The sequence below is a fragment of the Cervus elaphus genome, chromosome 18, assembly GCF_910594005.1.
Source record: "Cervus elaphus chromosome 18, mCerEla1.1, whole genome shotgun sequence".
Classification (NCBI taxonomy): Eukaryota; Metazoa; Chordata; class Mammalia; order Artiodactyla; family Cervidae; genus Cervus; species Cervus elaphus.
In genome coordinates, this window is record NC_057832.1 from 58,812,468 (window position 1) to 59,100,825 (window position 288,358).

The following is a 288,358-nucleotide window of genomic DNA, read 5'->3' on the forward strand; positions in this document are numbered from 1 at the left end:
GTCTTTCCTTAATGTTTCTGCTCCTTTTTATGTCAATGTTTTATTGATTTGAACAGAAAAGTAAGCTTTTAAGAACATGGGGCAAGTCATTATTCTAATATTTGATGTTTTTAAGTCACTTAAGATGAAAAGGAAGTGGAAACAGTGTATTAACATGAAAATCTGATATCATTTTTTTCCTTGGCTTGAGTAATCCTGAACAGTTTTACTTCTTGAGTCAGTGTGATACTGTTGTATGAACATGATATTTAGGGTCAGAAATTAGGGTCTGATTCCAGAAGTTACTAATTATTAATCTGGTCTTGTCCAGGCTACTAAGTTTCTTAATTAATAAGTGTAATGATATCTACCTCCTAGAATTTTGTGAAGATAAATCAGTTAATTAGAGGAAATAATAAGTATGAAATCCATAAAACATAATAGGAATTCAAGAATGGTAAGTCTCCACCCAAGTCTGTCCTTTCCTAAGAGACAAAGTTTTAATGAGGACACCACTTAATTTTAACATGAATATAATCACTTCTTTGTTAATCATTTCCTCCTAGATGAAAACCTGACACAGAGCTCATTTTTCTCCTCTCCATCTGCTTGCTAATTTATAAAGTGAGGTGGTTGTATTGGATTTCACCTCCAATGTCCTTCCAGAATCTTCTTTCTAGCTTTTCTTTAGCAAAATCCAGTTTATCCCAGCCATCAAATTCTCCTCTTTGCTGAAAGAGAGTGAGTTAAATGCTGTGTGTGACTAGAAACAAAAATGTCTCACAATTTCTCCTCTATAAAAGCGTATGTTTCCATTTTTGTTAACTATAGAGCACTATGGTAATAGTAGTGTTCGCTGTTCAGTCGTGTCTGACTCTTTGAGACCCCATGGACTGTGGCCTGCCAGGCTTCTCTGTCCATGGAATTCTCCAGGCAGGAATACTGGAATAGGTTGCTATTTTCTTCTCCAGGGGATCTTCCTGACCCAGGGATCGAATCTGGGTTTCCTGCAGAGCAGGCAGATTCTTAACCATCTGAGCACCAGAGAAGCCTCTGGTGAGCTCTATACAATCCCACAATTCATTACTTATATACTATTATTGTTTTTGCCACTCTCTCTGTTCTGCTTCCTTCCTCTCCCACAATCTGATAAGAGAAGCAAATAGTTCATTAATAAGATAAATATATAATGAGTTCCATCAGAAAAAAACAAAAAACAATATAGTGATCATAGCTTATGTTCTAGATCATAGTTTATGTTCCATTGCACCTCCATTCAGCCCTACGTGACTCAGTCATTGGCTTTCCCTTTTGACTGGAGCTGTACCATTGATGGCTCATGCCAAGCATGTGGTCAGAAATTCTGGGTGCTGTTCCTACCACCAATACAGATTTGGGAACTTCCTGTGAACTCCTGACTGATGGGAAGAACTCAGTACCTAGGCGTGGGCTAGACTGAATAAGAGAAGAATCTGGCTCCCCCCGTGGTCACCTGAAGTGGCTGAATGACTCAACTAAGAATCATGGAGAGGTTGTCAGCCTATGGGGCAGACTTTTGCCAGTGGGAGAGAAGATGGAGCCGGGGCACAAAGTGTTCTTGTCTTCCTTGCCTTATCCCTGGTTCTGGAATGTAGTCCCTTTATCAATCTCTGGAGATGACTCATGAAATTTGAGCAATCAGACACATTTGGTAACTGGTATATTCACCTTGGTAATATACTCTTTGTATTTGCTCTCTGTCATTGATTGAGTTCTCTGAGAAGCAGACTCTGGGACAAAGTCTGGTGAGCTGTATTTGGGACTACTCTTCGATCATTGGAAAAGGCCCTGATGCAGGGTAAGATTGAAGGCAGGAGGAGAAAGGGACAACAGATGATGAGATGGTTGGATGGCATCACCAACTTGATGGACGTGAGTTTGAGCAATCTCTGGGAGTTGGTGATGGACAGGGAAGCCTGGTGTGCTGCAGTCCATGAAGTCACAAAGAGTTGGACATGACCAAGAAACTGAACTGAGCTGACTTCAATCAGTGCCTATAGAAGGGAAGAAAGAAGCAGTTTGAGGAGAGGAAGAAGTTGAGTTGTGGTATAGGCTCAAGAAAGACATCAGCCACACCTACAGATGGCTCTGAAGCTTTGATGGCCCTCCAGAATTATCCCAAATAGACACACAGGAACTGGGCACTTTTACTCCTATATCAAGTAATCATTGGATATGGGCTGTCCTGGGAAAACAGTGTGACCTTGTGAGAGGCAAATACTGAAGAGGGTGGACAGTTGAGTAATAAGAACATAGCTTGGTCTCTGATTTAGTTTTCAGTCTGATATAGTTGACACAGTAATGTCTGATTTTTCCAGCCCCATAATGATGTCAAGAGGCTGAAAGAATATACAGGCCAATCTGGAAGATATTGCAAGTTTGGGTCCAGACCACCAAAATAAAGCAAGCCACACAAATTTTTTAGTTTTACAGTTCTTATAAGGGTTTCTCTGGTGGTAAGATGGTAAAGAATCTGCCTGCAATGCTGGAGACCCAGGTTCAATCCCTGGGTCAGGAGATCCCCTGGAGAAGGGAATGGCAACCTACTCCAATATTCTTACCTGGAAAATTCCATGGACAAATGAGCCTGGTACACTGCACTCTTGGCAGGGATCACAGAGTCAGACATGACTGAGCATGCATGTAAAGTTATATTTATAGTATGCTGTAGTCTATTGTGTACAGAATAGCATTATGTCTAAAACAACAATGTATATATGTTAGCTTAAAAATAGTTTATTGTCAAAAATGCTAACCATCATCTGTCCTTCAGTGAGTCATCTTATTCCAATAGTAACAATGATCACTGATCACCAAAACAAATATAATGAAGATTTTAAAAGGTTGAAATATTGCAAGAATTACCAAAATGCAACATAAAGACATGAAGTGAAAAAATGCTGATGGAAAAACTGCACTGATAGACTTGCTTGATGTAGGGTTGCCACAAACCTTTAATTTGTAAGAAATGTCATACCTGCTAAGAACAATAAAACAAAGCACAATAAAGCAAGGTATGCCTGTGATGCATGTCAAGCACTTTCTACTTACCACAAGATCCCCTAGTAGCAAAGTCTTGTTCTTCCCCATCATATTCTTTAGAAAATGTACAGAGCGATGCAGCAGTGATGCCATCCTTTGAAGTTCATTGCCAGGGCCTTATGGTACCCTTACAAATGCAGTGATCCTAGAACACTAGGAATTTAAAAGTTCAAATGTCTCTCTTGCCTTCCCCCCCTCCCCCACCACCACCAGGTTTCCTGATTCTTCACCACTGGAAAGTGAGGTTCTTCTGCTGTAAAGTTTTTAGATCTTTCAATAAAAGCAACAGGGCTGTAGCATTGCCCAACCCTAGGTGCCATTGTTAATTGAACTCTAAATGGGGCCTCCTGGGGTTATGCTGTGTCATACCCTAATTGATAGGTACCAGAGTGCAAGAAAGGAACCTTCTCTGTAGTAAGAAGCCAAGAATGGAAGGGAAGACATTGGGAGTGGGGCAATGAAAGGGAGAACTGAGATGTGAGGTCAAAGGAAAAATATTTCTCCTACTTCTTGTTTCCAATAGGTTTAGCCTTGGTTAAATATATTGTCTAGGTTTCCCCAAGAAATATAAGAGTAACACACTGCACACCATAGAATAGCTAACATCAGAGCAGTTTCACTCCTGCCCGTGACCTATTGCTATTCTACTTTCCCTTCCATCTTCTTCCTTCTGAAACATCGGTGGCTTCCCTCAGTGGGATTTATACAAGTTTCTCTTTTGACCTATGTATGAGAAAGTGATGTTCATAATTATTAGAATAAAAGTCTTATTCCCTTAAGCCCTACAATTAAAAAGACCTTTTTATGAGGAATGCAAATCAAAACCACAATGAGGTACCATTACACACCAGTCAGGATGGCTGCTATCCAAAAGTCTACAAGCAATAAATGCTGGAGAGGGTGTGGAGAAAAGGGAACCCTCTTACACTGTTGGTGGGAATGCAAACTAGTACAGCCACTATGGAAAACAGTGTGGAGATTCCTTAAAAAACTGGAAATAGAACTGCCATATGACCCAGCAATCCCACTTCTGGGCATACACACTGAGGAAACCAGATCTGAAAGAGACACGTGCACCCCAATGTTCATCGCAGCACTGTTTATAATAGCCAGGACATGGAGGCAACCTAGATGCCCATCAGCAGATGAATGGATAAGGAAGCTGTGGTACGTATACACCATGGAATATTACTCAGCCGTCAAAAAGAATTCATTTGAACCAGTCCTAATGAGATGGATGAAACTGGAGCCCATTATACAGAGTGAAGTAAGCCAGAAAGATAAAGAACATTACAGCATACTAACACATATATATGGAATTTAGAAAGATGGTAACGATAACCCTATATGCAAAACAGAAAAAGAGACACAGAAATACAGAACAGACTTTTGAACTCTGTGGGAGAAGGTGAGGGTGGGATGTTTCAAAAGAACAGCATGTATACTATCTATGGTGAAACAGATCACCAGCCCAGGTGGGATGCATGAGACAAGTGCTCGGGCCTGGTACACTGGGAAGACCCAGAGGAATCGGGTGGAGAGGGAGGTGGGAGGGGGGATCGGGATGGGGAATAAGTGTAAATCTATGGCTGATTCATATCAATGTATGACAAAACCCACTGAAATGTTGTGAAGTAACTAGCCTCCAACTAATAAAAAAATTTAAAAAAAAAGACCTTCATTCTGGCTAAGAATGGAAAATTAGAACATGACCCACTCTTACTTAATTAGCCCCCACTTTTTCTGCCAAGATTTAATTCTCCAAGTCTTTTGAAATGTAACATGTTAGAGATGAAATAACACAGAATCCTCAAGCACTCTCAGGGGAGGGATGAGTAAAAGTCTATTTTAAAAAGGCAAAAAGTAATGGGAAAATAATTAAAGGAAACATCTCTGACATGTTAAAACTAAAACAAACCATATGCCGTGGCACTAAATTATTTCCTGTAGCCCTCGATGAGGGCCGAGTAGGGCGATCTTCCTTTCCCTTTAGAAGACTATGCTTTGGCTAGCTCTTCTAGGCACCACATGGCCTGATTCCCTCTGACCTCAGGGCTCTGGGTGGCTGTCCTGTCCCTCAGTATCTGCCACTGAGCCTGCCACAGAGTCAGCAGCAATAACTGCAATGTTGGGCAATGACCTACTTTCTAGTTTTGTGAACCAGTAAAACTAATTTAGTGCTCTCTTTTTAAAAGCACAGACTTCATTGATTTTTTTCAACAGATCAAGGCAGCCACCCTAGACCAAAGCAACACTGAACAGTCCCTAAGCAATTATCCTGTGATGAACTGAATTGCATAGACAAATAAACATGTGCATCTACAGTGTATTCTTTATTGGATCTGTGCATTCAGTCTGAAATGAAATATTTGTAGGTTAATCAACAGAGTGCCATTTCTAATCCATCAATTGAAAGGAAATGGTTAGTTGCAAGGAACCAAGTCTAGGGATTGTCAATGCTGGTCCAATAGGTGGTCACAAATTTGAGGTAATTTGAAGAACACCCAAATGTTAATTCTGCACAAAATAAAGAATCATAATATGTCATGGACGGAAGGGCCATAGAAATCATCTAGTTCATTGATCTTTAACTGCTGGGTAGGCTGTGGAGTTGCAGATGGGGAGGTTGATTGGGATCACTGGGAAATTTTCAAAGTATACACTCAGATTGTATAGAATCTTCCAAGTCAGCCTGAGTATACATTAGAGTCTAAGAGGATAGTGAGGTGGTCTCAAAATATTTTAGAATTCTGATAAATGACTCCCTATCTCCCTAGAGAACCCACTGCTTTACAAAAACAAACAAACAAAAAAATAACTGAGTCCCAGAGAGGTGTGCTTTAGCAAAAACCACAAAGTAATGAAACATAGAACTTGGACTACTGAGATGTTCTGGTTCCAAATTCAAACACTATAAATTTATTTCATTCTTCTTAGAACATGATCAAATCTCTTATGAAATTTAGAGATAACAGTCCCTGATCCTTTGTATCCCTTCACTTCAGTGCCTAGCTGAACTCCTTACAAGTAATGTGAATTGATTGTTAATTTGAAAACAGATTATGAAGTTTCTTCAAATGTTAAGGTTTTTAAAAATGTTTATTATTTATTTGACTGTGTTGGATCCTAGTTGTGGTGTGCAGGCTTAGTTGCCCCATAGCATGTGGGATCTTACTTCCCTGACCAGGGATACAACCCAAGTCCTCTGCATTGGAAGGTGGATTTTTAGTCGCTGGACCACCAGGGTAGTCCCTCAAATGTTAAGATTTTATACACACAAATCATCAGTGGCTTGCCTCAGTGGGTTTTGTACTAGTATGTCTTTTTACCTAAAATGAAAGTTACATACGTACAAGTGGGTTTCTTAAAAACAGCATATAGTTGGGTCTTCTTTTAAATGCAACCTGACATCCTTTACCTTATAGTTGAAGTGATTAGAATATTTACATTTTATGCAATAATCAATATTGTTGGGTCACCTATTTTGCACTACCTAGTTTGTTTCTTTTTCCCCTCTTTCTGTCTTTTTGAGGGAACAAGGAGATTAGTGGAGTAATTGATGTGTAATTCTGTTTTTCTACATTATTATTTTTATTAATTGTGTCTCTGTCGACATTGTTGCTATTGCTTTTTAGTGGTTACTCTAGGGCTTATGGGCTTCCCTGGTAGCTCAGTCGGTTAAGAATCTGCCTGTAGTGCAGGAGACCTGGGTTTGATTCCTGGATTGGGAAGATTCCCTGGAGAAGGAAATGGCAACCCACTCCAGTATTCTTGCCTGGAAAATCCTATGGACAGAGAAGCCTGGCAGGTTACAGCCCATGGATCACAAGAGTCAGATATGACTTAGCAACTAAACCACCACATGGGGGTCATATATGTTGACCCATAGCTAAGGCTAACATTAGACATTATTTTTATTTCGCTTTAGACAGTCAAACATTGCAAGCCAGAAGAAAATGGGGTGACATCTTTGAATCATTGAAAAAATAAACTATCCCTCTAGAGTTCTATACCTAGAAAATTTCTTTCAGAAAATGAAGTGAAATAAAGACTTCTCATATTTAAAGCTGGAAAACCATGGTAGTGCAGATACTGACCCAGCTGTGAAATTCAGTGACAATGGGTGCAGGCACAGTACTATTATACGTGCAGTGATTATAAAGAACTTAGATTTTACACATGGTGCAGTGCCCATGGGGTACATATCTGAGGCCAGTGATAAAGACACAGACCTGGCTGCAATTAAAAATGGAAAGATATGCTTTCCTAAAAGCTTATATGAGACTTTGGGGAGAAATTAAGACTATGTTGGGCTTCCCAGGTGGCTCAATGGTAAAGAATCCATCTGTAATGCAGGAGACACAGGAGATGTGGGTTCAATCCCTGGGTCAGGAAGATCCTCTGGAGGAGAAAATGGCAACCCACTCCAGTATTCTTTCCTGGGATAGCTCATAGACAGAGGAGCCTGGCAGACTATAGTCCATGGTGTTGCAAAAGAGTTGGACATGACTTCATGACTAAACAACTGCAATAAGATTGTGATGGTACTCTTTTAACAGAATACAGTATCAGAAATGTTGAGAGATACTTTATCCAAATATTCCCCCATTTGGTAATGATTTAGATTATTTTATGACTGCATCTGGGAGTCCCACAAAATATTAAAGGTGTCTTTGCTGGGGGTTGAAATCCTGTGTTAGCTGAGGGGAAAGAGCAAGCTAAAACATTAATTTGTTATTAACTTTTGTCATGGATGTGACCAGTATCTAATTCTCTCTCTAGTATTTGAGTATTTTCCTTATTGTGTCCCACCTCCCTAGGGCAGAAGTCAGAAACTCTTTCTTAGCCTTTCTTGAAGCTGGTGTAAAAATAGATATATTACATGGGATTTTTATTTGGAAAAACGTCAACATGATGAAGAAGGGAAACCACTAGGAAACCGTTGTCTGGAAAGGATAATCATAGAGACAACTTGTTTGCAGAGAAGCAGTGATGTAAGTTCTAGCTAGAACTGAGTGCCAAGCAGCAGTGTGGTAAGTTGTGCTGAGTAACAATAGGAGCAAGGACTCAGCGGATTAACCTCAATGTATGGTTTGGGCATTGTTCTTGGTTCCATGGCTTCTAAGGCCCATTCTTTGAACACCTAGAGAATTTGCAAGCTGCCTAATATCCTTTAATACATTCTTTTACTGTGTAAACCAGTATGATAGGGTTCTGCTCTTTTCACTCAAGAATGCTAGCTGGTACATTTCCTATTGTTAACCTGATTTTCACTGTCATAATCCTAAATGTACCTCCCCCCAAATTTTAGCACTCTGTCATTCCCCAAAGTGCTAAATTTTCAGAATTCTGACTTTCTGTTTTCATGCAGTCAGTTGTTGGATAAAATGTTTTTCATAGTGTTTCTGACACAACTTCAAAGAGCCTTGTAAATCCCACAAGACCTCAACTTGACAAAAATTGAATATTTTTTGAGTAGCACCAGAGGAATGTTGAATAAAGGTATATTTGTAAGAGTCAGATAGTTCTGTTTTCTTTCCTTAATGGGAAGAGAACATTTGGGAGGAATTACATAATCCTTTTATACACTCAGGATGCCCGGTCAAAACCCACATGGTTCAACATGAAGACTGCCAAAGGTATCTGGAAGAACACTGAAGTTTTGGTCATCTAGGCAACCACTCTTATTTCCACAGTGTACACTTCACAAAAGCAGGAGAATCATTTATAAAGAAATCAACTCAAAGTCTTTGCCGCATGAACAAAAAGGAATTCTGACTAACCAAGAAACTATGTTGAAAGAAATTAGCTATTTAAGTGTGTGATACCACTTAAATTTCTCCTCTGTTTTGAGAAATAGAACAAGCTGTCTTGAAATGCACGTTTTCCCTAAAATGTTTAAACTCAGCTTGTAATTGATCATAAATTAATATATGTAGTCAGTATAATTGGAATTTACATAATTTCATCTTTATGGAAAATGTTACTGGAGTATTGTTGATTTACAACATAGTGTTAGTTTCAGGTGTACAACAAAGTGATTCAATTATACATATACATATATTCATTCTTTTTCAGAGTCTTTTCCCGTATAGATTATTACAGAATATTGAGCAGTGTTCCATGTGCTGTACAGTAGATCCTTGTTGGTTATCTATTTTATATCAATATATAGTAGTGTGGTTTTATTAATCCCAAGATCCTAATTTATCCCCCCCTTCATTTCCCCTTTGATAACCATGAGTTTATTTTCAAAACTGGAGTCTGTTTATGTTTTGTAAATAAGCTTGTATGAATCAAAACGTCAAAATGTGTGATTTCATCTTTTAATAGACTTGATCTCCTAATGCCTCCAGGATAGTATTTCAGTGTCCTTTTCCCATCCAGGGCCCCCCTTGTTCCATTCACCTTTATAGCATTCCTGCATCTTATGTCCTTCACTACATTCATCCTACTAGGAGAGGAGCAGATATGTGTGTGCATACATAACGTGATTGATAATGCTTAACTACTAACTCTGACAAGTGTTTGCTTTTCAACTTTGAGCCTAAGGATGGATTGATATGAGAGTCTGCCTCTAGCTTTCATGTTACGTGTACATTTATATCCCTTGTGAAGCTATCAACACCAGTCACAGCCAGCATATAAGGCAGTAACATAGATTGGCATTGGCTATTTTTATCTCAGAGCTGGGCGTACATTTACAAGTATTTCTCAGCAGAGAAGAGCTGAAAGTCAGTCTCTGAGGCCTTTTTGCTAAGTGATACTATGCAAGAAATATCAGAGATTTTAAAAATAAAAATACAAAAGTGAGTCTGAGAATTCATTATAATGCATATATGACATGTCATTCTTACAAAAAGCCAGAATGCTCATCATGGTGATGTTATCTGCCTCCTATAAGAACAGGGGCATCCTCCTCCTCCTCCATAAGCATCCTAGTAGCTTCCACCAACTAGGTCAGTGGAACACTCAGTGGTCAAATGGCTCACCAAAGAGCTCAAGAACACAGCCACTTCATCCATCTTGACTCCAGATTTGGAATAACTGTTATTTACCTTTGTTACATTATATAATAATTTATAAACAATTTCATCTCCAACATTTTCGGGAGGACAGCAGGAGAAGAACTGTTCCTACCTGGTAGGCGGGTCTCAGAGTTAAAAGGGGTATCCAGGTGACACATCGAGGAATGCTAGAGAAGGGACTCAAATGGATGATCAGTCTAGCACTCTTTCTACCACACCCCGCCCCCTGTCATGCATCTCCTCTGGAGGGGACACACACACACAGACACACTATAAGATATTGATGAATACTGACTGAACTAGCCCTTGTACAAAGAATACATTTATAAGGAGCTGCAGAAGCATCATGATGGGTTAGAAAGCCAACAAAACTCTTTCACTAGGTAGGGAAGGATCGATACCTACTGTGTCCTCGGCACTGAACTGGGCTGGGATACAAAAATGCATAGGGTTGGCAGGGTCCTATCCAGGGTCCTCCTGGAGGCAACCTAACCATTAAGAGAATAAGAACATTTGAGCGTTTTAGCAGCTAAGGTTTAGGCTCATGGTTGCTTATGACTGGAACTGTTTCCCCCATTACATTCTGCCTTATGCCATAATTTTCTTTTGAAAAGTCTCTTCTGTAGCTGGCTATAAATCCTAGAGGGCAAAGATCACACATTTTTATAACCACCATGTCACATTTCAAGGGAGGAGTAGGGAGGACAACGTGTGAAAAATTCCAGACATAACTCTGTAAAGGGAGTTGATAGCCATCTGCTGCATTGTTGGTTTTGCCCTCCCTAAATCACTCCACCAGGTCCCACTAGAGTCATGTTTTCTTTATAGAAAACGATTTACCCACAAAAAAATGTTGGGGAGGTAGTACCTGTAAAATGTGTTTGGGTCTATCAAAATTGCGCGAAAAACATATTTGAAATACTCATCCTGTGTAGGCACAAACACAGTATCTGGCAACGACTACCTGAAGATACCTGTGTCCTAGGCGCTGAGCTGGGCTGGGCTGTGCCACGCATGGTATAAACACCTGCTTGTGCAGTGTAGCTTTTATTTCTCTGAAAGCAGGTGAGAGCAAACAGCCCCCAGATGTCCAGAGTGAGGAAGGAAGAGCTGACCTTATGCCTCTTTTTCTCCTTCCTATTTCAGCATCTGCCATATCCATGCCCTATAGAGAAGCAGAAATGAATAGGAGTATTGTACACTTTAGTATTTAAATTCAGCAAACCTTCATGCACACCTACTCTGTGCCAGCAACCATAACACTGGTTGTGTTTTATAAAGATTTTAATAAAAAGTATGTAATCTATAAGAGAGATATGAGACCTACACAGAAAGGTATAGTTTCTAAAGTCAAAGTTGCTCAGTCGTGTCTGACTCTTTGTGACCCCATGGACTATAGAGTCCATGGAATTCTCCAGGCCAGAATACTGAAGTGGTTAGCCCTTCCCTTCTCCAGGGAATCTTCCCAACCCGGGGATCGAACCCAAGTCTCCCGCATTGCCAGTGGATTCTTTACCAGCTGAGCCACCAGGAAAGCCCAAGAATACCGGAGTGGGTAGCCTATCCTGTCTCCAGTAGATCTTCCTGACCCAGGAATCAGACCAGGGTCTCCTGCATTGCAGGCGGATTCTTTACCAGCTGAGGTACCAGGGAAACCCTATCGTTTCTAAGTTACTAACAAAGTGGCATAGAGGCACGTAGGAAATGGATAAAAAAGAATGTTAGAGGCAAGTGACTTAGCACACACACATACAGAGTGGAATGGTGACCCAGAGGGGACAATGCTACCATTTCCTTGGATTAGTAGGAAAGATTTGGATGGAGAGTCAATTTTTAAGTTGAGCCTTGAAGGAAGGGAGGGAAAATACAAATTATTAACTCAAATAATTAAGAGATAATTTATTTGTTCAACCAATACAGATTTATCCTACATTTTAGTACTTTGGTAGTTGTTGGAGATACAGAAGAAAATAAAACAAGTCCTTATCCTGATGAAATTTAAGTTCTAGTGGGAGAAAGAGGCAGTCAGTCAATAAAATACCTTATTTCCCAGCCGCCCCTCACATGTTCTCTATGCTGCATCTTTCCTCAACTACCAGCTGCTCTATATTTGAGCCATTTTCATTCATATCTCTCAGATGTTTTTTCTTTACTTACAAAAATTTTCTCCAATTTCCAGCCTGATTCGTAATTCCCCTCCCATCCTTCAAGGCTCAGGTTAAAAACTGACTCTCCATTCAAGCCTTTCCTACTAATCCAAGGATATGGTAACATTGTCCCCTCTGGATCATCATTCCACTCTATATGTGTGTGTGCTAAATCACGTCAATTATGTCCGACTGTTTGCAACCCTATGGACTGTAGCCCGCCAGGCTCCTCTGTCCATTGGACTCTCCAGGTAAGAATACTGGAGTGGGTTGCCATGCCCTCCTCCATGGGATTTTCCCAATCCCTCTAGGGATTGAACCCACATCTCTTTCATCTCTTGCAGTGGGAGTTGGGTTCTTTACCACTAGTGCCTCTTGGGAACCCCATAACACTCTATACATGGGCTTAGATTTCTGCAGGTGTAAAAGTGAAGTGCAGTTAAATGTTTATATGACTTTTCTCCCATTAGACAAGGAATTTTTCAAAAAAGAGACCATGGCTGATTCCTTCCTAGGAGAAGAACCACACTGGGAGCTATAACAGTATTATCAACCACCATTATAACCATAACACAAGTTAATCATGCCAACCATGTGCTAGGCACTCTAAGTGAGTTAGTTGCAAGCAATCCTTTGTCTTATGTATTTTATTATTGTCTCCATTTTATAAATGAAAAAATTGAGACTGATAGAGTTTACATGATTTACACAAAGAAATCTAGTAAGGAATACATATCTGATGAATAAATAAATAAATAGATTTTTATTTTATTTTAACAAAGAACTCTCTACACACAGACTCATCCTTAAAAATTAGATATCCATAAGGCTTAAGCATCTGTTCCAACTGTTTTGAAAATTGAGAAATATTGATCATTATCATCATCATAAATCATCAGCAAAATCTGGTTACATATCAAGTTTCATGGTCCTGAATGATGCACTGTATATGATTTTAAAACTAAAGAGTAAGTGATCTGCATGAAGGAACTCTGTTGCATACAGTTCCCAGAGGAACATTTGAAAGCCTCAGCCTTTATTTTCTCTTGTCTCCAATTTTAAAGACAGCTGTTAGAAGGAAATGAGGCAAGGGATTTAGGGGCAGTCATGAGACTTAAAAATAGAAAATGGCATTTTTTTTTCCTTCATACAGTGTCTCCTTTCCTTCCACAGTACAATATACCACATCTATGACCATACAGCTGATAGCCATCAGCTCTTGGAAAATCATTATGGACACAGTAGCTCATTTTCATAGTTAAGACAGAAAAGTTGGACCAAAAGAATTCACCCTTGGATGACTTAACCTATTTGTGTGCATTGCAAAATCTCAGGATTCACCAGATTCTTATGTATTCTTTTGCTTATTGAGCTTGAATGAGGAATGACAAAAATCTGAACATGTTAATTCCTATTGTCTGCAGCACTATGGTACTAAATTTACCTGTAAAATCTTTGAATTTCTTATAGTAAAGGTATCACCAAAAGGTAAAACACTGCATTTCTATTTAACACAGCCTTCCTGGTATTCATTTCTTTCAATAAAATTATCTTTCTTGATATAGAAATAGGAAATAAAGCAGATTTTGACCATTCTATCTAAGGTCATTTTCATCAGCCTACTGCCTTAGCCTTCATGATGCCAATAGCATTCATTTTGAAAAGTTCCTTTTGGTCATTCTGAATAAATGAGCCATTAGAAATCCAATCAGTGATGATGAGCTTGGGTATTATAAACAGTCATGCTTTGAATCTTGATATTTTGAAAAACATCCATATTACCAGACTAGAAAAATGTTACTTATTAGCAATATTAAGGTTGTTTTAATTTAAAGTCCATATAATTTTGCCTGTCACCTAAACACATAGAGATAGGTACTCAGCCATTTCTCTGCATAGAAGGGGTCTGGCCAGGAACTCACTACCTGTAGTCAACCTTAAAATAGTAAGAAAGTCTTTAGAGAAGAAAAGATTAATAGAAGAGGTGTATAGCAAGCCCCTTCCTTGAGTAAATTAAAACCCTGAAGAATCTGATTTCTTGTTTCAGAAAGAGCTAAGAACTGTAAGTCAGGGACCATGACTATTAGAACTGTGCAGCCTTCTGAAATGTTTGTAAAATCTCTATGTTGGTTATATTTGTTATACTCTGTTTTTTTTTAATTTATTTTAATTGGAGGATAATTACCATATTGTGATGGCTTTTGCCATACCTTGATATGAATCAGCCATAGGTATACATGTGTCCACTCCATCCTGAACTCCCCTCCTACCTCCCTCTCCACCCTGGCCCTCCAGGTGTCACAGACCACTGGTTTTGGGTGCCCTGCTTCATACATCGATCTCTCACTGGTTATCTATTTTACATATGGTAATATATATGTTTCAATGTTATTCTCTCAAATCATCCCACCCTCTCCTTCTCTCACTGAGTCCAAAAGTATGTTCTTTACATCTGTGTCTCCTCTGCTAACCTGTACATTGGATCATTGGTACTATTTTTCTAGATTCCATACTTATTTGTTAATATATGGCATTTGTCTCTTTCTGACTTACTTCACTCTGTATAATAGACTATAGGTTCATCTACCTCATTAGAACTGACTCAAGTACATTCCTTTTTATGAGTTGAGTAATACTCCATTGTGTATATGTACCACAGCTTCCTTATGCATTCATCTACCAATGGACACATAGGTTGCTTCCATGTCCTAGCTATTGTAAATAGCGCTATAATGAACATTGGGGTACTTGCGTCTTTTTAAATTCTGGTTTCCTTGGGGTATATGCCCTGTAGTGGTATTGGTGGGTTGTATAGTAGTTTTCTTCCTAGTTTTTAAAGGAATCTCCATTCTGTTTTCCATAGTGGTTATATCAGTTTGCATTCCTAGCAACAGTGTAAGAGGGTGCCCTTTCCTCCACACCCTCTCCAGCATTTATTGTTCATAGACTATTTAATGATGGCCATTCTGACCAATGTGGGATGATACCTCATCATGGTTTTGATTTGCATTTCTCTAATAATGAGTGATGCTGAGCATCTTTTCTTGTGTATATTAGCCATCTGTATGTCTTCTTTGGAGAAATGTCTGTTTAGGTCTTCTGATCACTTTTTAATTGGGTTGTTTGTTTATTATGAGTTATATTAAAACCCTTAAAACTAGATGAGAAACATAAAGAAAAGTGGTGGGTTATAGAAGAACCTTAAAGAGGAAGCAAGAGAAGGTAGCTACCATGATAGTGCATGTGTGTGTGTGCTCAGCTGTGTCTGACTGTTTGCAACCCCATGGACTGTAGCTCACCAGACTCCTCTGTCCGTGGGATTCTCCAGGCGAGAATACTGGAGTAGGCTGCCATGCCCTCCTCCAGGAGATCTTCCAGATGCAGGGATTGAAACCATGTCTCTTGCTTCTCCTGCATTGAGAGGCAGATTCTTTACCATTGGACCACCCAAGGTGGTGGCTATGATGGTGAGCAGGGAACATAAACCAAATTCCATAAGGCAGGCTATTAAGAAGGGTAGAATGAAAACTCTTAAGGAGGGACTGATACTGCTTCCACAGACAGAATATCTTCTTCTTCAGGGAAACTTCAATTCTGCTCTTAAGGCAACTGGTTGGATCAGATAACCTCCTTTATTTAATGTCAACTGATTGTACATGTTAATCACATCTACAAAAACCCACAAGGGTTTTGAAACCATTGTATAAAAGAAGCATGGCCAGCTTAGACCAAAGGAGACGGAGATAGGATAAGGTAAAAGTGGGCTGTTGGATTTCCAAAATTCTATACTTAGAAAGTAAGCTGATAGAGCTCCTTAGTTGCAAGCATGTGCTACCCTTGAAGAAAAAGCAGTGCCTCTAAGGATAGAGGCAAGATTGCAGAGGCCAAGGGCTCAGAGGCAGAGGCAAGAGCTGTGGGCAGAGGTGTCTGGAGCTGCAGTGGGCCCAGAGCTGCCTTGAGCCACAGAAACTGAATGGAATTTGCTCTGCTGGGTTCCAAGTTTGTTTGGGATGGTTTTTCTTTTATTCCTTCCCTTTTCTCTGTTTTGGAATGTGACTATCTATTCTATGTGTCCCACTACTGTTTTTTAGAAACTGAAAACTTATGTTCTAGTCTCTTAGGCCTACAGATGGAGAAGAGTTTTGTCTCATATCAGTAATACCAGAGTCTCACCTGTGCCTGATTGGGTTGATTTAGATCATAAGATTTGGAACTTCATAAACTGATGATAATTGGATGAAATTTTAAAGTTAGACTTGATGTTGTAACTGGTTGAGACATTTGGGGGTATTGGGATGGAGTGAATGTATTTCACACACATGGAGTGAATTTGGGGGGGGGTGGCCAGAGAGTGGACTATAGTGCATTGAATAGTGGTTCCCTGAAAACATATGCTCGCATCCTAATACCTGGAACCTGTGAGTGCTACTTTGTTTGGAAAAAGTGTCTTTTTAGATATAATTAAGGATTTTGAGATTAAATCATCCTGGATTATCCTCAATTCAGTGCAAATATCCTTATAAAACACACATAGGAGAGACACACAGAAAAGAGGAGCAAGACATGTGAAGATGGAGACAGAGTGGTACAGTCACAAGGCCAGTGATGCCCATTGCCACTGGAATCATGGAAAGCCAAGAAATGGAATTTCCCCTAGAGCCTCCGGAGGGATGAGAGCCCTGCTAATGCTTTGATTTTAGAATTCTACAACTGTGAAAGAGTACATTTTCTGTCGTCTTAAGCCTCCAAGTCTGTGTTAATTTGCTACAGCATTCTTAGGAAATGAATACAGTCACCAGTTTAGTTCAGATCAGTTGCTCAGTGCTAGCTGACTTTGCGACCCCATGGACTGCAGCACGCTAGGCTTCCCTGTCCATCACCAACTCCTGGAGCTTACTCAAACTCATGTCCATTGAGTTGGTGATGCCATCCAACCATCTCATCCTCTGTTGTCCCCTTTTGCTCCCACCTTCAATCAATCCCAGCATCAGGGTCTTTTCAAATGAGTCAGTTCTTCGTATCAGGTGGCCAAAGCATTGGAGTTTCAGCTTCAGCATCAGTCCTTCCAATGAATATTCAGGACTGATTTCCTTTAGGATGGACTGGTTGGATCTCCTTGCAGTCCAAGGGACTCTCAAGAGTCTTCTCCACAACCACAGTTCAAAAGCATCAATTCTTTGGCACTCAGCTTTCTTTATAGTCCAGCTGTCACATACACACATGACTATTGGACAAACCAAAGAGTTGACTAGACGGACTTTTGTTGGCAAAGTAATATCTCTACTTTTTAATATGCTTTCTAGATTGGTCATAACTTTCCTTCCAAGGAGTAAGCGTCTTTTAATTTCATGGCTGCAATCACCATCTGCAGTGATTTTGGAGCCCCCAAAAATAAAGTCAGTCACTGTTTCCATTGTTTCCCCATCTATTTGCCATGAAGTGATGGGACCGGATACCATGATCTTAGTTTTCTGAATGTTGAGTTTTAAGCCAACTTTTTCACTCTTCTCTTTCACTTTCACCAAGAGGCTCTTTAGTTCTTTGCTTTCTGCCATAACGGTGGTGTCATCTGCGTATCTGAGGTTATTGATATTTCTCCCGGCAATCTTGATTCTAGTTTGTGCTTCTTCAGTCCAGCATTTCTCATGATGTACTCTAGTGAAGTCACTCAGTCGTGTCCGACTCTTTGCAACCCCATGGACTGTAGCCCACCAGACTTCTCCATCCATGGGATTCTCCAGGCAAGAATACTGGAGTGGGTTGCCAGTTCCTTCTCCAGGGGATCTTCCTGACCCAGGGATCAAACCCAGGTCTCCCGCATTGCAGGCAGACGCTTTAACCTCTGAGCCACCAGGGAAGCCCTGCATGTAAGTTAAATAAGCAGGCTGACAATATACAGCCTTGACATACTCCTTTTCCTATTTGGAACCAGTCTGTTGTTCCATGTCCAGTTCTAACTGTTGCTTCTTGACCTCCATACAGATTTCTCAGGAGGCAGGTTAGGTGGTCTGGTATTCCCATCTCTTTAAGAATTTTCCACAGTGTGTTATGGTCCACACAGTCAAAGGCTTTGGCATAGTCAATAGAGCAGAAGTAGATGTTTTTCTGGAATTCTCTTGCTTTATTGATGATTCAATGGATGTTGGCAATTTGATCTCTGGTTCAAATTGTCACCAAGTAGTACAAAATGTACATGGGTTTCCCTGATGCAGTTTTTCAATAGTGGGCCAGAGTATGCACAAAAGAGTGATGTCCTCTTTTGAAAAGTCACCTTGGATCTCAAAAACATCATGCTAAGTAACAGAATCCAGGCTCACTCATGACATACTATGTAATTCCATTCATATCCCATTATAATTTACCCTACAGAAAGCTGACAAAACTGTAATGCCAGAAGATTGATCAGTGGTTTTCAGGGACTTAGAGGATTCTCCAATGGGGTACGGGGAGGTATTCAGGATGATGGATGTAATCAATATCTTGATTACTCTGGTAGTTACACAACTGTATAAGTTTCTCAACATTTAAACTATATACCGTAACAGCATATATTTTACTGTATGTAATAATCTTGACTTCTGGTGCTGTAGGTTTATATAGCTCTGCTTTAATATGTTTGGAGCAAGTATTTTGAAATGATGTGAATACCAGTCTCACACTGATATGTATCCACAGCTGCAGCTCACTTGGTTTTCCTTGAATTTTTATCTGTATTCTGATATCCATTCATTCTCAAAGAACAGTTATTTTTCCACCATTGAAGATATTCAAAACAAGCCACTACATGTTCTGCCTTAGTTCCTAAATATTTTAAAAAGTATTTTGCTTATTGAAGTAAGTATATAGTATCTAAAAGTGCTACTTTGTTTAGTTTTAATTTAATGAATATTTAGTTTCTAATATGGAAGACATATGCTAAGTGCAGGGCTGGAACTAACAGTGGTTACAGAGATAATTAAGAAACAATTCATCTATAGTTAGAAGTATAAAATAGGAAGCAAATAGCTTTAATACAAAACAGATTCAAACCAAAAGCTTTGGGGTCTTAGAAGAGGAAGAAGTTATACCCAAATGGGAGGATCTCTTTTAAGTAGATGAGATGGAATTGAAACTAGAAAACGGATGATTGTAGATTTCAACAAAAAGAGGAATCCCAGGTGGCAGAAACTGTATGGGCAAAGGGGCATGCTATGGATTAAATGTGTCCCTACCCCTGCCCTTAATTCCTATATCAAGGCCAACTGCTCAGTGTGATGATATTTGAAGAAGGGGCACTTGGAAAATAGTTAGGTCATGAGGCTAGAACCCTCATGAATGGGACTATTGCCCTTATAAGAGAAGGATACTAGAGATTTCCCTCTCTGCTCCCCACTGTATGAGACTACAAGAGGATCACTACCTTCCAACCAGGAAGTTGTCTTACCAGACACCTGGGTCTACCTGTCCCTTGGACTTAGACTCCCAGCCTTCAAAACTATGAGAAATAAATGTTTGTTTCATAAGCCACCAGTCTGATAATTTTCTGTAGCAGCCTAAACTGAGTAAGACAACACAGAAATAGGAACAAACTCAGGAAACAGTCAGTAGTCTCTTCGACTAGTAGAATACATGCAGAGGAGTGGGAGAAAACCTAGAAAGGGAATTTAAGACAGTTTTCTGTATGTCTTCAATGCCAAGTTGGGAGATTTGTACTTAATTCAGGGGTCAGTGGGGAGTTATTAATGCAGTGCTTGAGAATTTTGAGAATCTTGTGAAAATTACAGATGCATTGCTCCAGAAAAGTACACAGGTGTACAAAGTGTATGCTGTACACTATTTCAGGAGTTTCACAAACACCTAGCACTCCTCCAGGGCCTTCCTTGCCTGGGAACCCTGCATTAAAGATGTTTTGAGAAAGAGCCTGACTCAAGGGAATTATCATTTCATGTTTTTTAGTTAATTCCTCCATATATGATTAGAATGGAGAATTACATTGATACAATTTATGAACTAAAAGTTGGTTTTCTTAAAGTGTGGTCTATGTTAGAATCATCTGCAGGGCTTATCAAACATCCATATTCCTAAATCTTACCCAGATGTACTCAGAGTCTCTAATGGTAAGACCAGGTGAGATGCCTTTTTTAGTTGGAGTGTAGTTGATTTACGATATTGTGTTAATTTCTGGTGTACAGCAAAGTGAATCAGTTATACATATATATTATCCACTATTTTTTTTAAGATTCTTTTCCCATATGGGTCATTACAGAGTATTGAGTAGAGTTCCATACAATAAGTCTTTATTAGTTATCCATTTTATATATGGTAGCATGTATGTGTCAATCCAATCTCCACATTTATCCCTCCCCCACTGTTTTAAACCAGCACCAAGCTGATGCTGACATGACTGAAGCACCTTAGCAGCAGCAAGCTGATGCTGGTGCCCACTTCACTTAGAGGTCAGCTTCACGAGTAATGAAGGGGGTACAGTCATTTTACAGTGTCAGTGGTGCTGGGGGGATTGGCTTGGGGTCCCCTGAAGATACCAAAATACACAGATGCTCAAGTCACTTATGTAAAATGATGCAATACAGTTGGCCCCCCGTATCCCTCCATATCCATATCCTTGGATGCAGAGAGCTAGAGAGCCATCTGTATTATGGTGGACATTTGCTTTTGTCTTCCCAATAAAGCATGAAAGAGACAGAAATAATTCAAAGGGAAAAATATAAAGGATTTTTTTTTTCAACTCCACCAATTCTCAAGACACCCTCTGCAGTCAGTACCCATTTAAACTAAGCACAGGAACATCTTCAGCTGCAGTGTGATCGGGAGCATATATCCTGGGGAAAACTGGCTCCTTCACATTAGCCAGAACATGTCAGAGGAACATGAGCATCACACAGTCATAGTGTTGGAGGCTACTGATGGGTCCCAGCAGATGAAGATAAACAGTCGTCATCCTTAACCTTAAAATCACCTGCCACAGCAGCCAAGGTAGTTTCTGAAATGTGTCTTGATCTGAAGAGATCCAAGGTTTCACTACTTATCAATCAATCTTTCCGGGAAGGATTTTGCAAAATGGCAGTAATTGGCAAGGTTCTAGAATCACTAGGATATTTTGCTTACCAGAACTCTACTTCTCTGGTGTTGTTTTCTTTTTCTTTCTTTCTTTTTTCTTTTTTTGTAAAACAATCACCAGGACTGTATTCTAAAAAAAATGTTGTTGATCCCAAGCTTGTTTTATGATTTAGACATTCCACACATTCACTCCTAGTTAGGGATACAACATTTTATGATTTAGTATTAAACTACCAAATCCATGTATTTCAGTGATTTTTTAAAAATTAAAGGAACAAAAGGAAGAGTATGTAATAGGCTGATTGAGGAGTTAGTTGCTAAATGAAGCTATTAATTTCATTTTCCTGACATCACAAAAGTATTCATGGAATTTTTTACACAGCAAGCACACATACTATCTGTACTTGTGCTCCGTTCATCCAAGAACAAAGACTCACGGTATTTGCATAAACAGCCATTTTTATTCTTTCTTAGGTATTGGTAGTATGAATTTATTGTTTTTGACTTCCCAGCACTCCTTTTCCTCTTCTTCTGGGTATAGCAAGCTCTCTTCTTTTGAACAGCTCTTCCTTCCCTGCTCTAGCATGAGGTTTGACTGGAAGCTGTCAATCACAGAACTCCACTCTCATGGAGGACCACCTGATTGTCCTGGAAATGGGCACAGTCAGAGTTCTTCCCAAAGATTTTTTGAGCTAGAGCTGGGGTAGTTAGGAAAATAGTAATAGGGAGGTGAAAAGGAGTTCTCTCCTCTCTGATGATGAAGCTATGAGTGCATGCAACCAGAGAGGCTGATGGCCATGTATTCAGGCACACTGAGAGAGCTTGGTCAGAAGGAAACAACAAGGAAGCCGTCATTTAGGAGCACAGGTTGTTTCAAGCAATTCCTGTGACTCTAAGAGCCATCCTAATATGCTTCAGTCCTGCTACCTAATGTTGGTGGCCACTGGCCACATGTGGCTCTTGATCACTGGAAACATGGTTAGTCCAAATTGAGTTGTTCTATATGTCTCAAATAACAGTGGATTTGAAGACTTGGTGTGAGGAAAAAATGCATATAAAGTATTTCATTAATGATTTTTATAATGAACATGTTAATTAAAATATATTGAATGTATATTTAAATTAGATTTTTAATTAATTTCATGTATTCCTTATTTTTTATTGTGGCTTCTGGAAAATTTTATATTACATGTGAGTCTCAAATTATGTTTCTATTGAAACAGCAACTCCTCTCTAGTGTAATCTGTATTTTTGATTTGTTTAGCTCCTTGAGGAGAGGTGTGTACCATTGGCAGCCTGTGGAGCCTTAACTGATGCTGAAATCAGTAACTAGAACACAGGCAGTGAGAGAAAGATCTAAAATGTGGAACTGGCTACATTCAGGTGCAGAGCGGGCTGGGAGGTTTTCTGCATCATGAGGCAGGAAACTCAGTAGCAAAGCTGTTAGTTAACCATTACAGGTTGTTTAGATGATGTGACAATTCTCACTAAGCTCAAATGTCACAGAAAAAAAAATTGAGATCTTGGGGGTATTGGCTACTTGCAAGCTTCAATAAGGTGCTACAAGAGGGGGAATATGTGGTCAATGCAGAGATTTCTGAAGTGGAGCAGGAATAGCAGCCTGGCACGGCTGTGTAAAGAGGCCATTCTGCCACTGAGCATGCTCTGGATTTCAAAAAATACCCACTGCACTGAAATCCAGCCATGGTGTAACCAACATGAAGAAGCCAGATCCCGTAAATGTTCACAAAACATTGTAACCCACATAAAGTGATGGCCCTTTCCCTGGTTTACAAAGGAGATTGTGAGCACCTGTGGCAGAGGGCCTTGTCCCATCCCTGCAGCCTACCACACTGAGACAGAGACCAAAGTTAGATGCACTAAGATGAGGCCCAGGAGGATGGGCAGTGCCTACTGAAGAGTCACCAGGAGATGGAAGCTGTGGAGGAGGAGTGGATCCAGATTCAAGTATCTTGACTGGTAAGATTACTGGCTTTAGTTCCTATCAGACAGTGTTCCTAATAGGCAGTCCTAGGGTTTTAAGGAGGGTCTTTTGTCACCACTGCCATTCCCAAACAAGAAAGAAAGCATACAAATAAGGAATCTAGGACTGACCACTGCCTGGGCAATTCTTTTTTCATGCTCCATCTCACCAACAACAGGAAATGCACAGCTAAGAAATTGTAGCAAAGATACTGACCTGTCCACCAAGATATTTTTTCCCTTCTTCAGGTACCCACCTTGATTCCCTTATAGGGGTTTTGTGGTTCTTTGTCTAATTATCTGTAATGACATATGGAAATGCCATGGTATCATATGGAAATAACACTGCCTGCATTCTGTCCTCCTGCTTATAAAAAGCCTTCTAGTATTAAAAAGCAAAGACATCCCTTTGCCTACAAAGGTCCATATAGTCAAAGCTATGGTTTTCCTGGTAGTCATGTATGGATGTGAAAGTTGGACCATAAAGAAGGCTGAGCACTGAAGAAGTGATGCTTTCAAATTGTGGTGCTGGAGGACTCTTGAGAGTCCCTTGGACTGCAAGGAGATCAAACCAGTCCATCCTAAAGAAATCAACCCTGACTATCATTAAGGACTGATGCTGAAGCTCTAATACTTTGGCCACCTGATGTGACAAGTCAACTCATTTGAAAAGACCCTGATGCTGGGAAAGATTGAAGGCAAAAGGAGAAGGGGGATGCAGAGGATGAGATGGTTAGATAGCATCACTGATCACTGGACATGAACATGAGCAAACTCCAGTGAAAGACAGGGAAGCTTGACATGCTGCAGTCCATGGGGTTGCAAAGAATTGGACACAATTTAGTGACTAAACAACTGCAACAACATGTACATCTCCATGCCCTTTCCCACTTCTAGCTGACAAACGTGCAGAAAAATGTCAGGAAAACTTTGGGAACCATGTGTTGAAGAAGGCAAAACTGCAGCTCTCTTGGACTATTATGTAAACAAGGTATAAACTTCTATCTTGCTGAGCTTTTACATGAACTATTTGTTGTCACAGCCTAACCAAATACATCTCCCAGTAAAAAGATCCTCCCAAATGTCCATGATGACCAAAGCCACATAGAACACTAAGCAAATCAAGTCTCTCTAGTACATAGCAGACAGAGCAGCCAAAGCAACTTCTCAGTAGATAATCCATTGCCATGAACTCTCCCAACAGAAGTAACCTGCTTCCTTAAACAACAGGGCAGCCATTGTGTGCTACTTCCCTGCCCTCTGCTCCTATACAATGGTCTTTCTGAATGAAAGATTTTGTTAGTCAATATTTCTTCTGTTTGTAGGTTGTATGGGTTAGGGGTTGTTAAATTTCTCATTTGGAACATGGTAGCAGGGATTACAAGGAGTCATATGAAGACTTGTTTGAGAAAAATGGACGTTAAACAGGCATCATGGACTCAGAGACGGCTGCAATAACTGGAAAGAAGTAGAAGTTGTGTTCTACTGGAATGTGTGTGGAATTAAGGTATAATCATTGCAACAAGTTACAAGAGAGAATGTTGAGAACTATTTATAATTGTAAAGGAGAGTATTTGTATATTAGACACTGTGCTGCAAGAGTTCAAGCTTAGTAGAAGCATTTGGGTCAAGACCTACATAAAAATTTCTGGGCATCATCAAGAAGCTAGACTTAAAAACCATGAAAGGAGTAATCAAAATTGAAGATAAATATTTTAATCAAACATCCTTTTTAAAGACTTGAGATTAACAAAACGGTTATTCATATAGCTGTTTTACAAAATGTCACAGCACTTGATGAGTTCAGTTCAGTTCAGTCACTCAGTCGTGTCCGACTCTTCGCGACCCCATGAATTGCAGCACACCAGGCCTCCCTGTCCATCACCAACTCCCAGAGTTTACTCAAACTCATACCCATTGAGTTGGTGATGCCATCTAGCCATCTCATCCTCTGTCGTCCCCTCCTCCTTCTGCCCCCAATCCCTCCAAGCATCAGGGTCTTTTCCAAGGAGTCAACTCTTCGCAGGAGGTGGCCAAAGTACTGGAGTTTCAGCTTCAGCATCAGCCCTTCCAATGGACACCCAGGACTGATCTCCTTTAGGATGGACTGGTTGGATCTCCTTGCAGTCCAAGAGACTCTCAAGAGTCTTCTCCACAACCACAGTTCAAAAGCATCAATTTTTCGGTGCTCAGCTTTCTTCACAGTCCAACTCTCACATCCATACATGACCACTGCAAAAACCATAGCCTTGACCAGATGGACCTTTGTTGACAAAGTAATGTCTCTGCTTTTTAATATGCTATCTAAGTTGGTCATAACTTTCCTTCCAAGGAGGAAGCGTCTTTTAATTTCATGGCTGTAGTCACCATCTGCAGTGATTTTGGAGCCCAAAAAAATAAAGTTTGACACTGTTTCCATTGTCTCCCCATCTATTTCCCATGAGGGGATGGGACCAGATGCCATGATCTTAGTTTTCTGAATGTTAAGCTTTAAGCCAACTTTTTCACTCTCCTCTTTCACTTTCACCAAGAGGCTTTTTAATTCCTCTTCACTCTCTGCCATAAGGGTGGTGTCATCTGCATATCTGAGGTTATTGGTACTTCTCCCAGCAATCTTGATTCCAGCTTGTGCTTCATCCAGCCCAGTGTTTCTCATGATGTACTCTGCATAGAAGTTAAATAAGCAGGGTGACAATATACAGCTTTGATGTACTCCTTTTCCTATTTGGAACCAGTCCATTGTTCCATGTCCAGTTCTAACTGTTGCTTCCTGACCTGCATACACATTTCTCAAGAGGCAGGTCAGGTGGTCTGGTATTCCCATCTCTCGCAGAAGCGCGCCAGCTGCTATGGACCACGCAAAAGCGTGGTCGTGAGGAGCTACCCCTCGCCCAAGGCCAGGGGTAGCGACCGAGAGCGTCAGGCTGCGACAGCGCAGGAGTGGCGGCCAAGAGGAGCTACCACATGCCCGAGGGCAGGGGCGGTGGTCGAGAGGAGCAACCCCACTTCCAAGGAGGGGCTGCTGCTGGGCACAGGAGGGCCGAGAGGAGCTACACCACGTTCAAGGTCAGGAGGGGCGGCCGTGAGAAGACACCCCTCGTCCAAGGTAAGGAGCAGCGGCTGCACTTTGCTGGAGCAGCCGTGAAGAGATACCCCACGTCCAAGGTAAGAGAAACCCAGGTAAGACGGTGGGTGTTGCCAGAGGGCATCAGAGGGCAGACACACTAAAACCATAATCACAGAAAACTAGCCAATCTGATCACAGGACCACAGTCGTGTCTAACTCAATGAAACTAAGCCATGCCGTGTGGGGCCACCCAAGACGGTCAGGTCATGGTGGAGATGTCTGACAGAATGTGGTCCACTGGAGGAGGGAATGACAAACCACCCCAGTATTCTTGAGAACCCCATGAACAGTATGAGAAGGCAAAATGATAGGATACTGAAAGAGGAACTCCCCAGGTCCGTAGGTGCCCAATATGCTAATGGAGATCAATGGAGAAATAACTCCAGAAAGAATGAAGGGATGGAGCCAAGGCAAAAACAATATCCAGTTGTGGATGTGACTGGTGATAGAAGCAAGGTCCAATGCTGTAAAGAGCAATATTGCATAGGAACCTGGAATGTTAGGTCCATGAATCAAGGCAAATTGGAAGTGGTCAAACAGGAGATGGCAAGAGTGAATGTCAACATTCTAGGAATCAGCAAACTAAAATGGACTGGAATGGGTGAATTTAACTCAGATGACCATTATATCTACTACTGTGGGCAGGAATCCCTTAGAAGAAATGGAGTAGCCATCCTGGTCAACAAAAGAGTGCGAAATGCAGTACTTGGATGCAATCTCAAAGATGACAGAATGATCTCTGTTTGTTTCCAAGACAAACCATTCAATATCACAGTAATCCAAGCCTATGCCCCAACCAGTAATGCTGAAGAAGCTGAAGTTGAACGGTTCTATGAAGACCTACAAGCCCTTTTAGAACTAACACCCAAAAAAGATGTACTTGATGAGTTAGTACCAAGTAAAATGAAAGGAGCTGCAGTGCTCCTCTCAAATAAGCATCTTCAAGTTATCAATATATTTGGTGAATAAGAGTGAGGAAAATGACATTTTCGTTAAATTATTGAGGGATCATTAGAGGCATCAACCTCTATTTGTATGATAACACTGTCTTTTGCTTGGGTATTATATTGAATTTTTTTGAAAAGAAAAATGCATGTTGTTTTCATTTAAAAAATTGTTTTAGCAGAATTATCATCACAGAGAGTAAAACAAAACATCCACCTGGTGAAAAATTATTGGACCAAAGACTTACAAATTATATTTTGAACTTAAGTTTCAACAAAAATGAGTCTTTCCTACTCTTGACATAAAGCCAGCACCTACCCCTGATTGGTATTTCAGGATCAAAGGCAGTCTCTGAAAATCTAATTCTACTTTTCTCAAGTTCTTAAGGTCTTGAATACAATTATCGAGACTACTAAACCAAGAAAATCCTCTTTTTGAGAGTAGCAGACTAAATTAAAAGGATATACTTTTGTGGTCAGCCATCTCCAAGACTCTTTACTGAATGAATGTTAAGTTAGCAATAGAACAAAGAAGCAAATGAGGAGCTGTAAAATCAGTGTCAGACACTCCAATTGTTTTCCCATTGTCCATTTCCCACCATCTCCCCCTGAACTTGAATGACCCAGATTCTCTTACAGAATGTAATTTCTGTTTGGTCGTCCTGGATGCGATATGGTAGAGAAGAAGGTAAACTGATTAATCATTCTGATTCTACCCCATACCTACTTTGAGCAGCTTAAGTAAACCTCCCTGAACCCATTTATCCCTTTCTAATATAGAGACAACAATTTTTGCCCTGAATTCCTCATAAAGTTGTTGGGAATAACATGAAATTTACTTATAAACTATAGGTTATTTTACAAATGTGAAATATATTTATTATATAAAGAAACTTTTAGAGATATTTTACTACTGGACATAATAACCAAAAGGCACATAAAAATAGGAAGCAGTATCACATGAAATAAAAGACATGAACCCTATTTCTGGCAGTTTGACAGATTAGATATCCTGCACAGGCATCCCAACTCAAATAACTAAAATTCTTCATAAACTATAAATAAGAAACATCCTTTAAATGCATCTCTGAACTGAGACAAAAAGAAAAATGTCGAAGACAGAAATGAATTGAAAGTGGCAATGATAGAGGGAAGCAGGAACATAAATGCAAAAATTCTTAAAAGATTATCATATCAAATCTAGCAATATATATAGAGAGGTAGATAGATATGACATATATATTGTATATTTTGATATATATATATCCCCTGGAGGAGGAAATTGCAACCCACTCCAACAGTCTTGCCTGAAAATTCCATGGACAGAGGGGTCTGGCAGGCTACAGTCCAAAGGGTGGCAAAGAGTCAGACATGACTGAGCAACTGAGAGAGAGAGAAAGAGAGATGTATATCACAGATAATATATAATGGTTAATTGCTATTTATTCTATGAATATAAAGTAAGTTTAACATTCAAAAATCTTCCAGTTCTAGTCAATATGGAGGAAGTGCACTGCAGCTTATCTCTCCTACTGATTACAAGTAAAAACTGGAAAATATGCAAAAAGAAACTATTTAGGACTTAGAATATTAAATAGCAGTTGGGGTATTAAGAAGAAAAGTCAAAACTTGAAAAATGACAAGTGTAGTAGTAGTGAGTTTCTGAGATTTTTTTTTTTTTACACACATATCCATTTTCTGGGTTTTTTTCCTCCCTCCTTTAGCTTTTGTCTTTGGTCCAAGGGTGGATTGAATTAGAAAACTACAAAATTGGCACAATCAGCAAAAAATTCAGGGAGAAGCTCATCTTTTTGGCCATAGAGGGAGAACAAAAAACTGCTGCAAGTTATAAAGTGAGGAAAGAGTCCACTCTCTCTGTCTCTCCTTCACCTCCCCCCCAGCCCTGTATATAATCATATAGAAATTTAAACTGTCATAGATTGAAAGTCTTACAGTTATTGATTTTGAGGCCCACATCTCAGTGAGAATGATTGCATTGGAAAAAAAGTGGAAAATGCAGTTTCTGTTCACTTCAGCTTCTCTTTCTGGTTTTATTGTATGAAGAATTAACTTTTAGAACATTCATATAGAAATTTATTTATACAGAAACTGTTTAGATTGGCTGATGCTGTAGAAGTGGGACCTTACTGTGCTCTGATAAGGGCAGATCTGTGTAGACTTGAGCTTTGGGAGCACGATTTAGTCTCTGAAATAAAAATGACATTAGTAGAACTGATGGGAAGAAAAGTTTGAAACAACTGAATACAGCAAAATAGAAGGTGGGGGTATAGAGTAAAATTCCAAATATTTTGCTCACATCAGCCCTCCTTCAAATTCTTCCTTAGTCAAGGACATAGCAGAAAACAGAGTTTACTTCCAGATAGTTCAAATGAAGAGACTTTAAGGAAAGTGCTCCTTAGAGAAGTGTGAGCAAGATGACAGGAACAAATATGACTGAGTGAAAATATATATGGTTGTGTATTTACAGTGGGTCAGTTGGTAAAGAATCTGCCTGTAATGCAGGAGACCTGGATTCGATCCTTGGGTTGGAAAGATCCCCTGGAAAAGGGAATGGCAACTCACTTCAGTATTCTTGCCTGGAAAATTTCATGGACAGAGGATCCTGGAGGCTACAATCCACAGTGTTGCAAGAGTCGGACACAACTGAGCAACTAACACTTCCACTGTGATTGAGTAAAGCACCCAGAGCTGCACCCCCCACCCCATGCACCCAGAAAATAGGGAGGAAAGAGTGTTGCCTGAGACCCATGAGACCTGGGACCATGGTGAGGGGCTGCCTGCCACGGGGAGCTGCAGTCACGGGAGCTCCTGCCACAGTCTCAGGGTCAAAGCAGGAAGGATTAAGGAATGAAACACCCCATTCACTTCTCCCCCCATCCCTCTTATGCTGGTGCTGCCCACTGGCTGAACCCAATCTGAAAGCAGAGAGCAAGAAGAAGGCAGAGATTGGAGTGGAGTAGGGGTGGCAAACAGAAAAATGCAGGGATGCACCTGATCACATCACCCTGGCTCTTTTATGACCTATAAATTGCCTCTTTCGTTGGGGTTGTCTTTTGTGCATTACTCATCTCTCCTTCAATCCTATAGAATTTAGAGTTGGGATGTAAGGGCTTGGGAACATCTGCCTCCAGTTCTAGGACAGAGATAAAGGGAACAAGATGAGATAAAGGGAACAAGAGATAAAGGGAACAAGATAAAGGGAACAAGAAACACATGTTTCTGCTATATATCAGTCTTTTCTTGTCCTGAAATATCAGTAAAGGAGAAAACAGGAAGAAATTTTAGCTTGATTCTCCCCATCTCTGCTTCTGCATTGCATATATACCCCAGAGGAAGCACATTAGCCCTCTCCTTCATCCTCATTCTCTGTCTCTCTTTCTGTCACAAAAACACCAGAGGTCAGCATGTGTCCTTTAAAGAAGTGACGGTAACTATAGCCATGAAATTAAAAGACGCTTGCTCCTTGGAAGAAAATCTATGACAAATCTAGACAGCATATTAAAGAGGAAAGACATCTCTTTGCTGAAAAAAGTCCATATAGTCAAGGCTATCGTTTTTTCAGTAGTCTTGTACAGATGTGAGAGTTGGACCATAAAGAAGGTTGAGCACTGAAGAATTGATGCTTTCAAATTGTGCTGAAGAAGACTTGAGAGTCCTGTGGACTGCAAGGAGATCAAACCAGATCAATCCTAAAGGCAATCAACCCTGAATACTCATTGGAAGGACGGATGCTGAAGCTGAAGCTCCTATACTTTGGTCACCTGATATGAAGAGCCAACTCATTGGAAAAGACCCTGATGCTGAGAAAGATTGAGGGCAGGAGAAGTGGGTGACCAAGGATGAGATGGTTGGATGACATCACCAACTCAATGGATATGAATTTGAGCACATTGTGGGAGACAGTGAAGGACAGGGGAGCCTAGCATGCTGCTGTCCATGATGTCTTGAAGAGTCAGGTACAACTTTGTGACTGAAAGACAACTAACAAGTGAAATGCATACCACAGGTTTACATACAAAGTACTTTTTAATGATACCAAAAAACCGTAAGAAGAGAATTTCATTTTCTTTTTTCTTTTCTACCTGGTAATGAATGATTGTAAAGATGATATAAATATTTGCAGACTATGGGATCAATTATTTGGAATAGCTACAAGCCTTTCACCTTAGTATTCTGGCAAGTGTTAGAATTCAGCATCTAGACTCAGTTTTCCTTTTTATTTCCAGTAAAACAGATCCACACCTTTAGGCAGAAGACATTGGGGAGAAGGACACATCATTGTTTCTGCAAACATTTCTTGAGAAGTTAGCATGTGCCAGGCCTGTGCTATGTAGTATTTTATTTGCAGGCTTAGAACTGTGCACACAGCTAGGAAGTTGCAGAGTGCAGTTACCAACTCAAACACTCTGTGTTCCTTGATTTCTCTACCATTCTATATCCATCAGAAAGTAGTAATCAAAACAAGCTGGCCATTTTTTAAATAAAGCAGGACTTTTAAAGAGAGACCAGAAATTGAAATTTGTGTGTAGGGCTCTGATTTTTCTTATGGCTGATGTTTTTGGAGGGAAAAATCACAATATATCAATTTGGACAGTAAAACTGTTCTGCACAACTTTCTGCTTGTTGATTTCAATGGAAAGATTTATAGCACTTTTTTTTTTGCACTATCTATATTTGAGTCTGTATCTCAATCCTCCCAGATAAGATTGCAATTCCAAATTGTACAAACACAGTTCCATAGTTGTCAGAAGCTTTTCTGAGCCTTCACAGTTTGATGCCACAAATTGCCAGACAGCCTGCTTCTAGAGTTTAAATAGATCACCTCCCTTTGAACTCTTATCACATTCAGTGAGGCTATAGCTATATAGCACAAAAATAATCTTGACGGGACTAAAATACTATCAGCCTCCATCATCTATCCTACATTCTGCTAATAATCTAGGTAGACTATATGGATTTCAATATATGGATTGATAGCCTAAGGTAAGTAATATATCTGGATACTTTAAAGCTGGGGTCAACAAACTATGGCCCATGGGCCAGTTCTGGCCCACCACTTGCTTTTATAAATATAATTTTTTTAGAACACAGTCACACCCACTCATTTATATCTTGTCCATGGCTGCTTTCACATTATAACAGCAGAGTTAAATATAATAAGCCCCCTTCATATGAACCTTTAAGTTACAAACTTTCAAAGATGCAAATGTGCATCCACGTGTCCGGTCACGTAAGTTAGTTCATGTGTCTGGCCTACAGTGTCACGTGTGAGCATCGTCTACACGTGGTCAAGATTTTGTGGACTTGACAATACTATGTAGCATCTTTAAAGTGCAGTATTCTGGAAGCAAGCATAAAAGCAGCAGTGATGTAGCTGCCAAGCAGTGATGTAGTGTACTGCTAAGAAGCCCCAAGTGATAACAATGGAAACAAAAGTGAAAATAATTGAGAGAGTGGAGTGGGGTCAAAAGATGGAATCAGGGGCCCAGAGAAAGGATGAAAAGAGACAAGAGGAAAAAGAAGTAACTGAAGAATCAAAAAGATTCACAATGCAGGAAATGGCCAGAGATTTTCTTTATTTGAAGAGGCTCTGTTGTGTTTGAGGAATAGGACCCAAACGTAGAAAGGTACATGAAGTTTGCAGCAGCCAGAATGCATTGCATTCAGAATGCAATCCAATGCTACCATGTCACCCATGATGAGAAAAAAAGAGCTGCTACCCAGATATCACTGGATCATTTTTTCTGGAGGGCAAATAGAATTGAATCCAGCAAGAAACCAGAACCTGTGCCATCCTAAGGTGTGAATAAAATTGCAACTTGCCCCTCGTCTCCTATTGCTGACAATCCTTCAATTCTACCTCCTCCAGTCATTAACTCTTCTTGCCTGTTCACTTGATGCCAGCCCCTGTACGCCAACTGTTGTGCTGTACTACTGTACTTTTCAAGGTACTGTACTATAAGACAAAAAATATTTTATTTGTTTGTGTTTGTTTTTTATGTATTATTTGTGTGAAAAGTATTGTAAACCCGTTACAGTATATAGCAGATTGTGTTATTCAGATATCTTGGCTAACTTTATTAGACTTTATTAAGCTTTATTAGACTTATGAACAAATTGGACTTATGAACATGCTCTCAGAACAGAACTGTATATAGGGGACTCACTATAGTTAAGACAGAGACTGCAGAGGCAACACCCAAAATATTCACCATTTTATTTTTTAAAAAACGGTTTCCCAGTGCTGCTTTACCTGAAAGTTCTCCATTTTCTTGGGTTTGGTTTGATTTTGCTCTTTCTCAATAATAGGATCAGGAAGTAAAAAAGTTCCCTCATTATTCCCTTTATTTTCTTTGGTGCATTTAACCACTCTGAGCTAGTTATTACATCTCAACAAACCAGAATCAGTAATGTTAGCCGTAAACCTGCCCACTTTATAAAGTGTATGTAAAGGGTCATGTAGTAATAATAGGATATGTGCAATTCCTGTTAAGCAGAGTGTGAGGTGGTTCAAAAGGAGCTGGAATAATTTTCCATCTCATGAATTTCAGCCATGCTTTGGGTGAGGTGGGCCACGATGAGTCATAGGCAAGGTTTTGGAATCACACCTGGGTTCAAGCCCTGGCTTTACCAGTTAGGAGCTGTGTCTCTCCCCTGCCTATGTCAGTTTCCTCCTCTGTTACATGTAGTGTCCATATCACTGGGCTGTTAAGAGAATTAAATTGGATTGAAATGACTATGCTTCATGTAGTGGTGGTGCATACTGCCATTGGTGACTTAAGAAAGGAATTAAAAAGACAAAGTCAGGAATGAATGAAGAAAAAAAAAAAAGAATTAAAGCCACCAAAAGAATGAGGGCATTTCTCTGTATTTTTTGCCTTAACACTCCAATTTCTAGAGTTAAGAAATAGTTCTCTCTTTAGAGACAAGAGCAAATGCTTCGAATGTAAGATGTCTTCATAAATCAAATTATCCAGAAACTTAAGGGTTTGCTTGTTAAGTTGAACAAACAGAATTTGTGAAACCTACAGATGTTGTGCTCACTCTCGGGGCTCATTTCAAACCACACAAATCTTGAATGAGATGCGAATTCCTCCTCAGTGCATGTGTACACATAAGCAATAGCTGATTTTATAAGCTTGAGAAGCATATTTGCTTTCAGCAAGAAATAAGCTCTTACTTGGAAAACTGGCCTAAAATCCTATTACTGCAGTGGATTCATTTTCATTTATTTCCCAACAGGTAATGGAATTTACTTGGAGTATTGAGAGATAGTGCTTCACTGAGGCTGGGTATTGTCTCATTTACATGCAAATATTTTTATCTTCATCTTAGATAGTAATATAATCGTGCTCTATAAGGCTTGCTCTGCACCCAGAATTTAATTAATGATGTGTCTGCACAGTCAAAATAGAAAGTTGAAATGAGAAAAGTTTGGCATCACATAACTTCAAAGTCCTTGTCTAGTTTTGTAATTTCACTCATTTATTCATTCATTGATTTGACAATGTGTTAGACACTCGTATGTATAAATACATAAATGGAAACTCATAACCTTGCCTCCAAGGAAGTTATAATCTAATAGGGATACAGAGGCAAACAGAAAGAAACTTTCTAGTTGTAATAAACTAAGGACTAAGTACACTGGAAACATATGAATCCAAAGGGAAAAAAGATACCTTGCACAAAGGCAGTGTCTGACTGAGCCTTGAAAAATGGGCAGACAAATGCATAGGGCATGCCAGGCAAGAAACAGCGTGTCCCAAGTGTTAGTGGAAATGTAAAGTGACTCATTACTCTCAGAAGGTAAAGTGTTAAGCGGAGAGAGGGGCTGAAGGTATGAGACAGGTATGAGTGGAGGTTGGATGGGGTCCTAATCATAATATCAGATATGCAGATGACACCACCCTTATGGCAGAAAGTGAAGAAGAACTAAAAAGCCTCTTGATGAAAGTGAAAGAGGAGAGTGAAAAAGTTGGCTTAAAGCTCAACATTCAGAAAACTAAGATTATGGCATCTGGTCCCATCACTTCATGGCAGATAGATGGGGAAACAGTGGCTGACTTTATTTTTCTGGGCTCCAAAATCACTGCAGATGGTGACTGTAGCCATGAAATTAAAAGACGCTTACTCCTTGGAAGGAAAGTTATGACCAACCTAGATAGCATATTAAAAAGCAGAGACATGACTTTGTCAACAAAGGTCCGTCTAGTCAAGGCTATGGTTTTTCCAGTGGTCATGTATGGATGTTGAGAGTTGAACTATAAAGAAAGCTGAGTACTGAAGAATTGATGCTTTTGAACTATGGTGTTGAGAAGACTCTTGAGAGTCCCTTGGACTGCAAGGAGATCCAACCAGTCCATCCTAAAGGAGATCAGTCCTGGGTGTTCATTGGAAGGACAGATGTTGAAGCTGAAACTTCAATACTTTGGCCACCTGATGCAAAGAGCTGACTCATTTGAAAAGACCCTGTTGCTGGGAAAGATTAAGGGCAGGAGGAGAAGGGGACGACAGAGGATGAGATGGTTGGATGGCATCACCGACTCGATGGACATGGGTTTGGGTGAACTCCGGGAGTTGGTAATGGACAGGGAGGCCTGGTGTGTTGCAGTTCATGGGGTCGCATAGAGTCAGACACGACTGAGCAACTGAACTGAATCATGGAAGACATTGTCAAGCAAAACACTCCAGATTGTTCCTGAAGGAAATCAGAAGCCACAGGGGAATTTTGAGCTATAGAGACAGGGATCAGATTTGCACACCAGAAATGTCACTTCAGCAGCTGTGTGATAGTGAAGTAAGGCCATAAAGGGGGCAATCAGAAAGTGAAAATGTTAGCCTCTCAGTCATGTCCTACTCCTTGTGACCCTATGGATTGTAGCCCACCAGGCTCCTCTGTCTGTGGAATTATCCAGGCAAGAATAGTGGAGTGGTTTGCCATTTCCTTCTCCAGGGGATCTTCCCAACCTGGGAACAAACCAAGCTCTCCTGCATTGTAGATAGATTCTTTACCAGCTGAGCCACTAGGGAAGCCCTGGGGCAATCAGAAAGTGACCTAAAATGACAAGTGGGCAAGTGATGCCAAGGTCATGAACTATATAGAAATCCATGGTAATAGAGATGGGAATCTAAAATGAAAATTATTTAGCAGACAGGATCTTTAGAAGGCAGGCTTCCTAGGTGGTGCTAGTGGTAAAGAATCCACCTGCCAATGTAGGAACCTTAAAAAGTATGAGTTCAATCCCTGGGTCAGGAAATCCCTTGGAGAAGGAAATGGCAACCCATTCCCACTCCAGTGTTGTTGCCTGGAAAATCCCATGGACAGAGGAGCCTGGTGGGCTACAGTCCATGAAGTCACAAAGAGTTGGACAGGATAGAGCGCGCGCACACACATACTCCACACACATCTTCAGAATATAAGTATTGATAAGATGTGAACTTTAAAGGAGGAATAGTCATCTAAGATGATACCCTAATCTCTGGCTCATGTAGCTAACAAAGTTTTATTTATAAGATAAATTCAGCAGAGGCAACATGGAGACAGGTTTGGGGTCACTGCGGAAGATGATCAATTCTGTTTGGGATACCATCACTGCAGCATTTCTAAGCAGAGATGCCTGATAGGCAAATAGAAATGAAATTTGGGGATTAAAAAGTCTGGACCAATGCTACAAATATGGGAGTCATGGACATTTAGGTGATATTTGATGTGTGTAAACTTAATTGAGTTAAGGGATCCCAGCTAGCCTATAAAACATTACTTCTGGATGTGTCTGTGAGGGTGTCTTTGGAAGAGAGTAGCATTTGAATCTGTTCTCTGAGTGAAGTAGGTCTAAAAGATTACTCTCACCAAAATAAATAAGCATCATCCCATCATGAGGGCCTGAGGAGGGAGGGGAAAAAAGGGTGAATTCCTTATCTCTGATTGAGCAGAGGCATCCATTTCCTCCTCCTCTTAAACACTGGCACTCGTGCTTCTGGGGTTTTGGGCTAATACCAAGACTTACTTCATTGCCAGAACCCACCCCCAAAACCAATTCTCAGGTCTTCAGTTGCTGTTGGTGTTCAGTCTCTAAGTTATGTCCTACTCTTTGTGACCCCAGGGACTGCAGCACACCAGGCTTCCCTGTCCTTCACTCCCAGTTTGTTCAAATTCATGCCCATTGAGTTGGTGATGCCATCCAACCATCTCATCCTCTGTCTCCTCCTTCTCATCTTGCCCTCAATTTTTCCCAGCATCAAGGTCCTTTCCAGTGAATTGGCTCTTCACGTGAGGTGGCCAAAGAATTGGAGTTTCAGCTTCAGCATCAGTTCTTCCAGTGAATATTCAGCATTGATTTCCTTTAGGATTTACTGGGTTGATCTCCTTGCTATTCAAGGGACTCTCAAGAGTCTTCTCCAGCACCACAGTTCAAAAGCATCAATTTTTTGGCACTCAACCTTCTTTATGGTCCAACTTTCACATCCGTACATGGCTACTGGAAAACCATAGCTCTGACTATATGGACCTTTGTCTCTGCTTTTTTAATATGCTTTCTAGGTTTATCATAGCTTTTCTTCCAAGGAGAAAGCATCTTTTAATTTCATGGCTGCAGTCACCACCCATGGTGATTTTGGAGCTCAAGAAAATAAAATCTGTCACTGCTTCCACTTTTTTTCCTTCTATTTGCCATGTAGTGATGGGATGAGATGCCATGATCTTAGTTTTTTGAATGTTGAGTTTTAAGCCAGTTTTTTCACTCTCCTGTTTCACTTCATCAAGAGGCTCTTTAGTTCCTCTTCACTTTCTTCCATTAGAATGGTATCATCTGCATATCTAAGGTTGTTGGTATTTCTCCTGGCAATCTTGATTCCAGCTTGTGCTTCATCCAGCCTGGCATTTCCCATAATGTGCTCTGCATATAAGTTAAATAAACAGGATGACAACATACAGCCTTGTCATACTCCTTTCCCAATTTCGAGCCAGTCCATTGCTCTGTGTCTAACTGTTGCTTCTTAATCTGCATACAGGTTTCAAAGGAGGCAGGTAAGGTGGTCCGGTACTCCTATTTCTTTAAGAATTTTCCACAGTCTGTTGTGATCCACATAGTCAGGCTTTAGCGTAGTCAAGGAAGCAGAAGTAGATGTTTTTCTGGAACTCTATTGCTTTCTATGAGCCAAAAAATGTTGGCAATTTGATCTCTGGTTCCTCTGCCTTTTCTAAACCCAACTTGTACATTTGAAAATTCTCAGTTCATGTACTATTGAAGTCTAGCTTGAAGGATTTTGAGCATATCTTGCTAGCATGTGAAATGAGCACCATTGTATGGTAGTTTAAACATTCTTTGGCATTGCCCTTTTTTGGGATTGGAATGAAAATTAACATTTTCCAGTCCTGTGGCCCCTACTGAGTTATTCAGATTTGCTGACATGAACATGCAGTTTTCCAAATTTGAGTGCAGCACTTTAATAGCAACATCTTTTAGTATTTTAAATAGTTCAGGTCTTCAGACTCAGACTGAATTACACACAGACATCTTTCTTGTTCTCCAGCTTGCATATGGCATACCGTGGGACTTTTCTTGATCTCCATACTCATATGAGGCAATTTCTAGAATAAATCTCCTCAAGTTATCTATATGTATATATCCTGTTGGTTTGTTTCTCCAAGAACCCTGACTAAAACAGACATTGTGGGTATGGATGAAAACACACAAGAAAATGTAGTCTCAGAATAGAAGAGGAACTGTAATGGAACCCCCAAATGCTTCAGGGAAAAAAATAAGGAGACTGAAAATGACCCAAAGGAGAGCATCTTGGAGACCATGGTTGACTTTCCAGATAATGATTTTAATGGGAGGTAAGCCAGAATGGGGGAGGTTGGTTGCAGAATGTGGGAAGTGTTTGCAGGATGCTGTGGGGAGAGCAGGATGCTTGACTGTAGAGAGATCATCTAAAGGGACAATGAATGAGCCAGAGGGCTGTCTGGGATGGGAGAGGAATGGCCAATTAAAAGGGCAAGGTCAAGGGCTTAGAAACATAGATGTTTATTAAGTAAAGAAGTATACATTTTATTTAACTTATTTTAAAAAAAGATGAGTCCAATTTTAAAATGAACAGTTTCATGGAAAAAATGATGGTTGATTATACCTGATGTTAAATAAGCATATTGAGTATAGTCTTACTTTTAACTGGAAGTTTTTCCTCATTTAAGTAGGCTTTTAAAGTTACTTTTGGTGTGATGAGAATGAGTGTCGGTTTGCTAAACACAAGGAGCATCTGAATGGTAGAGTCTCTCTGAGTTGGGATGGAAACAGATGTGTTCTTTCTGGAAGTCATAAACACTGTTTATGTAACATAAGATCCATCATAACCTTGTCAGTGCATGAAGAACTTGCTTTTGAGTAATGAGTTGCTCTTTAATGAAGCATGTTGTTAAGCATGTTTGGGGGATGCTCAGCCAACACTGAAGACAAGGTTTTTAATGAGCAGCTCTACAAACCTCAGAACTAAGAGAAAAGATGCTCATGGAACCAGATTTCTCTGCGCCACTGCTACTGCTGCTCCAACCAGCTCAGCACTGGCCTCATTCCTGGGGCAGAGGTGCTGCTGGTTCAGAGGCAAGCCAGAGCGGCAAGGTCAGGTCCTTCCCTGGGGAGTTTCAAGACCTTGAGGCAAGTTTGAGCCAGCCCTAAATGGGCTGTGATGGGTACTAGAAGACAAGAGAAATAATAGAGAGAGGAAAAAAACTAGGATTCCTAGAGATGGGGAAAAGGGCAGGGTCTGTAGCTGAAAGACAGGGGACGATGAGAAATTACACAGTGCCCAGTTCACCATTCAGCAGTCACCAGACACCTACTGAGTGAGGAATTTTGCCTTGGACAAAATAATGCCTAAGACAGTTTCTAGCATAGAAGATACAAACAATTTACCCTAGAAAAATATATCTAAAATTGTAGGTATCAATCCATTTATTGATCAATATATGAAATATAATTTTATGACCAACCCAATAAAAACAGATATTTCCTAATAAAGGACTATATGTATTTTAAAATATTCTTCATTTGCCTAATAGTTCTGTCAACATTTGTCTACATTGTGCTATGTGGGCCTTCTTAGTCACTCAGTCATGTCTGACTGTCTGTAACCCCGTGGACTGTAGCTTGCTAGGCTACTCTGTCAATGTGATTTCCCAGGCAAGAATACTAGAGTGGGTTGCCATTTCCTCCTCCAGGGGATCTTCCCAACCCAGGGATCAAACCTGTGTCTTCTGAATGGGCAGGCATATTCTTTAGTACTGAGCCCCCAGGGAAGCCTTGTCTATATTACCTGATGACTTCTATTAGTAATTTCAGTAGCAATTTACCATAAATAATAAAATCTACTTTTATTTTAAATCACAGTGAATAAACATTTTCTATAAAAATTCCTTTATATTTATAGGAAATTCAAAAAAGATTAAAAAGTATTCCCCAAATTGCCACTCATTTGATACTATACTTCATGACAGGTTAAAAATATTTTTAATTGCCATAGCAAAAAAGTAAAATATCAACCAAAGTGAAAATTCTACTGTTTCTTTTCAAGCCTGATTGAATTCAGGTTTTTTTAAACTGAATTCAAAAATATGGCAAGAATATGAAAAATCCTTATATATTAAAGCTGGGTCCTAAGCCATACAAGAATCAAATTTATACTCCAGTTCTGTGTTTTTAGAGGGCAGATGGCATATATCACTTCAGGGCTAGAAATGCTGAAGCCGCTAAAGTGGCAACTGAGGTTTCCAATCTTAGAATGTGAATTGTTCACATCTATTTTTTCTGAAAGCTTGATCATAAAAACAGGAAAAAAATATAAAAGGTCTTTGCTATCTACTTCTGAATGTTCTGTGCTTCTGCAATAAATCATATCAGTAAATCATTTTTTCTTATTCATACCCTGACAATTTGAGCATGTGGAAAAAGTTACTGTAATTAATGAGAAAACTCAGAAAGTCACAATCATTTTAAGGGTAAAGATGTAGGTTACATATGCTTCTGTCTTCTCACTGATTTATCAGACTGAGAAGACAAAATGAAAAGTATTCAATTAGAGCTGTATGCAGCATTTTAATTCTCATCAAAGGTCATTCAGCCAATTTATAATTTATGATGTCAGCACATCTTATTTGCTAGATTACTTACCTAGACGTATTTCCAGTATGTTCAACAGCTGTCCTGTCCTTTCCTGTTTAACTCAGAGTGTGTTGAATGGATAACTGCACTTGCTTCATTTTTTCTTAACATGGATGTTTGCTCTTTTTCCAAACACACCTGTATGCATCTTTCCCTCTATAGCATTTGACCTAACAGGGTATTCCAGGTCTAACAGTAGAGCATCTCCCTTATTGAAGAACAGGAATCAAAAACAAGGGGTTCATCCAAAGTATATTAATTTGAGCTGATACACCGATTAAAGTAGTCTATCTGATTGAATGTGACTAACTATAAGTTTCCTTTGGTCTTAGAAGGACAAAGAGCTGAATAAAGAAAGGGAAAGTGCGGAAAACAGCAAGCAGAAGCAAGAGATAAAAATGAACAAATAAATGAAGACAAAAGGAAGGTCATGCTCACAGAATAGCAGTGCCAAAAATATTGAAAGTAAATCTATATGATGCATACCTGCAGCCTGCAGGGAGGGCTTTCCCTGTGGCTCAGTGCTAATGAATCTGCCTGCAATGCAGGAGACTTGAGAGACATGGGTTCAATCCCTGGAAGATCCCCTGGAGAAGGAAATGGCAACCCACTCCAGTATTCTTGCCTGGGAAAGCCCATGGACAGAGGGGTCTGGTAGGCTACAGTCCATAAGGTTGCAAAGAGTCAAGAGACGACTGAGCACATGAGCACATACATGCAGGTATCATTATGTAAGCAAAACATTTTCAATGAATTATTGCTCCTGTCATTCACCATATTTTGTGCTATTTAAATAATGACTAGTGAAGAATAACATGGTTGTCTTAGTCTAAGAGAAGATAGCTTCCATATGAGGAAAATAGCCCTTTTACAGACAGAAATGCCTAAATCTGATTGTGATAGGAAGATGTCAGCTCAACTTCAACCAACCCTCCTCCTGGGTCAGTGGTCCAAAATAGTCCCATAGTTTTTAAATCTTGTAAGTATTTCAAGTTGGTTCTTGTAAGATCTTTTTGTTTATTGTACCTAATGCAAGTCTGCATCATCACATTATTACCAGTTAAAAATAATAATAACAATAAGTTGGTTTCTAAGGACACCAATAATTGACAAGACATCTAAACCACTTTTGCAAAGAGATCACATTTAAACAGAACAAAGAAATTGGAGGAGTGCAAGGCCAATGCGCTGATTTTGTTTTTTCCCATTATTGACATTGACAGATTACATTTTTGTAGCATTGACAAACCTAGACAGCATATTAAAAAACAGACCTATAACTTTGCAAACAAAAGTTTGTATAGTCAAAGCTATGGCTTTTCCAGTAGTCATGTATGGATGTGAGAGTTGGACCATAAAGAAGGCTGTGTTTGGAAGAATTGATGCTTTCAAATTGTGGTGGTGGAGAAGATTCTTGAGAGTCCCTTGGAGTGCATGGAGATCAAACCAATCAATCCTAAAGGAAATCAATCCTGAATATTCATTGGAAGGACTGATACTGAAGCTCCAGTACTTTGGCCACCTGATGCAAAAAGCCGACTCATTGAAAAAGACCCTGATGTTGGGATGATTGAAGGCAAAAGGAGAAGGGGACAGCATAGGATGAGATGGTTAGGTAATACTGCTGACTCAGTGGATATGAATTTGAACAATTCCAGGAGATGGTAAAGGACAGGGAAGCCTGGTGTGCTGCAGCCCATGGGGTCACAAAGAGTTGGACATGACTTAGCAGCTGAACAGAACAGAACAGCTTACAAAGTAATTCCCTGTGAATGACCTCACTTGTGCCTTACAGCAATTCAGTAAGAGAAATATTATGCCCATTTTCCTTATGTGGGCATTGAGGTTCAGAAGGGCAGCAAGCTGCCCAAGTTCATGATATTAGCAAGTGGAAAAACCTAAGCCCACATTTTTTGCTTCCCAATTCCATTCCCAGTCCCTCCTCCCTTCCAGCAGAGCTGGCTCCACTGATGGCTGAAGCCTAATACCTAGATGAGGCTTGGACATGGGTCATGTGAGTGCTTTAAGTCACAAAAGCATGTCCTGTTTACTTTGGGGATCCTCAGTGTCTAAAAAATCAGATATTGAACTTATAATAACTGCATCATTGAATATCTTTAAATTGGAAAGTCTCCACCTAGATATCTTTCCACTTTCACAAAAGGCCATTTTCCTCTGAGTCCCTCCCTGTGGTGTTTTCCTGCTCCATTGAGCCAGTTCACAATGGAGGCTGCAAGACAAAATTTTCCCTGAGGGATGCTTCTCAGACCTCCTGTGGACTCGTCCTGGTTGTTCAGGTCTGTTGTTCCTCGTGGGCAGCTCCGCAGCTCAGAAAACACTCACGGGAGGCAGGAGTAGGAGTAAGAGAGTCGTGAGAGGGAAGGCATCAGTGTGGTGACGTGGTCCTCCTTCTCCATAGAGCTCCACATGTTAAGAAATAGGGGTGGCGGGCACGGCAGGAGTGAGGAGGAAGCACTGCGGGGTGAAGTGGGGAGCTGTGATATAATCACCTTAAGGGGGATACTTCATGATTTCTGACACTCTGTACCGTGTATTGTTTCCGCATGGCTGCATGAACAATGCGGGTCCCTCTAGGATTCCTGACTTCCATTATGATGACAAAAGCACCAGCAGCCACAGGGGCCTATTTTTCCCTTATTGTATATCATTTAACTTTTGCAATTTGACTACTGTGAATAGATGCCATAAAGAAATTTTCAAAGACATGAGTGGGAGCTGTGAATGGTAGAAACTAAAGAATCAGCTCACATGCTTAACAATTCTATTCTAAACAACCAAGAAGGTGTTTGGAAAGAAACACACAGCTCTGCTTTTAAATTGCCCAATTTTCTATAAACATATAATTTTATTAACAGTTCACATGGATGGACTGTTCTAGGAATGATGCCAACGACACTGGGTCTGCCTTGCTCCCCTAAATGCATTGCTCTCACTGAGCACAGGAATCAGGAAAAAAAGACTGCACTGTGACTCAGAAATCTCTAGAAACCTTTTATTCTTTCCAGGAGCCCCTGTGGGACACAACCTTCAAAATCATCCCAAGACATCTCATCTTTTACCAGGGAATGTGGCAAAAGCTGTGAGCTACAGGAAAAGAACTAATAAATGCAATGCAAAAATAAAGGCCCCCTGCCTTTCTAACAAAAGTTGCCAATCAAATATCAGAAAATTTATGTGCACACTCCTGTATGTGTGCGCGCACGCAGGCAGGCATGCACACCCGTGCACCAGGACAACATACTATTATACAGAAGCTTCAGATAATCTTTTAATACAGTGTCTTCTGATGACACAATGCCCCATTTTTCTGTTTTAAAAATTCGTATCAGTCTGAAGCTCTCTTTTATTTTTCAATAGCAAGTTATATTTGCAACTCTGTATTACCATTTTATAGATAGTAAACCTGAAAGGACAAAAAGCTTACCTGCCTTAATTTTAGCGACATACTAGCAACCACAACTCTTTATTTTGTTGTCACATGGGGAAGTGGTAGGAGCTTGTCCTGTTCTTTCTGTCCCACTGATACAGCTTCTGAGTCACAACTGAAGTAGTGACTCAGAAGGACATGGATATTTCTCCTCGTTAGTGGATCTTCTTGTTCCTGTAAATCCTTGTTCCAGGACCGTCAGCTCCCCTCCAATGCTGCTGCTTCTAACTTCAGAACATAAGGAGGCAGCTGGTAGAGGGGTTGTGTGTGAATACTCTGAAATCAATTGTGTGCATGTATTAGTCGCTCAGTCGTATCCAGCACTTAGCCACCCCATGGACTATAGCCCACCAGGCTCCTCCGTTTTTGGGATTTCCCAGGCAAGAATACTGGAGTGGGTAGCCATTCCCTTCTCCAGAGGATCTTCCTGACCCAGGGACAGAACCTGGGTCTCCTGCATGGCAGGCAGATTCTTTACCATCTAAGCCACTAGGGAAGCCCTGACGCGGATAAAAGCTTGGCTTTAGCACCTCGAGCCAGTTGCACTTTACTAAGCCTCTTCTCTTATTAATAAAAGTGAGACAAATGACAACAGCTTCCTTACCTGGTTGCTGTGAGGATTGAAGCAGGTTACCCAAGTGGTTCTGATATGACCCACCTGGACCTCCCCCAACCTCACGTTACCCAACGTGCAGCTACCCCTCTGATCTTTTCTCCTACCACAGTTCCCCTTCTCTCTCCACTCAGGCACACTGGGCTCCTTCTCCATCCTGAAGCACGACGGGTCCACTCCCTCCACAGGGTCTTTGCATTGCTGCTCCCAGGGCCGAGAACCCTCAGTCCCTGATATCTACATGGCTCTCCTGCACCTTAATGGAGGGCTGTTGCTTAAGTGCCACCTTACCAGAGAATCCTACTGTGGTAGGTAGAATAATCCCAATTCCGCCCTCCCCCTTCTTGCTGCAGCAAAGAGGTTGACTTCCTAATCCTTGGAACCAGTGAATATGTTACCTTACATAGCCAGATAGACTACACCTGTGATTCAGTTACAGCTGTTGAGGCTGTGTGGGTGGGTCCAATAGAAACAGGGGTCCTTATAAGAAGGAATGAGTGGAGGAAGGGGAGGAGATCTGAAGATGTTCTGGTGGTGGCTTTCAGAGTGGAGGAATGGACCGTGAGCTAAGGAATGCAGGAAGTCTCTAGAAGCTGAAAAGGGCAAGGAAATGGATCAACCACCACCTACCTCCCCGCCCCCACCCCCCGCCCCACAAGAACATCTAGGAGGAATGCAGCCCTACCAATCCACTTCAGACTTCTCACCTCCAGAACTGTAAGGTAATAAATTTGTATTGATTTTGACCAATAAGCTTGTGGTTACTTGCTACAGCAACAATAGGAAGCTAACATAATCTCTCACTGTCTACATAAAATTGCTCCCATCTCTGCATCCACACCATGGCTTTCCCTTCTGCTTAATCTGGTGGATTTACTTTCTCAGCACTTGATCAACACCTAACATAGGTTTATTTGTCTGGCTTTTGTCTCACCTTACTAGCATGTAATCTTCGTAAGAGAGAGGTCTCTTTTGTTCTTGGATTTGAAAAGCACCTGGAACATTGTAGGTACTCAGTAAATATTTCTTGGCTAAATGTAAAACCTGACATGAAGTAATCTCTCCATGATGGATTGCATCTGCAAGTACAAAATTTCTAAACAGTGAGCTGCAGCCTAATTGCTACTTTGCAAAAAGAGTCCTTGGTGTGCCTGGTATACTGCTCTCCTGGGCCCTTGAGTCGGCAGGTGGAGTGTCCAGGTCTATCTATCCAACTGTGCCATTCAAATAATTTCATATTCTATGTGTGACAATAATGGGAAAGGATGTTGGAAGGCATATTTGAAGTCATCAACAATGACTGCTCTGGAAGAATCAGGACTTGTTTTTTCAAGAGCCGAGGATTCCAGAATACTGTTGTATCCTGAGCATGAAGCAGGTCTTAGTTTGAAGGTGATGTCAACAGATAACTCTCTTTTCTTATGGAATCCCTTTTCAAGTTGGAACTGACTTGCTATGGTAGAAGGCTTACTACTGAATAGTAAACATGAACCCAAGTGAGAGGACCTCATCCATGACTTCCATTGAGTTTTCAGGGTTCACTCTAAATCATTAGGCTGGACTCCCATACCTTTGCTGTCTACTCATTGAACAGTCACTTTTCTTGACTTGCAAGGCTGTCTGTTTCATCCATGTGCTCAGATGCTTAGTCATGTCCAACTCTTTTTTGACCTCATGGACTATAACCCACCAGACTCCTCTGTCAGTGGAATTTTCCAGGCAAGAATACTGGAATGGGGTGCCATTTCCTCCTCCAGGGAATCTTCCCAACCCAAGGACTGAACATGCATCTCTTATGACTCCTGCATTGGCAGGCGGATTCTTTACCACTGAGCCAACTGGGAACCCCCTGTTTCATTTATACTGACCAACTATTTCAAACAGGTTCCCTGTCACTGATAACATGGATTTTCCTTGACTTTTTTTTTTTTACTTCAAGTGTTGCAGGACTATTTGTTCATTAACCATTTCTAGTCTTACACTGTCACAGGATAAGCTGAATGCTGTAATAATCAGGGCTGCTCAGTTCTGGAATTTGCTGAACCGAATGTCAGTGTTGATAGTGAGCATACCGCTGGAGAAGCAGAGTTCATGAGATTAAAGCCATTTGGTGCTGGCCTCCTGTATTGATTCACGTATTCACTCATTGATCTATTAAATCAATAGATAGTTACTAAGCATCTACTACATGTTGGTCCCAGGGGATAAATAGAAAGCAAGATAGACAGTATCTTTAATGTAATAAACATTACAGCCCAGAGAGAGTTAGACGTTGACAACTAATGGCAAGCATGTTGAGTCTACAAAGAAGAAAACCAAGATTCTAGATGAACAAATAGTCAGTGTGTTAGTCTCTCGGTCATGTCTGACTCTTTGGGACCCCATGGATTATAGCTCACCAGGCTTTTCTGTCCATGGGTATTCTCCAGGTAAGAATCCTGGAGTGGGTTGCCATGCCCTCCTCCAGGGGATCTTCCCAACCCAGGGATTAAACCCAGGTCTCCCGCATTGCAGGCAGATTCTTTAGCACCTGGGCCACCAGGGAAGCCCTAGATGAATAAATAACCTATTTCACTATTCAACAGATGTTTGATGAGTGGCTACTATGCATGCAGGATATTTATTAGATGTTGGGGTTTCAAAAGTGAGTAAGACTAGAAAAGTCTCTGGCCTGGTAGAATTTTACAATCTAGTAGGGGAAAGAGAAATAACAAACAGATAAATAATATAATGTCAAGGAATGATAAATCCTGTGAAAAAGCACAAGAAATAAGGTTGAAGGAAATGGTGAGTGGGTAGTTGTATAAAGACATCTTGAGATCATATCTGAGTTGGCCTCTTTCTTCTAGAACCAGCCTCATCTTATCAGACTTCCTGGGAAGTGGCCTTAGGAGCAGGAGGAACATTCGCAGATGTTGCCAGATCTTGAACGTGCTTTGCAGTGCCAATGCCATCATCATCTAGAGGCAGGTCCTCTGCACAATCTGGGAAGGCTATTCATGTTGCCATTAATTCTCTGTAGAAGCTTGTTGCGCCCTTTCGTGTGCACATAGCAATCCTGTAGTAACTCAGTTATTTTTTTATAATTTATTTTTGGCTGTGCTGGGGGTCTTCATTGCTGTGTGGGCTTTTCTCTACCCGTGACCAGTGAAAGCTACTCTTTAGTTGCTGTGTGAGGGCTTCACATTGTGGTGGCTTCTCCTGTTGCCTTGTCTCCTGCATTGGCAGGCACATTCCTCACTACTGAGCCACCGGGGATGCTTGTAACTCAAGCGCTAATAAAAACTTTCAAGTACCTTTATATATATATATATATGTATATATATATACATACACACACACACACACACACACATATATGGGGAAGAAATCTGAGTGAGGGAGTGCTTAAATTAGATGCAAAATGTTAATCTGTCTGCAAACTTCTGGCCCAGGCAAATTTTCTTCTCATGGAGTTTATGGAATGATTGGCAAGAGAACTTTATGGTGAATGAGCCTCAGACTGAAAGTTGATCAAAGAATAGATATTTATTGAACTTCTATTTGCATGGCTACAAGCTCGGTAACTAGAAATTGTAACCAGGAGGGTTTTTTTCTCCTGTTGATTTTCTCTACCTGAAATGAACATTTAAAGCTTAGAGTCCTGGTTATTTAAGACAGATAACATCTCCTACATATGCCTTTCTCTGAGCAATGCTTCCCCAACTGAAAAAACATGTTACTGCCACCCATACACTGTGCTCTAGGCTCCTACACACTTGTAATTCTGTTCTTGGTGTCATGACTTACAACTCTTTGGTTATATCTCCATGGGAGCGGGGCTTGTTTCTCTCTGAACTCCCTTTGCCTTACACAATTTTTCCCAAAGTTCCCAGATAATATGGCTTACCTTGGGGCACTTATTAAATTACCTGGATTGTCTGGCCTCTCCCTGGAAATTCTGATGGAGTAGTTCTGAGCTAAGCCCTAGGAATCTTGTTGTTTTAACAAGCATTGCAGGTGATCCTTATCATCAGGCAAGATTGGGAAATTCTGGCCCAGCATGTAGTAACACTAAGAACATGTGATTGAGTGAACTAAAAAAACTACACGTGAACAGAACTTTCTTTTGTCTTTTTAGATCAGATAATCATCAAATAAATATAGTATTGCAAAAATATTCTCCTGTGGTGTTGGAGAAGACTTTTCAGATTCCCTTGGACTGCAAGGAGATCCAACCAGTCCATCCTAAAGGAAAGCAGTCCTGAATATGAATTGGAAGGATTGCTGCTGCTGCTGCTAAGTCGCTTCAGTCGTGTCCGACTCTGCACGACCCCATAGACGGCAGCCCACCAGGCTCCCCCGTCCCTGGGATTCTCCAGGCAAGAACACTGGAGTGGGTTGCCATTGCCTTCTCCAATGCATGAAAGTGAAAAGTGAAAGTGAAGTTGCTCAGTCATGTCCGACTCTTCGTGACCCCATGGACTGCAGCCTACCAGGCTCCTCCGTCCATGGGATTTTCCAGGCAAGAGTACTAGAGTGGGTTGCCATTGCCTTCTCCAGGAAGGGCTGATGCTGAAGCTGAAACTCCAATGCTTTTGCCACTTGATGCGAAGAACTGACTCATTGGAAAAGACCCTGAGGCTGGGAAAGATTGAAGGCAGGAAAAGAAGGGGACGACAGAGGATGAGATGGTTGGATAGCATCACCAATTCAATGGACATGAGTTTCAGTAAACTCCAGGAGTTGATGATGGACAGGGAGACCTGGCGTGCTACAGTGCATGGGGTCAAAAAGAGTTGGATGCAACTGAACTTGGCCCCTGATACAATGAATTGTTTCGCCTTCCTGGACATGAGTAAATTGAGAAATTAACAAACTGGCAGTTGCTGCTGCTGATGTAGCTATCTGTCAATAATCCACTCATAACTTTGTACTTCTCAGCTAGGTGATCCTACCTTCCAGGGAATATATGGCTGTATGGCCATGTCCAGAGACACTGAGTTCTCCCAACTGGAGGGATACCATTAACATCTAGATGCTGCTAAATACCCTACAATGCACAGAACGGCCCTCCTCACCAAAGAATTATCCTCAAATGCCCAGAGTGTTGAGACTGAGAAATCCTGTATTGGACTCAACAGGAAGCTTTAAAAAATCCTTATGCCTGGGCCACTCCCTAAACCAATTACCTCTGAATGTCTGAGGGTGGGACTCAGGTATCATTGTTTGAGCTCTACCAGTGATTTCAATATGCACCCAAGGCTAAGAGCCATTGCATTAAATCCAAAATTTGCCATCTATTGGCTGGGAAAGTAGGCACGGATCCTCCCAGTTTCTGTTTCTTCATCTGTAAAATAAGAATAACACCTACATCAGAGGGTTATTATAGGGATTAAAGAGATAATGCATGCAGCAGTGCCCTGTAACTAAATATACAAAAGTGAGGTATGATTACTGCTTCCTGTTCGGGTGTCATTCCAAGCGGCAGAACTGGGTAAGTTACTTACTTAACACCACGGGTATATTGTTGCATGCAAATTCATTCTTGTATTTTTTTTTTTTTTTTGCCTAAAATATGTTCTGCATATGCCAAAGAAGTTAGAAAATTCATATGCTTAGGTGAGTTTTTTAATGTTACAAAGTCTTATCCCACTCTCTCTGCTTGTTCTCTTTTATATGTTTGAATTTATTTGTTGTTATTATTCACTCCCTAAGTCATGTCCATCTCTTTGAAATCCCATGGGCTATAGCACACCAGCTCCTCTGTCCTTCACTATCTGCTGGAGTTTGCTCAAATTCATGTCCATTGAGTCGGTGATGCTATTTAACCATTTCATCCTCTGCTGTCCCCTTCTCCTTTCTTCAGTCTTTCCCAGCATCAGGGTCTTTTCCAATGAGTCAGCTCTTGAATTTATATGAGGCTTTAACAAATCAATCCCTCTGTTTTTTAAAAATAATACAGTTGGACCTGCAGTCCCCCAGGGACCTATATCTAGTGACAAAGCACACCTGGGAAGGCCACCCCTAATCTTGTGTAGCCACATTTGGGGCTAAGAGTAGGAGAGGCTATAGAAATGCAGAAACTCCATATGATTGAGGAGAACAAAGGTTACATGCTTTGGAGCATAGGTTAAGACAGATGAGTTAAGCTAAGAGTCCTGTGGTAACATGTTACTTCATGGTGTGGTCCATAGACCAGCAGCAGCCTCATAGCTGGGTGATTGCTGGAAATACAGCGATCCAGGACCTGATCAGAGGTAGTGCATCAACGCAGGTGGTTTAATAAGATGCTCAGGTGATTTGTAGGCACTTTAATATTATAGAACCGTTACTCTAGAAAATGACATATGAGATGTTAGACAACTCGGTTCTCCCAAACATCAAGCATTCAACAGTCTTGGGTAAATCCATGTCTGCTCCATGTCTCAAATGGATTCGGACTACTGCCAACTGCTGCACAAGAAAGTTTCAATTCGTTAATTCCCCAATCCTTTACCACCTCTAGCAGCCACTCTAGGTTATTAGATAATGACCTTAGATCGTATTAGGTGATAAACTTAATGTAAGTTTAGCTAGAAGATAATCATCACGTATTTTTGCCAGCTTATCTTCTGAAGCATTTGTTTTCATTATCCTGAAAAATAGTTTCCCTGGCAATAGAAGGGTTAATTCACAAGCTGCCAAACTGGTTTCTTTTGTGCTGAGAGGTCTAGTTGGCTCATCATTCTTGCTGAGAGAGGCAGTTAATCAGTATATAAAGACCTGTGATTGATGTGGCATGACTTCAAAAGGTGCATGGTTTATTTCTCAATGCAAAAGCCTCCTGCTCCCTGAGAAGCAGGCCAAGAGTCAGTCACATCCTCAAATCTCTCCCTGTTGCCCGCCTGCTGCTTTTAACATCACATATCTGTACCCTAGGGCCCTACAGCTTCTCCTGCTTCAGACTTTCAGTACCCTCTTAAAAGTGTGTTTGTGTTGAAGGGGCCTTTGTTCTAAAGTGACATTGGTACCCAATAGTTAGATTTAAATCAGCTATGAATTCCCTCCATTAATTCCTATTTCACCTTCTGTTCAAAAGTCTCCTAACATTGCATTATTATAAACTATATGCAGCAATTCAAATCTCCACCCAGGAAATTAAAACAATTTCCAGTTGTTTGGGGAAAGAATTATTCTGATGTGAGGAAAAGGTGTATATTTCACATGACAAAGAAAATATAAGAACATTTAGTTCAGAAAGGAAAACACAAGGCCCTTTAAAAGAGTTGGGGGGGAAAGCAAGATTTACATTTTGAAGAATCAAGTGCTACAAAGCTTTTGAAAAGTTATTTAGGAGACCCAGAGAGAGATTTTTTTTTTTTTTTTAATTCCAGTCTCTTGAGTTGGGCTTCCCCGGTGGCCCAGCAGTAAAGAATCTGCCTGCAATGCAGGAGACCTGGGCTGGGAAGAACCCCTAGAGGAGGAAATGGCAACCCACTTCAGTATTCTTGCCTGGAAGGTTCCATGGGCAGAGGAGCCTCGCAGGCTACAGTCCATGGGATTGCAAAGAGTTGGACACAACTAACGTGACTGAATAGGCACACATGCACTCTTGAGTTACTTAAGAACCCAGACCCCTACTTAGATTCCTGGTTAATCCACATTTGTAGGAACTATCAGTAAGCTCGCCTCCCATGTGGTATACATGAGTTAGAATTCTTACAGTACAGTAAGCAGAGTAATTAGCCTCCAAATAGTCAAAAAATAATTTTAATGGTGTAAAATTACATTGCATTTTAAAGTTAGTGTCTTTCTTGTATTAACAATCTTAAATGTATCAATATGTATACATATAACCTTAAAGTCACACTTGTGTTGATTTAAAGGCTCACTTTCATTACTGTAAAGTCACAATTCATGTCATATTAAAAAAAATCAGTAATAAGATATATATGAGGTTTTTGAAATATAATCTCATAGTTGAATAAAAAGAATGTATCTCTTATAGATTGTCTAATCTTACCTAAAAAAAGACTGACTTTTGTAGAAGATACTTAATAGAAGATGCAGTCTTGCTATCAAGAACTAAGTATTTCATCAGGAAAATAACAAATGCATGTGACTTTAAGCAGAATATACTTCTGTTTTTAAAAGCATAATGTTTTATGTGTCTGTATGTGAAAAACATGTTCAGAGAAAGGGAAGAGAATAGTGATTGGAAGTTTCAGGGTGTGCCTAATAAAAGAGATGAAATGTAAAGCTGGCCATTGAGGAAAAGAAAAGAGAGTTTGGAATAAGGAGAGACAGAGGGAACATTGTATGTAGGAAAAGAATATGCACAAGAACACAGAAGCAGAAATGACTTAATGTATATATAGCAGACCCTGTTGGGTGTGCTCCCAGCATGCTTTTCTAGGCTCTTTGTCGCAGCCGCGAGTGGTCACATGACTGTGAATTTTCGTTCTGGATATGTCACATGAATAGAATTGTCTTTGAGAGTTTCTAGCAAATTTTTGCTTCCTTGCTAAAAGGGACAGCTGTACTTTCCCCTTTCTCTTTTATTTCTGCTTGAATATGATTATAATGACTGATGCTGTATAGCCGTTTTGTGACCATGAGGGAAAAGCCTAGAGAATTCAAGAAATATAAGACCCAAATTGTTGAAGCTTAGTTGACACCAGTAGTTTCTTACTTCCCGATTTCTTATTATATGGGAGGAAAATATTAGCACTTATTTAAGCCATTGTAGTCATGCTATCTGTCACTTATGGGAAAATGCAATTCTCCCTCATAGAGTATGTAAGAAAAGGAGTAAAAATCTACATCTAAGTGACACAGAAAGAACTTTATGGACTGATGAAAACTAAGAATATCTTGAAAAGGCTAGTTAGATTACAGGGAGCAGAAGTGTCCAATACCATGGGCATTAGAAAGCTGTTGAATATTACCAAAGGGAAGGGAAAACACAGAAGAGCTACTTATTGGAAATCCTACCAATAAACAGGTTATTCTAACAATAATATGCAAGACAACTTAGAAGAATTAAAGCAACACAGCCATATGTTGAAGATGAACCTTATATATGGTAAAATATAAACTACTTTTTATTCGTCTCATTCAGAACTTGAGGTAACCAGCCCAGGTGTTGTGATCTCCCATCCTCTCAGGCTGCTGTAACAAAGAACCAGAGACTGAGTGACTTAGAAAGAACAGGGATGTATTTCTCATTGTTCTGGAGGCCCAAGATCAGAAAGCGAGCATGGGCAGGTTCTGGGTGAGTGCCCTGCTTCTCACTTATGGATGGCTTTCTTCTCTCTATGTTCTCACAGGGCAGAGAGTTCACTAGCTCTCCAACCTCTTCTTAAAAGATTTTGTGAGCACTATCTTTCATGAGTTCCACCCTTATGACCTAATCCCCTCCCCAAGACCCCACCCCCAAATGTCATCATATTGGGCTAAGGGGTTTCACATATGAATTTAAGGGGAATACAAACATTCAATCCACTGCAGCTATAGGTTCTCAAGTCAGGGCTGTGATGAAAATTGCATATAGTTAAAAATACTGTGGAAAATCCCCTAGGATTCAAAGGACAAACTTTTGTGTTTGTTTTCACATTTTTGCTGTCATTTTCCTTTCCCTAATGTAGTGTTCAGTAAACTTTTTCTATAAAGGGCTGGCAGTCAGTCAGTCAGTCAGTTAGTTAGTTCAGTCGCTCAGTCATGTCTGACTCTTTGCAACCCCATGAACTGCAGCATGCCAGACTCCCTGTCCATCACCAACTCCTGGAGCTTACACAAATTCATGTCCATCAAGTTGATAATGCCATCCAACCATCTCCTCCTCTGTCGTCCCCTTCTCCTGCCTTCAACCTTTCCCAGCATCAGGGTCTTTTCCAATGAGTCAGTTCTTCACAACAGGTGGCCAAAGTATTGGAGCTTCAGCTTTCAGCATCAGTCCTTCCAATGAATATTCAGGACTGATTTCCTTTAGGATGGACTGGTTGGATCTCCTTGCAGTCCAAGGGACTCTCAAGAGTCTTCTCCAACACCACAGTTCAAAAGCATCAATTCTTCAGCACTCAGCTTTCTTTATAGTCCAGCTTGCACATCCATACATGACTACTGGAAAAACCAGTTAAGATTTTAGGCTTTGCAGACCATACAATCTCCATTGCACCTACTCAGTTAAGCTGTTGCAGAGCAAAAGCAGCCATAGACAGTACATAAATTAATGACTGTCTGTGTTCCATCAAAAGTTTATTTACAGAAAGTAACAGCAGGCTAGATTTAGGCTGCAAGTCATAATTGGACAACCCCTGACCTAGAGAATTGGAAACTAGTATTCTTTTTTTTTTCATCATAAAAAGTTTAATGGACATCCATCATCTCATATAGATACAAAATTAACAAAATAGAAAAAGATATTTTTCCTTGGGATGAAAACTCTTAGGATTTGCGCTCTCAACAACTTTCCTCTATAACATACAGCAGTGTTAATTACATTCATCATGGTGTATATTACATCACTAGTACTTATTTATCTTATAAGTGGAACTTTGTACCTTTGACTGCCTTCATCCAATCTCCCTCCCTCAATACTCTTGAAAACAATCTGTTTTTACTGAGTAATGTGTGTACATATTTCTGAAGGCCTGGGCTTATAATGAAAAACAGCAGCCCCTCTCCCATCTCTATATTCTACATTCAATCAGCAATTGTCTATCTAAATCTTGTTTCTGTTGCTTCTGGAGTTTACCCGTGTATTTCTAAACTAATATTCTTTAAAGTGTAGAAAAGTCATGAAGTAAATTAAGAGTGGAGGCTATGTAGTCTAATTTATATAATATAAATGTATATGAAAATCAAATTAACTTTATAATAGAAATAGTTTTATGTATTTTCTGTAATTTTTAGGGTCTAATGCTGAATAAGATGAACTCTTTTTAAATCAAAAGCCCTTAAAATTAGTTTTATCCTTTTAAATCAAAAGGCTTTAAATCTTAAGATCCATTAATTTCATTCTCACCTCCTCAAAATTTATTGTATAACTTTCATGCAGTCTAAGAGGGTCATTTGCTTCATTAACATAGTCTTTTATCCCCAGGTCCTGAATATCACAGAATGTCCCAAAACTGTATTTAGTTCCAAATGTTTTCTAATTCAAAACTTTAATTGTATTTTACTTTTATATTTTTTCCCAATTATGTAAATATAAGATTCATAATATCCTCTTTTCTCCCCCAATTTCCTTGTCAGGATGGGCTATGTGACATTGTGGTAATAAATTTCTGCCCATACCTCAGTGGTGTAACAAAATGAACATTTTTCTTACTCCCAGCAGCTCTCATCCAGGTGGTGACTTGAGAACATACCTTGTAGCTACACCAGGTAGAACTGTTGACTTCTAGATCTCTGAGTAAGAGAAAAGAGATCACAGCTGTTCTCTGCACTGTGGCTTCGAGGTTGTATGTGTCAACTCTGTTTATGGCTAAGTTACCAGAACCAGTCACTCTACCCCAGTGGAACTACCTGTCAGGTTAAGAAATGCCATCTTCCTGTAGGATTGAATGGGGCTTAGAGAACACATAGTATTTCCTCTGCCACGTTCTGTTGTATAAAAGGTGATGCATGTGTGCAGCATGCTAAGTTGCTACAATCGTTTCTGGCTCTTTAGGACCCTATGGACAGTAGCCTGCCAGGCTCCTCTGTCCATGGGATTCTCCAGGCAAGAATATTGGAGTGGATTGCCATGCCCTCCTCCAGGGAATCTTTCTGACCCTGGGATTGAACGTGCATCTCTTACATCTCCTGCACTGGTAAGTGGGTTCTTTACCACTAGAAATGAAAGGCCATAAACGAACCAGTTTACAGACTTTTGAAATTTATGTAGGCTAAATATCCAATATAACATATAACAGCACTTGGAGACATAATGTAAATCTTACATAATGTAAAACCTAAGGTAAAAAGTCAAAGGTTATTACCAGTTTTTATTCCCCAGTTTAGATAGCTACATTGTAATATTTTGATGAATCATCAAACGAATTAGTTGAGAATTAGGGAACCTGTACTGCAGAAGAAGAAATTCTATTCAGATGTCATGATACTTGACAACCACAAATGTTATCTGAAGGTAATTGCTACTGTATTCAGTTCATTCCTTTTGAGGATTTCATGACCATCCTTACCCAGGCATAGTTGAGAGAATAGTCTTTGTTCGAGGCCATCTTTTTGTTTTGATCCTCAGTTCCATTAATCCATTACTGTTTCCAGTGATCTGCACTGTGGTATAGTTTCTTTAATGAGAGATCTTATTGCTATTTGCTGGGTGTCTGAAGGCTTTGATTATGCACACACTCTGAGATCACTTTGAGCATCAAATCTATGTCAGTAAGGGTGCTAAGGATGCTTTACTTCCCTCTAATGAACTGTGTAAAATTGGCTGCTGCTTTGTAAATGACTCCAAAAGTAGCAGAATGTGACCATAATCTGTTATCTCAAATTGGAGCCTTCTCAGTCTGTAAATATATTGTGGACTTTCTGCTAGGGCTGGGGCTATATTCAGTTCCCTTAGGCACAGTGATTCTTACCAGGGAGGCATGGATTCCTAGGTTTGGAGATGGGTATTAGAATCTCTTGAGTTATGAGCAGTGTGTGTAGTAAGAAAAGGCATATTTAGCAAAACAATGCAATTTCATATTTTGAAAAGCAATTGTTTTTATGACTTGAACTCCCAAAACTAAATTTGAACCATATTCCTGGATGCTGGAAATAACCAGATGTTTTGAGAGGATGTATATCTGAATCAGCAGGGAATTGGATTTTTATATTTATTAAAAGGCATCTTAGGTTTAAAGCATGAAGTCTTTCATGATGGAAAACTGAAAATAGATTTTCCATTGTGCAGGAAAAAAGAAAACCATGGCATGATTAGAAGATTTGAGGGCAAAAGGGTCAAAAGGTAAGAATTCAAAGCAGTTGGTAAGGGAATAGCAGGAGACTGACATTACCTCTAGGAAATTCTTAGCAACATAAAGGCATGGAGGCACAGAGAATGCCTGAGCTGCGTGGGATGAGAGCTCACTTCATTTCATTTGGATGTTAAAAGAAGGCTGATAAAGTTGTGATCACTAGAGTGCATTTATGCTCGAGGCATAGCCTGTAACCCCCTGCATGGCTAAAATCGCAAGTCCATCTGGGCCTTGGTTTCATCTACTAAGTTAGAGGATAGATGGCAGCCAAGGTCTCTTCCATTAAAACCACCCCCAACACACAAAATCAAACAATTAGCCAACAGTCAGAAACAAACATTCATCAAGCCCATATAAAGATCCAAACATTGTTGGCCAGAGTCTAGAGATGTTGCAAAACAAGATATAGATTATACTGTCTATAGGGAACTTATTATCTGTTTGGGAAGACAAGCTTTAAATATAAATAATGCAAAAAAGTATATTTTCTATTACAATGGGGTAAGCAAAATACAACTTGCAGGACAACTCTGGCCCAACAGTTATAGCTGCTCTCACATTGCATAGCGGAGAGTTGAGTTATTGTTACAGTGTATGGTCCACAAACCTAAAATATTTACTGCCTAGCACTTTACAGAAAAAGTTTGCCAACTCATACATTCAGTTCAGTCACTCAGTCGTGTGTGACTCTTTGAGACCCCATGGACTGCAGCATGGCAGGCCTCCCTGTCCATCACCAATTCCCAGAGCTTGTTCAAACTCATGTCCATCACATCAGTGATGCCATCCAACCAGCTCATTCTCTGTCATCCCCTTCTCCTGCCTTCGGTCTTTTCCAATGAGTCAGTTCTTCACATCAGGTGCCCAAAGTACTGGAGCTGCAGCTTCAGCATCAGTCTTTCCAATGAATATTCAGGACTGATTTCCTTTAGGATTGACTGGTTTGAACTCCTTGCAGTCCAAGGGACTCTCAAGAGTCTTCTCCAACACCACAGTTCAGAAGCATCAATTCTTCAGTGCTCAGCTTTCTTTATAATCTAACTCTCACATCCATACATGACTACTGGAAAAACCATAGCTTTGATGGACCTTTGTCAGCAAAGTAATATCTCTGCTTTTTAATACGCTGTCTATGTTGGTCACAGCTTTTCTTCCAAGTAGCAAACGTCTTTTAATTTCATGGCTGCAATCACCATCTGCAGTGATTTTGGAGCCCAAAAAAATAAAGTCTCTCACTGTTTGCATTGTTTCCCCATCTATTTGCCATGAAGAGAGGGGACCAGATGCCATGATCTTCGTTTTTTAAATGTTGAGCCTTTAGCCAACTTTTCACTCTCCTCTTTCACTTTCATCAAGAGGCTCTTTAATTCCTCTTCACTTTCTGCCATAAGGGTGGTGTCATCTGCATATCTGAGGTTATTGATATTTCTCCCGGCAATCTTGATTCCAGCATGTGCTTCATCCAGTCCAGCATGTGCTTCATCCAGCCCAGCATTTCACATGATGTACTCTGTATATAAGTTAAATAAGCAGGGTGACAGTATACAGCCTTCATGTACTCCTTTCCTGATTTGGAACCTGTCTGTTATCCATGTCCAGTTCTAACTGTTGCTTCCTGACCTGCATAAGTATTTTTCAGAAGGCAGGTAAGGTGGTCTGGTATTTCTATCTCTTTCAGAATTTCCCACAGTCTGTTGTGATTCACACAGTCAAAGAATTTGGCGTAGTCAATAAAGCAGAAGTAGATGTTTTTCTGGAATTCTTTTGCTTTTTCAATGATCCAACAGATGTTGGCAATTTGATCTCTGGTTCCTCTGCCTTTTCTAATTACAGCTTGAATATCTGGAAGTTCATGGTTCACATACTGTTGAAGCCTGGCTTGGAGAATTTTGAGCATTACTTTGGTAGTGTGTGAGATGAGTGCCATTGTCCGGTAGTTTGAGCGTTCTTTGGCATTGCCTTTCTTAGGGATTGGAATGAAAACAGACCTTTCCAGTCCTGTGGCCACTGTTCAGTTTTCCAAATTTGCTGACATTGAGTGCAGCACTTTCACAGCATCATCTTTTAGGAGTTGAAATAGCTCAACTGAAATTCCATCACCTCCACTAGCTTTGTTCATAGTGATGCTTTCTAAGGCCCATTTGACTTTGCATTCCAGGATGTCTGGCTCTAGGTGAGTGATAACACTATCATGGATATCTGGGTCATAAAGATCTTTTTTTGTATAGTTCTTCTGTGTATTCTTGCCACCTTTTCTTAATCTCTTCTGCTTCTGTTAGGTCCATACCATTTCTGTCCTTTATTGTGCCCATCTTTGCATGAAATTTCCCCTTGGTATCTCTGATTTTCTTGAAGAGATCTCTAGTCTTTCCCATTCTATTTTTTCCCTCTATTTCTTTACATTGGTCACCGAGAAAGGCTTTCTTATCTCTCCTTGCTATTCTTTGAAACTGCATTCAGATGGGTATACCTTTCCTTTTGTCCTTTGCCTTTCACTTATCTTCTTTTCTTAGCTATTTGTAGGGCCTCCTCAGACAACCATTTTGCCTTTTTGGATTTCTTTTTATTGGTTATAGTCTTGATCACTGCCTCCTATACAATATCATGAACCTCCATCCTTAGTTCTTCAGGCACTTTGTCTATCAGATCTAATCCCTTGAATCTATTTGTCACTTCCACTGTATAATCGTAAGGGATTTGATTTAGGTCATACCTGAATGGTCTAGTGGTTTTCCTACTTTCTTCAATTTAGGTCTGAATTTGACAATAAGGAGTTCATGATCTGAGCAACAGTCAGCTCCCAGTCTTGTTTTTGCTGACAATGTAGAGCTTCTCCATCTTTGGCTGCAAAGAATGTAATCAATCTGATTTCGGTATTGACCAACTGGTGATGTCCATACATGTATTAGAATAATCAAATAATGTCACATGGCAAGACAGGATAGATTCCAAGTGCTAACAGAGGACAGAGCTATTGGAATGAGATAAGGCCCTGCCTGCAGAAGATTCATTCAGTCCCAGCAATCAGAAGAGAGCAAAGAGTTTCCAGTTTCTGGAGACAAAAAAGGAGGTCATGAACAGGGACACTTATAAGTAGATAAAAATGTTGAATGTAACTGTATATTGTTCTTTTTTTATACTTATAGTTTTGACTGTGCTGGCCCTCAAAATCATTAATTTGGAAAAATGCAACCCACTCCAGTATTCTTGCCTGGAGTATCCCAGGGACAGGGGAGCCTGGTGGGCTGCCGTCTATGGGGTCGCACAGAGTCGGACATGACTGAAGTGACTTAGCAGCAGCAGCAGCAAGCCTTTTAAATATTTTTCACAATGTTTTTCCAAAATCAACATTGATTAAAAATCCACCACTCCTCTCCTGAGAAGCAGGAAATATTACTGCGTGGATACTTCTAATAAATGAAAATTTGTGATTCACTCTAAAGATAATTAGGGGAATACACAAATGAATTTCAGGGGATATTAAGATTGGAAAATCTGGATTTTGAAATAAGATATCAATATATATTGCATTTTTATTGCTATCTTTCCTTAATTCATAGATGTACTTTATCAACCACTATACTTCTGACAAATGAAAATACCTGGAGCTAAATAGTAACTACAGTGGATTTGGGATTAGTCATTTTCCACTGTGCCAAGCTTTGCTATCATGGTACCCAATTTATTTTGTGCCTTTAAAAATTTCTCAGTGCTTCTGAGACTTTTAGATGCTACGGGAACCCGCACTGAAGCCCATTCAGCCAGAACTGCCCAACTCAGAAAATGTTCCATGTTCCAGAATTTTCCTTGCTCTTCTTTCCTCCCCAATCCAAATTTATTTTCCTGCATTTGCTTAGTATCTTGTGTGTTAGGGGCCTTGATAGCTACTTGAAAAGCATTAGATCATATTGGTTAATAGAGCCTTTAGTACAAATTATTATTATGAGTGTTATGAATCAGTACTAGGACATGGAAAAATTCATTCAGCCCTAAAACTCCACCCCCCACCACCCTTGGTAATGTGCTGGGCCAAGGGGACACAATGATGCATGTTAGCTTGTGAGTAGCTCCCTGTCTTCACCAGTGTGCCCCCAAAGGTGGTCCCTGAGTGATCTCCACATGCACCTTCTGATCTGCTGATTAAAATACGCAGCTGTTTAGCCTCCAGAAGAGGTTTACTCTGTGAGGATACTTGGGGAGGCCACATGATGTACACATTGTTAGCACGCTTCCATTTTTCCATACTTTAAGGCCAAAGGGAGATGATTCCTGGATTCAGGGCACTCATCATTCAGGACACTGAGAACAATGGCTAGATTTGACTTGCAGATACATTTTCAAAATTGGGAAATTTCATATAAACATTTAATTTCTTCCTTGTCTTGAGAAATTAGAAGCTCTGATATTACTAGGTTTGTATTTCTTGACTCAATTCAAGGAATCTTTTCCCTGTTACAGTTAGACTAGTTCAAATCCCTGTTATTCTCTACTGTGTTGCACACCTGGACATCCTTATTCAGATATCTTACATACTTAGCCCTTGTAATAATTTAATTTAATGGCCTGTGATCTAGAGTCAAGTGCATAGTTCAATTTTTATTTTTTTTAAATTTTAAGCTCTGTTAATGTTATCCCAATTTATCTGTGTCCCAGATAAGGCTGTGACCTAATTCTATGCTCAAACCTTGAAAGACCTTGGGAAGTGGGATTCTATGTTCTAGAGCAGAGAATGGTCAAGATATTTGGGGCAAGTGGCTACTTTCAGGCATCTAGCCAGCATGGGTTTGGCTTAGGATGCTGAGCCTGGGTAGCAGGCAACAGAATTGAAATCACCTTATTTCTTTCTAAATCTAGCATTCCTATAGCAATTGTCACCATGGTATCTTGATGTGTTCTGACAGGGGAAAATTTCACTTATTTTAAAAAAAGGTGGGAATGAGGGATAGAAAAACTCTAGCCTTGGGGGTATTTCCTCAATAAGAGCTCAGAAACATGTGTACACATAGGACAGAAGTTCCATCATGATCTGAGTCAACCAAGGCCTGGTGTTATTTCTTAATGGTGAGGCTGCAGATGCCCAGCTGAAAGAATGCTTGAACCTGAGGACTGAAAGCTAACTCAAGGTCATAATATTCATTGCCTGGCTCTCTTCAGTATTTGAGGCACTTGTGCATGTTAATCTCATTTAATCTTCATAACAACTCTGTAAAGTAAGTGTTGAAATGTTCATTCCCACTTTATAGTGTCAAAAAGAGATTCACTGAAGATTAATCACTTGCTTCAGGTCAAACATGTCTTCTAATAACAACTCTCCTGCATTTTAGATTACGACCAGTGTTTAAAATCTTATTCAGCCTTCACAGCTTCTGTATAGTATGGGGCTTCCATTTACATGTGTATGTGTCTGTGTGTGTGTGTGTGTGAGCACACGCACGTGCCCTCTTAGTCACCAACTCTTTGCGATCACACGGACTGTAGCCTGCCAGGCTTCTCTGTCCATAGAGTTTCCTAGGCAAGAATACTGGAGTCAGTTGCCATTTCCTTCTTGGGATCTTCCTGCCCAGGGATCAAACCTGTGTCTCTTGAGTCTTCTGCATTGGCTTCTTTACCAGCAGAGCCACTGGGAACACCGGATAAATAGAGTTCCCTGGAGTTGTGTAGTGTGGGCAGAGCTGAGTCCTGGCACATCAGTGGGAAAGGTTTGTATGTGGGTTACCCTACAGGCATAAATAAGACAAGCTTTGTGGAATTCCTAGTGGGCTAGACAGACTTATTTAAGTGTATTCAAATCATGTGAGTGCAATGATATAGAAATGACCTTGAATCTGATCTCATTTTCAGTACTGAAAAAAAAAATGGGTGGGAAGCGAACTTCAGTACTGTGCCTATTATTAGGGACAAGTTACTTGTGAGACACTTCAGGAATTGAAGCAAGAAGCACGGAGGCTCCCTACACTTCCTTAAATACATCCATAACTCCTCCTTATCTTAGAGATGTCAGCTTACCCTAGAGATGAGTGAGTTGGTTGATATAAAAGTAACTTGTAGGAAAGAAGAGGAAAAATGAGTTCATTCAGAACAGATGCTATATTAATTTGCTTAATCTGCCATAACAAAGTATTAGAGACTGGGTGGTTTAAATAGGAGTTGATTTCCTCATAATTTCCTCATAATTTTGGAGGTTAGAAATCCAAGATTAAGGTGTCAGCAGGGTTGGTTTCTTCTGAAGCCTTTCTCCTTGGTTTGTAGATGGCTCTTTCTTTGGTTTGTAGACTGTTTTCTTCAGAGGCCTCTTCTTTTCTTCCCTCTTTCCTCTGTGTGTGTCTGTATCCTAATCTCTTCTTAAGAGGGTGCCAGTTGTGTCGGATTGACTTCATTTTACCTTAATTACTTCTATAAAGACTATTTCCAAATACAGCCACATCCTGAGGTACTAGGGTTTAGGCTCTGAGTAATGAATTTTGAGGAAGATGTAATTCAGCCTGTAACAGATGCATACATTGACCCTTTTCAGAGTCCGTGAGTTGTCAGCATGTATTTTGATGGTGGATGGCGAGCTATGTCTCCAGGTCTTTGTTGTTGTTCAGTTGCTCAGTCGTATCCAACTCTTTGCGACCCCATGGGCTGCAGCACGCCAGGCTTCCCTGTCCTTCATCATCTACTGAAGCTTGCTCAAACTCATGTCCATCGAGTTGGTGATGCCATCCAAACATCTCGTCCTCTGTTGTCCCCTTCTACTCCTGCCTTCAATCTTTCCCAGCACCAGGGTCTTTTCTAATGGGTCGGCGCCTCACATCAGGTGGCCAAAGTATTGGAGCTTCAGCTCCAGCATCAGTCCTTCCAATGAATATTCAGGACTGATTTCCTTTAGGATGGACTGGTTGGATTTCCTTGCTGCCAAGGGAATCTCAAGAGTCTTCTCCAAACCACGGTTCAAAAGCATCAATTCTTCAGCACTCAGCCTTCTTTATGGTCCAACTCTCATGTTTTTAAGTCCAAGTTTCCTCCTCCTTTTTACGAAATGAATAAAATGCATGAAGTCTTGTTGGAGCCACACAAACTAAAATGTTCTGCTTTAGGGACCATGAAGTTAAAATTCTATGGAAGACAAGCATGTAAGGGAAATAAAGTAAAATTAAACAGTGTAGGTGGAGATTCTGGAGACAGACTGGTGAGCACACTCCTCAGGCTCACTGGGACTTGGTGTGAACCCTGTGATTTCAGATGCTCTGAACCTGAGAGGTTGGAAGCCATTTATATAAAATGGCTCAAATTTTAAATGTTGGCCATTCATTCCTTTTTCAAAAGATAAAATCCTGTATGAGTCAAACAAAATACATTTGCTTACTGGATCTAACCCATTGGAATGGGTTAGACCGGTCTGGATCTAATGACCTGTACTAGATCAGAGTTTTCAGCCCCAGGTGTATATGAGCCCTAGGGATGTTTCTGAACCATTACTATGTAGTATTCAATTAGCACATTTCCTCATTGGAGAAAAGAGTCATGCTTTATATATAGCAATCGTTCATTTGGCCAGAACTGACTTATAGGATCCACCCTATATTTTTGTATTATGACTTTTGCAAGCACTCACACAGAGTTTTTACTGTTTAATATAAAACTTAGACTATTTGATTTAAAATTTTTTTAAAATTATACCAATAGCCTTGTTAGGACTATTGTATAGTTACAGAACCATTTTATTAAATTCAATAAATTCTTTCTTTCTTAAATTTCACATACATTAGGGTGACTATTTTATAATAGGTGTATGTAGAACATGAAAATAGTAATGACTTTCTAAGAGTTTTCTGGGTGGTCAGACACTGTTAAAAGAATTTTAAATTAATGAATTGATTTAACTTCTTTATGACTGCCACTTAACAGATGGATAACTGAGGGGAAGCACTTGCCCAGGGTCATAGGGAGAGTCTCTTAATCATGTAAACTTGCACTTAATCACTATTCTAGGGTATGTGACCTGAGTCATTGTTTTGTTTTCAGGGAATGGGGGCATTTGGGGCTCCAAATCTCTCTCCTTCTCAGAATTCCCTATTTGGTCTATCATACTTAAATTTCAATCTTCCCTACCTCTCCCCATAAAAGATCTCCTTAAATGTCTCAAATTGGGCAGAAACCTCATTGTAAGAAATCTGAACTCTGCCTAATAGCTATAGAGTGAGCTTCTTAAACCATTGTGTTTGTGGATAGAATTCCATAGGAAGTCTATAAAAATAAAAATTTTTAAATTGTATTTTCATGTTCACCAAGCTCTCACCAACATTCAGTTCAGTCGCTTAGTCATGTCTGACTCTTTGCAACCCCATGAACCACAGCACACCAGGCCTCCCTGTCCATCACCAACTGCCGGAGTCCACACAAACCCATGTCCATTGAGTCGGTGATGCCATCCAGCCATCTCATCCTCTGTCATCCCCTTCTCCTCCTGCCCTTAATCTTTCCCAGCAACAGGGTCTTTTCAAATGAGTCAGCTCTTTGCATCAGGTGGCCAAAGTATTGGAGCTTCAGCTTCAACATCAGTCCTTCCAATGAACACCCAGGACTGATCTCCTTTAGGATGGACTGGTAGGATCTCCTTGCTGTCCAAGGGACTCTCAAGAGTCTTCTCCAACACCACAGTTCAAAAGCATCGATTCTTCAGTGCTCAGCTTTCTTTATGGTCCAACTCTCACATCCATACATGACTACTGGAAAAACCATAGCCTGGACTAGATGGACATTTGTTGACAAAGTAATGTCTCTGCTTTTCAATATGATGTCTAGGTTGGTCATAACTTTCCTTCCAAGGAGCAAGCGTCTTTTAATTTCATTGATGCAATCACCATCTGCAGTGATTTTGGAGCCCAGAAAAATAAAGCCTGTCACTGTTTCCATTGTTTCCCCATCTATTTGCCATGAAATGATGAGACCGGATGCCATGAACCTTGTTTTCTGAATGTTGAGCTTTAAGCCAACTTTTTCACTCTCCTCTTTCACTTTCATTAAGAGGCTTTTTAGTTCCTCTTCACTTTCTGCCATAATGGTGGTGTCATCTGCATATCTGAGGTTATTGATATTTCTCCCGGCAATCTTGATTCCAGCTTGTGCTTCATCCAGCCCAGTGTTTCTCATGATGTACTCTGCATATAAGTTAAATAAGCAGGGTGACAATATACAGCTTTGATGTACTCCTTCTCCTATTTGGAACCAGTCTGTTGTTCTATGTCCAGTTCTAACTGTTGCTTCCTGATCTGCATACAGGTTTCTCAAGAGGCAGGTCAGTTGGTCTGATATTCCCATCTCCTGAAGAATTTTCCACAGTTTATTGTGATCCACACAGTCAAAGGCTTTGGCATAGTCAATAAAGCAGAAATAGATGTTTTTCTGGAACTCTCTTGCTTTTTCGATGATCCAGTGGATATTGGCAATTTGATCTCTGGTTCCTCTGCCTTTTCTAAATCCAACTTGAACATCTGGAAGTTCACAGTTCATGTATTGCTGAAGCCTGGCTTGGAGAATTTTAAACATCACTTTTCTAGTGTGTGAGATAAGTGCAATTGTGTGGTAGTTTGAGCATTCTTTGGCATTGCCTTTCTTTGGGATTGGAATGAAAACTGACCTTTTCCAGTTCTGTGGCCACTGCTGAGTTTTCCAAATTTGCTGACATATTGAGTGCAGCACTTTCACAGCATCATCTTTTAGGATTTGAAATAGCTCAACTGGAATTCTACTAGCTTTGTTTGTAGTGATACTTCCTAAGATCCACTTGACTTCACATTCCAGGATGTCTGGCTCTAGGTGAGTGACCACACCATCATGATTATCTGTGTCGTGAAGATCTTTTTTGTACAGTTCTTCTGTGTATTCTTGCCACCTCTTCTTAATATCTTCTGCTTCTGTTAGGTCCCTCCCTACCATTTCTGTCCTTTATCGAGCCCATCTTTGCATGAAATGTTCGCTTGGTATCTCTGATTTTCTTGAAGGGATCTCTAGTCTTTCCCATTCTATTGTTTTCCTCTATTTCTTTGCATTGATCCCTGAGGAAGGTTTTCTTTTCTCTCCTTGTTATTCTTTAGAACTTTGCATTCAAATGGGTATATTTTTCCTTTTCTCCTTTGCTTTTTACTTCCCTTCTTTTCACAGCTATTTGTAAAGCCTCCTCAGACAGCCATTTTGCTTTTTTGAATTTCTTTTTCTTGGGTATGGTCTTGATTCCTGTCTCCTGTACAATGTCATGAACCTCCGTCCATAGTTCATCAGGCATTCTGTCTATCAGATCTAGTCCCTTAAATCTATTTCTCACTTATACTGTATAGTCATAAAGCATTTTATTTAGGTCATACCTAAATGGTCTAGAGGTTTTCTCCACTTTCTTCAATTTCAGTCTGAATTTGGCAATAAGGAGTTCATGATGTGAGCAACAGTCAGCTCCCGGTCTTGTTTATGCTGACTGTATAGAGCTTCTCCATCTTTGGTTGCAAAGAATATAATCACCAACTGTATTTACTTCAATTATGAATTTAAGCCAAAGACCACAATACACCTAGTGGAACCTGTGACTTTGTCACAGTAGAAATCATAGATTATTTAAAATCTCAATACATAAAATTGTTGTGGAATTTTCAAAGTATTATTTACATAAATGGAGACTTCAGAATTATGTTAATTGTGGGCCTGCCACTGTATCTTCTTATTTACTGTGAAAGAATGAAGCACATCTGTTTCTGCATTACAAATTTGTACATGCAGAATTCTTGAATATAACCGGTTTCCTTTGTTGTTGTTTGGCCTACATTTTGTCTTCTTCATTACATTTTGTTTTTTTTCTCAGAAGAAATCAGTAAGTTGTACTGCAGTGCCAAAGGGACCAATCACATGAAAAAGAAAACAATATTTCATCTGTTTATTAATCTATCTTTCCATCTATCCACCCACTGGTTCTGTTGAATTCATTTGATTAAATATGTATGACTGCACATCATGTGTTGGACCCTGTGTTAGGTTTGCAGGCTTGGAGTAATGCTCTTACAAACCCACCAATCTTCTTTTGACCCTGAAGTCTGAAAAATCTGCTAAAAGTTCCCAGAAGGTACTGGAATCTTCACATTTGAAATACCTTTGTTCTTTGAAAGACATTCAATTTCCATCTGTCTCTTAGCTGAGGGAAACCCAAGGCCACCCCTTACTCTATTCTTCCTCTTCCCCTTAAATCTTTTAACTTTTTTCTTATTTTCTGAAACCCGTGTAGGCATGCTACTCCCTAGAAATAAGAGGATTGCTACCCTTTAAAGACTGGATTAGAATTTGTACCTCATATTAGTTCTACTTCTGCAATGTCATCTTTTATTGCCAACACAGTCTTTCATGTCTGACTGTAGATGAGGTAGCAGATCAGTGCCTGGATTCTGTTTGTCAATGGCAACTGGAGAGTCTAAACTGGCTCCACCCCAATCTCTAGACTGAGAAAACAAGTAATACGGTCCTGGGGCAATCCACTTAGGAAAGGGAACATTAGGAAGTTCTGTTAATTATAAACACTCTTTAAAAGTAAGGACAAGTGTTTTTCAGTTCCAGTCATGACAGAGTCCCTAATATTGGACCAATCCTCTTACTGAAAATTAAACAAGTGAAACGACATATTGATATGAAACAACTGTTAGAAGGTATTGATGTGTAGTGAATGCAGGCAGGACTTGTGGAACAATGATTCTTGAATGAAGTGCTTGGGATGGGGTAGAGGTCATTTGGGGAATAAAGATGAGTGTTATTGGGTGAAAGAGACAAAGGTCATGATTTGGGGGTTGCCACCGTGTCTGAGAGATGAAGAAAAAAACCCCAGAGAATAAGAAACTTAAGAAAAAGAGTCCAAATATTTTGTATACAATTTCCTCTTAAACTTTAGGCTGATTTCTAAGCTGGGCATGTGCATGATGAAACTTTAAGAAAGCAACAGAAAACAGCATCTGAAAGGGGCAGGAGTTGAACAAAGTTTTAATAAACAGGACACAAAACACTAATCATAGAGGCAAAAAAATTGGTAAATTGGATTGTTTTAAAAGTAAGGACTTATGTTTTGATTTATAAGTTCATGAAAATATTTCCCTTTCAGAAGCTTTATTGCTTTCCTCCTCCCATTTGAATCTATGATTATGCTTTTTTGTTTGCTTCTATGACTCTAAAAATGATTCTGTAGAGGAAATAGTGGGGAAGGAAATGGCAACCCACTCCAGTGTTCTTGCCTGGAGAATCCCAGGGACGGGGGAGCCTGGTGGGCTGCTGTCTTTGGGGTTGCCATTGTTCAGTCGGACACGACTGAAGCGACTTAGCAGCAGCAACAGAGGAAATAGAACTGTACAATGTGGTATTTGTAAATGGAGTGCCTTTACCCACTGCTCTCACTGAGGGGTTTTGCGCAGATTCTGTTTAAATTTAAATTTTTAAATTCTAAATTTAAATTCCCCATCACTATCCCCATGGGTATCTGTGGCCACATGGGCGGAGGGTGCAGAGCTGATCAAAGCAGAAAATGTCAAACAAACGTGTCTTGTGACCCAGAGAGCATCATGCCTTTTGGATAGTCCGTGATCAGGAGTTGGAGGCTGAACACTAACAAAGTGAGGTCCTTAGCAGATAGTAGGACTTCCCTGGTGGCTCAGACGGTAAAGCGTCTGCCTACAATGCCGGAGACCCGGGTTTGATCCCTGGGTTGGGAAGAGAAGGAAATGGCAGCCCACTCCCATACTCTTGCTGGAAAATCCCATGGATGGGGGAGCGTGGTAGGCTACAGTCCATGGGGTCACAAAGAGTTGGACACAACTGAGCGACTTCACATTCACTTTAGCAGATACTACTGAAGAGAAGACATACATCTCAACTGAATTGATTTTTAACAAAGAGGATATTAATGCTCCAAATAATAACTCATGAAAATCAAGTGATGATGTAACAAAGGGATTTTGACTGATAATAATGGCCAGTAGGTGGCTATTTCTGTTTTCCATAAAAAAAAAAAAATCTTATTGCTAACAAAACAACTTCAGTGGTTAAATATTTCTTTAATTGTTATAGTAAAATTCCAGACTACTTAAACCTTAATGTTTTTTCAGAAGTATTTTTCTTGACTATTCTATAGGTGACTTCACTTTCCCTAGGATGAAAATAGCAATACCAACGGTTTTTTTTTCTTTAAATTCTGAATCATAAATAAGACCAAGCCTTCAAGTCTAGCTATGACATTGCTTTATTCATGTTTTGACTTAAATTTTATTTTGTGTTTGGTTAATTGAATAATGTCTGCTACGTGTATTTATAGTATGCCTTTTCAAATAATGACGACATATTTTCAGGCACTTTTAAATAAGGCCAACAGATTTGAAACAGTTAAAAAAATGTAGACCAAAACTATTGTCATAAAGTGAGATTTGGGGCAGTATAAGCTGGAATTTATGTCTCAAAAATTCCAAAAATATTTCAAACTCCATTAACTTGGTATATGGCTAATGATGACAATTATCTGGGAAACATTGGTATATCATTTATTTCACAACTTTCCATTAGTGAGCTATATACTTATGGCTTTTCTCTTGCATTTTTTGTTTGTTTTATACATCTTTCCCACCCACCAACCCCCCACCCCCCCCCCACCATGCGCACACACACACTGCGTAGTATGTGGGATCTTACTTCCTAGACCTGGGATTGAACCTGTGCCCTGTGCTCCTTGCAGTAGAAGCACAGAGTATTAATCACTGAACCGCTGAAGAAGACCCTTGTTTTGCATTTTGTGTCAGAAGTAGATCATCACTAAGTCAATCATATATTCCATCTACATATTTATCAAAATTTAAGGCCATCATCTCTAGTTTCCTTATCAATTCTTCAAGTACTACCTTTACCTTTGAATTGGACAATACATACATACATTCTTTTCCCATAGTGAAAAGAAAATCTCAGTTTTGATTTTAGAGCTAGCTCTGCATTCCTCATCAGAGGAGAAAAGGGTCTGATCTCATAATCTATTTAAATAGTTTTTAAACTTTCTAAGAAAAATAAAGCTCTCTATAATTAATGCCTAATGGTATAAACACCCTTGCTTTGGTGGTTGCCTAGTAACTACATAAGGCAGGCTTCTGAGGTTGCTAAAGAGGCTGAATAAACGGAAATAATCAGATTCATTTCCAATTCAGGTGGATGAGGGACAGCAATGGACTAGATTTCTTTGTTAAAATTGTTTTTCCACAATGGTTTTGCACTAAAACTAACTCTTGGAAATGACTTCTGCAGATAAGAGTCTAACCAGCAAATAATAGTTTAAGATTTTAAAAACATTAAATGGAAGTGCTTCCCTGGTGGCTTAGACAGTAAAGAATCCACCCACAATGCAGGAGACCTGGGTTTGATCCCTGGGTTGGAAAGATCCCCTGGAGGAAGGAATGGGAACTCCAGCATTCTTGCCTGGAGAATCGCCATGGATGGATGAGCCTGACGGACACGACTGAGCGACTAAGCACACAAATAGAAGTGAAGCAACACTACTGTATTGTTCTATATTAGCCTGAGTTTCTGTTCTTAGTGACCAAACTGGGGAATAATGTTGTTACTGAAACCTTAACTCTTCAAAAAAAAATCTTGTATTTGGACATTGCTTTAGTATTGAGTGACCAAATGCAGTTCCCAGCTAGAGGTGGTGTTAAAAGGGCCTGGGAGTGATTATAATAATATATTTATGTTTAGTTTTGGCTTGCATCTACCTGGCATGTTTAATTTCCTAATTATATTTTGCTTTTAGTTTAGGTAAAATTAGCTTGCATTCCCTTGGCACACACCAACTGCAGTTGGTGGAGGCGGCCTTCCAAAATCATAGGTTGTTGACATTGAGTGGCTTACTAGATTAGGATTAAATTTACTGAGAAATCCACAAAGAGCCTGAGCACATGCAGATAATGACAAGTTGACTAAGAGGGAATGTAGTTAGGTCATATGAAAACTCATTTCTGGCAATGTCTTGGTTTCAAAAACATGTGATAGATAAAGGGCAGTCAAAGCTCATCTGTGCTCTTTTGTTAGAATTTCTTATGTCAAGATCTCGGGCTTCCCAGGTTGGCCACCGTGGTGTAGACTGGGATAAGCATGGTCTGGAATATTTAAATTGTATGACTATAGCCCTGTGGATAGAGTCAGAAATGATATGCTACTCAGTAATTTTGTCATTTGGCAACAGTAAGGCATGATAACATATGGTTTGCTCTTTGCAGTTAACATAAATGTTGCCATTGACTGAAATTAAGAATTTTCTTATTCTAACAGGGAACCAGTTTTGATACATGTGTAAGTTCTTTCATCTTTTCACATGGAAGGAAGCACACATTGCATCATTATGTATAAGACTCTGGGGTTTTGGTTTAGTGGGTTGGAGGATGTGGCCAGTGAGGTCAAGGCCATGGTTTAATCAGAAAGCCACTTGGTTCCCCAAGCAAAGTCTGCATTTCTAGCTGCAGAAACCCATTTCCTTGGTTTTAAAAGAGAATCTTGAAGAGTGTGCTATGGCTCAGCACAAATACCTTTATTCGTGGATTCAGAAAATAATTTGTCTAAATTCATTTGTCAGTGGATCATCCCTTTTGTTCAAAGGAGAACGCAATGTAACCAATAGTTTTCTCTGTTTGTAAAATATTCAATATCTCTCCTTCCATTTTAATACTGAAAGAAATTTACTAATTAGAAATCATTATTCATTTTGTTATATATATTCATTGCTTTTCTTCCTGCTTATACTTTCACCCCTTCTTTTTCCCATCTTCCAGAAATTTTCATTCAAACCCTAGGATGTCTTTTTTTTGGGGGGGGGGATTGTTTTGCAATGTTGTGTTGGTTTCTGCAGTACATGTTTTAGCTGTTTAATGAAGCTTCAAAAGATTTAACTTCTAAAGCCATCAAGTCAGTACCCTTTCAGATCTGTTTTGGTTTGACTCTAACTGAGCTTGTCTTTGTGCAAAGAAATTATTTCAGAAAGAGTTAATTTGCAACCTCAACAGATGCTAATTCAGGAGAGAATTTAATCCATCAAGTGTCCTCCTGGTGGAGAAGCAATCCCAGCTGGGCAACTAGTGAGGGAGTTAACTCCTGGTGTCCTACTTCTGTGCAGTAGGTTGGGACATTCCTTCAACCCTCAGCAGTGGGCAATGGCAAGTTTAAGGTAGAGACAAAAATGCTGTTTTTCTTCCCAGGTCTTGAATTTTGGCAGATAGAAAATGTTCTGTGACTTCTTTTTCTTTCTTTCTTCCTTTCCTACTTGTTTATTTTTCATTTTTAAAAAAATGAGAGAGAAAAGAAAACACTCAGGGATTGATTTCTTTCTGATGTGATAGTTTTAATTTTGTTTAGACTAATAAAAGCTATTTATTCCCAATGATGATTTTTTTTAAATTGAGCTTCATGTATAAAATAAATGAGATTTGCTTCCCAGAAATATTGTCATGTCATATTTCTAGTTCTTAACTCCCAAGTGAAGTTTACTCTTTCATTTTTTCAGAAGTGAGTTGGTTAATTTCTTGGGTAGTAATTCAATTTCAGTATCAAGTATCAGTATCAAGAAAATATATTACCTTATGGTGTGAAAATGCATTTTGGAAAGAACAAGGAATGCTTTTGATTCCAACTTAAAATTTTTACTATCAGCTCAGCGTCTAAGTTTTACGATCAAATGCTTTTCTTTTATCTAATAAGGAGTCTAGTTATTCTAATATTGAGCAATTTCAAAGAAAATATTGATAAAAGAAAGTGGTATAATGAACAAGGATGAAAACCATGCGGATAAGAGAGGGAGGAACTACCAGAGAGAAATCAAAAGAAAATAAATGAACACTTCTGCTTAGAGGACATGCCGGAAGTGATTTCTAAACCTGTGACCCTTAACCCCAGGATTCCAGGTGAAAGTTCTTTCTGGATGTAGCACTCTTCTGGAAGGGAACTTTTTGCAATTTATCAATTATCCCCTTTAAGGACCTTTGCAGAAAAGATTTTCTCTGCCCTGTTTTGCCTTATATTTAGATCCAATTTGGAAAGTGAAGCAATTAAAGCGCTTTCATTTAGGAGGCTGCCATTTTAAAAAATGAACTCTGATCTGTAACCCTCAAACTAGATATTCATCTTCCAGAATTTCGAGTCCAGGATTTGGTTGTGATTTGCTTTTACTTCTTTGAAACATAGCTTGAATGCCTCCATTTGATTTTGTGCTTTCAACACATTTTTGGGATCTGGAGATTTGGGAAAGCCTACACCATATGGTCTTGATAAGGTGATAGATTTTCACATCCGAGGAATTGGCAGGAAAGGGTAGCAATCGAAACCAATGTGGGGAGGGAAAATGAAGAGTTTGGGCCTAACTCACTCATGAGATACCTTCTGAGACTTTATAATTCCCATAAAATCACTTTTTAGGCAAGCTTTTGTTCTGTCTTGTTCTTTGGTGTGTGTCCTCACTTTGTCCTTGTTCAGTCTGGAAGTTGTGTCTGACACTTTTGCGGTCTCATGGACTGTAACCTGCCAGGCTCCTAGGTCCATCGGTTTTCCAGGGAAGAATACTGGAGCGGGTGGCCATTTCCTTCTCCAGGGGATCCTCCCAATGCAGGGATCAAACCCGCCTCTCCTGTGGCTCAATTGACAGGCAGATTCTTTACCATTGAGCCACTGGAAGCCCTACGTGTCCCCACTACATGGGGATAATTCTTTTAAATTCTCTTAAGAGTAGAGAGCTGTCTTTTACAAGCAATGACACAACATTTCTTGGTTAGCCTGCTTTCACCTTTTTGGAAAGAGATTGCATAGATAGGTCCAGCTGAGGGGGCCGGTAACGCAATAATTGGTAGTAGCAGACATTCTGATCGGGAATTTGATGGTTTTGGAGAATGAGAAGCAAACAAAGGCAGGCATATAAACCAAATGAGTAAAAACGTCCTGGCGGTACTGTTGGGGGGGGGGGGGAATTTTTTTTTAAAGAAAAAATGAAAAGGGTGCCTTATGTGATTTCTAGACGTGGCCTTGAGGGAACTGAAGAGAAGGGCCTTCCTTGCTCTGATAGAGAATTCGGATTCGGGAGGCCGGACATTTAATCCGTATGTCTTTGCACCGCCACCTCCGTGGGGCCGTGTCAGGATAATCAGCTCCTGGGCTCTTTCTTCACCTCGCCCCGGGGCTTTGACTGTCCTATTTGCGCTCGGGGCCTCACCCCGGCCTGGGCATGTGCCCAGTTCTCGTACCTCGACGAGCGGCGGATGGTTGCCGGCCGGGCCCGGGCGGCGCGCCGGCGCGCAGCGGGTTAAGGCGGCGGGGGCGGCGGCTAGGGGCGGAGGGAGCGCGGCGGCGGCGGCGGCGGCCCGGCTGCGAGCGCCCGCGTCCCCGGACCGCCGCGGGTTAAGCGCCGCCCGCGCCGGGAGGGCTGAACCTGGAGCCGCCGCTCCGAGCTCGCCTTCGGATCCGCTAGAGCAGGAAGATGGCGACGGACGGCGCGAGCTGCGAGCCCGACTTCTCCCGCGCCCCGGAGGACGCGGCCGGGGCCCCGGCGGAGGCGGCGGTAATCGAGGTCCCAGGGTGGGCACGCGATGCCGGGCTGGGCGCCCCCCGGGGCGCTCCGCACGCCCGGGCGCTTCCCGGTGCCCTCTCCTCGGAGTGCCCCCTCTACGGGGTCGCCTCATCCCCGGAGGCCGGGGCGAGGCGGTCGTCTGGTCTGGGGATCTCGTTTGCCCTCTGCGCGCCTCGCGGGTCGCAACCCTGGTCTGCCCGGGTCTCCGGGCTCCAGGCGTGCGTCCTGTGCGGCCCCTGCACGCGCCCCTCTGCGGCGGTCGGGTTTGGCCAGGGGCGCGGGCAGGGGTGTGTTTCCTGGCGAACTTGACCCCCTATTGTTCGCCTCTGGCTGCTCGCGTGCTTGTGGACGCGTGTCTCGGGGGTGCCTGGCACCCCTCCGCGGACCCGGAAAGCTGCGTGGGGGAGGTGGGTCGGCGCCGATCCGCTGTCGGGATGCCCATTGTGTGTGTGTATGTGTGTTGTGTATGTATGTACGTGTGTGTTGTGTGTATTTCCGTGCCTGAGGCCCCCTGGGAGCGGCCCCATGCCCAGCTGTGGGCGCTGCTGCCGCTGAGCGCGGGCGCTTGGGTCCTAGCTGCCTGCTGCCCCATCACTTGGTGATGGTTGGTGTTGAGGCGGGCGAGATGTCCTCGTTCTTCTCAAGATCCCGGCGGGTTTGAGGCGCAGCACCTGGTATCAACACATTGTTCTCCGCTGGGATCTAGAAGCCAAGTGAGCTTCCATCTCTTGCTGGCCCCTCCTTTCACCCCCAGAATACCCAGTGCAGAGAGGCTCAACGGTTAGTTTCCAGCCCCTACCTTGGGGGAAGGCCAGTCGCACAATACCTGCGTGAAAATGTTTTCGGGGTTTGGGAAACAGCTCCGGAGGAGCTGCAAGGATCTGCAAAGGAAGGCAGCTCTGGGAGCGTCTTCCAACCTTGGCGGGATCCCATGAGCCAAGCGTGGACGCCCTGGCGTTTTTCCCACCCGTGACCTGACCAGTGTCCGTGAAGGAGTAGCGGAGGGCATGGCCAGGTGTGAATATCCAGGGCTGCCTTAACTTCCTACCCCTCTGTTTGGAGATACGGCTTTCTGGAGAGGTGAAGGAGAGAGGTGGAGGAAAGCTACTTGGCCATGTGAAGAGCTGAGCCTGGGAAGGAAAAGAGAAACAGGGAGGGAAGGAAACACTGAGGCGGAGGGCTGCTGTTTTCCACTTGTGAAACTGGCAAGTTTTGATTTGAAACTTTTAGGGGAAATTTATGGCTCATTCTTTACATAGAAAATGTCTTAAGATTTCTTATGAAACCTACCGACTTGTGATGCAGGAAATCAGTTCCCCTGTGTAAGGTACTATAAAGAAGCTAGCTGTTAAGACAACAAACCTGTCTGAGAAGTTGACATGATTGGGTACCTTTATCCCCAAGAGATGGTAAGGGGAGGGGATTGAGGGAAAAGAAAGAGGTGTGTTTCTTGTTTCCCAGAAAGGTTGAATTTGTTTGCTTAATTGACTTAAAGTGGGTTTCTTTCTATACACTCTGTTTTAATCATCAAATAATTAAACAAAAACAGCTGAGTTATGGTCAGTAGCTTCCTACTACCAAATAGTAGCTACCAAATAGTTTTATTTGGTGTGATTACAAACAGAGCTTTAGTCACAAGCAGATTTTTGTATTAGGAAGGTCAGTGTTCCCTTTCTGCTGTTTAAATTTTCAGGAGTCTGATATTTTAACTGCTTAGAGGTTTGATCATTTCATCCTGGTGGATTAGAATAGCCATGAAAAACCTGTGAAAGTGAAACTCCTTTGTTATTTCCATAGACTCCTATAGGGTTCTGAGGAGATGCAGTAAGAATTCTTAATCTAATATTTTAAAAATGTTTGGTATTTAGTGAAATTTTAATGATGGCTTCATATGTGGTAAACTGAAGTAACGTACAATCTGCCTATAGCTGCCTCTTGATCTATGGACTGATTTTTTAATTAAAGAAAAGCTAGGTTAAAGAATATTTGTCATTATAATTGCCTCTAGTCTAATGATTAAAATTTAAAGGCATGATTATGCATTTTAGGTTTATGGCAACTGAGGACTTAATTATTTTAGTGGGTGATTCTTTTTTGAATTTTTGAAATTTATTTTAAGTTGGTTTACGTATTATGCATTTTACATGTATATTTGGCAGTAATGAGCCAACAGAGACCCAAGCGGTAGGCTATTTTTGAAAGTGAATGTTTTCATTAAGTTTTGACTATTTAGATTGTTGCTTAGAGACAAGTTTAATTTATAGTTTTCAGCTTAATATGATTTTCAGTGGAGTATTTTAAATTTAGTTGTGGTCCTCATTCTTAGCTGTTTAAATCCTGAGAGCATCCGAAGTATAAGGCTAAGGTAACAACTACATTTTTCAGTAGGATCATATTAATAGTGTTTGCTGTGAACCGTGCTGGAGACTTGGATTGTTTTCAGCATCTTAGCCGAATGTGATGACTCTTTGACTATATTGCTATTCCTACTCCAAAACTAACTCCTAATGGATAAGGCAGTATGGAAGACAGGAATCTTCCTGCCTTTAATTGTCACCGAAGAATTTAAGAGTAAAAGGAAAACACAGATCTTTTTAGAGCTATGTTTGGGAACTGGACCAACATTCTTGTTCTTCTAGGCTTTTCTGGAGCAGTTAATACACAAAATTTTGTTGTCATGGTGATAGTGACAAGAAAAAACTTGGACAATGATTTTGTTAAGAATGCACAATAGTGATGTTAAACAAATTAACAGCCAGCACCTTGAAAATTGTGTTCCCGGGTGACAATATTGAATATAAACCCAATAGAAAGAACTTTTAAAGCCAATTTTGCTAAGCTTTCTTTAAAAATTATAGTTATGTGGCAGCTATAGAGTTTTGAGAATTTCAAGGTAATTAGGTAACAGATTTTCTGGATTTAACACACATTACCAAACACATACAGAGATGGAGATACTGTAACACCTTTGCTGTTCTAAAGTAGAACATTGCAGTGGTAGAAACTCACAGGCACTCAAGGAATCAAATCAAAGACCATGGGGTCATGAGAGCCACAAAAAAACTGCAGCAAGAACCTGGGGAAAGAGTCACAGGGAGGATTCCTGGTGGAAAGATCTGAAAGCATTCCACAGAAGGATGGAGGACTTGGACAGGAAGACTGCAGGTAGCACTGTGCAGGTATGACGGGTCTCCAGGATTCCTTGAGAGGAGGCCTGGGACAAAGACGAGCATAGAGGTTTCAGTCTCAACTATGTGCTTTAGAAAAACCGCTTAGAAGTTGAAAAAAAAAATGTACGAAACTATTCCCCAAGTAAGAATATATGTGATTTTATCATGATGGTGCTTTGTTTCTTCTTGAAAAGGTTGTATATTTCTATTTGCATCTGTGTGTTGGACTTCATTATTGTTGTCATTGTTATATTTCTCACAGGAGTAACTTAGTTAAGAGAAAAATATTTGTCCTCTTCTGTGATTGAATCCATGTGCCTAGATTCCCACTTGGTCTTATCCTCTTGTGCGTCACATAACTTTATGAGGTGAGAAATGTTTCAGAGACTTAGTTCTTAGCCATATACAGATATCTGCTGTTGATCATATGGACAGCAAGGCTCTCACTGGGAGAGAGCGGCCTCCTTCCTCAAGGAGAGCGGTGTGGATTTTGTTTGAAGCAGAGGTTTCTTAGTACAGTTCCAGGCACGTGGTAGATTGTTGTTGTTCAGTCACTCAGTTTTGTCTCTTTGGATCTCAGACTCCTAAGGACTGAAGCAAACCAGGCTTCTCTGTCCTTCACTGTCTCCCAGAGTTTGCTCATACTCATGTCCATTGAGTCGGTGATGCCATCCAACCATCTCATCCTCTGTCATCCCCTTCTCCTCCTGCCTTCAGTCTTTCCCAACATCAGTGTCTTTTCCAATGAGTTGGCTCTTAGCTTCAGGTGGCCAAAGTATTAGAACTTCAGCATCAGTCCTTCCAATGAATGAATATTCAGGGTTGATTCCCTTTAGGACTGACTGGTTTGATCTCCGTGCTGCGCAAGGGATCCTCAAGAGTCTTCTCCAGCACCACAGTTTGAAAACATCAATTCTTCAGCACTCAGCATTCTTTATGGTCCAACTCTCACATCCGTACATGACTCTGTGGTACATGATAGATATTCCACCAATATTTATTGAATAAAGAAAGTGAACACTCATCAAGAGCCTGGGTCATAATCCTTAATGTTGATGGACTAACTAGAAATTTTACTTCATGTGTTACCAGATTGTAATGAAGCCGTTGGCCTGTGATTTGTAGTAATGATAGATCTCTTCTTGTTTCTTCTTCTTCTGATTCTTGTGGTTGTTGGTTTTCATTTTATATTGTTCCCTTCTAAACTGCTTTTCTCAATGATATTTCAGCTGCTTTACAGATTTTTTTTTTTAATTAAATTTCCAACATGGTTAGTTTTCCCTTTAGATTTTTCCCTCATCAGAACAATGATTGAGGCTGGGGATGTGGTGGTGGAGGGGTGGAAAGTGCACCCCTCCCATCCTGAATTCTTCTAATAATAGAGTCAAGGCCACATCACCCACTAGGGGGTGTGGAGGGGGAGGATGGTTGAGAAGGGGTCAAGAGAGATGCTGGAAAGCTTGGAAACAGGAAAAGGGAGTAGAAGGAAAGATTGGGCAGGAAGGACATTTGGAATTGTCTGCAGATGTCCACAAGTGTGGGACTAGAATTCAAATTTGAATGTGCCCAGGAAGGTTGGTGCCAGTTTCTCTCCCTTCTCCCCCTGCGTACTTTACCACCTAGGCATATCTGAGCATTGCTTTAGAAGGCGGCTTTTCTTTGAATACGCTTGGTTGTATTCTCTGTTGGAGCTCCTGTGCAGGACTTATATTATGTGGAAAAGGAAACTTGTCTTTGACGATTAGGTAAAGAAATGGAGAACAGTTACAAGAGAGATGATGATGATGACATTGATAGCAGAGGATTTTTAAAATTTTACTTTGTTAAAATAACTTGCACAAAAATAACAGAATCATACTAGTGCTGTGCACAGTGTGGTCCCATCCATGTATAAATCTCAATTTTAGGAAAAAAAAAAATTGGGGCTTGCTTGGTGGCACTAGTAAAGAACCCACTAATGCAGGAGGGAAAAAAGTGTTCTCTTGAAGTAAATTGTTAATAAATAACCAAACACGTTGAACATGAATTTAAAATGTTATTATAGTAAGTGCAGTGGAGCCAAGTTAACGTTGCTATGTGGAATGGATACTTGTTTGCAGATGATTTGATTCTGACATTTTTATATTTCATTGAAAAGGCAACAATGTGATGCCAAAGGCCTGAGTTCTTCTACAGAAGAGTTTTGTCACTGTAAGAAAGTTCATTTAGTTGTCCATGTCTTAGCTCTTCACTTAAAAATCAGCGTGCTGACATTTGCCACCTGCAGATAATTGAAGTGATAGTCTTCCATGCATTCTAAGCTTCATAAAGGAAAGTTACTGGATCTGGGTGCCAGCTCACATGTGAAAATGATCCATGTCACATGTGAGGTGTTGTTAATATTGAAAAAAAATGGGTTACGATGGAAATAGATGTTTGTTTTATCTGAGATGTGGTCCTTCTTTTCCAGAGTTAAAATGGAGGTTAGAGGAGTTGTGAAAGGGGGAGAAGGGAAGGGAGGTAACCGTCCTTAATTATGAAACGCTGCTGCCCCTGGCTGAGCCATATTTGTGCTTTTCATTCCCCTTTTCTCCTACTTAAAATTAATTACATCCATTACCAGGTTTCCTTCCTGACAGTCTGTTCACTTGTTGGTTTTACTTCCTTCTAATACATGGAGTTGCTTGTCTTGCATGGCAGATCCCCGGCGGCATGGTTGATTTGAGGTGCATGGCCATGGAGAGCTGAGCCCAAGTTCTCAGCATGTGGCTTTAAAGGCGCATGCCAAGTTGCCCTACTTTAGGTTACTGTAAATGATTTTTGGAAAATGAATGAAAATGACCTATCAGTTACTTAGTTGCCCCTAGAGTGAGCCATCACGTTGTATCTTAGTAAGATTGGTGTATCGGTTAACACGTCATTTTACATGCTTTGTGTTTTTATACTGAGCAAAAGAGGCATTTTCATACCAAAAGTGGGAGGCATGTATGTTAAGTAAAATCATTCAAAGATGTAATTGCTCTTGCTGTCCTGACACATCTAGTAGAGGTGAGAAAATGGAGAGTTAATATGGATAAGTAAGTATAAAAAAGTGAAGATACACATGAAGCAGGGCATGATTACTTGTAAATAAACTAACAGAATAGACTCTTAAGGCTGAATTGAGAGTGAGAGACTTCTGAGTCTAAAAGACCTAAGGAAGGGAGATTTGAGCTGTGTCCTGAAGAAAATGGGATTCAGATAAATTAGAGGAGAAAGGAGGACTAGGAAGAACAAGATCAGAAGTGTGCAACTCTGATCAGGAATACTCTTACCTCCCTATAGAAAGAAATCAGAAGGAATAATCTCAAAGCAAGACATAACTGCAGAAATATAGTTTTAGACCATGAACACATGTACTTTTCATCATGAAAATCCTTATAATTGGCTATCCATTTTAAAAAGAGTGGAAATGTTCTCTGTACCTGGATTTAATTTTTCCATGTTAATGATAGTTTTCAAATTTTGATTTTTCTCCTTGAAGTCTCAATATGAGTTTCATTGCTTTGCTCCTCTTTACAACCTTTTAAATTCATTCCCAAAGCATAAATCTTGCTTACACGAAAAGTTCTAAATGCATTATTAATTATTAGTCAAAGTGAAAGTGAAGGTCACTCAGTTGTGCCTGACTCTTTGCGAGCCCATGGGCCTATACAGCCCATGGAATTCTCCAGGCCAGCATACTGGAGTGGGTAGTCTTTCCCTTCTCCAGGGGATCTTCCCAACCCAGGGATCGAACCCAGGTCTCCCACATTGCAGGTGGATTCTTTACCAGCTGAGCCACAAGGGAAGCCCACTATTAAACTGGCAGGAAAACATATTTCTGTACCTTCTAAGCAAAGAGGCAAAAATCAATTTTTCTTCAAATATTTCTCAAAGGCTTCAGGGAATGACCTAAATTTCCTCAGCCCAATAATCCAGTTACTCTGATGGTATGTGAAATGAGGGCATTTGGGGGCTGGAAGAGATTTCAGAGATCACTTCGTACAGCTTTCTCATTTTACTGCTGAGAAACCTGAGATCCAAAGAGATGAGGTAACGTTCTTTCAATCCATCTGCTTTCTCAGACACCCCTCCTCCCTCCCTTGTAAATTCATTGATCAAATGTAGGCACAGCCCACTAGATTTGAAATGGAGATGCTCTTGGTATCTGAGAAGAGCCAGAGTGCATGTTTCGCTTTGTATCTGGTCACTAGATTATCACCATAGCTGATGCATATGGGCAAAGATCTGAAGGGTACTTTTGCCGCTGCGGCTCATAATCATAATAACTTCTAAAGGCTCTTTTGGTGCCTATCAATGTGCTGACCCCATTAATTCCTAAAGGGTCTTCTGGCCCTTTTGTGGCTCAGTGGGTTGAGAATCTGCCTGCAGTGCAAGAGACACAGAAGATGCGGATTCCATCCCCATCCCTGGGTTGGGAAGATCCCCTGGAGAAGGGAATGGCAACCCACTCCAGTATTTTTGCCTGGAGACTCCCCATGGACAGAGGAGCCTGGCGAGTTACAGTCCAATGGGTCGTAGAGAGTAGGACACGACTGAACGACCAAGTTTGAATTTCCTGTGTAAACAAAGCATTTAAATTTTTTTCTTTCAGGAAGAGTGTGAGAAGAGTGGTAGTGGGGGAAACTTGGTATTGGCCAGTGTTCAGATCTGGCAATTTAAGATGACAATTCAGCCAGCTTCTATTTTATCATCTTTCTTCCTTTTCCTTTTTTTTTGGAAGCTTGTAGGAGAATATTCAGGAGAATGCTGTCCTACACCTGCCCCAGATAAATTAAGGCGTTGCAGACTTTTGTGTTGAACAATAAGAGTTTGAGGTTGTGTCTCCTTTTCCATGTATGTATGTCCCAAAGAAATCTTTCTATCTGATGACCAGATTCAGGATTAGTTTAGGCTGCCTGTGCTGGATTTTCTAACTAGGTGTTAAGAAGTGCTTTTCCTAGGGTCCTTTTTCTGGCAAACATCAAACATGGTAGGCAGGAGAGTGGCCTGTGGAGTTGAAATCTACCAGATTTTTTTATTCCTTTTCTGTCTGAGTGCCTTGCCATCATTAAAAAAAAAAAAAACATGGGATTTGAATTTTTCCCTGTTAATTAGGAAAAGCTATTGCAGTGGTAATAAAGTTTAGTCTCTGAACATGTCTGCTCTGGTTTTTGGGTGACAAGGGCATGGGTATCATATTTGCTTAGGGACCTTTATGTAGATCCTGATTTTTTTATGTGAGTGTGGCATTTAGATCTATCCTGTCTTGTATCTTCTTTTGAAAATTAGGTTTTCAAGTTAGTTTTTTCAAATATTCCATGATTTATCACAAAAAAAATAGTAAATAGGATGAGAGGAAACTTTTGTAGGTGATAGATTTGTTTATGGCATAGATTGTGGTGAAGATTTTGTGGGTGTTTACTTACCTTCAAACCCATCAAATTGTATACATTAAATATGTACAGCATCTTTTATGTCAGTCACACCTCAAAGTAGTTTAAAGTACAATTTAAAATGATCATTTTACTCTTAAACCAAGAGACTTTAATAATTGCTTTTTCTGTATCTAAGTACTTTTGTACTATAAATGTGTCAGGTCAGATAAATGATACTTCATATGAGACAATAATAGAGTTTTTAATGAGATTTTTTTTTTTTTTTTTGGTTCTGGGCTTTGCTTTTCTAAAAATACCAAAATTCTTTGAATTTATTTGTGAAATACCCAGTCTAAGACCTATAACATAATTTCATATACTTTCTTTTACTCATATTTTGCCAGTTTAGGAGGTGAAAACGTCAAGTATTGGAGAATGACCATTTGAAAATATTCTTACAATATCTTTATTGTTGAAGGCCACAAATTAGAAGTGCCTTCAGTTTGGAAGCAAGGGTGAGAGGTAGAGGACAGAGAAGCAGGCAGATAGATGCACTATGTTTAAAATAATGCATCACTTAATAAATTAAGACAGATTTTTTTTAACATTCTCTGTAACAATTTATTGTTTAGCAAGAATCCTTGTAACACTGTTTCTTTAATAACTTCCTTTTTATCGATGGTAATACATTAAAAAGAATAGACGTGCTGGTTGCAGGTCACAGTGTTGTGATGTTGATGATGATGGAACCAGGGCAAGCTCTTCTGACTCTAATGTGAATCAAATTGTGGCAAAGTCTTTCATAATTTATTAGTTTTTAAAGTGGAGTGCTTTGCTTATGAAGCTTCGGGGAAACAAGGACAATAAAATATACAATTAATTAAAATCTTTAGAACCACCGGCAGCATTAATAAAACATTACCCTCTAAAGCACATAAGAATTGCAGCTTACTTTCCCATTGCAGTGGGAAAAACCAGGATAAATGAGTCTGTCTCTCATCATAGTCAATAAACTGAGTTTATTAGACTTGGGTTGGTAGATTTTCAAAGAAATAGGCTCATAGCCAATATCCCACTCCTCCCTTTTAAAACATTTGGGAGCTCTCAACTTTAATAATAACAACAATCACCTGCCTTTATTTAGCACTTACTTCATCGATACATTCTTTTTTTGAATTGAAGTGTAGTTAATTTCTACTGTACAGCAAAGTGATTCTGTTACACACACACATACACACACACACACACACACACACAAATGTGTGTGTGTTAGCCACTCAGTCATGTTCAACTCCTTGCAACCCCATGGACTGTAGCTTGCCAGGCTCCTCTGTCCATGGGGACTCTCCAGGTTGCCGTTCCCTCCTCCAGGGGATCTTCCTGCCTGACCCAGGGATTGAACCCAGGTCTTCTGCATTGCAGGCAAGTTCTTTACCATCTGAGGCACCAGGGAAGCCTATATGTGTATATATATGCACAATATGTAGGTGCATTGTATACATATGTATACAATCTTTTTTATATTCTTTTCTGTTGTACTTTTTCACAGGATATTGAATTAGTTCTCTCTGCTATACAGTTGGCCCTTGTTGTTTATCTGTTCTACATGTAATAGTTTACATCTGCTAATCCCAAACTCCCACTCTGTCTTTCCCCGAACCTGTTCTCTCTTGGCAACCTCAAAGTCTGTTTTGTAAGCCTGTGAATCTGGTTCTGTTTTGTAGATAGGTTTATTTGTGTCATATTTCAGATTCCATGTAGAAGTGATCTCATATGATGTTTGTCTTTCTCGTAGGATGACTGACGTCACTTAGTATCATAATCTGGTTGCATCCATGTTGCTACAGATGGTATTATTTCATTCTGTTCTATGGCTGAGTAATATTCCATTGTATACATTTGTACCATATCTTCTTTATTGATTCATCCAATGTCATAATGTCGTATCCAATGTCATAATGGACACTTAGGTTTCCATGTCTTAGCTATTGTGAATAGTGCTGCCGTGAACATAGGGGTGCATGTCATTGATACGTTGCTGTTTAATCCTCACAAGAACTTTGTGGGATAGATATTGGGATTTCTGTTATACCGATGAGAAAACAGACTCAGATAAGTTACAGAATGCTTCTCCAAATGTAGTCCATGGACCAAAACCACCAGCAGTAGCAGAAGCACATAGAAAGGCAAATTCACAGCCCCACCTCAGACTTTCTGAATCACACTTCAAGGATGAAGCCCAGCGGTCTGTGTTAACAAAGTCTCCAGGTGATTCTTCTGCTTGAATTTTGAGAATAACTGGGTTATAAAGCTTAAGTGACACCACTCAGTAATGGGAGCAGAATTTGAGCTCTAATACATTGGATTTTATTTTTCACAGTGAACATCTCTATGTTAACCTTCCAAGCAGAGGTCACCCAGAACTACCCATCCCGTAGGCTTGCTACAGGTTTTCTTTTCTCTTTTTCCCACCTTAGCCCCTGCCTTTCCGAATAACTGCTTTGTTGAATGTATGTGCAAAAAGAAACAATTTTAAGGGTACGATCCTTTAAAAATCTTATTCAGAGAACCAGTTAGCTCTTGTCTCTGTTCCCCTTTATACAATTATCTCCTTCCAGAAGGTTCTTTTGCAGCTGAGAAGTGACCAGTTCTGGTCGTACCTGTTTGGAAGTCCCTGGAGTCACTTATAGGCTCTGCTGTGTTTACTTGTTTGTCATCACAGTGATAGTATGGTGTCAGATACACAGTTGCTAAACTAGTTCTCATTGGCTTATTGATAGAATAGCCCTGTTTTCGTCTCTAGAATGTTGGCACCATGCTGGCAAAGGGTGCAGACAAGTCACAGTACTTGGTTGCAGTTTTGCCATTTCCTGGTTGTGTAATCTGGGTACATTATCTGACTCCTGAGTTGCGGTTTTCTAATTTGAAAAATAGAGGGAATGATAGAGATCTAACAGGTTAGATCTGTTCCTTCACGAGTTCTTTGGATGGTGACTGGGTTTGTCAAATGAGTCGTGACGGGAGGGAGCAGGGGGGCTGCATGTTTGGAGGGCGCTGGGGCTGTGAACTCACCCAGGCCCGGCGGTCAGCATGCTAACCCGTCCTCTCTCAGCTTCGTCTGTGAGATGGCTGTCAGGAGCCCTGCTTGTAAAAGCTGTTGTGAGGAAAGAGGGCAGAGCTGGCAACAAAAGAATGGGAAGCAAGGTGTGTCAGTGGGATGCGGTCATCAAGGAGGAAAGGTAGAGAAGAGCACGGGGCTGCATGGGCAGTGGGTGAGGATTATGACCCCCCAGGGCCATGGTGCCGTTGCCTCCTGGGATAACTGGTCTCTGGAAGAAGACTCACTCACTTCAGCCTCAGCTCCCTCTCAGGCTGGCCTTATGGAATGGCAGGAAGTCAGAGGCATCGTGTAAAAGCATTTGATAACCATACAGCGGGGCCTTCAGAAACACCTGACCAGCAGCCCAGATGACTCCATGAGGTGGCAGGCCTGGCCTCTTACAATCACATTGCCTGCGTGCATGAGTGTGTGTGTGTATGTGAACATGTGTGGTTGTGGGGGAAGCAAAGAGCATGTTCCTTCTAAAGGGACAGCTGCTCCTTGACTGTGACTTATTCCCCTGTGGGAATGTGAATCTGGGGTTACCCGGTCATCTGAGTTTGGAGAAGCCAGTGATCTGAAATTTTTGGTGACATCTTGAGATTTTCTTAGTGCTGACTGGAGAAAACAAAACACTTTGTGGCCCAAGTAACACACATCTGTGGGCCAGATTCGGCTGTAGCTGCTAGCCGGTGGCCTCTGCAGCAGAGTGTTCTATAAACATGACCTGTTATTATTGGATGTCTTGGAATTTATACTAACCTCCCAGGAGCCTTTATGTTGGGGCCCTTCTAGGAACACAGTCATGCTTTCTTTGCTACCCTCCTAACTTCTCCTCAACACAGACGGGGCCTGTTTTGATACAGACTCTAGGGACTTTAAATTTGTGTGGTATAATTTGAAGAGATCCTGAAGCCAGGTGGGCAGTCAGGCTGGGAAAATAGATCTCATTAGTGGAGAGACGTGGAATATTGTCTGTGTGGTTTTTACCTCTCCTTGTAAAAAGTGAACGTGTTAGTCACTCAATCATAGCCCACCAGGCTCCTCTGTCCATGGAATTCTCTAGGCAAGCATATTGGAGTGGGTAGCCATTCCCCTTTCTAGGGGATCTTCTGATTCAGGGCTCACACCCAGCTCTTCCTACGTTGCAGGCAAATTCTTTACTGTCTGAGCCGCCAGGGAAACCCCTCCTTGTAGAAGGTCAGAACCTACATTGTCTGCTGCTGAGTGGGGCCCCAGTGTCCCCTGGGTTTGTCGAGCCATTGGGATAAATGTGATCCACTGCATACCTTTATGAATCTTTTTCATTTTTTTAAATTTGTGTTACAGAAAAAAGAGTTTGATGTGGATACCCTCAGTAAATCAGAGCTTCGGATGCTCCTCAGTGTGATGGAAGGGGAGCTGGAGGCCAGAGACCTCGTCATCGAGGCCCTGCGGGTAAGAACCTTCTAGGGCTGAGTCCCATTTCTGTGTCATTTTCTTCTCTCAGATGGCCAATGGCAAAGCTATCGCTTCTTAATTTTTAAGTCATGTAGCTTTAAAATGTTATAATGTGCCCCTCCTTCTGAATACCAACCCATAACCTTGATAAGCCCTAACAAACCCTCAGGTTGGATGGACATTGAAAGAGAGAGAATGATTCTAAACTGTCCGATTTGAGGAACTTGAGAATTAAAACTCTGTAGCTTCTGAAATCATTTTATATTTCCCATATTTCTTTGATTAAAGACATAAGTTCTCAAGAAATTGATAGCTTGGTATCCTACATGTATGTGAGGCCAGTGAGGAAAAATTAAGGAATCATTTATAAAAGAAATTGCTGGTAGTAGAGGGTTTTTTCTTCCTATATAAGCTATAAATGATTTCTTATTTTCAGAAACTCTTGAGTTAAAAACTAAATCTTTATATATGCATATGTATCTTTAAATAGTTTTATTACTTTTTTCATCTGATCTTATAGTAATTTTTAACTTTTCATAATTTGTGAAGAATTATCTTCCAGTGTATTAGAATACCTCAACAAAGTTTTGTTTTCTTAAAAAAAATGTTTTTAAACTTTCTTGATGTAGAATTTTCTAATTGGTGATTCCCAAGATTAGGTTTGTAAGCCAAACTTGAGGGTTTTGTTTTTTCTGTTTTATATTTAATACTTTGTGTGTCATCAGGTGTGTCCTGATTCTTAGTCATTTAATCAAGAGGGGTATATTTATTATGCAGGAAGTATGGATGTATTTTTCCACCAGGAGATAGTTCCGTAAACTTTGTCTTCGGGAGTTTAACATGTGAAACTTTGTGGAATGTAAAAGCAGTGTTCCCCCATGTGGGTGCTAATGTGGTGGGGAAAGAGGTAAGAGAGGTGAATGATTAGACGTAATGGAGATGGTGCATGTGCTGAGAATCCAGTTGTGTGGGGAAAGGGGCAATAGTTCCTGAAGTAATGAATTCAGTCATTTTCACAGCCTGGAAATTGCTTTTCTGGGGATAATAATGATTCTTCAATCTGATGACAGAGGATGATGGCCTCAGGAAAAAATGGATTGTGGTTACAGCGACTTCATGCCAGTGATGAGTTGAGGGTGTTGAATTTTGAATGATAAGATTTGCTAAGTAAACCTGTGCACAGTTTGGTAGTGAGAGGTTTCCATCCTGTTTCACATTTGGAACATTTGTGTTGTTTTGTTGTTGTTCAGTCGCTAAGTCACATCCAATTCTTTGTAACCCTGTGGACTGCAGCACGTCAGGCTTCCCTGTCCTTCACCATCTCCCGGAGTTTGCTCAAACGCATGTTCATTGAGTCAGTGGTGCGATGCAACCGTCTCATCCTCTGTCGTCCCCTTCTCCTTCTGCCTTCAATCTTTCCCAGCATCAGGGTCTTTTCCAGAGTCAGCTCTTTGCATCAGGTGGCCAAAGGTTTGGAGCTTCAGCATCACTCTTTCCAGTGACTATTCAGGGTTGATTTCCTTTAGGATTGACTGGGTTGATCTCCTTGCAGTCCAGGGGACTCTCAGGAGTCTTGCATTGTTTGCCAGTGTGTATTTTCTTGAATGAACTTCGTGGGAGAAATGCTAAGGCAGTTCATCACTGAAGGCTTTGACTTTCAGCCCAAGGAGGGAATAAGGTAACAGTCACCTGTAAGACCAGTTGTGCAGCTTCTTGAGACCAAAGAGAGCTGAAGGCTTCAGTTCTCCCGCAGGTACTTCCCTTTCCCTCTCTAGTGCTCAGTCTCTCAATCGTGTCCGACTCTTCTATGACCCCATGGATGGTAGCCCACTAGGCTGCTCTGTCCATGGCATTTCCCAGGCAAGAATACTGGAGTGGGTTGCTGTTTCCTCCTCCATGGGATATTCTTGACCCAGGGATTTGAATGTGTGTCCCCTGCATCGCAGGCTGGTTCTTTACCACTGAGCCAACAGGGACGCCCCCGTCCCTCTCTTGTTTACCTGTAAAAGGCATCAGCACCAAGGCATTCCCCTCTGCTTACACCCATGTTGGAGTGTTTAGTAGAGTTTGTGTTTTTATGTGTCACCTTAGCAACCACATGTATTTATCTTTTAACTTAATTGCAATACTTTCAAACTTGTGCAGAGGTAAAGGCTTGTTAATGATCAGGGTTTGCCGAACTGTGAAATTTTTCATAGAATCAAAGGGTGCTGGAGCTGCAAGGAGCCTTAGATGGTATTCTAGGTCAGGGTTTGCATATCTGTCAGACCCAGTTTTTCATTTTTCATGAAATACTTTGTATTCCCCTTTTACTATGTCACAGTGAAATGTGTGCTAAATTGCGTATATAAGTGGGCTATGTTAAAAATAGCCAGTACATTGCCCTAATTGTGATATAAAGTGACAGGAAAGTAATTTATAATAAAATATTATTCATTTCCATATATAACTGCTGCATGACTATATTGGAAGACAAGATAAATTAGATGGGTGTTCCCACCTAGTCTCATGACATTGTCATGAATGCAGTCATTGCAAAAGAATCCTGATCCAGGCTTGCCATGTCATTGACTGGGATACAGGGAACAGATTTGCCATGGGTAAGGTGATTTCTCTGAAACAGTGAAGGGCACTTGGTAAAGTTCCAGACGAAAGCACACATTTACATGGGGGTTGACCATGAATAATTTAGTGTTCATTAAAGCTGAATTAAAACAACTTGTCTGTGTGTGGAAAGAAGATGCTCTGTGGGCTCAGATAGTCATCCTGAAGGTTCTAGTGAAAGGAATGACCACAGGGAAAGTTGTGGGGGACTTGGGACAGCTCCTGGATATGTGGCAGGCCCCTAGCCCTGCTTCGTGAGGACCACTCACTGTGACACTTTTCACCTATTTCAAGAATGCCTCCTCGGGTACTAGCCTGTAGAGCACCACCAGTCTCTCTGAGAAACTGGCTGTTACCAGCCTCTCTTTATATAGGCTCAGACAAAAAGGAAGTCCAAAGAAATTGTGGCTTACTTCAGGTTGAAAACGTGGCATGCTTAAACTTGGTGTGTTTGGAAATTCTCAAGGTTTTTTGTCACTTTTTAAAATTGGGAATTGTGATTGATTTGTGTAGATGATTGCATTTCTAGGAGTAGGTAATAATGTCATTTTCACATACCTGTTGTAGACTCACTATGGTGATTTACTGATTGACTATTCCCTTCGGGGCATTTGTTAGAACTGGTGAAACTAGTGAAATATTTACTTGGGTCCAGATGTGTCCTTTAGTTACCTTTTCTTTTCATAGCGGAGTATAAGTTAGTGACTGGCTAATGCCCCAGAAAGAAACTGGGAAGGAGAGAGAAAGTGAAACTTTCATTTTGTAAGAAATTTATTCCTAAATAAAAGGTCAAAATCTACTCAGTAATTATTCAGTTGGGAGAAATACATTTTGTTTAAAGATAAAGTCAAAAGTAATTTCTCTGAGAACAGTGAAGATTTTTTAATTAAATATATAAATTGTGATTTTTTTTTTAAGGTAGAAGGTGCCTAATTTGTACTCTGAACTTGAAGATTTAGAAATGATTCTGTTGTGAGGCATTAAAATTCTTTAGAATTTAACAAATGTTAAAAAGGTATTTCAGACTAAACTGTCCTATTTTACTTTTTTAATTGTGTTATCCTGATGGCTCTGGATAAGTTATGGTTAGGTTAAGATATGGTCAAGATATGGTCGTTATAAGATATGGTCAAGTTACCATAAAAGTTGCATAAATCATTGAATTAATTGCCTTAGACTTGTTAGGACAATCCATAAATACAATTTTGGGAGAAAGATGTTAGGAAATTGCAGTATGTATTTTGATACTTTTACTGTTTTCATATGTTTAAGGTAAAAACATTTTTTAATAAGCTTATGGCTTTATAACATGTAATATTCAACACATTAATTTTTATTGGGGGAAATTATATTTTAAAAAGCAATATTAATGGAAAATCTGAATTGCATAAAGCTGCTTAACTCTGAAATGTTATAATTTCATGACGTAAGAAATACTTTGTTTCTCAATGATTTCCCCCTCATTCACATAAAGTAGAAATAAATCATTGAAAAAATATATTCAATATCAAATCAAGTCTAAAGGAAAATACTTTGAATTTTAATAAAGAAGGTGCTCAGCAAGAAGCGTTTGTATTTTCTGAAAACCAAGATAGCACAGAGCCTTTTGAATAAAATTTAATTGAATATTCAAAATTTGAATCTACAACTTAGTCCAGAAATCGTTGTTCCAATGCTCAGTGTTTAGTTTGTGAAATCCTCTAGCCCTCACTTCATTTTTCCTGTCGCTACTGGTATTTTTACCAGCATCTTAGACAAACGCAGGGAGAAGAAAATGCTGCAATTACAAAATTTGAAGAGTGAAAATTGTGTGTGTGTTAGCCTGCTATCGTTAGCACGTGTGTGTTAGTCGCTCAGTGGTGTCCAGCTCTTTGCGATCCCATGGACTGTATCTAGCCAGGCTGCTCTGTCCGTAGAATTTTCCAGGCAAGAATACTGGAGTGGGTTGCCATGCCCTTCTCCAGGGGGTCTTTCCAACCCAGGGATCGAACCTGGGTCTCCTGCATTGCAGGCAGATTCTTTACCATCTGAGCCACTAGGGAAGTATGTTTATGTAAATATCATATCATTGAAGCAATGAATTCCTTGGGCAGGAATCTCCAGATATGCCTTCTTTTTCCACTTAGATTGGATAAATGAGAATTAACACTATTAACAGACAGAGCAGTTCTTCCTCTTAATCTATAGTCACTACAGAGTAACCACATCATCCAGATTTTCAGGTATTACTTGCACTGAAACTTTAAAAATTAGCCAGTTTAACATTTTCTTGGCTAGAAAGCATTTGTAGCCCTTAGATCATAGTGGATATCAGATTATAGAATTGACTTATGCAGGCTGCTGCCACAAAGGGACCTAAAGTATAATCGATTAAGTAAATGGTTCATTCCTCACCTGCAATTCTGCAGATGAATGATCTCTGCTGGAGAGACAGCTTTATGCTAGGGAGTCATTCAGCCACCCAGGTGATTTCTAGCTTACTGCTCTCCTTAGGGAATTAGCTTCCTCTGTATGGTTGAAACTTGGGCAAAGCCACCTCCACATCTCAACCTATGGCAAGGGGTAGGGGCAAGAGAGGAAATGAACAAGCAGCTTCCTCTAAGCAGTGCACACATGTGCATTAGTGAGAACTTTTGTAGACACAGGTAGCTGCATAGGAAACCAGAAAATGGCACTGGCCGGCTGCTTGCTAGTGCTGCGGAGGAAGGGAGAAGGTTAAGACGGCCTCTAACTACCCAATACAGGCTTCCTGTGTGGTTCAGTGGCAAAGAATCCACCTGCCAATACAGTAGACATGGGTTTGATCCCTGGGTCGGGAAGATCCCTTGGAAGAGGGCATGGCAACCCACTCCATTATTTTTGCTGGGAAAATCCCAAGGACAGAGGAGCCTGGTGGGCCACAGTCCGGAGGGTTGCAGAGTCGAGCACATTGGGCACAGCAACCCAACACAGCGCATTGTCTTGATTTTATGTTACCATGTACAGTGTCCTGGGGTACAGTACAAGAAGATCCTTCTCTTTCTACTTCCCTCTGTAAATATTTGTTGAGTGCCTCCTATGTATAAGTGTGAACTGAATATCAGTGGAGCTTTATTACAATACCAAGATTGTGTTCACTTAGAGAATTCTTATATCTTGAGTTTATATAGTTCTGAGTAGTGTCATTTCGGCCTGAGTTATACTTTTGTCGGACTGTGACTCAGTATGTATATTGTCTAGAATATATCCCTTTTTGAAAACCTGGTCTTTCCATTGGGTTCAAAGCTCAATTAAAAAGCAGTTGTAATGGTTTTGCTCTAAAGCAGATATTTTCCACCTCAGTGCAGTTGACATTTGGGATCAGGTGATGGGGATGGGGGTTGCAGGGAGGAAGCTGTCTTCTGCATTCGAGGACGCTTCGTAGCCTCCCTGGCCTCTGTCTGCTCACTCGATGCCAGCGGCACCTCCCTAGTTGTGACAGACAAGAAGGTCTCCAAGTCACCCCTCCTTGGGAAACACTGCTATAAACTAAAACTGGTTGAGGAAATGCCAGTTTCAAAACTATATTTGCTAAAATAAATATAAGAACTTTAATGAGTCAAATATATTTTGTTATGATACAGGGATTTTCCTGGGAGACATTTTTTCTCAAAGCTAAATATTAATCTGAAAATGTCCATTTTAACAAATCTCATGACTCTTTCAAAACATACCAGATACTTTAAATTGCATTATAGTTTCTTAGGCAGAACTTAAATGTTTTATTTTTAAAATTCAAAAACCTTAATGGCCATCTGGTTCAGTGCTGGGATCTTTACATAGAACAAAGTCAGTCTTTTTAAATGAAAGCATTAAATAGAATAATGTTGCCACTCCTTTTGAAAGCAGCTACGCGTATACTACAGAGTATTGTGAGGATTGTCCTCAAATGACATGTCTGCTAAATAATGATAAAAGAACAACATTCTGGTTTCAGCTAAGTAAAACATACAGCCTTTTGTATTTCAGAATTCTCCTGTGATTGCAGGCAATTGATTGACCAAAATGTACCCTTTTTTGTGCTGTTTATTTTAATTAACAAGTGAATTTGCTGAGCAGAGCTGAATTCATGAGACATGAATTGTTTCCTTCCCTGTCTGTGGAGATAACGCCTTTTCTTCTATGTTTAGAAAAAGGAAGCGAGTTGACCAGATGTTGTGCTTTTTTCTGCAAGCAAATGAATTTTCATAATATGTAATAGCTGATGATTTTTAAGTAGCATTGTATTTGGTTTAGTAGGGTAAACAAGAAATACCAATTTTGATTCTTCTGAGAGACTTTATTTTCCCTGATGAACAGTTACTATTAGTGAAAGAAAAAAAAACAGAAGAGTACGAGGCAAAATACTGCTCTTTTTATACTTGGGGTAGGAGATGAGATAACTATTAGGTATAAAATAAGCTATAAGGATAGATTGTGCAGCACAACTGGGAATATATCATTATTTTATAATGACTATAAATGGAGTATAACCTTAAGAAATTGTGAATCACTATATTATATACTTGCAACTTACAGAATATTTTACAGCAACTGTACATCAAAAAAATTATATGAGTGGAATCATATGGTAAAAAAAAAGAAGGTAAAGAAGCCATGAAAGCTAAGTGTTTTATCACAACCATTTAATAAGCAACTGAAGTCACTCAAGTAACATTTTCTTGCTGATTATTAATAAATTAGCAGGATATTGTGAGAACAAGCTAAAGAGGAAGTTTCCTAGCTCAATAATGTACCATCTGACCCACACTGTGTGCAGGATAGACTCAAGGTTACAAATGGTATGAAACCAAGAATGTGTTTTTGTACACCTCAAAGATTATCATAATGTGTGGAACTATCAGTTGAATTAACAGTTCGTTTTTAGAACTAGCTCCTTGAAATCTGAAGATAAAGGGTCTTCCTTTGAGGCAGTCTGGTAACATTTCGGCCATCTCATCTTAACCCTCAGTGGCTAAACTACAAGTCATGGGTTCTTGTGGGAATTTGCTTTGCCACATACATGACTAATTCTGTCTTGATTGTAAGAAGGAAAAGCAAGGGTCTAAAACAGTACTCAAAATTTTGACCTCCTTTGATTGTGGTTATTTGGGGAAGAAAAATGAAGAGGTTTCAGGTTCTGTCATTCAGTTTTCTAAGTCAAAAAATAGATTGCTGTTGAACAAATAAGGAAAGGCTGTATCCCATATTTCTAGTGTACTTGGACAGGGTGGGGGAAGATGAGATCCAACATCCATTCCTTCAACAGATGTTTATTGTGTTCAGGCATGTCCTGGGCTTCCAGGGTGGTGGACAAGGGGGTATGATTTCTTTTTCATGAGTCGTTATTTTTTTTAAATTATTTTTTTATTGGAGTACAGTTGCTTTCTTCCTCAAGGATCTTAGAGTCTAGTGAGAGACATTGACATTAAACCAGTGAACACAGTATCTAAGTATAAATTATGATTATGAAAGAAAGGAAAGACTGTTAGAAGAGAGGTGAAGGGTTGCTTATATTGGGTCAGAAAAGGCTTCTCTGAAGAAGTGACTCTCCCTGAGACCTGGAGAGGTATTGGGAATCCAGTTGGAAGAAGAGTGTTCAGGCAGAGGGAGCAGCACGTGTAAAGGCCTTCGGAGAGGAAGGAGGTGCTGGGAGCCGCGGGAGCTCAGAGGGCAGGAGGACATGGCCCGAGGTCAGCTGCAGATCGAGGGCGAGGGTCCAAGAAAGACTGGATTTCATCCTGGGTCAAGTAGTCAGCTGTTGGTTTGTTTAAGCTTGAGAATGCCAGTGAACTGATGTGCTATGAAAGGCATCTTTTTGGAAAATGCAAAATTATCATGTATTCTATTTTTGCATAAAGTTTAATTTATTAAATGTAAATATTTAATGTAACTGTTTTCAGCTTGTCACCATTTTCAAGGGAAAAAATGACAAAGAACACCCTAAATGCTGGGCAGACAAAAGTCTGCAGGAGAGCCATAGTAAAGGCAGGCTGTCATAGCGATTGTCTAAGAAATGTGAACACCTCAGATGCTTACAGAGGGCATGGAAAATGTGCTTCCTCATCAACTTTTGTCACTTAGCAATGAACAGTGTTTTTCTTCAAACCGTTCAGATGAGCTGATTATGGTTTTTAGTTAAGGGCTTGTGCACCTAAAATAAGATCAATAAGGTAAATTCCCCACTTGAAATTCTTTGAAAGGCAAAATTCTATCTTCACTTGCGTTTTTTCCAATCCAGTTCCCCTCCATTCATGAATTTTGCTAAAAGACCTCTTTCATGGCATAAGATTCCTATAAATTTCCAAAGACCTATCTGTTATAAAATCAAATTCCTTTTCCACTTTTTCACATAGGGTTGGGTGAAATAGCAAAAGATTGCTTCACACGTACTAAAGGTGACCTGGCAAGAATGTAAAATACATTTCAACATGGTTAGAATTTGTTCTGCTCTAGGACATTTATGTTGGCCTGTTTTAAGTGGACCATTACAGGGCTTATGCTCACATAATTATCCCTTACAAAAATAAAATGGTAGAGCTGAAAAGCCCTCCAGCAGCCCAGAACCCTTTTCGTGACATTCTTCCGTGGAAAACAGACCCTGACCAGTCTTCTCTCAGGGTAGAGGCACTGCATTAGGCACCTTACCTGTAGTAGAGTGGAGTTGCATCTCTTATGGGCATTAGGCTTTAAGGGCTAAAATATTGCAAATAGTAAACGCTTGGGAAGTCTTAACTTACCAGTAAAGTACATTGGACATGGTTGTGTGTATACAAGCCTGAGCAGTTGTTTTTCTGCACAACACAGGTTGCTTCTCACCAAGTTAGAAGGAAAGGGCCACCTGTGTGTTGCTCTCTGGGCACTGCAGCTCTTTTGCTTTTATGAAAGACTTTAAATCCCGGGTAAATGGGGTTGGATGGATGATTTCATAGCACATCTCTTTGGCCTTAATACACAGTCTTAGGTTTGTTCGATTTGTAAGGATTAAACAAGATAATATGCTGGCAAAGGGTCTGGCACAGGGTAGGTGCTTGAAAAAATTATTTGCATTTGAACCTCAATCTGTGTTGGTAGAAAGATTTTCCCCTGCCCTTTCTCCTCCTCCTCACACTTTGAAAGTTATTGGACAGATCTTGGTCACCTGCTTCCTGTCTCGTCAAGTGGGCATTGCTTTTTATTTCTCAGGATAGAATTCTGACTCCTGAAGTCAGACTTTGCCAGATGAAAACTAAAGCTAATCTAGGCTACTAATTTATCCTCACAGGAAGCCTAAGGCAGGCAGAAAAATAAGCAGTAGTAGGAAATCAGGTAGATATTTTGAATGATCATATCACAAGCTGAAAAGAGTTGGAGTCAGCATCATTTCTGGGGGCTCTGTGGTGGCCACATGGGCCCTGAGTGGAGAGGAGTGGCTTGTCAAGTGTTGTCCAGACAATGTTTTTTTAAAGTGGAATTACCCACCCCTGCCCCCACCACCAAAAGAGGTCTTAGGAATTTTGAAAACTTCTGAACTGTTTTGGGAATAGGATAATACATGTTGTTAATTATTTTAAAAAGTCACTTTCTAAGTGTGTAGGAATGGTGTGATAACAGTTAGATCTATGAACTGTTATAAATACTTATCCTGCAGCTTGTCAGTCTGTTCTCCACATCTCCATATTTAGGCAGCATACTCTTTATGTTAAATCTTTGATTTTCAGTGGCGTTGTTTTAAACTTGGCATGAATAATTGTTTACAACCGCCTCTGTTCCCAGCCATCTAAAAGTGAAGAGGAGGGAGGTGGTTCAGTCCTTTCAAACTATAACAGTTTCTTTTCTACAACCTCCTTCCTTCACCCCATGATTGTGGTCTAGGCAGTAGGCAAACCAAAATCAAGAAAAGGGTTGATTCCATTTGACTCATTCTTCCAAGGAATCCTGAGGTTTGCTGCAGTTTCCAGCAGGCAAATTTGGAGCAGGACATGGAGATGGAATGGGACTTAACATTATTGAATTTTTATTACATACCAGCACTTCACATATATTATCTCCTGTCATCTCTGTGAAATTGCTTGACCACTTTAGGAATGGTGAAACAGCCTCCAAGGAAAATAAGCTATCTTCTGTTTGACTCCTAACCTTGGCTCTCACCATATGCCTCTGCTTCAAAGACAGCATTAATGACACTAATCATTTTGCTAGAGCTGGAGGCTGTCATTCATGGAACCTTTATTTTACTTTAAATGCTGTGAATTCCCAGAACATTTCCCACACACCTGTAGTTGATTGTAAATATCAAAAGCTGCAGAGAAATGGAAACTACACAGAAATTGTTGTTAGAAAGGCTCCTTTTTAATCATGCGCTGTTCCCTCCCAATTGACGGCGGGTAATTATAAACAGAAATAAATCCTGCAAGACTTCGAAGATCTTATTGACTGGCATTTATGATAAGTAGAAGAACATCATTGATTTTTTTTTGAAATGTTTTCTTTTTCTCACTAATTATCACACCAAGTACAGAAAAGTTCTGTAGTAAGGGTATTCTCATCTTCTGCCTGAGAACATTATGAAGCATGTATGAATGCCGCGTGACCCAAATTTAAGGAAATGGTGGAGATTTTGGAAACAAATGAGGATGCAGTGGCTAAGGAACTGCTATGTCTGTCCTGATCATCTTCTCACATTTCAGTCATTGTTAAATCTGTCTCTTGTGGTTACATTTCGCTTTTTGATATTTTTTCTGTATTTGATCAACTTGTTTTTCTTTTTTCACCTGCATCTGAGAAAATGGAAGGTGGTAAATTGAGCCTTTAGATAGGAATTTAGTTTGGTTTCCATGAAAGGCTGTTATACTGATTTATTTGACTCATATAATCCTTTGATTTTTTTCCCAATTAATAGCAGTTGCAAGGAATTCATAAAGATGAAATTATGTAGCCAGGTGATGATAGATTCACTCCCAGCAAGGAATGTAATATTCTTAGTAACTAATATATTAAAATGCAGATATATCATTGGCCTTGTTAAAAAGTTTAGATTTCCTTTCACAAAGGCTAAGTCAATAGAATCTAATAGTATTTTTAGATTAGATTATTTTAAATAATCCCTAAAAATTAGGGATTGACAATGATTTTCTATTGCTGTGTCTCTCTCCGTGGGTGACTGGGCATAAACCTTTCATAGACACTCTGAAAAGTGTGTTGAGCTTCCTTCTATAGTGTCTTGACAAAATAATGAGACCTCACTGGTGAAATTCAGAAGAAACCTTCCATCATCTCTGCTTGGTTAGATCCACAGATTTTGTGCCTGTTTGCGGAATGGTAATACAATATGAATTTGGTTTGGAGGGATGGTAAGTTGAACAGTCAATGAAAAAACTTCAGAAACCCTTAATAAGAATTGTTAATACATTCACTTCTTAATAAGTTTAAATGTCAAATAGTTGCCTATTGAGATTAACTGTAGGCTTTGAGATAGGAAAGGATATGATAAAAACAGTGTTTAAGGGACATTATGTTAACCACTTTTGGAAGTAGATTGACAGAAAAAGGGAGAGAAGTTATCTGAGGAAGCAATTACAATTGACATTTTTAAAAGTGTGGGTTCTGTAAAACTCTGAATTCTAGGTGTTGGCTCTAAATGTAGGTGAAATGCCTCATGAATTAAAGGGACTTGAATAGATGGAGAAGAGATTGTGAATATAAATAACTCTTCCATCATAATAGAGCATTATTTTCTGACTTATGACAGCAACCAGTTATTTCTAAAGCAATTTCAGTGGCAGAGTATAAACCTTTTTTGTAAAAAGGATATTGTGTTTATGCCCCATGTGAATTCATACTTAGGTAATTAGGCATCAACTCCAGTTCTCCGAATAGCTTTTTTTACTGCTAGTCATTCAACATTCACCCAACAAATACTTACTATTTTCTATCATGCCTTGTGCTGGACACTGGGAAGAGTGGAAACTAGCCAGTCCCTGTCCTCAAGGGATTTATTGTCCAGGAGAGGAGGTTAACCATAATTAACAAGTCACATTTGTGGTAAATGAAGCAAAGGAGAAATACTGGCCACTAAGATTAGGTACCATAACTGTTAGGTTTTAAGATCCATTTTAGAAGGTTGTGTGAAAATAGGTCAAAATAAGAATACTAATAACAGCAAAATAATAGCATTTATAATATATTTAATGAAAAGATGAATAACTGTATTTCTCCGGCATGGTCCACACTTACTGTGTGTCACTAGCTTTTGTGCGGCTCCCCCAAAAGTTGTTTCACTCTGTGTATCAGCTGCTATGTTCTGTCTCCTGCTCTTTGCTCTCATGCAGATGGTGGCCTCATCAATTTCTTGCTGTTCAAGGTGGACGTTAGATTCCCTTATTTAGCACTCATTGGGTTACTTGAGATTGCAAAGCAGTATTGGTATTTGTACCCCTGACTTTATAGAGTTATTATTTTTTAAAGTTCCCTTTATAATTATTGAAGCCTCAGTTCCTTAGGGTTCTGCTGCAACTTTAGAGGGGGTTAGTGGAGATGAGGACTGAGGTTGTGTTTTCTTCAGTTAATTTGAATTCTTTCTCAGGGAGTTCTGTGTTTACTCACAAAGAGAGATGCCCTGGGAGAATTTTCCCTCTAGAAATGTCTGAATTTTGTGATCAGCACTCTCGAAGGTCCTAACCTATGATCCTGTCGGCTGGAGAAGAGAAAGAATGCAAAGATAATACTATGTTCCTGGCTTTGTTATCTGTGGCTATGTTACAAACCACTCGGAGGCTTAATGGTTTTAAGGAACAACAGTCGTTTATTTCGCTCCCATGTCTGAAGTTGAGACTGGGCTGTGTAGGGACATTGCCATCTGCTCCTCACGTGGCGGTGAGAGGAGGACAGAGGCCGGGCTTGGAGAACCTTGGCCCCTTCGTGTGCTGGCTGCCTGCTGGGGGGCAGTGGAGACTCTGGGCTGTGGGCTTGGGTTCCTCTCCATGGGTTGCTTTGCCTTCCTTGTCACAAGGAAGCTGGGATCCATCAGGAAACATCCTAGCAGACAGGAAGTAGCATCTTCTAGTGCCTTAAACTCTGGGTCACAAAGTCACTTTCCACTATATTCTGCCAGGCAGTCACAGGAATCAGATTCAAGGGGAAGAGACGTAGACCTGACCTCCTGGCAGGACTGGCAGAGAATTTGGGGCTAATATGTGAAAAACTCCAGAAAAGTGATCTTTCCTGAGCCCTGTCTGCCAGGAGTGCTACTTAGGGCTTTCTGTAGATTATCTCATTTAATTCTCAACATTCTCACTAGAAGGCGATATATTGTTACTTCACTTTAAGGCTCGTGGTTAAGAAATATGTTCTGTGTCATGCAGCTGACAAGTGTGGAGCCAAAACTTGAACTCTGGCCTTTCTGACTCGAAGTGCATCTTCCTAACCACTCTCCTATGTAATCTGGTGGAAGATAACTCTGCCAAGGCTACTGATTATAATGCATGGCAGGCTTGTAAAGCATAGATGTAAAGCATAGAATAAAGCATAGATGAAAGAGTTTTAATGAAGGTGGTTGGTTTCTGGGAAGAGGTGGCATTCTAGGAGTCTTCTGAAGAGTAATTAATTTCTAGAGCAAGTAATAATTAGAGCAACGAGAAGTGGATGTGAGTCAATAACATGAGCACAGGATTTGTGTACTCTGGGCAGAGAGGGAGTAAGGAGGCCTGGAGCACAGGCTATGCACTTTAGTGGGGGCTAGGACAAGATGCTGCTGGGAAAGACGGCAAGAGGAGAAGGGGACGACAGAGGATGAGGTGGTTCAATGGCATCACTGACTCAATGGACATGAGTTTGAGCAAACTCAGGGAGATAGTGAAGGACAAGGGAAGGTTGGCATGCTGCAGTCCCTGGGGTCACAAGAGTTGGACACAACTTAGCGACTGAACGACAACAAGGACAGGCTCAGTCAACGAGGTTTTGAAGGCCAAGCTGAAACATCTGTGTGACTAATAGAGGACACAGGGCTGAATCCCTAAAGATGTCTAAGCGGGGAAATGGACTGACCCCAAAGCATTGGTTTTCAAAGTGTGGTTTCCAGGCCAGTGGCACCTGCATCACCTAGGAACTTGTTTAAAATGTTAGTGTGTTAATTGAAAAAATCAGAGAAAGGCAAATACCAAACAATTTTACTCATATGTGAAATCTAAAACAGATGAGTAAACAAAAAGAAAATCTCATAGATTTGGAGACCAGGTGGGTGGGAACCAGAGGAGAAGAGGAAAGACGCTGATGGGCGAGCAAAATGGGTGAAGGGAGTCAACTAGATGGTGGTAGGGAGCAGCTAGATCTGTGGCGGCAATCACACTTGTGTATACGGATGTTGAATTATAACGCTGTATTCAGTTCAGTCGCTCAGTCATGTAGACTCAGTCGCTCAGGACTCTGCAATCCCATGGACTGTAGCATGCCAGGCTTCTTTGTCCATCACCAACTCCTGGGGCTTGCTCAAACTCATGTCCATTGAGTCAGTGATGCCATCCAGCCATCTCATCCTCTGCTGTCCCCTTCTCCTCCTGCCTTCAATCTTCCCAGCATCAGGGTCTTTTCTAATGAGTCAGCTCTTCTCATCAGGTGGCCAAAGAATTGGAGCTTCAACTTGAACATCAATCCTTCCAATGAATATTCAGGGTTGATTTCCCTTAGGATTGATTGGTTTGATTTCCTTACTGTCCAAGAGACTCTCGAGTCTTCTCCAAGTTCAAAACTACTGATTCTTCAGCACTCGGCTTTCTTTAGGGTCCGACTCTCACATCCATACGTGACTACTGAAAAAACATAGCTTTGACTATACAGACCTTTGTCAGCAAAGTAATGTCTCTGCTTTTTAATACACTGTCTAAATTGGTCATAGCTTTTCTTCCAAGAACCAAGCATCTTTTAATTTCACAAGAGCAGTCACTATCTACAGTGATTTGCTGTGTAGCTGAAATTTATATTAAAAAGCAATGCAAATGTTTAAACCTACACTATAGACCAGCTAACTCAGAAACTTTGAGGGTGGAACACAGTCTACTCTGTGGTCTCACAAGCCCTTTGCCTGATTGATGGGTACTCAAGTTTTAGAGCCACTGATCTGACAAATGTTCACTCACTGTAAGGCCAGATGTGTTTTATGTAACATAAAATAAGGGTGCTCTTAAATCCTTGGTACTGATTGAAATCCCTGAAGGCTGGAGAGGCTTTTTGTGCAGTAAGCAGAATGGCCAGCACATTAGGGTCTGATGCTATTTCTAGTTGTGAAGAGATTTTGATGAGAAAAAGACAGCCAATGACTGGTCTCAGGACAGCTTCTCCAAAAACCATCATTAAGTGACTCAACCCAGACATGTTCTCAAAGAAGTTGTGGGAATTGTGCTAAAGAAGCTTTCTAGAATTGTTGGACTAAAATAAAACATGTAATCGAGACATTAAGAACCGTGTATAAAAATGGATATTCTGTCACAGTCCACGTGATCGTTTTTATTGAAAATTTTAAACCCCTGATTGTTCCACAGAGAATTTAAGGTAGCTTACAAGAATAAAAACGTCAAGATGGAAGATACATGTTAAAATCAAGATTAGGAGCTGAAACAGGGGCTTACGAATCTTGTAGTCATAAGACCTTTTCTTCTCATGAAATCTTACATGGGGGCCCAGTACATATAACAGAAGCTGAGCCACCAAGCTGAAGCAAAAGTTGGGGCTCTAGGCTTCCTGATGGGAAAAATAAAATAGTAACAGGCGAGTTACATGATTTGTGTTGTTCATAAGAAAAAGTTCCATGCTGATTACTTCCTCAGGGAAGACAGACTGCTACTTGCTGGGGTCGAAAATGTCTTTCTTTTCTTTTTTATTAATTAATTATATATTTTGTTTTATGTTTGATTGCCCTGGGTCTTCATTGCTTCACATGGACTTTCTCTAGTTGCGGCAAGCAGGGCCTACTCTTTGTTGCAGTATGAGGGCTTCTCATTGCAGTGGCTTCTTTTGTTGCAGAGCATGGGCTCTGGGACACACCGGCTTCAGTAGTTGGGACGCATGGGCTTAGGTGTTGTGACGCATGGGCTTAGTTGCTCTGTAACGTGGGATCTTCCCCGGCCAGGGATTGAACCCATGTCCTGCAATGGTGGGCAAATTCTTAACCACCGTCCCACCAGGAAAGTCCTGAAATTTTCTGTAGTGCATCTTCAAATGGGAGGTGTGTTTATCAATGTCCACATAAAATGTGATAGCTGAGAGCAAGTGACTGCTTTTGCCTGGCATCCAAGGGCATAAGTGAGAGGCAAGATACTTAGGTGAGGTAGCCAGGGTGGAAGTGAAGAGGGTCAGGTGGTGGGAGGTGGGCAGACAGCAGGGGGTTAATGCATAGCTTCCCCCGGGAGTTCCCTGTGAAGGAGGCATTCAGAAGATCTGATAAATAAACAGATGGGCTGCGTAACCTTCAAACCATTTGCTAGTATGATCTATCATTTGCTAATGTTCCTTGTTTAATCAGTTTATGTACACGTTTTTCAGACAGAACAAGTCATTTATATTCAAACATGGTTAGGCAAAGCAGTAGCTATAAAAATGAGTGTGGAACAGAAAAGCATGAAAATGGTTTATATCAATGTTTCCAAAAGAAAATGAGAATTGACATTAAATAACTTTGGCTTATAACATTTTTCTGTGAATGTCCAATAACTGCCTGGAACAAACATTTTTATGTCACAAATTTATGAATATACTTTGTAGTTCAGGTACTGTTGGTTGACATTAAACACTGTATGAACCACATTCTAGCACTGTAATAATTTCGCTGAATATTTCCTCTAATCAACTGACTTCATTTTGGAAGTTCATCAGTTTGCAAGCTTATCAGTTTTCCACATGCCTGGTTTTAGACTGTCCAATTCCCTTTATTGTAACTGTTCATGCTTTGAAAACCAGTTTGTGCCACATTTTTTCCAGCACACCTCAAATGGTTTAAAATGTTACAAGCACTTTGGTAACCCTGCAGTCAAGAATTTCCTTACTCATGTGTTTCTTCCTGCCAGTGGATTGTGTATTGATTTTTACAAGGACTTGTTGCTGCTCTCTGCCTGTCTCCAGAGGGGATAGCATGTTTTCAAATTGTAACTAACCAAGTGTAACTGTTGGTAAATATTCCCTGTCATATCAAGTTAGGCTATCTTACCTAAATGAAACCAACTATAGTAACCTAACTAAAAAGAGAGTATTTTAAGTGAGACAAAGTAGCTGGCTTTTAAATCTTGACGTTTTTAACAACAAAGTGAAGATTCCCCAATAGGAATAATAACAGAACAACTTTTAAAAAGTTTTACTAGTAAAAATATTTATTAGAATTGAAAGTTTATATCAGCTTCATAAAATATGACAATTTATAGGCTATTCAAATGTGTCTCATCATTAATCGTTGTCCTAACTGTATCAGTAATATTGTATGATGTTTTAAAGTCACAGTTTTGTTTTATTTTTGTTTTGTACATATTTGATAGGACCCGTATGGAATCAATCTTTCTCTCTGACAGTTTTCCTCACTAATAACTGAGTTTTAATTCTTCATGTACTAGAAGTTATACTAACTTTTCTTAATAGAAACATATATCATTTGGTAAATTCTGACTTTAAAATTCATTGATAATCTTACCTCCATTATGTAACTTAACCCCGTTATTCAACATTGTTTTATATTCTTCATTTTTATCAAGCATTTTCGGTAATTTTCGTGCTCAGCAATTATAGCCTTTTTGCTGCTGCTGCTGCTAAGTCGCTTCAGTCGTGTCTGACTCTGTGCGACCCCAGAGACGGCAGCCCACCAGGCTCCCTCATCCCCATCCCTGGGATTCTCCGGGCAAGAACACTGGAGTGGGTTGCCATTTCCTTCTCCAATTGATGAAATGAAAAGTGAAAGTGAAGCCGCTCAGTCATGTCTAACTCTTAGCAACCCCATGGACTGCAGCCTACCAGGTTTTCCAGGCAAGAGTACTGGAGTGGGTTGCCATTGCCTTCTCCGTAGCCTTTTTGACTGTACTGTACTTTATAGAACTGAAGAAATAAAACCTAATTATTCATCTATATTCTCTAATCTGCTATTTTTCTTTTAGTGATAGGCAGAAATGATTTTCGAAATGTTAATAGCATTACATAGGCCCCAGTGAATCAAGGATTCCTAACTAGCCAAGACATATGACACCCATTATACCATCTTATGCATACTAGCTGGATAAGAGCCTTTGTGATGGGTATCTTTTAGAAATGTTTTAACTTGGAAAGCCTTCCAAGGAGATGTGCAGTCCAATCAGATACATTTGTTGTGTCATCTTAATGCATCTTGGTAACACCTGTTAATGATTTTAGAATGACCTATTCATATAAACTAAAACCTGTAATTTAAGTGGGTGCAGTTTTAAATGACATAATTTACAAAGAATGTTAAGTTATGCTATTTAAAATAGCTTGCCTATTTCCTAATTGAAGCAATATATGTTCTTTGTAGAATGTCTTAAAAAGGCACCAAAAATGAAACTCAACCTTCATTCAGAAGTAACCATTTTTATCTGCATTAATGAGGATACATAGTGTATATCTCTCAAAATGCAATCATGCACTACATAATAATTTGTATAACCTGTTTTTCTCAGTATATTGTGTATATGTCACTAGATACTTATCAACATTGTGATTTTTAGTCACTGCATATCATTTATTTAATGAAACCTCAATGACCGGAAGTCTCCTTGCTCATGTTGGATTACATGAGGTCTAGCTGCAGTTCCTCCTTTGCAGATCCCCCCAATTCCCTTGGTCCTCTCAGTTTGCCCCATTCACTTAGCAAATCCTCATGCTTGTTGAATTCAACTCTGCCTACCTCATGTCCACACCCATCGGGTAGTACAGGCTGGAGTAAAACCATCCCGCCTTGCTGACTGGGCTCACTTTCAATTCCTGACCGTTTGTGCCTCACGTTGGCCCTTGGTGCTGGTTGGCAGTGATAGCACATTTCTTAGTGCTTTCCTCACCTGTTCCTCTAGATGCTTTTGCACTTCCTTCCCCTTTGGAGACCTTCCTTCAGCACCTCCTCCGTTTGCTTCACTCTCGGCTGCGTTCAGTTTCACTGAGAGTGTAGAGGCAATGAGAAAGAACTGCCATCCTCTCTCACCAGCACATGGACCAACTCAGGCATCTGTACCCACACTCATTTTTCCTCCTCTCACTGTGGGCAGACTGTCCTTGTTTCTGGCTCAGGCTCTGCTGGCCCATGTGCACCCACTTCCGTGCCTTCTCAAATACTCAGGGACACCTCTTCAGCAGTTATTCCCAACCCTTCTGCGTCATCAAATTTTTCCTCAAATTGGCCTTGCCTCCCACTGGTGCTTCACTTCCTTCTGCCATGTTAACAGCAACACTTCCTGAAATAGTTGTCTACTAGCTGACGCCATTCCTTTTCTTCCATTCTCCCTCCCTTGGACCTCTTCTAATCAGACTCTTCCCAGCAGTCTCTCTACCAAGAGTCAACCCCACTTTGTAGTTGCCAGGAAAAAAAATAAAAACAAAACGAATGAAGAAACAACCTCAGGGTGAGACTTGGTTCCTCTCTTTTCTCTCACACTCGTATCCGGTCTCTCTATAAATCTTGTTGACTCTTAACTGTAAGATACACAACCTAACTGCTTCTACCATCTCCACTGATACTTCTCTGTATTAGTTTCCAGTCAGAGTGCTCCTATTAAAACAGGAGTCAGGACATGTTATCCTTCAGCTAACATCCCTTTAGTTGCCACTTTCTCTCTGAGTAAAAGGCAGAGGCATATCAGGGGCCTCAAGACTGAATGATTCCCACCCCCACCCAATCTCGTAGTACCTTTTCCGTGCTCTTCTGCGGCTCTGCTGGCCCTGTTGCCTGTTCCAGCCTTGGGGCTTTTGCATTTGCTGTTCTCTCTGCCTAGCAAATTCTTCTGAATGGACCTGTGGCCTCCTTCCCTTGCCCTTTGAGGGTCTTTATTGAAATGTCATCTGCCCTGTTTATATTGCCACCCTCTCCGCATCAGATGTGGTCCTCTTCCTCCTTTCTTGATTCATTTAGGTCTATTACATATATTAGATTTTGATATGGTATATATTTTTACATGTTTAACATATCTACGTGTTTGTTTTCATTTTCCCACTGGTACATAAGCTCCTTGAGAGTAAGGATTTTGTTTTGTTCACTGCTTCATGGCCCCTGGCTTGATAAATATTTGTTGAATGAATGGATTTAGATGGACTCCAAATTTCCCCCGTGAAATAAACATGTACTTTTATATCGAGGGGCTTCCCTGGGGGCTCAGTGGTAAAGAATCTGCCTACAGGGCAGGAGACACAGTAGGACGGGGGTTAATTGCTGGTTTAGGAGGATCCCCTGGAGGAGGAACTGGCAACCCAACCCACTTACAGTATACTTGTCAGGCAAATCCCATGGACAGAGGAGCCTCATGGACTACAGTCCGTGAGGTCACAAGGAGGTTAGATTAATAAATGTTGTATAGACATAGACATATTGTATCCTGTTTTTCCTTTTTTCATGTCATACGAAAATGCTCGTGTATTTTTGATTTTAGGTTAACGCATTTTTTGCTCTCTCTTTTCTTTTTCTATAGATGATAGAGCCAATGGGGAGGATAGCTTTTATGTATTACTTGGTTCTGAGGTGTTAAGTCTGCATTTCTAGGGAGCCTGGAGTACTTTGCTACACTTTATGGTGCCTTCCTCCTGCTTCCCTCTGCATTCTGTGGTAGAGATGAGTTAGTGGTTAATGTGACTCCTTAAAGCCTGTAAGAAAGAAACTGTGCTCTGATCAGGTGTCCCTTTACCTTGTTCTCCACCAAGCCAGAGGAGCTGTTGGTTCTTGTGTTTATTCTCTGCTTATAGCATTCCTGCCATTTGCTGTCCTGGTTTTGATTCTAATGGCAACTACTTCTAAATTGTTACTGTTCTATTTTTCCTCTTTTATGCCTTGATATTCTATTCTTTTGTACCCCATCATTTTTCAACCATGATGGAGGAAAAAAGTGATCTTTTATCTGACCACATCAGTTAGTGTCTCTAACGTTCTGCATCTGGCATATAATCATGTATTCATCAAGCTTCCTTTTCCCCATTCTTATACATGTCATTTCTGGTGGAAGGAAGGGGTTCCGTGAAAAGTCTGTCTTTTTGTATTTGAGACTTAATGTGTCCTTGGAGAGGTATGGAACAGACTATTTTAGGGTCCTGAGGCTCCCACCTCTTTGCCATTTGATGTTTGGAAGTTGATGCTGTCTCGTTAGTGTTCTGGAACAAGTGTGTCTGTAGAGGGCTCTTCATTCTCTGTAGCGAAACATACAAGTCTGAAATGTTCCAAAGACTTAATGAAAGGGTGAGGATGAAAGGGAAATAAAGACAGAGAGTAGTAGAGTTTGAAGGAGCAGCTCTCAAAGTGTGGTCCATTGTCCCCAGAATCCACAAGACCCTTCTAAGTAGTTTAGGAGATCAACACGATTTTCTTGATAATAGAAGACATTTTCTTTTTTCAGTCTCATCCTATCATGAGTATACACTAAGGGTTCTTCAGGCTTTATGATATATGATTTTGTAACAGATCAAGTGAAGAAGCAGGTATGAAAATCTGACTGTTTTCTATGACACCAGTTGTTTAAGAAATTTACAGAAATATAAAACAATGCCACTTTGCTTTGGTTTGAAAAATACAGTGATTTTTTTGCCCATAAAAATTTATGTTGTCATGCAGTATGGTTTTATTATTATTTCAAAATAATGAGCAGACATTAATGTTCTTAGTCTCAATTTCTTTTAAGATAAGTAGCAATAGCTACAACCTGCATAAGCAAAAGCTCTTTGGGTTTTTAATAATTTTTGAGTATGAAGAGGTCCTGAGATTGAAATGTAAAATCACTGGTCAGATAATTTGGGTTTTGAAATACAGTTCATTCGTGTTCAGCTGTGACTTGTTTAGACCCATTCTTCCTCCAGAACCCATGCTGAGCAGTCTATTTTGATTACTTAGGGTTTGCCCACACAGCTCAGATTTCCTGCTGGAAAACATAGCTTTGTCTAATGATGCTCCAAATAATTGCCCACAAGAGAACCTCTCCAAAGAGAGAGAACCATACTCTTTGCAGCCGCAGCAAGCTCCGACTGTAGACAGTGACGGTGCAGTGTCCCTGGGATGCTTATAAGTGATGCCCCCATGTGACAGTAGGTTACATGTGTGGGGAGGACATGGTGAGGGCAGGGGAGAAATCTTTTTTTGATCTTGTGACGTGCCTGACCTCGACTTGACACTGCATACTGACAGGAATCAAAAATACCCCCTCCCCCTTGCGTCTTTGACAGGGGTTGGGATTGCTGAAGGTTCTGTTTTTCACAAAAGAAAAATCTTCCCCTTCTAGCCTGTTTCTGAAGTTAGAAATGTTTTGAAAGCCTACAGGTTCAAGAAAGCTGTGAGGCGTAGCTGTGGTAGTTTACTTTTCACTCTTTGAAACCTTTAAAATGCACCCTAAATATTTGTGGAATGCGTGAACAGGTGTTTTTGTGTGTGTGTGTATATGTACTTGTCTGTATGCATACATATATGTAAACATGTGTGTGTGTTTATTAATTTTTATGCACCACATAACTCTTTCAGAGTTGGGAGAATAATTTGAGTCATACTATTTTATAGTAATAAATAGTCATAAAAATTTTATAGATAGAGCCTATTTTAAGAAAACACTTTAGGGTCATTTTGTAGAAGTAAAATGGGTTATCTTGTGGGAACCCTGAGGTAATGATGCTGTGGGTGATAAAGCTGAAGTGTGGGAAGTGGCCATGTGGCCCGGCTCCAGCAGAATGGGAACCAAGTGTTGACCCAAGATCAGACTCTGGGTTCCCACCCTTTTATCATGAGGCTCCTAAAGTCAGAGGCTCGACCTTATTTCTTTTTTAGATAGAAGTAGCATTTTTATTAAATTAAAACCAGGTGGCTGAAAGTGCTCGCAAGAAGACATTAACAAGAGTGGAGGCCTTGATCCCATTAACGTGAATTATTTATTAGCATATTTATTAGACATTAGCATATTGAATATAATCATATGTTATGTGTGTTGAAGTTTTTCATTTACTGTGATCCCTTTGTCTTTTCTAGAGGATTTTACTAAGCTACAAGATGCATTATTAAGCTGTTTCCATGGTGTTAATGTGGTCTTTGCCTTTATTAGCTGTGTGACTTTAGGAAATGTATTCCCATGCCTTCAATCTCAGTTTACCGCTCTGACAAATGGGATGTAAAATAGCTCTCTTAATGTGGTTTTCAGGATTTAATGAGGCTATGTGTGTAAACTCCCAATAGTCATAGCCCTTGTGGTGTGCCAGATAGGGAGATGGGGTGAGGGAAACAGACTGTGGGGAAAAATTACTATTTGTGACCAGATTTTGTATTAAGAGAATAGTAGGTAGGTTCCTATTTTAGGCAGGATAGTTAGGAAAGGCCTGAAAATAAATTTTAATGTTTCTCTGGGAAATGAACTTGTGGAAATTGTATTTTGGAGGATTTTTTTTAAGGACTCCCATTTGGAACATTCATATACATTATTAAACAAGAATGTAGAAACACTTTAAAGAAATTAAGAAATTCTAAATAATAAAATGGTACAGTGATTCCCAGCTGCTTCATAGCTGCTTATTATTAAAAAGATTTATATAAACAAGCCTAGAGAAACTGGTAAATCCTGAAATCTGTATTCTAGTGCAGTTTCTGTCAGTGTTTTATATGCCAATGTTCTCATGAATGTTTTTGTAAAAGCAGATTCATAGGTGATATATAAAAGTGGAACCCCATAAATTAAATAGTAGATTTCAGAGAATTTCTGCTTCAAATCCTCCAAGCTAGATCACTTGTTAAATATCTGTGTTAATATCACTTGTTAGAAAGTCTGAATTTGAGTATATAAATCCTTTTAATAGCTAAGATAGTTTTCAAAGATTGGGCCTGTGATCAATGCAGAGTTAATATATGTTAATGATTTTAAAAAATTCTTCTTTCTATTCTTCTTGTAATGATTAACTAGTGTCTGAAGAGAAAATTTGCCTATAGTCTTACCCGCAAACCAGGTGGCAGAGACGCCCTTAAGCTCTTTAATAATATTAGCATTAGAGACCATGCTCCTGTTCTGTGCCATATATTCTTTATCACATTCCTGTTTGCTCAATGGGAAACTGCAGTTCAGTGGGTCATGTCTCTTCTGATGTCACTGGCAGATCTCTGATCTTTGGGTTCAGAGTTTGGTTTTTGTCCTTTTCACCATGATGGTTGCTCACACCAGAGATGGACTCTTGATGCTTGGGAGGGTTTGTAAAAAGCAGTAAACAATTGAGTGTTTGTAGAAAGCATTAAACTAAGCATCTTATTACACTGTGCTTGCCTCTAGATGGAACGTCTCCCCTCAGGAGATTGTGTTCCTTAGGGCAATATTGGGCTTCCCTGGTAGCTCAGCTGGTAAAGTATCTGCCTGCAGTGCAGAAGACTGCGGTTTGATTCCTGGGTTGGGAAGATCCCCTGGAAAAGATAGGCGACTCACTTTGGTATTCTTGGGCTTCCCTGGTGACTCAGGTGGTAAAAAATCTGCCTGCAATGAGGGAGACCTAGGTTCGATCCCTGGGATGGGAAGATCCCCTGGAGGAGGGCATGGCAACCCACCCCAGTACTCTTGCCTGGAGAATCCCCATGGACAGAGGAGCCTGGTGGGCTACAGTCCATGGGGTTGCAAAGAGTTGGACATGACTGAGTGACACAGCATGGCACAGAGCAATATTACAGTTAACCATGGCCACATAATAAGCTATGCCAAAATTTTGTTGTTTTAAACAACGATTTGTTCTTGTCATGATCTGTGTAGGTTGGCTGGGTTCAACTGGGCTAGTTTAGGGGGCAGTGCAGTAAGGAGTGAGGCTGGAAAGGCAGGCAGAGATCAGTTGATGAGGGAGCTTGTGGCTGCAGCTTTAGGTGGATGCCCCTTTCTGGGGCTTTTAGACCATCCTTTTTATAAGGATTATGCCTAATCCTTTACTTGGCATTTTCTTTACTGGGAGAGACTGGTTGGGGCCAATGAGGAAGAGTTTAAGAGCAAAGAAGATAGCCAGATATACCAAGACAAGAGAAGTAGAAATCAGAATCTGGAGGGGACTTCCCTGGTGGTCCAGTGATTAAGACTCTGCGCTTCCAATGCAAGGGGTGCAGGTTTGAACTTTGGACAGTTAACTAAGATCCCACATGCTGCACTGGTGCGGCAAAAAGAAACTGGAAAAGATGCTGTCACAGAAGATTCATGGTGGTGAGAAAACAAGGTTTATTAGGCTGGCAGATGTTAAAAAAGAACATTTTGTTGTTCTATTGGTGGTGGTGGTGGTGGTGTTATGAAAGTGTGGAGTTCAGTGCCTTGTTATTGAGAATTTTTTTTTTGTTACAAATGACAGAAACCAAATAATTCCCAAGAAATAGATTGGCTCACATAACTGAACAATTATAGGAGTAAGTCTATCTTCCAGGACTGACTAGACACAAGGATTCAAATGATGTCGATCAGAACTCAGTCTCACTCCATTTCTCAATTATGATTTATTCCTTCAGGTTAGGTCTACTCAGGCAAAGACTGGCCCTCTGGTCTTTCTGAAAAGTCCATTGGTAAATTGGAGAATTAGGTCATCTTGTTCAAGAGTTACATTTATTAACTCTCTCCATTGTATTCTTAAAGATCACCTTGTTCAGTTTTATAAAGAAAAATCTAATGGGGGAAACCCCATGAAATGATACAAATTTAGCATCACTACATACCTATGAGAAGAGCCAAAATCCAAACACTGGCAATACCAAGTGCTGCTGAGGATGTGGAGCAGCAGGAATGCTCATTTATTGGTGATAAGAATGCAAAATGGTACAGCTGCTTTTGGTACTCCACTTTGGAGGTTTCTTACAAGGCTAAACATACTTGTACCTACTCCAGGAATTGTGCTCCTTGGTATTTACCCAAAGGAGTTGAAAACTTACATTCACAGAGATGTTTATAGAAGTTTTATTCATAATTTTGAAAGCCAGGGGGTAGTCAAGATGCCCTTCAGTGGGTGAGTGGATAAATTGGGATACATCCAAACAATGGAATATTATTCCGTACTGAAAAGAAAAGAGCTGTCAAACCATAAAAAGACATGGAGGACTCTTAAATGAGGATAACTTAGTGAAGGAAGCCAATCTAAAGGCTGCATTCTTCATGATTCCAAGTATACTACAAAGTTCTGGAAAAGGCAGCACAGAGATGGTCAGAAGATCAGTGGTTGTGGCAGGAGTGAAGAGGAGGGAGAGAGGTGACTAGGTGGAACGCAGAGCGTCAAAACTACTCTATATGATTCTATAATGATGGATTTATGTCATACATTTGTCCAAACCCATAAAATGTGCTAGACCAAGAGTAACCCCAAAGGCAAACCGTGTACTTCCCACGATGTTGTGTCAATGTAGATTTATCGGTTGTACCAAATACACCACTGTGGTGGGACTCGTTGATAATGGGGGAGGCTGTGCATGTGTAGGTGCAGAAGGTGTATGGGAAATCTCTGCACATTCTTCTCAATTTTTCTGTATATTATATGCAGAAATATATATAAATATATGTTAATATTAATATATATATAATATAAAACTCTAAAAATAATCTTTTAGAAAAACAATCCAAGAGCATGGCTTGTGTTTAAAACTTGAAGTAGCAGGAAGAAGTAGAAGCATCACCTTGGTAATGAAGCCTTCTGTAATCAACTCTTGGGCCTAGACTTAGCCTGGGCACTTGATAAGTAGTATATAAATTCTCCTCTTACTGAGAGCAACAGAACTGAACACGTGTCCTTGTGGCAAGCAACATGCTATGCACTGTTCATTATCTCTTTAAGACTTACAGCAGTTCTGTGACTTAGGTATCATTATTTTACACCTGAGAAACCGAAGCTTATCGTGGTTATATAGCAACTTGGGGGAGGTCACAGAGCTAGGAAATTGTAGGACCAGCATCCAAATCCAGGCAGTTGGAAACCAGAGTCTCTATCCTGCATTCTATGGCTTTCCCTCTCTAGAAGCTTCAGTCTCTTTGCAGAGGCTCAGCCAGACCCACTAGCTTTAAGGAAGAAGAGCTGTGCAAGAGTGTGCCCGTCTTTCTTGTGGACAAGTCACCCTCATGGCTCACTGTGCTGTCCCTGGGCTTCAGTGGGAGGCTGTCTCCTGCAAACACTGTTCAGATGGAGCGCCAGCCGTCCCTTGTAGGAGGCTGGGAAGTTACAGCATCCATCCATGCACAGCAGTTTCTGGCCCTCTTGGGTTCAGAATTCCACCTGAGGATGTGAGCACTGTAAGCTGTTTTTCCTTTTATTGATGCTGGCAATTATCTGAAGAGAGCAGGAAAATTGGAACACTGTTGTATAACTCTGAGGCATTTCAAAGAGGCACCTCTAAATAAGTAAAACCTTAACCTTTTGTTTGTGTAGCTTTTAAAGGGCCAGAATTATTTGGTTCTGAGAAGATAGGTATGTATGTACTTAGTTACTCAGTTGTGTCCGACTCTTTGCCACCCCATGGACCACAGCCTGCCAGGCTCCTCTGTCCATGGGGATTCTCCAGGCAAGAATACTGGGGTGGGTTGCCATGCCCTCCCCCATGGGAGGAGGATCTCCCCAACCCAGGGATTGAACTCCAGTCTCCTGCATTGCAGGTGGATCCTTTACCGCCTGAGCGACCAGGGAAGCCCACAAATACGGCAGTGGGTGGCCTATCCCTTCTCTGGGGGATCTTCCTGACTCAGGAATCAAACCAGCGTCTCCCACATTGCAGGTGGATTCTTTACCACATGAGCTATGAGGGAAGATAAGTAAACCCAACTTAACACCTTCCATGTGGAACAAAGAATGAGTGTATTCCTGTTCCTGTGTTGGAAAGAAAATGGAACAAATGCTAAAAGCTCATCATTTCTTGAAAGCAACAGACTTGAATGCTGTAAATGAGACTGCTACAGATGTTAAAATGGAGAAATTTATGATTAACACTTTAAAAAGTAACACTTATTCATTTTAAATGTTAATTTTATATTTCTTTAATATGTTGACATAGGTAAATATTCTGTCCCTCAAACTATGTACTTAGCTTTCATTCTTGTAACCCTGCATTGAAATTTTAAATTATCTCTCCTGGGGAAGAAAAGAGAGATCAGTTTGTTTCACTCTGTGCTTTATATCAGTTCCTAACTAGAGTGGATTATCTAAGAATCGTAGGGAGGGAGGAAAAAAACAAAATTAGTCTTAAGTTCTCAATTAGCTCAGAATCAGTTTGTTCTCTCTAGTTTTTAGTGGTATTATATTATGGATTCTAAATCTATATCACATACTCTTAGTCAAATGTATGTACAAAATACATTCTGAAGTCCATATATTTGACTAAGCTATGTTAAGATCTGTTCTATCTATCTCTGTCTATATTTCTTTGAATAGTTTATATGGCTGAGAATAAGCTGTGTACAAAGCTGTTACTGATTAGCATTTTTTCTTCCAGCTGGAAATTCTTAGTCAGAAAGCTTTATGTCAAAGGAGCAAAGATAGTCACTAGCAGTACTCAGTACCAACACTGTCCATGTTTGTGCTTAGTCGCTTCAGTAGAGTCTGATTCTTTGCAACTGTAGCCTGGACTGTACAGTTGGACTGGACTGTAGCCTGCCAGGCTTCTCTGTCCATGGGATTCTCCAGGCAAAAGTACTGGAGTGGGCTGCCATTTCCTACTCCAGGGGATCTTCTCAACCCAGGGATCGAACCCACTTCCCTTACATCTCCTGTATTGGCAGGAGGGCTCTTTACCACTCGCGCCACCTGGGAAACCCTGACGTACATTTAAACTAATTCATAAAGAGTTCGTTGTTTATTGTGCACTTAGCTCAGTTCTCATGATAAACATGAAGAGGGCTCAGTCTCTTTCTTGTAGTGTATAGCCTAGTCTGGGAGGGGAGAGAGGCATTTTTAAGCAAATGACTGTGTTATGGTGGAATCACAGGTGTTCAGCTGAGAGCTGTATATAAAAGACAACGGTGGCCCAGAGAGAAAGGATTGGGCATGGGGGCAGGGCTGGTCCCGAAAGCTTTACAGAGAGAGACGAACTAGAAACTCGGTCTCACTGGAGAAATACACCAGCAGCTCTATACACAGTGGCATGAAATAGCGTGGTGAACTGAAGGCCTCTTGAATAGTTTTGTGGTCGGAACTCGTTTTAAAATGTTCCCAGGATTGGTTCTATTTATTTATCTTTGTCTGTGCTGGGTCTTCATTACTGCTCGGGCTTTTCTCTAGTTGCAGAGAGCAGGGCCGACTCTTGTTGCGCAGAGGCTTCTCACTGCTGTGGCTTCTCCTCGCTGAGCACAGGCTGGAGGGCGCACAGGCTCCGTAGTTGTGACCTCCAGGCCATGGAGCACCGGCTCCGTCCGTAGTTGTGGTGAATGGGCTTCACGTTGCCCTGGGGCATGTAGGATCTTCCCGGAGGGATCGAACCCGTGTCTCCTGCATTGGCAGGGGGATTCTTTATCACTGAGCTTCCAGGGTAGCTCACTACCCCGGATTTGTTTTAATCAGATATGATAGGACACAGACATGGCAATGACTGCCATGATGGAAGAAATTTTTTATACGTAGGTCCTGAGAAGTAGAAAGCACAGCATAGCCATGAAGGGCCATGTGGGGAAGCACCAGGGTCAGTGTGGAGGCAGAAAGATCAGGATGGGCAGAAAGTCTTTATTGTGGTTTAGGGGGAAGGAATGCATAAGGTGAGGAAAGCAGGCTTAGTATTGAGTAGTTTGAATAATTTCAAAGAGCTCCAGGAAATAGGGACTGCCGGTTGTTGTCCAAACCTGTTCCTAGAGTGATTAGAGTGGGGGCTAGTGGGTTTATTAATGAGGGAGGGTTTGATCAAGGAGGTGATAAAGGTGGGGGAAGGGTGGGATTTGGGCTGCAGATTGGTTGGTTTGCATAGGAAGGTCACATTTGCAAACAGTCATTTGCTCTGTTTACAAACTGACTAGCCCTGAGAGGAACAATCTTTCCCTCATCAATGAGTTATATGTTAGAACAGCAAGAATACAGAAAATAAGAAAATATAGTTAATACAAAGCTTAGGAGATGAAGAGAAGGAAGGTGGGCAATAGAATGTGAAAAATGAGAGGAGAGAGAGAACATGGGTCAGCTCATGGAAGACTTTGATGAGGTTTGGGCTTACTTGTTAAATAATGAAGAGTTCTTGACAACTCTTGAGCAATATCTTTGACCTGCATTTCTGGGTAATCATTTTGGTCAGCAAGAGAAAGACTGATACTGATTGGTGAGGTATCAAGCCTGGAGATGTGAAGACCAAGCAGGAGACCGCTGCAAGTGTTAGTGAGAAAGATGACAAGCGGCTTGAGTAAAAAAGAGGTGGCTGGGATGGTGTTGCTATTTCGTTGCTAAGTCATGTCTGGCTGTTATGTGACCCCATAGACTGTACCCCACTAGGCTTCTCTGTCCAGGTAAGAATACTGGAGTGGGTTGTCATTTCCTTCTCTAGGGGATCTTCCTGATCCAGGGATCAAACCCAAGTCTCCTGCATTGGCCTGGATTCTTTACCACTGAGCCATAAAGAACCCACCTGCCAATGCAGGAGAAGCAGGTTCCATCCCTGGGTCAGGAAGGTCCCCTGGAGAAGGAAATGGCAGCCCACTCCACTATTGTTGTCTGGATAATCCCATGCACAGAGGACCCTGGCAGGCTACAGTCCACAGGGTCTTAAAGAGTCGGACATGAGTTAGTAACTAAACAACAACAATGTTATGTCTTGACCGACCCCTGTGGGAATGAGAGGGATGAAGTTACCTGTTGATACTCAGGTTGCAGGTGAGCTGTGATGGTACCACAACCAAAGCAGGGTGTGGTAAGAGGTGTTTGGTGGAGAAGATGAAGACTTCAGTTTGATACTTACTAATTTTTCTGGGTTTGAAAGACCCAGGGTAATTTTTTTAGTGGCAGTTGAATTTAAGAGTCTATAAGAAGTAGTATTTTTAGCCACAAAGCATGCTGGATCTTAGCTCCCCTACCAGGGATTGAACCCATGCCCCCTGCAGTGGAAGTGGGAGTCTTAACCACTGGACCACCAGGGAAGTCCTGCAAGAAACTGTACTGTTCACAGAGCACTGTTGGTAGCAATTTAGAGATAAAAGGATTTGGAGAGGAAAAGCAAGGCATAGATAGACCACAGAAAGGAAGTGGGACAAAGAAATTATTTCCTTTGAGAAAGATTGTAAGGGAGGGAACAGAACTTTGAGAGTACTGAGGGAAAAAAAATGATCTCCAGCATGAAGAAGAAAGCAAGGCTGAGTGCCATGAGGGGATGAAGATGGGTTAGGAGCACAGAGAAGGTTTGGAATGTCCACCATGGAACCAGACACTCATGGTGCATAGGCTCCTCCAAGCTATTATCATTCACTGAACCTCTAGTAGTCTTGACTCCTTGGGCCCAGGTGAGTTTGGAGACTTCAAATGTGTATTGGCTTTAAAGTAGGCTGTTGGAGAAATGCAAATCAAAACCACAATGAGGTACCTTTTCACGCCAGTCAGAATGGCTGCTATCCAAGGGTCTGCAGGCAATAAATGCTGGAGAGGGTGTGGAGAAGAGGGAACCCTCTTACACTGTTGGTGGGAATGCAAACTAGTACAGCCACTATGGAGAACATTGTGGAGGTACCTTAAAAAACTGGAAATAGAACTGCCACATGACCCAGCAATCCCACTGCTGGGCATGCACACAGAGGAAACCGGAATTGAAACAGACACGTGTACCCAAATGTTCATCATGGCTCTGTTTATAATAGCCAGGACATGGAAGCAACCTAGATGTCCATCAGCAGGCAAATGGATAAGAAGGCTGTGGTACATATACACAATGGAATATTACTCAGCCATTAAAAAGAATACATTTGAATCAGTTCTAATGAGGTGGATGAAACGGGAGCCTATTATACAAAATGAAGTAAGCCAGAAAGAAAAACACCAATACAGTATACTAACGCATATGTCTGGAATTTAGAAAGATGGTAATGATAACCCTGTATGCGAGACAGCAAGAGAGACACAGATGTATTGAACAGTCTTTTGGACTCTGTGGGAGAGAGTGAGGGCGGGATGATATGGGAGAATGTCACTGAAACATATAAATTATCATATGTGAAACGAATCGCTAGTCCAGGCTCAATGCATGAGACAGGGTGCTCAGGGCTGGTGCACTGGGATGACCCAGAGGGATGGGATGGGGAGGGAAGTGGGAGGAGGGTTCAGGATGGGGAACACATGTATACCCATGGCTGATTCATGTCAATGTATGGCAAAACCAATACAATATTGTAAAGTAAAAAAAGAAAAAAAAAAAAACAAATCCTGGGGAAAAAAAAAAAAAAGGCTGTTGGTGCTTTAGCACGGCTCAGCCTCCTGAGAGACACAGATGGCAGATTCTGGGTGGAGCCAAGCTAATGGTACTGAGAACTAATGGTCTGAAAAATAGAAGCATCTGGAGAAACATGAGCTCTACACTGGATGGAGAGAAAAAGAGGTGAAGGTGTTGGAGTCAAAGATGTTAGGAAATTGTGAGCTCCTACCCTTCTGCTCATCCACACAATTTAGGGCCTCCTGGATGATGGCAAAGTTCTCAGTGAAGAGGGGCACTAAAATCATTGAGAACTCATTTTATGTTTATCTATCTCTAAGTGTTGGAATTTAAAATAAAAGTGTCCTGTTATTGTTCAGTCATTAAGTTGTATCTGACTCTTGGTGACCCCCTGGACTGCTATATGCCAGGCTTCCCTGTCCTTCACTGTCTTCCAAAGTTTGCTCAAGTTCATGTCCATTGAGTCGGTGATGCTACCTGAAAGTGTCCTAAGTGACACATATTTCATGCACAGTTAGAATTATACCTTACCTTACCCTATAAAAAAAATGCTTACATTTTGAAACATCATTAGCCTTTTCCTGGCCCATGGGATTCTTTGACCATTTGTTAATCTAGGCTGTTCATTTGCAAAAGGTAGTTTAAATATAAGCTCCTGTTACCTTCTTGTGAAACAAAAACAATGACTACTTTCTCGGTTTATTTCCTGAGGGAATCAAGCAGCCTCCAGAGTCACTGAGCCAGCAAGGAGTGGTTCTGATGCTGCTGGCGTGGCTTTGTGGTAAAGAGAGAATTAAGCCAGTGCTGTTGGAAAGCCATCAGCAGTTTTAGTGATTCTGATGGTTCCCCGGGCCCTTTCTCCCTCCAAAACATGCATCAGCTCTGAGGACAGCATTCCTCCCAGTGGCTATATACTTCTAGTTCTAATTCTTTACTCTTATTTTCAAATCTAGTTCTTGAAGGGGAAGAAAAGAATAGGAATGCTAGATGCAAAATGTGTTTCACTGTGTCTTTGTCCTTTCCCTCAGATGTGGGTGCACAGGTTTATTAATTGTAGGGTAGATTCTTAATGTGTCGTAATGCTGATGATTGACCTTAGAAGACATCCATCGAGCATTTGCTCTTGGCCTCCTAGCATGACCTTGACTCAGTAGAGTCATAGCAAAATCATTATAACAGATCACTGTTTTTCCATTATTATCCTCCTGGACATGAAGTGATTCTTATTGCCTGTTTTATACTCCATATGTGTTCTTTTTATATTTAAAAAAAATCTGTTGTTTTCAAGGGCCATTTGAACATTGAGAAATAGTAATATTAAGACTGGTACTAACTCAACTTCAAAAAGAATTATTTTGGAAATGGGCTATGAACATTTTTTCTTGCATAAATTGATATTCTGGTCATTTCGATAGTTTTTTCTGTTGGTACAGTTGTTTATATGTAATGGGGTGGAACTGTTTCATGGATGCTAGGCTTAATCTCAAGTTCATGTTATCATTTATTTCTCAGACACAGCTGTGAGTATCCATGTGCTTGGTACCAATATTTAAAAATAGGCTATACAGGCAAAGCTGTCCGTGCGTCTACTGTCAAGCATGATGCTATTTTAGAGGGATCTCCTAAATGCATGGCTGTACTGGATCAGCTCAGACAGCTATCGCGATGCCTCCCTCAGATGCTCTGAAGGCTCCTGTCTTATAAATTCTGATGCTTAGTAAGGTTAGTCAATTTGAAGGTAGGATGGCTATGACCAGTGCTGTGGCTGTGATTCCTACTGGGGGCATTTACTAAAGCACAGAGACAGGTAAATTATACCCAGGTGCTTTCCTGTTGGTTAGCAGCAGTGGTTGAACGAGTGTGTGTGGAAGCCTGTTCCTAGTCCTGTTGCTTCTAGGGATGTGTGTCTTCTGAGAGGTGCATAGCATCATCTGATGTTGTAGCCATCATCAGATGAGAATGCTTGTCTTCAGCATGAATGATAGTGTTGTCTGCTCTGGCTGAGGGGCTGTGACCACAGGCTTCAGTTCTACTTGAACAGCACTTGTGTCCAACTGACCAGACTTTAAGAACTGACACGTTTTCGGCAGAGGGGGACAGACCTTAATTCCATCCTAACTTTGTTATTTTTACTGTCCTTGTGTTCTCCAGGAAAACTAATAGGAGACTCAGGGTATCCAAGGACGGAAGCAGATGCCTTCAGTAGCGGCTCCGGGATGGAGGGGGTGGGAATGGCAGGGTCCTGCCCTCCTTCCTGCAGCAGATTCCAGCCAGGGCTGCCATGTCCCACCTCCACACAGAAGTGTCATCTGGTCTGAGGCCCCAGATGCTTTCAGACCGAGGCTCACTTTCGCTGAGAACGTGGGTGGCATAGCTTGGAGAAGAGAAAATGGATTCTTAGAAGAAAAGGCTTTAAAAATAATAGTTCAGGTTTCCTCTTTGCAGAAATTGATCACAGCCCATCATAAATCATGCTGGAGACTCAGGAAATGATTACCATTCGTCCTGGCCTAACCTCCTTTGGAGGAGACGCCGTCCTGTCACGGTTTCATAATGTGTAGCGCATGTTTACAGCGTTCTGTGATTTACTCTCTATTACAGACTATTTAAGAAACTCTACCCCCTCCCCTTTCTGCCCACAAAGCAGAATAAAGAAGACAGGGGCAGCCGATTGCTAGGGGAAAATGGCCCATGCATAGATATTGCCTAATGAATTCTCAGTGAATAAATGATGTAAAGCAAAAAGAAAAATCTAGCAGAAACTTGTAGTTGAACATTTTCACAATGTGAGTCACCACAAACCTGTGATAAATGACCTATTCAACTTTATATTAGTAATACCAAACAACCTGTGCACCACAGTTAATAGTGTATAAAGTATTTTCACAGCTATTCTTGCATCAAATACAGTGAAGGAAGATGAAATTGTGTAGTCTGAAATGGATTCTTGCCCTTTTCCTGCCAGTGAAACTTCTCCTGCTGAGATCAGCCTGTCCCTTGAATAAGACAAGCTTCCCCCCTCACATTTTGCCTGCTAGATCCCTGACTTTGACTTATAGAAACTAGGAGTGTCTGACCCGAGGTTTGCACATCTACCACCATCTCAGAGGCACCCCACACAATCTTTCACTGCAGGCATCTGATGAACTTGCCCTCCAGGGATTCTGCTTTCTCCCAGGGCTGCCCAGTGATCTGTGTAGTGAGCCATGTTTTCTGGTTTGCTGCGAGAAGTAGCAGGAGGTACTTTCTTTTAGATTGAGGAACATTAATGGTGGTCAAATTACTGATGGGGTTTGAATGAAAACTGCTTTCAAATCTTCGACATTCCATTTCCCTTGATTGCTCTTGATACGGAATGAGTCATCTTCGGCTGGTAGAAGGTGAGAATGTTTAGGTCTTTCTGTTTATGTTTTCCAGATGCTCAGCAGGGCTTGCATTAGTGAATTTCTCTCAGTGACCAAGGCTGGATCCATTGGGAGGCGGGAGGGGACGCAGCCTCGAGAGCACATCGTCGCCTTCATTCTCTCTCTATGTCCTGAGAAATTTTAACTGCACCAGCTTACATTTCCTGCAGCTATAAAAGGGACCATATTTTAAATTTTTAATCACAACCTCTGCCCACAGAAATTATCTGTTACATTGTCCCTAGGAGACAACACTGCCCTTCTTTCTTTGTTTTTCACTTTTTAAATTTTTTTGCAAGGGTAAGCTTATGTTAACACTGTTCCCATACTCACTACTACTTGCACATTTCTTCACTTGAGTCACAAATAAGTAGGCCTTTCTGGAATTACCCTATTGGTAAACTACATTATTCCAAAAATAATGAAATCTTTCAAGTAAGTTACCTTCCTTTCTCTTGAGGTTGGTCTCTTTGTTTGGATAACTATTTGTATGTTCATTTTAGACAAGGCGTTTCATGCTGGTTTTGTTATTCTTGTTATGAGTCCAAAGTTCTAGGTGATTGAAGCCAAATCAGAAAATGCTTCAGTGCAGTCATGCTAATGTGAATAACGTGCAAACAGGAGAAAAACCTGTTTGAGAATTTTCAAAACAGGAATTCGGTCCAGCAAACATGAAGGAGGGTAACTGCCAAATTCCTGCCAGTGTGCTAAGTACAGGAATGTTCAGTCCCCAGAAGTGGTCACTTCTTCTCTGGATAGTCTCCAACCACTCTACAGAAGTCTTACTTGCAAACGCTTTGATATCAGTGATTGAGTAAAATTTGATATATTTTTCATCATCAGAAACATATTTTGTGACAGATGTTCTAAGCAGTGTTTTCTAGCAGCTGCTGTTTTGCTAGTTCACTGTAAGGTGACAAACTTTGATAAGTTTTTTTTGATGGGGTTGTATATTTTATTGGAAAAATCCTACCAGTTTATTTAGTATCTAGAAACTCTAGAAAAGTTAAAGATATGATTTACACCTTCAGCAAATGAATGGCTAGTGTACATTTGTTACTGTAAGGCTACAAATAGAATCTTTACATATTGACATCTAAATTTACCCTGAGAGTAGAAAAATGCATCCATTAATGAGGGCAAAGCTTATCAAGTTAGTGGCTCAACAGTATCTGCTCGCTGTAAATGTGTTTGAGAACACATCATTGAACTTACATTAGAACCAATTTCACGTATTAAAGAATGATATTGAAATAGGATTCTATTGTGTTTTGTTGTAGGTCTTTGTATTTTGCACTGTAATCTTTCTAAAATATCTCAAAAGACTGTATTATCTATGTCTTCTCTATTGCTGGAATGTCATATTCATATACATTTAAGTGTTGGATGGTGAGTTCATTTCCATCAACTGACATGATAAGTCGCTTTTGCTGCACGTGTAGCATCTCATGAGCACACCCTCAGTACATGGAGGGGTGTCTAGAATAACGGACCCTTAGGAGCCCAGAACTTTTACCTTAAGAATTATGATGCGATGAAGAGGCAGAATAGTTCTAAAGGTGTGAACGCACACATGAACACAATCACCCAATGTACTAGAAGCTTGATAAATGTCTTGGAGCTATAACTAACACGGTGACTTGACTTGGTACTGGCCTCTGACTCCTAACTTCTCATTTTTCTAAGGAGATAGGCTAAAGGATACAAAAATAAGCAAAAACTTGCAAGCTAGAAAGAATGTTATCATTAATAAAATGGCTTACATCGAAGGTGTGAGGCCATAAAGAGTCTGCCGGCAGTGTGGGAGACCCGGGTTTGATCCCTGGGTCAGGAAGATCCCTGGAGAAAGAATGGCAACCCACTCCAGTATTCTTGCCTGGAAAATCCCATGGACGGAGGAACCTGGCAGGCTACAGTCCACGGGGTCTCAGAGTCGGACACGACTGAGTGATTTCACTTCTTCACTTCACTTGTTTATTACACACACACACTATCTTCCAGACACCCAGCTAAGTGCCTTCCCTGTGTTACTTCATTTAATCCTTCAAAACAACAGTGACAACTTCCTGGGTTAGGTATTCTTTTATGAAACCAGAGAAGACCCAAGGGAATAAAGTAACCAGCCTGAGTGTATGTACCTTGATTGCTGAGCCCACTCTCACCAAATGCACTCCCCATAACCTGAAAAATAAACGAATATCTGCTCGGTAGAATGTTGAGATGGACTGACTCACTTCCTGGGTCCCTGAGATGCCCTCTCAGGAGGTGGACCCGTAACTTGGAAAGAGCCAGCCCACTTCTACCTCCTCGGATCTGGGGAGGTGAGGGCAGGCTGGGGGATAAGTAGGGAGTTGCCGATTGAAATCCCTCCTGTGACACAAAGGAGAAGCGTCAGAAAGCAGGATTGTTGCAACAACCAGAGAGCTGTCTGGGCGTCCAGGCTACTCCCTGATATTCTCTCAGGACCGAGGATGCCAAAGACATGCCCTCATACCTAGGGGACAAGTTCAGCCAAGGAGACCCCTTGTCCTTAACACGCAGGGTGGGGGCCGCCCCACAGGAGCCGTATCTCGCACGGGGGCTGTCACTCTTCTCAGCTGAGAGCAGCATTGCGATGTAAATTTGCACCCATCTGCTCACTGCTGCCCATATTCGAGAAGCATTTTAGTAGCAGTTCGGATGGAGAGTAAAGATACTCAGGGAGCTTCTACCTGCCTGCTTATGGTTAAAAATCAGATCTGGGTTGACTCCTACTGATCCAAAGATGGAGTCAGCAGAAACAAGGAGAAGAAAGAGAAAAATCTGTAAGGCCTATGAAGGGTTTAGCAGCATAGAACAAGGAAGATAACACTTGAAATGCAAAGGAACAACCTCCATCTGACAAAAATTAACATGAGAAGTAAATTTTAGAAAGTAATTTTTAGAGAGCATCTGCTTTGTGTCTTAAAATTCAAGGAAATACAGGCTCTGAAATTAGACTGAATGGTGGGTAAGCCAGATTGTGATGGAGAGACAACTGCTACAAAGCTGAGGGGAAGAAATCTCAGAATGGAGCCTGTGTCTTGGAGGCTGGAGAGAGTCCTGGCCGCACCCCTTCTAGCCACACAACCCTGGTCAAGCCCCTCACCCACTCAGTGCTTCATTGTTTTTATCTATAGTGTGAAGACAACAGTACCTACCTAGTGTGGTTGTCATGAGAATTTAAAATGCACTAGGGGAATGAAAATATATGTTAGAAGTAAGAGGGAAAAAATATCAGCACTATAAAAAAAACTGAATCCATGACAAGTTTTGGATTTCCCAGAACCCAAAGGAGGGGATTAAAGGGATAAAATAGAAATGAAGATACATGTGTGTGGAGCATAGAGAATGGAGATCTGCTGGAGAAAAATTGATGCTCCTCAAAAAGGGCTCAGCAGTAAAAAAAAAAAAAAAAAAGTCTCTACCTGCAGTGCAGGAGACACGGGTTCAGTCCCTGAGTCAGGAAGATACCCTGAAGGAGGAAAAGGCAACCCACTCCAGTGTTCTTGCCTGGAATATCCCACGGACAGAGGAGCCTGGCAGGCTGCAGCCCATAGGGTTGCAGAGAGGTGGACATGGCTGAGCATGCACGCATGAAGAGAGAATAGGATAAATGAAATGGATGCTGTAACCAAGATGTAGCGGAGTCTTTAGATGAAAAAGCTACAGAAAAAAGAAAAAGCTACATGCCAGGAAAATACCAGCCAACACCAGGAATAATCTTAAATGTTATTTCTTAATTTTAAGGATGGAGAAATAATCGATTTAATCAGGCAGAAAAAGAGAAGGCTTACCTGAAAGGGAGAAAATCCACCTTGGCTTTGGACTTGCTCCTGTGTACTATTGGATACGGAAGGAGTCTTAGGATAACCCCTTGAGAATGTTTTTACCCAGACAACGTAAATGTAAGACGGAAGTAGAAATCATCTAAAGACTAGTACAGATAGAAAGCATTCCCATCCAAAAGCTGCTTGAAAAGTAAGTGACCTAAAGATCTACCTAGTAGAGAATAAGCATAAAAATACTAAGTTTTGAAATAATGGTAGAAAAGTGTAAAGATAAGCAAGAAATTGGTTATTCTTATCCTTGACTGGGGCATCAGCATAGTTAGGAGAATCTTGGTAGACTTACTGAATGTGTTGGGCCAAAACTAAGTGCTTGCGGAGTTACATAGATGATTCTGATAAGCAGCTAGGACTAAGAACTATTGCTTTAGCAATTTTAATAAGTATATGTACTATACAGAGATAATTAGGAAAGTGGGAAAATTTCCAAAGATTTGTCCAAAGTATCTTTTTTATTCTCAAAGTTAGGCTAATCAATTTGAAAATAGAAAACTAAGATATAAAAGCAAATTTTAATAAATGAAAAGATATTTTCCATGACAAGAGTTAATTTTATGAAAAAAGCCCTCTATTTTCAAATGTGTTTCTAATTTATACATAATTTTAGTCAAAGTTATCATTGTTTTACTTTTTAGAAGTTTATACGTCTCAATTTCATCTGGGAGAATAAACTGGTAGCATAGCAAAGAAATTTTTAAAAACATATTGTGAAGGAGGCTTGTTCTTTTGGTGGGTGGCATTTAATAATACAAATAAAAACTTTTGTCCTGGAGAAGTATGGATAGAAAGATAAATGAAATAGAATAAAATATATAAATAAAACCCAGTATTATAAAAGTAAGGCAATTCGTAATAATAAAAGGATTTGTTGTTTACTTACTCCATCATGTCCAACTCTTTGCGACCCCAGGGACTGTAGCCTGCCAGGCTCCTCTGACCATGGAATTCTCCAGGCATGCATACTGGAGTGGGTTGCCATTTTCTTCTCCAATGTAACTAATAACGTACCTCAGAATACATGAAGCAAAAATTGACAGAATTCAAGAGAGAAATAGAGAATTTCATAATCACAGTAGGTTTTAATATCTCTCAGGGAAAATTCCAAATATATGTAAAGTTTTGGAAAAAAAGAAACTTCTGTGTGACAAAGACAGATTCACTAAATTGGAAAATGGATGGCATTAAAATACAGCATCAAAATGTTTGAAATATAGCTAAAACCATGTTTATAGGAAAATTGAGAGCTTTAAATGCTCGTATTAAAAAGGAGAAAGATATACAAATCGGTGGCCTGAGATTCTACTTTAAGAAACTACAAGGAGGAGAGCAAAGTAAACATGAGTAGAAGGAAATATTTTTGTTGCTAAACAGCAGCAGTTAGAAAAGTACAAAATAGGCAGTAGAAAATTAATAAAGCTAAAAACTGGCTTATTGAAAAAATCAACAAAATTGACGTATTCCTGATTAAAATGAGCAAGAACAAAAGAACACAAAAACTAATTTTTGTTCTTGTTCAGTCGCTCATCCATGTCTGACTCTTTATGACCTCATGGACAGTAGCATGCCAGGCGTCCCTGTACATCAACAACTCCCAGAGCTTACTCAGACTCATGTCCATTGAGTCCATAATGCCATCCAACCATCTCATCCATTGTTGTCCCCTTCTCCTCCTGCCCTCAAACTTTCCCAGCATCAGGCTCTTTTTCAGTGAGTCGGCCCTTCTCATCAGGTGGCCAAAGAATTGGAGCTTCAGCTTCAGCATCAGTCCTTCCAATGAACACCCAGGACTGATCTCCTTTAGGATGGACTGGTTGGATCTCCTTGCAAGTCCAAGGGACTCTCAAGAGTCTTTTCCAACACCACAGTTCAAAAGCATCAATTCTTCAGCACTCAGCCTTCTTTATGGTCCAACTCTCACATCCACACATGACTGCTAGGTAGAACATAGCTTTGTCTAGGTTGGTCATAGCTTTTCTTCCAAGGATCAAGGATCTTTTAATTTCATAGCTGTAGTCACTATCTGCAGTGGTTTTGGAGTCCAAGAAAATAAAATCTGTCACTGTTTCCATTGTTTCCCCATCTGTTTGCTGTGAAGTGATGGGACCGGATGCCATGATCTTTGTTTTTTGAATGTTGAGTTTTAAGCAAGCTGTTTCACTCTCGTTTTTCATCCTCATCAAGAGGCTCTTTAGTTCCTCTTCGCTTTCTGCCATGAGGGTGGTGTCATGTGCATATCTGAGGTTATTGATACTTCTCGCAGTAATCTTGATTCCAGCTTATGCTTCATCCAGCCCGGCATTTTGCATGATGTAATCTATATATCAGTTAAATAAGCAGGGTGACAGTATACAGCCTTGACGTACTCTTTTCCTATTTGGAACCAGTCTATTGTTCCATGTCCAGTTCTAACTGTTGCTTCTTGACCTGCATACAGATTTCTCAGGAGGCAGGTCAGGTGGTCTGGTATTCCCATCTCTAAGAATTTTCCACAGTTTGTTGTGATCCCCACAAAGACTTTAGTATAGTCAATGAAACAGATTCTTTTTTTTTTTTTTAATTCTCTTGCTTTTTCTGTGATCCAGTGGATGTTGGCAATTTGATCTCTGGCTCTTTCTGCCTTTTCTAAATCCACCTTGAACATCTGGAAGTTCTTGATTCACGTACTGTTGAAGCCCTAACTTGGAGAATTTTGAGCATTACTTTGCTAGCGTATGAGATAAGTACAACTGTGTATTAGTTTGAACATTCTTTGGAATTGCCCTTCTTTGGTATAGTAATGAAAACTGACCTTTTCCAGTCCTGTGGCCACTGCCGAGTTTTCCAAATTTGCTGGCATAAAGAGTGCAGCTCTTTGACAGCATCATCTTTTAGGATTTGTAATAGCTCAACTGGAATTCTGTCACCTCCTCTTGCTTTGTTTGTAGTGATGCTTCCTAAGGCCAACTTCCTTCACCAGTATTATGAATGAAAAAAAGTATTATCACTACAGATCATACAGACTTTAAAGTGATAGTAAGTGAATATTGTGAAAAATTTTAACACCCCTAGACGAATTGGTCACATTTCTTGAAAAATAGAAGTTGATACAAGAAGAAATAAAATTCCAAATGGCTCTATATCTGTTTTTATAATTCATTATCAAAAACCTTCCCCTAAAAACAACTCCAAGCCCAGATGGTTGCACTGATAAATGCCATCAAACATTCAACAAATAAATAATACTAATATGTACAAAACTTTTCAGAAAATGCAGTAGGGAGCATCATGGCCCAAATCATTTTTTTGCAATTGTTGTTCAGTCACGAAGTCATGTCTGACTCTGCAGGCCCATGGACTGCAGCGCACCAGGCTTCCCTGTCCATCACCAACTAACTCCCAGAGATTCCTCACACTCATGTCCATTGAGTCAGTGATGCCATCCAACTGACTCATTCTCTGTCATCCCCTTCTCCTCCTGCCTTCAGTCTTTCCCAGCATCAGGGTCTTTTCCAGTGAGTCAGCTCTGCTCATCAGGTGGCCAAAGGATTGGAACTTCAGGTTCAGCATCAGTCCTTCCAGTGAATATTCAGGATTGATTTCCTTTAGGATGGCCTGGTTTGATCTCCTTTATGTCCTAGGGACCCTCAAGAATCTTGTTCACCACCACAGTTCAAAAGCATCAATTATTCAGCACATAGCCTTCTTTATGGTCCAACTCTCAGAGATTTGTACATGATTACTGGAAAAAACCACAGCTTTGACTATACAGACCTCTGCCCACAATGTGATGTCTCTGCTTTTTGATATGCTGTCTAGGTTTGTCACAGCTTGTCTTCCAAAGAGCAAGTGTTTTTAATTTCATGTCTGCAGTCTCCATCTGCAGTGATTTTGTAGCCCGAGAAAAGAAAATCTGTCACTGTTTCCACTTTTCCCCCATCTATTTGCCATGAAGTGACAGGACCAAATGTTATGATTTTCATTTTTTGAATGTTGAGTTTTAAGCCAGCCTTTTTACTCTCCTCTTTCACCTTGATCAAGAGGCTCTTTATTTCCTCTTTGTTTTCTGCCTTTAAAGTGGTATTATCTGCATATCTGAGGTTGTTGGTATTTCACCCAGCAATCTTGATTCCAGCTTGTGAATCATCCAGCCCAGCATTTTGCATGATATACTCTGCATATAAGTTAAATTAAGATTAGAAGTATCCTAATCCTCAAACTGACAAAGAGTTTTAAAAGATGAAGAAGGAAAATGTGGACCAATCTCTCTCATAACTGTAGACACAAAATCACTACTGCTGATGGGAATAAAATTGGCAGACTCCCCGCTAAAGAGAAATTTGGTAATGTATTTCAAAAAGTCTTCATTATGGTGAGATATATTCCCTCTATGCCCTCTTTCTAGACGGATTTTTTTTTTAATCACAAGTGGATGTTGGATTTTGTCAGAAGGTTTTTCTGCGTCTATTGAAATGATCAGATGGTTTTTTTAATCTATTGATGAGGGATATCACCTTAGTTCATTTGCAGATATTGAAATATCCTTTCATGCCAAAATAGTTTTATTTTTAACCCAGTAATTCTACCTCAGTGAGTTTAATAGTCCCACATTTTACCCGCAGGTGTGTTAGAACAGTTGAAAGTAAAGTAAGTAATAAACTAAGTTTTTTTTTAGTATATAAGGATTCATGTGTGAAATACTATTAGATATTGATGCAGATCCTTGAAATAGGAACTGTTTAGCAAACTAAATGAGAAAGTTTACTTGCAACATATTCCCTTAAGTGCTTGATAACTGTTTAGTATTAAATATATGCTTGTAAACAATAAGTTGTAGAGTACCAGGCAAACTTAATAGTGACTACTTTCTGATAATTGAATCTTGAATTTTTTTGTTCCTTTTTTTTTCTTTTATTATATTTTCCAAAGCTTAGCAAACTGTATTTTAAATCAAAATGTAGAGTATGTCAAGTACGCTTATAGGTTTGGATAAGCACATTTAGTTGGTTTTTTTTTTCCTATTAACATTGAGTAATAGTGCCTCTTTTATAAAATTTAAAATTGTGTTTTGATATGGAATGTTTATAAGTCATTGTACATGACTAATCCCAGTAATAGAACCATTATTTCTGCAGCCTTAAATAAATAATTGGTATACATGGGGTTTTAAACTGGTAGCTCATGTTAGAGACATAAAAGGCATGGTTTTAACTGTCTAGCAGTGGTAAATAATCTGCCTGCCAGTGCAGGAGATCCAGGAGATCCTGGTTCGTTCCCTGGGTGGGGAAGATCCCCTGGAGTAGGAAATGGCAACCCACTCCAGTTTTCTTGCCTGGAGAATCCCATGGACAGAGGAGTCAAGCAGGCTATAGTCCATGATGTCGCAAAGAGATGGACATGGCTGATCAAACACACAGAGGTAAAGATACAGCACTTTGCAGCAATTAACTGCCCACGGCAGAGTTGGCAGGTGAGTTCATCCGTGCTCCAGTTCTGATTGATGGGTGGTGACTGCCTGGAGAGATGTATTAAGATAAATAGGATTTATCCTGGATTCGGCTTAAAGTGTGCTGAGAGTGTAATAATGTCTAAGCAAGAGAGCAGAACAATGAGGCATGATTTGCCATTCTTGACCTAGTTAGGGAATAAGGGTAATCTTATTTTTACAGTTGAACGTGGGCCGTATTTCTAGCTGAGATGAACACTGATGGGTGTTTGCAAGGTGGTTAAGTGGCAGGCAGGGTCAAAATAAAGGACTGACAGATCACTTCTGGCTCTGGTTTCTATGAAATCAAACCATTTCACAGATACTGTTAGAGTGGTCTGCTTTCCTGTGAGAAAATAGGTCATTTATTGAAGTATGACTTCCAGATTTTAACCTCAGGCATCAGGTAAATCTAAGTCACTCATAGTATATGGTTCACAGTATTCATTATGTATATGACTGGCATGACAATTTCTACACATCCAGATTATTTTGTCCATGAGCAGGTAGGATGTTATGGCAGCTCCATGACATCCTCCTCCTGCCTTGCAGGAAAGGTCATGACATGCCTTCCATTTCTGTGTCCCATGTATGTCTTGCCACATATCAGCGATGTCTGAAATGTGCTCACTGGACTAAATTACTCAGACGTTTTGACATTCTTTATTCCAGGAAGTTACATTTTGTTCCTGGCTAGTGAATTTCTAAGCCTTTGTAATCATTGAGGGGCAGTGACTGTCGTTCTCCAAAAGGCTGTGTAACTTTGACATAGTTGTTCCACCCTCTATGGTCCACTCAAGTACTGTGTGTGTGTGTGTGTGTGTGTGCACATGCATACACACTGTGTATGAATGTGTAAACTCACTCCTAGAATGACATTCATTTGCAAGTAGGATTTTTTTCCCTTCTTAAAAGAGCACTTAATTTTAGTTTAAAAAAAAAAACTTGGTCTACTGGAACTCCTTACCACTAAGATAGAGATTTGGAGCTAGATAGATAAATTCTTATGTTGGCTGCTTGGAAAAAAATTCCATCCCTCTTGATATTGAATAATAGTATTTCAGAGTTTGAGAGAAGTGTAGCAGTTTAGAAGCAGACAGCCTTCCTGATATTTGAGACTCTGCACCCACCCCATTTCTACCATTTCAGCCGATGTTTGAAACGCTGCCAGACAGATTTCACTTCAATCCAGTGCAGCCTATTATTACTTTGGAATGGCTTTGACCCTTAAACATTGCTTTTTATAATGGCAATAATTCTGTTCCTTGAGAATTATGGAAATAGTTAAATACCTCTGTAAAGATGAAATGACTTCAGATAGTGAAAGATTGTTATCATGCTTCTTTAAGTCTTTTAAGCATTCCTGTTTTCTTTTTCTATTCAGTTCTATCAAGTCCTTTTCCTATTGATCATTCTTTAAATATTTCACCCAGAAGTGAGCCCAGTAGAGATTGTCTAGTTCTGATTGACAGATCTTTTCTGTTAATTAATGAAGCCTGATGTGGAGTCTGGATTTGAGGTGTGGAGGGGCAGTGCTCATTTTTGGTTCATTCCTTGAATGTAGTGTTGATTGCAGGCCCACGTGGTTTTCATACTTGTTTAAGTGTTTCTACTCATGAACTGACTCATAGTATTTCCTGTGAAAGTCCATCTAGTCAGACTGGACTCATCGTTTGCATCACCCCTTGTGCCTTTGTGTCGCTGGCACCCTTGGTAGTGGCCTCTGCCTTGTGTAGGCTGGAGCTGAAGACCTAATTCCTCTGCCGTCTTCTTGCAGTTAGATCTGTATTAATGCTAGTGGGTTTTGGTTTATTTATTTATTAATTTTTTTTTTCAGTTTTCAGATACTCAGTGCCTTTTGATAATATGCTTTTGGGGAAAAGCATATTTAGGAACCATTTTTCTTTTTCTTATTAGATTGTATTTTGCACTTATGAATAATGTTGTAAGCAGTACTAATTTTTGAAGCCCTTTCTACTATTCCAGAATACTCTAGTCATAAATTACAAAATGCTTCAGAGTAGTCTTTGAAGTAATACCGCCTGGGCTGAATACTAGCTCCTGTTGAAGTGACCTTGGGAGAGGAAGTTAATCTTTCTAAGCCTCAGTCTGCTTGTCTATAAAATGTGAGTTTAAAAAGTGGCTATCTCCTGAACTTAATTTTAGGAGAAAATGAATGGGAAACATCTTGCAATAAAAAATAAGCTCTTAGTAAAAGCCACCTTTTATTAATACTTTTTAATGTTACAAAATCATTCCAGCTTTTCAAAAGACAAAATAATGTGATGTTTGTCAATATGTTCTAAAATTAATTGGTGATATGTTGTAATTGTGACCTACAATTCAAGTTTTTAGGGTTTTCTTTTTTTCCTAAGAGGATTATATGCTGTAGAAAAAGTTGAATAGCTAAAGTACTTTTCCTTTTATTTTTGCTGATTGAGTCCAACCTACTTCAGTTGATCTTACAGAACAATGAAAGCCAAAAGTAGGAACTCTGTATGGCAGATCCTCCAGTAATAATGGCCATGTTTTTATTTCTTGCTTGCAACTTTCTCAGGATTCTATATAGCTTCAGATTTTGATGAAATTATGTTTTTATTTATCAGTGTATCGGTGGTTTAAGAGTTTGAGTCTGTTTTTATAATTATAGTTAGCATGTGGCTTCATAATGACTCATTTCCCTGAAATGCATTTCATTCTCAAGTAATTCTGATGCATAATCCAAGAAGTTATCTGCACATTCAGCTCTTCCTTTTTTTAGGGAAAGGCCTCTTCAAACTCAGTATTATACACATTTCAAGTCCTTTTTAATTATACAGTATCCTTAAATACTAATACTTTTATATTGTTTATCTGCCCTTATTAAAAATAATGTGGTACATTCAAGATTAAGAACTCTGTTGCAAAGAAAGATGTACTAAGAAAGGTATACTTCTTACAATAATCTTAAAAGAAATACTTCCATAGTTGAAAAGTGAGAACCCCTGCTTATAACTTGAATACAGCAGTATATAAAATGCTTGTTGAATATATGTATATAAAATATTTGTTGAATATATGTAATATGTATAAAAAAATTCCTGTATGGCTACAGAATAGAATTATTACCAGGTACCTCCGAAAACAGTAAAACTTGGGATGAGCTGTCAGTTTAATGTTAATGGAGTACATACAATCTTTGAAATTCATTTTACCTGATGTTTCCAGGCTTTAGGAACTTTAAAGAAAAAGAAATTGTATTTGCTATGTGTATTTAAGTGGTATTAGAGTCAAATGAGGATGCTTTGTTGAACTTATTTTGAAAATTAAAGATACCAAAGTTGCATAGCTTGTTAGCATTGCTTCTTCCCTTAAATGAATTGAATAGTATGTGTCTTGAACTTTATCAGAAAGGTTAAGCATCAGTCCATATTGGCGAAGCAAAGCAAACTAACTGACAGCTTTATGTTTATTACCCTGTGCATATATAATTATACAACATTTCCAGCAGAAAAAAATTGCCTACAGTTATCATTGCCACAGTTAAAACTAGTAATTTAAAAGCAAAGCCAAAACACAACAAAAATGGCACATGTGCAAAACTTTCACAGTAGTTAAAAAAAAAAAATACTAAATTTTTCAGACCATGATATCTGTTTAAACCAGAAATAGATCTATGATATACATATTTACCTCTAACATAAAATCTTATTCCATTTATCAAAAATTCGCTCTGGTTTAAGAATAACTTATGTGGTTAAAAATGGCTTGAGTTAGTGTTACAAGTATTGTACATCATAAAATATGTTGGACATGTAAGTAGACATCAGATAATTTTAATTGGTTGTTAAAATGTAAGTTTGAGCAGGGGACCTATAATAATAAATATGGATGCTAAAATGAGGACCAATATGCCAGATTTTCAGAAGAAATTTGAAATCAACCTTTGACTTTTAAACTCCTTACCCACATTGAGGGTATAAAAAATGTAATTATTGGAGATTCAAGAGAGAAAGGATTTTTATCAAGGGGCGTTTCTCTGGAGAGAATGCTGTGCATCCTGCCCCATCTAGTTGCTTTTCCCTTCATCTCAGGAAGAAAGTACTTCAGCCAGACTAGCTAATGACTTACTAGGTTTCTCCTGAAGGTCTCGGTGCTCTGAATGGAGGTGGGGCTGAAAAAGCAGATATTCTATGGAAATGCCAGAAAGATGGTTGCAGTGGTCATCTTGCCCTCCCAGAGTTTGTTTAAGTGAAGATTCAGGAGTTTCCCATGAACCAGGTTGGGCCATGGTCATCACAGAGTAAGAGTGAGATTGATTCAGTGCCTATTCAGCAGAGAAGTCAGGTAACAAAAAATACTGAATTCTAGATGCTACATAAGATGTGTATGCAAGGCTGGCTTCATGGTTGTGCAAGCCATATGGTCACAAAGGGTCATGCACTTAGAACGGCCTCAGGCTTGGTTAGAAGGTATGCTGTTACCATCTTGAAATTCTTAATAACTTTTGAGCAGTGATCACATGTTTTCACTTTGTACTGGGCCCTGCAGGCTATGTAATCTGTGGATGAAGAGTCCCTAACAGTGGGAAAGGTGGGGTGGCTTTCTAAAGTCACCAGGCACTTCCTGGGAAAATAATGTGTTAAATGTTTGCTACACTCAGTTGGTAAGGCCAGTTTATTGACGGAACCATTCAGGTAGAGTGCTCCTGGTCCCCTCACTTCCATCTTCATCTTTATCCTTTACCTCTGGTCCCTTCCAATCTGGAGAGGATGAAAATAACTAGGAAAGATGGGAAGAAAATTGAATGAAAGAAGACAGGTTTTCTTAAACACTTCCTTCCGAGGTGGTGCAGATCCTAGCTGGGGAAGAGAAGCCATCATACCACAGAAGTTGGATATTCTAAAATCCAAATTGAGATTTTTATATTTTACAGTGACTATAGGTATTATATCAGATAAAAATGATTAGAAAAACCATGGGGACTATCCCAAGTGTTCACTCAGGGGTGGAAGATGAACCATCACATTGAATAAAAATTAAGAGAAAAGTTAGGATAAAATGAAATTGCTTTTGTAATTGCATCTCTAAAGTAATACTTATTTAGTGCATTGATTATATAATCAAATTTGAAGAATCTAGAAGTACCAAATGTTTTTTGACTTACAAACCACTTTGGTTTTTTAAGGTTAAAATAATCCTCTGAAAGCTAGCTTAAATTTTATGGTGAATTGAACTTTTCTTAAATTATATTTTCTAATCTAATTTGTAATAGGAAAAGAAATGTTAGATTTTGTCACTTGTCATTTGCATTCGTGTTTATCTACTTGTTGGCTTGCTGATAGTGGTCTTAAAATGGAAAAATTGAGTTGGTTAGTGCAGTTGGTTTAAATTAAGGAAATGTATGTAATATTTCTTTAGAAAACATCTTTGACATTTTGGAAAATTAAGCTTGATTTATTGTAAAGTAATTTAGTTTTTCCACTGGCAGTGGCATAGAATAATTTTTTTCTAGTAGTTATTCCGAATGACCTGAGTTAGGAAAATGTTGCTCATTTTCAATATATTCCTACTACTATTTTCCTGCTATTTTCCATTTTATGCAAAGGCCATTGTAGGCTAATTATAGAAAATTGCATTTAGTGCCAAGTGGATGTGAAATTAACTTTGACGCTGATGGACTGACATTTAAAGTAAAATGAGGTTACATTCTTTCCTGGGATTCTGTGAACTATATTTTAATGTCCTTCAGTTATGAGAAGACATTTGCATCTTCCTAATTTTCTGGAGTTTTTTTTTTTTTTGGTAGTTGGTCACATTTCACAAAATGTGAATGTTGTGATTTTTGACATTAAAAAATTCATGAAATATTTTCTTCACATATTTATAAAATCCTTTCTGATTATACAAAACTTGGAGATTTATATTTTGTGACTTAACATGGTGAAGATTATGTGAAATATAAGTTCTGTAAACAGTATTTTGCCTGTTTTTTATTTTTTGTTAAAAATTATTTTAATTGTTGATATTTATTTTACTTTAAATGAGAAAAGACTGCACCTAAAATTCAGATCCTTGAAGGGGTCCGCATCATGAAGAAAAAAACTGTTTTTGCATCTTTTGCAATTTAAAAGACTATATTCTTAAAGGAAGAACTTTTGAACATAGACTGAATAGCTTGGCAGACTGGTCAGGGTTTGAGGTCACAATCTCCTTACTTCTCACCACCTGACATCACATGTGAGCCATGATTCATGACGGTTGTGAATACCATTTGGAGCAGTAACCACAAAACTTCATATAAATATTTTTCTGTATATTTTCATTTCTTTTCCTGAATACATTCCTCTGATTTTGTTCTAGGCTCGCAGGAAGGAGGTATTTATCCAGGAACGGTATGGGAGGTTTAATTTAAATGACCCATTCCTGGCACTACAGAGAGACTATGAAGCAGGTGCCAGCGATAAAGAGAAGAAGCCAGTTTGTACCAACCCCCTCTCCATCCTCGAAGCAGTCATGGCACACTGCAGAAAAATGCAAGAAAGGATGTCCACACAGCTGGCTGCTGCTGAGAGCAGACAAAAGAAGGTATTGAGACTTTCCAATAGTCCTTCTTCCCATAACACAGTGTAGAATGAGGAGACCACTTCCGAGGTTGTTGTTTTGTTCTTAAATGCTGTATTTTTAGGAATGCAAAATACTGACAAATTACGGAGACCCTTCTCAAATGTAACTCAAAAATATCACTAAATCATAAAAGAAGTATGAAATATTATGTTTCCCATCATAGTTACTATGATGCTTTCATTAAAATAGGGATTTTTGGAGGGAGATTCTGTTTCCTAATGCCCTAAGGCATGTTTAACTGCTCAGTGGGTGATCCAGTAATGCAACAAGGACTGATCATACGGTGGCATCTCCAACTTTCTTTATCTAGCTTCTGTCTCCTGTATTTCTTGGCAATTAGAAATTATTATTTTTTTTAAATGAGAATAGAATGAAAGTTTGCTTAGTATATTCAGTCTCATAACATGTCATTTGAAGTTCTGGTTCATCTCAAACTCGCCTCTGGGGTCTGATGGTGTGTCTGCTGCAGACCTCCAGGCTCCTGCTCACATGTGTTTCATTAAAACCAACCTCCTCCGCCTGCCTCACCTCCCCCAGCAACACAAATACACATTTATTGCACTGAGCACATGCTTCAAAGAGTCGTAAGTGATGAAAGCTTGCTGTGATCAACCATAAGGAAATAGAAGTTTAAATTTTGTCCTTCTGATACACTGCTGAGACGACTGATTCCCTTTATTAGAAAAGAGTGAGGAAGACAGAGAAGGTAATGATGTCTGGTATGATTAGAGTTAAAAGTAGTATGTTCTTCCAACCATTACTAAAACATAAATTAAAATGAGTCTTCTATTTGTCCTTTTCAGAGAATTTGTTATAGCTCACATTTAACACCTGATTAACAGTTAACCTGAATGTACTATACTATATAAATATTTATGATGCTGTCATTGACTGTATGGGCTTTCTCCCTGTAATTATTTCTTTGCAGTAATATATATATTTGCTGGTGCTCTGGGATAGGTGTTGAATAAAAGCAAACCTTTGCTCAGTATGCACATGGTAGAAAACTAAAGCATGAGTAAATAGTAAAGAATAGAAGGTCTTCCCTGAATGTGAGACCAAATCACACCATTTTACCCTGGACTCTGCGTACCATCTACAAAGCCCTGCAGACAACCACTGAGATCTTTTCAAAGATCTTTTAGAGCTTTTCAAAAATCCCCACAAACCACATAAGCTAAGAGCCAGTCTGTTTCCGTTGATGTCACTAAGGCTCACTTGTATGTCTTGGATGAGACACATTTCAATTACGTTCTTAATGTGTCAAATGAGCTATTTCATAATAAAGTATGTCTGCTGGGGTTTGTGCTGTATTATCAAAAATCAAGAAAATATTTTGTTTTTGTTGTAGTTTTCATTCAATACATAAAATGCATGCTTTACCAAATTTTACTTCAGTTTTGCGTTTTATCTATCATTTGTCTTAATAAGAGAGAAAAAAAAGTTGAATTAAAGCTTTGAGTTCAATTCTGAGTTGAATCAAAGCTCTTATTATCTAGCTGATTTTTTTAAAAAATCAGCTTACATCCTGTTTGTTTCTGAATGCCTGGGTCATTTCCAACCTGGCTGGAAGTGAAAGGAAATTGTTTCTGTCCTATGGGTCCTGAGAGGCTGGTATGGAATGAGCCAGTGATCTGTCTCCCACGTATTATGGAGACACAGAGGTCCTTTATGGCCGCGTTGACTGGCTGTGCCGTCTCAGTGGAGGGTCTTTCTGAATGGCAGTGCTACCTTTTGTCCCAGAAGGATATTCTCTTCCAGTAGCTTGTAACGTGTAAGGAGAGTAACTGTTTATACTCTTATCCTGGATCTTTATTTATGAAGAAAATAAGGTAACATAGCAACTGATAAGACCAGAGTCATTTCAGCAATAAAATTACCTGTCACCTCTACTCTTGAGAGTTAATATAGTAACCAGACATCTTCAGGTCTCTTACATGTAGAATAAATGTCAGTTTTAGAAATCTAAAAGCATTAAGACACAGAAATCCTTTATTTTAAATGAACCCAGGTCATCAAATCACTGCCAGAGCAAAAGTCAGGGAAAGCAAAGGTCCCATTATCTTCAATTCAGGTATTTATTATCTGACACTGGGCAGAGCTCTGTGGTGATTCTAAGACATTTGGCCTGAATGCTGCTCTGGTTGGCCTCTCTAGGTGGGAGAAGAAGCTTAGCGCTCATTCATGCGTTGGTTCCTGCTGAGACTACTAATAGGAGGGTTAACTGGTAATTGGCTTGCCAGGAAAATTTGGGCAAGAGTCAATTTGGCAAATGGACTGAGCTTCAAGCCACTTTGCATAAACTAATGGGTAATCATCATGGGGAAATTTGCCTCTGGTAATATACCAGTTAGAGGCGGTAACCTAGGTGGTTATTATTTGGGTTTTTATTTTTTATCTTATGCTTCATCTGTTAATACAGCTTCTGTTCTAATTTATTTTCAGTCATTTTATTCATACATAGTATAATTTCTAGCCCAGAAATATCAAACATCTTTTAATTTGAGCAGAGCTTATAAAAGAAAAAAAGAAAAAATAACAACCAAGAAATTCAGAAGGGGGCAGTTTTTTTCACCAGAGGAAAAACTCAAAGTAGTTCTGTATATTAGATAGAACTCCTTCTAGGTAGGGCTTCCCTGGTGGCTTTGCAGTAAGGAATCTGCCTGCAATGCAGGAGATGCCGGTTCTGTCCCTGGGTTGAAAAGATCCCCTAGAAAAGGAAATGGCAACACACTCCAGTATTCTTGCCTTGGATCTCCCTTGGACAGAGGAGCCTGGCAGGCTACAGTCCTTGGGGTCGTAAAAGAGTTGGACATGACTGAAGTGACTAAAAAATGAAACAGAAACAACCTCTTAGGTGGCAGCTCAGTACAGTGAGGTCAGTTGCATGACAGTAGATGCATCGGGCAGAATGTGTAGTCACAAGCGATTCCAGAGTTCATGGAGTTCATCGGAAACAGCATTTATTTGTTGGCTTACAGCATGGTAGAGCATGGCTGGGGGAACTAGCTCTTACCAACCAGTATCTCTGACAAATGTTCACTGTAGATCTAATCTGCAGTGGCTGATCCTTCTACTGAGCTGGATACTGAAGCTTGCTGACAGCAGACAACACCACTGCCATCACCGCTCTGGGTTTTGGGTGGTGCTTCCCCTAGCCCTGCTTCTTTGCATCACTCATTTCCTAGTTGATGCCTAAGAGCAGGTGCATTTGATTGGCCAAGCTCAGGCCACATGCGTTCTCCTTAGGTACAAGACCAGGAAAGCAACTATTGGCTGTATTTTAGCTACCACAGGAGAGAACCATCAGTGCAAAATTCCCCTGACGTAGAAAGGAGTTTCAGCTGCTAGACAACCAAAGAAATGATGAATGGACCAGAAAAGAGCAATCAAAATATGTGTTTTATTTCATATGCCTCTTTCTTCCCATTGTAAATAATTGCAATTCATTTTGCTATTTGTACTCACTGTTTTCTGCTTCATGGTTATAATATACAAGTATAATTTAATTTTACATTGTTTTCTAGACTTTTGTTCAAGGATAACATGGTAGAGAAACATTTAAAATAACATTTTTAGGAAGAGTATGTCAGAGCCTTTGTACATGAATGATTGTTTTCAACTCCTTCCTGAGTCTATTTTTGTATAACTCATTATTACAGTTCAAAATGCATTTTGACTCCCCAGGGAGCACTGTAGATTGAGCATTAAGGGGAGCTGGAGACTGAGGTCTGCAGCTTTGAGCCAGGACGTATAGGGGAGAACAGCTTCCCTCATCCATGTCTTCTCTTGAAACTCTAGATCAAGGGGAAGGGGCAGATGAGAAGTGCAGAGCCTAACAGCTAACTGACTGGTTGTTACAGCCCCAGTAAGGAAGAAAATCTTGTACATCTTACTGTTATGTACTTGTTTACCAGGACTGGGCAGTTGCCAGTGGGGGTGACCATGTAGAAAAGAGGAAAAGGGTGCAGTGAGTATTAAAAGATTTGAGGGAACATTAAGAACTTAATTAAATGTCATAGAAGTGTTTTGTGATTGTGACAGACATGCAGTCTGCTTTCTCATTTTACAAATGACCAGAATTGCTTTCCCCTCTCTTTTCCACTTCGAATTAGAACTAATTGCCTTTACATTGCTGCTCTGCTCCCTCCTACATAGTTTTCCCTTTCATTCTGGAAAAACAGTTGTTTGGTGCCTCTTCATTCATGGCTCCCAGTCTGGGTGCTATTCTTGGAGGAACCACCCACTTTCTCACTACCAGTCAGGCTGTGTTGGCTCTTCTAAGCTCTTCCACACAACCTGCTGCTTTTTGCAAAAGGCTTTGGTGATATGCTCCATGAGCCATTACTTGAAAGTGGTTGTGAGTAGATATAAATTGGACAAAGCAGAGCAGAATCAACTGGAACTCAGTAATCTTTATGAACAAAGAGCATGGTTCCTTCATAATCACAATAGAGTGCAGTTGAGTCAGGCTGGGGGGGGAGGAAGTCTGTTCCTACCCCTAACCATCAGGTCCACAGCCCCTGGATCACTGCTCAAAACTGTCCCAGATTTGGCCTCTGAGAGCCTTTTAAGCTACTCCTTTTGATATATTCCCATAATTCCTACAGCACATTCTTATTACAGAAGGATTTTTTTTTTTTTTCTTACAGGCTCATTATACACTTTGCTTATCCCAACCCCTGGGATTAGCTATTACATACAGAAGCTGTTATTTTCATTCCTTTCTAATGGAAAGTAGAAATGAATCTAGAGCTAGGAACTTATGCATACTTATCATATTCATAAACATATTTTATATATACACATATCTATATCTTTATTTTATCTATAGCGAGTTCATACTTATATTGACACCTCTGATTTTAACCCAAAACCATAGGGTACATTCTTATCCTTTATTTATTTATTTATTTATTAGTTGGAGGCTAATTACTTCACAACATTGCAGTGGGTTTTGTCATACATTGACATGAATCAGCCATGGAGTTACATGTATTCCCCATCCCGATCCCCCCTCCCACCTCCCTCTCCACCCGATTCCTCTGGGTCTTCCCAGTGCACCAGGCCCGAGCACTTGTCTCATGCATCCCACCTCGGCTGGTTATCCTTTATTTAGAACTAACTTCTCCTACACTGAGAAAGCTGCCAGTTATCATACTTCAATATATTACTCATTTACTGCAGCCTAGAACACATTGGGCTTCCCTGGTACCTTGACTGGTAAAGAATACAACTGCAATGCAGGAGACCCTGGTTCGATTCCTGGGTCAGGAAGATCCCCTGGAGAAGGGATAGGCTACCCACTCCAGCATGCTTGGGCTTCTTTGGTGACTCAGACTGTAAAGAATCTGCATACAATATGAGAGACCTGAGTTTGATCCCTGGGTTGGGGAGATGACCTGGAGGAGGGCATGGTAACCCCCTTCAGTATTCTTGCCTGGAGAATCCCCATGGACAGAGAAGCCTCAAGGTCTGCGGTCCAGGGGGTCGCGAAGAGTCAGACGTGACAGTGGCTAAGCCCAGCACGACAGAGAACAGAGCCCATCGCCCTGTAAAAAGGCAAAAATGCAAACCTGACATTCACTACTGCTTATCCTAAAAGGGATATTTACATTAAATCTCACCTTAAAGTAAAATTTGCATAAGTGCACAAATTGATGTTTTCAAAGTGCATACACTTGTGTAACCTGTACCTCTTACAAGATAGAAAATATTTCCATTACCACTGAAAGTTTCCTGGAGTATCTTCTCAATAATTATCTCCACCACTTCAGGCAGCCACTGAACACTCCTCTGATTTTTTTTTTTTTTTGAATCGTGGATTAGTCTTATCTCTGTACTGCAACTTTAGGTTAAAAAGATGACTGCAATTAAATAATGAGCCTTCTGTGTACAAACTAAGTCTTTCAACTTTGTTTTTATTTATGAAAATTGTCTTTTCTGTTCTAGATTGTTTGCATTTCTGTGAAAGTTTTCTTTGAAAGTTTTCAGGGGTGAAATTTCATTGATTTTTAAATGTGTTGAGAATTGACATCTTTAACAATATTGAGTCTTCCAATCCATGATTATAGTATTTCTCTTGATTTGTTGAGGTCTTTGTGGTTTCTTTTAGCAGTGTTTTATTGGTTTTTGTTTAGTAGTCTTAAATGTCTTTTGCTAGGCTTATTTCTAAATATTCAGTGCTATAATAAACACATTATTTTTGCCAAACATTTCTTGCTAGTGTGCAGGTACTCAGTTGATTTTTGTATGTTGACATTGTATCCTGTGATCTTGCTAAACTTTCTTATTAGATTTAGCAGTTGTGTATATTTTATATGATTTTGTAGGCAAACAAGCATGTTATCTGTGCATAAAACCCATTTTAATTCTTCCTTTCCAAATTGCCTACCTGCCTTCCCCTTCTCTTTTCCCCATCATCTCACTGACCAGAACCATCAGAACAATGTTGATTAGAAGCCGTGAGTGAAGACTTCAAAGGCCTTTCCTTTCCTCAGGGAGAAAATAGGCTGTTTCATGGTTAAGTATGATGCTAGCTATGCTTTTTTATAGATGCCCTTTATCTCATTGAGGTTTCATTCTATTCTTTATTGAGTAGTTTTTATCATGAATGGGTTTTGAATTTTGTAAAATGGTTTATCTGTATCTATGGCTGTGGTCATGATTTTTCTCTTTATTTTGTTAATGTGATGAATCTTACTAATTGATTTTCAAATATTAAACCAACTTGGATTCCTGTAGTTAACTTCAGTGGGTAACCTTTTATCATTCTTTTTAAATATTACTGGATTCAGTTTGCCTGTATCTTGTTGTGGAGTTTTGTGTCTGTGTTCATGTGTGGTAATTTTTCTGTGAATTTTAAAATAATTGTTTTGATATGAAAGTAATTCTGGATTCATAAAGGAAATTGGAAGTATTTCCTTCTCTTTTTTGAAAGAGTATACATAAGTTTGGTTTTGATGTTTGGTTGAAGTTACTAGTAAATCATATGAGTTGAGGGTTTTCTTTAGGGGAAAATTTTTATTTGTGAATTCAGTTTCTCTTGAAGATATAAAGCTATTCCATTCTTTATGTCAGTTCTGAAAGTTGTATGCTTCAGAGGAATTTGATTTGTTGAATATTTTGACACAAGGGTTTTCATCATTATCTTTTTAATATTCATTTCATAGTGATACCCCATCCTTTATTCCTGTTACTTGTGTTTTTTTAGTATCTGTTTCTTAATCTGTTTTTTAACAATATTAATGATATTTTAGATTAAAACCAACTTTTGGCTTTGTAAATTTCTCTATTGTTTGTTGTCTCTTGTATTTTCATTGATTTCTTACCTTTGCTATTTCTTACCTTTGTTATTTCTTTCTTTTCACTTTGTATTCTGTTCACTTAACTTTTCCTAACTTTTTAAGGTAACACTTAGATGATTAATTTGAGACAAAACTGTTAAAAACAATTTTACTGAAGTATAGTTGACTTACAATAGTGTGTTTATTTTCTGCTCTATTAGCAAAGTAACTCAGTTATACATTTATATATTCATTTTCATACACTTTTCCATTATGATTTTACCGCAAGATATTGAATATAGTTCCTTGTGCTGTACAATAGGAATTTGTTTATTCATCCTATATATAATAATTTATATCTGCTAAGGCAACACTCCTTATCCTTCCCTCCTCCCTCCTTGGCAAGCATGTCTGTTCTCTGTGTCTATGAGTCTGTTTTTGTTTCGTAGATAGGTTTATTTGTGTCATACTTTAGATTCCACATGTAAGTGATATCATATTGTATTTGTCTTTTTCTTTCTGACTTCCTTAACTTAATATGATAATCTGTAGGTCCATCCATCCATGTTGCTGTTTAATTCTTTTTAATGACTGAGTAATATTCCATTGTATATATGTACCACATCTTCTCTATCCAGTCATCTGTCAGTGGACATTTAGGCTGCTTCCATATCCTGGCTATTGTAAATAATGCAGCTGTGAATTTAAAGGTGCATGTATCTTTTTGAGTAAGTTTTGTCTGGGTATATGCCCAGGAGTGGGATCACTGGATCATATGGCAACTCTTTTTCTTAGTTTTTTGAGGAGCTGCCATACTGTTTTCTATAGTAACTGCACCAATTTACATTCCTACCAACAGTGTAAGAGGGTTCCCTTTTCTCTACACCCTTTTTAGTGTTTATTATTTGTAGATTTTTTTTTACCAGTGGCCATTCTAACTGGTGTGAGGTGGTACCTCATTATTATTTTGATTTGCATTTCTCTAGTAATTAGCAGTAACAAGCATCTTTTCATGTGCTTGTTAGACATCTGTGTGTCTTCTTTGGGAGACAACTCTTCTAAAGCAATTATCAATGTAATTTTCTATGTATTCTCTGCTTTATCTGCCTTTGAATACTCCTTTTTCACTGCATCCAACAAACTTTGATATATTATTTTTATTTTCAATTAGCTTAAATGTTTTCTAATTTCCCTTGTGATTTCTTCTTAAACTTCTGTACTATTTAGAAGTATGTTTTAATTTTGAATTTGGGGGTGTTATTAATATCTTATTGTGATTTATAATTTAATTCTCCCGTGGTCAGAGAACATATTCTGTAAGATTTTAGTCTTGTAATTTTTTGTTGGTTTTTAATAGCGCAACAAGTGCGTCATCTGTAGTCCTTGGGTATTCTGTTCCACAGCATCCATCAGGCCAGGTGTTTTTCATAGTGTTATCCACAGCTACTGTATTCTTGCTGATATTTTAGTCTAGATCTTTACAAGATATGATTGTTATTAGAAATTTATTTTTCCCTTCTATCCGTTCTCGCTTCATGTGTTTTAGAGAATGATTCAGCCATCGTCTATAATGTAGTTTCTGTTTGTAATGTGTGTTTTTCTCTGGCTGCTTCAAGGTTATTTGTTAGTTTTGTTTTCATCAGTTTTACTATGATGTGCCTAGTTATGGTTTTCTTTATATTTATCCTGCTTTGGGATTTCTGAGCTTCCTGGAGATATATATATATTTTTAACTAAATTTGTGGATTTGGGCCATATTTTCTTTTAATATATTTTTCTTCCACATTCTCTTTCTTCTCTTTTTGGAAATCCAGTTATGTGGAAGTTAGACCACTTTATATTGTCCTGCAGTGAGATGCTCTTCACTTTTTCAGTTTGCTTTTACTGTTTCTCAAATTGGATACTTCCTTTTGCTCTGTTTTCATATCCATTGCTTTTTTTCTTTCCTTTTTTAGTTTTCCTCTTTCAAATCTTGTATTAAGCTCATTAAGATGTATTTTTCCATTTTAGATATTATTCTTTTATAGATTTTCCATTTGTTTCTAGTTTCCATTCCTATGCCAAGACTCCCATTTTGTTCCATCACCACGACTGTGTTTTCTTTGAAAATGGCTGCTTTAGGGTTCTTGTCTGCTAATTCCAGTAGAAGGCACCTTAAGCTCAGTTTCTATTTGAGTACATTTATCTTGTGGATCACTTAAAACTTTTTTTTGCATGTCCAATAATTTTTTATTGCATTCTAGACATTATGGATGATGTGGTACAGAGACTATGGATTCTGTTATCTTCCAAAGAGTGTAAGTAGTAAGTAGTTAACCTGATTAGATTCATAGTCCAAAATCTGACTTTTTGCAGTTGGCAATAACTAAAATGTGTGCTCATTTCTGTTAGTCGCTCAGTAGTAACCTCTGTGGTTAAGTGTGGACCGTCTCCTGTACTTGCATGCCAAGTCATGTCCAACTCTTTGTGACCCTGTGGACCGTAGCAGCCAGGCTCCACTGTTCATTGGATTCTCCAGACAAGAGTACTGGAGTAGGTTGCCATGCCCTCCTCCTGGGGATCTTCCCGGCCCAGGAATCAAGCCCATGTCTCTTGCATCTCCTGCATTCGCGGGCAGGATCTTTACCAGTAGTGCCACCTGGGAAGCCTGGACTCTCTCATACAAATGTGTAATTCAAGAGTTTACCAGTGACACTGGTGAGGTTAGTTGCAGCAGCCTTCATTTTATCCTCTGGTTCCCAGGTCAGCATAAGGGATGCTTTGTGCTTGAGCTCTTGTTGCCAATGCTGTCAGGACAGGGAATAGCCCTCACTTGAAAAGCTGTCCAAGGGCAAATCTCATCCAATGCTGTTGGTTCCTTTCTAATGGGAGGGTGCACTCCTCTCCTATTTCTGTCAGTTTTATTGCTCTCCAGAGCCTTCAAACAGGTATTTTCTTAATATTGTTTCAAGAGTTTATCATTATTATCTGCATGAGTAGATAGTCTAATAAAAGTTGTTTCACCATTACTGATAGTGAAACTTTCTCTGATGTACTTTGTATTGTTGTAATTCCTGTCTGACATAAAGACATCATCTGTGTGTTTAGTAGTCAATTCTCTAGCTCTTTGTTTGCATGTAAATGTGTTTTCACAGGGAAAACACTGAGCAATACTGACATTTTGAAATAGCACAAAGCTAACATTTTTTAGTGCTACACACAATGGTAAACACACATGTTGCCTTGTTTAATCCTGTAATATAATCACTATTGTTGCTCTCTTGTGCATTTAAGAGAACCCTCCTTTAGAGGGGAAACTTACCAAGGTTACACAGCCAAGAAATTGGGATTAGAACTTAGTGTTATACTTCTTGGCTTCCCAGGTAGCACAGTGATAAAGAATCAGCCTGCCAGTGCAGGAGATACAAGAGATGCAAGTTCAGTCCCTGGGTCAGGAAGGTCCCCTAAAGTAGGAAATAGCAACCCACTCCAGTATTCTTGCCTGAGGAGTTCCATGGACAGAGGAGCCTGGTGGACTACAGCCCATGGGATCACGAAGAGTCAGACATGATTGAGCATGCACGCATGCTGTAACTACACTTCTTACTCTTTAAAACACAAGAACTTTATCTTTGGGTCAGAATAGTCAAGTAAATTTTTTAGATATAAAAATTATTTTTTGAGTTTTGGAGTACATTTACATGCTTATTGGAAGGAACAGATAGAGAAGGGGATGTTTAATGCTCATACAGAGCAGTGTGATCACTAATGGAGCAAGTCAGAGGTGACAGGAATAATGAAGTTAATTGTTGAAGAAAGTCTGACCTTCAGCAGTTGGAAACATCTTTCCCTTAGAGTGAAGGGAAGGATGAATGGATTGATACGGCCATAAAAAGCTTAAGGGAGGAGACAGGATGTGCAGGGAAGGAGTTAGTTTGAATTTTCTTGATCAAAGAGTCTGTTAGGGGAGACTGAGAGTCACTTGAGGTGTCATTGGGTGAAGTACTGGGGAGAGTGACAGAGGTTTAAATATCCTCTGAAACAGTAAATGACAGAGGAAGCCAAGCAGAGTTAGGTAGAGTGATTGATGATTGGGGCTCGGAGCTCAATTGAGTTGGGAGCAGTGTGTAGTAGGTGCATCAATTATGTGATTTTCTCTGTGCTCTGCTATCTGTAGTGAGATTAAAAGACTCATGTCTGTCTGAGATAGGATTTATAAGGCACGAATGATGGAAGAACAGAGGTAAAAAAAGAATAATGGCTGCTTTTCTAGAAGTATAGTTTTCTGTTTAGATACCTGAGATTAGTTGGGTTGGAAGTCTCTTTAATTTGATTCTGAAATGTAAGAGATGAAAGTTGTTTCAAAAATCAAGTGAGATGACCCAGTATAGAAATACCATGGGCTCCATGTTTGGTGTGGTGAGGAAAACTTGAGACAGTTGGAGCCGTAAATGAGTGCCAGGATCCTGACACTGATTCACTGGACCGCATCAGGGAAATCACTAACTTGGCCTCTATTTGGCTGTTCTGTAAAGTGCAAGTAGCCCTTAAATTCTAGAAGACAACGTTTCTTTTTCCACATCAAGAGGTAGGTTATGAAAATCATATTTTAAAAATAAGATGAAAATTGCCCTGATTTGTGCTTTTTTCCTACGTTGGTTGCTAATGAGAATTTGGAAGGGGGGGTGGTAATACACAACCTATTGAATATTTTCTCTATACTTCTAACTTTCTGTATGTCTTCCATAGCAGCCTACTTTGATGCATTTAGAAGAATTAAAAGTGCTTTAGCTATTAATAAGTTCAACTTTCTGTGAGGCACCCAGATGAATAAAATATAGGTATAAATCAAGTATAGGACAACACTACTGTTCCTCAAATATTACCTAATCTACTTATGAAGTCAGCCCCCAAATTTCATATACAATAGAGTGTATGTGTGTGGACAAGTGTCTCTGGTTATTCTTGGGGAATTATTTGGATTCCTGATGCCTCTTTATAGGACCTATTGCAATGCTATTCAGTGACTTCTTCAAAGCAGGAAGGATCCCAAAATAAATGAATAATGCTTCTGACTGCCCACTGGGCAGTGAGCCATTCTTTGCTTTTGGTCTCATGTCTGACTGAGGGGGATGGGGTAGTGGATTTAATGGTGAGGAACAGGAACACATTCTCAACTGATGGATCATGCGAGCATTTCCTGTCTCTGTTATTGATTACTCAAAGCCAAGTTAAATAATTACTGTCTCTCATGAGAGTATATTTGTGTTTAACATCTGAGGGTGGGTGAGTCCTTTCCATGTCTTCAATCGGGTAGATCTGCTTTAACCTTGATAAACTGTCAGCCCCTTTATGGACCACCATGGAGACATTGTCTCTAGTTGGGAAGACAAGGCACGTGGACCCGCTTGGCTGCTGGAGCCCAGCTTGAGATGATCCCTCACAAGCACTTACTTCATGGTGCATTCCCTGGAGAGAAGTGAGAAACCTGGGTGAATGTGTTAGAATTGTATCTGTGTATCAGAAAGGCCCTTGGCTGTTTGCAAGATTGATGGTTCTATGCACTGTGTTAATTTCATTAATTTAGACACAGCAGCAAAGAAGACAGAGTCCCTGCCCTCATGAGTCCTGTTCTAGTTGGGGGTAGGCAGGTGCCAACCAAAGGGTGATTCACTAAAGGATGGAAAGGAGTGTCTTCCACAGGATGGTGAGGGCAGCCTCGCTGAGAAGGTGACAGCTGAGCAGAAGGCTGAAGGAGTAAAAGAGTCAGGCTTTTGTGCCATTGGGTGTTTTGGTGCTTATTAGAAAAGTCCTTGTGGAGGTAAAAAAAAGGTTTTTAAAAGCTCCTCCTCTGTGTTGATCATCTGGGCAAATGTTGTTTGGGGAAGCCTAAATCCTAGGGTCTATGGCTCAATGAGCAGACAGACCCTTCTCCTGAAGGAAAAAATGCTCTTCTTTCCAGGCAGATGGAGCCCCAGGCCTGGGCAGACACTGGTGAGAGCTGGATTTTGGTTCCTCTCACCCTTGTAGCACACTAGTCCAGCATTCCTTCGTGGAGAATCCCATGGACAGAGGAGTCTGGAGGACTACAGTCCATAGGGTCACGAAGAATCAGACGTGACTGAGCATCTGAGCACCCTGGCAGCTGACCACCCTTGCGCAGTACACAAACTCCTAAGTGCAGGAGCCCTATGTGATGGGTCATGGTGGAATTTCTATGCAGACAGACAAGACCAAAGACCCTGAGGCAGGGTGATGTTCAGGAAACATCAGGGAGACCAGTGTCATGGGACCCAAGTGCAAAGGGGAACTGAAAGAGATGAGGTCAGACTTGGGGTTCACTGATACTGATTACATTTTTTATTTATTTTTTTGGTTGCACCACATGGCATTTGAGATCTCAGTTCCCCCACTACTATTGGAACCTGTGTCTCCTGCAGTGGAAGCACAGAGTCCTAACCATTGGACAGCCAGGGAAGTCCCATGACTATATTTCTAATATTTCTTATATATGAGTTAAAATAACTTTCATATATGATTTTACATGATTTTCCCAGCAAATCCTCATTTGTAAGCTCAAAGTAGATTGCCAAAAAAAAAAAAAGCTAAGTAATATGATTAGCAAGTATAGTTTTAGAATTTAACCAAAATCCTGTTTTCAGCACTTTTCATTTTACAGTGCCTCAAAGATTAGTAATTCTAAGGCATTAAACAAACAAAAAAAAAGTTCTCTACCAGAGTTCTGTTTTCACAGAAGCAGACCTTTCTGAACCATGTGTTGTGATTTGAAACGTCAGATTACCTTCTCCTTTTCTATAGTTAACTTACATTAAAAAAAAAAAAATTCCTGTTGCTATGATTGAGATTTTTTTAATAAAACCATTAACATCTATTTTCTCATTTTAATGAGTCTCTGAAATATTATCCATCATCTCCCAACTCATTTAAAAAATGTGGCGCTTTAGCTAACCCAAGCCATACACTTGTTACAAAGTTAATACAAATCTCTCCCCATCTTTGGCTGAAAGAATCCTCTGCCTATTAATCAGGGCTGTCCTGTGCATTTCTTTCAGCTGGAGATGGAAAAGCTTCAGCTCCAAGCACTTGAGCAGGAGCAGAAGAAGCTGGCTGCCCGCCTGGAGGAGGAGCGAGGCAAGAACAAGCACGTGGTCCTGATGCTGGTCAAGGAGTGCAAGCAGCTCTCCGGGAAAGTCCTAGAGGAGGCCCAGAAGCTGGAAGAGGTGATGGCCAAACTGGAAGAGGAGAAGAAAAAGACAAGCGCGTTAGAGGAGGAACTCGCCACGGAGAAACGAAGAAGCACAGAGATGGAAGCTCAGATGGAGAAGCAACTCTCGGAGTTTGACACGGAGCGGGAACAGCTTCGTGCCAAGCTGCACCGGGAAGAAGCACACACCGCTGACCTCAAAGAGGAGATAGACAAGATGAAGAAGATGATCGAGCAGCTGAAAAGGGGAACTGACAGCAAGCCCGGCCTCTCCCTCCCCCGGAAGACGAAAGATAGACGTTCCGTCTCCATATCTGTGGCAACAGAAGGACCAATGACAAGATCCGTTGCGTGCCAGACAGACCTAGTGATAGAGAGCGCTGAGCCCGTGAAGAAGTTGCCTTTGACCGTGCCCGTAAAGCCTGCCGCGGGGAGCCCCCCAGTCTCCGCCGGTGCCAAGGGGAATGCCTGCGCCAGTGCCGCCGCGGTCAGACCGGGTATCGAGAGGCAGGTTTCCCACGGTGACTTGATAGGCTCCTCTCTGCCCACTGCCCCACCTCCAAGTGCAAACAGAATTGAGGAAAATGGACCGAGCACCGGCTCAACACCAGATCTAACCAGTAGCCCAACCCCAGTACCCAGTACAGTTTCCCCGGCCTCCGGGCACACGCCCGCCCCGCCTCCGCACAGTTTACATTCACCGTGTGCCAATGCGCCTCTGCACCCGGGTCTGAACCCACGCATCCAAGCGGCTCGATTTCGATTTCAGGGCAGTAATGCTAATGACCCAGACCAAAACGGAAACACCACCCAAAGCCCTCCATCCAGAGATGTCTCTCCTACAAGTCGTGACAACCTAGTGGCCAAGCAGCTTGCTCGGAATACTGTGACCCAAGCACTGTCGAGATTTACCAGCCCCCCAGCGGGAGCACCCCCAAGACCTGGAGCGCCCCCCACGGGGGACGTTGGCACCTACCCCCCAGTCGGTCGAACCAGTTTAAAGACTCCTGGTGGGGCCCGAGTTGACAGAGGAAACCCTCCTCCCATCCCTCCAAAAAAGCCAGGGCTCTCCCAAACTCCTTCTCCACCGCACCCCCAACTCAAGGTTATCATGGATAGCAGCAGGGCCTCCAGCACAGGGATCAAAGCTGATAACAAAACTGTGGCTTCGCCTCCTTCCACTTTGCCACAAGGGAACAGGGTAATGAATGAGGAGAATCTCTCTAAGTCTTCCTCCCCTCAGCTGCCACCAAAACCATCCATAGATTTAACTGTGGCACCCGCAGGCTGTGCCGTTTCAGCCCTGGCCACATCTCAGGTGGGTGCCTGGCCTGCTGAAACCCCTGGACTGAACCAGTCTGCATGTTCAGAAAGGTCCCTTGTCATCCCCACCACCACTGCCTCTAGCTCTTCCATACACCCTGTTAATGCCTCATCCCGTAGAGCAGGTGCCTCTGACAGCCTCCTGGTAACAGCATCAGGTAAAGGGGTTAAAATGTTATATCCTCCTTTAAGAATGTGGCCTGTCCTCTCACTTGCCTTCATTTCCTTCACATTGCCTTAAAACTTTTTTTTTTTTAATCTGATACTTTTTTTTTTTTTCCTATTTCTTTCCCCTCTTTTTTTGTGTGATTTTCTTTAAAGGCTCCAGGGTATGGTGATTCATCTTGCTATATATGAATTGCGGTTTTGTTATGCTGAGTGGCTTTCTTCTTTTAAAAATAACCTGAAAGCAGTGGTCTGGAGCACACGGAGACCATTAATTTAGAGAAACTGAAGCATTTTCATGGGAGGAAAGACTCGTCCTTCTTATTAAATATTTATCTCACAAGACTTCACTGTTAGTGAGCCATCTCCAGACAGTATGTGTTCAATTCTGTCCCTTCTGAGATGGCTTATTTGAAATAATGCGTTCAGGTAGTTACTAACACTACAGTCTCCTTTGGATTATCAAATTGCTTAGAGGTGTTGTGTGATTGGTATATTCTATGTTTTAATATCAGTTTGGTGTTGCCTTTTCTAACCTCAAAAATAGTGTGTGTGTTTGTAAACCTCTGTTCAAAGTTTAATTTACTTCAAAAGGTGTTTACTTTGTTTAGAGCTAACACTTAAGCACAGATGGGTAACAGCCCATGGGCTGTATTGGAGAAGGTTTCCATTGCAGATGTGGTCTATAAACTCACTGAATCTGGGACTCTTGAACAACGAGTTGATCAAGAACTAGATTTTTCCCTTTTTGTTTTATAGTGCTAAAGGAAGCATTGCTTTTTATTGGCATTTGTTCTTCACTAAGTAAAAGTGGCTCTAAAATAATGTTATAGTGCCATAGTTTTGAAGAAACTTTGCAGGGGTCTCTCCTATCCTAGGATGTTAGTGTTTAGCAGAGGCTGTTGGATCTGAATGAGAGAGAACTTTAAGAAATCAAGGAAGATTTGAGTTGTGTTGTTTTTAAGATTTAGGGAGAAGCATAGGAATAAGAAAAGAAGGTAGCACTGTACTTGCTAATTATCAGGTAGTGAGAGCAGTGTAACGGGACTGATTTATCCAGTTGTAAGCTGTCTCCTAAATAGTCAACTCCTTGAGAAGTTAGGTTCATACATTAAGGGGCACAATTGGAAACTGCATGGGTTTGATGTTAGTTAGGTCTGCATTGGAATCTGGGCTCTGGCATTTGCAGCTCTGTGTTTTGGGTGATTTTTCTTGAACTGAGCAAATTTTCTCATCCTTAATATGGAGCTTATGCTGTGCATATTGGGGAATGTGGCTGTTAGGATTTAATATCGTAACATGCAAAGAACGTTAGAGCAGCATGACTGATGAACAAATAGAAGTAATGTTACAGCTTCCATTTTGAAAATTTGCTTTAGAATTGACTTCAGTGTTGCTTTGTGATATCTTATTTTTTAATCCAAAATGGTATTATTGAGCTGGATGGCCTTTCTCATGGCCCTTTTCCAGCAAGTTAAATCCACCCTCAAAGGAGGAATTTTTGCTGCTATTCAGGAGCATCAGAGAATGTGTGGTGAGGACTTAAGGTACTCACAGAACACAAGTTCCAAAAATGTTTGGAGCCCTGGCAGTGCTGTTGACGTAAATGCATGGACTGTAAAACACAAAACACTTCCTGTGATATATAAGTTTTGTCACCTTTTAAAAAAGGCAGAGCCATCTTTGCCTTGTACCCTGATGCTCTGCCAGTGGCTGCCTGGGTCATTACTGTGCTCCAGGGGTCAACTCCTAGAGCCCTTTGGTTTCAGTGAGAAAGCTTTAAAGTCAGGATCCATGACTGAAGAATGTTTTGTCAGCAGGATGTAAGTTAACCTCTAGAGTCATAGAATTCTAGTCCATTATATATTCACCAAAATGACCTGTCTAGGATTTTGGATAAAGGAATCATAGCTCCTCTGAAGAAAAAAAAAAAAAAATGCCCTTGCTTGTGTGTAGAAAGCAAGAGAGAATAAATTGTAGAACCAAAGAGACAGCAGTCACAGAAGACCCATGAAACTGGTTCCTCATTTTCTCTTCTCTTATTTTGCAGTTTGACCACTGCAAGGTTACCTTTGGTGGCATAACAGCCTTCCATGTCATTTGATTAGAAGATGTAGTTTATTAGGAGAAAAAAGGAGGCAGTGGAATTTGTTTAGGTATCAGCAGGCATTTGCTGAACATCCAGTCTACTAGGGGAGATAGAAATGTTATTATAGTTACATAGTTGGGGTGTTTAACTCAGCTGTGGATGTAGGTCAACTGAAACTTTGCGAATAAGGTAGAAGATTTCAACTCTTTTTCCACTTAGATGCCCCCCTTTTGGCTGCCGTGCCCATTGCAACTTGGGAAGCACCAGAGTGTCCTCCATCCTGCTTCTTAATCTGCCTTGCCTGGGTGAGCATGTACCTCTCCAAAGCATAGGCTCATTGAAGGGTTTTCATCTTGTAAACAGTTACTGATGTCATTGTGATCACTAAGAGCAGGAAACGGGGACACAATGCACCTCCCAAATACCTGGTGGAGGTGTGCTCCAGGGTCAGTGGTGAAAAGAGCTCTGGGCTAAGTGTAAATAGGCAGTGTTAGTCCATTTCTGCTCCTTTCTAGGTATTACCCTAAAGAGCAGATTCTGAGTCATTAGTTTTTTCATCTAAAAATGAAAGCACTGAACCAAAAAAGTAATAATAATTCCAAACCAAAAAGATGTGTTAAACTTGCCTGTTGAATTTTTTGAGTAGTAGTTCACTACCTCTCCCTTCTTGGAAATCTAGATCCCATTATCTTGAAATCCTAAAAATCTACATTTCTATGTCAGCTTATATCTATGATAAATGATTATGATTAAGTTAAAGCGCTGAAGAGAATTGCAATGACAAAAGATATCACTTTGATGACTTGTTTTGTACATTAACTCAGCCCTTTTAGAGCCAAATGTAAAAATTTAAGTAACACTTTATGGCCAAATGTTAAAATTTTTATTATTTAAGTAAAATTTAAATAATTCAAAATTTTTAGAATTTAAAGTTCCAAACAGATTAGAACTTCTTGCTGCTCCTGAACTTGTCACATGAATGCATTAATTGTTAGATGACCAGAAGCCTAAACCAAAACTCACTCTGGGCAACTGAGTTTCCATACCCTTGGAAATTTTTTTTTTCCTTTTTCTTAAAAAAATTGTTTGATACATTTTATTTGATTTGGTTCAGATTTTTTTCCTTAGGTAAACATGCATTTAAAAAATTCTTCTCCATGTTTGATTGGCTTAAAGACTAAGTCAGAAAATGAGATCCCTCTGAGCCATGAATGAGATTAACCTTCTCCACACTCTGAAGCTGATGCCGGAAGCTGTTCTCAACTCCTCTGCTATTGCATGTTCTGTCTGTTCCCTTCATCACTGCATGTTCTGCAAGATGCTCACTTTTACTAATGTTTGCATATGACACTGTAGAGCTGAATGACCTTTTTAATGACCATCATTACAGTAGCTATATGACTGCAGGTCTGTTCAGGCATTACTTAACCATTACTTAACCAGTCAACTAAATATTATAATTTTGATCATTGTGGGGAATTTCAAATGAACACTGAAGTCTCATGGAAGTTTTATTTTTCCCATATTTATAACAGGATTTATTATAGTAATTTAAGCTTGCCTAGCCTGGAGAAAATTGGAAATGGTAGTGGAGATAAAAAATGTACTTAAGAATACATTTAGGAATTTTTAAACTTTAAGAATACTTGGTATTTATAAAGCGATTTTCATTTGTAAAGATTTTTTTTAGTATATTTAAAAGAAGAAAATAAGAGAATTGATATATATTCTTCTGGAGTCTTTGTATTACAGAACTATAAGACTCTTGGGTGGTCTAAAGATTGAGAAAATTTTTGAATAAAATATTTTGTCTTTAAGATAGCTTAGCATTAGAAATCAGGTTTCCCAGGAAATTATATCCATACTTGAATATTTCCATAAAAAACAGTTAAAAGATATTTATATTTTAATTGTCCCCAATGGCTGGAATCATCTTAAGAAAAGAAAAATGAAAACAAAACTCAAAAGAATGGCAAACTATTTAATATTTACCTGTTAATATTCCTAAAAGGATATCAAGAACTGATGACCGCCACCCCCCCCCACCCCCACCCCCCCCCACCCCCACCCCCTGCCGGTTTGAGTTAGAGGTACTAAGAGAGGGGAATGGGGTTGGGGTTGGAGGTTGGGAGGAAGGAAGGTGGGGGAGATGAGATGGACAAACAAGAGTGTGGGTCATAGTCCCTCCTATTCCACAGAGAAGCACAGTGCCAATGCCTTCAAATTGCCTTTGTGTTTGCTTTGCAGTCAAGGTTTCATACCTTGGTATTTATAATTTCTCTGTTTATCATCCATTTCTAATAAGTACTGATTTAATTTTTGTGGGCTTGTTTTTTTGTTTGTTTTTAAGAAAATACAAAAGGTAAAATGTACCAGAGAGGAGCCTTCTTGTAAGTATGAAGTAAAAAATGTTACTTTTGTAAGAAGAGCTAATGAATATCAATGGAAAAATATCATAAAGTTTAGATAAATATCTGATTTTATAAGCATTTGAATTTTATGTTATTATAGTCTGAGTAAAAGCAATAAATTACTCAGAGATAATTGAAGATCTAATACCCAGTTTCTAATAAGCAGTCAGTTTCATCTGTAGAAACTGCTTTGGTGTTTTTCTGAACAATTTTTAAAGTTCTGAGGAATACTTTGATATTCACCTTTTTAAAACTTAAATAATTTAAGGCCAGTAATTTAAGATTCAATGATAACTTTATTATGTATTAATATAACACCCGTGTACTTAGAATATTATCCTGGTACTGAGGTAGTAAAGATGCAGGGCATAGTAAAGATCTACCATTGTATCTTACTACAGAGACTGTTACTAGGCAGATGTAGAAAGTGTACCCCAGGAGTGAATATGTGCACACATACCCCCATATACACATCAACTTTACTTTCAGATTTTTGGGGCTCCATGAAGAAGAAGGAAAAGTGACTTATTTTGAAAGTTAACTGTATTTAAGCCTAAAATATACTAAATACCTATATATACATTAAATAAACATTTTTACTTTACTGTTTTTACAGCCTTTTGATCAAGGAAGAATTCAGAAAATTTTCCATGCTATATGCAGCCGACTTCACACACTTAACAGATTCTCTTCTAAAGCTGCTAAATACTGATGAGAAATCCTAACTATGATAACTCTTATGACTTTTGTTAAAATTATATGGTAGAGTGTCCTGTTTTGTTAGCTGTTTAAAAGTTTTTGGTACAAAATGTGAAGATGGCCAGATGATATAGTCTTCCATTGTGTATTGAATATTTGTGCTGGTATAGTCTATATATGTTGTGCTTTATTAGTTCTTAATAGTAGTTGGCCGCCCACTATTTTTCTTCCCAAATAAGGGAATTCAAAGAATGCAAATATTCCTTCACAGTATTTGGTCCATCTCAATGGCTTATGTAAAATTTATAAATTAAGTACCTTGGAAACATTGTAGAAAAAAGGAAATTTTCTATTCTTTAGAATTATTTCTATCTTATGCCTAAAGATATCTTTCAGTTAATAACAAAACTGAGAAAATCTGTACATAGTTTTAAAATTTAGTTTGTTTTGGAACCCTGAGGAGGAGCTCGAACTTTTAAAACAAGACAGCCTTCTTAGTTTCCTGAAACCAATCACCACTTTAACACTTATCTGTACAAGACTGACAACTAAAAATAATTTGTCATGATGTATATTAATTTAACTAGCAGCAGATATAAGATTGAAATAACAGTACAGATTTATGCTAAAGTAAATACTAACAGATTGGTCATATTAGAAACCACATAATCCTCTAGGGGTACGTGTTCATGTGTCTGTGTGTGTGTAATTTGGAAAGGAATGATTAATATCTGTCTCTTATCCTTGCTCCTACTTTCTAACTAGGGTCACTTTAACCCACAGGCTGGTCACCCTCCCTAACCCCTTTGCTAATGAGTGGTGGTCCTGCCCCCCTGGCTGGCAGGCCCACCCTTCTTCAGCAAGCTGCTGCCCAGGGAAATGTCACTTTATTATCAATGCTGCTTAATGAAGAAGGACTGGACATTAATTACTCCTGTGAAGATGGCCATTCTGCCTTGTATTCTGCTGCTAAGAATGGACATACAGGTAAAGATGGTACCTTCTTACTTCTCTGTATCACCCTCTTGTAAAAGGATGAAGAGTTAAAAGCACTGTAACCATTGTTATGAGCAAAAGCTGCATTTAGGTTTCACATTTTCTCTGAGAGGTGAAATAAATAACTTTTTTACACGATTTAAAGTTTTGTAAACATTTAAAAATCCAATTTGGACAGATCGGTAACAATGTAAAATTTTGCAGCTCGCAAAAAGTTGTCTTTGTTTTATGCACAGTAAAATGTATTGTGTGCCTAGAAATTTGGGGTCTAGTAACTGATGCTGAAGCTGAAGCTCCAATACTTTGGCCACCTCTTGCGAAGAGTTGACTCATTGGAAAAGACCCTGATGCTGGGAGGGATTGGGGGCAGGAGGAGAAGGGGACAACAGAGGATGAGATGGTTGGATGGCATTGCTGACTCGATGGACATGGGTTTGAGTAAGCTCTGGGAGTTGGTGATGGACAGGGAGGCCTGGCATGCTGCGATTCATGGGGTCACAAAGAGTCAGACACGACTGAGCAACTGAACTGAACTGAACTGTAAAACACATTTTGAATAAAGCCCCCATCTGTGATCGCTTTGGCCAGGACAAAATAGCTCTAATTTGTCTTTTAGAAATGGCTGATGTCTGTGAGAGTAAAGCCTTAGGGCTTTAGCATTTGCTGCAGTGAGGGAAAGTTTTAGTAGTTAGGAAAGGTCATGGGTCTGAAATTGTTCTGTCGTTAGAACCAATTTATAGGTATTTGAATTTTTTAAGAGAACTGAGAGGTTGTACAACTATACACGACACGTTGATGAAGTTGGGGGATTAATCTTGTTCCTTAAAAAGCAAATCTTATAGTCAAATACACTAAAACATAACAATAGTACAGATAAAGAGATGATCTGATGGCAAATGCAAAGTCAGATAGTAGGCATGTGTAAGCCATGTGATCCTTGGTGAATTCACATAATGTGGCTTCCTTGGAAGTGCTCAGAGCTTCAGTGTGTTCCAGTGGGCTTCACAGAAGATTCTAGAGAACTACAGTATGAGAACTCATTATTTTAAAAGTATTTTGGAGTACTTCTTCCAGAGTACAGTGGGAGTTTCCTCTAATGTAGAGAAATTCAGTCTAGTAAATAACATGTGTAACGTGAGTTCTAAGTGGTATTCATGCCTGAGTCTGGTGACTTCCTGGAGGTTCTCCTTGATTTTCATTCAGGGAGTTAAGTCTAAGATAACCACAACATGAAAGCATTTTAAGGATTAAATTAAACACCAGAAAGTAAGAATTTAACTATTTAAATGCAAAGAATGGTATATCAATTTAGTCAAAGAATTTTGTTTTCCATCCAGTAACATTTTTTTCTGGGATTGTCTGATGGAAAAACCTGGTAAAACATTTTCTGACATATGACTGTCCTTCCACTCATCAGTCACTCTCCCCCCCACCCACCCCCCCAAAAATGAAAGAAACCTTGTCTTAGTTGATGAGTCCTGGGGTATATGATCCTGGGGGAAAGAGGCTGCTTTTCCTTCATAATAGCCTGTGGAATCTTACATCGACCCTGAAAGAAATGTCAGATGAGCTGTGCGTGAGAGAGGTCCCTTGGGGTTAGTATCTCTCTACAGCCTGTATAGAATTTGGCTCATCGTGAATCTAAGTGGGAAATTAAAGTGGCTTTCTATTAAAATCCGTAGACTGTGTGAGATTGCTGCTGAATGCAGAAGCCCAAGTCAATGCTGCTGATAAAAACGGCTTCACACCCTTGTGTGCTGCAGCTGCTCAGGGACATTTCAAGTAAGTGATGCTCTTAATCCTTTTTTTTCCCCCTCATGAAAAGAGCCTCTTTATAATTTGCACACATATTTTAGTTCTGGCTGAATGTGTAAACTAGTTCTTAAGATCCTTTGGCAAGTAAATTCAACTAAACATCTTTGAGAATTTAAATGCAAAGGAGGATCCTAAATTTGCTCTTCTTAATAATAGATAGTTGTACATTGGGAACTGAAGAAGAGGAATATGCTGTTTCCAAACCTCATGTGAATGAACTTGCTTCCGAAGAGGAAGATTTTTTTTAGCATATCAACATAAAGTCATCCCTCCTGTCTGTAGGGGATTGGTTCCAGGACCACCCACGGATGCCATAGTGCGAGAATGCTCTATGTCTGTTATATAAAATGCTGCAGTATTTGCATATAATCTACGCACATTCCCCCTGTGCACTTTAAATCATCTCTGGTTACTTATAATACCTAATACAATGTAAATGCTATGTAAATAGCTGCAAGCATGTGGCAAATTCAGGTTTTGCTTTTTGTAACTTCCTAGGATTTTTTTCCAAGTATTTTCCATCTGGGGTTGGTTGAACCCGCAGATGTGAAACCTACACGTAAGGACAGTCGACTGTGTATATGGTTACGTAATGGATTGTTACACACTTCATTTCTCACTATTTTTCACCACCTCAACACACACACACACATTATTTATTATTATAAGTGGTTCAAGTATGCACCTTGCTTTATCATTTTTTTAAAAAATTGAAGCAGGAACTTACATGCTGAAAGAAGTTAGAGCACAAAATCAAAAAGAGCCTGTGATTAAAATATACATAAGTTTAGCAGTGATTTCTTCAGTTGCTTAAATAAGTCAGTTGAAGAGAGAGAGAACTTTTTGTAGTCAAGTGATATTCTAATAATACTGATAGACTATAGCTAAATTGCTTTCTTTGCCTGTGCTGAAATGGCAGTCTATGGAGAATGAGAGCTGTTTTCAACTTTTAACTTTTACCATCCCAATAGAAATGTTTCATTAACAAACATCAATTAGCATTAAACAATTAACAAATCTCAGAATTCTTGACATAAGGTTTTTCAGTTTCATACTACTGTCATTCTTTGTAAATATGAATTTTTAAAAGTTCAAAATGCATCCTTAATATATGTTTTTTTTCCTGCATGTTGAACATATATCTCATCACTCTGAATTTATTATTGATGATCAGAGCTATTGAATTTGCTGCTGCTTTTTTGCATGTATCCTAAGTCCTCCAGGAAAGATTCTTTTTCTGGACTATACTTTTGCCTTTATTGCCAGTAGGCAGTCTGTAGGGCCACGTGCTTGGATAGTGTAGCAGTCATGGGAATGGAGGCATGGATGGATTTGCAAAAAGGGAGAATCCTGGGGAAATGCAGGGGGGCTTGGTTAATTTAAATGTGTATGAGATACACATCAATATGTAACTTATTTTTTCTAATGTATAAACAAATCAAATGTTGCCAAAGGAAGCCAAGAGAAAGCTTGCCTCTGAGCAAAAAACCAAAGATGTGCATTGCTTTTTCATTTGGTTATGATTTATTCCTCATTTCTAAATTTATTCTCATCTAATTTTGCAAACTGTAGTTAGTTCCTAAGTGCCATGAAGTCTTGAATTTACCTCATTGCTGTCCTTCCTGATTCTCAGGGCAATGTATTTCTGCTTAACTGTGTCTTTTTCCTTGTAAACTAGCCCCATTTCGGGGGGCAAAACAGCCTCTGCTGCCTTTTCTCCCCCAAATGGCCCTTTTCCTCTGTCTCCGTCCTGCCTTTTATAGTGGAGGCACATGGTGCCCTGCTGTCTGTGCTATTTATAATTATTTTCTCAAGTGAAAATCTCAGAATGACTCAGCAGCCTGACTCTTTTCAAGGTTCAAACTATTTTGAACCACAAATATTATATATGTCAGGCACAGTTAAACATATTCCAAGGACTCTACTTTTATAGGTTGTTTACAGAGAAGTGTCATAAACCAAGTATTCACCCTTGATCAAAGCTGTTATTTTAAATTTTCATGGGAGTAATTAAAATATGTTGCAGCCTTGTTAAAAATAGTATCTATATAATAAGACCAGTAATAATTGAGATATATATATATATATATAAAATAATTCATGTAATAAATAAAGATGCAGATTTCCTCTAGCAGTATTTTCTCTTTTTAATATCTTGGTCAGGTGGTACTTCAGACGTCAAACCCAGTTTGTACGTAATTAATCATACTGTTGTGTTTAGGTGTGTAGAATTATTAATTGCATATGATGCTAATATTAATCATGCTGCTGATGGAGGACAGACACCTCTCTACCTGGCCTGTAAAAATGGAAATAAAGAATGTATTAAACTCTTGTTGGAAGCTGGAACTGACCGAAGTGTAAAAACCAGAGTGAGTACCTGTATTTTGTATTTTGTCCTCTGATTACAATATGTCTGCAAACTCTGCAGTTCAAAAAGTAAAATAGGTTAAAATACAGGTTGCTTTGTTTTGTTTAAAGTTTTGTTTTGCTTTGAATGTGTTGGATCCTCATGGTCTGACCTCTGCTCATCTGATTATTAGAAGCTTGTTAGTTAGCCTTTCTTTTTAAAGGTAGTCGGTGTAGTACTGGGGAATTGTAAGCCATTGACAAAGGTCGGCTGTCATTGAGTTGTCGTCATCATCCACAGTAGTGCTCATTTGTAATGTGTATGAACAGGAAGCAGTTTTGTGGCAAGACAGTGCCCGTTGCCAGGACTTAGAGGAAGGTTATTTGTGCTCACTATCCCTCACAGGGCTGACCTTGGTTTTTGCTAAGATTATGCAGCATCTCACAGAGTTCAAGGTCATTGTCTAATTGCCTCAGAACTGGAAGCACTGTGTGTGGACGTCCAGTGTAGAGCCTAAGAGGCTGAGGGCGCTGTTGACTCCGTCCCACACAGTCCTGCCACCTCCTGGACAGGGTGCACAGGTGAAGTAAGATTTAGAAACTGAAGAAAGTTAGAGTCTGATTCACAAGAAGAGTCCTTTGATATGACTTCTGGCTCAGCACACAAAAATGCATTTGAAATTAGTTCCTCAAGTCGCCCTCCCAAGTTGGTCTTTATCATCCTGTCATGATAGACTTGAAGACCAAGAATCAGCCCTTCACACACTGACATGCATTTCTTCAGTGGGGGCCCATCTAAGGGCTGGCAGGTTTATGGGACCCGCTCTTCACTGGGTTCAGGAATTTTTTTTCCTGCAGTTTCCCAGAATGTTAAAAGTGTAATAATTACCACCCTGTAGCATATTCATGATGAATGACAAGTGTAGACATCTTAATTGCCAAAGATTATCTGAACGTTGGATTTCTTCTGTTAATAGAGAATTGACTATGCTGTGCATCCATTTCACAGGAATCACCCTTAAAATTTTCTAGGATAGAAAAGTATATTATGTATTTTAAGGTCACTCTTAGATACTGGATTTTCTTAAGTTTTCAAAAGTAAACCCACAAATAATGGTATGATCAGGGATGTAATATAAGCTAGGTATAGACATTTTCCATTGAGTCCTATGGCTAGAGCTTTTTTTCTTTACTTTCTATTTATTTTTTGAAAAATCTGAGAAAATAGTCCAATGTTACTCTTATTCATGTTGTTTTGTATATTTAAGAAATCTGGTATTACACATACTTATAAAATTCTACCTTATATATGAAAAAGGAATGAATTTTATGTCATTATCTGAATGAAAAATAAGTAGTGCAACATAAAAATTGAAGTCACATCCTATAAGTTAAAGAACAGAGAAATCCATGCTCTCAAGTTAATTGTTGATGAACTGAATGAAATCGTTAGAAGTACAGAGGCTCCAAAGTACAGAGATAAACAGCATAATTGATAAAGGACCTTAAGGGAATAATTAATTATTTCTCACAACTTTTAATAAGAAATCAAAGGGGAATGAAGGATTTTAAGTTTTTCTGAAATGATTACATAGCCTTTGTAATATAAGGAAGGTCAAGAGCACTCACACTCTAGTGCCTAATTAAGGCTGATGCCCAAGGAAAGGTATCCACAGCCCAACAAAGAACAAGCTATGAAACACTTTGCCTGCCTGGAGTACTCTCAAGGACTATATGATATTCCAGCTGCTGCCAGCCATGGTCTTGCCTTAGCCAAGTTGATTCCGATTATGTGAGGTACAGAACCAGAGGAAAAGCCACAACATTCAGGAAGAACTTTAGCAAATGATCAGATGACTCAGTCTAAATGTAGATTGTTACATTTATTGTCTGTTTTCCTCTGTCTTCTATCCCATTATTTTTTTTTGAAGTGTACTGTCAGTTCAGTTCAGTCCAGTTCAGTCACTGTCGTGTCTGACTCTGCGACCCCGTGGACTGCAGCTCGCCAGGCTTCCCTGTCCATCACCAACTCCCGGAGCTTACTCAGACTCATGTCCATCGTGTCTGTGATGCCATCCAACCATCTCATCCTCTGTTGTCCGCTTCTCCTCCCACCTTCAGTCTTTCCCAGCATCAGGGTCTTTTCCAGTGAGTCAGTTCTTCGCATCAGGTGGCCAAAGTACTGGAGTTTCAGCTTCAGCATCAGTCCTTCCAGTGAATATTCAGGACTGATTTCCTTTAGGATGGACTGGTTTGATCTCCTTTGCAGTCCAAGGGACTTTCAAGAGTCTTCTCTAGCACCACAGTTCAAAAGCATCAATTCTATTCACTGAAAAGAATTTAGTGTAGCGGTATGAAATGCCAAATGAAAAAAAATAAAAAGGCTAAAGGGAAAATAAAACCAAAATACATATCATCAAAATAATCATCAATTCTTTTATGGTAGTCTTAAAAATCTAATGAAGATAGATACCTGAGTAGAAGGCAGACCTCTCTACATATAAAAATGAGAGACTACAGAGGGGATCAAGATTTTCCTTAGAAGAGAGTCTGTCAAACTTTAGTGCATCAGAGTTGCCCAGAGGGCTGTTAAAACAGAATGCAGGGCCCCACCCCTTGAGATTTCTGATTCAGTAGGTCTGGGATGAGGCTCAAAAATTTACATTTCCAACAAGTTCCCAGGTGTTGCTGATGGTGCTGGTCAGGGAACCACACTTTGAGAACCGCTACCCGAAAAAAAAAAAAAAAAAAGCCCTGAGTCTGTTCTGCTGCTGCTGCTAAGTCGCTTCAGTTGTGTCCGACTCTGTGCGACCCCATAGACGGCAGCCCACCAGGCTCCCCTGTCCCTGGGATTCTCCAGGCAAGAGTACTGGAGTGGGTTGCCAGCAACCAGCTAAGTGGATGACTAGGGCTTCAGAGTAATATGTTCTAGAGAATGGGCCCAATAGTTTAGTTGGAACATTTTCTAAGCTTGCATTTACCAGTATCCATCTGCAGTCCTAGAGAAGTCCATAGAGGCTGATAGATATCTCATAAAGTTATTTGACTTTGTTTTTCCTTTATGTCTGCCTTTTCCATATTATCTAGAATCTTTCCTTCTGGAATCAGTGGCATAAAATTTTAAGATGACTAGAATTAGGACTCTTCCCTATAAGTAGAACTGGTTTATTATACTTGGATATAAATTTTCTTTTTTTTTTTTTATGTTGTGATAATTTATTGAACACATTTGACTTGGGGACTTAACATCTTTGTGTTACACTGCATTAAAAATTTTAATTAAAAAGGTAAAAAAAGCTTTGAGGCCATTTTTTGTTTGTTTAAGGTATAAATTTCTTTTTGGTTCTTGATTCAGTTCAATTCTATACTTGGATATAAATTTTAAAAAATGTGTGTGCTAAAGTTCATTCTTTCATAATATTGAGATTTTGTTTTACTATATATAATGCTTAGTTACCAGGCTGGGCAGTACCAACTCACTCCAAATGGTCGAGTGTTAGGAAGAAACTCTTACAAAATAGCAGACATGAGTCAGAGCAATGGAAAGGGCTCTAATTGACAGAGGTCTGAGAGAACCTAGCTCATCGATGATATTCAGGATTGGAATGCCTGCTTTTCCCGTCTCAGTGGTCCATGGCCAAGAATATTTTAGATGTGAACTTTAAATAACACTGCTCTCAACATTCATGTTGTAATCAACTTTTTCCCCCGGTCATTTTATTTTCAGGATGGCTGGACACCAATTCATGCAGCTGTGGACACTGGTAATGTGGACAGCCTCAAGCTTCTTATGTACCACAGAGCCCCAGCTCATGGAAACAAGCTGCATGAGGAGCCTGGGTTGGCCATCTTTGACTTGGATCAAGGAGAAGAGCGTCATGAAGGCACATCCAAGCCTGTTGTTCCTGCAGACCTCATCAATCACGCTGACAGTGAAGGCTGGACAGCTGCCCATATTGCTGCTTCAAAAGGTTTTAAGGTATGTCTGCTAGTGGCTGGCCTCATTATACAGTTGTAATTTAATGAGTGGCAAAGTTGGCTGCTATTGGCTGAATGTATTTTGCTTGAATAATTGGAGACTGAGCAGCACCATTTTTGGAAATGATCAGCTTCCAATAAGAACCAACTATATTTTTTGTCCAGCAGATATTTACCATCAAGCATATATGAGATGTCATAAAAATCAGTTTGGAGTTTGTTAACAAATGTGGGAGTAATTCCAGACATTTTATCTCATGTAAAATTAGGAACAGAAGTTGGATATTGATTGAGGCCTCAGGATTATTTGATTTAGTACCAAGGCCATGCAATGAATTTGAGGGAGAACCAGGATTCAAGTACACATGTCCTGTACTCTCAGCTCCCTCACTATGCACTACCTGTGCTGTCTTATGATTCAGAAGAGAGCGTTCTAGATTTCACTCATCAGAGTAGCAAAAGATTGTGATTATTAAAGAAATAACATGACGTAGGAAGCCATCCATTCATGCTTCTTTTTCCATTTAAGTCACTTTAGCAATAATATTGCTTTAACAATGAAAAGCTATCAGGAAGCTCCTGAGTGCAAGGCATTATGAAAGCTAACATTTGTAGGAATCATTTATGTGATTAGGTAACTCCTAGTTCAGTGGCAGAAGTGCAAAATACAAGACAAGCATAGGATAAGAGAAGCACAGAAAATTTAAAACAAGGGTAATAGACATGTGTTTGGAACAATACAAAGATGCAAATTTTTATTTTTTGGAAGACAGAATGCACATACTTCAGAGAGCAGAGTTGTGGAATATTAGGCTCAGAAATGACTCATTCTGGAGGAGATAGAAATGATTTTGGCCTTGCAGGCTGGGTTACATTTGTCACCCATCACTGGGAGAGGAGAGTAGTTCAGATGCAGGGAGCAGTAGGAATAGTATGGAAGTAGAGAGATGGGCAATGGCTCCAGTTGAGCTAATGAAGAGTAGTGAGAAGACAAGACTAGGAGTTTCATAGCATGGCACAGGCCTTCGGTCATGTACCAAGTCTGAGTTTTATTTACTAGACAGAGTAAAACTGCTGAATAGTTTGTACAAAGGAACAAAAGAGAGCTCTATAGTTTAAATTGGTTCCGTGAGCAATGACATTTAGAAGATTTGGGGTTATGAAAACACTGATGGCAGGGAGCGAGACTAGGTGAAAGACTAGGTAGAAATCATGAGAAGTCACAGAGTAGAAATGTCCAAGAACTGCAGACAGATGAGATGCATTGAATCAATGGGATGAATAGAAGGATCATAGTTACGTTCCCAGAGAGAGGAAAGAAGAGGTGTCATTGTGATCCAGCGGATAGAATGTGGGTTTAGGAATGCTGAATTTAATGCTGGGACGTGTTCATCCAGATGGAGATATCTGGAAATAGCTAGAAATGTGCATTTGGAGCTCCTGGTTGGTAACTTCCTGTGTTATGATCTAGAGCAGAAGCTGTTCATCTTGGACTTGGGTGTTTTTTGAAACAAGTGAGAAACAGGAGTGAGTCAGTCCAGTGTGGAGGTCATTGCTTGTTAGTAGTAGTGTACTCCCGATTATACTTAAAAAAAATACAGTAATTATATGAGCTTGATATGTATGTATTGATTTGAATGGAATGCAATGACATTTGACATAAAAGTACTTGGAAGGCAAAGATGGGAAATATGGAAGGCTTAAATTTGAGTAGGTGTAGTTAATCTAAGACAGTGAATCTCATTTGATGGAGAAAATGTGTGTTGCAGGGGTGGTTATCGACTTAACTCCCTCTTCTAGAAAATTTCGGAGTATAATGAAAGGTTACTGACAGTGGTAGGTTGTTCTTGCACTCAACCTGAAGGCAAGAAAAAAAGGCAGAACAGAAAATGAAACCTGAGCGTCGCTGAGAGGAGCTCTCCCTCCAGGGTGAGTTACCCTTAGCTTATGGTGCCACTCAGCTCCTTCTTTATGAACTCCTCATTAGTCCTGGTGGTTTCAGAGCTGAAGATGGTATCTTCATGGGTTCCCAGGCCCTTGGCAACATGGATGCTCTGTCAAGGGAAATAGAATTTCTTTCTCATGTCTAATATGACTCTTCTAATATTCTCTTTAAGAACTTAAGATAAATTTTGAATAAGAAGAGAGAGATTTTAGAAAGTAAGCATGGCTGACAACACGCTGCAAAGAAAATTAATAGATTAAAATAACTTTTTTTTTTTGCCCTGGAGTAGATACTTTATCTTCCAGGCTTACCTCTTCATTTTACAATTAGGACATTTAAACTATGGAGAAATGAATAGACATTGGGAATGAAGACCAGATTGCCTGGTTTCATTACTCTTCACATGATACCACTCAGCCTGCCTTCCTAGTCATGGGTATTGGAAAATATTTTGGCATCCTTTGCCTAATACAGTGTTTATAGTATGGCTGAGATAGTTCTCCAGAGAGGTAATCTATTCACAACTAAGTTGCTAAGACTAGTTTTCAGAAAAAATACATTACAATCCTGAGTTAATCATTGTGTGGGTGAAGAGATTCTACACTGACCACAAGTAGTGCTTAAAAGATATATTTTTTTTTCTACCATAGCATACACGTGTCTGACCTACATAAGGTAGTAGTACCATTGTTACCCAAGAAGATCACTTGAGTTTCCACATGTTTTTCAATTGACAAATGTGGGATTTTGGAGCTTGAAATCACATAGCTCATCTATTCCAACCCCCTTGCCTTGCAGATGAAAAAGTTTAAGTTTTGGGAAATAGCGTAACTAATTCCCCAAGGTCAATTCATAGAAGATCAGGTTCCTCAGTCAGTCCTTTTTCCACTTAGTTCTTGGTCTTTTTCCCAATGACTAAGCAATTTATGCAAATCACCACTTGGTCTTTGGTAACCAGAGTAGCTGTCTCTAAATCTGGTCTGTGACTGCTCCACAGCTGAACTCGTCACTGAGGATAAACTTGTTTTCATCACTCAGTGTGAGTAGATAGAAGAGTTTCTTAGTGAAACTCTGTGTTCTGTCATGAGAACTTTGACACATTAAGTTCCTGCAGCAGAAATAGATTAGGGAGAGTGTCTGGATTTGAGCATCTGGTTGTCCAGGCTCTCATACAACAGGTTCTTTATTTGAGGGACTGTGCATGTTGTGAGTACAGGAGTAGATTATAATTCTAGTTTACATATTGCCAAAGCTGAAGGCTTCCTATCACTCCTGTTCTTACTCAGTCTTTCTGGGTTGTTTAACATGTTGATTCTAATGCAAACCTCTCCTTGGCTTCCACAACACTGCCCCTTCCTTGCTTCCCTTCTGAATTTGATGATCAGGCTTTTTCTTTTTTTGTTTTGTTTTGTTTTTCTGTTTTTCTCTTTTATTTTTTAACCCTAGGCAACTCCCAAGCCAACCTAGCTGCCTAGTCCTATTTTAAAGAATTTATCCAGTCTTTCAACTTTAACTGTGGCTTCTGCAATAACTCTTCCCAAGCCCAGATCTCCCACCTGGCTTTTTATCTGCTTTCCAGTCATTTATTTTCCACCATCCTAGAGGTCATCCCTAAGCAGGCCTGTGGTCCTCTGGTCAGGCAGTGGTCCTCTTGTTGCCGTCTTTATGCTGTTCTTGCATTGTTCTGGGATTGTGGACTGACTGATGCCTTTTTAGCTCTTAACCAGGTGAATCCCAGGCATTTCCTCCCACATTCTAGCATCAGCCCTAACTAGATGGTCTGCATCAGGTGTGTATCTTAAGTGCAGAGGCCCACATAAAGCCCTACGATGTAGATTTTCTCTCCCTAGGTCATGCCTACAAAGAGGAAAAAAAAAATTATAGGAGCCCCTAAAATTCTTGTCACAGAGAGTTGGGTACCTGGCTAGAAAAGACAAAGACAGGATAACTTGTGAGGTTGGACCAGATCTTTGGGACTAGATGCTAATCGTGGTAAATAGAAATCCATTCTTTGGATTCTTTTACTTTTTGTGTTTTTAATTCTCCTTGACTATTTTTTCCTTAATTTTTGTAAGATTATTTTTTAAAAGGCCAGATTGACTCAACTGTGTGTAGACAAAGGAAAGGCTCTTTTTTAAAACCTCATTACAGAATGTCCAGTGCAGAGTGTTGTACACTTGCTTAATTTAACCACCAATGACTCACTGACAGGATCCTAAATTCTCACATAAACTTGGCCAATCAGAGTTGTGCTCCCACCCCTCACCGAAGATCTGCACTTTGCAGTGCTTTCCACTGACACCTTTCATGGATCTAGTTTGACCCTTTTTCTCCTCTCACTCTATACTTTCCCCCTTGAATGATCTTACTGGTCCCCAGAATATAATCTATAGAGGTTCCAAAATCCTCTCTCTAGCCCACTTATTCATGCCCTCAGTCCTTTCAGGAAGATCCTGTGTACGAAGCCCACAATTTACAGGGCATCTCCTTGATACCCCAGTTGGCCCAAGACAGTCCTTGTGGATGCCCATCATCCCAATGGAACCATTAACAGTGCCCCCTTTTACTCCTAAAAGTGTCTCAGTTTAGACATTCGTCCGGTAACCCTATCGGCGGCCATTGCTATCTATCTATCTGGTGGTGGTGGTGTTCAGTAACTCAGTTGTGTCCAGCTCTTCACGACCCCATGGACTGTAGCCCGCCAGGCTCCTCTGTCCATGGGATTTCCCAGGCAAGAATATTGGAGTGGGTTGCCATTTCCTTCTCCAGGGAATCTTCCTGACCAGGGGTTGAACCCATATCTCCTGCAAGTCTCATGCATTGCAGGTGGCTTCTTTACCGCTGAGCCATCAGGGAAGCCCTATTGATGTCCATATTCACATTCATTTCCACCAAACACCTCCATGAGCATGCGTCCCCAGACTTCTGTGTTTATAACGCATCTCTGTTCCTCCTCTCTTAATCCAGTAACATCATCGGACATTTGTGTCTCTTGCTCCATCTTCCTAAGTTACTGAGTTCAAATGATGGATACAGTTCTAGATTTTATTCCTTTATAAATGAGTACGTGTACAAAGAGGAGGCTGTGTTTTTAAACACATTCCAGGATCTCCCTCGGGGAGCCCTCGTCACAGGCTGGCTGGACTTGCATAGGCTGCAGTGGTCTCCCCATCCCCAGTCTCACCTCCTCCCTTGTGCGGCTTTGAGAGGGACCTTTCTAAGTGGGGAGCTGGTCGTGTAGTTTACCCTTCATCTTTCCAAGGATAACTGATCTTTCTGCCACTTCTAGGGTGAGTGCCAGCCCTGTGCGTGACAGACAGGCAGGCCCCTTCCAGCTCCGGCCTCAGCCTCTTCACACCAGCACACTCCTGGTCCCTCCTCCCCTGCGCTCTCGGCTCTAACCCTGCAGACACCCTGTGCTGCTCCTCTCCCTGTCTTTGCATCGGCTGTTCCCATTACCCCAAATGGCCCCTTCTGTCCTGACCCCTCCCTGCCTGGAAAACATCTCAGCTTAGGTCTTGGCTTCCAGGAGTTCATTGCTCCCAGGGTACCTCTTCACACTTCACTTAGGGAGCTTGTTCTTTACTGGAATTATTTATATACCTCCTTCCCTCTCCACTGCCTCCAAAAAAATCACTTTTCATCATTGTATATATCGTGCTCAGCAGTCTCTGGCCCACGAGTACTAAATGTTTGTTGAATCAGTGAGTAAATGAGTAAATTTTATGACAGTTCTTTCTTAACTGCTCTTCTTTTTGTCACTTTGTTTTTCAGTATGTCTTCCAAACTCACTAATTGGTTTTCAGAACTGAGTTGATCATGGCACTTGTCTACCCAGACGTATCCTTATGTCTCCTGAAAAGAGTCCATGCTCCCTCTCCCTCAGCCCTCCATGGCTAATTCCAGCCATCTTCATCTCCCCCCTGAATCTCTCTGCTTCCTCAGCTGTTGTTACCCATCATGTTGTTTCTCCATCTCCCCTGCTCTGCCCAACAGCGGGCACAGCCACATCCCAAGGTCATTCCTGACATGTGTGCTGGACCTTACCTGTGCATTTGCGGACTGAATTCCCTCCCACTCCCTCTGCCCAAGCTCATCTCTCAGTTTCCTGTCCTGACCTGGATCTTATCTCTAGCTCTTTGGACTTGGGTGTTCTCCTGAGTCTCCCTGGCCCTGGTACCTTTCTTCTCAGCTCTTAAAGTCCACTGACAGAGGTGGTTCATTGACCCTAAACATCCCTTCTCCCCTATTCTACAATAACGAACCTCTCAGAGTTCAACCCCAAATAAAGACTGCATTTTCCAGCTTCCTGGAAGATGACCATGGCTGCCTACTAAGTTCTGGTGATTGGGATGTGAGTGGAAATAGAAGCTGAAACCAAAGCCCCCTGTCTTTTAAAGTCTCTGCTCGATAGAGACATGTATCTGTGTTGTGGTTAATAACACTTTGACTTAGATTTATTCATCTGGACTACTTGCTCTGCGTCCCTTGGAACAGCCTGCCCAGTTTAGGTCCCCTGAGAATCCGTGTCCAGAAACAGCAGTTGGCATCACAGCATTTGTTCTCTTCACTCAGATCCCACCCATCAACGAGAGAGCTTAGATTTTTTCTCTACCTTTCCCACTTCCTCCTCTTCTTCTGAGTAAAACTTTGCCCCTCACTTCCATAGGCCCCCTTCCCTGCATGTTTTCTTCACGACTCTTGACAATATGTCACGTTTCTGCCAGAGAAACAGAACTGTGACCTTATTCATCGTCACAACCCTGGGGTCTTAACACAGCTCCTGGCACCCAGGTGCGTAGTACCTGTCTCATAACGTGTGAGGTTTGATGAGCACTAAATACATGTGCAGTGTTGTAGCGGTGCCTGGCGCTTACTATGTGCTTGAATAGTTATTGTAGCTGCTATTGTTAAGTGTCGGTTAGGTAAAGTTTTCATCTTCTTTGTGTTCCCCATGGAGCCCAGCAGAGTGCTCTGAAACTCACAGTTGTGGCCCGTTTTGGATACACCTTATCCTGCGATCTTTCTGACATTCTGTGCTTCCTTGTAGAGGAAGCCACTGCTTAGATGATTGCCTGCTGATCTGCCTGACTATAATAATTAAACACAACCCACCTTGTAGGTGGACTTGCATCTTGCAAATTTTGGTTGCATCTTTTATCATTTCTGTTTCTAATTTGAGCTAACATCACCTAGAATTATGACATTTGTTGATGTGCTATAATTCCTCACCACTTACCTGATGTTTTTTAATTAGTGATGATTATGTTGATTGTAACAAATACAGCAAGCTAATAAATATTGACAGTGCTTTATGTGCCAAGAATATAAATTACCTATCTTTTCATTTAAGTCACCTAATAACCTTATAAAATATAGATATATGAGACACAGATAAGGAAACTGAAGCAGAAAAATGTTAAATGATTTACCAAGAGTCAGATAAAAATCATTTATATTGGCAGGATAAGACCCCAGGTCTGTTTTGCCTCTAACCTGCTTTTGCTACAAGTACTAACTTGTGTAATGTATTATTTCTGTCCCTTATCATCTAGGAATTCATGAAGTTTAGTGCTCAGATTGCATTCTGCTTGAATCTTTCATTTGAGTCAGTTTCATTAACTCTCATGCATTTACTGATTTTGTACAAATTAGTAATATCAATGGGATAAAAACTGTTATTTATGTATTTGGCTTAGTTTTTAGTTCATTTCTTAGCTTAGTGATTTTTTAAAACTTGAACCCCAGACCTATGAAAGCCAGGCTTTGATTGTTAGAGGAGATCCCTCCAGCCTCAGTAGCAGCAGTGATAAGTCCTGTCAGTTAGTCCCTTTGCAGGCAAACAGATTTTCTTTATTCAGAGGCCCTTGGGCTCAGCTTCTCCGTTATGCAGGCACCAAGGCCTTGTCTCCCACCCTCAGCACCCAGAAAGAGCCCCTGTGTTGCTTTGCCCTTACATCAGCCCTGGCTTCCTTTTCACGTTTCGCTTGCTTGGTGGTCTCAGCTTACTCTTTTTCTTTCTGACCTTTATGCATTCCTTGTATTTCCTCGTGGACTATGACTGCATTTAAAATATGTTTGAGAGGCAATAGGAAGCAACTGGAACTCAGACATACTCCTGGTGGGAGTGGAGTTTGGTATAGCCACTTTTGAAAGCTCTTTGCAGTGTACACTGATACGGAACATGTGCATACCCTGTGCCCCAGTGGACCAACTCTGTGTGTGTACCCAACAGAAATGTGTACCTGTGTCTGCCAAAGGGCGCATACCAGAATGTCCGTAGCAGCACCCAAATGCCCACCAACAAGAGTAGAACTGTGGTATATCCATGTGACACACAGTAATTTTAAAATAGGATGAATTGACTTATAACTATTCCTAATACATGGATGAATTTTATAGCATTATGGTGAATGAAAAGAAGCCAGATATAAAAGTTACCTGTAATATGGTTCCATTTATATAAAACTCTTAAAACAGGCTAAGTGGACTTCTGATCTTAGAAATCATAATAGTAGCTGCCTTTGTGAGGAGAAAGGAGGAATTAGTGGTTGAGATGGAACATTAAGGGGGCTTCCAGAGTACTCCTCCCACAAGTATGTTCACTTTGTGATAATTCTGCAAGCTTCACACTTATTTATGTACTTTTCTACATAGATATTATACATCAGTAAGGAAAACATATTTTATAAAACAAAAAAAGTGTCTTACAGCAAGATTAGGGAAAGGTGTTCAGACTGCCTAGTTTACTGTGTTGTCAGGAGCAAAAGTCAGCCCAGAGCCTGTGTGTGTGTGTGTGTGTACGTGTAGGGAAGTGATGAAAAGAACAGTGCTTGTTTTGGTTGTTAGTTCCTTTTCATGGTTTCTGGTTTATTTCGTTTTGTGCTTACTTTGATGGGAAATCAGTAGACAAATCAGGAAGTAGTAGAAGTTGAAATAGCAGAGCTCCTTGATAAATATCCCAATGTGGTATCCTGCTTTGCACTTATTTGAAAATGTTTGCGGATATATATATTGTCTGTCTACCACTTTGAAGTGAAAAATTTTGGAAAACCAAGACCCTTCACTTCAAAGGCTAGAAATACCTTTTGAGTGGAGGCTCCCTGGAGCAACACAGGAGAAACTGAAAAAGCCAGGGCACGTGACTTCCATGTCTACTGAGAGTGTTTTTCTAAACCTCAGTCAATGTGGTGTTTACATAGAATTTTCAGGTAAAAAATAAGACAGCATAAGATCAAAAATATATTTGTGCTTACAGGGACTCTGGGACAGAATTGGAGCCCTGCACCTTTATGACCGGGAAGACAATACCTGGTCTAGAAGACAGTGCTGGGCATTTGGTTGTAGCAGGAGTCTTTTTGTATTTCCAGATTACCATGAAAGGATACTGTCTGCCCAAGGCTTTTTTCCTTAATGGCACTGCAAACTGAGTGATTAGGAAGCCAGTTTTTTCTCTTGAAACCTAAGAGGCTGTTCAAAGAGCAGCAGTGTTTTGATCCTGTGAATCACATGTAAATGAAGTCCTCTTTGCTTTTCGCTTGGAAACAGCATTTAGATTAATCTGTATATTTGGGTTGTTGGAAAAGAAATAAGCTTTCTGATTGAGAATTCCTGAGTGGCTTGCTACAGGCCACTGAATCTTCCCTTGGAGTTTTCACTTGAGTTGATTCATTTGGACAGGAGGTAATGGATTCTTGTCTTTGCAGAACTGCCTAGAAGTCTTGTGTAGGCACGGAGGGCTGGAGCCGGAAAGAAGAGATAAGTGTAATCGGACCGCACACGATGTTGCTACTGATGACTGCAAGCACCTGCTGGAGAATCTGAGTGAGTGCGCTGTGCAGCTGCGTTTCTCTTCCTGCATCCACAGCCTCCGGGGCTGTGGGAAAGATACTGAGGCAGCTTCAGTTTTCTCATTCTCTTTTTAACTTCCTTTGAACACGAGCTGCTATAGAAACACTGGTTATAAATGGGATGCTTTTATTTTTCCATGTAGAATGGCTTTTACAGAATTATTGAAACAATGCTAGGTCTTTCTCGTCTTTGACCTTGGACAATATTTAATAATCATTGCTTTTTTTCTTCTGACTTAGATTATCTTTCTAGATATGAGACTAGGAAGGTACAAAAAAAAAAAAGGCTAAATCATGGCCAAGTAGTTTGCTTCAGCTGACTGTGTGAAGGTAGGCAAGTCAGTTATCTCTCAATATCTGGTTGCCTGCCTGTCTAGGAAGATAACCATTTGGTTCCATTACAGCTGTAAGAGTATATGCTTCTCAGCACATACTGTGGTAGTTTCACTTGCGGGTGTGTGAGTATGGAGTGCTCAGTTCAGTTCAGTCACTCAGTCGTGTCCGACTCTTTGCAACTCCATGAACTGCAGCACACCAGGCCTCCCTGTCCATCACCAACTCCTGGACCCTACCCAAACTCATGTCCATTGAGTCAGTGATGCCATCCAAGCATCTCATCCTCTGTCGTCCCCTTCTCCTCCTGCCCTCAATCTTTCCCAGATTCAGGGTCTTTTCAAATAAGTCTGCTCTTTGCATCAGGTGGCCAAAGTATTGGAGTTTCAGCTTCAGCATCAGTCGTTCCAATGAACACCCAGGACTGATCTCCTTTAGGATGGACTGTTTGGATCTGCTTGCAGTCCAAGGGACTCTCAAGAGTCTTCTCCAACACCACAGTTCAAAAGCATCAATTCTTCTGCACTCAGCTTTCTTTGTAGTCCAACTCTCACATCCATACATGACTACTGGAAAACCATAGCCTTGACTAGACAGAACTTTGTTGGCAAAGTAATTAATGTCTCTGCTTTTTAATATGCTATCTAGGTTGCTCATAACTTTCCTTCCAAGGAGCAAGCCTCTTTTAATTTCATGGCTACAGTCACCATCTGCAGTGATCTTGGAGCCCAGAAAAATAGTCAGTCACTGTTTCCACTGTTTCCCCATCTATTTGCCATGAAGTAATGGGATAAGATGCCATGATCTTAGTTTTCTGAATGTTGAGCTTTAAGCCAACCTTTTCACTCTCCTTTTTCACTTTCATCAAGAGGCTCTTTAGTTCTTCTTCACTTTCTGCCATAAGGGTGTTGTCATCTGCATATCAGGTTATTTATATTTCTCCCGGCGATCTTGATTCCAGCTTGTGCGTCTTCCAGCCCAGCATTTCTCATGATGTACTCTGCATATAAGTTAAATAAGCAGGGTGACAATATACAGCCTTGACGTACTCCTTTTTCCTATTTGGAACCAGTCTGTTGTTCCATGTGCAGTTCTAACTGTTGCTTCCTGACCTGCATACAGGTTTCTCAAGAGGCAGGTCAGGTGGTCTGGTATTCCCATCTCTTGAAGAATTTTCCACAGTTTATTGTGATCCACACAGTCAAAGGCATTGGCATAGTCAATAAAGCAGAAGTAGATGTTTTTCTAGAACTCTCTCGCTTTTTCGATGATCCAGCAGATGTTGGCAGTTTGATCTCTGGTTCCTCTGTCTTTTCTAAAGTCAGATTGAACATCTGGAAGTTCATGGTTCATGTATTGTTGAAGCCTGGCTTGGAGAATTTTGAGCATTACTTTACTAGCATATGAGATGAGTGCAATTGGGTGGTAGTTTGAGCTTTCTTTGGCATTACCTTTCTTTTGGATTAGAATGAAAACAGACCTTTTCCAGTCCTGTGGCCACTGCTGAGTTTTCCAAATTTGCTGGGATACTGAGTGCAGCACTTTCACAGCATCATCTTTTAGGATTTGAAATAGCTCAACTGGGATTCAGTCACCCCCACTAGCTTTGTTCATAGTGATACTTCACTTCACATTCCAGGATGTCTGGCTCTAGATGAGTGATCACACCATCATGATTATCTGGGTCGTGAAGATCTTTTTTGTACATTTCTTTTGTGTATTCTTGCCACCTCTTCTTAATATCTTCTTCTTCTGTCAGGTCCAAACCATTTCTGTCCTTTATTGAGCCCATCTTTGCATGAAATGTTCCCTTGGTATCTCTAATTTTCTTGAAGAGATCTCTAGTCTTTCCCATTCTGTTGTTTTCCTCTATTTCTTTGCATTGATCACTGAGAAAGACTTTCTTATCTCTCCTTGCTATTCTTTGGAACTCTCCATTCAGATGGGTATATCTTTCCTTTTCTCCTTTGCTTTTCGCTTCTCTTCTTTTCACAGCTATTTATAAGGCCTCCCCAGACAGCCATTTTGCTTTTTTGCATTTCTTTTTCTTGGTGATGGTCTTGATCCCTGTCTCCTGTACAGTGTCACAAACCTCTGTCCATAGTTCATCAGGCACTCTATCAGATCTAGTCCTATAAATCTATTTCTCACTTCCAGTGTATAGTCATAAGGGATTTGATTTAGGTCATACCTGAATGATCCAGTGGTTTCCCACACTTTCTTCAATTTAAGTCTGAATTTGGCAATAAGGAATTCATGATCTGAGCCACAGTCTGCTCCTGGTCTTGTTTTTACTGATTGGATAGAGCTTCTCCATCTTTGGCTGCAAAGAATATAATCAATCTGATTTCGCTGTTGACCATCTGGTGATGTCCATGTGTAGAGTCTTCTCTTGTGTTGGTGGAAGAGGGTGTTTCCTATGACCACTGCGTTCTCTTGGCAAAATTCTATTAGCCTTTGCCCTGTTTCATTCTGTACTCCAAGGCCAAATTTGCCTGTTACTCCAGGTGTTTCTTGACTTCCTACTTTTGCATTCCAGTCCCCTATAATGAAAAGAACATCTTTTTTGAGTGTTAGTTCTAAAAAGTCTTGTAGATCTTCATAGAACCATTCAACTTCAGCTTCTTCAGCATTACTAATCGGGGCATAGACTTGGATTACCGATATATTGAATGCTTTGCCTTGGAAACGAACAGAGATCATTCTGTCGTTTTTGAGATTGCATCCAAGTACTGCATTTTGGATTCTTTTGTTGACTATGATGACTACTCCATTTCTTCTAAGGGATTCCTGTCCACAGTAGTAGATATAATGGTCATCTGAGTTAAATTCACCCATTCCAGTCCATTTTAGTTTGCTGATTCCTAGAATGTCAACATTCACTCTTGACATCTCCTGTTTGACCACTTCCAATTTGCCTTGATTCATGGACCTAATATTCCAGGTTCCTATGCAATATTGCTCTTTACAGCATCAGACCTTGCTTCTATCACCAGTCACATCCACAACTGGGTGTTGTTTTTGCTTTGGCTCCATCCCTTCATTCTTTCTGAAGTTATTTTTCCACTGATCTCCAGTAGCATATTAGGCACCTACCGACGTGGAGTGCTAGATCAGATGAAATAGTACGACCTCTTATGTCAGGATATCACTCACCCCATCCAGTCAGCCAGCTGTCTCAGTAGTGGTCTTGAGCTTACATTCTAACATTGAGACAGAAAATGAACAATAAACATAAGAAATGATTCATTATATAGTATGTGAGATGGTAATATGTGCTACATAAAAGACTAAGAGGGATGGGGAGTGAGAGGTTGGGTTTCAGTTTTTAAAATGATAGGCAGGGTAGCCTCACCACCAAGACATTAAAGCAAACACTTGGAGGTGAGGAAGGGGTAGCTATGAGGATCTCTCAGGTAAGAACTTTCCAGGCAGAGCATCAAGTGGACTGAAGCCCTAACAAGTAGGAGCCTATCTGTGTGTTTGAGGAACGGCACCCAGGGTGAGGAACGGCACTCAGGGCCGAATGACAGGGTTGGAATGAGTGAGGGAAGGAAGTAGGAAGACAGGTCAAAGAACTTACAGGAGGAGAGGAGGGTAGAGCCATTTTGGGGACTTAAGGTAGCTATTTCAGTGTTTGAGCATAGGAGTGACAGGACCTGATGTACATTTTTTTAAAAGAAGTTTTGTCATTTTTAAATTTAGGAACATTATAAGCATTCCTACCCTATTAAAAAAGGTACTTGTTAGCTATTTCATGTTAAAATTTGCTTTTATCAACTTATTAGACATAAGTGAGCTTCAAACTAACACAACATTGTAAATCAACTATATTCCAAAAAAATTGTTTAAATGGTTACCAAGAAAAGATAAAATCAAAGGAATCTCATACTAATTGTAAAAGCCAATCCTGGCAATGTCCCTAATAAGAATGGTGTACATTGAAATGGTGTCTCTGATTGCTTTGTCAAAAATCAACTAGGAAGTCCCAGGCCTAATGTGGCCAGTAATGACTTCTCAGTTCAGGATCGTAGTAGATAAGGTCATATGGGTTCTGGATATAGCTAAAGATAAGCCAACAGAACTTCCTAATGGCTGACTGTGAAGTACGAGAGAGGGGATTTATGGATAACTCCCAAGATTTTCAGCCTGAACAACTGTCAGGATAGCGTTGCCCTCAGATGTCAAGGGGAAGGCTGTGGGTGAGGCTGATTTTGTCGACAAAGATCCGAAGTTACATTTTGAATTATGAATTTGAGATGTCCGTTAGGGTGTCTCTGTAGGAGGTATTGGATCAGCAAGAATTCTGAAGATGGGTATGAGCTGGATTTACAAATCTGAGAGTCAGCAGTCTAGAGATAGTTTTTAAAGTCATGGAACTAGATTAGGTTATGAAGGCAGTGAACACAGATAGAAAAAATAAGAGAAATAAATGAGTCTTGCCAGACTCTATTATTAAGAAGTCTGCAAAAAGGGAAGGGACCAGCAAAGGAACAACATTAGAGGGTGACCAGTGAGGTGTGAGGAAATCCTTGAGGAGTGTATTGAAGAGCAGAGAGATCAGTTATGCTGGAAGCTGTTGAGTAACATGAAGACTGAAAATAAAATCTAGTAGTTGGTCATTTCCCCTTCATGGATCACAGCCTTCTTGTGGTAAAAGGGCTTGTATAACTCAATGAAGCCATGAGCCTTGCCATGCAGGGCCTCCCAAGACAAATGGGTCATAGTGAAGAATTATGATAAAATGTGGTCCACTGAAGGAAGAAGTGGCAACCCACTCCAGTATTTTTTGGCAAGAGAACCCAATCAACAGTATGAAGAGGCAAACAGATGTAACACCAGAAGATGAGCCTTCTGTGTCAGAAGGTGTCCAATATGCTACTGAGGAAGAGCAGAGGGCAATTACTAATAGGTCCAGAAAGAATGAAATGTCTGGGCCAAAGCAGAAATAATGCTCAGTAGTGGATATGTCTGGTGGTGAAAGTAAAGTCTGATGCACTAAAGAACAATATTGCATAGGAACCTGGAATGTTAGGTCCATGAATCAAGGTAAATTGGATGTGGTCAAGCAGGAGATGACAAGATTGAACATCAACATCTTAGGAATCAGTGAACTAAAATGGACAAGAATGGGCAAATTTACTTCAGATGACCATTGTATCTACTACTGTGGGCAAGAATCACTTAGAAGAAATGGAATAGCCCTCATAGAGTCCAATATGCAATACTTAGTTGCAATCTCAAAAACGATAGAATGATTCTGGTTCATTTCCAAAGCAAACCATTCAGCATCACAGTAATCCAAGTCAATGTGCCAACCACTGGTGCAGAAGAAGCTGAAGTTGAATGCTTCTGTGAAGACTTACAGGACTTTCTAGAACTAACACCAAAAAAAAAGATGTCTTTTCATCATAGGGGATTTGAATGCAAAAGTAGGAAGTCAAGAGAGACACAGAATAACAGGCAAGTTTGGCCTCAGTACAAAATAAAGAAGCAGGGCAAAGGCTAATAGACTTCTCTCAAGAGAACACACTAGTCATAGCAAATACCATTTTCCAACAACCCAAGAGATGACTATATGTGAACATCATCAGGTGATCAATACCCATATCAGATTGGTTATGTTCTTTGCAGACCAAGATGGAGAAACTCTATATAGTCAGCAGAAAAACAAGACCTGGAGCTGCCTATGGCTCAGATCATGGGCTCCTTATTGCAAAACTCAGGCTTAAATTGAAGAAAGTAGGGAAAACCATTAGGCCATTCAGGTATGACCTAAGTCAAATCCCTTATGATTACACAATGATGGTGATGACTAGCTTCAAAGGAGTAGATCTGATAGACGGAGTGTCAGAAGAACTAACATAACATTGTACAAGAGGTAGTGATCAAAACCATACCAAAGAAAAAGAAATGCAGGATGGCAAAGTGGTTGTCTGAGGAGGCTTTACAGATAGCTGAGAAAAGAAGAGAAGTGAAAGGCAAAGGAGAAAAGGAAAGATATACCCAACTGAATAAAGAGTTCCAGAGAATAGCAAGTAACGATAAGAAGCCCTTCATAAATGAACAGTGCAAAGAAGTAAACAATAGAATGGGAAATACCAGAGATCACTTCAAGAAACTTGGAAATATCAAGGGAACATTCCATGTGAGGATGGTGCATGAATAAAAGACAGAAATGGTAAGGACCTAACAGAAGCAGAAGAGATTAGGAAGAGGTGGCAAGAATACACTGAAGAACTGTACAAGAAAGGTCTTAATGACCTGGATAACCATGATGGTGTGGTAGCTCACGTAGAGCCAGACATCCTGGAGTGTGAAATCAAGTGGGCCTTACAAAGCATTACTACGAACAAAGCTAATAGAGGTGAAGGAATTCCAGTTGAGCTATTTAAAATCCTAAAAAGTGATGCTGTTGAAGTGCTGCATTCAATATGTCAACAAATTTGGAAAACTCAGCAGTGGCCATAGGACTGGAAAAGGTTAATTTTCATTCCAATCCCAGAGAAGAGCAATGAATGCCAAAGATATTCAAACTACTGTACAGTTGCCCTCATTTTGCATGTTTGCAAGGTTATGCTCAAAATTCTTCAAGGCTTCAACAGTATGTGAACCAAGAATTTCCAGATGTATAAGCTGGATTTAGAAAAGGCAGAGGAACCAGAGACCAAATTGCCAGTATCCTTTGGATCATAGAAAAAGCAAGGGAATTCCTGAAAAAGCATCTATTTCTGCTTCATTGAGTATGTTAAGTCTTTGACTATGTGGATCCCAACAGTTTGTTAAAACTTCTTAAAGAGAGGGCAGTACCAGACTCCCTTACCTGTCTGCTGAGAAACCGGTATGGAGGTCAAGAAGCATCAGTTACAACCGGACACAGAATAGTTGACTGGTTCAAAATTGGGAAAGGAGTACATCAAGGCTATATATTGTCACCCTGCTTATTTAACGTCTGTTCACAGTACTGGGCTTCCCAGGCAGCACTAATGCCTGCCAATGCAAAAGACATAAGAGATAGGGGTTTGATCTCTGGAAGAGGGCATGGCAACCCACTCTAGTGTTCTTGCCTGGAGAATCCCATGGACAGGGGAGCCTGGCAGGCTACAGTCCATGCAGTTACAAAGAGTCAGACAAAACTGAAGCACCTTAGCATGTACACATGCAGAGTACATCATGAAAAATGCTGGGCTGGATGGATCACAAGCTGGAATCGAGAGTGCCAGGAGAAATATCAATAAACTCAGATATGCAGAGGATAGAACTCTAATGGCAATGGAAGAAGATGAAGAGGAACTAAAGGGCTTCTTGATGAGGGTGAAAGAAGAGAGTGAAAAAACTGGGTTAGAACTCAACATTCAAAAAACTAAGACCATGGCATCTGGTCCTTTTGGAAGCAGTGACAAACTATTTTCTTGGGCTCCAAAATCACTGTAGATGGTGACTTTTGCAGTCATGAAAAGATGCTTGCTCCTTGGAAGGAAAGTTATGACAAACCTAGATAGTGTATTAAAAAGCAGAGACATCACTTTGTCCATAGAATCAAAGCTCTGGTTTTCCCAGAAGTCATGTATGGATGTGAGAGTTGAACCATAAAAAAGGCTGAGTGTTAAAGAGTTTATGTTTTCCAGCTGTGGTGCTGTGGAAGACTCTTGAGAGTCCCTTGGACTGCCCAGAGATCAAGCCAGTCAATCCTAAAGGAAATCAGCCCTGAATATTCATTGGAAGGACTGATGCTGAAGCTGAGGCTCCAGTATTTGACCACCTGATGGGAAGTGCCGACTCATTGAAAAAGACCCTCATGCTGGGAAAGTGAAAGTGAAAGTTGCTCAGTTGTGTCTGACTTTTTGCAACCCCATGGACTATAGAGTCCATGAAATTCTTCAGGCCAGAATACTGGCGTGGATAGCCTTTGCCTTCTCCAGGGGATCTTCTCAACCCAGGGATCAAACCCAGGTCTCCCTCATTGCAGGCCTACTCTTTACCAGCTGAGCCACAAGAGAAGCCTGATGCTGGAAAAGATTGAAGGCAAACGGAGAAAAAAAGCGGTGGCAGAGGATGAGGTGTTTAGATAGCATCACTGACTCGATGGACGTGAATTTGAGCAAAGTCTGGGAAATAGTTTAGGACAGAGGAGACTGGCATGCTACAGTCCTTGGGGTCACAGTGAGTCAGATAAGACTTAGCAACTAAACAACAAGTTGGTCAGTTAATGGAAAAAGAAGAAAAGTTTAAGAATGGGATCATAAAAATAACATATTTTTAAACATTTTGTTTTAATTTAAAACGCACCAAGTAATTCTCTCATCAACTTTTAGGTGAAGCTCTTCATATTAATATGGTTCACCTGATCGAAGTGCCATGTATTCTTACTTGAACAGATCACACCTTTAATGTTTCATCTGTGGCTTCTAGTGTTTGAGGATTTGAACATATTCATGAAGCAAACTAATGACAATATCTGTCTCAAGACAGTTAAATTTTTTTTCTAATTTTATTTAGCCATCTCGTTCATGTCACATTAAAAACTTTTATAGCAGCTCCTTTGTTCAGTTTAAAAAGTGTCCTGATTTTCTAGAAGTAGGAACTCATCTCTTTAGTATCTGGAATATTTAATTTACTAATTATAGCTGGTGTTCAACAGAGATGAAGATTAGGACTAAACACAAGTGGCTCTTGCATATAATTCAGTTCATGAGAACAGAGTACATGGGATGCTGTCCTCCTGGGGGAATACCTCAGTTGGTATCACAGAGAGATTGGAAGGATTATTTTAAAAGCTTCTACTGCACTGTTTGCCATTTATCAAGTACCTACTAGTTCTTGTAAGATAGTGTGTTAACAGATAATGTGTTATACAAGTAGTGTGTTAAAGCCCCTCCAAACACAAATTCATTTACTCTTCATAGCAACTCACTTGTACCTTCCTTCCATTTTGTAGAGAAATTGGGGCATAGAGCACGTAAGGCAGTTTACCAAGGACACATGGCTAGTAGAAGGTAATCCTGAGGCTAAGCCCAAGGTCTGTATGAGCCTGAAGCCACTGCCTCAGCACACTGACCTATTCAGCAATAACCCCTCTTCTTCATGATGTTTTCAAGGAAGGTGAGGAGAAAGGGCAATTGAGAGTTCAGGGTCAAGAGAGGGCTCTAGTTTTCTCTGACACTTTTTGAAAGAATATGAGAATCTTGCCAAGTGAAGGAATCAGGAAGTAGAACCAGCCAAATAGACAAAGATAAAGAGCTCATGATTCCAAAGCTCCAAAGACAAAGATAAAAAGCAATATGATTCCAAAGAAACTATGAAGAGATTGGGAGACCAAAATTTACTCCAATAAACAAATATTCATTCAATGTTTAAAAAGGATGGCTGTCCTTTGCTTTGTTTTCAAATGTTTATATCTGTTTCTTTTTTGTGTAAAATTTTTGCTGGTTTACTTCCTATCAGGATTTCTTTTCCCTATTTTGTTTCTTCCAACAGATGCTCTTAAAATACCCTTAAGGATTTCAGTGGGTGAGATTGAACCAGGCAACTACAGTGCCGATGACTTTGAATGTGAAAACACAATATGTGCTTTAAATATTCGCAAACAGACATCATGGGATGATTTTTCAAAAGCAGTGAGTCAAGCTCTGACAAACCATTTCCAAGCAATCTCTTCTGATGGATGGTGGAGCCTGGAAGACATGACGTTTAATAGCACCACCGACTCCAGCATTGGCCTCAGTGCAAGCAGTGTGCGATCCATCACGTTAGGTATCAGCAGTCCTGCAATGAAGGGAAAGTTAAATTTCTGGGTTTATTTATGTTGATGGGCTCCCTAACCTGATTCATAGTTCATTGATTAAATACATTCAAAGCTCACTTGTGGCAGCTGCTGGCGCTGAAAACCTTGAGTGTTCATAATGCAGCCATTATATAATGTTGCCTGTTGGTATAAAAATGCTTTTACACCTCAAATTATACCTAGAGAGTGAAGAACATGAAAGCCCATCAAGGGCTTTGTGATTGCACTTGCTGTTTTGATACATGCAAGAAACGAAACACGTTGCAGCTGCTTGCTAATGCACAAGCTCTGAACACAGCTCCAAGTTTATACTTGGACTGCACCAGGGATGCTATGGAGCATGAACACCTTACCTTCAGACGAGAGGCCCAATAAAGCCGAGAGTTAGAAGGAGCACTTTAATGAAGATGTAGTCAAGGCTCCCACTTGGGAGGAGTTGGGGTGATAACTGGTTGTTTCTGTTTGGTGGGACTCCCGAAGAACTTAAAAAGATAAGATTTGCCTTCTGGTGAGCATAATGTATGTACTATAAATGTTAGGTGTCCTGGTAAGTCTCTTTCCTGTTGAACTAGGAGATCTGACATCTATGGGGAACCTCCTGTGGTGTCAGGGCTGTGCTGGGAGCTATATTTATATACAAACCTCACTGAGTCTTTACAGCAGGCTCATTTACAGATAACTGGTTACAAGATAACTTGCCTGAGGTCACACAGCTAAGGAACAAAGCAGTCAATTCTCAAATCCTAGTCTGTCTGATAGGAAAGTCTGTGTATTTTCAATAGCACCATGTTGCAAAAGAAGAGGCAAGATTGAGGAAAGGGCAAGTTTCAGCATGTGATTAATGTATCAGCTTATATTAGAAAGTGTTTCATTCTGTTCAGGCATATACCCTAAATCACTTTGAAAACAAATATATCCACTCATTTTTGAAGCAGATTATTCACAACTTAATTTTATGGATTGTTATGATCTTAAAATGATTATTACGGAATTATTATATCATTTTAGAAGTACACTTAGAAAAGAAGTCAAATGATTCTCAGGACCTCATTTGCCCACAGGTGCAGTGTTATTTAAAGTGTGGGTCTGCCCAGGAATCTGTGGTTCTTCTGACTTCCAATAAGTCAGCACAGCCCTGCTTTGAAGGAAAAGGCCCTCCATCATCAACCCTCATCCATCCCATCCGGAAACTGGGGGAAGGCAGGTGGTTGTTCACCACTGTCAGATCCATGTACTTCTGTGAGCAGTGGGTGCAAAGGCCAGTCTGTTCTGGTGTTCATTCTTGTCCAGTTGTGGGGCACCCAAGTAGCATTTCATATCTAAAAAAATCATTGAGTTCTGTGGGTTAGGTCTATAGTTTGGTACCTGGCTGTGGCCACTTGATGATTGGTGATTACAGGTATACCTCAGGGATACTGCAGGCTCAGTTCCAGACCACAGCAATAAAAGTTTCCCAGTATAAATCAAGTCACATGTATTTTTTGGTTTCTCAGTGCAGATAAAAATTACTTACAATGTACTGCAGTTTATTAAGTGTACAGTAGCAATGTCTAAAAAACTAAACATACTGAATTAAGAACTTTTGCTAAAAAGTGCTTGCCATCATCTGAACCTTCAGCAAGTTATAATCTTTTTGCAAGAGTAACATCAAAGATCACTGATCACAGATCACCATAACATATATAATAAGACTGAAAACATTTGAAATATTGTGAGAATTACCAAAAATGTGACACAGGCACAAAATGAGCAAATGGGCTGTTGGAAAAATGGCACTGAGAGACTTGATCCATGCAAGGTCAAGAACCTTCAATTTGTAAATAACAGTATCTGTGATATGCAAAAAAGCAAAGCACAGGAAAAGGAGATATGTCTCCATAACACTGTTACTATGTGTGTATACAAGAAACTTTACTGTATCAATAACCTAAGCTGGATTAAACAGACCAAGGGCAACAGAGAAACAGTGAGTTATAGGTGAGCTATACATGCATTTTGGGGGCGTGCTGAGGATAGGCATTTAGAAATTGATCTATGGAAGGAAGGGATGAACATAAGTGCTTATGACTGCTCCTTCCCCAGAATGGACACTTAAAAGCGGGGCTCTTTTTTCTGAGCAAGAGTGAGCAGAGAGCCCAAACTGTGAAAGGTTTGATTTATTCTGAGCCCCTGAAGTTGCCTGTGAATCCAAAAATGTGTTGGAAGGGGTGTCAGGGGCCAGATTATAAAGGATCTCTTGCCTCATTCAAAGTGCTCCAGCTTTGTGAATCAGGCACTGGAAGAACCATGGAAGGGTGTCATTTCCTTTGTTCTTAAAAACTACACCCTGGACATATTGTTTATATTTGCATTCTCCAGATTTTGTTCAGTCCCTATAGCTTGAAGGCCTCCCACTGACTATCAGTGAAAATTATGCTGGGGAGTTAACCCTTTGTGTGACTCTTTCCATAGTCTCTGTCTCTGACAGTCCAAGCTCTGAAGTCCTTTAGGGTCTCACGCAGGAGAGTGTACACTGAGTCTTATAAGAAGAACTCCTTTTAAGCATCTCTTGACATTTCCTTTAACCTTTTTTTGAACTAGGAACTGTGCCATGGTCAGCAGGTCAGAGCTTCACCCAGTCCCCATGGGACTTTATGAGAACGAATAAAGCAGAGCAGGTCACTGTGCTTTTGTCAGGTAAGGATATTCCAAACTGAAGTGAGAGTTTGCATCATGAGCATTTCATGATTCATGATTTTGTCCTGTGTCCCCAAGCCATGCGTGCGTGACTCCCACTGCTGAGTAGTTAGATTTTTTTTGAGATATTTGATTAAGGAGAAGAAAAATCAAAAGCCATGTTTCTGACACCTGTGATGATGTCTGTTCTGATCATTGATTGCTGCAACTCTGATTGCATTTCTCATTAGGAAAAAGCTGATCTGCTGATAAGAGAGTGACAGATACCATGTTAAGAGAATTGTCTTACTGCTGTCAAGTACAGTGTATGATGAATGTGATTATTATGGTACAAGCTAATCTTCAGTGAGCATCTACTATGTGCTTAATCCTGTTGTTTACAGTACATGACAAGTCTAAGTTCCTCTAATCCTTACAACAGCCTAGTTAAGATAGGTATCTCTGTTTACCCTAATTTTATGTATAAGGAAATTGAGGCTCAGAGAGATTGATGTTCTTATCTGAGTGTGTGCAGCTAGTGAGTAGGAATTCTCAGTTTCCCAGCCCTTAATGCTAAAAGGCTACTGATTTTATTGTATATTTCCCAGGATTGGGAATGGAGCTTTTAAAAATTCAGTTTCAACTAATAAAGTTTTATTTTATTGTTTGACTTAAGGTTTTTTTTTAAAAAAAACCTGAGACCTTTCCAGAAAATTCCTTCAGGCTCGGACGCCATGTTGAGAGAGTGTTAGAACACAGAAGGGGGTGGAAGCGGGGGTCAGAATTTGGGAATGCACCTGTACATTGATGCTGGCAAAGCTAAAACTTCTGAGGATTGGTGTTATACGTGGCTTATAAGCAGTAAAATATTGAATCCAGCAATCAGAGAAGATACAAGCTATAGTGTTGGAACCTGGATCTGAAGGCCCTGGTCATGATTGACAGGGGATGGGTGGGCTCCCCCTGGGGAAGATCAGGCCAGCTGAGGAACTCTTGTGAGCCGTGGCAGGAGCTGTTTCTCAGCCAATCCAAGGTGTCACAGCATTTTCACGATGGTAAAGCCACACTGGTTCCTCTTGGCCGCATGTCCGCTCTGCCTACAGACGTCAGTACCCATCTTGTATCTTACATTCAGCTCTGTTAGGTTTTGATCATTCTGACAGTTGACATGAAGAGCCCACCTTCCTTCTGTGTGTTTCCTTCTCTCAGGGCCTCAGGAGGGCTGCCTCAGTAGTGTGACCTACGCGTCTATGATCCCTCTTCAGATGCTGCAGAACTACCTCAGACTGGTAGGTGGACCTGCCAGGTGGAGTCTTCCGCTCCCGGCCCCACTGTGGATTAGCTGGTTGCTCAGTTTTACGTTGAGAGCCGTGTGAGCACCCCCTCCCCCTGTGCTCTGACCTCATGACCTTTCCAGGGCTCCCTCCCTGGAAAACTGCTGGTATCTTGCCTGGAAATTGCTGGTACCCAGAGACCGCCCGTGACCTGCCAACTCTTATAATTTGGGCAGGAGGAGGGTGTCTTTTCCTAACAAGGACTTTGCATCAAGTAATTGCTCATTAATATGGAAGAGAATGACTGTAGTTATCAAGATGCCTGGCTGTGAACTTTGCCTGGCTGTAAACCCTACTCAATTTAAAATTGAGTAAATATGCTAGCGTTAGTTATTGTATTGGTTTGCCACTTCAACAGAAGCAATTATAACTTGGACAGTACAGAAGTTTATTTTCTCAAACACAGAAGTCCCAGCATATGTGAGGGACCCAGGGAGGCAGAAGGTATGGGGTCTGAGGGTCCCAGTTCTGTCTCTTTCCCAAGCTCCTCACCCTTGGGTGTCATGTGTGGGCTTGGTCAGACGGTCACGACTCGTGCTCCCGGGGTCCAGCCTGAGGGAGGAGGGCCGGGAGGGCAAGTCCCTGCCTGTCGGAGAAGCTGCACACACCCTTCCTGCCCAAGAAATTAGACACATGTTCACACCTAGCTGGGAGTGTGGACTTGCTGGGCAACCGGGCATTCAGCTAAAACTGAGTAGTTCTGTTATTAAAAGGAAGAAGGAGGATATGATTATCAGGAAAGAATAGCAAATTCTAGATACAAAATGGATAGATTTAATGCTTTGCATTTTGCTCAGTATTTATTATGTGCCAGGCAGTATGAGGTAGCCAACACTGTCCATTTTATAGATGAGGAACCTGAAGAAGCAGAGAGGTAAGAACATGCTCAAGGCCATGAGCCACTTACAACAAGCCAGTGAGTGATAAAGCCAGGATTATGCAAGTCCCTGACACACACGTATGTCTCTGCATGTGAGATGCATCTCAAACTAATATTGAAGGTGTAAAACATTGAACCATCATCTTGCCTTAATTTGGAAAGCTTGAAAAAGAAAAAAAGAATGGCTTTGAATCTGATCCTTTACACAGTTGTTTCCATTAACTGAATTGATGTCTTTGATCCTGATGGAAAGAAGTTTTTAAAATCCTTCCATTGATCTAGCTAGGTTTACCACTGGGATTGACCTTTCTAAAAGCAGCATGTAAACATTCAAAGGCTTCACAATTTAGGAGACACAGTGTCTTCTAAATCTGATACTTTCTCCACCCACCCCACCCCTTGCCCCTTGCTCTGTTTTTTTGTTTTTTTTTTTGCTGTTTGCTCCTCTCTCTGTGAAGGATCAAAGAAAGCCTGAGGGTTACATAGAAACAGGAAGGAGAGCTGTCTTACTCCTTTGCTTCAGTGAAGCTTAAAGTTGTGTGGCCAACTGGATTTCAGGAAAGTCTAGGCTGTCAGTAAAATCAGTGGATAAAATCGGGGCTTTTCAATCACCTGCTGAGATGGTAAAATGACTAGAAATGTGATGCAACCAGATTACAACTGTACATTAGTCTTGACTGACTAGCTCAGTCAAATGGAATTTCTGCTAGTCATACTGCATGCATGCTAAGTCACTTCAGTTGTGTCTGATTCTTTGCAACTCTTTGGACTGTAGCCCACCAGGTTCCTCTGTCCATGGAATTTTCCAGGCAAGAATATTGGAGTGGGTTGCCATGATCCTCTAGGGGATCTTCCTGACCAAGGGATTGAACCCAGATCTCTTTATGTCTCCTTGCATTGGCAGCCAGGTTGTTTTTTTTTTTTTTTCTTTTTTTTTTTTTACCACTAGCGCCAGCTGGGAAGCCCTTAGTCACATTATATATGGGGTATTTCAAGTACATTTATGTGTGTGCCTCCTAAGGCAGAAGACATAGTTTAACTCCTGATGGCCAACAAACTAGAGACTAAATTTACATAGCTATTAGGTTTGCTCTCAATTTAATGAGTATACACGAAGAGTTTTTTATTCTTAACAATTAACCCTTGGATGAAGATAATAAAATTTATCCTTTATATAAACAGTCACTTTAAAATTTAAAGTGACCCTGGTGGATCAGTTGGTAGAGAATCTGCCTGCCAATGCAGGAGATATGTGGGTTCGATCCCTGGGTTGGGAAGATCCTCTGGAGAAAGAAATGGCAACTGACTTCAGTATTCCTGCCTGGAAAATCCCATGGACAGAGGAGCCTGGCGGGCTACAGTCCATGAGGTCACAAAAGAGTTGGACACGACTTAGCAACTAAACAACAACAGGCAAGGATAACAAACACGTAGCCATTGTGACTGTTTCTCCTTCTGTGCGTGCATGCCAAGTCACTTCAGCTGTGTCCAACTCTGTGCGACCCTATGGACTGCAGCCTGCCAGGCTCCCCTGTCCATGGGATTCTCCAGGCAAAAATACTGGAGTGGGTTGCTGTGTCCTCATCCATTCTCCTTCTATAAAAGATTATAAACCCTTTATGGAGATTGACCATCTGTGATGCATTCTTATATCCTGATTAGTTATTTAATTCAGTTGTTTGACAGTTATTTGTTGAGAGGCTCCTAAATGCAGGCAGTGTTTTAGAAACTTAGGATATAGCTATGTATAAGCTGCATTCCCTGACCTCATGAAGCTTACACTGTAGTCAAGGTAGGGCAGATAAAAAGCAGATGGGTAAATACATCTGTAATGTGATATCCAGTACTAATTATAAGTGTAAAGAGAAATAGAGCAGATAAGGAGGTAAAGAGCTAATGAAAGGGGTGGCAGAAAGAGCTTTTGAATGGAGTTATTAGGAGAGATCTTTCCATAATGATGCATAGACAGAAAACTAGATGAAGTGGAGGTAGAAGCCTTGAGGAGGGTATCCGAAGCAGAAAGAACAGCTGGTACAGATGTGTCTAGGCTGACAGTGAGGTTTGAGAGATGACCAGAAGCCATATCATGCAGAACCAAGGCAGTGACTTTGAATTTTATTCCAGTTATGATAGGAAGCCCCTGATAGGATTTGAGCTACAGTGACATACACCACAATAACTGAAATGTTGACAATCTATACAGTAGACATGGAAACCTAGTAATACCTGAGTTTTGAGTATTTATTTTAGGCATACCTTGTTTTATTGCACTTTATAGATACTGCTTTATTTTCATTTTTTTTTTTACAAGAAATTGAAGGTTTGTTGGCAGTCCTGTGTAGAGCAAGTCTATTGGTGCCATTTTCCCACCAGCATTTGCTCATTTCCTGTTTCTTATGGTAATTCTCCCAATATTTCAAATTTTTTTCATTATTATGCTTGTCATGGTGATCTGTGATCAGTGATCTTTTTTTTTTTTCCATTTATTTTTATTAGTTGGAGGCTAATTACTTCACAATATTGTAGTGGTTTTTGCCATACATTGACATGAATCAGCCATGGATTTACATGTATTCCCCATCCCAATCCCCCCTCCCACCTGCCTCTCCATCCCATCCCTCTGGGTCTTCCCAGTGCACCAGCCCTGAGCACTTGTCTCATGCATCCAACCTGGGCTGGTGATCCGTTCCACCCTTGATAATCTGTGATAAATGATCTTTGATATTACTACCAATACTACTGGCTGAAGGCCCAGATGATGGTTAGCATTTTTTAGCAATAAAGTATTTTTTAATTGGGCTTCCCAGGTGGCACAGTGGATTAGGATATGCGCATTGTTTTTTAAACATTTAATAGTTTGGTGTAAACTATTTAATAGTTTGGTGTAAACATTTAATAGTATGGTGTAAACATAAACATAAATATTATATTCACCAAAAAAGTCACGTGACTGACTTTATTGAGATACTTTATTGCAGTGGTCTGGAACCAGACCAGCATGCCTATATATGCCAAGCTTTGTTATAAGTATGTAGATTGTTCCCTTTAATCATTCTATGAGACAGCTACTTACACCAGTTACTCTCATTTTAAAGGTGAATAGACCAAGACTATTTGCTCGAGATCCTCAGGGAGAAAGTGGAAGCACCTAAGGAATTGAACCTAGGCTGTCTTCCATTCTTATGCATGTTATCAGAGTTTATATTAATCTATTGGTTAAGACATAGTTGTAGTAAACAGTTTTTACTGTATGTGTGTGTGTGCTTAGGGCTTCCAAGGTGGCGCTAGTGGTAAAGAACACAGGTAGCCAGTGCAAGTAGACCTAAGAAAACGTCTTCCATTCCTGGGTCAGAAAGATCCCCTGGAGAAGGAAATGGCAACCCACTCCTGTATTCTTGCCCAGAGAATCCCATGGACAGAGGGGCCTGAAGGGCTACAGTCCATAGAGTGTCAAAGAGTCGGACGTGATTGAAGCAACTTAGCACGCATGCACGGGCTCAGTCACCTGGTTGTGTTCTACTCTTTGAGACCCTGTGGACTGAAGCCCACCAGGCTTTTCTGTCCATGGGATTTTTTTCTAGGCAAGAATAGTGGAGTGGGTTGCCATTTCCTCCTGTAGGGGATCTTCCTTACCCAGGGATTGAACCCATGTTTCCTGTATTGGCAGGTGGATTCTTTACAGCTGATCCACATGAGAAGCACAATATGTGTAAATGGGGTCAATAAAATGCATGTATTAAAGCCCTCATGCAGAAAACCAAATGGAGTGAAACCTTTAAACCAGACTTTTTTTGTTTAAAAGATGTTAATTTTAAATACTGTTCTTTCACTAAATAGTTCAATAATACAAGTGCATTTTAAGTCTCCATCCTTGAGTTAATAAGGAGGCATTTAACTTAATTGAGTTTGAATCACTAATAACTTATTATAATAGTTGAATTTTTTATTATCTCAAACTTTTCTGTAAGCCAGTTTGCAATGTTTATTAGCTTATTAATAACTCCATAATTTAATAATTCAGTGACTGTGATTAACTACTATATTAGAAGAATACTTGAGTAGATCACCCTTATCTGCTACCTGTTTTTAAATGTAGAACTCTGAATCTACGTGAACATGATTCTTGAGTATTACATTGACTGTCCAGTTCAGTATGTGCCATGCTCATCATCAAGACTCATCACTAGGAGATTCTACTTACTCTTCATATATTCCCAAAATAAATTTGCTATAGTCCCATAGAAATGATGCTGTAAATGATGGTTATGTATCTTAACATGGCCCATAAAAGCTTATCAGCCCCTTTAGCACATGACCAGGTTCAGCCTGATCTTTTTCAAGGCATGGAGGGACAATACTAGGTAAGGTCCAAGTGAAAGATCTGGGGCAGAAAGAGTTCAGGAGTGCTAGAGGCCAAGTGACAAGGGGGGAATTATATCTAAGAGATATCTATCGTCTTTTTAGATAGTTATATACCCAAGTTACTACTTTTGTGTTCATGTGTAATGACCTGTCTTTATTCAAAGTTAGTAACCAAATCTGATCTTGGCTTTTATGGTTTCTATAAGCTCATTTGTTCATGGGGTTCTCAAGGCAAGAATACTGGAGTGGTTTGCCTTTCCCTTTTCCAGTGGACCACGGTTTGTCAGAACTCTCCACCATGACCTGTCCATCTTGGGTGGCCCTACAGGGCATGGCTCATAGTTTCATTGAGCTAGACAAGGCTGTGCTCCGTGTGATCAGACTGGTTAGTTTTCTGTGATTATGGTTTTCAGTCTGTCTGCCCTCTGATGGATAGGGATAAGAGGCTTATGGAAGGTTCCTGATAGGAGAGACTGACTGAGGGGGAAACTGGGTCTTATTCTGATGGGCGGGGTTGTGTTCAGTAAATCTTTAATCCCATTTTCTGTTGATGGGCGGGGCTGTGTTCCCTCCCTGTTGCTTGACCTAAGGCCAAACTATGGTGGAGGTAATGAAGATAATGGTGAGCTCCTTCAAAAGGTCCCCTGCCTGCACTGCTGCACTGAGTACCCCCGACCCTGCTGGAGACGCCTGGACACTCACGGGCAAGTCTGGGTCAGTCTCCTGTGGGGTCACCGCTCCTTTCTCCTGGGTCCTGGTGCACAAGGTTCTGTTTGTGCCCTTCAAGAGTCTATTCCCCAGTCCTGTGTAAGTTCTGGCGGCTCTATGATGGGGTTAATGGCGAGCTCCTCCACGAGGGCTTATGCCACACCCAGAGTCCCTGCGGCAGGCCGCTGCCGACCCTCACGTCCACAGGAGACACACACACACGGCTCTGGCTCAGTCTCTGTGGGCTGGGCATGTGTTTTGTGTCCTTCCCAGGTCTGAGCAGCTCAGACAACCAGGTGCTTGGCAGATCACCTCCCCAGTCCTGGCCGCTTGGTTTCCCGGGTGTGCCGCGAGAGCACCGTCTCAGGTGCGCCGTATGTCTCCTCTGGAGAGCTGATCTCAGGTTGCGACCCTCCTGGCGGATGTCAAGCATCCAGGATCTCAGGAAGACAGGTTAGCAGTTGGGAGCCTGCTCACAGTTTGGTGGAAGATGTCAATCTCTGGGGCTGAGATTATATCAGCCCCTTGCCTTCTGGCTCTGGCTGTCACAAGCCTGCCTCTCTACCTCCAGGTGGGGAGGGGCCAGTATGCAGCCAGCTAGCATGTATGCATATGAGAGTTGGACTATAAAGAAAACTGAGTGCCGAGGAATTGATGCTTCTGAACTGTGGTGTTGGAGAAGACTCTTGACAGTCCTTGGGCAGCAAGGAGATCCAACCAGTCCATCCTAAAGGAAATCAGTCCTGAGTATTCATTGGAAGGACTGATGCTGAAGCTGAAACTCCCAATACTTTGTCCACCTGATGCAAAGAACTGACTCATTGGAAAAAACCCTGATGCTAGGAAAGATTGAAGGCAGGAGGTGAAGGGGACGACAGAGGATGAGATAGTTGGATGGCATCACTGACACGATGGACGTGAGTTTGAGTAGGCTCTGGGGTTGGTGATGAACAGGGAAGCCTGGCGTGCTGCAGTCCATGGGGTCACAAAGCGTCGGACACAACTGAGTGACTGAACTGAACTGAAGCTCATTTTTTGAAAGCATATAGTGTGGGTATCTCTCTGTATGTGAACTGTAATTTCTCTTGAATTCCTTTATTCTTTATACCTATTCTATAAAGAGACACCTCAGCAAATGCCTGAAAACACTAGCATGAAAAGACCCCCGGCTTTGGTTATGCCTGATGCTGGATGTTCCAGTATTGTTTGGGGGAATTTTACATGAGTAAGTTGACAGTAACTGTATTCTGTGTGGCTCTGAAGTCATATATAAATTAGTTCTTTAAAATTAAGTTTTCAGAGAGGTTGTAATGAAAGCCTTAGCTATAAAGCATGACCCTTTAACCTATAGCCATCCCAGTTTCATTAGCTCCGTAAAGACCTTTTATTTTTCGTTCTTTTTTGAGTTCAGCATCTCAGCACAGCTTGGCCTAAAAACTATCTCAGGTAGTAGAAGGTTTTCCTCAGACAAGTGAAACTCTGACCAAACGTTGAAGTTTATTGCTTTAAAATAATGCCACAAGTCTGAAAACACATTGCAGGTGCCACATTGACTATAACAGGACTACAGCTCCTCTGGTAAACTCCATTCTGCAGAAAAACACTGTGGAGGGAAAAAAAGATAAAGGGATAGATGGGCCTTTGTGGAGGTCATTGTCTCCATTTATCCAGAATTCATTTGCCTCACAAAGCACTAATTGACATGTGATGAGAGCTTCCTGAATAGGCTCTGAAGACACAAGAATAAAAGGGATTGGTACCAATTGTGATAACAAGCCCTGTGTCCCTTTACTAATAAGCAGAAATGTCACACTGTAAGCATGCACTTAGAAGATAAATCTGGTGACTACAATTCACCTTTTAGAAGTTGAGTTTGATTTTGGGTTTCAAAAAACAGATCTCCTTTCAACACAGTTAAAATATTTACTACCCACTCCTTCCCCAATCTGTTTGCCTTCCTGTCTACCTATCTGTCTATCTTTAGAGCTGCCCTCTGCTGGAAGCATGGAGCATGTATATTTTTTAAACCTCAGGCCTTGCTATTGGGAGAAATAATATGGTAACTCTAAAACAGATAAATATGTTTTCTTGGCATAGCTTTGCATGTTTTCACCAGTTTCAATATAGCAAGAGGCTTCCATAGTCAATTTTTTTGTTCAGCTCTTAAATGGTAACCAACACAACTGTATCATTTGATGAGCTAGAACAAAATATCATTCACAAAAAAATTGATAATACCTGAAATAAGTAGAAACCTACTAATAGGATGCTTGCATTAGAATGTCTGAATGATCTAAAAGTCTTTTACCTTGATTTACTTATTGAATTCACTTATTTATATTCTAAAAAGGATGTAAGACTATGTGAACAGACATGCTTACTACTAGTGAATGGTCTTTCAGTAAAATTTTTCTGTCTTTCCTGAGAACCAACCATCTAAGAACAAATGAGGTGCTGGAATTGAAGACAGCTTATCTGTGAAGTTGGGTCTCTTGCTGTTATATGACTTCAAAGTCAATCTTAAGAAAATGTAGGCAGTTTGACAGGATGGCTAAACTTGTTTTCAAAAGTGAGACAAGATTAAATAGCGGTGTTAGTTGAAAATCTCAGTGGACTTCCCTGGTAGTTTAGCTGGTAAAGAATCCGCCTGCCATGCAGGAGACCTGGGTTCGATCCTGGGTTGGGAAGATCCCCTGGAGGAGGGCATGACAACCCACTCCAGTGTTCTTTCCAGGAGAATGCCCATGGACAGAGGAGCCTGGCAGACTACAATCCGTGGGGTCACAAAGAGTCAGACACAACTGAGCGACTAAGTGCAGCACGCAGCACAGACTATTCAGTAAACCTTGAAAATCTGTACCTGTTTCACTAGTGTGAAACCATCCATTCTTTGTGAGAGAATTTCTACCCAGTAATTCATGGCAATTTGGGATTAATTTGGAGAGCTCAAGATTTCTGCTTTAAAATTGCACCTGGCAAGCAGCACCTAACACACAATTTCCCACTAAAGTATTTTTGAAAAGGGATAAAGCTTCATAGTAACAGAGAAAAATAGAACTGAGGTCTTCCTTGGCAAGAATCTAGAAAATTTTTTCACTAACTTTAGGAGCAAGAGATTGTCAGATTTTACTTATTTGTCAGATTTTACTTATTAGAGGCCTACCTGAGATGAGATAGGAAAACATTGTTATCTTTCTCTTATCCATCTTTACTAATGATTCAAAAAAAAAAAGCAAGATTTACAGCAGTTAGAAAATTGAGCAGACATCCTTTACTGCTTCTGCTTTTGGCAGCACCATGATACTCTCCACCCCGTCAGCACAGGTCCTTCCACAGCATTCACAGATGGGATCCTAGAAGTCCCTGAGCAGAGATCATGGGCTTTGGCGAGACTGCTGCCTCGGGAAGTATATTCTATCCGCACTCTCAGTGGGCTGGCTAACAGGAGCATCCTGCTTCCCGGGTCTGCAGTTCAGCTCACGCATTTGTCCACCAAGGGGAACAGCAGGACCTTAGTCCACTGCAGCCAGTGCTGGATCCTGGAGTTTAACTAGAAGTTATAGACACCAGCCTGCCATCCATCTAGTGACCTAATTCAGCTGGAAAATCAGTGGACAGTGAGTGAAATCAGTAATGGTCCACACATCCTGCTTTACTGCAGAATTCTTCCTGTCGCTTCACAGTAGATAAATACCCATGACAACTTAACATTATACTGTGGAAGAATACTGCAGAAAAGAACAAAACCTTCCTGAAAACTCAGAAGAACACAGCTTAAAAATAACTTAAAAAAAAAGAACAAAGAACTTTGGGAGATTCTGTTCGTTCTCTAGAGGATGCAAGGAGATAGATTGTGAAAGCAGGGCAAGAAAGCCGTGGTAGAGGGCAGGATAAGATGAAAAGGAAGAGGGTTGGAAAGGAGATGGATGAGGCAAGGAGCTCATCAAAGAACAACCGAAAATGCAATGGCCTCATTGAGACTGTACTTGAGATCATAAAGAGCAGAACAGAGGTGGTAAGTGAAAGTTCCATTCAGGGTTGTGAGTGGAGAAGAGAAGGACAGAGTTAGGGTAATGATGAAGGGACAGGTGTCCTCACAGAGCGCAGTAAGGGAACTGAAGCCTTACAGGTGTTCCTTAGAACTAGAAGAGGAGAAATTAACAAAAGCATAATGGGAGAAAAATTTTCCAAGCTGAAAAAAGTTTGCACGTGTCCAAAGAATTTACCCTATTTCATTTAAAATTGGGAGAAAGAGACCGTAACTAGAAAAATTTGGGCAATGGGCAACATTTTTTAGTGGCAAGAACAATCCATGTATCCCCAAGCTTCCCTGTAACATAGGTACAAACAAGAACAGACTATTGGAACTTCTTAAAATAGGAGAAAAAAAAAAAGAACAGACTATGCTATAATAATTCTTCTTTAATAAAAGCTTGCCCCTGAAGTCTTGTACCATAGCCTCACTACCTAGAAGAAGAACGTCATCTGAACTTTCTAGGATATTATCTGTCCTGTGTCTCTGAGGGAGGCCCTGTCCCGGTCTTGGTCCTGGTTGGTACCTCTACGTCCGCTTGGTTTTCAGATCCCCAGTTCCACAGAAGACAGCCCCGGCCAGTCGCTGCTGAGGTCGGCCTCTCGTTTTAGGACCTGATGTTTGTCAGGCAGCTGCAGACACTGTCGTTTTCCTTCCAGGCACGCTAGTCTCTCTGTTGCTGCCCTACTCCCACTGTGAATCCAACCCTTCCCTTTTTTATTGAAGGCTTAGCCGTGGTGGAATAATTTTTAAAATAAGATGAAATCACTGGTGGCTACCAGGTAAACTGCCTAAAACTCAGTCCCCAGTGCAACATCCAGGGGCCCCTTTAGGAACACTTCCTTAGCCCATTGTCTGACACCTAGTGGTCAAGCCTGCTTTCCCTTCCCTTTCTAGGAGTTCGTCTAAACATGTCAGGGTCTCCTGGGAGGCCAAAGCTCAGGTCTTAAAGGCCCCGGGTAAGAAAGGGGTTCCCTTTTCCTTCCATGCTAAGGGCTTTCCCTCAAGCCTTCCTTTCATATCTCAGAATCTGCCTTTTCCTATAAGGAGTCAGGGGCATAGTCACTGTCTTCACAAAAGTCCACTCTGGTCACCCTCTAGGATGTGACCTTCCCTGTTACATAAAAGGGACAGACTGATCAGAGCACAGTAGAGCGACAACAGCACAAAGATACACATCCATGTCCTTACATCGTCCCATTGCAGATTAAAGAGAGAGAAGACCCTGTCGTGTCTAACACTTTTCTAAGTCTGGGTGGCTCAGTCCTCACATGAACTTCATCAACGGTGCTGATTAGGTTGGTGCTTCACCGGTGCATGTCCTTTTCTGCCAAACCTTTCTAGGAAGAAACCTCCCCAGCATGGGAGCACAGCGCTGGATCATGGGGATGTGGGAGGCTGATCTCCACCCCAATTTCACTCCAAACATCACTGCCCTTGTCCTGCATAAAATGTCATTCATTGACTTCCCATCCTAGCACCCACTACATCTCTACCTGTTCTTAGATGAGATATTTTTATACATGAGGATAAAGAGTTTTTAAAATCACTATAGGCTTCCAGGAAGGGGACTTTATTTTTTTTTACAAAGGAAAAGTGATCAGCCAGTCTCTACCTATATTTCTGGAATTCAGTGCTTCGAAGAGTGGGATCATATAGAGAGTTGATCCAAGCATTTTATCCTCATGAAAGATGTTGTTTATGTAAAAAGTCAACACAAAGGTATTCTCTGATATATAATAGGTGTAAAAAGATGGCACTCCTGTATGCTTCTTAAAAACCAAATACATGCATTATCAGCCGTGCAGAGAAGAAAACTGGAAGGAAACATGAACCATATTATAGTGGTTGCTTTGGTGATTTTTATTCTGCTTCTTTATTTTTCTTTGTATTGTCCAAAATTTCCTGAAAAACAGTCACTGCTATTTTAACCTCTGAAAAGTAGGATAAGCATTGGGAAAACGTGAACTAAAGAGCATCTATAAAGGATAATAATTTTAAAACAATTACAGAATGTCTATAAGGGACAAAATACACTAGGAACTGTGTTCCCAGGTAGTATACTGAACCTCAGTGTAGAAAATGGAGGAAAGAAAGGAGTATACTTTTTCAAAAAAGGCCTTCTCGCTATAAACATGTAAATACTGTGTAAAATATAAAATACTATGTTTGTCAGTGTTCGCATTAAAATGAAAGACCATATGCCCAGTGAATGAAGCCAATCTCTAAAAAAATACTTTTATTCTTTTGAAAGGCAGGAAACAATTTAGAAAGGATATTCTACACCATGTACCTCTTTTTTTTCTTAGCATTTTTACCTAAGGTCTTCTCTTGGTTTATTGATAGGTCGAGCAATATCATAATGTCATTTTCCATGGCCCAGAAGGGAGTTTACAAGATTACATCGCCCATCAGCTTGCACTCTGCCTGAAGGTATGGGTTAACCACATACCCTCTCCTTTTCTTTGAAAATGCGAAAGAGTTCAGAACTAACCACACTCTTTTCTTATCACAGCACAGACAAATGGCTGCAGGATTCCCCTGTGAAATAGTGAGAGCCGAAGTGGATGCTGACTTCTCTAAGGAACGGCTAGTAGATCTGTTCATCAGTAGCGGTAAGACCATCTCAGCAAACTGAATTGTGATGACCAAAAGGCATGTTTTGTCAATTAAGCCATTGCAAGGAAAAAATGTTGTGCTTGGGGATAAATTTAAGTAGACTGTTCAATTATGCCGCAGCTATGGGATGAAAACTGGGAACCCTGGTGACACTTGTAAAAAGACGCTTCTGTACGTGTCATTGCATCTGTTCTACATCTTACATTCTGTTTATAAATTATCTGTTTGAAGTGTAATATATAACTGGCACTGCTGCTGCTGCTGCTAAGTCGCTTCAGTCGTGTCCGACTCTGTGTGACCCCATAGACGGCAGCCCACCAGGGTCCCCCGTCCCCGGGATTCTCCAGGCAAGAACACTGGAGTGGGTTGCCATTTCTTTCTCCAATGCAGCAAAGTGAAAAGTGAAAGTGAAGTCGCTCAGTCGTGTCCAACTCTTAGCGACCCCATGGACTGCAGCCTACCAGGCTCCTCCATCCATGGAATTTTCCAGGCAAGAGTACTGGAGTGGGGTGCCATTGCCTTCTCCCATAATTGGCACTAGAGAATACCAAAGGAGAGGGTGGGTTGTGGGAGCAGTTCACCTTAGTGAAACTATTGTGTCATTGGTGCAGTTTTGAATTAATTGCACAGTGGTAATAAGCGATCGATTTTTTAGTAAATTTTCTTATTCATAAGTTCTGTATAACAAAGCGCCCCTTATTGCTGCACCTGGGGTGCACTGCTTTCTCTACTTCATTCTTAGTATGCCGTTGACCAGCACTTTGCTAAACATAAACCATGCATTAATTAACTCATTTGGACTTCCCCGGTGGCTCAGCAGGTAAACAATCCTCCTGCAATGTGACATGGGTTCGGTGCCTGGGTCTGGAAGATCCCCTGGAGTAGGAAACGACAACCTGCTCCAGTATTCTTGCCTGGAAAATTCCATGGACAGAAGAGCCTGATGGGCTACAGTCCAAAGGCTTGCAAAGAGGCAGACATGACTAAGTGACTGAACACACTCGGTCTCCGCAACAACCCTATGCAAGTTGGTTTTCTTCCCCCGCTCTGAGAGATTCTAGTTTAATCTGTCTGAAGTGTGGAATGGGCACTAACATTTAAAAAAAAAAAAACTTTTTTACTGGAGTCATAGTTGATTTACAATGTTGTGTTAGTTTCAGGAGTATAGCAAAGTGAATCTGTTATACGTGTACATGGATCCACCCTTTTCTTTTTGTAGTTATTTTTCCCATATAGGCTGTTAGAGAGTAGTTATTTACTTTTGGCTGTGCTGGGTCTTCATTGATGCACGCTGGCTGTAAATAGTTGCAGTGCGAGGGCTTCTCGTTGTGGTGGCTGCTCTTGTTGTAGCTCAGTCTCTAGGGGGCCCAGGCTTCAGTAGTGGTGGTGCACAGGCTTAGTTGCCTCGTGGCATGTGGGATCTTTCCTGGCCAGAGATCAAACCCATGTCTCCTGCACTGGCAGCTGGACTCAATCACTGGACCACCAGGGAAGCCCCGTGAGTTGGTATTATTATCTCCATCTCAGAGGTGAGGAAACAGGCATAAAGAGCTTCAATAACTTGCCACAACTTCACAGTGGCAGAACTGTGATTAAACATATTAATTAATCCAGCATTTTCATGAATTCCCCATTTTAGGCTCCAGAGCTTAACACCCCCAGCCTCAGCATGGGCAGAGTTAATATAACCCTGTAAAGTAGAACATGACTAGTGAAACGGAGCTGAAATGGAACAGCCTCTGGTCTCTATGGGCTCAAAACCTCAGAGAACCTGGGGATGGGGTGAAGGAGAGAGGTGGTTGTGAGCTGAGTTAGGATGCAATAAAGTGCAAATTCAGGTCTCTTCTTTAGGGGAAGGGGCGATTCTCATCTTTGGACCTGTGATCAAGGGAGATACCTTGTAGCTGGTGACCAGGTTGAGGAAGATGGAAATTACCAGGAGTTCCTAACCCAAGAAATACAATTAAGAGGCAGTTTAGAGACAGACTGAGGAGTCCACAGACATAGAAGCACATTTTGGGGATAGGAAAACTCGGCCAGAATCTGAATGTTGCTCTAGTACTCAGGCAACTTTTGCCAGAAAGTAGTGAGAGTAAGTGACAGAAAACTGTTTTCTCTGATGATACTAATAAAAGCTAATGTTTATTAAGCCTTGTCTCTGGTGAGTCCTATTTGGGGCTTCCCTGGTAGCTCAGACAGTAAAGAATCTGCCTGCAATGCAGGAGACCCAGGTTCAATCCCTGGGTCAGGAAGATCCCCTGGAGAAGGGAATGGCAACCCACTCCAGTATTCTTGCCTGGAGCATTCCATGGATAGAGGAGCCTGGCAGGCTACAGTCCGTGGGGTCACATAGAGTCAAAGACAACTGAGTGACTAACACACTTAAGCCCTATCCTAACCTCCCTGGTTTATAAACACTTGAGACAAGAGGTTAAGTGCCAGCCCATGGATGCCACAGCGAGGACACAGCAGTGCAGACTTAAACCAAGCAGTCAGAATCCTGAACCTGCCCTGAATACTGCCTGCTGCTGCTCCTCAAAAACTCATCTGTGCCCCCCATTTCCCCCCCTTAGTTTTATAGCAAACCCCCCCCTACACTTTTTCAATATTCAGTCTTTCTTCATTTCAGAGTAAGAAGTTAAAATATTGTGTGTCTCATCCTATCAGGGTAAACAGCAATTAGACTGAACTCTGCTCTAAGCTTAGCTAAAAAAAAAAAAAAAAAAGCTGAAAACAGTGAGAGTTAGGTCAAGAAGGATGCTAAGATGACCAGCTCAGCATTTCTAAATCTTTGAGGAGCACCTTCCTAAAAATAACTCTTCTTCCTAATTTCCCAATTTGGTGAGTCTCTTGGCCCCCCACACTTGGAACTCAGGTCACGTTGGCAGACCTGAAAACCTAAATGCCCACAAGTGCCGTAAAGCTACATAAAGGGGTGAAGCAGGCTGGTGGGGGCAGGAGGGAGGGAGGCCTGTCTCTGTCTCCATGAGAACAGCAGCTCTCAGCTCTAAGCGGCTGAGTGGAGATGCAATTTCATGGGTGTTGTGACTTGCAGGAAGAAGCAAGAAATACAAGTTTTTATGTGAAAATTTGGGAGTTTGTTTTTCAGTGTTTTCAACTATCTTAATTTTTAAAGCTGTGTTAAAACCATCTAGAACCCCCCAGGTCCTCTGATTCACGGAGCACTCACTCCTGTCCATGGTCACGTCCTGCCGAGCGGGCCCCAGTGTGCCTTTTTCATCCATCCCCGTTGGTACCTTCCTATTTCATGCCTCCCTTTACTCTGTCTTGTCTACTTGCCTGTAAGTGGCTGCTCTGCCTATCTCTTCTCCTCCCTAAACATCCTCCACAGATCACCAGACCCCTGACCAGAAGCTCTTTGTAATTCCTGTCCATTCTTCCATCACCCACTGAACGAAGTCAGTGCCACTCAGTCTTCTATTCTAGGACACTGTTCCACTTAATTTGTTTGACCTTTTTTAATTTTTTGAGATATAACAGTAAGTGCAAGGTATACAGTTTGTTGACTTGATACCCATATATTACAAAATGATTACCACTGTATCATTAGCTAGAATTTCCATCACCTCATATAATTACCATTTCTTCCTTGCAGTGAGAACATTTACTGTTTACTCTCTCAGCAACTTTCAAGTATATAATAAATACAGCATTAACCCCTCAAACTTATTCCTCTTATAACTGAAAGTTCATATCCTTTGACTGGTATCTCATTTCCCTCACCCTCCAGACTTTGACAATCTCCATTATACTCTGCTTCATCAGTTTGGCATTTTTAGATTCCACATACAAGTGATGTCATGCAGTATTTGTTTTTCTGTGATTTACCTCCCCTAACATAACACCCTCAAGGTCCATCCATTTTGTCGCAGACAGCAGACTTACTTTCTTTCTCATGGCTGAATCATATCCTAGTGTATATATATGCCACATTTTTGTTATTCATTCAGCTCTTGATGGATGGTTAGACTGTTTCCATATTTTGTCCTCTTGTGAATAATACTGTGATGGACACAGGTGTGCAGATATCACTTCAAGAGCCTGATTTCATTCCCTTGGGAGATATGCCCAGAAGTGATATTGCTGAATCATATGCTACTTCTGTTTTTTAGTTTTTTGAGACCCTCCATACTGTTTTCCATAGTGGCTGCACCAATTTATATTCCCACCAACAGTGCCCAAGGGTTCCTTTTTCTATACATCGTTACCATTTGTTAACTCTGTTCAGTGATAGCCCTTCTAACAGTTGTTAAGTGATATCGCATTGTGCTTTTGATTGATGTGGATTGGTGCATTTCCCAGATGGTTAGTGATGCTGAGCCTGTTTTCATGTACCTGTTGGCCATTTGTACATCTTCTTTGGAATATCTCTTTTAAAAAATAGATCTCTAAGCTCCAGCAGAATATAGTATTTTTTCCTCACATGTCCTTTGCTTTTCTACTCTCCCATCTTTGTTTATTCTGCAGCATTCATCTAGAATTACTCTGAAATTTCATCTAGAATAAGCACACAAACTTTCATTCCCCCCTGCCCCCTACACACACACATACCATGACTACCGCATGGCAGGTGCCCAGTAAAGTACTGTGTTGTATGTGACTAGTTAAAATAAGACATGGCAGCCCCTGTTTTAAATACTCTGAGGACACCCCCAATAAAGGCTTGTCTGATCTCTCCAGATATGACAACTACCTCTGATGAAGAGCCGTAAGCTTTGTTTACCTCTGTGTCCTACCCAATTATAGTTCAAGGCAGTGAGGCTTATTTGGGCTTTTATGTTCACCCACACACACAGTATGAGCTCCTTGAAGGCTAGTAATGTAGCATTTTCTTCTATTTAATTTTGTACACTGATTGCCAATAATTACTTGTTGAGTGAGTGGCTAAACCTCCTGATGTAAGAAATAGGCAAAGAAAAATGGAATGTTAATCATACTTAGTTGTCAGCAAGTAGAAGAATTTGCTTACAGTGGAGCTAGAAAGAAAAAAGAGAATATAGGAGTTGTTGAGGCAGTACTTGATGACAGGGCATAAAAACAGAATGAATTGAATTTCAAAAAGGTTTTCAAATGATAGACTGAGTCCAAAAAAATCTACTCTCTTATATAGGAAACAGTATAACATCTCCGAGTATTAAAGGATTTTTATTCTGTATTTGGCTCAATAATTTACAAGTATCAAATATCCTTTTTCTTTTTTTTTTTAATAGCACAAATAAGACACAAACACAAGACTTTTACCTGCTAAGACCTTGAATGCAGTTACCCAAGTTAGCAAGCAGAGCATATTGTAGGTTCCTCATTTGCCTGCTTCCCCACATCTAGTCAGTCCTCATTCCTTTTGCATCTGCTTCCTATATCTCATCTCCATCTCCTTCTCTCCAGTCCCCCTGCCACCTGTCATCTCTTGTTCAAGGGACTGTGGCCCTAACCCTCCTTGTTCTGCTCTCACTCCTCTCAGAAGCCCTCTGCAGGCTTCCAGAGGGCTCACCCTGAAATACAAAGCTGCTCCTGACAATTTCCTGCTATTTTACTCTAGTGTCACAAGAATAGACACTGAAGGTCTCTGCACATCATATCAGGAACATTCCAGTCTGGCTTCGGATCTTTCCCTCGCTGCTGTCCATCCTCAGCTTCTAAAACTCCATCCATTGTCACCATCATTTTCACGGCAGTAGGACTCACTGTTCTTGACAGGTGGCCAATGAAGAGATCATGGAGAAGGTACACTTTGAGTAGATGGGGACACCAGAAACTTCTGAGGCAGTACCAGGGAATCGCAAGTGAGCCAGAGGGAAGGATCTATGGATGCTGTGGTGTCACTGTATGTAGTGCAGAAAGCCCGCAGCAGGGAATTTTCTTTTGTGGTGAAAGAAAGGGTGATGGAAAAGGATAGAGTAGAGAAGGCAGAGATCTGGGTTAGAGAAAAGGAGCTTCAAGGCTATTCTACTTAAGCTTTTAGAATAATAATGGGACAGAAAATATCTATCCCCTAGTCTCCCTTTTTTTAACCAAGAAAGTTGAATTGATTGAGTAACATGACTGCCGTATGGGGAATGTGCTGATTCATAAGGTGTTCTAAACTTATTCTGATTTTTAACCTTATTTTCTAAAAAAAAAAAAAAAAGGTTTAAACTACATAGATTTAGCTGGGGGTAAGAATGTTGAGCTTTCCTCTTCCAATGGGCATAGCACATACATTTCCATCTATGTTCCTCTCTATGACTCTGTAGAAGAAAGCCAGTGAAAAGAGACAGAGAATGAATAAGTGTATGAGCAACAAAATACAAGAAGGAAGAGTAGCAGATTTTTTAAAATAATTAGCTTTAAATTATTAGTTTTAAGACTCTAAAACTTATGTGGATTCTGAAATGGTGCCAGTGAAGAAGGGAATGTAGAACAGAAGATCAGTTCAAGAAGAATGACATAGCACTTATACCTGCAGTGGATATTTTGTTCATTTTAAAATAACATCTTCCTTCTCGTATTGGCTTTTGTAAGAAACTGTCACATCACATGGCTCAGTTATTTGGTAAGGAGGGTGTGAATGTGTATTATAATTGGGTCAAATTTCTCCTCAGTATAAGGCATTGAGTTAGGTTAGCAAGACAGATACTTCTTTAAATTACATGTGACAGTAGTAGAAAGAAAAAAAAAAATTAAACACTCAATTGGTATTTTAAAACAATGCTTAGAATTCCTGAGAAAACTTTCTACTTCCAAAGAAATAAAGATGGAATTACTGTAATAATATCATATGTAATTGAAGTCTACATAAATGAGATTTCCTCCTTGGACCCTGCATTGCTAGAGGCTCTTTGCAGACCTGTCCCTTGCTTCTCATCTGGACTCAGAGCATCATCCCCACAAAGACTTGTTTTAAATGGACACTGTAAAAAATGGGCCACGTGCATCCCCAAAGAGGAGAGTATGGACTTGGCCTCACCTTAGACATGAAGTAATTTGGGTTTAACTATAAATGTGATATGTTATTTTTAAACCAATGAGTCTTGCTCTACAACTTACCTATCCAGAACTTTGAATACAAGGGTATGTAAAACTGAACTATAGCCCTGAGCCTAGCCAAGGAGATAACTGATTAAGATTATTGATCTCTGGGGAGAAGCAGAGATGATACACCTATAAAGTTAGAAGAAAAAAGGACAAAAAGAGATTAGTTTGAGAAATGGAGTTGGACAAAGGGAATTTATTTATTTATTTTTATGGAAACGCTTCTAAATATTTTTTTTTAATTTCTTTTTTTTTCCATTTATTTTTATTAGTTAGAGGCTAATTACTTTACAATATTGTAGTGGTTTTTGTCATACATTGACATGAATCAGCCATGGATTTACATGTATGCCCCATCCCAATCCCCCCTCTCACCTCCCTCACCACCAGATTCGTCTGGGCCTTCCCAGTGCACCAGGCCCGAGCACTTGTCTCACGTATCCAGCCTGGGCTGGTAATCTGTTTCACCCTAGATAATATATGTGTTTTGATGCTGTTCTCTCGAAACATCCCACCCTCGCCTTCTCCCACAGAGTCCAAAATTCTGTTCTGTACATCTGTGTCTCTTTTTCTGTTTTGCACATAGAGTTATCGTTACCATCTTATTAAATTCCATATATATGCGTTAGTATACTGTATTGGTCTTTATCTTTCTGGCTTACTTCACTCTGTATAATGGGCTCCAGTTTCATCCATCTCATTAGAACTGATTCAAATGAATTCTTTTTAATGGCGGAGTAATATTCCATGGTGTATATATACCACAGCTTCCTTATCCATTCGTCTGCTGATGGGCATCTAGGTTGCTTCCATGTCCTGGCTATTATAAACAGTGCTGTGATGAACATTGGGGTGCACGTGTCTCTTTCAGATCTGGTTTCCTCAGTGTGTATGCCCAGAAGTGGGATTGCTGGGTCATATGGCAGTTCTAGTTCCAATTTTTTAAGAAATCTCTACACTGTTTTCCATAGTGGCTGTACTAGTTTGCATTCCCACCAACAGTGTAAGAGGGTTCCCTTTTCTCCACACCCTCTCCAGCATTTATTGCTTGCAGACTTTTGGATAGCAGCCATCCTGACTGGCGTGTAATGGTACCTCATTGTGGTTTTGATTTACATTTCTCTGATAATGAGTGATGCTGAGCATCTTTTCATGTGTTTGTTAGCCATCTGTATGTCCTCTTTGGAGAAATGTCTGTTTAGTTCTTTGGCCCATTTTTTGATTGGGTCATTTACTTTTCTGGAATTGAGCTGCAGGAGTTGCTTGTATATTTTGGAGATTAATCCTTTGTCTGTTGCTTCATTTGCTATTATTTTCTCCCAATCTGAGGGCTGTCTTTTCACCTTGCTTATAGTTTCCTTTGTAGTGCAAAAGCTTTTAAGTTTCATTAGGTCCCATTTGTTTATTTTTGCTTTTATTTCCAATATTCTGGGAGGTGGGTCATAGAGGATCCTGCTGTGATTTATGTCACAGAGTGTTTTGCCTATGTTCTCCTCTAGGAGTTTTATAGTTTCTGGTCTTACATTTAGATCTTTAATCCATTTTGAGTTTATTTTTGTGTATGGTGTTAGAAAGTGTTCTAGTTTCATTCTTTTACAAGTGGTTGACCAGTTTTCCCAGCACCGCTTGTTAAAGAGGTTGTCTTTTTTCCATTGTATATCCTTGCCTCCTTTGTCAAAGATAAGGTGTCCATAGGTTCGTGGATTTATCTCTGGGCTTTCTATTCTGTTCCATTGATCTATATTTCTGTCTTTGTGCCAGTACCATACTGTCTTGATGACTGTGGCATTGTAGTATAGTCTAAAGTCAGGCAGGTTGATTCCTCCAGTTCCATTCTTCTTTCTCAAGATTACTTTGGCTATTCGAGGTTTTTTGTATTTCCATACAAATTGTGAAATTATTTGTTCTAGTTCTGTGAAAAATACCGTTGGTAGCTTGATAGGGATTGCATTGAATCTATAGATTGCTTTAGGTAGTATAGCCATTTTGACAATATTGATTCTTCCAATCCATGAACACAGTATATTTCTCCATCTGTTTGTGTCCTCTTTGGTTTCTTTCATCGGTGTTTTATAGTTTTCTATGTATAGGTCTTTTGTTTCCTTAGGGAGATATACTCCTAAGTATTTTATTCTTTTCATTGCAATGGTGAACGGTATTGTTTCCTTAATTTCTCTTTCTGTTTTCTCATTGTTAGTGTATAGGAATGCAAGGGATTTCTGTGTGTTGATTTTATATCCTGCAACTTTACTATATTCGTTGATTAGCTCTAGTAATTTTCTGGTAGAGTCTTTAGGGTTTTCTATGTAGAGGATCATGTCATCTGCAAACAGCGAGAGTTTCACTTCTTCTTTTCCTATCTGGATTCCTTTTACTTCTTTTTCTGCTCTGATTGCTGTGGCCAACACTTCCAAAACTATGTTGAATAGTAGTGGTGAGAGTGGGCACCCTTGTCTTGTTCCTGATTTCAGGGGAAATGCTTTCAATTTTTCACCATTGAGGGTAATGCTTGCTGTGGGTTTGTCATATATAGCTTTTATTATGTTGAGGTATGTTCCTTCTATTCCTGCTTTCTGGAGAGTTTTAATCATAAGTGGATGTTGAATTTTGTCAAAGGCTTTCTCTGAATCTATTGAGATAATCATATGGTTTTTCTCTTTCAATTTGTTAATGTGTATTACATTGATTGATTTGCGGATATTAAAGAATCCTTGCATTCCTGGGATAAAGCCCACTTGGTCATAATGTATGATTTTTTTAATATGTTGTTGGATTCTGTTTGCTAGAATTTTGTTAAGGATTTTTGCATCTATGTTCATCAGTGATATTGGCCTGCAGTTTTCTTTTTTTGTGGCATCTTTGTCTGGTTTTGGAATTAGGGTGATGGTGGCCTCATAGAATGAGTTTGGAGGTTTACCTTCTTCTGCAATTTTCTGGAAGAGTTTGAGTAAGATAGGTATTAGCTCTTCTCTCAATTTTTGGTAGAATTCAGCTGTGAAGCCATCTGGTCCTGGGCTTTTGTTTGCTGGAAGATTTCTGATTACAGTTTCGATTTCCTTGCTTGTGATGGGTCTGTTAAGATCTTCTATTTCTTCCTGGTTCAGTTTTGGAAAGTTATACTTTTCTAAGAATTTGTCCATTTCTTCCAAGTTGTCCATTTTATTGGCATAGAGCTGCTGGTAGTAGTCTCTTATAATCCTTTGTATTTCAGTGTTGTCTGTTGTGATCTCTCCATTTTCATTTCTAATTTTGTTAATTTGGTTCTTCTTCTGACAAAGGGAATTTAAATGGTCAACTTTCCCACAACAGGCCAGAAGAAATCTCCAGATATAACATGGCATGAATAGCCATCTAAAACCCTGATCAAAGGCTGAACAATCCTTCAAACCCAAAGGTGTGATGAGTTTTTGCTTCTGTGGTTGGTTAATATTATAGAAATTAATCCATGTTAAATAATTTGAACTAGACATGCTATTTCACAACTAAAGTGAAATTTACATTTGGATGAACTTGTTTTAGGATGTTGAACTTAAGTGGTCAGATGGAGAAGTAGGAAAAATTGAACATATGCAGTCTTCAGTGTTGAAGACAAAGCTTTTCACCAAAAAACAACCCAGTCTATTTGACCTGGGATCGATACCTTAGGGGAAACCGCTATCAACAAAATTGAGGTGGAAACCCAACCCAACTGTTATGAACAGCACCCCGTGTATCTTTTGTCTAGGGCACAAGCTGTTCATTAAATGTGGGATTAATTGAGTCACTATAAATACAATCCTTGCTTATGGACCCAGGAGAATGAGTTGGCATCTTTTTCCAGATCTCCTACAATCCTATAAACTCATTTATCTCCAGCCTGAATCCTTCCTTGCTGCCTGCCTCCCTCTGGTCCAGCCCTTGCTGGACATCTCAGGAGAGATGCCTCACTCATCACACACTCAGGGTGGAAATATAGCCCATCATCACCTGTCCTGCCTCAGGTGTGCTCCCGCTCATGTGCTGTCTGCCTTCATTCACTGCATGGCTGCTCCTCTGGTGGGAACTTCTGAGTTGCCTCTGATACTCCCTCCCTGCCCCTCTCTCAAGATAGTCAACCACTGAGCTTTGTTATTGTCCAGTCACTGTCGTGTCCAACTCTCTGCAACCGCATAACTGCAGGGTGCCAGGCTTCCTGTCCTTCACTGTCTCCCAGGATTTGCTCAAACTCATGTCCATTGAGTTGGTGATGCCATCCAACCATCTCATCCTGTCACCCCCTTCTCCTCCTGCCCTCAGTCTTTCCCAGCATCAGGGTCTTTTCCACTGAGCTTTGCTGACTCATCTCAGAATACCCTTTTGTTGAGCCTTGGCCTTGGAGGAGGCTCCCATTACCCCCTGTCCTCACCTGAGCAGTAAAAGCCTGTAGATATGTTCTCTTGTTTCTTTATTCTCCCATCAATTCTACTCACCAGAGCAAGATCTCAGAGGAGGAGCCAAATCGTGTTTCTGCCTGCCCTTAAAGACTTCCAGTGATTCCCAGAGCTGGTAGTTTCTCCCTTTCAGCATGTCCCGGGCCTCCCACTTTTCATTTGTGGCTGGGTTCTGAGACTTCATATCAACCAGTTTCATGCAGGCTGCACATAAAACGCCAGTGCCCCAGGCCCAGCAATGACCCCAGCATCACGGCCTTTGGGGATGGATCCCAGGTGACCACAGAGTGTGGCGCAGAGTGAGGATGCTGCCTGCCACCCTGCTGCCCACAGGTGGGGCTCCTGGATTCTACCCCACGGATGTGGCTTTGCCCCCGAGCTCTCAGTCCATCCTGACTGGAGGCCTGGGTCAGCTTTGAGCTCACCTTCATGCCGCTCTTGAAACTACTCTAACCTTAGTTTGAGGTTCCAGTCCCTTCAAGGACTGAGCCCTGCCTGGAGTCCATTCTTCCACCTATGCCATTTCTTAAACCTAGAAACCCTTCTTCCCATCTGTCAAGATGCCATTCTTCATAATGGGTAGAGTTTAAAATGCCACATTCCCCCAGTTAGAATCAGTTACCTCCAGCATGCCATAGTGCTTAGCACAGTACACAGGGCAAGGGGGCCATGGAAGACATTGTAGAGATGCAATTACATGTTTCTATAGGCACATTCTAGCTAGACGCACAGCTTCAAGGCTATTAGAACTAGCCAAACACTTCCCTAATGGCTCAGTAGTAAAGAATCTGCCTGCCAGCACAGGAAATGTGGGTTTGATTCCTGTGTCGGGAAGATCCCCTGGAGGAGGGCATGACAGCCCATTCCAGTATTCTTGCTTGGAAAACCCCATGGATAGAGGAGCCTGATGGGATATAGTCCACAGGGTCACAAAAGAGTTGGGCATGACTAAGAAACTAAATAACAACAAATTGCATGTTTCTGAAGACACATTCTAGCTGTATGTAGGAGCTTCAAGGCCACTAGAACTAGCTGTACACCTAATCCAGATCAAGGAAAAACTGGAGACCTTCAGTCCTTAGTTACAGAAAAGCAGATACATAAACCATTCAATCTGTCTTTTTTTTTTTTTTTTTAATCACTGGGTATAAAAGATTTGTTAGCTTATCATTATTATTTTTAAAAACAATATAGTGTACTTAGTCGCTCAGTTGTGGCCGACTCTTGGCGACCCCCTGGCAGGTTTCTCTGTTCATGGAATGCCCCTGTGCAAGAATACTTGAGTAGGTTGCCATGCCCTCCTCCAGGGGATCTTCCTGACCCAGGAGTCGAACTGGGATCTCCTGCATTGCAGGTGGATTCTTTACCAGCTGAGCTGGTAAAGCCGTCATACTTCCATAATAAATATAGTTCCGAAATAATATTTGACCCTGAGAAGCACAAATGTGTTAGCACTCTTTGCTGAATAGCCGTGTTGAAGGGGATGTGGCACATGCCAAATGCTAGTGTACCTACCCCCACAGAAACAACTTGATGGAGAGGCAGCTGGTTTTGTTTCTGGTCTTTTAGTTTTTAAAGCTTTGTAGCATCCAGAAAAGTTATTTCAGTCTCAGAAGAGATTAATTTACAGTGTTCAAGGAGTTCTCTTGAAAGTGACAATGCATTTGTGTCTATAGTAACATGGAGGCGGAATGGGTATAATGCACTATCATAAGTGTTTGCAGAAAGTAGAATTACTTGACAAAATCACTGCTGAGTATTCTAAATTGATCTTTTCTCAAGGTTAATTTAGCTAAGACTAGGGCATCTTAGAATCTTCTAAAATATTAAAAGGTGATATAAATTTTTTATTCATTGCTATCTAGCTAGTATTATAGATGTATTTCAACTACAGTATTAACAACATTTGAGTGCTTAGCAGCTGCCCAGGCAGTCTTTCAGTTACACTTTATCTACCGATTTGTCTAATACATATAATAATAATCCCCCATTTATGCAGCTCACACCCCCTGTCTTTAGTGTGAGGACCCCTAAAATAAGAATCACAAGACCCAGATTGTGGTCCTTCCTTATCACTGTTTCTGAAGCCTTGGTCAAATCTCCTTAACATCTCTGAGATCTATGAAATGAAAGGAGGGATCTGCTTGTCTCTGAGGTCCTGTCTCCATAATTTTATGAACATTTTACATATGTGTAATTTAAAGGATTAAATTTAATTTATCAAAATAAATTTAAAGGATTCAATCCTCATTGAAGGATTTTTGACCCTTTGTATTCTGAAATTTCCATCTATAAAATACATACTACCTATTTTTATAGATCAGTGAATAATTTAAAATAAAATGATAATTTAACCACTGACCAGGTCACAAAACAGAACATCCCTAGCTTCCAGAATGGGCCCACGTGCCCCACCCTTGTTCACAAACCCTTCCTTCTGGAGGTAGCCACTAGTCTCGCTTTTGTAATCATTTCTTTGCTTTGAATTCCTATGAATTCAATTATCTATGAATTCCTAAAGTGTATGAATTCAATTATCTATGAATTCCTAAAGTGTATGAATTCAATTATCTATGAATTCCTAAAGTGTATGTTTCATGTTGCCCGTTTGAACTCTAAATGATAGTGTCATATTGTTTGTATCCTTGTGTGATATGTTTCTTAATATACCGTTCGTGACAGTCTTCCATGTGGCTGCTTGTAGATACAATTTGTTCATTTTCAAATCCATTGTACGAACATACTTTCTATTCTGTTGTTGGTGGACGTTTGGGATCTGTTATGGAACTAGTTAGTGTGGATCGTTGTGTGTGGGGCAGTATCCTCAGCTGTATTCAGTAATTTCAAACTGTTTCCCAGAGTCTTTATACTTTCCCAGCCATGTCAGAGCGCCATGTCACATCTTTGCTAACACGTAAACTTTTGCAAGTTTGTACATCTCTGTCATTTTATGTTTTAATCATTGGTCATTTAATCATTGATACATTTTAATCATTGAATTTCTGTTTTGACCACAGCCTGTCTGATCCCAGTGAAACAATCTCCTGCTAACAAGAAAATCATCGTCATCTTGGAGAACTTGGAAAAATCTTCATTGTCTGAGTTACTGGGGGACTTTTTGGGACCTCTGGAAAATCACAGTACTGAAAGCCCCTGTACCTTCCAAAAAGGTAAAGATAGTGGAGAGACCACCCCAAGAAGCCAGCTGCTTTAAGAGCTTTCTTTGTCCCCTGGAGCACACATTACGCTTCATGGCCGTCTTTCCTTCACTCGTTTGAACTTGTTCTCTGCTGTGGTTTCCTGACGTTGGACTGCTGCTTTGGTTTGTTTTAGGAAACGGGACATCTGAATGCTACTACTTTCATGAGAACTGCTTTCTGATGGGAACGATCGCCAAGGCCTGTCTCCAGGGCTCGGACTTGCTGGTGCAGCAGCATTTCCGCTGGGTGCAGCTGCGCTGGGACGGCGAGCCCATGCAGGGGCTGCTGCGCAGGTTCCTCAGGAGGAAGGTTGTGAGTAAGGTAACAGACCACACGCGGCCCGTTGTTGGGAGAGGCTCCTTGACATTCCCTGGCATCGCTGTCAGGCAACCTGGGCTTGAGCTCTGCCACTTACTGTGTGGCTTCTGGCAAGTAAAAATCGGGGGTAGGCGAGGGTCAAGTGGGGCTTCCCTGGTGGCTGAGACAGTAAAGAATCTGCCTGCAGTGCAGGAGATACAGGTTTGCAGGAGACTCAGGTTCAATCCCTGGATCAGGAAGATCCCCTGGAGGAGGGCTTCGCAACCCACTCCAGTATTCTTGCCTGGAAAATCCTTTGGACAGAGGAACCTGGCGGGCTGCAGTCAGTGAGGTCATAAAGAGTTGGACACAACTGAGCAGTTAACACTTCAAGGGTTAAATAGGATAATGCATGGAAAACTCATAACAGTACCTGTACTATGTTAAGTAGTTTTTAAAAAAACAGACTTCCCTGGTGGTTCAGTGGTTCAGACTCTGAGCCTGCAGTGCAAGGGATGCAGGTTTGATCCTCGTTGGGAAACTAAGATCTCACATACCATGTGGTGTGGCACCGCCCCCCCCCGCCCCCAAAAAAGCAGATAGGTTTCATTGTTTTATTAACTATTCTCAAGGAGTCTCCCTGAGTTTAATTGCTATCTGAGACTAGATTAGAAAATTAATCATTCTTCTTAAGGAAAAGCTATTGTTTCCTTGGAGCCTTCATTATCCATCTACTCAAGCTGGTTTTAATATTTGTTACATTGTGCTATAGTAACTATTAAAAAGTCATATAAAAAAATAGAAATCTCTGTTGACACATTTTTAAGAAGAATAATCACTTTTAGTGACTTTTCATAGTAAATATTCTACATTCTATCAAAATAACAAAATTAATGTAGTGCTTACCAAATTGAGCACATTATTCTCTAATGTCATATTCTTAAATTAGGCCAGAGCTAAGTGTCTGGGAGGATTTGAAATAAAAGAGCTCAATTTAGTAAGATTTTATTGTTTAATCCTGCACAATGGGGCCGCACTTGGAGGACAGGATCTTTATTGTAGCAGCAGAGGATTTTAAAGTGTAGGTAATACGACACCCCACTGTTAGCTGCTTCACACACAAAAAGAGGCTTTTTTCCCTTACATAACCAGATGCCTTGCAGTGGGTGTTGCCGATGTCCATTCACACCTTCGTTATGTCAGGTCCCAGGTCTGGGTTAATCTCTTGGCCTCTCTTCAGGACTGCCTGGCTTCTGCAGGGCTTCAGGCACCAGACCCTCACACAGACTTGTTCACAGGTAGGGAGCAAGATGCCGCGCTGTGCGGAGAGGGAACTTAGGCTTCTTTTGCCTCCTTCTTATCAGCGGGGACAGCATTTTTTTTCTGAAATTGCCAGAATCAGAAGACTTCCCCTTAATGGTTCATTATCCAGAACTGGTTTCCTGCCCACCCTTCTGCCATAGACCTTGGCTGGAGCTATCTTCCCAACACCAGAATGCTTCACCAAGTTCCTGAACAAAATCTCTGTGTCTGTTGTGTTAGAGCATGTGAATGTACATGCATTCATAGCAGAGGGCTGGGGGAGGGTGGTGGAGGGAGAAGGGTGCGGCGGGAATGCCTTTGGTAATTTAGTGAACAGTCCCTACTAGTGGTGATTTCAGTTAGTCCCTGAAGTTCCTAATTGAATCAGAAATCATCTGCCCCAAGCTCTGCTAAAGTCAGTTGCCTGATCATAAATATATACTCTTTTGACCAAAGCACATCTGTTATATGACCTCAGCCAGGAGGAAGAGAGGCGAGGTAAAGATAGTCATGGGTTTTGTAGCTTTTCAAATCATTGATGCTTCCATTAACTTCATCACTATTAATGTTTAAGTCTCACTGCTAAAAAACTCACCTAAAGAACTGCAAAAGATACCAGTATTTATTAAAGACTATTATTTTTAGAGCAGTTTTCGGTTTACAGTAAAATTGAAAGGGAGATACAGAGTACCCATTGCTCCTCAGATATGCGTAGCTGCCACCATTCTCCCCAGAAGGCTGCATTTTTTCATTGAGGAGCCTACACCGACATGGCCAAGTGCCTGGTTTATCTAAGAGAAGAACAGGGACTGCTTCACGAATTTCTGTCTTTCTTGCGCAGGGGCCATGCTCATCTTCCTTGAAATCTTCCCTAACCCTCTCCCTCTTCTGGCTCTCTGGTAAACATAGTTTGAAAAGGATTGATTTTACTTATTTTGAAAGGAAAGTTCTGATCTTCAAGCTCTACACTTTCCTCCATTGTGTTTGAGGATGGGCAAGTGGGGTGTGCTATAAGGAACAGAAAGTGGGAAGGAAGGGTAATGTGTTCAATTTACCAGGAATCACTTCAAGTAGGTTAATAAAACGGATTCCTGGGGTAGGTTTACAGTGGGAATGAAGACAACTGCAAAAACAACAGAAATCTTGTAACTGCAGCATGGAACCATATCTTTGGGGGTACTTAGAAGCACACTGGCATGTGATCAGAATTTCTTCTTCCAGTTTCTCACAGGAATAAAAGTAAACAGGTCTTTTTTTGGAGAAGACCAAGCTTCTAGTATTTAATAAAAAAAATAATTATACCTTCTTTAGTAGGAAATTGAAAGTGAAAGAAAGAGTTAGTCACTTAGTTGTGTCTGACTCTTTGCAACCCCATGGACTGTAACCCACCAGGATCCGCTGTCCATGGAATTCTCCAGGCAAGAATACTGAAGTGGGTTGCCATTCCCTTCTCCAAGGGATCTTACCCACCCAGGGATTGAACCTGGGCCTCCTGCATTGTGGGCAGATTCTTTACTGTTTGAGCCACCAGGGAAACCCAAGGAAATTAATATCCACCTATTAATTGTGGCCCATGATCTCATTTTCACTGGAAGACTATCAGAGAAAGTGGGAGAAATATGATCCTCTTTTGAAAAACATGGGATATTATAACAGATCCCAAAGCCTCATGTGACACAGTGATGTCACTTTAATGAAGCTGCTAGAATCACTGAACCACTCTTGCATTTTTGTCTGTGCCAAATTCTATCCCTTGATGTAGGATATACAAACATTCACATATTATCCTCAGTCTTAATATCATAATTCCTTGGTAAAGTAGAGATTTACATGAATGTGTTGCTTATAAAAATAGTTAATTGTTATATCTGACTTCTAAATAGTTGAGAGATTTCTCTTCATAGTATATAAATCTTTGTCCTTTTGTGAATCCGCTATAGTACCAAAAAGGGACTCTTATATAAGATATAACTCTAAAAAGAATTGCCCCCATTCAACCATGTGTGTTACACAGCATTACTTAAAATTTGCACATTTTAAAATTTGAAAACATATCTTCATGCTAGCAGAGTTGTGTACATTTTAAGTTAGCATTTTAGCTGAGACTTTCCTTCTAGGGAAATTAAAAATAAGACAAAGTGAACATGCCATAGACTCCGATATGCCATCTTATCACTTACCCATATTAGAATATTTAATGTCATTTTTATTTCATTTATTCAAAATCCTTTTTTGAACACCTACAATTTGCAAGTCCTTGTGAGATATTCCATACACATGTGAAAAGTGATTTCTTCCAGCACTGATGTTTAAGAATTCATCCAAGTAAGATACCTCATCCAGGGTGTCTCACTGAACCGTCATGTCGGCATCCTTTCATTTGATGTAACAAACCACAGATCTGTATCTCATGCTCACACATAACAGGGGATGTTATTACCTAATCGCTCTTTCACCCACCCCAAGTGCAGGTAAGATCAGATTTGGCTACAGCTTTGTTTTATAGTTTTAAATTTTTATAGCTTTAACTTTGAATGGTTAGAAACAAAAGGACAACGGCACTGTTCTAACCCAAGCCCCCGTCTTCCTCCTCTCTGTCTCCAGTTCAGAGGTCAGGTGCCGTCTCCCTGTGACCCCGTGTGCAAGACAGTCGACTGGGCCCTGGCCGTGTGGCGCCAGCTCAACTCGTGCCTGGCCCGCCTGGGCACACCAGAAGCACTTCTTGGGCCAAAGTATTTCCTGTCTTGTCCTGTAATCCCAGGGCACGCCCAAGCAACAGTGAAGTAAGTGTCATTGGTCCTTCTTTCCCTTTAAAGTGTTTAAAGTAGAGCCCTGGCCAGTTGGGAATGTTTGAGAGTGAGAAAGCTATGCCACTCCTGTCATCAACATGGAAATCAGAGGATGACCATGACTTGTGTGTCGGGCAGTTCCTAAGGAAATAATTTTTGCTAAGACTAGATAGATCATAGGTTTCCTCTGTTTTCAAAACTCTCATCAGATCCATATGTTGCTTGCTCTTTTTTTTCTCCTGATTTCTTTAGTCTGTAAAGTTTTCCATGTATTTTTCCCTTCCATGTGCATTCATTTATTCAGCACTCTACTGCTCCAGGATCTTATAAAGAAAAACAGAAACAGGTAAACAGTTTCATTAGAAATACATTGTTATTTGTAAGGCAAATTCAAACTACTTTGGTGTTGGATAATTTCACTTATTCCAAAACAACCTTGGGAAAGTTAGCCTATCCATAGAAACACTTAGGCTTTGTTCAGGGTCTTCAGCTCTGTCCTGGGTAGAGTTGTGTGTGATTGCTGGGAGCCTGGGTCCTAACTGTGAACCCTTTCTTGGAAGGTGGATGTCTAAGCTATGGAATGCTGTCATTGCACCCAGAGTTCAAGAAGCAATATTGTCAAGAGCCTCTGTGAAAAGACAACCCGGCCTTGGGCAAACAACTAAAAACCCTAGCCAAGGGCAGCAGGCTGTGGTTAGAGCTGCTCTCAGCATTTTGCTTAATAAAGCTGTTCTGCATGGCTGTCCCCTCCAGAGAGCAGGTATGTGGGTTTATGCTGGGAGGAGAGGAAATTCGCTCTTATGTAATGCTTGCTTGAACTGGCTTTTAGGGAACTCTATTTTCTCTCTTTGTAACGAGTGAGATTATCTCCATGTAATGGATGTTGCACAGCACTGCTTTAAAATGAACTCACTTGCTCTCTCTTAATTACTGGCTCATGTTTAAATATGAGACTTCAAACTAATGTTTGCTGGTTGACAAACCCCTGCTGGGTATGATAGGCCCCTGATTTTGAAGAGGTTATTTCTTTAAGTGTTAGAAATGTTGGATTTTGCTTGACTCTGTGCAACTGCGCTCTTGCTTTCGTCCTTCTGACAGAATGTGGTTTATGTTGTTTCAGAGCTGGACCAGCATACAGCTGATTTCAAAGGAGGAAGCTTCCCTCTGTCCATAGTTTCAAGTTACGGCAGTTGCAACAAGAAGAAAGAGAGTGGTGCCTGGAGAAAGGTGAGCACCAGTCCTCGCAAGAAGTCTGGCCGGTTCTCTTCACCCACCTGGAACAAGCCGGACTTGAGTGAAGAAGGTAAGGGGGGCAAGCATGAGACGTGTGTACCCATGAGGTGGTTTCTGAATGCCAGTGTGCTTTAATGTTTATCACTATGCATTCAACAAAGCAAAATTTTGAGGATTTCAATGTGTATTTTCATGGAATAAAGCATGTGGAAGGTACATTCCACAAATAGTTGAGAGCCCTCTACCTGAAAAAAACAAACATTCATACTAGAATGCTGAAATTAAATTTATCTTTACCATGTTAATGATCATCTACTTTTCAGCAATTTGATTTTCTTGGGATCCACACAGTTATATTTATGTAATAAAATCTGACACATAAAAAGAAAGAAATATGCAAATGTGCATTCAGAAGTGAACCTTAAACTTTTAGAAGTATGTGTTATTTGATTATAGACATATTTAATACCAGTTTAAGGTGTTTATAAGTGAGTCAGCTTTACATATTTCTTCCTACATGAGATGTATACCATGTACCAAGTTTTCTTCTAAACACTAGAAATAGAGCAGTGAAAACAGGAGATAAAAATCCCTTCCCCACAAAGTTTCATTCTAATAAATTATTAGACCTATTCCTTTTGCTTTTGATATTAGGATAATCAGTTGTACAAATTTTAAATATCCTTGCTCAGTTCAGTTCAGTTGCTCAGTCGTGTCTGACTCTTTGCAACCCCATGGACTGCAGCATGCCAGGCTTCCCTGTCCATCACCAACTCCCGGACCTTACTCAAACTCATGTCCATTGAGTTGGTGATGCCATCCAACTGTCTCATCCTCTGTTGTCTCCTTCACTTCCCACCTTCAATCATTCCCAGCGTCAGGGTCTTTTCAAATGAGTCAGTTCTTCACATCAGGTAGCTAAAGTATTGAAGTTGCAGTTTAGTATCAGTCCTTCCAATGAACATTCAGGACTGATTTCCTTTAGGATGGACTGGTTGGATCTCCTTGCAGTCCAAGGGACTCTCAAGAGTCTTCTCCAACACCACAGTTCAAAAGCATCAATTCTTCGGTGCTCAGCTTTCTTCACAGTCCAACTCTCACATCCATATATGACCACTGGAAAAACCAAAGTTTTGACTAGATGGACTTTTGTTGGCAAAGTAATGTCTCTGCTTTTTAATATGCTGTCTAGGTTGGTCATAACTTTTCTTCCAAGGAGCAAGTGTCTTTTAATTTGATGGCTGCAGTCACCATCTACAGTGATTTTAGAGCCCTGAAAAATAAAATCTGTCACTGTTTCCATTGTTTCCCCATCTATTTCCCATGAAGTGATGGGCCCAGATGCCTTGATCTTAGTTTTCTGAACGTTGAACTTTAAGCCAACTTTTTCACTCTCCTCTTTCACTTTCATCAAGAGGCTCTTTAGTTCTTCTTCACTTTCTGCCATAAGGGTGGTATCATCTGCACATGTGAGGTTATTGATATTTCTCCTGGCAAACTTGATTCCAGCTTGTGCTTCTTCCAGTCTGGCATTTCTCATGATGTACTCTGCATATAAGTTAAATAAGCAGGGTGACAATATGTAGCCTTGGTGTACTCCTTTCCCAATTTGGAATCAGTCTGTTATCCATGTCCAATTCTAACTGTTGCTTCTTAATCTTCATACAGGTTTCTCAGGAGGCAGGTCAGGTGGTCTGGTATTCCCATCTCTTTAAGAATTTTCCACCGTTTATTGTGATCCACACAGTCAAAGGCTTTGGCATAGTCAATAAAGCAGAAATAGATGTTTTTCTGGAACTCTCTTGCTTTTTTGATGATCCAACAGATATTGGCAATTTGATCTCTGGTTCCTCTGCCTTTTCTAAATCCAGCTTGAACATCTGGAAGTTGATCGTTCACATACTGTTGAAGCCTGGCTTGGAGAATTTTGAGCATTACTTTACTAGCGTGTGAGATGAGTGCAATTGTGTGGTAGTTTGAGCAGTCTTTGGCATTGCCTTTCTTTGGGATTGGAATGAAAACTGACCTTTTCCAGTCCTGTGCCCACTGCTGAGTTTTCCAAATTTTCTGGCATATTGAGTGCAGCACTTTCACAGCATCATCTTTTAGTATTTGAAATAGCTCAACTGGAATTCCATCACCTCCACTAGCTTTGTTCATATCCTCCCCTAAAAGATATCATATTTGAGTAAGAATGAAAAGATGTTCCAACCTCATATGCATTATGGATTTCTAATACATGTAATTAACTTTACGTCTTCGGGAGCCCCTTGTACCCCACACTGTTCTAAACGGCAACTCACTCCAGTATTCTTGCCTGGAGAATCCCATGGACAGAATAGCCTGGTGGGGTGCGTTCTGTGGGGTCACAAAGAGTCGGACAGGACTCAAGTAACTCAGCAGGCCCGCACTCATGGCAGCCTTACAGCAGTGGGGCTCCTAAGTGAAAGGAATATGATGTCTAAAGTCCTAAATTTCTTAAAATAGAAGCAGTTGCTTTTGTTACCATAGTTTTCATATGGAAGATTGTATTGATTTTTAATAAAAACTAATGTAATTTTAACTATATCAATACATGCCAGAGTTGTGTGATTACCCCAAGTATGTGATCATAAGTTGTGACTTAAAGTCACATAAGTTTTAAAGTAATTGAATGGCTAGTCCCTGAAAAAAATACATAAACTCTCATTGTAAAGGTAAGTGTTATTTATAATAGGATACATTCTGATCTCCAAGGCTTGCCCTTACTTCCTAAAGTTAGAGTGTTTGCTTCAGGGAATAAAATCATTAGACTATAGCCCCACAATAGAGCAAAGAGACTCCCTCAGCTGGCTTTCTGTAACAAGGATTATACCCATTTATCCTTTGAAAGTATCCAAAAGAGCTCGACAGTGAGGACTGCCATCCCCATTTACAGATGGCAGAACTGAGACTCAGATCCCCTTGATCACCTGCTCCAGACCATTTCTCCAACAAACGGGGTTCTGCAATCCATGTTTTTGTTTCTTATGAGTCCAGAGCTGTTTCCTTCAGTCTGTGCCACTCATAATAATCCTGGTACTCAAATAAGGACACCTATGCAGGCTCTTCACTGTGTCACTTCCCAATTCATTAGAATTCCTGTAGGATTCAGGATCAACTGCTTTCCTGAGCTAAGTGAGTACCTAAACAATAAGCACTGTCAATATATATTGCAATACTGTAGAGCTGTCAGACAAAATCCATAAAATGAATATGAACTTCAAACAGTATTATGGAGATAAATCTAACTTGGAAATATATATTTGGAAAAAAGCTGATATAAATTATTTTAAATTTATATTTGTAATATTTATTAGTTGTAGAACTAGTGGCTATTTCAAATGTTCTTTCAAACATGAAAACTTAATTGAAAGATGAATAAAATTGTATGTAACCATAGTTTGACATCAACATAGAGATTTATACAATGCATTAGCCAGGGTTTAGGTGAATGAACCACTGGTTGGTTAACAACCAGAGGTGGACATGCCTCTAATTTTAATTTTTTTTAAATAAGTCACCTTGTCCAATAATTACACTTCATACAAAATTATTACACCAGTGTTTGGGTTGATATTTTTGGACATCATTGTTCTAAAAAATACCAAAGCAGAACTCTCTTGCATTCCATGCAGACCACTGGGGAAGCTCATAAAATTTGATAAAGACACAGCCCTTTTCTGTCCTGACCTAAACTAAGCTGAGATTATGGTCAGTGCCTCTGGAGGGCAGAGTCCAAGCTTAGGCACTTCCATGCTAATTTGGGGAAAGCTACTAGTTAATGCTTTATGACAGTAAGGACACAAGTGTGGATGAGGAAATGTAGACACCTGATGATGATCTGCTTTTAATCAGGATATACCAAATTTGACAGACTTCTCAAAATCATTCTTTAGAGATAATCTATGCTAGCACCATTCATACAATTTTAGAATCCACTCAAATGCATTAATACAGCTGCTTCTATCAAATGTAGCTGCTGCTGCTAAGTCTTCAGTCATGTCCAACTCTGTGCGACCCCATAGATGGCAGCCCACCAGGCTCCTCTGTCCATGAGATTTTCCAGGCAAGAGTACTGGAGTGAGGTACCATTGCCTTCTCCGATAAAATGTAGAGTATTATAGAAATAGATTTTGAGTCTAAAATGCTTAAGTGTTTCTCAAACTTTTGACTGTAAGCCACAGTGAGAAATATATTTTAAAGCCTGACCAGTACACATAGACCTATGCATTTGCATGTCTCTGTAAATGGATACCAATTTATATATTTACTACATACAAGCTGTGCAATCCGATGTTTCCTATTCTCTTTGTTTTTTTAAAATGGGTTGAAATTTGCAGTTAGAAAAACATTGGTATGATATGCAGTGACTTTTTTTTTTTTTTTTGTCATACATTGATATGAATCAGCCATAGATTTTGTTTACTTTTCCTATTTAGTTTTCTGTAAAATGCAAAGCAATCAAAAGTTAAGTTTCTATACCGCTAACGCCACCTGCAGTATAATACATCATCGGGCCCACACATCAAAAACTGTTGGGTCTACACAGTCAGGATCCCTTGGAAGGCAAACAAAGGGAAATAAAGGGATTACCATCTTCAAAAGGCAGGTATTAACCCTCTTTTAGGCACTTGGAGAACAAAGGCCTAAGGCTGTGGGAACTTGCCTGGTTAGAATAGGATCCACTGATGAAAGCAGAGCTGAGGAGTCCTAAATTGAGCCTCAGGTGGTGTGAGTTGTACTGATTTCAGTCATAAATATACATGAAGTCGTTGCTCATTCCCTAGGCTTCCGCAGGGCCTCAAGAGATGGATTTAATCCAAAAACAATATGAAAATACATCAGAGTCTAGAGACTATTTCTTTTAAATACAGAGTTCAAGATGCACAGGGACATTCTATGGAAATAACTACATTTTTTTTCTTTAAACAGGTATCAAAAGTAACACTATATTACAGCTGAATTGTAACAGGAATGCTTCGCTGTCAAACCAAAAGTAAGTGTCCCTTGCAGATTTAACTCATAACAAACAGTACACATTCTCATTGTGTGTGTGCGCAAAGTCAGCTCAGTCATTGCGACCTCATGGACTGTAGCCCGCCAGGCTCCTCTCTCCCTAGGATTCTCCAGACAAGAATATTGGAGTGGGTTGCCCTGCCCTCAGGGGATCTTCCAGACCCAGCAATCGAACCCTCATCTTTTATGTCTCCTGCATTGGCAGGTGGGTTCTTTACCACTAGCGCCCCCTGGGAAGCATTAGTTTGTGCAACTGTTATGCTGTTAATATAATTTTTTAAAAAGCAGTAGAGGTAATTCAAATGCTAGTATTAAGCTGAAATTGAATGAATGAAATCTAAAAAACTATAAAGGCTATTTTGCTTTTAATTTGAAAGATGAGAAATGTCACTGACTTCATTTTGTATCAAATTTTATAGTTATTATCAATACAGTTCACAAAGATATGGTAAAATCCTGTATTTGTGAACTTTTAAATAGGCTTTGGAGAAGGCAATGGCACCCCACACCAGTACTCTTCCCTGGAAAATCCCATGGACGGAGGAGCCTGGTGGGCTGCAGTCCATGGGGTTGCTAAGAGTCGGACAAGACTGAAGCGACTTAGCAGCAGCAGTAAACAGGCTTTAGAGGACTGATGATTTTAATGACAGATTTACAGAAACATAACATGACTGACTTTTTCTCATGCTGCTCCTAGGGAATTGTTGACTATGCTTCCAAATCTGTAAACTGAAATAAAGATTTATCATAGAATTACAAGAGGGGTAGGGGTCAATGAATCTGTGTCACATGCTTGTTTGTGCCAGGCCCACTGTTAGATCTGTTGTATTCAACAGCCTGTATAGTATTTGTAATAACTCTATGATGTAGCATAAGGCATTTGATAGAAGGGAACCCATGAACTGAGGTGATGAGTACCAAAAAAAAAAAAAAACCGACCCATGGTCACGTTGCTAATAAAAAGTGATAAATTCACATTTACGCCATTGTCACACTGCCCTGTACACCAGCGTGTTTAGTGTCATCCTTGGGGACAGAGAATGAAAGGGAAGAGTAAGAAGACTGGAATGCTCTAAGTCAAAGTGGATTTCTTTGTGTAATAAAATTTTATCCTATTGAGAATTCTGACTGGGAGTTAGCAAAATCAGATGGGAATGGGTTGTTGTATAAAGTGACATTTATGGATGCCTTTAAAGGATGTTAAAAACTTTTTTCCTCCACAAATCCCCCAGAAAGGTGTGAGGTCTAGGTTTCCATATTGGAAGTTGGGTGGTTGCTCTGGGTTTGAAAAACTCTTTTCTGAATTCTGTGGTAGGTCTTTAGAGAATGATCTGTCATTGACATTGAATCTGGATCAAAGACTCTCTCTGGGTTTGGATGATGAAGCAGATCTTGTCAAGGAACTTCAGAGCATGTGCTCTAGCAAATCTGAATCTGATATAAGCAAGGTAAGCGGGACACAGTGGGAAGGGCATTGAGTGGCTCCCCGCAGCAGACAGACTTCTTGGAGCCACATCATAGCTCTTTCCCTGAGAAAAATCCCTTATCGGATAGTATGATTAATGCTCTAAATCAAAACTTCCATTACCTTGCTTAGAAAAGTCCTTCCTTCCTAAAAAACCCGCTTATACAAGGGAGCTCTATTTAGCACTGCTTCTCTGAAAAACCCAAAGTGAAAGTTGCATGTGTTATCACAAATTAAACCAATACCACCGTTTCCTTTCCGTATTCCTAACTTGGGCTGTCACCAATCAGTAAGCGCATGACAGCAGACTTGCATTCTGCAGAGAGGAACAACTTTACTTATAAAATAAGAAAAATAAGTGACCTGTGTAATTTGTTTAAACTGAAATTTGAGATCCAAAGATCTCAAAATCAGTGACCCAAAATCTTGAAGCATTAACAGCATCAAGTTCAACCTGTTTTTGCACTCTGATATCTGCAGCAAATTTTACCAGGCTTCCTTGATAAATGCCTTTTGCTTGAAAGGGAGCGAAAGAGGGTAGTTATATCTTGTGCAGCTTCTACCCAAAAACTCACCTGTTGTATTTGGACAGTCTACTTGGGATAAAGAACTCACTAGCTTATTTAATCTTGCTGGGAGTGAGTCAAAATAGTTAACCCTGGAAAAATAAGGTTACAATGAAAAATCTTGCAAACGTTATATCCTTTCATTTTGTGCCAAGTTTTTTTTTTTTTTTTTTTAAAATAGGGCTTATCTGGTTGTCTTCTTTTGACTTTAAAAGACTCTTTTTTTTTCCTTAGAAACTATGTCTCATGCATTTGCTGTTAGTTTCACATGAAAGCTTAAAGTCCTTATGTGAGCATTTTAGGACCTAAGCTCCTGACAGTAAGACAAGGACCACACTTCTCACTGTGGGTTTTACATCTTACCTTGAGTATGTCACAGTTTACCTGTGAAAACATGACTTGTGTATTTTCCAGATTGCTGATTCCAGGGATGATTTAAGGAGGTTTGGTAGTTCAGGAAACAATCCTGTGTTTTCAGCAACTGTTAATAATCCAAGAATGCCAGTGTCACAAAAGGTAAGTGTCCCTTTTCCCTCCCAAATGGGACAAAGAAGGATTGTTGTGAAATTGACTTTACAAATCTTTCAATGTGCATTACAAAGTTACTTTTACACTATAGCAGGGAAATAATCAGGATAAAGGTGTAAGTGTTCACTAGGTAATCAAGGTTAGAAAAAAGTACTGTTTGGCTAATAGCTTGAAGGAATCACATAGAAAAGCATTACTTTTCCCCCCTTCTACTTGATGCCAAAAAACTGGATTCCAAAATTTGAGTGTCTCTTCTATTTGTTTTCACTAGTTTATGCCAAACCTAGAATTAATGTAACATCTCTCTTCTTTGCTGTATTTTAAAATGGAACACTGAATTTCTTTTGAGCACCATTTTGGAAAACTGGAGTTAATTATAGCAAAGTGCTAAGTGATAACAGAAAAATCTACACATACATGATTTACTTGAACTTCCATACCATGCATGTTTCAGAGACAGAATGTCCTTTGCAAGCAAATCAGAATGTCCAATAGAAGAGCCAGGATTCCCATAGAGTTCCTTACCCTCTTGAAATAACTTTTATGATTGGTTAATAAATGCCAAGAGATGAGATGTCCCAGTATGGTACTACTGAGTGAATGGAAACAATGAAAATACTTCTTACCCAGTAGTGCTTTTATGAGGAGGTCCATTGTGGTTCACGTCCCCTCACGTGGCAGCTGACACAGACCTGTGGGGAGAGGGAGTGCAAAGAGCAGGATTAAATGGTGAGCGTGGTGAGACTATCCCATTTTTAATCCTCCTCTGATCACTGGACAGCGCTGGGCTCCCGTCCCCTGCTCTCTCACAGCTTCAAGAGGTTTCAGTCCTGACTAGTTTCCTGTGAAGCTGTGTGTATTGGGGGAAATACTAACAAGGCTGGGGTCTTATATAAAAATATACAACATGACGATCTACAAAGAAGAGCATGACCTGTCTGGCTTACTCTATATAGTATTTGGTCGTCTCCGCCATCCCTTCCCACCCCCACCACCCCAACTCGGAATGGCTTAGAAGCACAGTAAAAACATAGTTGGGAGCAGATAAGAATGACTGAGGAGGTGACACCTGGGGTCCCTGCTGATAATTCTGGCTGGAATATATTTTCGTTCAGGGGCTGTCCCTGAACTATGATGCAGAACACATTCCTTGGGCCTGCCTTCTATTTCTTTGCGCACTGAGCAGTCTAAGGACTATTCCCCGGTGATTGGTTGTTTTCTTAGAATCTGCCACCAGAGGGCGAAGTAGTACTCATTTGGCATTTGCCAGAGTCCTGAACCCTTCCAAGCTCATGCCTTTTCCATCCTGAAAAAGGCAGTGAGCATTTCTTGGTTAGATGCCCAGTTTCTTCTGTTATCAGGAAGTAATTCCCTTTAGGAGGAAAAGCTCTCTGTGTTAGCTGAAATCACTTTCTCCTATGTGGTCAGAGAGGGGCCTGTTAATCAGGCAGCCTGTCAGCCGGCCTTCTTAAACAGAAAAGCCCTTATTTACATAAATACATATTTAAATCATCCATAGACAATATAATAATCAATGTTTTCTTCTTACGGAGATGAAAGTTCAGTCCCCTAAAGCAGAAATTCCCATTTTGGATTCATCATGAAAACTATTTGAGGATTTGTTTTTTAATCCCTTGTACCCGGACCACATGGCCTAGAGGTTCTGCTGTAATTGGTCTAAGGTACAACCTGGACGTTGGAGTTCTTAAAAGCTCCTTGGGGACTCACATGTGCAATCAGGGCTTAGACCTGTTCTGTAGCACATACCTTTGATCCATCATTCACATTTTCTACCCCATTTCTTTCCAAATTATGTCCATGTTCACCCTTCCTCCTTTCCCACTTCACCACTCACTTGAGTTCAGTTCTGCTGATTGGTAAACGTGAAGGGGGACCTGCCCAAGTGAACTCATGATCAGCGAAAACACTGAGAAAAAGGTCTTACTGTAGCATCATGAGTCACACTTACCTGTCCAACCGTGTTTCCTCATGGGCAAAAAGAGACCTGGACCAGGTGATCAGAAGTACTAGAAGAATGCTAGCATGCAGTTCTCAAGAATTAAAGATCTTGAGCTCCCTTAGTTACAGACTCATCACCAGGAAACAATTCAATACAGCAGAAGCTCCATTAGCACAAGGATGGTGCCCTTTTACATTCTCCACTGTAGGCCGAGAACAGTGCTTGTCTAATAAACATGCAGAATATGTGAGTAATGGTCCAGTTAGATCTAAAGGCAGAAAAATTCAGTGACACACTCAAGGTAAAAGTGTTGCATTGTAGAACTGCTTACAAATGGTTGGAGTAGTCCAGTTGGACTTCCAGGCCTAAGACTTCATACAACCTCTGTTGACGAGGAGACTCCAGACTCAACCAGTTTCACTGACTCCCGTATCTGGCATACCACAGAGGACCCAAGGGAGATGAGACAGTGAGTCTGTAGGACATTAGGCATTCAGCTTCTCTCCTCCCCTGTGTGTTTTTCCCCCATGAGAACCTGTGTTGAGGGAGAAACTCATACATACTTGTACAGGGACAGAGAGGAGGAAGTTAGTGCCGATCACAGAAGTTGGGAACAATGTCAAATTAAGCTATTCTGTTTTCCTTCCTTACAGGAGGTCAGTCCTCTCAGCAGCCATCAAACGACCGAATGCAGCAACAGTAAATCAAAGACTGAGTTGGGTGTTTCAAGAGTTAAATCTTTTCTTCCTGTTCCTAGAAGTAAAGGCACCCAGTGTTCCCAGAACACCAAAAGAAGCAGCAGCAGCAGTAATACAAGGCAAATAGAAATAAACAACAACTCAAGAGATTTGGAACCTACGCAAAAATGAACAAGTAGAAAAATCTAACAAATAGGCCTGCCTACAGTATTCTCATTCTTCTGTATATTTCACACAGAAACCAAGGACAGCAAGATGTAAATACCTTTAAATGAATCAAATGTTTTCACTGCAATATAAAGTATGAGTGCGGGACCACTATTCAATTTTTTGTAAAGAATGTATTTATAACCAACTTCTTTTTTTTCAATTCTGTCAAATTGAACTGCAATACCAATAAGTTATACCCACTTTTCAAGTAGTTTTATAATAGAAAAGTCATAATAGTTTTACTCAAGATGTTCAGGGTATTAAAACAACTGTCTGTGTACTGTATATCTATACATATGTACATTTAAGAAAGCTATGCATCATTGCATACTACATTAAAAATGTGTACAGCATTGGCTTAGATAACATGTATCATTTTAAAGAGATCATAATTTTATGTTCACTTGATGAGAAACTACTAGAATGGGGCAATAACAAATCATTTCTAAATAGTTACTTTTCTTAAAAGCCATATTAAGTATTTTGCCTGTTAAACTCTAGTTTTCAGTTTCAAAACTTTTAATGGTTGCATCATGTATATTTATGCTTATGAGTTTGCATTATGACTCCTGTAAATATGAACTTATATAATGCAATAAAAGTGTTATCTTTCTTACAAAAGTTTTGTACCTAAGTAGATATAAAAAAGAATAACTGTAAATGCTTCAATAAATAAGTTAACTCCCTCTTCTAGTGGCACAATTGATATTTTCTAGAGTTTCTTCTCAAATTACTAATGAAATGACATAACTCAAAGTTATATGCCGTGACACCAAATAAAATATTGAATTAGTGAAATAACTTTGCTGTAGTTTTTATCTATTGCTGTTAGTAGTTTATCCATGCAAAAGATACTTGTGTTCAATTTAGAGCCATTTAAACTGGTCCTCCATGTTTATATTTCAGTAGCTATTTAGAGAAAGACTTTTGTTACAAAGTATTAGTTGGTTTAAACTAAAATAAACATTTCATTGGAGCTCTTGGAATGAGGTGCTCATTGAAAACAAATTTTTCATACTTACAAAAAAAAAGTATAATTATATACCAACAATCATTTGCTTGTCTTAGAGTATTTAAAGTCCTTTCTTGGCCAGAATGGTTATTTAAAGTATACATGTGTGCATGAAAACTATATTACATTTTGCAAGTATCTTTAAAAAAACGTATAGTGAAGTGGAGGAAGAATCAAGGAAGAGATCAGTTCCAGTACCTGTCAGCCCAGGCTTCATCTCTGCCATCCTTGGGTGTACAGCATGGACCCGTGACAGGAAGGGGAACTAGAGCAAGGGACCGAGGGTCAGTAGGAGAGGGAGAGGCTGGAAGAAATAGTCTTAGGCTTGAACACAACGCATTTGAGCTGGACTTAAAATCCTTGGTGCCCTGGTGGTATTTGACACTCTCAAGTGTTTCACAGAAGGACATTAATCCTGGGGACAAAACGCAATGCTCTCCATGTCACAGACCAACATACCTAGATTGAGGTGGCTCTGCTGCGTGTCATCCTGCTGATATACACCTTAGATTATATTGAATTTTATTTTTTAGTGATAAGTCATTGTTTTATATTAGCAATTTTTCTGAAGATATAGACCTCATTATTATAGTCAAGGACCAGAAAAGATAAAAAAACAAATTTGGAATAATTATTAAGATGACATCTAGTAACCTATCCATATAGTTTTGATTGGTTAGTAATTCAACACGTATACTTACGTAATTGGATAGTAGACTGCAAGATGTCTAAAGAGGGCATTTAGATTAGAAGCTTTCAAAATACATATGAAAACCTAGTAATGGGTTGTTTTATCAATTTAGGGAGTCACAACTACCATTTTTTGAAAATAGGGTAGAATAGAAAATATCAGAGCACATCATGGTATCACAATCAATAAAAGAATTTTTTGTGAAGCTTTTGTTTAATTATGTACATACATGGATGTAAGCACTGGACTGTGATGTCAAATATAACTTTCTCTGGGTCATGGCCACAAGTCTTTGAAGCTCAATGCCATCAGTGGTGAGGGTCAGGGTACTTCAGGGGTAAAAAGGTCTTTGGTGATATAGCCTTGCGACTGAATTAAGCACTAACGTTTATTAGCTGTGTGACCAAAGACAAGTCACTTAATCTCTTTGACCCAGATTCCACAATAGTTATGTAGGATCATGACAACCCTACAAGTTGTCCTTGAGCATTAAAATGAGGTAACAATACAATGTTCCTAGTTACCGCCCTCATACATTAAAAGCAATAAATTATGTCCCAGAAGTCTTTGTGGCATGCCAACATCCCATCAAGTTGTAATAAACTCACAAATACTAACAGCTGTATTATGAGCATCAGATTTTACTAGAGTTGTATAATTGTAGTTGTTGTAAAACACCTAATTAAAAGAAATATCTAATTGGAAATTGATAACACATTAGCAAATTTTATTTTCCTTTTATGTTAACTTGATGATGAGCTTCTCCTAAATAGACCTAACACATTTTGCAGTTGCCAAAAAAACAGAAAACAAGTAAACATCATAAAATCTGATTATTCATGAAAAAAGCCAATTTTGATAGACAAGGCTGAACTTTCATAATTTTTTTTCCTGTGCAGTTAACACTTAATGCAAATTAAGTTCAGTTGACTAGACATAGACAACACCTGATTTAGGGATTTATTCCTAACAACTATTACACAAAACTTTCTCTATGGAGTTACATGATACTTTCTGAATTTTATCTGATCCCTTTTGTAATATTTTCTCAAGAAAACATCCCACGGATGTGAAAGGAATAAATTAGTGAATAGATAATCCTGTTAGTTTGGTTTTTACTACAAATAAATAGTTGTTGTAGACCAAGATGCCATTGTTAATTTGAGAAAGAGGACTATGGAAATACATGGGGAAAGGATATAAGATACATACCTTATCTATTCTGCCCTTAATATAACAGATATAAGAAGATAACATTGAATTATCAAGTCAAGAGCTGCAGTTCTAGCCAGAAGGCTAAGACATCATGTAACATCTCTTGGTTTCAATGACTTCATTGGAAAAACAAAAAATAGGATTATTCTTGTCCCAGAAAGAAAAGCACAATAGGAAAATCAGAAATCCCCAGAGTTGTTCCTACACATTCTGATACTTTAATCAGGAAGAGCATCAGCTAAATATACCCCTCCCCCCCAAAAAAAAGTTACTTGGGTTATATTTTAAGGAAATCAAGAATGTATCAGAGAAATTAAGAAATCAATTATTTTACAATTGCCCTAAAAACAGCAAAATACCTAGGAATAAATTTAACCAAGGAGGTAAAAGACCCGTACACTGAAAAGACACTAATGAGAGAAACTGAAGAGGGCACAAATAAAAGAAGAGAGATTCTGTGTGCTCACAAATTAAAAATTCAATACTGTTAAAATGTCCCTACTAACCCAAGCAGGCAGCGCTAGGAGTAAAGAACCCCCCCCACCCAATGCAGGAAGACTCAAGAGATGTGGGTTTGATCCCTGGGTCAGAAAGATCCCCTGGAGGAGGGCATGGCAACCCACTCCAGTATTCTTGCCTGGAGAATCCCCATGGACAGAGGAGCCTGGCGGGCTACAGTCCTTAGGGTTACGAAGTCACAAATACTACCAAAGCAACTCTGCATGCATGCACCCAAAGCAACCTACAGAGTCGATGAAATCGCTATTAAAATTCCAATGTTTTTTTCCACAGAAATAGAACACATAAGTCTAAAATTTGTATGGCACTCCAATAGCCAAAGCAATCTTGAAAAAGAACAAAGCTGAAGGTGTCATGCTTCCTGATTTCAAACTATATTAGCTATAACAAATCAAAATAGTATGGTACTAGCATAGTAACAGACACAGATCAATGGTAGAGAATAGATTGCCTAGAAATAAGCCCATGCATATATGGACAATTAATTTCTGATTAAGATGCCAATAATATACAATGAGGAAAGGACAGTCTCTTCAATAAATGGTGTTGGGAATACTGGACAGCTACATGCAAAAGAATGAAACTAAACCCACTATTTTATATCATATACAAAAATTAACTCAAAACAGATTAAAGAGTTGAATGTGAGGCCTACAAAAATAAAACTCAGAAGAAAACAGAGGGGAAAGCTCTGTGACATTGGTCTTGGTGATGATTTTTTGATCTGACACTAAAAGTAAATGAAACAAAAGCAAAAAATCAATGAGGGGGACTACATAAAAACCAAAAGCTTCTGCACATGGGAAAAGAAACCAAAACAAGGAAAATCCAACCTAGAAAATAGAATAACTGTAAACCACATATATATTATCAGGGATTATATCCAAAACATATTTTAAAAACTCATATAACAGCAAAAAAAAAAAAAAAAAAAGAAGAAGTCAAAAAATGGGCAAAGGATCCAAATAAACATTTTTCCAAAGACATACACATGACCAACACGTCCATGAGAAGGTGCTCAACATCACTAATGATAAGGAAAATGCAAATCAAAACCACAGTGAGATGTCACCTTATACCTGTTAGAATTTTTTTTTTTTTTTTTTTTTAAGTCGCTCAGGCATGTCCAACTCTTTGTGACCCCATGGACTATACAGTCCATGGAATTCTCCAGGCCAGAATACTGGAGTGGGTAGCTGTTTGTTTCTCCAGGGGATCTTCCCAACCCAGGGGTTGAACCCAGGTGTCCCGCATTGCAGGTGGATTCTTTACCAGTTCAGCCACCAGGGAAGCCCTCCTGTTAGACTAGATAACATTAAAAAGACAAGAGACAAGTGTTGGCAAGGATCTGGAGAAAAGAGAACCCTCATGCACTGTTGGAAGGAATGTAAATAGGCAGCTAATATGGAAAACAGTATGGAGGTTTCTCAAAAACTAAAAACATCCTTGCAGACTCCAGGGGAGGTCACAAGCCGCCTCTGCTCTCATCGTGATCTCAGAGGGCATGCGGGAGCCACCACCACTACTGGGTACCTGAACCAGGCATCAGCCGCTGCATTAGCCTATCAACTTGAACAGACCAGTCACAAGAAATGAAATAGAATATGGAACAGAAGTACAGGACCAGATGACTTCACAGGCAAATCCTACCAGATATACAAAGAACTTACACCAATCCTTCTCCAATTATTCCAAAACGCTGAAGAGGAAGGAACATGACCAAAGACATTCTGTGAAGCCACTGTCACCCTGATACCAAATTCACGCAATAACGCTGCCAAAAAAGAAAATTACAGGCCAGTATCTTAGATGAATACAGTAAAAATTCTCAACAAAATATTAGCAAGCTCAAATTCAACAATACATAAAAAAGATCATACAACATGATGAAGTGGGATTCATCCTAAGTTCACAAGGATGGTTGCTGCTGCTAAGTCGCTTCAGTCGTGTCTGACTCTATGTGACCCCATAGATGGCAGCCCACCAGGCTCCCCCATCCCTGGGATTCTCCAGACAAGAATACTGGAATGGGTTGCCATTTCCTTCTCCAATGCATGAAAGTGAAAAGTGAAAGTGAAGTCACTCAGTCATGTCCAACTCTTAGCGACTCCATGGACTGCAACCCACCAGGCTCCTCCGTCCATGGGATTTTCCAGGCAAGAGTACTGGAGTGGGGTGCCATTGCCTTCTCCGCAAGGATGATTATACATATGCAAATGAATCAATGTGATACACCACATCAACAAAAGAAAAGAGAAAAACCAATGGATACAGAAAAAGCACTTGACAAAATTCAACATCCATTCATGATAAAAACTCTTACTAAATGAGTATAGAAGGAACATATGTCAATGTAAAAAAGCTATCAATGACAAACCCACAGTCAATATAATACTCAATGGTGAAAAGTTGAAAGCCTTCCTGCTAAAATACAGAACAAGGGAAGGACACCCACTCTCACCTCTTCTATTCAACATATTGAGTTAGCCAAAAAGTTAGTTTGGGTTCTTTCATAACCTCTTCCAATAGTATTGAAAGTCCTAGCCACAGCAATCAGACAACAATAAATAAATAAATAAATAAAAGATATCCAAGTTAGAAGGGAAGGAATAAAACTATCATTATATGGAGATGATGAGATACTACATATGGAAAAACCCTAAAGACTCCACACAAAAACTATTAGAACGGATCAATAATTTCAGCAAGGCAGCAGGATACAAGATTAACACATAAAAACTGGTAGCATTTCTTTACACTAACAATGAAATATCAGTAAGGGAATGTAAAAGAACAATACTTTTTAAAATCACACCCACCAAAATAAGATATTTAGGAATAAACCTGACCAAGATGATGACAGGTGAAAGAATTATATGACAAGAAATATAAACATTAATAAAAAGAAACTGAAGATAATTCAAAGAAATGAAAAGATACCACATGCTTGTGGATTGGAAGAATTAATATTGTTGAAATAGTCATACTACCCAAAGCAATCCACATATTTAATAAGATCCCTACCTACTCCAGTGATTTGGCCTGTAGAATCCCATGGACTGTATAGTCCATGTATTCCCAAACAGTCAGACACAACTGAGCGACTTTCACTCTCTTCCTGTCAAATTACCCATAACAGTTTTCAGTGTCTATAACAAATAATCCCAAAATTTATATGAAACAATAAGACCCCCAAAATTGCCAAAGAAATCCTGAAGAAAAAGAACAAAGCAGGAGGTATAAGCCTCCCAGACTTCAGACAATACTGCAAAGCACAATAATCAACACAGCATAATATTGGCACAAAACCAGAGGTATGGACCAAATGAACAGAATAGAAAGCCCAGAAATAAACCCACTCCCGTATGGACAATTAATCTTTGACAATAGAAGCAAGATTATACAATGGGAAAAACAAAGTCTTTTCAGCAAGTGGTTTTGGGAAAGTTGAACAACTGCATGTAAATCAAGAAAATTAGAACACACCTTCACACCATACACAAAAATAAATTCAAAATGACTTAAAGAATTAAACCTAAGATATGACACCATAAAACTCCTAGAAGGGACGATAGGCAAAACATTCTCTGACATACATCATACCAATATTTTCTTGAGTCAGTCTCTGAAAGCAAAAATAAACTTTCAAACTTTTGCACAGCAAAGGGAACCATAAACAAAATGAAAAGTCAACCTATAGAATGGGATAAAAAATTGTGACAAATTGTGAAAATATTGTGCAAATGATGTGACTGACAAGGGATTAATTTCCAAAATATACAAAGAGCTCTTAGAGCTCAACAAAGAAACAACCCAATCAAAATATGGGCAGAAGACCTAAATACATATTATTAAAAAAAGACATACAAATGGCCAATATGCCCATGAAAAGATGCTCAACACTGCTAATTATTAGAGCAGTGAAAATCAAAACTAAAATGAGGTACCACCTCACACTGGTCAGTATGGCCATCATTAAAAAGTCTTGGTCCCCTGGAGAAGGGAATGACAACCCACTTCACTGTTTTTGCTGTGAGAATCCCATGAACAGCATGCAAAAGCAAACAAAATATGACACCAAGAGAGGAGCCCCCCACATCAGTAGGTATCCAAAATGCTACTGGGGAAGAGGGGAGAAATAGCTCCAGAAAGAATGAAGAGGCTCAGTTCAGTTCAGTTCAGTCACTCAGTCGTGTCCAACTCTGCAACCCCATGAATCACAGCACGCCAGGCCTCCCTGTCCATCACCAACTCCTGGAGCTTACTCAAACTCATGCCCATTGAGTCGGTGATGCCATCCAACCTCTGTCGTCTGCTTCTCCTCCTGCCCTCAATCCCTCCCAGCATCAGCCCATCCAATGAGTCAATTCTTGCATGAGGTGGCCAAAGTGTTGGAGTTTCAGCTTCAGCATCAGTCCTTCCAATGAACACCCAGAACTGATCTCCTTTAGGATGCACTGGTTGGATCTCCTTGCAGTCCAAGGGACTCTCAAGACTCTTCTCCAACACCACAGTTCAAAAGCATCAATTTTTCGGTGCTCAGCTTTCTTCACAGTCCAACTCTTGCATCCATACATGACCACTGCAAAAACCATAGCCTTGATCAGATGGACCTTTGTTGGCAAAGTAATGTCTCTGCTTTTTAATATGCTATCTAGGTTGCTCATAACTTTCCTTCCAAGGAGTAAGCATCTTTTAATTTCATGGCTGCAATCACCATCTGCAGTGATTTTGGAGTCCAAAAAAATAAAGTCTGACACTGTTTCCACTGTTTCCCCATCTATTTCCCTTGAAGTGATGGGACCGGATGCCATGATCTTAGTTTTCTGAATGCTGAGCTTTAAGCCAACTTATTCACTCTCCTCTTTCACTTTCATCAACAGGCTTTTTAGTTCCTCTTCACTTTCTGCCATAAGGGTAGTGGCACCTGCATATCTGAGGTTATTGATATTTCTCCTGGCAATCTTGATTCCAGCTCATGCTTCATCCAGCCCAGCGTTTCTCATGATGTACTCTGCATAGAAGTTAAATAAGCAGGGTGACAATATACAGCCTTGACATACTCCTTTTCCTATTTGGAACCAGTCTGTTGTTCCATGTTCAGTTCTAACTGTTGCTTCCTGACCTGCATATAAGTTTCTCAAGAGGTGGGTCAGGTGGTCTGGTATTCCCATCTCTTGAAGAATTTTCCACAGTTTATTGTGATCCACACAGTCAAAGGCTTTGGCATAGTCAATAAAACAGAAATAGAAGTTTTTCTGGAACTCTCTTGCTTTTTCAATGATCCAGTGGATGTTGGCAATTTGATCTCTGGTTCCTCTGCCTTTTCTAAAACCAACTTGAACATCTGGAAGTTCACCGTTCATGTATTGCTGAAGCCTGGCTTGGAGAATTTTGAGCATTACTTTACCTGCGTGTGAGATGAGTGCAATTGTGTGGTAGTTTGAGCATTCTTTGGGATTGCCTTTCTTTGGGATTGGAATGAAAACTGACCTTTTCCAGTCCTGTGCCCACTGCTGAGTTTTCCAAATTTGCTGACATATTGAGTGCAGCACTTTCACAGCATCATCTTTCAGGATTTGAAATAGCTCAACTGGAATTCCATCACCTCCACTAGCTTTGTTCGTAGTGATGTTTTCTAAGGCCCACCTGACTTCACGTTCCAGGATGTCTGGCTCTAGGTGACTGATCACACCATCGTGATTATCTGGGTCATGAAGATCTTTTTTGTACAATCCTTCTGTGTATTCTTGCCAGCTCTTCTTAATATCTTCTGCTTCTGTTAGATCCATACCATTTCTGTCCTTTATCGAACCCATCTTTGCATGAAATGTTCTCTTGGTGTCTCTAATTTTCTTGAAGAGATCTCTAGTCTTTCCCATTCTATTGTTTTCTTCTATTTCTTTGCGTTGATCACTGAGGAAGGGTTTCTTATCTCTCCTGGCTATTCTTTGGAACTCTTCATGGGAATATCTTTCCTTTTCTCCTTTGCTTTTCACTTCTCTTCTTTTCACAGCTATTTGTCAGGTCTCCTCAGACAGCCATTTTGCTTTTTTGCATTTCTTTTCCTTGGGGATGGTCTTGATCCCTGTCTCCTGTACAATGTCACGAAACTCCGTCCATAGTTCATCAGGCAATCTATCAGATCTAGTCCCTTAAATCTATTTGCGATGGACCACACAGAAGAGTGGCAGCTGCAACAGAGAAGCATGACCGACAGGAGCTACCCCTCACCCAAGGTCAGGGGCAACGAGGGAGAGCGCCAGGCTGCGATAGCGCAGGAGCAGCCAAGAGGAGCTACCCCACGTCCAAGGCCAGGGGCAGCAGCCGAGAGGAGCTACCCCCATATCCAAGGAGCGGTGGCTGCGCCGACGCAGGAGGGCTGAGAGGAGCTACTCCACGTTCAAGGTCAGGAGGGGCGGCCATGAGGAGAAACCCCTCATCCAAGGTAAGGAGCAGCGGCTGCGCTTTGCTGGAGCAGCTGTAAAGAGATACCCCACGTCCAAGGTAAGAAAAACCCAAATAAGATGGTAGGTGTTGCGAGAGGGCATCAGAGGGCAGACACACTGAAACCATAATCACAGAAAACTAGCCAATCTGATCACATGGACCACAACCTTGTCTAACTCAGTGAAACTAAGCCAAGCCATGTGGGGCCACCCAAGATGGTTGGGTCATGGTGGAGAGGTCTGACAGAATGTGGTCCATTGGAGAAGGGAATGGCAAACCACTTCAGTATTCTTGCCTTGAGAACCCCATGAACAGTATGAAAAGGCAAAATGATAGGATACTGAAAGAGGAACTCCCCAGGTCCATAGGTGCCCAATATGCTACTGGAGATCAGTGGAGAAATAACTCTAGAAAGAATGAAGGGATGGAGCCAAAGCAAAAACAACACCCAGTTGTGGATGTGACTGGTGATAGAAGCAAGGTCTGATGCTTAAAGAGCAATATTGCATAGGAACCTGGAATGTTAGGTCCATGAATCAAGGCAAATTGGAAGTGGTCAAACAGGAGATGGCAAGAGTGAATGTCGACATTCTAGGAATCAGCAAACTAAAATGGACTGGAATGGGTGATTTTAACTCAGATGACCATTTTATCTACTACTGTGGACAAAAATCCCTTAGAAGAAATGGAGTAGCCATCATGGTCAACAAAAGAGTCCGAAATGCAGTACTTGCATGCAATCTCAAAAACAACAGAATGATCTCTCTTCGTTTCCAAGGCAAACCATTCAATATCACGGTAATCCAAGCCTATGCCCCAACCAGTAACGCTGAAGTTGAATGGTTCTGTGAAGACCTACAAGACATTTTAGAACTAACACCCCAAAAAGATGTCCTTTTCATTATAGGGGACTGGAATGCAAAAGTAGGAAGTCAAGAAACACTTGGAGTAACAGGCAAATTTGGCCTTGGGCAAAGGCTAATAGAGTTTTGCCAAGAGAACACACTGGTCATAGCAAACACCCTCTTCCAACAACACAAGAGAAGACTCTACACATGGACATCACCAAATGGTCAACACTGAAATCAGATTGGTTATATTCTTTACAGCCAAAGATGGAGAAACTCTATACAGTCAGCAAAAAACAAGACCAGGAGCTGACTGTGGCTCAGATCATGAACTCTTTATTACCAAATTCAGACTTAAATTGAAGAAAGTAGGGAAAACCACTAGACCATTCAGATATGAAGAGGCTAGACCAAAGTGAAAACGAAGCTCAGTTGTGGATGAGTCTGGTGGTGAAAGTAAAGTCTGATGCTGTAAAGAACAATACTGCATAGGAAACTTGATTCATGTTAGGTCCATGAATCAAGGTAAATGAGATGTGGTAAAGCAGGAGATGGCAAGAGTGAACATCAACATTTTAGGAATCAGTGAACTAAAATGGACAGGGATAGGAGAATTTAATTCAGATGACTATTATATCTACTACTGTGGGCAAGAATACCTTAGAAGAAATGGAGTAACCCTCAGTCAACAGAAGAGTTTGAAGTGCAGTACTTGGGTGCAATCTCAAAAATGACAGAATGATCTCAGCTTGTTTCCAAAGGAAACCATGCAACATTCCAGTAATCCAAGTCTGTGCCCCAGTGACAAATACCAATGAAAGTGGAGTTGAATGGTTCTATGAAGACTTACAAGACCTTCTGAAACTAGTACAAAAACTAATGTCCTTTTCATTATAGGGGCTTGTAATGCAAAAGTAGGAAGTCAAGAGATAACCACAACAACATGCAAATTTAGCCTGGGAGTACAAAATGAAGCATGGCAAAGGCTAATAGAGTTTGGCCGGGAGAATGCACTGGTCATAGCAAACACCCTTTTCTAACAACACAAGAGATGACTCTACACCTGGACATCACCAGATGGTCAACACCAAAATCAGATTGATTATATTCTTTGCAGCTGAAGATTAAAAAGCTCCATACAGTCAGCAAAACAAGAACTGAAGCTGACTGTGGCTCGGATCATGAACTCCTTATTGCCAAATTCAGCCTTAAATTAAAGAAAGTAGGGGTGACAACTAGACCATTTAGGTATGACCTAAATCAAAACATTTTATTATACAGTGGAGGTGACAAATAGATTAAAGAGATTAGATCTGATGGACAAGAATGCCTGAAGAACCATGGATTGAAGTTCATAACAGTGAATGGGAGGTGATGACCAAAACCATCCCCAAGAAAAACCAATGCAAGAAGGTAAAGTGGTTGTCTAAGGAGGCCTTACAAATAGCTGAGAATAGAAGAGAAGCAAAAGGCAAAGGATACAGAGAAAGATACACCAACAGAATGCAGAGTTCAAGAGAATAGCAGGGAGAGATAAGAAAGCCTTGCTAAGTGAACAGTGCAAAGAAATAGAGGAAAACAATAGAATGGGAAAGACTAGAGATCTGTTCAAGAAAATTGGAGATACAAAGGGGGTACATCTTTCATGCAAAAATGGGAACAATAAAGGACAGAAAGGGTAAGGACCTAACAGAAACAGAAGACATTAAGAAGAGGTACCAAGAATTCACAAAAAAACTATTAAAAAAGGTCTTGATGACCTAGATAACCACAATGGTGTGGTCACTCACCTAGAACCAAACATCCTAGAGTGTGAAGTCAAGTGGGCCTTAGAAAACCCTACTACGAACAAAGCAAGTGGACATAATACAATTCCAGCTGAGCTATTTCAAATCCTAAAAGATGATGCTTGGACTGAAAGGAGATCCAATCAGTCCATCCTAAAGGAGATCAGTCCTGGGTGTTCATTGGAAGGACTGATGTTGAAGCTGAAACTCCAATACCTTGGCCACCTGATGCGAACAGCTGACTCATTTGAGAAGATCCTGATGTTGGGAAAGATTGAGGGCAGGAGGAGAAGGGGATGACAGAGGATAAGATGGTTAGATGGAGTCCAACTGACCCAATGGACATGGATTTGGGCAGACTCCAGCAGTTGGTGATAGACAGGAAGGCCTGGTGTGCTGTGGTCCATGGGGTCACAAAGAGTCAGACACGATGGAGTGACTGAACTGAACTGAAAAGATGATGCTGTGAAAGTGCTGCATTAAATATGTCAGCAAATTTGGAAAACTCAGCAGTGGCCACAGGACTGGAAAAGGTCAGTTTTTCATTCCAGTCCCAAAGAAAGGCAATGCCAAAAAACGTTTGAACTACCATATACCTGTGTTCATTTCTCATGCTAGCAAGGTAATGCTCAAAACCCTTCAAGCTAGGCTTCAACAGTACATGAACTGAGAACTTCCAGATGTACAAGCTGAATTTAGAAAAGGCAGAGCAACGAGAAATCAAATTGCCAAAAACTGCTGGATCATAGAAAAAGCAAGGGAATTACACACAAAAAAATCTACTTCCACTTCATTTACTACACGAAAGCCTTTGAGTGTGTAGACTACAACAAACTGTGGAAAATTCTTAAAGAGATGGGAATACCAGACCACTTTACCTGCCTCCTGTGACATCCGTTTGCAGGTCAAGACACAACAGTTAGGATTGGACATGGAACAATGGACTGGTTCAAAATTAGGAAAGGAGTGAGACAAAGCTGGATATTGTCACCCTGTTTATTTAACTTACATGCAGAGTACATCATGCAAAATGCCAGGCTGGATGACTCACAAGATTAAATCAAATTGCCTAGAGACATATCAACAACCTCGGATATGCAGATGATACCACTCTAATGGCGGAAAGTGAAGAGGAAATAAGGAGGCTCTTGATAAGAGTGAAACAGCTGACTTAAAATTAAACACTCATAAAACTAAGGCCCAAGAATTGATGCTTTTGAATTGTGGTGCCAAAGAAGACTCTTGAAAATCCCCTGGACAGTAAGGAGATCAAATCAGTCAATCCTAAAGAAAATCAACCCCAATTATGCATTGGAAGGACCAATGCTGAAGCTGAAGCTCTAATACTTTGGCCATGTGATGCAAAGATCCAACTCACTGGAAAAGACCCTGAGGCTGGGAACGATTGAAGGCAATAGGAGAAGGGGGTGATAGAGGACAAGATGGTTGGATGGCTTCACCGACTCAATGGACATGAGTTACAGCAAACTCTGGGAGATAGTGAAGGACAGGGAAGCCTGGTGTGATGCAGTCCATGGGGTCACAAAGAGTCAGACATGACTTAATGACTGAACAACAACCAAAAGGTCTACAAATAAGTGCTGGATAGGGTGTGGAGAAATGGGAACCTTCCTACACTGAATATGGGAATGTAAGTTGGTACAGCCACTACAGAAAATAGTATGGAAGTTCCTCAGGCAACTAAAAATAGAATTACCAGATGATTCAGCAATCCTATTCCTGTTCATATATTCAGACAAAACTATAATTAAAAAATATACATGCACCTCCATGTTCATTACATTCACAACAGCCAAGATAAAGAAACAACCTAAATGTCCACCAATAGATGAATGGATAAAGAAGATGTGGTACATATATACAATGAAACACTATTCAGCCATAACAAAGAATGAAATACTACCATTTGCAGCAACATGGATGGACCTAGAAATATCATACTAATTGAAGTCAAAACTGGTCACATAAAGACAAATACCATATATCCCTTATATGTGAAATTTAAAATATGGCACAAATGAACCTATCTATGATTTAGAAACAGACTCACAGACATAAAGAACAGTCTTGTGGTTGACTAGGAGGGGGGATACTGGGGGACGGATGGAGTGGGAGGTTTGGGTTAGCAGATGTAAATTATTATATACAGAATGGATAAACAAAAAGGTTCTACTGTAAAGTACAGAGAACTATACTCAATATTCTATGATAAACCATAATATGAAAGAATAAAAAAGAAAATATGTATGTATATATGTATAACTGAATCATTTTGCTCACAGCAGAAATTAACACAACATTCTAAATCAACTATGTTGATTTAGTGATTTGTGTGTGTGTTAGCCACTCAGTCATGTCTGACTCTTTATGACCCCACAGACTGTAGCCCACCAGGCTCCTCTGTCCATGGAATTCTCCAGGCAAGAATACTGGAGTGGGTTGCCATTTCCTTCTCCACAAATCAACTATACTTTTAATTAATTAATTAAAAACAGAACTACTATATGATCCAGCAATTCCAATTCTGGGTATTTATCTGGAGGAAATGAAAATACTAACTCAAAAGATATCTGTAACTCCATGTTCACTGCAGCATTATTCACAATAGCCAAGCTATGGAAGTAACCTAAGTGTCCATCTATGGATGAATGAATCAAGGAAATGTGGTAGATATAACAATGGAATATCATTCAGCTATAAAAAAGAAAGAAATCTTGCCATTTCTGGCACCATAGATGAACCTTGAGGGCATTATGGTAAAGGAAATAAGTTGGAGAAGACAAATATTGTACACTCTAACTTATATGTGGAATCTAAAAAATCAAACTCAGAGAAATAGACAAAAGATTGGCAGTTGCCAGAGGCAAGAGTTAGGACCTTGGGGAAATAAGTAAAAGGGGTAAAAAGGTACAAACTTCCAGTTATAATATAAATAAGCCCTGGGCAGGTAATGTATAGCATGGTACTGTAGTTAACAATAATGTATTATATATTTGAAAGCTGCTAAGAGAGTAGATCTTAAAAGATCTTATCTCTCTCTCTTTCACACATATACAACATAACTATATGAGGTAATAAATATGTTAACTACAGTTATTGTGGTAATTGTTTCAGATTGTGTACATATATCATTGTGTTGACATTAAACTTACACAATATTTTTCATAAACTGTATTTCAAGAAAGCTGGAAAAAATCAACTCAGCATACTTACTGAATATAGAAAAAAATCAAAAGATCATCTAAATAGATTTAGAAAACTATCTGATAAAATTTAACACCCACTCATGACAGACACTTTCAGGAGGCAAGGAACAGAAAGAAGGTAACTACCTCAACCTGTAAAAGGACATTTAGGAAAAACCAACAGCCAATATCACACCTAATGGTGAAAAACATCATATATTCCCCTAAAATCAAGAGAAGGTAAAGATATTCTTACCTCTTTTACTGAAAATAGGCACATACAAAACAAAGCCCTACATATTGAGATGGAAGAAGTTAAACTATCATTATTTGCAGATGACATGATCATATATGTAGGAAGTCCTAAAGAATCTAAAAAAGAGCCTCTGGAACTAACTAATAAGTGAATTTAGTAAGTTCCAAGATATAAGGTCAGTATACAAAAATCAATTGTATTTTTATACTCTACAAATAAGCAAATGGAAAACAATGTAATTTACTGTAGCATCGAATATATAAAATAGTATTTTATATGCTAATATTAATTATATAATATTTATTATATATAAATATATATTGATTATACACTATATAATAAAATACAGAAATAAATGTAACACATATAAATCCCATATGCTGAAAAATACAAAATATTGCTAAATAAATGTAGAGACACAGCATTTTAGTGGCTAGGAACACAACATTGAGTCAATTTGTCTCAAATCTATAGATATAACACAATCTAACAAAAATCCCAGAAAAAAAAAGAGAGAGGGGGGGTGACAAGCTGTTTGAAACATATATCTGCCCTTTTAATCTGGAAAGTTCTGGTGTATACACTTTGCCCTCTGACCTGGAAAACAACACACAAACTGCCACTGGTTTGGGGAATTTTCTTCTTTAAATTCATTTGGTTTCTGGGCCTCTATGCCAAGGGGCCATTTACAATCAATGTTCTATTCTCTGCCAGATAAATCCTCAAGGAGTGTTTAAGTCAAGATGTAATAATATTTTAGCTAAAATATTTCTTAAAAGCAAAAGCAGCTTGAGTTGGTCTTGTCAAATCAGTTTGTTATTTAGATCTTTCAGACAATTTATTCACTTTACCCTGGAACGTTCAAACTGGCCACATAATGAAATAGGAACTAGCATAAGATGTAGCATAAGTTGTATGGTATCATTTGAGAGGTGAGGCAAGCTTTGCCTGCTCCACTCTTTCTCATTTCTAAACTGTCTTAAGATGCGATATATACTGTGGCATTTCGTGCTTTAGTAATGGAGAAGGCAATGGCACCCCACTCCAGTACTCTTGCCTGGAAAATCACATCGACGGAGGAACCTGGTAGGCTGCAGTCCATGGGGTCGCTAAGAGTCGGACACGACTGATCAACCTCACTTTCACTTTTCACTTTCATGCATTGAAGAAGGAAATGGCAACCCACTCCAGTGTTCTTGCCTGGAGAATCCCAGGGACGGGGGAGCCTGGCGGGCTGCCGTCTATGGGGTCGCACAGAGTCGGACATGACTGAAGTGACTTAGCAGCAGCAGCAGCAGTGCTTTAGTAAAGAGAGCACATGAACTGAAGTAAAAAATTTCCTGTTCTACCCCCTTGAGTGAGCTGTATCATCAGCCTGGTGACACCTAACTTTCCTTAGCCTAGGCTTTTGATTTGGAATGAAAGGAACTTCTAGCTCCAGAAATCTTTGCTTCTATAATTTATCAAGTAACCTCAAGTAACCTCAGATTAGCTGTTTTTCTTTTATTCTTTTCAACTGAACACTGAGGGCTGACACCAGAATCCCTACATTTAGTTAGAAGGAAGCTATCAGATAGGGTAAAGGATATGGGTCCCTCAACATCAAGTGATGCCCCAGGTGTGCGGTGCGGGGAGGGGAACAGTGAAAGACACCATGCTGGTACAGAAAGTGAGGAAGGGGCAAAAAATCCAAGAAGAAAATACACAAGAGCTAAAAAAGTAGATAATGAAAAAGAAACACAGGCTGAGGATTGAAGTTTTGGTGAAGAGATACTTTATCCAGCTAATCCTAGCTGAATCCAGGAACTCTGAATGAAAATAAAATGTTGTACCAAATTGGGTTGCAGAGAGTCGGACATGACTGAGTGACCTCACTTTCACTTCACAAACAGAAGGCACTCTGTTTCCTGTAGGCAAAGATCATTGATACTTTACTCATTTCTTTTTACCTCCAATACCTAGTACTACTATATAGTAGAACAATAATAGGCGTATAACTATTTCACAAGAACTGATAAAAATATGATACAATGATGGTGGACTAGACTAACCAAGAGGCCAAGCTCAGTTTAAAAATTCTCTTAAGAAAGGATGTAGTTCATGGATTGGAAGAATCAATATTGTCAAAATGGCTATTCTACCCAAAGCAATCTATAGATTCAATGCAATCCCTATCAAGCTACCAACGGTATTTTTCACAGAACTAGACCAAAGAATTTCACAATTTGTATGGAAATACAAAAAACCTCAAATAGCCAAAGTAATCTTGAGAAAGAAGAATGGAACTGGAGGAATCAACCTGCCTGACTTCAGACTCTACTACAAAGCCACAGTCATCAAGACAGTATGGTACTGGCACAAAGACAGAAATATAGATCAACGGAACAGAATAGAAAGCCCAGAGATAAATCCACAAACCTATGGACACCTTATCTTTGACAAAGGAGGCAAGGATATACAATGGAAAAAAGACAACCTCTTTAACAAGTGGTGCTGGGAAAACTGGTCAACCGCTTGTAAAAGAATGAAACTAGAACACTTTCTAACACCATACACAAAAATAAACTCAAAATGGATTAAAGATCTAAATGTAAGACCAGAAACTATAAAACTCCTAGAGGAGAACATAGGCAAAACACTCTCCGACATGAATCACAGCAGGATCCTCTATGACCCACCTCCCAGAATATTGGAAATAAAAGCAAAAATAAACAAATGGGACCTAATGAAACTTAAAAGCTTTTGCACAACAAAGGAAACTATAAGCAAGGTGAAAAGACAGCCCTCAGATTGGGAGAAAATAATAGCAAATGAAGCAACAGACAAAGGATTAATCTCAAAAATATACAAGCAACTCCTGCAGCTCAATTCCAGAAAAATAAATGACCCAATCAAAAAATGGGCCAAAGAACTAAACAGACATTTCTCCAAAGAAGACATACAGATGGCTAACAAACACATGAAAAGATGCTCAACATCACTCATTATTAGAGAAATGCAAATCAAAACCACAATGAGGTACCATTACACGCCAGTCAGGATGGCTGCTATCCAAAAGTCTACAAGCAATAAATGCTGGAGAGGGTGTGGAGAAAAGGGAACCCTCTTACACTGTTGGTGGGAATGCAAACTAGTACAGCCGCTATGGAGAACAGTGTGGAGATTTCTTTAAAAACTGGAAATAGAACTGCCATATGACCCAGCAATCCCACTTCTGGGCATACACACTGAGGAAACCAGATCTGAAAGAGACACGTGCACCCCGATGTTCATCACAACACTGTTTATAATAGCCAGGACATGGAAGCAACCTAGATGCCCATCAGCAGATGAATGGATAAGGAAGCTGTGGTACATATACACCATGGAATATTACTCAGCCGTTAAAAAGAATTCATTTGAATCAGTCCTAATGAGATGGATGAAACTGGAGCCCCTTATACAGAGTGAAGTAAGCCAGAAAGATAAAGATCATTACAGCATACTAACACATATATATGGAATTTAGAAAGATGGCAACGATAACCCTATATGCAAAACACAAAAAGAGACACAGAAATACAGAACAGACTTTTGAACTCTGTGGGAGAAGGTGAGGGTGGGATATTTCAAAAGAACAGCATGTATACTATCTATGGTGAAACAGATCACCAGCCCAGGTGGGATGCATGAGACAAGTGCTTGGGCCTGGTGCACTGGGAAGACCCAGGGGAATCGGGTGGAGAGGGAGGTGGGAGGGGGGATCGGGATGGGGAATATGTGTAAATCTATGGCTGATTCATATCAATGTATGACAAAACCCACTGAAATGTTGAGAAGTAATTAGCCTCCAACTAATAAAAAAAAAAAAAGAAAGTATGTAATGGCTCCTATCCTCACCACCACCACCACCATAGATAACAATGTCTTTCATTTGGGATTTTAGAGGTCCCGGAGTTCATGGAATGGATTAGACTGATAATAGTAGGGCAAAGACCAAAGAAAAAGAACTGGCAAGTGGAAAGTGTGAACCATCAGCCTCTAAACACCCTGTTCATCCATGTTCCTAAGCATCCAAATGAGGCCCCTTGCCATGGCTCTTTCCTCTAAACACTGGCTTCTCTTTCCAACCATGTTTCCTAATGGACCCCCAGTTTTTTGGGCTCTGGAGTTCTGCCCCCCTTTCTTTGGTCTTTTCTTCCCTACTTCCATCTTTTCCTTTGCAGAAGAGAAGTCTTTAGTATTTTGCAAAATTTTCATGGCCCATTAGTTTAAACTTGAAAAGCTAAAAAGTATCCATTTAAAATGGCAAAGGAAAAAAGAAAAGATTATTTACCTACTAAATTAGATATTTATTGATCTAAATATATTTATGACAGGTACTGTGTTAAAGCTCATATACTACCCCACCTAACAGATTGAGAAACAGTATTATATTTTATTGTATCATATAGTTTATCATATCAAGAATTTTGGCTCTGTATATAGACTTGGGTTTGAGTAACAACTCCTTCATTTACCAAGAATGATGTTGGGGAAATTACTTACATTTCTGACTCCAAGTTCCTTATCTGAATAGTGGGAGATAATACCTAATTCATAGCATTTTATAAAGATCAAATGAACTGAAAAAAAAAAAAGATCAAAAGAACTGATGAAAAGTAAATACCACGGAGAACCCATTATATTGTCAAAACATTAGAAAGTGTGATCTTAAAATTCTAGACAAATTCAGATGAGCAAACAAAAGTCTGTGGGTAAACAGATGAAATTTTATTTTCACAGATAAAATTTTTAATAATTAAACCTTACGGTTCAACAGAGAGAACAAAGGATTGATCAGAACTTGAGACAGATTTCAGAGAGGATCTTGATTAATCCTTGGAACAATTAAATCAAAGGTCTACTGAAAGACAATAACAAATTAAAGGACTATCCTGAATGACACTGAAAGTTTCTTTCAATTATAACCTATCTGACTCTGTGACTTAAGCCTGTGATTGAAGTTTTGTGATGTTTCTTAAGATGAATATTGTGGACAGAAAAAAGTTACTTGAGTGATTTCATAGTTTTTAATCTTTTTTCTATTTATACATCTAGTACATTTTAATAATCATTTTTATAAAGACCATTAACTACTTTGGAGCCTGTTATAAATCAGTCATGCACAACTCTTAGGTTTTTTGGTAAATACCGATAGTCACATACAATTAAAGGTGGTAGGGAAAACCACTAGACCATTCAGGTATGACCTAAATCAAATCCCTTATGACTATAGAGTAGAAGTGAGAAATAGGTTTAAGGGACTAGATCTGATAGACAGAGTGCCTTATGAAATATGGATGGAGGTTCGTGACATTGTATAGGAGACAGGGATCAAGACCATCCCCATGGAAAAGAAATGCAAAAAGGCAAAATGGTTGTCTGAGGAGGGCTTACAAATAGCTATGAGAAGGAGAAGCGAAAAGCAAAGGAGAAAAGGAAAGATATTCCCATTTGAATGCAGAGTTCCAAAGAATAGCCAGGAGAGATAAGAAAGCCTTCCTCAGTGATCAACGCAAAGAAATAGAGGAAGACAACAGACTGGGAAAGACTAGAGATCTCTTCAAGAAAATTAGAGATACCAAGGGAACATTTCAGGCAAAGATGCATTTGATAAAGGACAGAAATGGTATGGACCTAACAGAAGCAGAAGATATTAAGAAGAGGTGGCAAGAATACACAGAAGAACTATACAAAAAAGATCTTCACGACCCAGATAATCATGATGGTGTGATCACTCACCTAGAGCCAGACATCCTGGAATGTGAAGTCAGGTGGGCCTTAGAAAGCATCACTACGAACAAAGCTAGTGGAGGTGATGGAATTCCAGTTGAGCTATTTAAAATCCTGAAAGATGATCCTGTGAAAGTGCTGCACTTTCACAAATATGCCAGCAAATTTGGAAAACTCAGCAGTGGGCATAGGACTGGAAAAGGTCAGTTTTCATTCCAATCCCAAAGAAAGGCAATCCCAAAGAATGCTCAAACTACCACACAATTGTACTCATCTCACACACAAGTAAAGTAATGGCTCAAAATTCTCCAAGCCAGGCTTCAGCAATATGTGAACCGTGAACTTTCAGATGTTCAAGTGATCTTAGAAAAGGCAGAGGAACCGGAGATCAAATTGCCAAGATCCACTGGATCATCAAAAAAGCAAGAGAGTTCCAGAAAAACATCTATTTCTGTTTTATTGACTATGCCAAAGCCTTTGACTGTGTGGATTACAATAAACTGTGGAAAATTCTTCAAGAGATGGGAATACCAGACTACTTGACCCACCTCTTGAGAAACTTATATGCAGGTCAGGAAGCAAGTAAGAACTGGACATAACTATTTCTGCTTTATTGACTATGCCAAAGCCTTTGACTATGTGGATCACAATAAACTGTGGAAAATTCTTCAAGAGATGGGAATTTCAGACCACTTGACCCACCTCTTGAGAAACTTATATGCAGGTCAGGAAGCAACATGTCCATAGAACTGGACATGGAACAACAGCCTGGTTCCAAATAGGAAAAGGAGTATGTCAAGGCTGTATATTGTCACCCTGCTTATTTAACTTCTATGCAGAGTACATCATGAGAAATGCTGGGCTGGAAGAAGCAAAAGCTGGAATCAAGATTGTCGGGAGAAATATCAATAACCTCAGATATGCAGATGATACCACCCTTATGGCAGAAAGTGAAGAGGAACTAAAAAGCCTGTTGATGAAAGTGAAAGAGGAGAGTGAATAAGTTGGCTTAAAGCTCAGCATTCAGAAAACTAAGATCATGGCATCTGGTCCCAGCACTTCAAGGGAAATAGATGGGGAAACAGTGGAAACAGTGTCAGACTTTATTTTTTTGGACTCCAAAATCACTGCAGATGGTGATTGCAGCCATGAAATTAAAAGACGCTTACTCCTTGGAAGGAAAGTTATGAGCAACCTAGATAGCATATTAAAAAGCAAAGACATTACTTTGCCAACAAAGGTCCGTCTGGTCAAGGCTATGGTTTTTGCAGTGGTCATGTATGGATGTGAGAGTTGGACTGTGAAGAAAGCTGAGCACCAAAAAATTGATGCTTTTGAACTGTGGTGTTGGAGAAGAGTCTTGAGAGTCCCTTGGACTGCAAGGAGATCCAACTAGTCCATCCTAAAGGAGATCAGTCCTGGGTGTTCATTGGAACGACTAATGCTGAAGCTGAAACTCCAATACTTTGGCCATCTCATGCGAAGAGTGGACTCATTGGAAACGACCCTGATGTTGAGAGGGATTGCGGGCAGGAGGAGAAGGGGACGACAGAGGATGAGATGGTTGGATGGCATCACCGACTTGATGATCATGAGTTTGAGTAAACTCCGGGAGTTGGTGATGGATAGGGATGCCTGGCGTGCTGCAATTCATGGGGCCACAAAGAATCAGACACAACTGAGTGAACTGAACTGAACTGAAGGGATAATAGGGCTTCCCTGGTGGCTCAGACGGTAAAGTGTCTGCCCGCAATGCAGGAGACCCGGGTTCAATCCTTGGGTTGGAAAGATCCCCTGGAGAAGGAAATGGCAACTCACTCCAGTACTCTTGCCTGGAAAATTCCATGGACTGAGGAGCCTGGTAGGCTACAGTTCATGGGGTCACAAAGAGTTGGACATGACTGAGCGACTTCACTTTCTTTCACTTTCAACTTTCAAGGGATAATTACTTTCCTCAACCTCACTATCAGGTGATTATGAAAGAATCTTAGATCAAATTTTGCCTCATATTTAACATGTTTAAAAAAAACAAACCTTCAAAGAAAGTAAACACCAAGAGTTCACATAACTCCTCTTTAGAAGTCTGGTGACATCTCAGCTTTCTATCACTTGCAACATCTAACATCTTGCATGAAAACATGGCAGGGTACAAGGACATAGAACTCACCTCCTCCCACAAACACATCAACAATATATTTATAAATGGAACAGTTGTCACAGAACACCTACTGAAACTAGCAGAAGACCTCAAATATTTGAAAGGAAATGAAAGATCTCCACACAGTCAGGTAGGATGAAAGGAAAAAAGAAACAAGAAGGAGGATAGGACCTGCATCCCTGGGAGGCAACTGAAAAAGTGGCAAGGTTCCTGTACCCCGAGAATCCCTCTCATTGGCAGGGAGAATGGTCGATATAGACAGGAAGTTTCAGCGGAGAGAGCAACAACTGGTTTGTGGTGGGCAGAACAGGGAGAAACCAGTACAAATGGTCCCTGCCACCACCCCGCAAGCCCCAGCTTGAGACGGGCGTGTCCATGGGTACAGGCCATGGCTGGGTGCTGGAACTCAGGATTTAGAGGACAGACAAGGGAGAGAACCACTATTGGCTGTGCAGAAACAGCCAAAAGGGGCTGAAGTGTGTAGGCCACAACTAGGGGTGTTCACAGAAGAAACCCAGAACCACCACAGAGGCCAAGCACCACTGTTAAGCGGCGTGTGAAGGGAGGGGCGGGGCTGCCATTATCGCCTCTTTTCCCAAGCACCAGGCCCAGCGTGGACTACCCGAGAGCGTGCCTCAGCCACCACTGGGGGGCACTCCTGCCTCCGTGGGCCCTCACACCCCAGCTGCCACCTCAGCCAGCTCAGGGAGCACATGCCAATGCGTTGCCCACTCACAGAGGCGGGGCTGAAACCACAGGGGAGCCCCAGGAACCACATGACTTAGGAAGCAGGGCTAAAATCTCTCCCTGTGGTTGCACAGGCTGCAAATTTCCACTTCCAACACCAGCTTTGTAGACTCAACACCTGTAGACATCCAAGAGGACAGTGGGGGCTGCCGCAGGGCATGTGCATGGGGGCTGGGCTGGGCCAGAGTCTGAACTGCCTCAAGAGCTCCCACAGGGGGTCCCGGTGCACAACTACCACAGTCCCAGGACATGACTTCAGTGGATCCGTGCTGGTAGACTTGTGAAAACAACAACTGAGGGACCCCAGGGCCAACTGCTGGCATTCTAAGGTTGAGCTGGGGCCAACAGATGGGGCCAACAACGGTGCACTTTGTGTATCAGCGCGAGGAGTGGCAGGTGCCACAACAGAGCACGCTCACTGGTGAACAGCTCTAGTAGAGAAACACCCTGGCTCCTCTCCCAGTGGGAGTGCTCTATTCCCATCTGCCTGGCACTGCAGCTCAGAAAGGCAGCTCAGAAACAGATCTGGGGGCTTCCACTCCAACAGCGAGGGAACAGATCCAGGCCCTGACAGGGCACTGGCAGTCACAGAGCAAAGAGAAGGACCCACAGAGCCAGACCAGGGCAGGCTCTGATCACCACACCAGTCACACCTCCTACCGAGGGGATAATGTCCAGCATACACAGAGGAAAGAATTGGCAGGCAAGTACACTAAAAACAGTCCTCACACCAAAAAATATTAAACCCACACAGGCTAGGGCTACACAAGGATACTCCCACATAAAAACAGTCCTCTAGGACCGCAGTAGAAAATTGTTCCTCCTAAACTCATACAGCAAGAGAAATATAAGTAAAATGAAGAAGCAGAGAAACTATGCCTAATTAAAAGGTCAAGAGAATTCCCCTGAAAGAACAAACGAAACAGACTTCTTCGATTTAAAAGACGATGAACTCAAAAAGGAGATAATGAAAATACTGTAGGGACTAACAAAGTCTATCAACAAAAATGCAGATTACTGTAAAAACAAACTAAAAAAAAACAAAACACAGTAAAAATTTCGGCCGAGATAAAAGTTGAGCTAAAGGCATTGAATAGCAGAATGAATAATGCAAAAGAACGAATAAGGGTCCTGAAAGATAGAATAATGGAAATCATTCAATCAGAATAGTAGACAGAAAACCAAATGAAAGAAATGAAAACAATATAAGAGATCTATGGGATAATAAAAAGCATGCCAATCTATGGATAACAGTGATTTCAGAAGACAGAGGAAAGGAGACTGAAAATGTATTTGAAGAAATTATGGCTAAAAACCTTCTAAACCTTAAGAAGGAAATAGATATCCAGGTACAGGAAGCACAGAGGGTCCCAAACAGATCTAAACTAACACATATTATAATAAAAATATCAAAAGTTAAAAATAAGAGAAGATTCTAACCTAGAGGGTTGGGATGGGTGGGAGGTAGAAGAAGGTTCAAGAGAGATGGCACATATCTATGGCTGATTCATGTTGATGTGTGGCAGAGACCAACACAATATTGTACAGTCATTGTACTCCAATAAAAAAACAAGAAAAATAAATAAGTTTTAAAAAAGAGGATTCTAAAGGCAGCAAGAGAAAGAGTTTAATTACAAAGGAACCCTATAAGGCTATAAGCTGATTTATCTACAGAAATGGTTGCAGACCAGAAGGGAGTAGTAAGATATATTCAATGTCCTGAAAGAGGAAAACCTGCAAACTAGGATATTCTAACCAGCAAGATTATGATTCAGAGTAAAGAAAGAGAAAGAATTTCTCAGAAATTCAGAAACTAAAAGAATAAAGTAATACCAAACCTATCCTAAAGGAAATACTGAAAGGTCTTCCCTAAACAGAAAAGAAGAAAGAATCTATATAGAAAAGAGAAAAACACAATTGGAAAGTAAATCACTTAAATAAGCCAGTACACAGAAGTGAAAGCAATGATAACCACAACGGGCAGCAACAGGTTGGACATGAAGATATAAAAGAGGATATCAAAATAAGAAATGAAGCGGAGAGGAGAATAAGAAAATGTAGTTGTTTTTTTTTTTCTAGAATGTGTTTGAGTCTATATGACTACTAGCCTAAGGCAAGTAGATATAGGAATGGGTAAACATACCTGAAAAAGAGGGTAACCACAAATTAAAAACATACAACATATTCATATAAATCAAAAAGAACATAAACATAATACAAAAGAAAATCAAACTACAAAAGGAAAAAGAAAAGGACAAAAGAAGAAATATAAAATCAACAGAGAAACAAGGTTTAAAATGACAGTAAATACATCTCTATCAATGATTACCTTAAATGTCAATGAACCAAATGCTCCAATCAAAAAACACTGAATGGCAGATTAAATTTAAAAAAGAAAAAGAGCAAGAGCCTCCAATATGCTGCCTAGAAGAGACCCACTTTAGGGAAAAGGACACATGTTGATGGCAAGTGAAAGGGTGGGAAAAGATATTTCATGCAAACAAATAAGAAAGCGGGGCTTGCAATACTCATATCAAACAAAATAAACTAAAACAAAGGCTCTAAAGAAAGATAAGGGCACTATATAATGAAAAAAGGATCAATACAAGGAGAAGATACTACACTCGTCAGCATAATTACACCCCATTCAGGAACACCCAAATATATAAAACAAATACTAAATGACATAAAGGGAGAAATTAACAGGAATAAATTAATAGTAAGAGACTTTAAAATGCCACTTACATCAATGGACAGATCTTTGAGACAGAAAATCAATAAAGCAATAGAGATCCTAAATGACATAATAGAACAGTTATACTTGATATTTTCAAGACATTACATCCAAAAGAAGTAGAACATATATTCAAGTGCATGTACCAGTCCACAAAATAAGACTCAAAAATTGTAAGAGTATGGAAATTATTCCAAACATCTTTTCCAACCACAATAGCATAAAACTAGAAATCAACCACAGAAAAAGAAATGAGAAAAAAAAATATATGGAGACTAAACATGTTACTAAATAATCAATGAGTCAATGACAAAATCAAAGAAGAAATTTTAACATACCTTGAGGTAAATGACAATGAAAATACAATCATAAAAGATCTATGGGATGCAGCAAAAACAGTTCTTAGAGGGAAGTTCATAGTGATACAGCCCCTTCTTTTTTTTTAAAAAAGAAAAATCTCAAATAAATAACCTAACCCACCACCTAAAAGAATTAGAAAAGGAAGAACAAAGAAAATCTTATGCCAGCAGAAGGAAGGAGATAATAAAGATCAGAGAGGAAATTAAAAAAGAAAAAAAAAACAGAGATTAAAAACAATAGGAAAAAATAAAACCAAGAGCTGGTTCTTTGAAAGGGTAGACAAAACTGACAAACCTCTGGCCAAGCTCACCAAAAAGTAAAAAGTCCCAATTAAACAAAATATTAAATGAAAGAGGAGAAATCACAACAGATTAACAACAGAAATACAAGAACCATAATAGAATACTATGAACAATTATTTGACAACAGATTTTCAACCTAGAAGAAATGGACTATTTTCTAGAAACATACAGCCCACCAAAACTGAATCAAGAAGAACTAAATAACTTGAAAACAACAAACACTAGAAGAAACAGAATCTGTAATTTAAAAAAAACCAAAAACTGCCTACAAACAAAAGTCCAGGGCCTGATAGCTTCACAGGTGAATTCTATCATTCATACAACTAAGAACTTACAACTATCCTTCTCAAATTCTTTCAAAAGGCTGAAGAGGAAGGAATATTCTCAAAGAAATCCTATGAAGCCACCATCACCCCAAAACCAAAACCAGACAAGGATATTACCAAAAAGATAAAATTAGAGACCAATAACTTTGATGAATACAGATTTTAAAATTCTCAACAAAATATTAGCAAACTCAAATCCAACAACACATAAAAAAGATCATATACCACAATCAAGTGAGACTAATCCCAAGTTCACAGGGATGGTTCAACGTATGCAGATTAGTCAATGTGATATACCACATTAACGAAAGAAAAGGCAAAACCTTTTACACAACCATCTCAACAGATACAGAAAACATTCAATAAAATTCAACATCCATTCGTGATAAAAACTCTTAACCAAAGTAGGTATAGAGGGAACATAACTCAACATAATAAAAGCTATCTATGACAAAAATGGAGCGAAAGTCACTCAGTCATGTCCAACTCTTTGCAACCCTATGGACTATACAGTTCATGAAACTCTCCAGGCCAGAATACTGGAGTGGGTAGCCGTTCCCTTCTCCAGGGGATTCCCAACCCAGGGATTGAACCCAGGTCTCCCACATTGCAGGCAGATTCTTTACCAGCTGAGCCACCAGGGAAACCAAATCTATGACACACACCCATAAAATACTCAACATGAAAAGCTGAAAACCTTCCCCAAATAATCTGGAACAAGGGAAGGATGCCTGTTTTCACTACTCATCAGCATAGTATTGAAAGTCTTAGACATAGCAATCAGATGAGAGAAATAAATAAAAGATATTCAAACGGGTATGGAAAAGGTAAAATTGCCATTATATGTAGACAATATGATATTATATACAGAAAACCCTACAGACTTCACACAAAATCTACTAAAACTGACAAATGAATTCAGCAAGGTAGCAGGATTCAAGATTAACATACAGAAATTGGTTGCATCTCTTTATTAACAATGAAATAACAAAAGGGGAATGTAAACAAGCATTCCTTTAAAAAAGCACACCCCGTCTTACACAAAATTGTAAAGCAATTATCTGCCAATTAAATTTTTTTTAATTAAAAAAAAATCACACCTTCCAAATTACTTAGAAATAAACTTGAAGAAATAAACTCCTTCATGAAGGAGGTGAAAGATATATATGCTAAGAACTTAAAACATTAATAAAGGAAATTGAAGATGATTCATAGAAATGGAAAGATAACCCATACTCTTGTATTGGAAGAATTAATATTGTTGAAATAATCATGCTACCCAAAGCAATCTACAGATTTAATGTGATTCCTATCAAATTATCTATGATACTTTTCACTAGAACAAATAATCCTAAAATTTATATAGAACAATAAGACTCATAACTGCCAAAGCAATCCTGAGCAGAAAGAACAAAGCAGGAGGCATAACCCTCCTAGACTTCAGACAATACTACAAAGCAATAGTAATCTAAAACATCATGGTATTGGCACAGAAACAGGCATATGCACCAATGGAAAAGAACAGAGGGCCCAGAAATAAACCCACACATCTATGGACAATTAATCTTTAATAAAGGAGGGACGAATACACAAAGGAGAAAAGACCGTCTTTATAGCAAGTGGTGCTAGGAAAGCCAAGAGATATCTGGAGTAATAGGCAACTCTGGCCTTGGAGTACAAAATGAAGCAGGGCAAAGGCTAGCAGAATTTTATCAAGAGAACTTACTGGTCATAGCAAATTCCCTTTCTAAGGACATAAGAGATGACTCTACACATGGACATCACCAAATGGTCAATACAGAAATCAGATTAATTATATTCTTTGCAGTCAAGATGGAGAAACTCTATCAGTTCAGTTCAGTTCAGTCGCTCAGTTGTGTCCGACTCTTTGCGACCCCATGAATCGCAGCATGCCAGGCCTCCCTGTCCATCACCAACTCCCGGAGTTTACTCAAACTCATGATCATCAAGTCGGTGATGCCATCCAGCCATCTCATCCTCTGTCGTCCCCTTCTCCTCCTGCCCCCAATCCCTCCCAGCATCAGGGTCTTCTCCAATGAGTCAACTCTTCGCATGAGGTAGCCAAAGTATTGGAGTCTCAGCTTCAGCATCAGTCGTTCCAATGAACACCCAGGACTGATCTCTTTTAGGATGGACTGGTTGGATCTCCTTGCAGTCCAAGGGACTCTCAAGACTCTTCTCCAACACCACAGTTCAAAAGCATCAATTCTTCAGCGCTCAGCTTTCTTCACAGTCCAACTCTTGCATCCATACATGACCACTGCAAAAACCATAGCCTTGACTAGATGGACCTTTGTTGGCAAAGTAATGTCTCTGCTTTTTAATATGCTATCTAGGTTGCTCATAACTTTCCTTCCAAGGAGTAAGCGTCTTTTAATTTCATGGCTGCAATCACCATCTGCAGTGATTTTGGAGCCCAAAAAAATAAAGTCTGACACTATTTCCACTGTTTCCCCATCTATTTCGCATGAAGTGATGGGACCGGATGCCATGATCTTAGTTTTCTGAATGCTGAGCTTTAAGCCAACTTTTTCACTCTCCTCTTTCACTTTCATCAACAGGCTTTTTAGTTCCTCTTCACTTTCTGCCATAAGGATGGTGTCATCTGCATATCTGATATTTCTCCTGACAATCTTGATTCCAGCTTGTGCATCTTCCAGCCCAGCATCTCTCATGATGTACTCTGCATAGAAGTTAAATAAGCAGGGTGACAATATACAGCCTTGACATACTCCTTTTCCTATTTGGAAACAGGCTGTTGTTCCATGTTCAGTTCTAACTGTTGCTTCCAGACCTGCATATAGGTTTCTCAAGAGGCAGGTCAAGTGGTCTGAAATTCCCATCTCTTGAAGAATTTTCCACAGTTTATTGTGATCCACACAGTCAAAGGCTTTGGCATAGTCAATAAAGCAGAAATAGATGTTTTTCTGGAACTCTCTTGCTTTTTCAATGATCCAGTGGATGTTGGCAATTTAATCTCTGGTTCCTATGCCTTTTCTAAAACCAGCTTGAACATCTGGAAGTTCACAGTTCACATATTGCTGAAGCCTGGCTTGGAGAATTTTGAGCATTACTTTACTAGCTTGTGAGATGAGTGCGATCGTGTGGTAGTTTGAGCATTCTTTGGCATTGCCTTTCTTTGGGAGAAGCTCTATACAGTCAGCAAAAACAAGACCTGGATCTGACTGTGGCTCAGATCGTGAGCTCCTTACTTTAAAATTCAGACTTATAGGGTAGAAAGTAAGGGAAACCACTAGGCCATTCAGGTATGCAAATCCCCAATGATTATACAGGGGAGGTGATGAACAGATTCAAGGGGTTAGATCTGGAAGATAGAGTGCCTAAAGAACTATGGACAGAAGTTCATAACATTGTACAGGAGGTGGTGATGAAAACCACCCCTCCCTAAGAAAAAGAAATGCAAGAAGGCAAGGTGATTGTCTGGGGAGAGGGAGAAAGGGAAAGATATAATATACCCAACTGAATGCAGAGTTCCAAAGAATAGCCAGCAGAGATAAGAAGGACTTCTTAAATGAACAGTGCAAAGAGGCAGAGGAAAACAACAGAATGGGAAAGACTAGTGATATATTCAAGAAAATTGGAGATACCAAGGGAAAATTTCATGCAAAGATGGGCACAATAAAGGACAGAAATGCTATGGACCTAACAGAAGCAGAAGATATCAAGAAGAGGTGGCAAGAATACACAGAAGAACTATACAAAAAATAAATAAATAAATAAATAAATAAGGTTTTAATGACCCAGATAACCATAATACTGTGCTCACTCACATACAGCCTGACATCCTGAAGTTTGAAAACAAGTGGGTCTTAGGAAGAATTATGACAAACAAGGCTAACAGAGGTGATGGAATTCTAGCTGAGCTATTTCAAATCCTAAAAGATGATGCTGTTGAATTGCTGTACTCAATATATCAGCAAATTTGGAAAATTCAGCAGTGGCCACAAGATTGGAAAAGGTCAGTTAATATTCCAATCCCAAAGAAGGGCAGTGCCAAAGAATGTTCACGCTACCATGCAACTGTGATTATATCATATACTAGTAAGATTATGTTCAAAATCTTTCAAGCTAGCTTCAGTAGTACGTGTACCAAGAACTTTCAGAGGCACAAACTGGATTTAGAAAAGGCAGAGGAACCAGAGATTGAATTGGCAACATTTGTTGAACCATAGAGAAACCAAAGTAATTCCAGAAAAAAAATCTACTTCTGCTTCATTGGCAGCATTGAAACCTTTCACTGTGTGGATCACAACTGTGTGGATCACAACTGTGAAAAATTCTTAAAGAGATGGGAATAGAATTCAGCTGTGAAGCCATCTGGTCCTGGGCTTTTGTTTGCTGGAAGATTTCTGATTACAGTTTAGATTTCCTTGCTTGTGATGGGTCTGTTAAGATCTTCTATTTCTTCCTGGTTCAGTTTTGGAAAGGTATACTTATCTAAGAATTTGTCCATTTCTTCCAAGCTGTCCATTTTATTGGCATAGAGCTGCTAGTAGTAGTCTTATGATCCTTTCTATTTCAGTGTTGTCTGTTGTGATCTCTCCATTTTCATTTCTAATTTTGTTAATTTGGTTCATCTCCCTTTGTTTCTTAATGAGTCCTGCTAACTGTTTGTCAATTTTGTTTATTTTTTCAAAAAACCAGCTTTTAGCTTTGTTGATTTTTGCTATGGTCTCTTTAGTTTCTTTTGCATTTATTTCTGCCCTAATTTTTAAGATTTCTTTCCTTCTACTAACCCTGGGGTTCTTCATTTCTTCCTTCTCTAGTTGCTTTAGGTGTAGAGTTAGGTTATTTATTTGACTTTTTTCTTGTTTCTTGAGGTAAGCCTGTAATGCTATGAACCTTCCCCTTAGCACTGCTTTTATAGTGTCCCATAGGTTTTGGGTTGTTGTGTTTTCATTTTCATTCGTTTCTATGCATATTTTGATTTCTTTTTTTTTTTATTTCTTCTATGATTTGTTGGTTATTCAGAAGTGTGTTATTTAGCCTCCATATGTTTGAATTTTTAAAAATTTTTTTCCTGTAATTAAGATCTAATCTTACTGCACTGAGGTCAGAAAAGATGACTGGAATGATTTCAACTTTTTTGAATTCCCCAAGGCTAGATTTATGGCCCAGAATGTGTTCTATTCTGGAGAAGGTTCCATGTGCACTTGAGAAAAAGGTGAAATTGATTGTTTTGGGGTGAAATGTCCTACAGATATCAGTTAGGTCTAGCTGGTCCAGGTGCTGGGAAAACTGGTCAACCACTTGTAAAAGAATGAAACTAGAACACTTTCTAACACCATACACAAAAATAAACTCAAAATGGATTAAAGATCTAAATGTAAGGCCAGAAACTATAAAACTCCTAGAGGAGAACATAGGCAAAACACTCTCTGACATAAATCACAGCAGGATCCTCTATGACCCACCTCCCAGAATATTGGAAATAAAAGCAAAAATAAACAAATGGGACCTAATGAAACTTAAAAGCTTTTGCACAACAAAGGAAACTATAAGCAAGGTGAAAAGACAGCCCTCAGATTGGGAGAAAATAATAGCATATGAAGCAACAAACAAAAGTTCAATCTCAAAAATATACAAGCAACTCCTACAGCTCAATTCCAGAAAAATAAATGACCCAATCAAAAAATGGGCCAAAGAACTAAACAGACATTTCTCCAAAGACATACAGATGGCTAACAAACACATGAAAAGATGCTCAACATCACTCATTATCAGAGAAATGCAAATCAAAACCACAATGAGGTACCATTACACACCAGTCAGGATGGCTGCTATCCAAAAGTCTACAAGCAATAAATGCTGGAGAGGGTGTGGAGAAAAGGGAACCCTCTTACACTGTTGGTGGGAATGCAAACTAGTACAGCCGCTATGGAGAACAGTGTGGAGATTTCTTTAAAAACTGGAAATAGAACTGCCATATGACCCAGCAATCCCACTTCTGGGCATACACACTGAGGAAACCAGATCTGAAAGAGACACGTGCACCCCGATGTTCATCACAGCACTGTTTATAATAGCCAGGACATGGAAGCAACCTCGATGCCCATCAGCAGACGAATGGATAAGGAAGCTGTGGTACATATACACCATGGAATATTACTCAGCCATTAAAAAGAATTCATTTGAATCAGTTCTAATGAGATGGATGAAACTGGAGCCCATTATACAGAGTGAAGTAAGCCAGAAAGATAAAGACCAATACAGTATACTAACGCATATATATGGAATTTAGAAAGATGGTAACGATAACCCTATATGCAAAACAGAAAAAGAGACACAGATGTACAGAACAGACCTTTGGACTCTGTGGGAGAAGGCGAGGGTGGGATGTTTTGAGAGAACAGCATCAAAACATGTATATTATCAAGGGTGAAACAAATCACCAGCCCAGGTTGGATGCATGAGACAAGTGCTCAGGACTGGTGCACTGGGAAGACCCAGAGGGATGGGGTGGGGAGGGAGGTGGGAGGGGGGATTGGAATGGGGAATACATGTAAATCCATAGCTGATTGATGTCAATGTATGGCAAAAACCACTACAATACTGTAAACTAATTAGCCTCCAACTAATAAAAATAAATGGAAAAAAAATAAAATAAAATATTAAAAATAAATAAAAATTTAAAAAATAAATAAATAAATAAAATCCCCCCCCACCCAAAAAAAAAGAGAGATGGGAATACCAAACCGCCTTACCTGTCTCCTGATAAACCTGCACGTGGGTCAAGAAGCAACGGTTAGAGCCTTACATGTAACAATGGACCAGTTCAAAATTGGGAAGGGAGTATGACAGAGCTGTATATTGTCGCCCTGCTTATTTAACTCATATGCAGAGTAATCATGAGAAATGCCAGGCTGGGTGAATCACAACTGGAATCAAGATAGCTGAGAGAAATATCAACAACTTCAGATATATGCAGATGATACCATTCTAATGGCAGAAAGTGAAGAGGAACTAAAGAGCCTTTCAATGAGGATGAAAGAGGACACTAAAAGCTGGCTTAAAACTCAACATTGAAAAGACTAACATCATGGCATCCAACCCCACCCCTTCATGGCAAACAGATGGGAAAAAAGTGAAAGCAGTGACAGATTTTATTTTCTTGGGCTCCAAAACCACTGTGGACAATGACTGCAGCCATGAAATTAAAAAACACTTGCTCCTTGGAAGGAAAGCTACGACAAACTGTAACGAGCAGGATGAGCAGAGCCCTTAGCAGGCAGCCATTGCTGTGCCTGATTACGCCCCACCCCATTACCAGGCAATAGATCTCGCTCAGCCATTGGTCGGTGCCTCAGTGGGCCCTGCCTACTAGCAACCAACTGTCAATGAGCAACCATTAGCTGTCCAGCTCAGTTATTGGTCAGTGACGTAGTGGGCCTTCCCTACAAGTAACTGTCAATGAGGGCCATTTAGAGAAGCGATTCGGCCAACAGTTAGTGGTGTGGTGGTCATCAGGTAGAGAGGGAGGTAAGAGGCAGATTCAGGCCTCCTCCTGAAGGCCCTTCAGCTCACCCAGGCTTGGGTCAGTGCTAGAGGCCCCAGGGAACAGACTGGAGGCTACATCCTGCAGGGCTCCAGGGCCCTCACTGAGGCCCTCCGCTAGCCTTGAGGAGCGGCGAACCTCTCCCCCATCCCTGTCTCTGCGGCTGAATAGCAGTGGCCACGTGCCTTGACTGCAGTCTGTGAGACCTGGTCTCCCACTGGGGCATCCTGAGGAGATTGAGGGCCAGCTGGGTTGGGTGCCTGGCTCCCTCAGGGGTGTCAGCTGGGCAGAGTGTGGAAACTTGGTCCTGAAGGATCTGCCAACTGAGATTTGCCTCCTCTTAGCCAGGCCTGAGATCTTGGAGGGTGAAAGCTGTGCATTGGAACCTTGCCCTTTCTTGTCAAAAGAGAGAATAACATTCGTTTTGTATAGATTTACAGGAACATTGTTACCTGACATGACCAGACCTCAAGATCAAAGCATCTGACACCAAGAAGGTAGCAACAACTAACCATGCCCCTCCGACACCTTTTGCTTTTAAAATGGCTTGCTGAAAGCTTTCAGTAACTTTGAGGTTCTTAAGGTGTGAGCCACCTTTCTCCTTGTATGAATCTGTAAGAAACTTTCTGTTCCAAACTCTAATGTTTTAGTATCTGTCAACTACAAATTGGCACTTACCAAGAGCATTGACAATGACTGAACAACAAAGGCATTTGCCACCTGCCTCCAAGGAGATTAAAACCAGTGCTGCTATAGCAGTTGATTTCAACAACCCCTGAGGGAGGTCAGGGTGGAGTGAGGCACTCTGTGCTCCAGGGAATCTGGTGGGACAGGTTTTTAGATAGTTGGATGTTTTTAGGAACAGATTTTATTATCTCAATCCTTGCATCTCCTCATATCTAGAGAGGCACTAAATTCCTTCATGGTGACATCAGATCCTCATGACTAACAAAGAAACTTTCCTAAAATGAGTGCTTCCTGGTATTGAACTTCCCCTTCACCAAAACCTTATATATTTACCTTCCCCCACTGCCACTTTGGAGCAGTCTCTCAGACATATCTGAGATGCTGCCTCCCAGGCAGCAGCCCTCATTTTGCCCCAGATAAAACTTAACTTGCATCTCTCAAGTTACTCATCTTATTTAGTCGACATATCGATGGGCCTCACTGTGTGTCAGGCACATGGACTTGTAATTCAGTAACAAAACCTAGACAGCATATTAAAAAGCAAATACATCACTTTGCTGACAAAGGTTCACCTAGTCAAAGTATCGTTTTTCCAGTAGTCATGTATGGATGTTAGAGCTAGACCATAAAGAAGGCTGAGCACTAAAGAATTGATGCCTTCGAATTGCAGTGCTGGAGAAGACTCTTGAGAGTCCCTTGGACTGCAAAGAGATCAAACCAGTCAATCCTAAAGGAAATCAACCCTGAATATTCACTGGAAGGACTGAGGCTGAGGCTCCAATACTTTGGTCACCTGATATGAAGAGCCAACTCACTGGAAAAGATCCTGATGCTAGGAAAGACTGAAAGCAAAAGGAGCGGTGTGGCAGAGGGTGAGATAGTTAGAGAGCATCACCAACTCAATGAACATGAATTTGGGCAAACTCCAGGAGATAGTGAAGGATAGGGAAGGCTGGCATGCTGCAGTCCATGGGATCACAAAGAGTCAGACACAGCTTAGTGACTGAACAACAACAAAACAAATATTTTCCTAGATCAGTCTCCCAAGGCAACAGAGATAAAAGCAAAAGCAAACAAATGGGACCTAATCTAACTTATATGCTTTTGCACAGCAAAGGAAACCATGAACAAAACGAAAAGACCATCTACCTACTGGGAGAAAATATTTGCAAATGATGTGGCCAACAAGAGTTTAATATACAAACAAATCATAAAACTCAATAACTAAAAACTTCAAACAACCCAATTGAAAAATGAGCAGAAGATCTAAATAGACATTTCTCCAAAGACATATAGACAGCCAACAGGTACATGAAAAGATGCTCATCATCACTAATTATTAGAGAAATGCAAATCAAAACAAAAATGATGTACCATCTCTCACTGGTTAGAATGGCCATCATTAAAGTGTCTGGTGGTGGTGGTGTTTTTGTTGCTAAGTCATGTCCAACTCTTGTGACCCCATGGAAGAAAAGCCTGGCATATTACAGTCCATGGGATTCTCCAGGCAAGAACACTGGAGTGGGTTGCCATTTCCTTCTCCGGGGGATCTTCAGAACCCAGGAATGGAACCTGGGTCTCCCGCATTGTAGGCACATTTACCAACTGTGCTACAAAAGAAGCCCTTAAAATGTCTACAAATGGTAAATATTGGAGAGGGTATGAAGAGAAGGAAACCTTCTTATGAGGTTTGCAGGAATGTAAATTGGTACGCCATTATGGAAAACAGTATGGAGGTTCCTCAAAAAACTAAAAATAGTATCAGCATATGATCCAGCAATCCCGCTTCTTGGGCATATACCTAGATAAACTCTAATTCAAAAAGACAGATATTCACAGCAGCGCTAATTACAGTAGACAAGACATGGAAACAACCCACTGTCTATCAACAGGTGAATGGATAATTAACATGTGGGGGGTGTGTGTGTTGTTGTGTGGTATGTGTGAACTACAAATTGGCCCTTGCCAGGGGTATTTCCCACCTGCCTCTCCAGAGACTGAATCTGGTGCTGCTGCAGCCATTGACCTTTGACATGCGCTGAAGGGAGTTCAGGGTAGAGAATGAGACACGTTGTGTTCCAGGAAAACTGGTGGAACAGGTCTTTAGATAGATATTTTCAGGAACTGATTTTATGATCCCAATCCTTTCATCTCCTTGTATCTAGAAAAGCACTAAATCCCTTCACAGTGACATCAGCTCCTTGTGACTAACAGAAAACCTTTTGTAAGATAAGTGATTGTGTGAACTCTCCCTGCACCAGAAACATTTATATTGACCTTTCCCCATGACCTCTTTGGAGCCGTTTCTCAGAGGTATCTGAGGTGCTGTCTCCCAACTGCAGTCCTCATTTTGACCCCAATAATAATTAACTTGCAACTCTCACGTTGTACATCTTTTTTAGCAGATGTGTATGTGTATATGTGTGTGTGTGTTTATACACACATATATAATAGAATATATCTATATATTGGAATAAATAATATATATAACTATTTGGGCTTCCCTGGTGGCTCTGATGGTAAAAAATCTGTCTGCAATGTGGAAGACCTGGGTACAAAACCTTGGTCAGGAAGATCCCCTTGGAGAAGGGAATGCCTACCAACTCCAGTATTCTTGCCTGGAGAATTGCATGGACAGAGGAGCCAGTGGGTTATAGTTCATTGGATCACAAAGAGTTGGACATGACTGAGCGACTAACACTTTCACATAACAATTTTATGTTATTCCATTATGTATGTAATGGAATAGCACTCAGCCATTGAAAAGAATGAAATAATGCCATCTGCAGCTACATGGATGGACCCACAGATTATCATACTAAGCAAAGTAAGTCAGAAAGAGAAAGACAAATATCATATAATATGATTGGTGGTCTTCCCAACCCAGGGATCAAACCCACCCCTCCTGCAGATATTCAAGCTGGATTTTAGAAAAGGCAAAGGAACCAGAGATCAAATTGCCATTATCCCTTGAATCATCAAAAAAGCAAGAGAGTTCCAGAAAAACATTCACTTCTGCTTCACTGACTATGCCAAAGCCTTTGACTGTGTGAATCACAATAAACTGTGGAAAATTCTGAAAGAGATGGGACCACCTGACCTGCCTCCTGAGAAATCTGTATGCAGGTCAAGAAACAACAGTTAGAACTGGATATGGAACAATAGACTGATTCCAAATCAGGAAAGAAGTACGTCAAGGCTGTATACTGTCACCCTGATTATTTAACTTATATAAAGAGTACATCATGAGAAATGCTGGGCTGGATGAAGCACAAGCTGGAATCAAGATTGCTGGGAGAAATATCAATAACCTCAGATATGCAGATGACACCACCATTATGGCAGAAAGCAAAGAAGAACTAAAGAGCCTCATGATGAACATGAAAGAGGAGAGTGAAAAAGTTGGCTTCAAACTCAACATTCAGAAAACTAAGATCATGGCATCCAGTCTCACCACTTCATAGCAAATAGATGGGGAAACAATGGAAACAGTGACAGATTTTATTTTGGGGGGCTCCAAAATCATTGCAGATGGTGACTGCAGCCATCAAATTAAAAGATGCTTGCTCCCTGGAAGAAAAGTTATGACCAACCTAGACAGCATATTAAAAAGCAGAGACATTATTTTGCCAACAAAGGACTGTCTAGTCAAAGCCATGGTTTTTCCAGTAGTCATATATGGATGTGAGAGTTGGACTATAAAGAAAACTGAGTGCTGAAGAATTGATGCTTTTGAACTGTGGTGTTGGAGAAGACTCTTGAGAGTCCCTTGGACTGCAAGGAGATCCAACCAGTTCATCCTAAAGGAAATCAGTCCTGAATGTTCATTGTAAGGACTGATGCTGAAGCTGAAGCTCCAATACTTTGGGCACCTGATGTGAAGAACTGAGTCATTTGAAAAGACCCTGATGCTGGGAAAGAGCGAAGGCAGGAGGAGAATGTGATGACAGGATGAGATGATTAGATGGCATCACCAACTCAATGGACATGAGTTTGAGCAAACTCCAGGAGTTGGTGATGGACAGGGAAGTCTGGTGTGCTGCAGTCCATGGGGTCAGGAGAGGTGGACATGACTGAGCAACTGAACTGAATTGAAAAGTTTAGGTGACACAATCATTCTATGAAAAACTAAAGAATTGCCTTTGCCTGGCAAATGTGTAAACCAGGATATGAATACAGGTTGCAAGGACCTAGACTAAGCCCAGTTAAGCTGACAGGATCTGCAAGATCGAGGTGAAAAAAGTGCCAGTATTAAATTGAAACTGCTAAGAATGTTTCCTCAGCCAAACCTAACAGATAGTAAGCCTTAATTATCTGAGCAGGCAACTTTAAGATATTCCAACTGCTAACTAATAAATTTACAACAATTTTGTAACACCTGTTTAAAAAAAAAAGATACCTTATATATGTAAAGCTCATATCTAAGCTTTAAGTAAAGCCATTAGATCTCGTTTATGTCTGTGTACACATTCTACAAAAAGGTGTGACAGTGAAAGATGAACTCCCCAGTTTAGTAGGTGCCCAATATGCTACTGGAGAAGACCAGAGAAATAGCTCCAGAAAGAATGAAGAGGCTGGGCCAAAGAGGAAACAACACCCAGCTGTGGATGTGTCTGGTGGTGAAAGTAAAGTCTGATGCTGTAAAGAACAATAATGTATAGGAACCTGGAATGTTAGGTTCATGAATCAAAGTAAATTGGAAGTGGTCAAATAGGAGATGGCAAGAATGAACATCAAAATTTTGGGAATCAGTGAACTAAAATAGACTGGAATGGGAAATTTTAAATCAGATGACCATTATATCTACTACTGTGGGCAAGAATCCCTTAGAAGACATGGAGTAGCCCTCACAGTCAACAAAACAGTCTGAAATGCAGTACTTGGGTGCAATCTCAAAAATGACAGAATGATCTCTGTTCGTTTCCAAGGCAAACCATTCAATATCACAGTAATCCAAGTCTATGCCTCAACCACTAATGCCGAAGAAGGTGAAATTGAACAGTTCCATAAAGACCTACAAGAACTTCTAGAACTAACACCAAAAAAAAAAGATGTCCTTTTCATCATAGAGGACTGGAATGCAAAAGTTGGAAGTCAAGAGATACCTGGAATAACAGGCAGGTTTGGCCTTGGAGTACAAAATGAAGCAGGTCAAGGCTGACAGTTTTGCAAGAGAATGCACTGATCATAGCAAACACCCTCTTTCAACAACAAAAGAGATGACTCTACACATAGATATCATCAGATGGTCAATACCAAAATCAGATTGATTACATTCTTTGCAGCCAAAGATGGAGAAGCTCTATACAGTCAGCAAAAAAGACCTGGAGCTGACTGTGACTCAGATCACGAATTCCTTATTGCAAAATTCAGACTTAAATGGAAGAATGTAGGGAAACCTACTAGTCCATTTAGGCATGATCTAAATCAAATACTTCATGATTATGCAGTGGAAGTGACAAACAGATTCAAGGGATTAGATCTGATAGATAGAGTGCCTGAAGAACAATGGACGGAGGTTGGTAACTCTGTACAGGAGGCGGTTATCAAAACCAAGGCCAAAAAAAAAAAAAAAAAAAACCAAGGCCAAGAAAAAGAAATGCAAAAAGGCAAAACAGTTGTCTGAGGAGGTCTTACAAATAGCTGAGAAAAGAAGAGAAGTAAAAGGCAAAGGAGATAAGGAAAGATATATCCATTTGAACACAGAGTTCCAAAGAATAGTAAGGAGAGTTAAGAAAGCCTTCCTAAGTGAACAATGCAAAGAAATAGAGGAAAACAATAGAATGGGAAAGACTAGAGATCTCCTCAAGAAAATTAGAGATACCAAGGGAACATTTCATGCAAAGTTGGGCACAATAAAGGACAGAAACAGTATGGACCTAAAAGCAGCAGAAGCTATTAAGAAGAGGTGGCAAGAATACACAGAGAACTATACAAAAAAGCTCTTAATGACCCAGATAAACATGATGGTGTGATTACTCACCTAGAGCCAGTCATCTTGAAGTGTGAAGTCAAGTGGGTCTTAGAAAGCATCACTACGAACAAAGCTAGTGGAGGTGATAGGATTCTAGCTGAGCTATTTCAAATCCTCAAAGATGATGCTTATATTAAAATGCTGCATTCACTATGCCAGAAAATTTGGAAAACTCATCAGTGGCTACAGGACTGGAAGAGGTCAGTTTTCTTTTTTTTTCCCCCAATTATTTTTATTAGTTGGAGGCTAATTATTTTACAATATTGTAGTGGTTTTTGCCATACATTGACATGAATCAGCCATGGATTTACATGTGTTCCCCATCCTGAACCCCCCTCCCACCTCCCTCCCCATCCCATCCCTCTGGGTCCTCCCAGTGCACCAGCCCCCAGTTTTCATTCCAATTCAAAAGGGCAATGCCAAAGAACATTCAAACTACCTCACAATTCTACTCATCTCACATGCTATCAAAGTAATATTCAAAATTCTCCAAGCTAGGCTTCAACAGTATGTGAACCGTGAACTTCCAGATGTTCAAGCTGGATTTAGAAAAGGCAGAGAAACTAGAGATCAAATTGCCAACATCCATTGGATCACAGAAAAAGCAAGAGAATTCCAGAAAAATATCTACTTCTGCTTCATTGACTACGCTAAAGCCTTTGACTGTGTGGATCACAACCAAGTGCGGAAAAATCTTCAAGAGATGGGAATACCAGACCACCTCACCTGCCTCCTGTAAAACCTGTACAAAGATCAAGAAGCAACAGTTAGACCCAGACATGGAACAACAGACTGGTTCAAAATTGGGAAAGGAGTGGGTCGAGGCTGTATATTGTCACCCTGCTTATTTAACTTACATGCAGAGTACATCATGAGAAATGCCAGGCTGGATGAAGCACAAGCTGGAATCAAGATTGCCAGGAGAAACATCAATAACCTCAGATGTGCAGATGAGACCACCCTTCTGGCAGAAAGGGAAGAGAAACTAAAGAGCCTCTTGATGAAGCTGAAAGAAGAGAATGAAAAAGCCGGCTTAAAACTCAACATTCAAAAAACTAAGATCATGGCATCCGGTCCCATCACTTCATGGCAAATAGATGGCAAAAAAAAATGGAAACAGGGTCAAACTTTATTTTCTTGGGCTCCAAAATCACTGTAGATGGTGACTGAAGCTGTGATATTAAAAGATGTTTGCTCCTTGAAAGAAAAGCTATGACAAATCTAGACAGTGCATTAAAAATCAAAGACATCACTTTGTCAACAAAGGCCTGTATAGTCAAAGCTATGGTTTTTCCAGTAGTCATGTATGGATCTGAGTGTTGGACCATAAAGATGCCTGAGCACTGAAGAATTGATGCTGTTGAACTGTGATGCTGGAGAAGACCCCTGCGATTCCCTTGGACTGCAAGGAAATCAAAGCAGTCAATCCTAAAGGAAATCAATCCTGAATATTCATTGGAGGGACTGATGCTGAGGCTGTAGTTCCAATACTTTGGTCACCAGTGAGCTGACTCACTGGAAAAGACCCTGATGCTGGGAAAGATTGAAGGCAGGAGGAGAGGGGTACAAGAGAGGATAAGATAGGTGGATGGTATCACCATCTCAAAGGATGTGAGTTTGAGCAACTCTGGGAGATGGTGAAGGACAGGGAAGCCTGGCATGCTGCAATCCTTGGGGTCGCAAGGAGTTGGACATGACTGAGTGACTAAACAACAAGAACACATTATACATATGAGATATCTCTACTTCTAAAAGGTATTAGAATGGGATTTATAAAGAGCTCTTTATAAATTAAGCATAATACTTTATTGTATCTAGGTTAATAAATAAGACCTTAATAATCTCTTGTACAAAAATAACTCTACATGATAAAACTTTCAAGTAAATGTAAATGAGGTAAGAACTTTTGGATTAAACCTTTCAGGTAATCATATTTTAGAAATGTCTACTTAAGTAGAAATGTCTACTTAAAATGATCTTTCCAGATGTTTGGTAACTTAAGATCCTAACACTGTGCCAATTTAAGCTAGGTGATGAAAGTTTAGTTATTTAAAACATACTGAGACATCAATTACTAAATTAAAAAAATTAAAAGTATCTGAAAATATTAATGAAAATGTTTGGTATCACCTAAGATGTTCTCTGTAAGAAAACAAATGTTTTTAGAAATTATCACTGATATTTAAGCTCACCAATTGATAACATGCCAATGCAAAGATAGTTCATAATTGCTTACTTCTGAGTTTTACTAAAATTGAGATTTTAAGAGTTGAGGAATCTAATTTAAACATACAAATTTAAACTATCAAAAATAATACAGTAACTTTTCAGGATATAGTAGGAAATAAAATGTATGTAAAGAAAATATGAGAAATGTAATTACATTTTAGCAAAAAAAAAAATGAGCTGGTTAATTTTATTTAGGTGAAAAATGAAAGACAGGCTGGATACAAAAAGTGATGAGAGATTATGAAGAAGAACCCTGAGAAAAAAGTTTTATACATAGTTAGGATTAACTAAATTTAGGTTGAAGTTAACTAAGTAAATGGACTTTGTTACATGAGCTAATGCAAGACTGGAAATTTTTTTTTCTTTCTGTTGTAAGTGCTCCTTTTGATAACAGATTGTGTGAGTTTCTGTGTCCTTAAATCATCTATATTTATTTTCTTTGTGACCTTAGTTAAATGAATAGGTATTGTTTCAGTGACCTATGATCCTGTGTTTTAAAGTCTTTTTGATATTTCTAACAAACTTCCCAAACATCAAAATCTAACTAAGCTTTTTAGCCTCTAGCTGACTCTGGTATGGATGTTTCAAAGAAAGATCCTCAAGAGGAACCTCAGAGACGAATGTTAGGCTAAGTTTATTTGGTATTTTTAATTCAAAAACATTGTCAAGTGATTAAAGGTGAATTTTAGGTTGTAATTATAGGTAAATATCATTAATACAGATATTTCAAAGTTTACAATTTTGAAAAAAAGAAGAGAAAAAAATCAATAGCAATTTTATTTAGTGGCAAATGAAAATTTTAAAAGATACCTGATTTTTAATATCATCTAAATTAACAAAAATTAGAAATACCTCCAATAAAATATGTATGTAAGGCATGTACACTGAAAACCGTAAAGCAATGTGAAAATAAATGAGGACTCAGAAAAATGGAGAGTTATACTATGCCAGTGGATGAAGAAAGCTAGTATTTTTTAGGTATCTGTTGGTCCTTTAATGGACCAGAACCTGGTGGTCCGGAGTCAACGATGAGAAAGTGAAAGAAGGAAAGAGGCTAATATTCCCTGGGTTACGCAGCCAGCTTTCACACTCCAGGGAATCAGCCAGAAATAGATAAAGAGAAAGAGAGGAAGAGAAAGAAAGAAAAGACACGGGACCAAAGCTCTGATGGAGCAAAGGTGCTTTAATCAACATGGCATATATATTGGCATATATACTGTGGGCATATATATTGTAGTTATTCTCAGCAAAGATAAAGATTAAAATTCCAGACTTACAAAACACAAGGCAATCCCTATTAGAGAGAGAAGAGGGTACTTATCACCATAATGAGAAACTAACAAAGGAAATGCCTGGATTCCTCAGCCCCGGGAAAGCCGTGCCTCTCCTCTTAATTCTTGAATATTCAGGAATTAATAAGGGCCAAAGGTTTCCTGACAGATCCATAACAGCACACGGGAAGCCTCCTATTGAATGCTTCCTGACAGGTATCCATTCTCCCCCAAATTATTCACAGATTCAAAGCAATCTCCACCAAAATCTCCATTGCTGCTGTTGTTGTTATTGTTGTTTTTAAGATTTTACAAGATGAATCTAAAATTTATATGGAAATAGGACCAAAAAAAGCCAACCCGATTTTGAAAAGTAAGTCAATGGGGGATCCTCTTTATAATAAATGGTACTGACACAATTTCATATCAATATGTAAAACGCAAAAAGGTAAAAAAAAATTCAATCCTTACTTTACATCATATATAAAAATCAATTCAAATGGGGTATAGACCTAAATCTAAGAAGCAAAAGCATAGAACTTTTAAAAGAAACTCGAGGCAAAAACATTTAACTTTAGATTAGGTACAGATTTCTCAGGACATGTAAAGCACTAACCATTGAATCTGACTGTTGGCTGCTTTCAAGCTCCACCACTCCCCTTTCCCCCTACCCACATCTGGGCAAGCGGATAAGAAAGCTTGGATTCTCCTTCCTTTAGCACTGATGAGAAGTTCAAATCATGTAATCCTCACCCATACAAACAAATCATTAACCATAGCCCCACCACTTAACCACCATATAACCACAAGCCCTCCCTGACTGAAAGCAGGACTTGCTTTTGGACTTGCATGGGAGCCCACCCTACTTTGCCTAGAAGACCTCATCATATAAGTAATAAACCTTTCATATTTTCTTGGATGTGTGTGTGTTCATCAGTTTTGACATCTGAACCAAATTTTGGGTGGAGGGTTCCAACTGTGAAACCCTCTTTGGGGTGACCACAACACCATCTTATCTCTCTCCCTTTGAGGTGCTAATATTAATATATAACTCACTTAATCCTATAAATACTTACACAGTACTTTTACCTGTAAACCTAATGTTTACCCAAAGTACCTGAAGCATGTTACTGTACCAACTAATTCTTCATACAATATTCATGACTGGGCATTCATGTCAGTCACAGATCTTGTAGTATGTTTGTATGCACATACACATTCCATTATAAACCTATATCTGGTTAGGTTCACGTCTACCAACTGCCCCACTTAATGGAGCACTTGCAGTGGCAAGATGGATCATTATTTTGCCCCTTCTCACACCTTCCTTGATATATCAATACTTTACAACCACTTTAGATTTTTCAAAAATGTGGCCAAATTCATGGAAGCATATTGTACTTTGGGGGTAGACCTGAGATTGAATGCCTGCTTTTTAACTTCAAATCAAACTGTATTTCCCCTTGGGAATGGCCAACCTGGATATTGTAGAATCTAACAATACAGTGTCTTTAAAGAGACCCCAGTAGCCTTATGGACTTCCCTAGTGGTTTAGCTGGTAAAGAATCTGCCTGCAATGTAGGAGACCGGGGTTTGATCCCTGGATTGGGAAGATCCCTTGGAGAAGGGAATAGCTATCCACTCCAGTATTTGGGTCTGGTGAATTCCATGGATTCGATTAATCCATGGGGTCACAAATAGTAGGACTTGACTGAGTGACTTTCACTTTCAACAGACTTATGCTTCCACGTACACCATTTAGCACCACGCTCTAACCAACTGAGCTAACCGGCCCTCATTCACGTACACCATTTATATTGAAATCCGTATGAATGGTGCATTCTTTGGATTGTGAACAATGTCTGCCTGCCCAGTACCTACCATTTATGTCCAAGCTAAGAGCCTGTCCTAAATTAAAGATGTGCTTCTTTGAAGCTCCACACAAGTGACTCATCTATACCAAAGTAAAAGCTAAGAGGTTTGTTGCCAGTATTACAGACAGAAGAAGCATGTTTTGTTGGGATTTTTAAAAGAATCTTAATTTTCTTGACTTTTAATTGATATCTGAATCTCAATGATCTAATATCTCCATTTTTATTGAAAACTTATTTTAAATAGTACTTTAACACC

At 40.1% G+C, this 288,358-nt stretch overlaps 1 protein-coding gene across 2 annotated transcripts; it reads left to right on the forward strand.

The window, feature by feature from the left end:
* The first annotated feature begins 76,873 nt into the window (after positions 1–76,873).
* On the forward strand, positions 76,874–240,963 carry CTTNBP2 (cortactin binding protein 2). 2 transcript variants are annotated; one of them, XM_043871589.1, is made up of 23 exons: positions 76,874–77,090; positions 90,077–90,184; positions 142,358–142,582; positions 156,960–158,592; positions 164,582–164,785; positions 166,477–166,576; positions 168,831–168,981; positions 172,686–172,937; positions 182,588–182,705; positions 192,542–192,817; positions 195,429–195,524; positions 196,713–196,792; positions 209,167–209,253; positions 209,336–209,435; positions 223,898–224,050; positions 224,214–224,401; positions 228,284–228,462; positions 229,029–229,228; positions 229,589–229,771; positions 234,655–234,718; positions 236,054–236,186; positions 237,184–237,285; positions 239,911–240,963. In XM_043871589.1, the coding sequence occupies exons 1-23, from the start codon at positions 77,010–77,012 to the stop codon at positions 240,124–240,126; spliced, it is 4,929 nt and encodes a 1,642-aa protein (XP_043727524.1). In that variant the 5' UTR covers positions 76,874–77,009; the 3' UTR covers positions 240,127–240,963. The 2 variants fall into 2 exon arrangements, with proteins under 2 accessions (XP_043727524.1, XP_043727525.1); XM_043871590.1 differs by lacking the exons at positions 76,874–77,090; positions 90,077–90,184; positions 142,358–142,582 and having other exon boundaries at positions 158,300–158,429.
* Positions 240,964–288,358: the final 47,395 nt, after the last annotated feature.

Coding starts and splice junctions, on each gene's coding strand:
- CTTNBP2 (XM_043871589.1), top strand. CDS start 77,010: ATGGCGACGGACGGCGCGAGCTGCGAGCCCGACTTCTCCCGCGCCCCG. Junction 166,577..168,830: donor GCTGCTCAGGGACATTTCAA/GTAAGTGATGCT, acceptor TGTTGTGTTTAG/GTGTGTAGAATTATTAATTG. Junction 229,772..234,654: donor GCCGGACTTGAGTGAAGAAG/GTAAGGGGGGCA, acceptor TTCTTTAAACAG/GTATCAAAAGTAACACTATA.